This window comes from Saccopteryx leptura, chromosome 8 (genome assembly GCF_036850995.1).
Source record: "Saccopteryx leptura isolate mSacLep1 chromosome 8, mSacLep1_pri_phased_curated, whole genome shotgun sequence".
Taxonomy (NCBI): domain Eukaryota; kingdom Metazoa; phylum Chordata; class Mammalia; order Chiroptera; family Emballonuridae; genus Saccopteryx; species Saccopteryx leptura.
The window spans coordinates 91,941,019-92,229,376 of NC_089510.1; the positions used below are offsets into that span (position 1 = coordinate 91,941,019).

The window sequence follows — 288,358 nt, forward strand, 5'->3', positions numbered from 1 at the left end:
TAATCACAAATTCTTATTTCTTAGTCAATGTAGAAAATAAATTTATATGTTATTTAACATAACATATGTAGAAAGATAATATAATTTAAATTTACACCTCCCTATATCCACTTTATTTATGGCTTCTTTTCTTGAATGATTTTGTGTTCTGAGAACTAACTTTTAAAGCAAGAAAATAATATTTAAATAAATGAATATAATATTTATTTTGCATAATGGACTTCCATTCTTAATTTCTGGAGTTACACTTTAAGGACAAAAGGTAGTTGTGGCTTCACCTGTGATGGTCCCGTGGATAAAGTGTAAACCTGGAATGCTGAGGTTGCCAGTTCAAAACCTCAGGCTTGCCTGGTCAAAGCACATACTGAAAGCAGGTATGAGTTGATGCTTCCTGCTCCTCCCCTCTTTCTCTCTCTCTCTTCACTTAAAATCAATAAACAAAATATTTAAATTAAAAAGGTAATTCTGTATAGTTTTTCATCAACAGACTGATCTGATTATAAATCTACTAGTCATAATCTGCATATTTCATCCTTAATCCCAATCACACTTTACCCACACCAGTGGTCTCTATTATTATTAACATTCCTTACCAGAGTGGTATATTTGTTACAATCAATGAATATACATTAACACATAATTATCACTCAAAGTTCATAGTTTACATTAGTGTTTATTCTTGGTGTTACAAACTCAGTGGGTTTGGACAAATGTTTAATGAAATATGTTCACCATTATAGTATCATACAAAGTAGTTTAACTGTCCTACAAATATTCTGTGCTTTGCCTATTCTGGATATAAGTTTTAAAAATTATTAGTAAATACCAAAGATCATGATTGCTGGATCAGATGAAAAAAGCTTGTTTAATTTTAAATTTATTTTTGTTTTTTTTCATTTTTCCGAAGTTGAAAATGGGGAGGCAGTCAGACAGACTCCTGCATGCGCCCGACAGGGATCCACCTGGCATGCCCACCAGGGGGCGATGTTCTGCCCCTCTGGAGCGTTGCTCTGATGCATCCAGAGCCATTCTAGCGCCTGAGGCAGAGGCCACAGAGCCATCCCCGGCGCCGGGGCCATCTTTGCTCCAGTGGAGCCTCGGCTGTGGGAGGGGAAGAGAGAGACAGAGAGGAAGGAGAGGGGGAGGGGTGGAGCAGCAGATGAGCTCTTCTCCTGTGTGCCCTGGCCGGGAATCAAACCCGGGACTCCTGCACGCCAGGCCGACGCTCTACCGCTGAGCCAACCGGCCAGGGCCTGCTTGTTTAATTTTAGAACTTCCAAACTTTCTTTCAAAACACCTATTCCATGTGCATTCCCTATGGCAATGAATGACAGCTCCTGGTGCTGCTACACATCCTCACCAGCAGTTGATGGCAGTGTTTTGGAATTTGGCTATTTCAAGTAAGTGTGTAGTGCTGACTTATTGTTGTGTGTTTTTCTGTTTTGGTTGTTTTGGCTTTGGGAAAAAAAATCTCAATACTCTATGTGCTTTATAAAACTTTAGTTCTTATGAGAACTGTACTTTTATTTATTTTATCACTTTATTCTTAATTATTTGATTTCTGTGTTAAAATTATGTCTATTATATATTCCCAGAAATAATTATCTTCTTTAGAGCATGCTGAATGAAATCAACAAGTTAATGGCATAAAAATTATACAGCAATTCATTAGTTCTCCATTTTCTAAGTTAGGTGAAGCAATAGGCATTTAATCAAAATCAGATGCTTACTTTTTATGCATATAATAGTATTTTTAAAAGAAAGTTACTGTAGGTATTTAAACACAATTTCAGTTAATTGTCTTGCAATTTGAGTATAATAAAGAACTTTAAGCTTCAAATGTATAGAGTATTACTCCTTAATGCTTTTGAAGGAAGTTTGAGTTAGTTGTTTGAAGATTTCTCTAGATTAAATAATCTTTTGGGGAGATCATCTCATTAGGTAAGAAAGACCCATTTAAGGCCTTGGCCAGTTAGCTCAGAGGTAGAGCGTCGGCCTGGCGTGCGGGAGTCCCTGGTTCGATTCCTGGCCAGGGCACACAGGAGAAGTGCCCATCTGCTTCTCCACCCCTCCCCCTCTCCTTCCTCTCTGTCTCTCTCTTCCCCTCCCGCAGCCAAGGCTCCATTGGAGCAAAGTTTGCCCAGGCGCTGGGGGTGGCTCTGTGGCCTCTGCCTCAGGCGCTAGAATGCCTCTGATTGCGGCAGAGCGATGCCTCAGATGGGCAGAGCATCGTCCCCTGGTGGGCATGCCGGGTGGATCCCAGTCGGGCGCATGCGGGAGTCTGTCTGACTGCCTCCCCATTTCCAACTTCAGAAAAATACAAAAAAAAAAAAAAAAAAAAAAAGAAAGACCCATTTAGATATGATATGGGTCTCTTCCTTTCTTTGCCTTTTCTCACCATTTTATTTTTTCTTATTTAGCAATACTGAAACAAAAGTGTTTTAATGTTTAGAATGTAACAGAAAATATATAAGAAATAATTGTTTCTTTCATTATATACCTTGATTTTCCAATCCCCTTAAAACAGTGGTTCTCAAACCTTTTGAAGTTGGGGTGCATTTAAAATCCTACAAATAACTGTAGATGCATTCTATACATATATCTGAGAAATATGTTATAATAATGAAGTCAAATATTAAAGAAAAAATATAAAGTCCAAGCATGCTTTTATGGTAATTAAACAAAATAAATATAACAAAATTAAATTTATTCTGACATTAAAAAACATTTTTATGTTACATTTTTTGAGTTACGCTTTTTATTTTATTTTTATTTTTTTACAGAGACAGAGAGTGAGAGTCAGAGAGAGAGGGATAGAGACAAACAGACTGGAAGGGAGAGAGATGAAGAACATCAATCATTAGTTTTTTGTTGTGACACCTTAGTTGTTCATTGATTGCTTTCTCATATGTGCCTTGATCGCAGGCCTTCAGCAGACCAAGTAACCCCTTGCTTGAGCCAGCAACCTTGGGTTTAAGCTGGTGAACTTTGCTCAAACCAGATGAGCCCATGCTCTAGCTGGCAACCTCTGGGTCTCGAACCTGGGTCTTCTGCATCCCATTTGGACACTCTATCCACTGTGCCACTGCCTGGTCAGGTGAATTATGCTTTTTAGAATTCATAAAAATGAAAGGTTAAAAATTAAAAAAATGACAAAAAAGTTATCTTTTTATATATAGAGATACATTCGTAGTAAGATTTAGTAAATTCGGCAGGTCCTGGTGCAAATGTGTTAAGTTTTCTCATTCATACATATCATCTTAATTTTATACCAAACAGGATAGAAGAGACTTGCCTCTAGTCTTTCCGGGGAACATGGGGTTAGTGTAAACAATCCAGCACCACAGCTTAACAGCCTTTTGCAACCTAATCAAGCAAGTGAGATGAGTGTTGGGCAGACTGTCAGCCTACAGCCAATTCCCCACACGTCTGTGCCCCCAAAATCTAAATTCCCAAAACCTGTTGGTTTTTTGGTCCCCAACAGGCACATATTTCTCTGGAATACCATAGGGTGCACCTGGAAATCTTCAAGGGTGCACCAGTGCTCTCTGGAACACACTTTGAGCACCACTGCCTTAAAATAACATTTGCATATCAAGAAAGGATGAGTGATTGTGTTAATAAACTGTCTGATAATACTAACTAAAAAGCATTAAAAAAGTTTTGATTTTATAATTTATTTTTTTATATATCTAAAGAAAAGATTCAATTAAAATTTTACATTAATGTATTAAAAATTGCACTTCATTGATATTATGCTTGACCTGTTGAATGAGTAATTTAATCATTCGTTTAAAAATGTTCATGCAATTTGTTCTGTTATTGAGGAGAACCTTGAGGAATAGGCAGATACAATGGCTTGTGCTAACATAGAGATTTTAATTGATAAAAATTATAATACAAAGTAGTCATTACAGAGAGAAGTGTCACTAGTGCTATGATGAAGTCTCTTTATATTTTAGTTAATATATTTCTCAATTTAAAGTTAATTTAGTATTTTAATAAATATAATTTTTATCAATATATTTAGTTTTAAAGATGTGTGACTTCAGCATACTTTCTTTGAGTGTTTATAATGTACAAAATACTATAGAAACATAAACATTAGATTAGATTAGACCAGTGTTTTTCAACCAGTTTGCCGCAGCACACTAGTGTGCCATGAGACATGGTCAGGTGTGCTGTGGGGAAATTAAACATGGGTCCCCAAACTATGGCCCGCGTGCCTGATATGGCCCATGGAGGCTATTTATCCAGCCCGCCGCCAGCCGCCTCTATCCGAACATAAACATTCCCCTCACAATCCCTCCAGCTATCAGCAACAGGAAGAGTGGAGGCACAGGGAACGCTCACTGACCAATCACCTTCTAGGATTCATCCCGACCACTAGCGATGAACCAATAGTAGGCCGCCTCTCATCCACACCCAGGAAGATCCCCGCTCAGGCTGCCGCACACTTGTCATTGTGTGGCCACGGCGAGTAGTTGAAGCTGCTACTTCTTCTCATGGTCCCGATTTCTAATCTTGGTCAGGACTGGAGGTAAATGTTGCCACCACTAGATGAAGCCTCAGCCTCAGCTGGTTATGTCTATCCTGATGGTGTATATAGATATTTGACCTCTGTCTTTTTAAAAGAGGCCCCTGCAGAGGGTGATATACAATGCATCACAATGAATCACAATGTTATCTAACTTTATTTATTTATTTATTTATTCATTTATTTATTTTGATTTTTTCTGAAGCTGGAAACGGGGAGGCAGTCAGACAGACTCTCACATGCGCCTGACCAGGATCCACCCGGCACGCCCACCAGGGGGTGATGCTCGCCCATCCAGGGCATCGCTCTGTCGCGACCAGAGCCACTCTAGCACCTGGGGCAGAGGCCAAGGAGCCATCCCCAGTGCCCGGGCCATCTTTTGCTCCAATGGAGCCTTGGCAGCGGGAAGGGAAGAGAGAGACAGAGAGGAAGGAGAGGGGCAGGGGTGGAGAAGCAGATGGGCTCTTCTCCTGTGTGCCCTGGCCGGGAATCGAACCCAGGACTTCCGCACGCCAGGCCGACGCTCTACCACTGAGCAAACCGGCCAGGACCTTGTTATCTAACTTTAAAGCTAAAGTTTGCTGATCTTCCTTTGGACAGTTTTTGGTTATCTATTGCCAAGGAATTCCCCATTCTGGCCAACAAAGCAATTTTGATATTGCTCCCATTTTCAACCACATATCTATGTGAGCTGAGCTTCTCAAGCTTGACTGCGATAAAAACTAAAAACAGAGAGAGACTGAGAACTGTTGAGGAAGAGCTTCGTGTGTGTCTTTCTACCATTCCTGCCAGGATATCCCTTTTGTGTTCATCGAAACAGGCCCAGATTTCACACTAAGTGAGTATAAATACATTTAGAAACTATATTATTAACTATATGTATAATATGTACTGTGTTAGAGTGTCATTTTGTGTCATTTTGGTAGGTGGTGTGCCCCAGGATTTTGTAAATGTAAAAAATGTGCTGCGGCTCAAAAAGGGTTGAAAATCACTGGATTAGACCATATAAAGATTAGATTAGATTAGACTACATTAGTATATAGTTCTCATTCTCAAATTAATTTGTAGTTTAGCTTGAGAGACAAACTTGTAAATTACTAAATATATTCTAAATTTGTTTTAAGTTTAAAGAAATAAAATAAGTTGTTTTTTTAGAGATTAAAGAAAATATCACTGGATATGGTGGGTGACACTTTTACAGGAAAAGAATGAAAGCAGACGAGATGGAGAAGCTGATTTAAGAAACATATCAATGGTGTGCAGTAAACGGTACATGGAACTGTTAATCCCTCCAAATTTCTGAAACCTTGTTACTGAATGTAGTGCTTATTATGTGTAAACCTACTCTGAAACACATGGATACTTGTGTTCACCTTTCTGCTCCAGCTTTTGATGACCTCGATTAAAAGTCAAAGCCATTCAAGGTAACTTATCTCCACTGTGGTTAATTGTCTCTGACTTTATAGTAATTAAAGCAACTGAGACAAATAGAAATGGTCACTGGAAATGCTCTGAAAACAGCCCATCTTGTTTAATTAATAAAGATTTTATTGGTGCCTTGTATAGATTACCAAGTTAAAATATTATCAATATAAATTAATGTAAAATAAATATTGATCATCATGTAACATTTCTATTGGTGTTTCTGAAGACCCTGTGAATTTGGAATAAATCTTGGTTATCATAAAGATTCAATCATTTTGCATGGCCAATATTTTGAGGAGATATTCTAGTAACATCTTATCTTCTTAATTGTAATCATGTAAACAAACCTCTTGTGGTTTTAATGACCTTACTATTTTTTGGCAGTTAGAATTAAATAATTAATTCTTAATTAGTCCTTTGTTTACATGTTAGCTGCTCCTTCCGCCTGCCCAAGCCCTTTTGTTTTCATGAATGTAGTAAGAAGTTGCTGATGTGGTTGGTATCTCTTTGTCAAGCAGGAGGAGATAACTTCATGTTTTTTTTTGTTTGTTTGTTTTTGTTTTTATTTATATAATTTTATTTTTTTAATGGGGTGACATCAATAAATCAGGATACATATATTCAAAGATAACAAGTCCAGGTTATCTTGTCGTTCAATTATGTTGCATACCCACCACCCAAAGTCAGATTGTCCTCTGTCACCTTCTATCTTGTTTTCTTTGTGCCCCTCCCCACCCCCTATCCCTCTCCCATTCCCCCCTCCCCCCTGTAACCACCACACTCTTATAAATGTCTCTTAGTTTCACTATTATGTCCCACCTACGTATGGAATAATACAGTTCCTTTTTTTTCTGATTTACTTATTTCGCTTCGTATCATGTTATCAAGATCCCACCATTTTGCTGTAAATGTTCCGATGTCATCATTTCTTATGGCTGAGTAGTATTCCATAGTGTATATGTGCCACATCTTCTTTATCCAGTCATCTATTGATGGGCTTTTTGGTTGTTTCCATGTCCTGGCCACTGTGAACAATGCTGCAATAAACAAAGGACTTATATAATGAAAACTATAAACCATTGTTAAGGGAAATCGAAAAAGATATAATTAGATGGAAGAATATACCTTGTTCTTGGCTAGGAAGAATAAATATAATCAAGATGGCTATATTACCCAAAGCAATATACAAATTTAATGCAATTCCCATCAAACTTCCAATGACATTTTTTAAAGAAATAGAGCAAAAAATCATCAGATTTATATGGAACTATAAAAAACCCCGAATAGCCAAAGCAATCCTAAAGAAAAAGAATGAAGCTGGGGGCATTTAAATACCTGACTTCAAACTCTATTATAGGGCCACAACAATCAAAACAGCATGGTATTGGCAGAAAAATAGACACTCAGACCAATGGAACAGAATAGAAAGTCCAGAAATAAAACCACATATATATAGTCAAATAATTTTTGATAAAGGGGCCAACAACACACAATGGAGAAAAGAAAGCCTCTTCAATAAATGGTGCTGGGAAAACTGGAAAGCCACATGCAAAAGAATGAAACTGGACTACAGTCTCTCCCCCTGTACAAAAATTAACTCAAAATGGATCAAAGATCTAAACATAAGACCTGAAACAATTAAGTACATAGAAGAAGACATAGGTACTCAACTCATGGACCTGGGTTTTAAAGAGCATTTTATGAATTTGACTCCAATGGCAAGAGAAGTGAAGGCAAAAATTAATGAATGGGACTACATCAGACTAAGAAGTTTTTGCTCAGCAAGAGAAACTGATAACAAAATAAACAGAAAGCCAACTAAATGGGAAATGATTTTTTCAAACGACAGCTCAGATAAGGGCCTAATATCCAAAATATACAAAGAACTCATAAAACTCAACAACAAACAAACAAACAATCCAATAAAAAAATGGGAAGAGGATATGAATAGACACTTCTCCCAGGAAGAAATACAAATGGCCAACAGATATATGAAAAGATGCTCATCTTCTTTAGCTATTAGAGAAATGCAAATCAAAACTGCAATGAGATACCACCTCACACCTGTTCGATTAGCTGTTATTAGCAAGTCAGGTAACAGCAAATGTTGGAGAGGCTGTGGAGAAAAAGGAACCCTCATACACTGTTGGTGGGAACTTCATGTTTCAGAGGAGAACTAACTTATAAGGTTGTTTTTGAAGTAGCACTCAAGAGTCTGAAGCAAAATAACATTATCTGTGACAAAAGAAACACAAACTTTTTTCGTAGTTCCCTGGAAACACACGTCCTCCATCTTCCCCTTTAAAACTCTTCCACTTGGTCAGAAACTTTGACTTGAGTCTGCTGTCTCCCTAGGCTGCTGCTTTGTGAGTAAAATGACACTTTTCATCCAACACATGTGCCTTCGTATTGGCTTTCTGGCAGTGAACAACTGAACTTGGGTTTTTTGGTAACAATCAACATATATGGAAATTTTCTAAGATTATTAACAGAATTTTTGTATGACTCTTTAATCAAGTGCAAGACTTTGAATCTTAGTATCAATGGAAAGTTCAGAAAATGTGTGGAAAACAAAAGGTGGCTAAGCATTGCTGGGACACAACCATAATAACACCTAGAAACGCTATGCTTAGGGATGCTGTCAGCACTTTTAGACCCATGACTCTGCTGCTGCCCAGGGAATGATCTCTGGAAGTTTATGTAACTGCTAAAAATAAGGAAAGAGACTTTTCCCATTCATCCTGAGGAATAGTCCTGATTTCCCATGTATTTCAATAGGAAGGGTTTTGAAAAATAATTACTATCATTTTCTTTTAACCAATCTCTATTTAAGGTAAAAAAAAAAAGACTATATTGAATGATTTTCAGTATTTCCTGATACTGATGCTTTGCTAAAAAGGTAACATTAGTAGTAATATTATATAAGAGGCATTTTGCACAACATAAAATTAATCAATATTGTCATTTTTAAACATCTTCTTCAATATTTGGTTTTATATACTTTTTATACATTGACATTTGGCAACCTGTTTTTTTTTATTTCAGTGTTGATTACTTTGTGCATATAAACTCTGATTCAGTGGGTTTTAATTGTGACTTTAAATAATCCAGAATAAATTCATAAATTCACAACTATTTTATTATTCCTTCAAGCTGGTGTTTACTTATCATAAAATAGAATAACTTTATTTTTTGCTATTCTGGATCATATTCAATAACTTACCAGTTAGCCAACAGTTATTTATTCAGAATCTTCTGTTTTCAGAGTGGAGTTTTAAAAAAGCAAATTGTTCCATGGTATATGGGGAAAAACATGATGTAGAAAGCTTTTAAAATTATAATCAGAGTAGAATTAAACACAAATTTTGCTGTGTAATTTTGATGTGAGTATTACTCTCAGTCTTAATGATACCATCTGTAATATCAGAATTATAAATTCTATTTAGCAGGATTTGGTGAAGATTGAAGATTACAGATACATTTAGCATGTAATATTAATGGCTAAGTCCTACACACTTGAAACCACTAGGGAACAAAATAATATTTAATTATTTTAAATGTTTTTTTTTAATGGTTATAGAAATTCTAATAAGAGCCAAACTCTTAAAAGGTTAGATAATCAAAATATTCCATTCAAAAACTGAAACATTAAACATGGTGGGTAGATTCTTTTGGATGGCAGCTGTAGAAATAATGTCACTAAATGATCTCAAATCATTTTAGGAGAAAAGGACTCTTCATATTTTTCATGATAGTTAAGAATATTGAGCTTGATTTTAAAAGGTATAAGAGCAAAAAGTATGTCTTACTGACTTTTATTTTTTAAGTGAGCTGTGGGGAGGCAGAGACAGACTCCTGCATGCTCCCCAACAGAGATCCACCCAGCAAGCCCCCTACAGGACCATGTTCTGCCTGGCTGGGCTGCTGCTCCATTTCTCAGAAACCAAGCTATTTTAGTGCTTGAGGCCAAGGCTATGGAGCCATTGTCAGCACCCAGGGCCACCTTTGCTTGAAGCATCTGAGCCATGGCTGCAGGAGGGAGAGAGAAATAGAAAGGGGGAAAAGGGTGGAGAAGCAGATGGCCGCTTCTTCTGTGTGCATTGACTGGGAATTGAACCATGGACTTGCACGCACCAGACCGACTCTCTACCACTGAGCCAACTGAACAAGCCTATCTTATTGGCTTTCAAAATTACTTTGGAGATCTATTCTTTCTCAACATACTGTCCCTCAGAGAATTCATCCTTCAATTGTCTTTATACTAAAACCTACAAAATTTATTGTTTTAGTTTATCTCCTTAAAATCTTATCTAGAATATAGAGGTGTTATTCAAAATATATATTTTAAAATATTTTGATACAAAGAAATATTTAATTTATAGATTAGTTAAGTATTTTTTTCCTAAGGGAAGTTTTTCCCCCCAAAATATTCTATACCTTTTTATAGAAAATCATTGAGAAAGAGAAAAGTATTTTTACATTTTGGTAATGTGCAATTCTAAAAGAAGTCAAAGATAAATTTTAAGTTAAAGAGAATGCATTATCTTTTATGACCCTTAATTATAACTGAAAATAAACTTACTGTTTTTAATGCCAACTTTTTAATACAAATGATATATCAAGTATGAATGATTCCATCTTCTTAAGGATTTTTATTTAGCATTAAGTTACGGTTAGGAACAGCCATATTTATGTTCAGTGCATGCTCACTATGACAAGTTGTGTCTTTGAGATGTGAATATTATGAAGATTAATATTATCAAATGCTTCTTTTATGATTTAATTATTGTCTTAAGTTAAACAAATAATTTCAAAATAAGAGAGCTAATATTTCCCCCAATTTCTCCTGGCTACTAATATCCTTGACTATTTTATAAATTAACCCAAATGCTCAATATCAGCTCTTCTCATATTCAAGATACATGACTTCTATGTAATATTTTAGGGGTCTTTCTCATCTTATAAACTGAACATATACATTCTAATGAATTTGTTTTCCAGCATCATTTTCCCATATTCTCCCAAAATACCTATTTTAAAAGGAATGAATAAAGGTACATAAGAAGATAAGGATAATGGATAACATTTAGAGCTTTTTCATTCATTTTGAACACACATGTACACACACAGAGAAATCTGGGGTTATGTAAAGGAATTACTGCCATTCAACCTTGTCTATCCTTCACTTTTGAGATCAAATAGCAAGAAATGCACTGGGAGGTAAAAGTCAGGTATGTCCTTGTCAGGCTTTACTCTTGCAGGAAGTTGTTAAATATAATATCTTTTCAGCTGACCCTTTAGGACATGCAATAGAGAATGGCATATTAGGTACCAGAGGGGAATGTAACCAAAGTCATCTACAATTAATTTTCTTCAAGTGGTCAATTTAGAGAGATGGTAGCACTCTAGTGAATATATATGATGCCTCCATTCTGATATAGAGAACAATCTGTTTTAATAAAAATAATATATTCCCGTTGATATGTATTAATGTCAGCTTTCTGATTTTGATGTTTTCTGTTTCCAGTGAACTAAAACGTTAAATAATCCCAAGTTAAAGTTTGAATTTTTATATAGAATAAAATTAATTTCTGAGATTTTGTACATCTGCACATTAGAAAACACAATTCTTTTACTTAAATTCAATGAGCATCAGATTAAAGAAAATTTTACAACTTTAATCACACCTAAGAATATTATTATTATTTTTGTGACAGAGAGAGAGACAGAGAGAGTGACAAATAGGAACAGACAGACAGAAAGGAATAGAGATGAGAAGCATCAATTTTCCATTGTGTCATCTTATTCATTGACTGCTTTCTCATATGTGCCTTAACTGGGGGGGCTACAGCAGAGTGAGTGACCCCTTGCTCAAGTAAACGACTTTGGGTTTCAAACCAGCTACCATTGGACTCAAGCCAAAGACCCTGGGTTCATGACTATGACCCCAAGCTCAGGCCAGAAACTCTGCACTCAAGCTGATGAGCCCATGCTCAAGCCAGCAACCTTGGGGTTTTTGATCTAGGTCATCTGTGTCCTAGTCCAATGCTCTACCCACCACTGCACCACCACACAGTCAGGCAGGATATTATTTTTTCCACTATTTTATTTGAAAGTATGGGAAAAATTCAAAAAAATACCCAAGTGCAGTGGTTGCAGTAACATGGCTCTACAGACAAAGATAAAAATGCCACTCAAACCACCAAACTTAATTATAAATTACTGACAGGTAACCTTGAGTATCTTAGATTATGATTGCTCAGAATATATTTTTATCTGGTTATGCCCAGAAATGGAGCTAGGAATACAAAGGTAGTTGAAGGTTTCATTATATGTAAAAAGGTATAAGTGAATCAAATACAAAAACAGAAACATTTGGCGATCTAAAATCTATATTTGGATTAACCCATATAAACAAAAATTTAGTTTTAAAATGCTATGTTTTTTATTAATTATGGATTAAGATTATGTACACTAAACTTGCCTTTGGCATTTTTTTTTTGGTGGAGGGCTTATACTAAGGGGCAGTAGGAAGGACAAATCATTAAAACTCATTACCATAGATTCTATAAAAACATAATGTGATGTTGATTACTATCCTGAGTTCTACACACAAAGGCACATGAAATACATATATCATTACTCTCAATGCAATAAATTCGAGTAAATTTTTGAAAAACTGATTTGATTTTAACCTATGCACACTAAGAATAGCATAAATTACTGTGACATTCATTTGGCAGAAGCTACTAGAGATTGTCGAACAATATTTCTGGTCACTCTTAAATATTCAGGAAATTTTGTCATTAATTTTTGTATTATGATCACTCTTGTTTTCTTTAAAATTTATCTCACTGTCCTCTCATTAATTTTAAATGTAACATTTTATGATGTATAGATTTATATATGCTCTCTTAATTTCTTGTAATCACTGCGGAAGTTATGTATACAAATAAATAGGCTATTGGCTAATGCATTCAGTGATACTAAGTTTTCACTGTTTACAGACCACTAACTAGATTGATATCATATTTTAATGTAGTTTGAAACATTAAAAGATTTTAAATAAGAAAATTGAGAATCCAACAAATATTTATAAGACTAATTAGAGAAAGAAAACATAAGAATGTACTACAGCTAGTGTTCGACTTACGACCATGATTGGTTCTGACAGACTGGTTGTAACACAATTTGGTCATAAAGTGAGTAGGCTATATGTGCAGTACTGTAAAGTGATGTTATAAAAATCTTTAAGTCATATTTTATCATAATTTTCTTTCATTATTGTTATATATCATAATTTTCTTTGTTCATTTTATGCCATTTGTCATCTCTACACCATTTTGTTTCTATTTTTACATTCATCAAGTTTAAGTAAAACACTGCATAACCAGTACAACTGGTTTAATATTTGCAAAACATACAAGATTATAAAATACAGGTGCATACAAAAATACAAAATAGAGGTCTGAAAAATACCATTGGAAACACTTTCCCAATTGCAAAACATATCAAAATATATAAACATGTACTAAATATTTTATTGGACACTGGTGCTTGGCTGAAAATTGTTGATATTGTCATTTGAGGCAGCAGTTGGGGTTACTAGAGTTGTTTTTTTCATAAACATGTGTGATCACTTTCACTTTCTTTCTTCCTTCGTACTTGTTCATTGATTGCTTTCTCATATGTGCCTTGACCAGGGGGTTACAGCAGAGCGAGTAGCCCCTTGCTCAAGCCAGTGACCTTGGGCTTAAACCAGCCACCATGGGGTCGTGTCTATGATCCCATGCTCAAGCCAGCGCCCCTGCACTCAAGCTGGTGAACCCATGCTCAAATTGGATGAGCCCGCTCATTTTTGTGTTGAGATCGATGGTCTTTCTTTTCTTCTTGGCAGGTTGAGGCATAGACAAAGGCAATTTCCTCTTGGTAGACATTTTGAGAGGGGTTTGATGAAAAATATCCAAGACACAAAACACAAATTGCTGTACCGAGTCTGGGATAACAGTTGAAATGGTGCATGTGGAGATGGTAGTGTTGCCAGAAGCTGGTCTGCACTGTCGTACACCCAGCTGGGCAACGCTTGTGCTGCCAGATGCGGAGCAGTCATGGCTAGCGATTGTGGTCATAAAGTTGAATGGTCGTAAGTTGCATAGGTTGTAAGTCGATCAATATCTGTATCTGGAATTTTATAGATAACAGAAACTTATAACAGGCATGATAAAACAAAAGATGTGGGAAAGTTCAAAAAAGTATTAATAGTAATGAGAAATAGAACATCAAACCTGAGCTCTGAATGGTATGAGTTAAATATAAACACTATGTTGTATGAATATAACTTTTGTAAATATAGTGAAGTGTGTTAATCTCCAAAAAACTTTTCTAATGCAGAATATTTTTTGTTACATGTATTGGGATGACATTGGTTAATAAAATTATGCAGGTTTCAAGTATACAATTCTATGTTACATCTTCTGTGTATTGTGTGGTATGTTTATTAGCCAAAATCAAATATTTATCACGTAACGTCAAATCTTTTGCCACCACATATTTGGCTCCTCTTACCTTTTACTATGTCCTCGCCTGCTTCTCAATGGTAGTCACCATACTGTTGTCTTTGTCTACTAGGTTTTGTTTGTCATGTTTGTTCATTTGCTGCTTTCAGTTTCATATCACATATGAGTGTAATCATGTGGTTCTTAAAGTTTTGTATGTGCCTTATTTAGTTTAGCATTATGTTCTCTAATCTATCTATGTTGTCGCTCCCTCTTGGCTGAGGTTAATGAGTGGAACCAGAACTAAGGTGGGAGGATGCATGGCATGAAGGGAACGAGTCTGCAAAGCAAAAGCTCATAGCACCAGATGTGTATATAAAATGGAAAAGATGAAAATTTCAAATCATGTTAATATGTAAAAGATGACTAAAACTTGACAGTGGTTTACAGTTTCAGTTCAGTGATATGAGAAACTGGAAATAGTGTTTGCTTTTAAGCATAAAAAATAGAAAAAAACTGGGCGAACTGGTAATTTATTGCTTTATTTTGAACCAATCAGAAAAAATAAAATTGCATAGATTACAACTAATCTGAATTTTAAGTTTTTTTATAAATTTTTATTAATTTTAATTTATATTATTAACATGGATTCAAGTGTCCCACTCAATATAACACCCTCACCTCCCACCCCTGTGTCTCCCATTACACCACCTTTGTTCCCCACCTTCTAACTCCCTTTCCCCTTCCTTGTGGAATTTCCTGTCCTGTTATCTGTATCTACATGTTATGTATATATAGTTTCACTAATGCCTTCACCTTCTCTGATCCCATCCTCTCATCCAACTTTCCTTTGACAGATGTCCCTCTGCTCCCTGTGACCCTGATTCTGCCTCTATTCCGTTCCTCAGTTCACTTTGTTCATTAGATTCTACATATATGTGAGATCATATGATATTTTTCTTTCTCTGCCTGACTAATTTCACTTAGCATAATAGTCTCCTGGTCCATCCATGCCATCACAAAAGGTAAGATTTCCTTCTTTTTGATGGCTGTTTAGTATTCCATTGTGTATATGTACCACTTCTTTTTAATCCATTCGTCCACTAACAGACACTTGGGCTGTTTCCAGATCTTGGCTATTGTGAACAATGCTGCAATAAACATGGGGGTGAATATCTTTTTTTGAATCAATGATTTGGTATTCTGAGGACATATTCCTAAAAGTCGGATAACTGGGTCAAAAGGCAGTTCCACTTTTAATTTTTTGAGGAAATGCCCTGTTTTCCACAATGGCTGTACAAGTCTGCATTTGCACCAGCAGTGCAGGAGAGTCCCTTTAATCCACACTCTCTCCAGCACTTATTACGTGTTCATTTGTTAATGAGTGCCATTCTGACAAGAATGAAGTGATATCTCATTGTGGTTTTAAGTTGCATTTCTCTGATGATTAGTGAAGTTGAACATTTTTTCATATGCCTATTGTCATCTGTGTGTCCTCTTTATAGAAGTGTCTATTCAGTTGTTTTGCTCATTTTTTAATTAGATTGTATACCTTCCTGGTGTTGTTTTATAAGTTCTTTATAAATTTTGATTAATAAGCCCTTATCAGAAGTATTGGCAAATATGTTCTCCCATTGTGTGGGTTGTCTTTTTATTTTGTTAATGATGTCCTTTGCTGTGCAAAAGCTTTTTAGTTTGATATAGTCCCATTTGTTTATTTTTTCTTTATTTCACTTGTCCATGGAGAGAAATCAGCAAAAATATGGCTACGAGAAATATTGGAGAGTTTATTGCTGACATTTTCTTCCAAGATGTTTCTGGTTTCATGACTTACACATAAGTCTTTTATCCATTTTGACTTTATTTTCATGGATGGTGTAAGATGGTGGACTAGTTTTATTTTTTTGCATGTTCCTGTCCAAGTATCTAACACCATTTATTAAAGACACTCTTTACTCCATTGTATGTTTTTACCTCCTTTGTCAAATATCAGTTGTCCATAAAAGTATGGGTTTATTTCTGGGTTCTCTGTTCTGTTCCATTGAGCTATATGTCTGTTCTTATGCCAGTACCAGGCTGTTTTGAGTACAATGGCCTTGTAGTATAACTTGATATCAGGAAGTGTGATACCTCCCACTTTATTCTTCATTATCAAGATTGCTGAGGCTATTTGTGGGGGTTTTTTTGGTCCCATATATATATTTTTGAAATATTTGTTCTATATCTTTTAATTTGCTGTTGGTATTTTAATTGAAATTGCATTGAATTTATAGATTGCTTTGTGTAGTATAGATATTTAATGATGTTTATTCTTCCTATATGCTTCCACTTTTTTGTATCTTTCTTGATTTTCTTTTTCAATGTCTTATAATTTTCTGAGTACAAGTCTTTTACCTTCTTGGTTAAATTTCTCTAGGTACCTTAATTTTAAGGTTGCTCTATGTTTTTGACTTAATATACATAAATTTTTTATAAATAGTCATAATTTTATATATTTAATTTTTTTTCTTTTGAGAGAGAGAGAGTCCAGGAAAGAGACAGGAACATCAAGCTGCTCCTATATGTACCCTAACCAGGTTATCAAATGGGCAACTTCGGCACGAAGGAACAGAACCCCTAAGCTACCTGACCATGGCTTAACTTTATTGATTTTTAGAGAGAAAGTGAGGAGGGGAGAAATAGGGGAGGGGAAAGGGGAACATTTGTTATTACACTTAGTTGTACATGTTTTGGTTGCTTCCCGTGGGATCAAACCTGTAACTTTTTTGACCAGGGATCAAACCTGTAACCTTTTTGTTTTGGGAAGATGTGCTTAAATGACTGAGTTAAGTGGCCAGGACCTATTTATATCTTATCATTGCTGAATAAGATGCCATTTTGAACATATGTATGATGTTAGTTGGCACCTGAGTTTTTTCTAGTTTGGGAAAATTATAAATAAAGTTGCTATAAACACTGAAATAGAAAATTTATAATCATGCTGTCTGTACTTGCCAGGATTTTTATTGGAACAATATTGAATATATAGGTCTAATTGTAAAGAATTGATGTGGTATAGTATTAAATTACTTGATCTATGAATATGATTTATCTCCATTTATTTAGATCTTTAATTTAAAAAATATATATTTATTGAATTTAGACAGAGAATGAAAGGAAAGGAGAGACACAGATCTTTGATTTCTTTTACCAACATTTTATTATTTTCAGATGTTCTGCATATACTTTTTATATTTATACCCAAATACTCATTTTTAATGCTACTATAGATTATCTATATTTGTATCTATAAATATATATGTTAGATAAATATGTTTATATATTTTAGTTTCAATTTTTTAATATTTATATCAAAACATGACTGACTTTGCATGTTGACCTTATATCCTGTGACTTTGTTACATTCACATCTTGGTTTTAAGGGATTTGGATCGGTTTAATGACATTTTTTACATATATAATTTTGTACTCTCAGTATCAAGAGTAAATCACTCATATTCTCTTAATTTTTATGACATTGGACTTAGTTCTGCTCATTGAGACCATTCTACAATGATTCTAATCATATTTCCATATCATTGCTCTTTATCCACTGCATGTTCTTCTTTGTATCTCCCCAGAGTCATTCAGTAATCCAAGCACATACTTCTTTTATTGTTTCTCTTTAATCTCAAAAACACTAGCTACTTTTTGTGGACAATTTTTAATATATATATATTAAATATATTTAATTTTTAATAAATATATATATTTCTTTAAAAAGAGTGTGGCCAGATTTTGTGCAAAACTCAGATACTAACCTTTTTAGTGTCAAATTGTACTCTTTTCATGATAGAAGAGCTGCAATAATGATAATAGATTATTTATCTAATATAATTCTCACAATCACTTTTTGGATAAGTATTTTAATTTTTACAGTTTAGATAAAGAGTCATAAACTTAAAGAAATTAACAAATTTGTCTTCAGTTTCTCAGGTATATATAATACAACTGGAAATTTTCCAAGGTCTTTTATATTGAAAACTTCACATGTAAATACTGTACTAGTTTAAACCCATAATATGTTTCATACTCTAATTTTTTCTGTATAAAATTGTAAATATTTATAATAATATTAATACTTTTAATAAATATAGATTAAAACGTTTTCATTTTCATTTTGGATTACTTACTTATATATCTCTACTTTTACATTATGTTTTTATAAATTTTATAGATTCTTCAACCTTTTAAAAAATTTTTATTGAATTTATTGCAGTGATTTCACATAATAAAACTATACAAGCTTCACTGCACAATTCTAAAATACTTTACCTGTATATTGGATTGTGTGTTATTCACCTCAAGTCCAGTTTCCCTCCATCACTATCTATCCCACTTCTATCCTCCCCTTTTCTTTTCCCTCCTGCAATCCCCATATTGTTGTTTGTGTTTATAAGTTTTTTTTCATTGCTTAAACCCTTTGCCTTTTCACCCAGCCCCCATATCCTTGGCTCCTCTGACAATTTTCAGTCTGTTCTCCATATCTGTGATTCTGTTTCTATTTTGTCAACTTATTTTGGTAATTGAATTCCACATTTAAATGAAAATATATGGTGCTTTTCTTTCTCTGACTGGCTTATTTCACTGAACATAATAATCTCCAGGTCTATTCATGCTGTTGCAAAAGGTAATATTTTGTTATTTTTTATAGCTCAGTAGTATTTCATGGTGTAAATGTATCACAGCTTTTAATTCCACTCATCTTCTAATAGGAAGTTGGTCTGTTTCATTACTTGGCTATTGTAAATAATATTGTAATGAATTTAGGGGAAAACAATATGGAATTATCTCAAAAATTCAAAAATGAAACTACTTACGACCCAGCAATTCCACTTCTGGGAAAATATCCAAAGAAACCTGAAACTCTAGTTCTTCAACTATAAGATTAATGATGAGATTCAGAAGATAGCTTTTAGTTAATCATTATTCTTTATGATTGATTATCTTTTAAGTATTAGTTTCTGTACATCTTTTCCAAATTACAGCTAACAGACATGTTGCTACTTTCCAGTGAGAATTTAAATGTCACACAATGAGATAAAACAGTTATTTTTAAAAATCTAAATAATGAACGAAATTAAAGTTTCAAAAGGGAAAAGAACAATAAAAGTACATACTCTTATGTTCTTATACTAAATCATAGCATACAGATATTAAACACTGTGTGAGAATACAATTATTAATTAACTTAGATTGCCAGAGAGCAATATTTACCTAAACTATTTTCAGGGTGAAAGCTTTTTACAATAGCATGTTGAACATGTTTATTAAGACTGATAAGCTAGTTGAGAGTACAATAAAACTTTATGAGTGGGTCAATATATACCTGGACAACTTTCTTTGATCATTACTTTGTTAGCCTTACCCAGCTCTGGTACAAAACAGCAAGCAGAACAGGCTATGAAATAAGGTAAGTTTATGGATAATATATCTTTGTTACTTTCATGTTTCCAAGTAATTAACATATTCCCTTAAATTTATGTTAGTACTATTTCTGTCTGTCTACACTTGTTTAGAGTATCAAAATAACAAAATTTAAATAACTCCTTCTGTTCAAAGAGAAGAAAACATTTCCATTTTTTTAAGATCCAAGAATATTTTCTTTGTCCAGCTTTTCATTCTAGCTTTTTTAAGACTTAATTGGCATCATAACAGGTTTAGTTAAATTACTTTATATAAAAAAGCATAAAGATCAAAATATTTTGTAATATAGAAACATACTCTAATTAGGTATGATTAAATATATTTCATCTAAGAAAATATATATAGGCAGAGTAGAGTGCTACATTCATAAAACATTTAATCTTTCTTAGCAGATATTTTAAAGATCATTCATCAAACTACTATTTAATAATGTATTGCTGATTTTGAAAATAATATACAAAGAACATCATTATATAATTTCCCTAAAAATATGTTGCTCAAAATTACTGGATTTAAAATATTGTCACTGTAATCACAATCTAGAACAGTGTTTCCCAACCTTTTTTGTGCCATGCCCCACCTTAACCTTTCTAAAATTTTTATGTCCTCCTCTATGTAACATACATAATTTTTAACATTAAAAATTGATTTGTTCACTTAATAAACATAAATGATAGGTTCTAGGAAGAAATCACTATGAAATTGTTAACAAAGCACAGTGAGTAAAATTTCAAAACATATAATGAAAAACAGAAATTTAAATTCCAAATAATTTTAATACAGATTTTTCTATATTAATTCATTATTTTAATTTAGTGTGATCCTTGCGCTTGATGCTTGCTGCACAGAGATTTTATATTAGGTTCCAATTTGGTTAGCTTTAGTCTCAAGTCTCCATGTTGTGTTATATCCAGCCGCTTTCTTTTTTTTTACCAGTAAATCATTTACCAGCACTAAATCCACATTCAGCTAAAAATGAAGATGGAAACAGTAGCAATAGTTTTCTTGCACATTTGGTTGAATTTGGGTATTTGATTTCTGTTTCCTCACAAAGCCATGCCATCGCTCCTTTGATATTAAATAAAGCTTTAACTGACTCATCATTTTGCAATTCTGCGAGTTCTTGATACTGCATATTTGATATATCAGACAAATCCACTAACATTGGCTGCATCATCCATGTTGGGAAATCAATTTGTTTTAAATCAGAAAATCTTTCTTTTAAATCAGCCGAAAGAATATTCAAATGATTGACAATAACAAGTAAAGCGGTATCAGTTACTTCACATTTTTGGAGCCAATGAAACTGTTTAAAGTTTTTGTTGTTAATATGGTTTCTGACATAACTCAATATTGGTAATGAAACCAAATAGCTTTGCTTTTGCATCGACAAGAGTTTTATTTGTTCCTTGAAGTTGCTTGTCTAATATATTTAGTTTTTCAAAGATATCGGCTAAATAACTCACAAATGCTTTACCATCTATTGTTAACAGATACTTCATTTCAGGTTTGTCACTTAAAAAATCACTAAGAGTATCAAACAGTTCCATAAATCTTTTCAAACAGTTTCCTTTAGATAGCCATCTTACTTCAGTATGAAGTAAAAGTCTCAGATGGTCTTCATTTTGTTCTTCACAAAATAGCTTGAAAAGACGCTCACATTTGGCACTAGCTTTAATAGCATTAACACACTTTATTACTGTATGTAATACTTCATTCAGAACAGGCGAGATGTTTTTATTTATTTATTTATTTATTCATTTCTTTAGAGAGGAGAGGGAGAGACAGAGAGAGAGACAGAGAGGAGAGACAGAGAGAGAGAAGAGGGAGGAGCTGGAAGCATCAACTCCCATATGTGCCTTGACCAGGCAAGCCCAGGGTTTCGAACCGGCGACCTCAGCATTTCCAGGTCGATGCTTTATCCACTGCACCACCACAGGTCAGGCCAGAACAGGCGAGATGTTTTTAGCTACCAAGTTTTCCCTATGAATAACACAATGCACAAGAATCATTTCTGGATTCGCATCTTTCATCAATTTTAAGCAGCCATTTTTCTTGCCCATCATATTGGGAGCACCATCTGCAGCACAAGATGTTATATTTTTCATTGGTATATCATTGACATCTAAGTAGTTTTTTAGCTTATTATATATATATCTTTGGAGGTAGTGGTGCTTTCTAATCTTTTACAGAACAACATTTCTTCAGCAAAATGTCCTTTATCAATATATCTTACGTAAGTTATCAATACTGCCTCACTGTCTCTCAAAGTTGATTCATCCATTTGCAAGGAGAATTTTCTTGTTTTCAGCTTTTCAATAAGTTGTTTTTCAATATCCTCACTCATTTCGTCTATTCTTCTGCTAACAGTATTGTCACTAAGTGGCATAGCTTTTACATCTTTGTCATCTTTTTCAAGAACCATTTTAAGAAATGCTAATATTGACGGTTTTATTAAATTCTCTCCTATAGTGTGATTTTCTCCAGTTTTAGCGATGAATAAAGAAATTTGATAACTAGCCTCAAGAACACGATTATTAGTTGAAGTATGAGCAGTAAATAGAGACTTTAATGTTGTTCTTTTTTCAAAATTTTTCTTTAAAGTTTTAAAGTAACTCAAATCTGAATTAATATGAGCACTATGTTTTGCCTTCAAATGCGCCTCAAGACGACCTCGTTTCATTGATTCGTTGGTCAAGCATTGCTGGCATAAAAGACAAAAAGGAATCCGCTTATCGTGAACAGCGGGTATGAACCCAAATTTTAAATATTCCTCCAAATATTGATGAGTTTTTTTCTTGCTTGCACCACTCATTTTACTATTTGTTATAAGAAATAAAAATAAGATCAATTAAAAACTAATATTAAAATATGTGTTAAAATATATTCAATGTGACATAGAGTAAACATATACTAAAAATTCATATTTATTTAAATGTATATAACACATTTACTACACTACCACTGCAAATCAAAAGGTATCTATATTTTTTCCACTTGACAAAATTTTCTGGAAAGTTATGCTTCTAAAATTAAAATTGTCATGCATGCACTATTATAGCCCCAATAATATTTATAAAATATTAGTGCTTTCTAGCCCCAATGCAAGAAGTACTTAATAAAGAGTTTAATATTGATAAAAATAAAATCAAATACTTACCAATTATATTTATACAATATATATATGTATATTTATTAAACCAACGAGCTTTTACAACAGTTTTGACTGACACTTATTTCAAATTAACACCAACTGAATGATGTGAAACACTACAGAAGTTGCGATGGGCCAATTAGGTGAGAATAACTGCGTTGAGTTTTTAAAACGTCCGGAGTTCCCCGCTGCAGATGGCACACTCCATGGTGAACCCAGGACGAAGTTTACTTGACGACGCCAATCATCCAGTTGATATTTTGGTCTCGTCAAATGAAATTATATTTAATAATTATTTACCGCAATTATTTAAGAATTGCATTTTTTGTTAAATTTGGCACTGATATCTAGCATTGCATTTAAATGGCCCGGGGCAAAAGAGTTAAAGTTGTGTCGAGTCCATTTTCAAATTGCCCCCCTTAACTATTGAATTGCCCCCCTGTGGGGCGTGGGCCCCACATTGGGAAACACCAATCTAGAACATATGAACTGATTATTTATGACTAGTCACATGAGTATTTTAATTTTAATACATTAATTTTGTTCTAATTTTCTAGATACAAGAGCATTGTTTCATGACAATATGTACTTTTTAGACTTCTCTTAACAACAACAACAAAAACAGTCATTTTTATAGGCTTCTTGATACCAAAGTAAGATATTACTTTGAGTGAGTCTTAAATTTAATTAAAGTTTAATATTAAATGCAACTGTCATCTCTTATATAACATTGAGTAACTAAGCTTCATTTTCTAAACAGCTTTATATATCACCTTATAAGTTTAGGTTACATTTAGGTTGTCTGAATGTTACCAATGCAATAGGCAGCTTACATAACTCTTAATTACAATATGTTAATCATTAAGTATTCATTAATAAGTATATTTTAAAAATGGAGATTGTACTTAGTGTCAGGCTTTGATCTGCTTTCATGATTCTTGCTTTCTAAATATAACAGTCTGGCTCTGGCCAGTGATTCAGTGGCTAGACTGTTGACCTAGCATATAGAAACCCTGGGTTCGATTACCAGTCAAGTCACACAGGAGAAATGACCATTTACTTCTCCTGTCCTTCTTCTTCCCTTTCTCTCCCTCTTTCCCTCCCACAGTCAGTGGCTCCATTTGCTTGACCATGGCCCTGGGCACTGAGGATAGCTCTGTTGGAGTACATCAGCTAAAAATAGCTCAGTACTTGAGCTTTGGCTCCAGATGGGGTTGCCAGGTGAATCCCAGTTCTGGTGCATGCGGGAGTCTTCCTCACTATCTTCGGTCCTCCCACATAAAAAAAATGCAACAGCCAATAGAGGAAATTTACATATGCATAAATAATTAAAATAGAGTTTCTATGTGATATGGTAAATTGGAAAAGATATACATTCACTCTGCCTACAAGAATAGAAAAAGACTCACAAAGAAAATCACATTTGAACTGGGCAGAAATTGGAACTAACCTCAAAGAGCCGATATGGAAAAACTGATGAAAGATTAAATAGCATGAACTAAGAAGACATGGTATCTAAAAATGATGTTGCACTTGTGCTGGTAGGATGAGGGTGTAATTCTGAAATTAATTTGGTTATAGAATCAATAAGACTTGTGGAATGATTGAATGTGCTAGAATGATATGGAAGAGGGAAAAGAAGTTTTTAGGTTGAGACAATTTGGTATATGAATTAACATAGTTTGTACAGGAAGAAGGACTAATGTGAGAGTTCTTCCAAGAAATATCTGATATTAAAACCAGTAATTTATTAAAGTGTTTTCCATGGATATTATAAATTATCATCTGAGTATATGCCATTGAATTAAGATTTATATTAAGATTATAGAACACAGAAAAGCCTTAAAAACTTGAGACTAGAAAAGATGAGAGATGTATGGTCAAACTAAATTAAACAAATAAGCTTTAAGATAATTACTAGAGGCCTGGCTAGATAGCTCAATTGGTTATTAGAGCATTGTCCTGACACACAAAGTTCCCAGGTCAGAGTACATAGAAAAACATATCTCTCTCTCTGTCTCTCCTTTCCTCTCTCAAAAAAAGAAAAGAAAAGAAAAAATGTGGTGGTGCAGTGGATAAAGCATCGACCTGGAAATGCTGAGGTCGCCAGTTCAAAACCCTGGGCTTGCCTGGTCAAAGCACATATGGGAGTTGATGCTTCCAGCTCCTCCCCCTTCTCTCTGCCTGACTTTTGGTGGCACAGTGGATAAAGCATCGACCTGGATGCTGAGGTCGCCAGTTCAATACCCTGCACTTGCCTGGTCTAAGGCACATAAGGGAGTTGAAGCTTCCTGCTCTTCCCCCATTTCTCTCTCTCTCTCTCTCTCTCTCACTCTCTTTCTCCTTTCTAAGATGAATAAATAAAAAAAAAAAAAAGAAAGGGCCCTGGCTGGTTGGATGTATGGTAGAACATCAGCCTGGTGGGTGGAAGTCCTGGGTTCGATTCCTGGTCAGGTACACAGGAGAAACACCCATCTGCTTCTCCACCCTTCTCCTTTTTTCTCTCTATCTCTCTCTTTCCTTCCCACAGCCAAGGCTCCATTGGAGCAAAGTTGGCCCGGGCGCTGAGGATGGTTCCATGACCTCCACTTCAGGCACTAGAATGGCTCTGGTTGCAACAGAGCAACGCCCCACATAGGCAGAGCATTGCCCCCCTGGTGGGCATGCCAGGTGGATCACGGTCAGGCACATGTGGGAGTCTGTCTTTCTGCCTGCCTCTCTACTTCTCACTTCAGAGAAATAAAATAAAGAAAGAAAACAATAATTACTAGAGAAGAGTACTCTCTGCATACTAACTCAAATGCATAATGATATCTTAAAGTAAATATATATTTTATATAATATATTTTATTTGCTATTTGAGAAAATAACTTGAAGGTCATATAGTTTGAATCTTTTTGTAAAAACAGCAACCCTCAAATATATACTGCATATATAAAATATGTATATTTTTCTATTTCTTATTTATATATATTTTATATTTATACTTTTATTTATGTTTTATATATTTTTCTCATATATTTATACTTATGATCATTCTTTGATATGTTTAAGAGAAAACTGAATTTGAAAGACAATAGCTATAGCAGGAAAAACTAGAATTTTTACTTTGAAGTTCTTAAGAAAAAGGTGACTAACACTGTTTCCTTCATAGACTGTACCTTTGTGAGAATTAAAAAACATAGTGCAAATGTGAGGATTTTTTTACTTGAAAAATGCTTTAAAATGAGAAAGCAAGATATACTTACTTGGAGATTTTTTTCCTTTTGTTTTCATTTTAGTGTATTACTATAATGCTCATTTTGAATTCACTCTTTTTACTTCAAGCTGAATGTCTCATTTACATATTTTCCGATGTATATTATTTTAGATTATAAATTTATGGAGCTGTTTCCAGTTCTGCATGTGTTGTGCTTAGCTCAAAAAAGTTTATATAATTTTAAGATAACAATGGTTGTTTTTTTGTAGTTATATATTTTACATTTTAAACATGTTATCTCTCCCTTTTTTTAGATGGCAAGGAAAAAGTTTAGTGGATTAGAAATCTCTCTGATTGTGCTCTTTGTTATAGTTACAATAATAGCTATTGCTGTAGTTGCTGTTTTAGCAACCAACACATCTGCTGTTGAAGGTAAGTGTTGTTAAAAACATTTGCGCAATACAAAGTTAAGATAAAGTTTACTGCCTAATAGTCATGGATTTGGAAAAGTAATTCATGTGAGATAAACATTGTAAAAAAAAAGAACTTGTGTAAGTTGCTTATTTACTATAACATTTTTATCCATTATATTCCAGTTATTCTAATGAAAATCCACTTTAAGTAAGGAATTTTTGTGCCTTCACATTAATGGCTTTCCCCACATTGAGTTGCTTTAGAAATAGCAATGAGACAAAGGAAACAAGGTGTTAATGGGAGGTGACATAACAGTGAGGCTCTTCCAAACAGTGGGAAGACCTGGGTTTATACTCTGGCTTTCAGACACTTCAAAGGAATAGAGGTGGAATATTTTGGGGAACAACCTCTTTGTCTTAAGTTCCATTTTGGAGAGAATGGGATGAGAGTGGTTGTATAAAAAAAGGAGGAAAGGGGAAGCAAAGCTTGAAGTGTATATCTTCTTTGTAAATTATCTAAGAGTTGCATAGTACTCTCTAGTCCACCTAACCTACTTTCTCTTTTCAACATTCTATCTTGACCAAATTAAAACTAGAAAGGATGTTAACAAATTATCTTCAAGATAACCATAGTTATCATTTTCTACTGCTGCTATTTTGTTTTACCTTCTTTCAGTAAACCAAAAATTTACTACATTGTGAAGCAATCTGAGGTTTTGTTTTGTTTTGTTTTGTTTTGTTTTAGTGAGAGAGTGAGACATAGACAGAGACAGACAGGAAGAGAGAGATATGAGAAGCATCAATTTATAGTTATGGCACTCTTAATTGTTCAATGATTGTTTCTCACATATGCTTTGTCCAGTGGGCTCCAGCCAAACCAATGACTCCATGCTCAAACCATTGACGTTGGGCTCAAGTCAGCAACAATGGGGTCATGTGCATAATCCCATGCTTTATAGCCAGTGATCCCGCACTCAAGTAAGCAGGCTCAAGGTTTAAATCTGGGTCCTCAGCATCCCAGGTTGATGGTGTATCCACTGCACCATCACCTGGTCAGTTGTGAAGCAATCAATTTTATCTTACCCATAGCTGATGGCTAGAAAGTTCCTATTTTTAAACAGAGTTGGAGTTTATTCTTTTTGAAATTTCCTCCTTTTTTTCTATTTACTTCAATGTATCTTTATTCTTCTATTTTCCCTTTTCTTTTTTAATTTTTGTCTCCTTCTATACATTCTTTTCCCATCCATGTTGTTTCATTCTTTCATCTATACAATCCAAATTGTAAACGTGGTGAGAATGTACATTTTGTTTCCCATTGAATCTATTTCAAGACCCTCTGTGAATACATTTTGTTTTTCTGAAAAACCAGCCAAACAGAAATCCACATAGTCAATTTTTATTTTTATTTTTTTATAATAATTTTATTTTTTTAATGGGGCGACATCAATAAATCAGGATACATATATATTCAAAGATAACAAGTCCAGTCCAGGTTATCTTGTCGTTCAGTTATGTTGCATACCCATCACCCAAAGTCAGATTGTCCTCTGTCATCTTCTATCTACATTTCTTTGTGCCCCTCCCCATCCCCCTTTCCCTTTCCCTTTCCCCCCTCCCCCCCGTAACCACCACACTCTTATCAATATCTCTTAGTTTCACATTTATGTCCCACCTACGTATGGAATAATGCAGTTCCTGTTTTTTCTGATTTACTTATTTCACTTCGTATAATGTTATCAAGATCCCACCATTTTGCTGTAATGATCCAATGTCATCATTTCTTATGGCTGAGTAGTATTCCATAGTGTATATGTGCCACATCTTCTTTATCCAGTCATCTATTGATGGGCTTTTTGGTTGTTTCCAAGTCCTGGTCACTGTGAACAATGCTGCAATGAACATGGGGCTGCATGTGTCTTTACGTATCAATGTTTCTGAATTTTGGGGGTATATACCCAGTAGAGGGATTGCTGGGTCATAAGGTAGTTCTATTTTCAGTATTTTGAGGAACCACCATACCTTCTTCCATAATGGTTGTACTACTTTACATTCCCACCAACAGTGTATGAGGGTTCCTTTTTCTCCACAGCCTCTCCAACATTTGCTATTACCTGTCTTGTTAATAATAGCTAATCTAACAGGTGTGAGGTGGTATCTCATTGCAGTTTTGATTTGCATTTCTCTAATAACTAAAGAAGATGAGCATCTTTTCATATATCTGTTGGCCATTTGTATTTCTTCCTGGGAGAAGTGTCTGTTCATGTCCTCTTCCCACTTTTTTATTGGATTGTTTGTTTGTTGTTGAGTTTTATGAGTTCTTTGTATATTTTGGATATTAGGCCCTTATCTGAGCTGTTGTTTGAAAATATCATTTCCCATTTAGTTGGCTTTCTGTTTATTTTGTTATCAGTTTCTCTTGCTGTGCAAAAACTTCTTAGTCTGATGTAGTCCCATTCATTAATTTTTGCCTTCACTTCTCTTGCCTGTGAGTCAAATTCATAAAATGCTCTTTAAAACCCAGGTCCATGAGTTTAGTACCTATGTCTTCTTCCATGTACTTTACTGTTTCAGGTCTTATGTTTAGATCTTTGATCCATTTTGAGTTAATTTTAGTACAGAGCAACAAACTGTAGTCCAGGTTCATTCTTTTGCATGTGGCTTTCCAGTTTTCCCAGCACCATTTATTGAAGGGGCTTTCTTTTCTCCATTGTGTGTTCTTGGCCCCTTTATCAAAAATTATTTGACTATATATATGTGGTTTTATTTCTAGACTTTCTATTCTGTTCCATTGGTCTGAGTGTCTATTTTTCTGCCAATACTATGCTGTTTTGATTGTCGTGGCCCTATAATATAGTTTGAAGTCAGGTATTATAATGCCCCCAGCTTCATTCTTTTTCTTTAGGATTGCTTTGGCTATTCGGGGTTTTTTATAGTTCCATATAAATCTGATGATTTTTTGTTCAGCTTCTTTAAAAAATGTCATTGGAATTTTGATGGAAATTGCATTAAATTTGTATATTGCTTTGGGTCATATGGCCATCTTGATTATATTTATTCTTCCTAACCAAGAACAAGAAATATTCTTCCATCTCATTATATCTTTTTCGATTTCTTTTAAGAATCGTTTATAGTTTTCATTATATAAGTCCTTAACATTTTTTGTTATGTTTATTCCTAAGTATTTTTTTGTTGTTGTTGCAATCGTGAAGGGGATTGTTCTTTTGAGTTCATTCTCAAATATTTCATTGTTGGCATATAGAAAGGCTATTGACTTCTATATGTTAATTTTGTATCCTGTGACCTTACTGTATTGGCTTATTTTTTCTAGTAGTCTTTTTGTGGATTCTTTGGGGTTTTCGATGTATAGGACCATATCATCTGCAAAAAGTGATACCTTTACTTCTTCTTTTCCAATATGGATGCTTTTATTTCTTTGTCTTGTCTGATTGCTCTGGCTAGAACCTCTAGTACTAAATTAAATAAGAGTGGAGAGAGTGGACAACCTTGTCTTGTTCCTGATTTAAGGGGGAAAGCCTTCAGTTTTGTGCCATTTAATATACTGTTAGCTGACGGTTTATCATATATGGCCTTTATCATGTGGAGATATTTTTCTTCTATACCCATTTTGTTGAGAGTCTTAAACATAAAATTGTGTTGTATTTTATCGAAAGCCTTTTCTGCGTCTATTGATAAGATCATGTGGTTTTTGTTCTTTGTTTTGTTGATACGGTGTATTACGTTAACCATTTTACGTATGTTGAACCATCCTTGAGATTCTGGGATGAATCCCACTTGATCATGATGTATTATTTTTTAATATGTTGTTGTATTTGATTTGCTAGTATTTTGTTTAGTATTTTAGGATCTGTATTCATTAGAGATATTGTTCTGTAGTTTTCTTTTTTTGTGCCATTCTTGCCTGATTTTGGTATGAGGGTTATGTTGGCCTCATAAAATGTGTTTGGAAGTATTGCTTCTTCTTCAATTTTTTGGAAGACTTTGAGTAGAATAGGAACCAAGTCTTTTATGAATGTTTGATAAAATTCGCTGGTATAGCCGTCAGGTCCTGGACTTTTATTTTTGGGGAGGTTTTTAATGGTTTTTTCTATTTCTTCGCTATGAATAGGTTTGTTTAGGCTTTCTCCTTCTTCTTGACTCAGTCTAGGAAGGTTGTATTGTTCTAGGAATTTATCCATTTCTTCTAGATTGTTGAATTTAGTGGCATAAAATTTTTCATAGTATTCTACAATAATTCTTTGTATATCTACGGTGTCCGTGGTGATTTCTCCTCTTTCATTTTGGATTTTGTTCATATGAGTTCTTTCTCTTTTTTCCTTGGTAAGTCTTGCCATGGGTTTGTCAATTTTGTTGATCTTTTCAAAGAACCACCTCTTTGTTCTATTAATTTTTTCTATAGTTTTACTGTTCTCTATTTCATTTATTTCTGCTCTGATTTTTATTATCTCCTTTCTTCGGCTGGTTTTGGGTTGTCTTTGTTCTTCTTTTTCTAGTTCCTTAAGGTGGGAAGTTAAGTGGTTCACTTGGGCTCTCTCTTGTTTGTTCATATATGCCTGAAGTGATATGAACTTCCCTCTTATCACTGCTTTTGCTGCATCCCATAGATTCTGATATGTCTTATTGTCATTTTCATTAGTCTGTATATATCTTTTGATCTCTGCATTTATTTCTTCTTTGACCCATTCATTTTTTAAAAGTATGTTGTTTAGTTTCCACATTTTTGTGGGATTTTTTTCCTCTTTTTTGCAGTTGAATTCTAGCTTCAAGGCTTTATGATCACAAAATATGCTTGGTACAAGTTCGATTTTTCTGAATTTGCTGATGTTTTTGTGGCCCAACATTTGGTCAATTCTTGAGAATGATCCATGTACACTGGAGGAAAATGTATACTCAGTCACTTTGGGATGAAATGTCCTGTAGATGTCTATCATATCCAAGTGCTTTAGTGTTTTGTTTAAGGCCACTATATCTTTGTTGATTCTCTGTTTAGATGACCGATCTAGAGCCTTCAGCGGTGTATTGAGGTCTCCAAGTATGATTGTATTTTTGTCAGTTTTTGTTTTAAGGTAAAAAAGTAGCTGTCTTATATATTTTTGTGCTCCTTGGTTTGGTGCATATATATTAAGAATTGTTATGTCTTCTTGATTCAGTGTCCCCTTAGCCATTATGAAATGGCCATTTCTGTCTCTGAGTACTTTTGTTGTCTTATAGTCAGCATTATCAGATATGAGTATTGCTACGTCTGCTTTTTTTTGGATGTTATTTGCTTGGAGTATTGCTTTCCAGCCTTTCACTTTGAATTTGTTTTTATCCTTGTTACTTAGATGAGTTTCCTGTAGGCAGCGTACAGTTGGATTTTCTTTTTTAATCCATTCTGCTACTCTGTGTCTTTTTATTGGTGAGTTTAATCCATTTACATTTAGTGTAATTATTGACACTTGTGAGTTCCCTATTGCCATTTTATATCTTGTTTTCTGTTAGTTTTGTGTCTTGTTTGTTCCTTCTCTTTTTTTTTTCTATCTTTTGTTTTTATTTGGTTGTATTCCATACATCTTTCCTCTGTTGCTATCTTTTTTATCTCCTGTGCTTCTGTGGTGGTTTTTTCAATGGTGGTTACCTTTAAGTAATGAAAAGGATTCCTACCCTGTTCATTGTAGCGCACTATTTTGTGAGTACTTTTGCACTCCATCGTCCTTTGCTACTGTTAATTTCCATCTTCTCCCCCCTTTCTTTTTGTTGTTGTCACCGTTTAAATTTGGTTTTATTGTGTTCTTCTTGGAGCTTTTACTTGTGGCTTTGTTTTTTTTTTTGTTGTTGTTCTTTGTATCTGATTGGAGAACCCCCTTTAGTAATTCCTGGAGTGGGGGTTTTCTGATGATAAATTCCCTCATCTTTTCTGTATCTGAGAATGTTTTTATTTCTCCTTCATATTTGAAGGATAGCTCTGATGGTTATAGTATTCATGGCCGAAAGTTCCTCTCTTTCAGGACTTTAAATATTGGGGTCCACTCTCTTCTAGCTTGTAGAGTTTCTGCTGAGAAATCTGATGATAATCTAATGGGCCTTCCTTTATATGTCGTATTCTTCTTTTCCCTGGCTGCCTTGAGAATTTTTTCTTTGCCATTGGTTTGTGCCAATTTTATTATGATGTGCCTTGGAGTAGGTTTTTTGGGGTTATGAAAACTCGGAGTTCTATTTGCTTCATGAATTTGAGGTTTTAGTTCTTTCCACAGGCTTGGGAAATTCTCATCTATTATTTGTTTGAGAATGTTCTCCATTCCATTTTCTCTCTCTTCTCCCTCTGATATACCTATTATTCTTATGTTATTTTTTCTGTTTGAGTCAGATAATTCTTGTAGGGGTATCTCATTTTTTTAAAATTTTTGAGTCTCTTTCTTCTTCTCTCTGTTGTGCCTCAAGTTCCTTGTCTTCTATTTTACTAATCCTCTCTTTTATCTGGCCTGTTCTATTAGCCAAGCTTGTTACCTCATTTTTCAGCTCGTGATTTGAGTTTTTCATCTTTGTTTGATTTGTTTTTATAGTTTCAATTTCCTTGGACATATATTCTTTGTGTTCATTGAGTTGTTTTCTGAGCTCCCTAAATTGCCTTTCTGTATTTTCTTGTATATCTCTGAGTAATTTTAGGATTTCTATCTTGAATTCTCTGTCATTTAGCCCGAAGGTTTTCAATATATTAAATTTTTTCTTCATAGATTTTTCCTTATCTATCTGTGTTACCTCTCTTTCTTTTTTATCCATGATATTTGATTTTCTCTTCCTTAATGGCATCTGAGGGTGGTTTTTTTGATAGTATTAATGAGATTTAATAAAGAATAAAAAGTTAAAAAAATAAAAAAAATAAAAAAGTTGGGTTTTTTAAAATTAATAAGGAAATAAAGAAAAATAAAATAAAATTAAAAATTAAAAAAGAAGAAATTATTCCCCTCCTCCTTTTTTTCTCTCCTCTCCTCTCCCCTCTTTCTTGAGAAAATCTTGTGGTGAACTGTGAATTATATTGTACTTAATAGAAAAAACAATACCTGTAATGGAGGGCCTGAATTGGGGAAAAGTAATAAAGGGGAAAAATAAATAAATAAATAAATAAATAAATAAATAAATAAATAAAATAAAAATTAAAAGGGGGGGTATGGACCCACAAAAAGCAAAAAATAAAAAAATTTGGATTAAGAATAAAATGATTTGCATTTAGGTGTTGGTTGACTAAGAGTTATGATGAGAGGAATAAGAGGGAAACAGGAAAATGGGGCGACAAATTAAAAAATTACTGTTGTATTTAGTGGAACAAGAGCTTGATAAAATGGAGAGCCAGGGATGGCAGCACTGCTAGTGAGTTAAAAAGGTGAAGTAAACCCCCCCCCCAAAATGCCACAAACATAAGTTTGAGTCCCAGATAAGATAATTTCTTTGTTATTGAGGTTTGAATGAGAGGAGACATAAAGGAGAAAGGAAGGAACTAATATAGAGGGAGAAAAGAAAGAGAGAGAGAAAAAAGAAGGAACCACTAAAAGAAGAAAAAAAAAAGAGTAGGAAGAGAGAGAGAGAGAGAGAGAGAGTTAAGGGTTTTGGAGTTCAACCCTCATAGAGAGAAAGGAAGAGGAAAGAAAAGTAATGGGAGATGTAACACTTAAGGGTAGTGTAGTTCAAGGAGAGGAGAGAGTAAGACCAGTAGAGAGTTAAACGACCAAACTGGAGGAGGAAAAAAAAATCAAGAATGAAAATAAGAGAAACGAACAAATATAATAAAATGGGATAGGTTATAGAGTCTGCGGATTATTCTTAATTTTGAGAGGTTATCTTCTTGCTTTTTTTTTCTCTCCCTCTTCCTGGTTGGTGACTCTGTACCCCGGGTTCTGCCCCTTTGGCACGCTCACGTAGAGGTTTGCAGTTGATAAGTCTCTGTGGCGATGTCATGTATTGTGCTTTAGTCACGTTGGCAGTCGAGGCTCATTAGCATTTATAGGCTCCGACAGTGAGAGAGTCCGTGTTCCTGGAGCCTCTCTCCTAGTCTTTCCTTCCTCAATTAATAGCCTGATAATCCAATTATGGGGTTGCTGCTGCCTCTGCCTGGACAGTAAGAGGTTCAAAGAGCTGGCCACTCCCCACTCTATTCCCACTCAGCACAGGCCTCTGGGTAAGGCTCAGTCAGTCAGAGCTGCTATCATAATCAGCTGGGGCTTCCACCCACTCAAAGACCTCTGGCTCTGCCACTCTATCCGGTAACACGGGCGGGCACCCCCTCCCAGGGCGCTTGGAGGAAACTCTCGCTCACTATCTGCACATGCAGACCAGGATGTCAGGTTGAAGTCTCGCCCTCTGAGTGAAACCCCCCGCCCACACTGAAAAGTTCCAGTGTTGGAATTGGCTCTCACTCTGTCCCCGTGTGCGGCTTTTTCAAGTTGCTGGGACAGTCTGAGATTCCACTTTCAGCCCACGCAAAGGCCCCTGACTCTGCCCCTCTGTGGGATAACATGGGCTCCCACTCCTGAGGTGCTAGGAGGAGTCTCTTGCCCACTTTCCATGCATGCAGACTAGGATGTCAGGCCAGAAGTCTCACCCTCTGAGTGAAACCCCTCCCGCACAGAGAAGTTCCAGTTTGGAATTATTTCTCGCTCCCTTCCCATGTGCGGCTCCCTCAGGGTGCTGGGGTGGCCCGAGATTCCACTTTTTGGCCCACACAAAGGCCCCTGACTCTGCCCCTCTTTGGGATAACACAGGCAGGCACTGCCAAGGGACTTGGAGTAATCTCTCGCTCATTATCTGCACACACAGACCATGATATCAGACAGTGGCCTCACCCTCTGAGTGAAACCCCCTCCCGCACGGAAAAGTTCCAGCGTTGGAATTAGTTCTCGCTCCCTCTCCATGCGCGGCTCCCCCAGGGTGCTGGAGCAGTCCAGAGATTCCACTTTCAGCCCACACAAATGCCTCTGACTCTGCCTCTCTGTGCCACAACACGGGCGCACCCTCCCAGGGCTTTGGAAGGAATTTCTCGCCCACTATCTGTGTGCGCTGACCAGGAGATTGGGTAAAATGGCTGCCCTGCTTGTCTTTCTTTGTCTGGGTTTGGCGCGAGTGTTAGCTGTATTGCCCAGGTTGCCACAGAAACAGTTTTTCCTTGGCTTGTGCCACAGCCTGGTTCGGCCGTTTGTGCCGTGGCCTGGATCTATTCACCCCCTTTGCTCGCCTTAGTTTCTATATTCTCAGTTTCCAGTGAAAGCCGCCCTGTTTAGGTTAGTGAGGAAGGCGGAACATTTCTTACTCCCTATTTCCTTCAGGGTTTGGTTATATATTTAGCCAATTTTTCGCTTGATAATACCTTCGGGTGTATTGCAAAACATCTGGAGGCTCCAAGGATAGGTTTTTGTTTCTGGTTGAAGATCTTGTTGAGTTTTGGGGGAGATTTTTCAGTATCGCTTCCTACCCCGCCATTACTCTGATGTCATCAACCACATAGTCAATTTTTAAATGGCCTTTGGATCTTTTTATTTAGAGAATGAGGATCTGACTTGTGGGTTCTATTTTAGGAAAAGTTTATTTTTGTTATGTATGAATTTATGTATTCTTTCAATGTAAAGCATGCATTACTTAAAATATATGAAAAAATAAATTTAGTACTACATTTTATTTTATTGACCTTTGTCTTTCCCAGAAAGTAGTGATTCTACTTCAACTCCAACAACCACTCGTGCAACGACTCTGAATCCTAGTTCAGGAAAATGTCCCAGTGAGTTTAATGAGCCCATCAATGAGAGAATAAACTGCATTCCAGATCAATATCCAACACAGGTTTGCAACAAGACTTTACTCTTTTTTTATGAATAGATATATAACAATGATAATATTAAAGTTATTACTCAATGTTGAATCAATTTCATATTTTAAAGATGTAGCTATCTATTAGGTTGCATTTATGTTATTATAATTCTGTATAAATAGATGAGAGATTACAACTGATTGAACTTATTTTTCTGTATATTTATTTCAAATTAAAAATTAACATTTTCTGTGCTTAAGCTATTGTTAACTTTATAAACCTTTCTAAAATTCTAATTTCTTTAATCACCTTATTAAAAATATACTTTGACAATATACATTTGAGAGAATATCTACTCTCTATTTGTATATTTTCAATGATGGCAGTAAGAAATATCAGTAGAAAATAAAGTAACACTGATTTTTTGAATATTATTAAATTTTATCATTTGGTAATTTGGAAGAAGAAGCTGAAATGGAGAATATTAAGAGTAACTGAATGGATTCATATATATTTAAATTGATTCTTCTTTGATATTGATAACTTTCATGGGAATAAAGATAAATGAGTATGTGTGTGTATTTACATTTTTCAATATATATATGTTATATTAAAATATCTATTTAGTGTAAATATTATATATTAATCCTTATAACATATCATATAACATTATACATTGTATATTAAAATTTTAGCATATTTGTAAAATATTGTATATACTTATTCTATAATGGCAAATATATTACATATAATATGCATGTATATAATCTGTTATGGAAAACATATATTTATAACATGCATATCTGAATCTCATATAATTTTCTGATTGATTTGCCATGTAAACTTCAAAATAGATAAAAAAAATTTTAAGACAACATTAGGTATAGTGGATTTTATTGCTTATGACCTGATAAAAAAAAGTTAAATAATAGTGTTTACTGTGACACACTGAGCAAATTGGGCAGATATTCCCTTAAGCTAATATTCTCCTTAAAAAATGACTGAAGCTTAGCATAATATTTTGTTAAGAAAAATATGGGTTGCTAGGATCTTAAAGAGAAGTAACATAAAATATCAATGGTTTAAGGTTTTGGTGCCTATTATTTAGCCTTAATTTTTTTTTTTTAATTTACTGATTTTAGTGAGAAAGAAAAGGAAAGAGAGACAGGAATTTTTATCTGTTCCTGTATGTTCCCTGACCAGGGATTAAACTGGCAACCTCTGTGCTTTGGGATGATTGTCTAACCCACTGAGCTATATGGCCAGGGCTATTTAGCCTTTGATGTCAGCCTATTAACAAGTGTTTTCAGTGTGAAACAAATTAAACTTAGTAATTTAACAAATTTTAACTAGTATATTTTATATTTGTCATTTATGAAAAGAGGGTGAGCTTAAAACATTTAAAGAAACAGCCATAATTCTACCCAGATTGTATTGAATACTAGTTAACTTAAGCAGATTGGTAAGCTTAAGCATGAGACATTTAGTTTCCTACAATTCTGGATACTAGAAGTCAAGGTGCCATCATGATTGATTTCTGGTGAGATGTTTCTTCCTGGCTTTTAGACAGCTGTCATCTCTTGTCTTCACGTGGACCTGTCTTCTGTTATTGGAGACAGAAAAGATGAAAAGAGAGCTTGAGTGTCTCTTCCTTTTCTTGAGGCTTATCAAATGAAAGCTTCATGTTAATGATCTCTCTTAGCATTAATTACATTCTTGAAGATTTATCTCCAAACACAGTCATTTGGAATGTTGGGACTCCTTACAGAGGAAGTATGGGAGGATATCATTTAGTTCATAACACAGAGTCAACTCACCATATACGATTACATATAATTCTATATATGTACCTATCTACACATAAAATAAAAATAACAACATAAATTTATTTTATTTTTCCTTACTAAATTTTATACCTATTGGTAAATATTTATTTATTTATTTATTTTTATTTTTATTTTTTGGTAGAGACAGAGAGAGTCAGAGAGAGGGACAAATAGGGACAGACAGGAAAGGAGAGAGATGAGAAATATCAATTCTTTGTTGCGGGTCTTAGTTTTTCATTGATTGATTTCTCATATGTGCCTTGACCAGGGCAGTCTACAGCAGACTGAGTGACCCCTTCCTTGAGCCAGTGACCTTGGGCTCAAGCTGGTGAACTTTGCTCAAACCAGATGAGCCTGTACTCAAGCTAGTACCCTCAGGGTCTCGAACCTGGGTCCTCCACATCCCAGCCCGATGCTCTATCCACTGCACTACCACCTAGTCAGGCATATTGGTGAATATTTAATGTGTTAATATTTTGATTTTTCAAATTAAGCAAAAAAGGAAAGAGAAGTTAGACTAAGAATTAAAAGTAATTGAAGAAAATGCCTGAAATTCTTAGAAATAGAATGATTAAAAATAAATAACAAGTATCAAAATCTATACAAAAATCCTCAAAATTATTTATATATTAAGAGCAATGAAGGGGACATGCATTTTAAAATTAGTACATAATATATATGTGTGTTGAATGATGTCTTGCAAATTTTTACATTTATTTGAAGCCTCATATATGACCTTATTTGGAAATTGGGTCTTTGCATATTGAGGTAGTTAAATGAGGTCATAGTGGATAAGGGTGGGCCTTAAATCTAATTACTAGTGTCCTTATAAGAGAGACATGACACAAAGAGAATCACAAGGATGAAGGCCACATGAAGATGGAAGTACAGATTGGAATAATGTATCTTTAAAACAAAGAATGCCAGTGGTTTCCAGGAGCCTCCAGAAGCTAGGAATAGACAAATATTCCTTTTGGTCTCTGAGGAAGCCTGGTTCTTTCTGCTAACACCGGCATTGGGATTTCTAGACTCCAGAACTCTGAGAAAATAAATTTCTGTTAACTCAAACCACTTTTTTCATGGATGTCACAGCAGTTGAAAGAAACTCACATAGTACAATGGGAGGAACTTCATGTAACTTCATTTGACAAGATACATATATATATTTTTTATTTTATAATTTGCTTATTTATTTTCTCTCCTGTTCAAAATTTAACACCTTTTCAAATCAATGTATATATGTACTATATATATATATATTAAATATATAATTCTACTTCTCATTTTGTACCATTTAAAAATATTTTTTATAAAAACTACTTTATGTGACAATTTTTATATGATTACCTCTTTGTATTGCTATGAGTATTTCTGCATTAGATCACACTTGGGAACAATTTTTTTTTTCATTTTCTGTTGCATGAGGTTTTAGAACTGATTTTATATATGTCTGCATCACTGATTCAAAACCTGGAATCGGTTTTTTGGTGTATGCTCTAGTTTTTATGCAATTTTAATTTTTTTTGTTACAGTTAATGGCATGCATTGGTTTTTAAATTGGAGTTAAAGGTCAATGACTCTTGGATTGAACATAACCACAAGGCAATTGATGTTTTACAAACATCACTTTTACATAATTGTAGTTGTTTTTAAATGTAAAAAATTATTATCTGATAAAAACACCCTCTTATTTTGTTATAAGATTGAATCATGGCTTCTTTGTTATAAGATTATCAAGCATAAATGTAAGAATAGTCCTGACACCTTCTGTTATATATGTGGCTGTTACACACTTCAGCATCAATGGTACAATATTTCATCATTTGTGACACGTGCATATATTGCCTATTTTCAAGTTCCACTTAGTGGTCAAAACAATAATTGGGCTCCTCATATTGTGTGTCATAATTGTGAGCAAAGGCTTCATGACTGGACAAAAGGAAAACTCAAAAAATTGCCTTTTGGTATTCCCATGGTTTAGCATGTACCTAAGGACCACAGCAGTGACTGTTATTTCTGTCTGATCCATGCAAAGGGCATCGGCAAGAAAAAATGGCATATGATCGCATATCCTAACATTCCTTCAGCAATACGACCTATCCCACACTCTGAGACATTCCTGGTTCCAGTTTTCAATGGTTTTAATTCTTCCAAGGACAAAGAAAGTGAACATGGTGATCATATGTATTTTGATAAGATGCATGAGGAAATGGTTGTGGAATCTGAAGGGTCTTCTTCTGATGCCAAGTAGTCATAACCCCTCAGCAGTTTAGCCAACTCTAACTAAATGACTTAGTAAGAGATTTGGACCTATCAAAGAAAGCAGCTGATTTATTAGTCTCAAGTTTTCAAGAAAAGAATGTACTTCACCAATCAGCTAAAGTATCCCATTTCAGGAAGCATGAACAAATTTTTGTGGACTTTTCTTCTGAAGACAAACACTTTGTTTACTGTTATGATATCAGTAGTCTTCTCAGCCAGCTAGGTGTTACCACTTATAGTCCAACAGAATGGTGGCTATTTCTTGACAGCTCTAAACGAGTCTGAAATGTGCTCTCCTACACAACAGTAATGTTTATGCAGCAGTTCCAATTGGTTATCAACTCATTTGTGAAAAGATTATGACATGAAAATTGCCCTCAACTTTCTGAAGTATGAGGAGCCTAACTGGATCATTTGTGTGGATCTTAAAATAGTAAATTTCCTGCTAGGACAACAGAGAGTTTTCACAAAGTATCCTTGCTTTCTGTGTTCGTGGGACAGCTGAGCTCAGGAGAAACACTGCACACAGAAGGAGTGGCTGAAACATGAAGCTATGGAAGTAGGGATGCAAAATATTGTGAATGAACCTGTAGTTAATCGAGACAGGATCATTTTTCCCCTACTTCACATCAAACTTGGCTTAATGAAGCAGTTTGTTCAGGCTTTGAATAGAGAAAGTGAATGCTTTCAACATATTATTTCTGCTTTTCCTGCCTTGTCTTTCGAGAAGATAAAAGCAGGTGTATTTGATGGACCTCAAATTCGAACTCCCATACGTGACAAAGAATTTGCCAGGAAGATAAATAAAGGGGAGAAAGCAACATGGCAGTCTTTTGTGGCAGTTACAAAGAACTTCCTTGGCAACAAAAAAACCCCAGAAAACTATGAACTTCTGGTTCAAAGGATGCTGTTGGTTTTCTGTGACATTGGATATAACATGAGAATTAAGATTCACTTCCTAAACAGTCACCTTGATAAGTTTCCTGAAAATCTTGGAGCTGTTAGTGATGAGCAGACTACTGCTAGAGCATCTAATGAGATTTTCCTCTAGAAGTACAGAAATGCAAGAGCTACAAACGCAAATTTTTGCCTAAATAGAATTTAAATAAGTTTTGCACAAATTATAAGATTAAAACAAGTGTTTTATGTATTCTATTTTGAAATTGAAGACAAATTCTAATGCAATCATATCTTTTAGTGTATTAACTGCATTATATAAATTATTATATTTTCACAAAGATAATGCCCAAGAAGACATTCTACTTCATTATGTTAAACTAAACATTGAAAATTTTACAATAAGCCTGACCAGCGGTGGCAGAGTGGGTAAAGGTGTCGACCTGGAATGCTGAGGTCGCTGGTTCGAAGCCCGGGGCTTCCCTGGTCAAGGCACATGTGGGAGTTGATGCTTTCTGCTCCTCCCTCCATTCTCTCTCTCTCTCTGTCTCCTCTCTCTAAAATGAATAAATAAAATATCTAAAAAAATAAAACTAAGAAAAAAAATTTTTACAATAAGATGAAAACCTAAAATCTTGAATTGCAAAAAAACTGTAGCTTACAGAGAAAAACTAATGTCCAATTTGAGATCAGCACACTTGAATTAGGTAAGAACAAGTGTTTTTTTTTTTTTTTTTTTGGATGCAACAAAAATTTTGTTCCACAGTGATAGAGATAAAATCACTTCATCCAAAGTCATACATACTTTAGTTTCACAAGTAACTCTTAGAAATTGTCAGGTTTCGTTATATTCCCACTTGCAATGTAAATGTTTGTGTTTATTTGTGGTGTGTGCACCTGTATGTGCACATGGTGCTAGTTTAACTTGACAGCAAATGATAAAGAGAATGTTTACATGTATGGCCTCAGATACTAAGTGTGGAGGATTTTTTAAAGACAAATAGCCAAGAAAATAGAAACTATAGACGTTGAAACATGTCACACTACTAAGTAGATTTTAATTAAATTAATGCTAACCCATCACAAGTGGCTTAACTTTTTTGTAACCATTGTATAATTTTTCTTCCACTCCACACATTTTTCAGTGTAGAGCATAAAATTACTGACGATACAGTATTTTGCTCTATACATAAACTATAATGGCTGCAATCTGAGCGTAAACTAGTTTAAATAGTTTATGTAAATATTGAACTACCAATTCACTGGAAGTAAATACCTTACACATATTATGTAGGGTTGAGGTCAGGGCCATATCTTTGTCTTCATAATCTCACTTGCACCTTGATACATAATTGGTATATAGTGAATATTTTAACTCTTCTGCATTAACTGAATGAAAACTGACTAGACTATATTATAATTACCTAGGGGGCAGGTACCTTCAAAATACACAAGTTTACAATGAATGTGCACTGGTTTGTAAATTTGAACAACTTGAAGCATTAATTTCTGAAATAATGTAATTAATTTGATACATAAAAAAATTTTCAAGTGAAAAGAACAAAAGAATAAGTGAAATCTTAATGTACATACATGAATCAAAAAACTTCTTTTTAAAATATTCATTCAAACATTTAATTGAATGAATGGATATTTAAAAAATAAGACTGACACAAATGATAATAGTAGTAATCATATGATTCCTCTTTTGAATGTTTTATCAGGCCATTTGTGCATTGCGAGGTTGCTGCTGGAAACCATGGAATAACTCTGTTATACCTTGGTGTTTCTTCGCAAATAACCATGGTTATACTGCTGAGGAAATTAAAACAACAAATACTGGTGAGAATTGTTCTGTCATGGTAACCCAATGTAATCTATTTGCAGTGGAATAAATAATATGTTTAAATTTTTCTTTAGAAAATATCTTAAATAGAATAAAATGGAAAGTAGGAATACAAGAACGTTCAAACTGATTGGATATAGGATTTTCCTCATGATTGTACCTTCCATATTGAAAAAGATCAATATTTGTGTTTTTTAAAAATTAATTTTACTAGGGTGACATCAATAAATCTGGGTACATATGTTCAAAGAAAACATGTCCAGGTTATCTTGTCAATCAATTATGTTGCATATCCATCACCCAAAGTCAGATTGTCCTCAGTCCCCTTCAATCTAGTTTTCTTTGTGCCCCTCCACCTCCCCCTTTTCCTCTCCCTCCTCCCCCTCCTGTAACCACCACACTCTTATCAATGTCTCTTAATCTCGTTTTTATGTCCCACCTACGTATGGAATAATACAGTTCTTGATTTTTTCTGATTTACTTATTTCACTCCGTATACTGTTATCAAGATCCCACCATTTTGTTGTAAATGATCCGATGTCATCATTTCTTATGGCTGAGTAGTATTCCATAGCGTATATGTGCCATATCTTCTTTATCCAGTCTTTTATTGAGGAACTTTTGGTTGTTTCCATGTCTTGGCCACTGTAAAAAATACTGCAATGAACATGGGGCTGCATGTGTTTTTACGTATCAATATTTCTGAGTTTTGGGGGTATATACCTAGTAGAGGGATTGCTGGGTCATAAGGTAGTTCTATTTTCAGTTTTTTGAGGAACCACCATACCTTCTTCCATAATGGTTGTACTACTTTACATTCCCACCAATAGTGAATGAGGGTAACTTTTTCTCCATAGCCTCTCCAACATTTGCTACTACCTGTCTTGTTGAAAATAGCTACTCTAACAGGTGTGAGGTGGTATCTCATTGCAGTTTTGATTTGCATTTGTCCAATAACTAATGAAGATGAACATCTTTTCATATATCTGTAGACCATTTGTATTTCTTCCTGGGAGAAGTGTCTGTTTATGTCCTCTTCCCATTTTTTTTATTGGATTGTTTGTTTGTTTGTTGTTGAGTTTTATGAGTTCTTTGTATATTTTGGATATTAGGCCCTTATCTGAGCTGTTGTTTGAAAATATCATTTCCCATTTAGTTGGCTGTCTGTTTATTTTTTTTCATTTTCCCTTGCTGAGCAAAAACTTCTTAGTCAGATGTAGTCCCATTCATTAATTTTTGCCTTCACTTCCCTTGCCTTTGTAGTCAAATTCATAAAATGCTCTTTAAAACCAAGGTCCATGAGTGTAGAACCTATGCCTTCTTCTATGTACTTTATTGTTTCAGGTCTTATATTTAGGTGTTTGATCCATTTTTGATTAATTTTAGTACAAAGGGACAAACAGTAGTTGAGTTTTATTATTTTGCATGTGGCTTTCCAGTTTTCCCAGCACCATTTGTTGAAGAGGCTTTCTTTTCTCCATTGTGTGTTGTTGGCCCCTTTATCAAAAATTATTTGCTCAAATATATGTGGTTTTATTTCTGGACTTTCTATTCTGTTCCATTGTTCTGAGTGTCTATTTTTCTGCCAATGCTATGATTGTCGTGACTCTATAATATAGTTTGAAGTCAGGTATTGTAATGCCCCCAGTTCGTTTTTTTTCTTTAGGATTGCTTTGGCTATTCGGGGTTTTTTATAGTTCCATATAAATCTGATGATTTTTTGTTCAGCTTCTTTAAAAAATGTCATTCGAATTTTGATGGGAATTGCATTAAATTTGTATATTGCTTTGGGTAATATGGACATCTTGATTATATTTATTCTTCATAGCCAAGAACAAGGAATATTCTTCCATCTCATTGTATTTTTTTTGATTTCCCTTAACAATGGTTTGTAGTTTTCATTATATAAGTCCTTTACATTCTTTTTTATGTTTATTGCTAGGTATTTTTTTGTTGTTGTTGTTGCAATAGTGAAGGGGATTATTTTTTTGAATTCGTTCTCAAATGTTTCATTGTTGGCATGTAGAAAGGCTATGGACTTTTGTATGTTAATTTTGTATCCTGCGACCTAACTGTATTGGCTTATTGTTTCTAGTAGTCTTTTTGTAGATTCTTTGGTGTTTTCAATGTATAGAATAATATCATGTGCAAAAAGTGATAACTTTAGTTCTTTTTCGATATGGATGCCTTTTATTTCTTTGTCTTGTCTGATTGCTCTGGCTAGAACATCTAGTACCACATTAAATAAGAGTGAAAAGAGTGGACAACCCTGTCTTGTTCCTGATTTAAGGGGGAAAGCCTTCAGTTTTGTGCCATTTAATATACTGTTAGCTGATGGTTTATCATATATGGCCTTTATCATTTTGAGATATTTTCCTTCTATACCCATTTTGTTGAGAGTCTTAAACATAAAATTGTGTTGTATTTTATTGAATGCCTTTTCTGCATCTATTGATAAGATCATGTGGTTTTTGTTCTTTGTTTTGTTGATATGGTGTATTACATTAACTGTTTTACGTATGTTGAACCATCCTTGAGATTCTGGGATGAATCCCACTTGATCATGATGTATTATTTTTTTAAAATGTTGTTGTATTCGATTTGACACTATTTTGTTTAGTATTTTGGCATCTGTATTCATTAGAGATATTGGTTTCTAGTTTAGTTTTTTTGTGCTGTCTTTGCCCGGTTTCGGTATGAGGGTTATGTTGGCCTCATAAAATGTGTTTGGAAGTATTGCTTCTTCTTCAATTTTTTGGAAGACTTTGAGTAGAATAGGAACCAAGTCTTCTTTGAATGTTTGATAGAATTCATTAGTATAACCGTCTAGGCCTGGACTCCTATTTTTGGGAGGTTTTTAATAGTTTTTTCTATTTCTTCCCTACTAATTTGTCTATTTAGGCTTTCTGCTTCTTCTTGACTCAGTCTAGGAAGGTTGTATTGTTCTAGGAATTTATCCATTTCTTCTAGAGTGTTGAATTTAGTGGCCTACAGGTTTTCGTAGTATTCTACAATAATTCTTTGTATATCTATGATGTCCTTGGAGATTTCTTCTCTTTCATTTTGGATTTTGTTTATATGAGTTCTTTCTCTTTTTTCCTTGGTAAGTCTTGCCAAGGGTTTGTCAATTTTGTTGATCTTTTCAAAGAATCAGCTCCTTGTTCTATTAATTTTTTCTATACTTTTTCTGTTCTCTATTTCATTAATTTCTGCTCTGATTTTTATTATCTCCTTTCTTCGGCTGGTTTTGGGTTGTCTTTGTTCTTCTCTTTTCAATTCCTTAAAGTGTGAAGTTAAGTGGTTCACTTTGGCTGTCTCTTGTTTGTTCATATAGGCTTGAAGTGATATGAACTTCATTCTTATTACTGCTTTTGCTGCATCCCATACATTCTGATATGTCATATTGTCATTTTCATTTGTCTGTATATATCTTTTGATCTCTGTGCTTATTTCTTCTTTGACCCATTCATTTTTTAAAAGTATGTTGTTTAGTTTCCACATTTTTGTGGGGGTTTTTTTCCTCTTTTTTGCAGTTAATTCTAGTTTCAAGGCTTTATGATCAGAAAATATGCTTGGCACAATTTAAATTTTTCTGAATTTGCTGATGTTGTTTTTGGGCCCAACATATGGTCAATTCTTGAGAATGATCCATGTACACTGGAGAAAAATGTATACTCTGTCACTTTGGGATGAAATGCCCTGTAGATGTTTATCATATCCAGGTGCTTTAGTGTTTCTTTTAAGGCCAATATATCTTTATTGATTCTCTGTTTGGATGACTGATCTAGAGCCGTCAGTGGTGTATTGAGATCTCCAAGTATGATTGTATTTTTGTCAGTTTTCGTTTTAAGGTCACTAAGTAGCTGTCATATATTTTGATGCACCTTGGTTTGGGGCATATATATTAAGAATTGTTATGTCTTCTTGATTCAGCGTATCCTTAGTCATTATGAAATGACCATTTTTGTCTCTGAATACTTTTGCTGTCTTGTAGTTAGCATTATCAAATATGAGTATTGCTATGCCTGCTTTTTTTGGATGTTATTTGCTTGGAGTATTGTTTTCCAGCCTTTCACTTTGAATTTGTTTTTATCCTTGTTGCTTAGATGAGTTTCTTGTAGGCAGCATACAGTTGGATTTTCTTTTTTAATCCATTCTGCTATTCTGTGTCTTTTTATTGGTGAGTTTAATCTGTTTACATTTAGTGTAATTATTGAAACTTGTGAGTTCTCTATTGCCATTTATTACATTGCTTTCTGTTAGTTTTGTGTCTTGTTTGATTCTTCTCTTTCGTTTTTCTATCTTTTCTTTTTGTTTGATTGTATTCCATACATCTTTCCTCTGTTGCTACATTTTTTAAATCCTGTGCTTCTGTGGTGGTTTTTCAATGGTGGTTACCATTAAGTAATAAAAAGTTTTCTACCCTGTTCATTGTAGTGCACTATCTTGTGAGTACTTTTGCACTCAATCATCCTTTGCTATTGTTAATCTCTGTCCTCTCCCCTACCCGTTTTTTTTTGTTGTCACATTGTAAATTTGGTTTTATTGTGTTCTTGGTGGAGCTTTTACTTGTGGTTTTGTTTTGTTTGGTTCTTTGTATCTGTTTGGAAAATCCACTTTAGTAATTCCTGGAGTGGGGTTTTCTGATATTAAATTCCCTCATCTTTTCTGTATCTGTACATGTTTTTATTTCTCCTTCGTATTTGAAGAATAGCTTTGATGAGTATAGTATTCATGGCTGAAAGTTCCTCTCTTTCAGTACTTTAATTATTGGGATCATCTTTCTTCTAGCTTGTACAGTTTCTGTTGAGAAATCTGATAATAAGCTAATGGGCCTTCCTTTATATGTTGTATTCTTGTTTTCCCTGGCTGCCTTGAGAATTTATTCTTTGTCGTTGGTTTGTGCCAATTTCATTATGATGTGTCTTGGAGTAGGTTTGTTGGGGTTAAGAAAACTCGGAGTTCTGTTTGCTTCTTGAATTTGAGGCTTTAGTTCTTTCCACAGGCTTGGGAAGTTCTCGTCTATTATTTGTTTGAATACGTTCTCCATTCCATTTTCTCTCTCTTCTCCCTCTGATATACCTATTATTCTTATGTTATTCTTTTTGATAGAGTCAAACAATTCCTGTAGGGCTTTCTCATTTTTTTTTAATTTTTGAGTCTCTTTCTTCTTCTCTCTGTTGTGCCTCAAGTTGCTTGTCTTCTATTTCACTAATCCTACCTTCTATCTGGCCTGTTCTATTAGCTAAGCTTGTTACCTCATTTTTCAGTTCGTGAATTGAGTTTTTCATCTGTGTTTGATTTGTTTTTATAGTTTCAATTTCTTTGGGAATATATATTTTTTTGTTCATTGAGTTTTTTTCTGAGCTCCCTGAATTGCCTTTCTGTGTTTTCTTGTATATCTCCGAGTGTTTTTAGGATTTCTATTTTAAATTTTCTGTCATTTGCTCCAAGGTTTTGAATATATTAAATTTTTTCTCCATAGATTTTTTTCTTATCTATCTGTGCTACCTCTCTGTCTTTTTTATCCATGATATTTGATTTCTTTTTTCTTAATGGCATCTCAGGGTGGTTTTTTTGATAGTATTAATGAGAATTAATAAAGAATAAAAAATTAAAAAATAAAAAAATAAATAAAAAAGAGTAAATGAAAGAAAATTAATATCCCCCCTTTTTTTCTCACTCCTCTCCTCTCCCTTTCTTCTTGTGAAAATCTTCAGGTGAACTTTGAATTATATTGTGCTAAATAGTACAAAAGCTACCTATAATGGAGGGCCTGAGTTGGGGAGAAGTGATAAAGGGGCATAAAAGGGGTTATGGATCCACAAAATGCAAAAAGGAAAAAATTTGGTCAAGAATAAAATGATTTGCTTTTAAGTGATGGTTGACTAAGAGATATGATGAGAGGAATAAGAGGGAAACAGGAAAAAGGGGAAAAATTTAAAAAATAGTATTGTATTTAGTGGAGCAAGAACCAGATAAAATGGAGAGCCATGGTTGGGAACACTGCTAGTGAGTTTAAAAAGTGAAGTAAAAAACCCCCAAATAGTCACAAAGAAAAATTTGAGTCCCAGATAAAGTAATTTGTTCATGCTTAAGGATTGAATGAGAGGAAACATAAAGGAGAAAAGAAGAAACTAATATAGAGGGGAAAAAAAAGAAAGAGGAAAACACAAAAAAAAGAAAAAAGAATAAAAGCAGAGAGAGAGAGAGCATTAAGGGTTTTGGAGTGCAACCCTCATAGAGAGAAAGGATGAAGAAAGAAAAGATAATGGGAGATGTAACACTTATGTGTAGTGTAGTTCAAGGAGAGGAGAGAGTAAGACCAGCAGAGAATTAAATGACCAAATTGGAAGAGGAAGAAAATTATCAAGACAAGAAGATAAGAGAAATAAATGAACAAATGTAATAAAATGGGATAGGTTATAAAGTCTGTGGATTATTCTTGATTTTGAGAGGTTATCTTCTTGCTTTTTCTTTTCTCTTCCTCTTCCTGTTCGGTGTCTCTATACCCTGGTTCTGCCCCTGTGGCATGCTTAGGTAGAGGTTTGCAGTTGATAAGTCTCTATGGCAATGCCATATATTGGGCTTCAGTCTCATTGGCAGTTGAGGCTCATTAGCATTTGCAGGCTTTACCAGTGAGAGAGTCCATGTTCCTGGAGCCTCTCTTCTAGTCTTTTCTTCTTGAATTAGTAGCCTGATGATCCAGCTATGGGGTTGCTGCTGCCTCTGCCTTGAGAGTAAGAGGCTCAAAGAGCTGGCAAATCCCCACTCTATTCCCACTCAGCACAGGGCTCTGGGTAAGGCTCAATCAGTCAGAGCTCCTAGCATAATCCGGCAGGGCTTAGGCCCACACAAAGACCTCTGACTCTGCCCCTCTGTCCGGGAATCCGGGCGCATACTCCCGGAGGAATCTCTCGGCCACTATCTGCGCTAGCCAACCAGGATATCTGGCCAGCGGCCTCTCATTCCTGATGAGGCGCCCAGCCCACATGGAAAAGTTAAAGCATAGGGAATTTTGCTCTCACTCACTCCCTGTGCGCTGCTTTTTGGGGTGCAGGAGAGACCTCAAGACTCTGGTTTCAGCCCACAGAAAGGCCTCTGACTCTGCCTCTCTGTCCGGGAACATGGGCGCCCACTCCCAGGGGAATCTCTCGCCCACTATCCTTGCTCGCCAACCAGGATATCAGGCCAGCTGCCTCTCACTCCGAGTGCAGCACCCTGCCTGCATGGAAAAGTTTGAGCATAGGGAATTTCACTCCCACTCACTTCCCATGCGCTGCTTTTCGAGGTGTAGGGGCGACCCGGAGACTCCGGTTTCGGCCCACAGAAAGGCCTCTGACCCTGCCCCTCTGTCCGGTAACACGGGCGCCCACTCCTGGGGCTCTAGGAGAAATCTTTTGCCCACTATCTGTGCGCGCCGACCAGGAGATTGGGCGGATGGCTGCCCCAAGTGCCTTTCTTTGTCCGGGTTTGGCACGAGCATTAGCTTGTGTTGACTGGGTTGCCACAAGCACAGTTTTTCCTCGGCTTGGATGTCCGTGCCACAGCCTGGTTGGGACATTTGTGCTGCAGTCTGGTTCTATTCACACCCTATGTCTGCCTTAGTTTCTATACTCTCAGTTCCCAGTGAAAGCAGTCCTTATTTAGGTTAGTGAGGAAGGTGGAGTGTTTCTTCCTCCTTATTTCCTTCAGGGTTGATTATATATTTAGTCCATTTTTCACTCAATCATACCTTTGCATTTAGTGTGGAACTTCTGGCGGCTCCAAGGATAGATTTTTCTGTCTCTGGTTGAAGATCTTGTTGAATTTTGGGGGAGATTTATCGGTATCGCTCCTTACAGCACCATTTCTCTGACATCATCTCCAATATTTGTGTTAAAATCAATAATATTATAAATTAAAACAAATTAATAATTATTCATTTTTATAAATATAAGCATAACTCATGCTAACTTTTTTTCTTTAAGGATTTGAAACCAAGTTAAAGAGAATTGCATCACCTACATTATTTGGAAAGGACATTAACAGTGTTCTTCTTACAGCTCAAAGTCAGACACCCAATCGTTTCCGGTTCAAGGTTTGTTTTTTGAGATTTCTAGAAGAAAGTTGATAATAAAAGGCAGGTTATCAGAATACCCTTCACCCTACCAAGACATTTGCTTCCCTAAAAAATGTTTATACCAAAACAAAGGACTAATCGGATTTCTCTGAGTTTGTTTGCTAAAATGTAACATAAACTGTTCCTCCTACACTCATTTTGGGAGAATATGTAGTCAATGTTAAATATTTCATGAAGTATCTTAAAAATAAATCTCAATAAATTTTAGTAGTTTTTGTTATTTCAACTACAAACTGTGACTCAAGATTAGTTTAAAATACAGTTTGGGAAAGGAGTTAATTGGGCTGTATAGATGTGATGTACTCTCACTAGTTCTTCATGCTGGCATTATTGTATTTTTTATTTTAAGGAAACTAATGTTTGTGATTTCGTTTAGCAAGTAGTTTACAAGTACGCATTTTTTTTTTAATTTGGAAATAAAAAAGCACCATGTCCTTTGTATATTATTTATTTAGCAACAATTTCAGAGAGATTAATATATTTAAAAACAAAATTTAAAATTCTTATGGAATTCTTAACGAGTGAACACTGACAAGCAACAAGGATAATTTAATTCACAAAAATCTAGTATTCAGAAATCAATGTTTTGTAATACTATCATTAATTTTTTATACAGTCAATAAAAATCTGTTGGTCAAATAATTTTGTAAATATGATATATATGTTTGCTCGCTTATAGTTTGCATTGGGATTGAGGAACAGGCTGTAAGCAGGCCAGGTTGTCATAGTCTAAGGCTTAGTTTTAAGACTAAGCTTTTCCCCACACCCTTGACTGTTCTATGATGTGGGGTGGTGCACTCTCATGAGGAATTCCATTATGCCTCAGATAAGTGACTTTGTATCAGAGATTTCCTTGTTTGTATATTGGATTAAAGGTTTTGATTTCTATACTAAAAAGTGGGGCAGACCAGGAACTTGCTCTCTCTTGGTTCCTGCTATCACTATTACACCATCCTCCCACTCTGCCATTTCTCTACCATCTGCCCGAATCTAATGGGAACCTGCATATGAATGGCCATGATGGTGGCTCCTGGCCTTACAAAATCTTTATTTTATATACAGAACTTTTAAACCAACGAATTCTATTTATTCCTTAACAATTTATACAATTTTGTTTACAGCTCTTCAGCAATATTAAAATTAAGTTTATGACTAATTTAGTAGCTATCTATGAAATTGTTAAATTTATTACTTTCAATTTTAAACTTGAATTTAATAATAATTCAGAATTGGAAAATAATTAAATAACAGTTTTGAATCAAGTAATGTTAATTTGTTTAAATCTTTGTAGATTACTGATCCAAATAATATAAGATATGAAGTTCCTCACCAGATGGTGAAAGAATTTAATGGACCTACAGCTTCTGATACATTGTATGATGTGCAGGTTTCAGAAAATCCATTTAGCATCAAAGTTAGAAGAAAAAGCAATAATAATGTTTTGTAAGTAGTTACCTTATTTGACATTTATGTTTAAATAATTGTTTAATTTGTTCTATTTTAGAATAAGAAAAATCTTAAATTTAAGTCATTTTCAGAAAGAATAGCTATACTTTCAAAAGAGGGTGGGTGTACATCTTTGAAAAAATGTAATGCACAGGGGTTTTATTTCCTGTGGATGAAAGGTGCAAGAATGAGTCAACCAGAGCAGAAGTTGGAGAACATTGATGGTACAATGTTAGCCTCCTAGCCTATATTCCCATACCTAGAACCTTATTGTGTTTTTTCACTATTATTTATCGTATTCTGTTGCCAGTATGTATGATCAAGTAGTTACTGCTCAGAAAAACTAATTTTCATAGTAATGTTAAAGGATTTTTCTTAATAATCTATATTAAATAAAACATAGCACTGAATGCCTTAATTATGACTGTATTGTGAAAAATCAAGTAACAGGAATTTAATAATTTTCAAGATAAATACTTCTGCATGACCAAGAAAGGTTAAAAAAGAGTCAAGATTAAATCTCTGCAATTATTTTTCTTAAATATATTTTAGTAATTTATAATTATGTTAAATTGTAAAAACATTAAGTGTTTGCTTAATATATCACATGTCTCATAGTATATATATATATATATATATATATATATATATGATAGGCATAAAACATGCAATTTTTTTTCTTTTTGAAAGAATAATTTGAACTTAATTTTATATATGTTAGAGGTGGGAAGTCAGTACAGTACTATATTTTAATTGCTTTCTCTGGAAAAATCCAGAACAGGGTTTAAAACCTGTCTCTGATGCCTACCAGTTTGTCACTTTAGAAAACATGAATTCATTTACCCAATTTTTGTCATTTTTAAAATGGGATTGATAAAAGTATTTATACTTTAGGATTGTGATGAAGATTAAGGAAGACAATGCATGTGAAGGAATATATTGGTGATAAAGAAGCAAATTTTGTTGATAAGATTAACAAGTTCTGTTTATGATGTAATACATGTATTTTTAAGAAGTGGCTAAAGAACGACATTTAAAGTGAAGTACAATATTATAGAAAATAATATAGACCCATATCTAGTAGAATATTTTTTATATTTCTAAATCACTTATTTTTTTCTTTAATTATACAGGTTTGACACCAGCATTGGTCCCTTGGTATACTCTGACCAGTATTTACAGATCTCAACTAGACTTCCCAGTGAATATATTTATGGTTTTGGAGAACATATTCATAAGAGATTTCGTCATGATTTATATTGGAAAACATGGCCAATTTTTACCCGGGATCAACTTCCTGGTGATGTAAGGAACTATCTTTCTTGCTATAAACAACATTATATTGGAACAGATAATATTCTTAATCTATTTCAAATCCTCCAGTATTACCTAATCCAGAACCTTATTTATTGTAAGGGTAAGGATTGATAGCAAAGCTCTAAATTATTTCAATAAATGATCATCAGATTATATGCATATTTAAATAGATATTTCCAGTATATTAATATTTTATTATGAATTTATTTTTAACTGAATTTATTAAGGTGGCATTGGTTAACATAATAATATAGGTTTTAGGTGCCTAATTTTACAATACCATATTGTGTGCTCATCGCCACCCCTGCCAAGTCTAGACTTCATCCATCACCATTTATCCTATCTATTCCCTCTTCCACCTCCCCACCCCATCACTCTTGTACTTAAAGTTATCTATGGCTAATCATTGCACTAGAATAATTCCAGAGTCTCACCACGTTATACATGGGTTTGTTTGATGTAATGTTTGCTTATTTATTGGACATCATATTGAGCATCTATGCCTATTTCTTCCTCTCAGGAACATATGAAAATCTTCTAAAAAATTCATATGTTTGCACAGGGGTTTGGTTCTCTTTGTAAATACTGAAACCTGATGTTCTTTATCATATACATAATGTCACTGAGATCTCATTTGAAGTTTCACTATGTAAGAATTTCTCCCAAACACTTTTATGCAGAATTAGTGATTACTTCATAACCCTTTATTAATATTTTAGTATGATAGCAATTACAGTGTATTATTTATGTTTATCTTTGTATATAATTCTAAGATATGAAATTCTTCAGGACAAAGACCATATCACTTAATTTTTAAAAAATTTATTATTGTTTTGCGTCAAATTTTAGCACCTTTTTAAATGCCAATGCTAATAACTTACTTCTAAAAATGAATAAGTAAATTTATTTTAAATATTCTCATTTGGTACAGAATCACTAATACATTTTACCAATTTTTGTTTATAGTATCTCCATCTGTAATAAACACCCAATAAGCACCAGGTGATGACCTCATAGCTATTTTAAATACATTCTTCCCTTTCTTTTGAACTTTTATAACTAATCAGTCAAGAAGTCTTATTTCTTTCACCTTATAATTGTTTTCCCAACTTGACTCATGCATTTTACCTACTCATAGGCTCTCATTAAACATACTTCAACAGTTCTGTGAGGGTGAACATAATCTGAGCATTTGCTGCAATGCCTTGGGTATAAAAAGACATAATGGATAAAAATGTCAGTACTCTATTATGAATAGTTTCTCAAACCTAACTTAATCGTTATAAAACACAAAAAGGTTAAATAATCTATTAGTAGTACAGTGTCTATATTATGCTATATATTTTTTATTTGTTAATTATTTTTTTAGAATGATAGAGGAAGGGAGAGAGAAACATTAATTTGTTGTTTTATTTGTTAATGCATTCCTTGGTTGATCCTTGTATGTGCTCTAAATGGGAATCAAATTTGCAACTATGGTATATCAGAATGACACTAACCAACTAATCACTTGGGCAGGGCATTAGGTTATATATTTGATATCATAATATATTAATAATTAAAATCAGTCAGATGTTTTTGTGTTTCATATGGTGCATACACTGTAGCAGAAAAAATTAGCATAGAGATATAAAGAATAAATTACAAAAACAAATAGAATTTGTATTTGCCATTTTAAATATATAATCTTTTTATATTAAATATTTATATTTAAATTCTTAATTTTTCAATTTTTGTCTTATAGAATAATAATAATTTATATGGTCATCAAACATTCTTTATGTGCATTGAAAATACTACTGGAATATCATTTGGAGTTTTCTTAATGAACAGCAATGCAATGGGTAAGAGTAATTTACCTTAATATATATATACTTTTTTTTTGTACTTTTGTATTTTTTCTGAATTTAGAAGCAGGGAGGCAGTCAGACAGACTCTTGCATGCACTGGACTGGGATCCACCTGGCATGACCACCACTAGGGGCAATGCTCTGTCCCACCTGGGGCATTGTCCCTTGTGGCTGGAGCCATTCTAGTGCCTAATGTAGAGGCCACAAAATCGTCCTCAGCACCTGGGCCAACTTTGCTCCAATGGAACCTTGGCTGCAGGAGGAGAAGAGAGAGATAGAGAGAAAGGAGAGGAAGAAGGGTAGAGAAGTAGATGATGAATTGGTGATAACAAAAAGCCACACAAATTAATATCTGAGTAAGAACAGTAATATATAGTTATCCAGACAAATGTTCTGTTTTACATATAGAAAAATCAAATTTTACAAGTTTTTTTAGAAATTAATGTGATAATATGGTTTTTCAGAGAATCTTTAATTGATATAACTACTTGAAATGCAATTTCAGAAAGAATTTTGTTGTTGTTGTTGTTGTAAAAGGACTGGCCATCTTTTCTTTGCTATACAATTTCTAGGGGACTTTGGCCAGAATCTTTACAAGAGACTATCTCAGATAGCTTATCATAAACCTTCCAACATGGTGGCGTTCTAATTTTTCTCTCTATTTATCCTATTCTTCATATTTTATTTCTTAATAATTATTTTTAAATGGTGTAAAATTTGTGGTTAACAAAAAATGACTTGAACTAGATACTATAATTATTTTATCACTATTTACCATTTTACTATTTAGATATATTTTCTCAATTTTTATTTTGTAGAGGTTTTCATCCAGCCTACTCCTATTGTAACTTACAGAATTACTGGTGGCATTTTGGACTTTTACGTCTTTCTAGGTGATACACCAGAACAAGTAGTTCAACAGTATTTAGAGGTATGTTTTAGGTCTGTATTATAAAATTCTTTTTTACAATGTATATATTTTTTCATACATGTCCACATATTTAAATGACTTTAGGTATCTAGAAACTGATAGTTAAATATATTTTTAAGTCTTACCATTTTTCAGATATGAATAAGTGTTTTTTTTTTTGTTGTTTTCTATAGGGTGAAGCCTATGTATCCTTAAATACCTATATTTCTCATATTAAATTCTTACTTCTAGGCAGTTAAGTTTAAGAATTGAATTTCTTTATAAGGAAGTATTTTCAGTCCTCAAGTTCATGGTGGCTGTGCAGCTTGTGCACACTTGTGATGAAACCCTAGAGACAGCCAGGTCAGGAGGAAGGCTAATGCAGCTTGCTGTTAATTCATAGCACACAGACTCGAGGAAAATGACTCTCATGTTCACGTTTAGAAGGAAAGATTTTGAAATACTTTCTTAAGTCTTATGTCTTAAGGTTACTCTCTCAGCAACTCTCACTTAAACCTAGTAAACAGTATCCTAGTGCACCTGAACCTAAGAGAGACGTCAGGGAGGTGAGAAATTAGGGCTTACTTCAAGCTTAATTTTGAAAGTTTTTTCTTTGTAACTTTTCTCCTGTGGCATATAGAATTCTTAGTGTTTACATAGAAAAAATAAATCATTTTTATTAGTATATGATTTAAGAATCATGCCTATCTTGAAACTCTTGTCCTATTGATTAGGTTTTAAATAGATTTCTCATTTCCTAAGATAACTTTAAAGAGAAAGTAATTATTATAAAAAAATTATTTAGTAAGAATCCAAAAACCTAAATTAAGAGTAGCTAAGATTATGACAATTGAATAATTTATAATGCTTAACAGTTCCCAAATTTTTGTTTATAAATGTGAATTTTAGAAAACAACAAAAAGGTTACAGTCTCTGTTATATGAAATCATAATTGCAGTGCTAGGCTGGCCTATATATAGACATTGTATATGGTTAGCACACTATCAAAAAAAAAAAAAAAGAAAGCATATTTTTAAAGGAATTTGACATTTTATTTTTGAAATATTGGTTGGGATAGCTGTTTATTACATGTTGGGTAAAGCAGTAGTTGAGTCTGAGTCATGTTTGACATGTGAATGAAGCATACAATTAGTAGTTCACTTGCTTACATCATTTTATGGGTAGAGTTGCAGAGAATTGAATGTAAGTGGTAATATAAAAGACTGGTATAGAATGTAGCACTGTTAATCACTGGTGCATTTAAATGAGACTCAAATTATGTGGAGAGTAGACAAAAGAAATTTTGTGGTTTTTTTGAGGAAAAACAGTTCTCTTTGTATAAACTAACTTATTAGTGGGTTCAATATGTTTAAGTTTAAAACAATTCATTTAAATATCAAGATAGTTTTATATTTTAAAAAATATATATAAATATAACACAAAAATGAATAATATTCAAATAACATATAATAAATATTTCATATATGTTACATAAGTTATGTCATATATGTAATACACACACTGAGGAAAAAAATTCAATCACATGTGAACATCTTAAATAAATTTTGTGAAACATTAAGATGTTCATTAATATATTAATTTTTCCAGTTTTATTTAATAAATTATTTTAAAAATAAATTTGTCTTAAATGGAATAGAATACAATTACCCAATATTAAAAAAAAAATCCATAGTAGTAATTAGACATACATGATGATTTTATAGAATACACACACACAGACACACATATAAACAACCTAAAACAAAGAACATCCATCATATAGAATAAAATTATTTGTCTTAATGAAACCTAATACTCAATTTTAGTAAAAGAAATAATATCAGTTACACCTATATTTCCATGTGCAGTCATGTCCTCTGTTGTCATGAGCACGGATACTCTGTTGTGAACATATGCTGATCCTGCTTGAGCCACTGAGGCATTGGGAGAAGAGGCTTCATTTAGCTCCAGGGGGAGAAAGAAGCTAAGACCTAAATGTAAATGAGACAAATACCTTATAAAATAATTGAGGACCTTTTTTTTTTTTTTAATAAATAAATTTTTATATAAATGGGGTGACATCAATAAATCAGGGTACATATATTCAAAGAAAACATATCCAGGTTATTTTGTCATTTAGTTCTGTTGCATACCCATCACCCAAAGAGAGATTGTCCTCCGTCACCCTCTATCCAGTTTTCTTTGTACCCCTCCCCATCCCCCCCTCCGTCCCTCCCCCCACCCCCCATAACCACCACACTCCTGTCCATGTCTCTTAGTCTCACTTTTATGTCCCACCAATGTATGGAATCCAGCAGTTCTTGTTTTTTTTCTGATTCGCTTATTTCACTCCACATAATGTTATCAAGATTCCACCAATATGCTGTAAGTGATTCAATGTCATCATTTCTTCTAGCTGACTAGTATACATTGGTGTATATGTGCCCCATCTTCTTTATCCAGTCTTCTATTTTTTTTTTACAGTGATTAAAAGCCTTTAAGCAAACTCTTGGCCCATACAGCAAGAATCCATAAAAGAGTAGTGTCCTTAACATGTTCACCAAGTCCAAGTTGGCCCCATCACCATGTCAAATCCCTGAAAAATGCAACCCAACCACAGTTCAGTCTGTTAGGATCTGTGACAGGGAGCAGGAGTCCAGGAAAAGTCCGCATCCAGGAAAAGTCCGCATGGCACTGGAATTGTTGTCACCATTCTATACTTTGCAGCTCATGTCCAAGTCCCAGTGACCGCTGCTTCTAGCTGGTAATGATTCAGGTAGACTGGAGAAGCCATTTGCAGCATGCGTGGATATGGAGCTTCTGTTCTCCTCTGCCTGGAGAGATGAGACCAGGTAGCTTACCCTGGAGCTCTGCGACTGTGGCATGGTAGAGAGAACCTTGGGATACACTAAGCTGGGTGGCAAAGGTAGATTCATAATAGAAGTTGGCAAAAGGGGGAAAGAGAGCTCTAAATTAGGAGTAGGTCCCAGCCTGAAATATGAGTGGGGCATTGAGATAGGAGGGATAAAGGAAACACTATATATTAAGCAAAGCAGCAGAACATAGGACTGTCAACACCCACAACAGAGATCTTTGAGGGAAGAATAAAAAACCTGACTATTCAGGCAAAACATAGTTAAGTGGCCCTTGTGCAAATGAGATCAGTTTACCTGCTTATTGGAAGAAATACCCTAGGCTCGTCCACGGTGTCATAGATGGGGCTGATGGCCCTGGGCACCTTCAGCCTTCAGTGGCAAACCTCAGCTTTCTGGGCAAGGTTAGGTCATCGGTGGCTGGAGCAGGGCTGGAAGAGACTGAACCTTCCCTTAGAGGAGTGAGAGGGAAGCCTACCTTCCAGTGTCCCTGTTTCCTCACAGTAGAGGCATCTAAGCCTGGCAGGCTTTAGCTAAATGACCTTCCTTTCCACTATTGAAGCAGGACCCAGATGGCATCCTATGAGACCCCTTTGGGGCGTTGGAGCCTTTAAGGGAGTATCCTAAAAGCTGGTAGTTCCCCTGATCTCTATTGGGCTTTTTCTGCATCTAGGTATCTTAAAAGCCATGAGGACCTTTTATAACATATGTTTTTTACCATTTTTGAAAACTAAGAGAAAAATAGGTGTCAAAATGTAAGGTAATAGCAAGAGTATACATTTAAACATTTTTTTTCTTAAACAACCATTCATTCATTCATTCATTCATTTTGTTACTAAACAAAGTAGAAGTGTGGTCAATTTTTTTTCTTATTTTTTGATGTTATTTATTTAATTTTTTTAATTTTCCATGCTTAGCAAAATATATCTTTACAATTGCTACTTTCTTAAGTCGTAACCAATTTTTCAACACAAAATAAACAAAAAAGTTATGAAACCAATTTTTAAGTGTTTTAAAACAAAATTCTAACAGAACATCTAGGGCTCATTTAAAAATGCAAGTCATTGAATATTTGTTTTAAATATGTAGTTAAACTTAAATAAATCCCAGAGACATAATAAAGTAAGAAGTATGTTAATATTAGGTTCTAAAGCTCTTATTAAAACTAATTAAGTGTTCATTTACTTTAAGCTTATTGGAAGACCAGCAATGCCAGTATATTGGAGTCTTGGATTCCAACTAAGTCGCTGGAATTATAAATCGCTTGATGTAGTGAAAGAAGTGGTAAAAAGAAATCGGGAAGCTGGCATACCATTCGTAAGTGGGATAAATGTTGGGACTGTATACCAAGTTAAATACTGTCACATAATAATAAATGTAGAAAATTTTCAGCATTATTATATATTATGTTGCTTCTTAATGATTATATACATTTTATGACCATACATAATGCCCAAATCTATGTGAAATTTTGAGAACTTATTATGAGTTATACTATTAGAGAACACTTGTTTAACTGTGAAGAAAGTCATATTTTGTTTTTGAAGCTTAAATATTTTAAATTTCAAAGTAGTCTTTATTTTTTATAGCTTATATATTTTAATATATTAAAACAATGCATTTTATGTATAGTGTAAGTTTTTGTATTTTATACAGTTAATCACATTATATCATAATACAAGGGGTCTTTGGGATACGACACAGTTCCATTCCTACAACAGTGTTGTAACCCAAATTTTGGCATAAGTTGAAACACACCCTAAAGCCCTGGTCTATCAGCTCAGCGGAAGAGCATTGGCCCAGCATGTGGAAGTCCTGGGTTCGATTCTTGGCCAGGGCACATAGGAGAAGCGCCCATCTGCTTCTTCACCTTTCCCCCTCTCCTTTCTCTCTGTCTCTCTCTTCCCCTCCTGCAGCCAAGGCTCCATTGGAGCAAAGTTGGCCCAGGCACTGAGGATGGCTCCTGGGCCTCAACCTCAGGTGCTAGAATGGCTCCAGCCACAGCCAAGCAAAGCCCCAGATGGGCAGTGCATAGCCCCCTTGTGGGCATGCTGGGTGGATCTTGGTCCAGCCCATGAAGTCTGTCTGTGTGCCTCCCCACTTCTCACTTCAGAAAAACACACACACAAAAAAACCCCAAACCCTAGAATAAGTCAATTTCTGATCCTAACACAGTCATAAAACCATAATCTAGAATATAAATACACAACTAAGCCACAGAAAAGAAAATTACATAAATATAATGTACTGTACACTCTACTCTAGTAACAGAAAAAATGACAAAAAGTAAGTGTAAAAAAATTCCTTACCTTTATTCCTGTGGTTGGCTTGCATACTGGAAAGGACATTGCAAGGTGGGAGAGAGTGACCTATTGGGAGGAGGAAGCTGGAGAGGCAGGAGAACCTGCAGAAGGCGCTGGAGATACTGTTTTATAGGGGCTGATTCTTTTAAATGCTATGCATTACTGTGTACTTTTCTCCAAGCACAACCAAACTAGTTCACCCACATAGTCTGTAAGTATGATGCTAATGGTGTAAACCAAAACACCTATGTCTCAATTTTTTAAAATTTTTGTGGGAGTGAGCATCAAAAACTTGAAACATTATATGTTGAGACTGTCAAGCCAAGGATCCCCTGTACATCACCAGTTATCATCACTAAGTCAAATGTAAATAATCATAAAGCTTTAGTACTTTAGAATTAGAAAAGTTAGTTTTATAAAATACATCATTTCCTCTTTAGTGAAATAAAAGGAAATCTAAGTTTATTTATTTTTCAGTAATTATATTTATACTACAAATTTATTGGATTTAAAGGTTGAAATGATTACAGAGTTATTTCAGTACTACTTATTGATACATACTTTGTTACTTTTTAGGATACACAGGTCAATGACATTGACTACATGGAGAACAAGAAAGACTTTACTTATGATAAAGTTGCATTCAGAGGGCTCCCAGAATTTGTTAAAGATTTACATGATCATGGACAGAAATATGTCATCATCTTGGTAATGACTAATTATATATTAACACAATTTTACTATTTATACTTTTGTCAGTTATAGATTTTCTATAGTTTATTTTTTCTATTATTGTGTTTGTTTGTGCCACTGAGTCAGCTCTGACTACCAACAACCCTATGAATGAGTGATGTCTGCAAGTCTTTTCATGTAGACTCAAGCCTACAGCTTCTTTTATGAAGTCAATTCATCTCATATTTGGTCTTCCTCTTTTACTTCTGCTTTTTATATCCCCGGCATTATTGTCTTTCCTAAAGATCCCTGCCTGGCAGTAGGACAGCATCAATTTTGTCATTTTTGCCAACAACAACGTTTTAAGCTAAATTAGCTCTAAGATCCTCTTTTTTTGTATGTCTGGTGATTCAGGGGATGCACTGAGCAACCCTTCAATATCTTATTTCAAATGAATCATTTTTTTCTATTAGTCTTTTTTCACTGTCCAACTTTTACATACATACATAGTGTTTAGGAAAAGGAAGGTGTAGATTTGATTAGCCTTGGTCTATAATGACATGTGTTTGCTCTTAGTGATCTTTCCTAATTCTTCTACTATTAGGACCCTGGAATTGCCATAAGTAAACGTGCCAATGGAGCACCATATGAGACCTATGAGAGGGGGAATGCCCAGCATGTGTGGGTAAATGAGTCAGATGGGATTACAACAATTATTGGAGAGGTAAACTATAATAATTATTAAAACTGTGTTGCTCAGATTTTCTATTGTGTATTGTCAAAAATTTTGTATTGTCTATTGTGTATTGTCAAAATTTTTTGTGTGTGAATGTGTGTATATTAATTTTCAAATCTGGACTTGATATTTTAACTTTAGAAAAATTTTCGACAGAAGAAATATCTCACTACTTTTAAAAAAAAATTTTGTTAGAAGACAGATCATGTTTAGTGCTATAAATAATGGAAACTAAAGATAACATGATATGATAAAACTTTAGATTAGTACAAAATCTTGATAATTTTATGTAAAATATGCATATATAAATTGAGTATTTATATGTTGTGTATTAAATCTTATAGTTCATATTTAATCCTCACAATAAAATAAAATAGTTTTGATTAAAATAGGAGAAAATTTGAATTAATGAAAACATGTTTATCATAGCATTATTTAAAATACTGAAGAATATACTGGTCATCACTTTTTATGCCAAGGAGTATCTTAACCATCACTTTTTATCTCATTTATCACAGTTAAAATTTTAGTTAAAAATCTTTTAAAATTAATTATGAGTTCCACCAGAAAACAAAATTGAATTTCTTCTCTATAAATTAGTGCATATATAAATTGAGTACTTATATGCTATGTGTTGTTTTATGTTTTACATTTAATCCTCACAATGAAATAATGAGGTAGCCATGATTAAAAATATTAATTTATAGGTAAAAAAGTGAATATGAGAGAGGTAAATTTCCTACTTATAATGTTTACTAACAAGTCACAGACTATATTTTGTAAGATCTGCTTTGTTGGAAATGGGCAGATCAGAAATGGGCATATATGTTCTATATCATAATTTGGATATAGAATAATATTATCTAACTCAATTTATTTGGAGTTGAATTCATCTTGCCTAATGTCACTATTTTAAGTAATACGTAAAATAATTTAAATAAGCATTGATCAGCCCTGGCTGGATGGCTCAGCGGTAGAGTGTCGGACTGGCGTGCGGGGGATCCGGGTTCGATTCCCGGCCAGGGCACACAGGAAAGGCGCCCATTTGCTTCGCCACCCCCCCCCTTCCTCTCTGTCTCTCTCTTCCCCTCCCGCGCTCCATTGGAGCAAAGATGGCCCGGGCACTGGGGATGGCTCCTTGGCCTCTGCCCCAGGCACTAGAGTGGCTTTGATTGCGGCAGAGCAACGGCCGGAGGGGCAGAGCATCGCCCCCTGGTGGGCAGAGCGTCACCCCTGGTGGGCGTGCTGGGTGGATCCCGGTCGGGCGCATGCGGGAGTCTGTCTGACTGTCTCTCCCCGTTTCCAGCTTCAGAAAAATACAAAATAAATAAATAAATAAATAAATAAATAAGCATTGATCATAAAGAGGCAGCATAATGTGTATGTTGTTTAATAGAATGGACTGTGATAAGAGAGTGTCTGTTTTGAATTTTTTCTGGGCCACTTCTTAGTGGAATGACCTTGATCAACTTATTTAACTTCTCTGTTCATCACTTCTTTCATCTATAAAATGGTACTATTAATTATAGTACCTACCTCTTCTGTAAAATGATGATAGAAATAGTAGTTATCTCTTAAAGTTCTAGTGAAGAATAAAAAGGTTAACAGTAATAAAAAATGGTTGAAACATTGTCTAGCACATAAATGCCATGTAGGCATTTGTTAAATTAAATACACATACTATGAGTTTTTCACTTGAATTTTTTGAATGTGGTTGTCTCTGAAAGTGAACTAATAATACACCTTCTTTTATCAGACAATAAATATAGCATATGTTTTCTTGTTTTATAACCTAACATACTAGGATAATAAGAATTAAATTAAGTTTTGGGAAAAATAACAGCCTCATTGCATGTCTTCTATTTTTCCTACTAAAATACTTCATATTCTCACTCTTTAACTGTCTCTCTTAAATGTATTGATATTTTAAAGTAGGCATGAGATCCTTGTAAATATAGATAATGCTTAGATCACATATACCTAAAGAGTACATTATAACTTTAAAGTTCTTTTTTACTTAATTAGAGTTCATATATATATATGAATGATCTATTCTTCTAGGTATGGCCAGGGTTATCAGTGTACCCTGATTTCACTAATCCAAACTGCATAGAGTGGTGGGCAAATGAATGCAATATTTTTCATCAAGAAGTGGAATATGATGGACTTTGGATTGTAAGTAACTATTGTAAACTAGCAATTTTGGAAAATAAAAGTAGAATTTTTTTTTCCATTCAATAGTTATTAAATTGACAAGATATGTTTTGTATTGTGCAAAATTAAAAGCTCTTATAATATTTTTCTTAATGTGTTCATTATTTACTTAGTCATTATTTTAGTTATTCCCTTATTTATTTATTTAAACAATTGTTTAGTTAACAAGTCTTTATTTTTCACCATCAATATACCAGGAAGGTTGTGAGGAATACAAAAATTGCAAAATTATGCTTTCTGCTGACAACATGGAATTGAGTAAAAGGTTAAGCCTAATCTTTAGAATTTCAATGAAGGAAATAGAATGAGATGAAAAAACTTTAGTTAAGTGACAAAAAAATCAGTGAACTCATGATGATAATACTTAGTTGCTGGTAGTATAACTGAAAAATGAAATGCAGGTTCAGTTTCGAGCTGCAACGAAAGTCAAAATCATGACAAGTTATGGTGCAAAAGGAAAAAGGTTTATGCAGGTGTTGAGATCTGGGAGAATGGTGGACTTTTATCTCAGACTATATATCCTCTTTTTGCTCAAGCCCATGGTTCTTATAGAGATAGGGAGGAGAGGGCTTTTATCCCTATCCAATAATCTTGTTAACTTTTGGAGTGCTGGGGCCCAATTCATTTATATTTCTAGCTTTTGGTGGTACTTGGTGTAAGAACCCCTTCATAATCTTAGTCGATGGCGGAGCCTCCACCTGTTCTCCTTTATTGTCTATGATAACCATAGAAATAGTAAAAAGTACACTCTGTTCTTGAGTTTTGTGTTCAATTCTAACTCTAATTTTGATTATATTAATTAATTTAAATTAAATATTTTGTTATTCCTTTTTTATTCTCTTGCTTAAGAAACAATTTAAGTTTATTAGACTGGAGTTAGGAGTACAAATTTCACTTTACAAATAGTGAAAGAAGCTGGTTGTATTGTAGAAAGAGAGTATACTTTATTTTCTACATTATCTCAAGAGAGAAATAAATAACCCATCTCAAAAAAGATGGAGGGGATGGGAAGAGGAAAAGCATGTGAGAAAGGAAGAGTTATTCTGATGTTAGTATAGAAGCATTTTGATTAATGCTTAAAAAACACGCACACACACAGTAATACAGCATGATAATGATTTTTCAAATGTCACTGAATTCACTGACTTAATTATACTTTGTATTAACAGTGCAAAGCTCTTACTATAATAATTGCTACATGTTACTGCTAAGTTGTTTCTTTAATCTTTTCATTTTCTTTAGATAACTTTTTTCTGATAAAATGAATATACAGTAAAAATAATGTCATTTAAATAAATTTTAATTTTTTGTCAAATGTAAGAACAGTTTGATAATTTAGTAGATATCTATTTTAGAGCCCATGTTAATAATTTTTTAATTTTAAGTTTAAATATTACAATCATTTTGAAAAATTATGAGAAATAGATTGTCATAGAAAAAATTAAATGTAATTTTAGTAAAATAACCCTAATATGTACGTTATAATAACCACATAACTCTCTTTATTTGTGCCTATTAAATATATTTTGGAAATAAAAACAATTACTTTTAAAATCTATATAACAATAATAATTTATTATTTGAGCATCCTTAATTTCTCATATTATTTCCATCTGACAATTATGTGAACATAAGAAGAAAAGAGTAATAAAGAGAAAAAACTTCTGAGAAAAACAAAATTAATAAAAGACTTGACTGAGTATAATGCCTTTGTAAGAGCCAAGACAACATAAATGTGAGAGATATGGCTCAAAAATGAACAAGATGGGGCAAAAATAGGTTACATTTTTGTGTGAATGTGAAACACAGAGTTTATTCTTGTATTACTGTTTATTAATTATTGTATTATTTTCAATACAAACAACTGTAAACCTACTTTTGCCCAACTCTGTTTGAAAGTCCTTCACAATTAACAGAGAAGGAAAAATTAGTATGTGTTTCTTGTGCATGTGTAGTGTGGTGTATGACTTTATATCTCTTGTCTTTTTTAGTCCAAAGACTTGACTTCACTGGTGTGGTTATAAATCTAGTAAGTGTCAGGATAAGTTTGGAGCCTAGTTTACATAGCACTAGTGTCACTAAACACAACACCTCACACCTCTGTCTTCAAGAGATGTTTAGGTCACTGGTTCTCTTATTGTGGTCTCCCAGACCTACGGTTCCCAGATACTCTTCTGGGGATTCAGTAAAGTCATAACTATTTTTATTGTGATACTAAAATATTATTTGTCTTATTTCAATTTTCTCTCATGGGAATGTCTGAGTTGTGAGTTAGACAAAGAGGGTCATGCCTGGTTAATACTAACGTACATGTTTGAAACTAGATAAATGGCAGGTGAAATGAATAAACTATGATGAATAAATGAATATGCTAAAAATGTGTATAATGATAAACTCAGTGTGAAAAGAATGATACAACTATTTAGAAAAGGCATTGGCTTAGTATTTGTAATTAATGTTTTAAATGTATAGTTAAAAATAAGTAAATGAAATACATTTTGCTTATATATAATATCTCAATCTGAGATACCTCTGATATCTGTTACCTATATGCATGTAAAAGCAAGTAATATCATTTTCTCAGTATAATGACTTGTTCATACGCAGAGTAGAATCATGTAGCAAGTTTATTTTTAGATTGGTATCTCATATTTGTCTTCTAAGAGTAATTCAATATCATGTTCGCTATAGATATAAAAAATTGCAAAAAACTAGAAAATTTATGTTTATACTATATGATTTATAATTAATCAATTCTGTTCTTCATTTTATATTTATTCAGGACATGAATGAAGTTTCCAGTTTTGTTCAAGGTTCAACAAAAGGATGCCATAACAACAAACTGAATTATCCACCTTTTACACCAGGTAAATTTTATTTGGTTACCTACTTACCATTAACTATTGAATGGTAAATTTTAGCCTATATTTCAAAATTTCAAGGGTTGATATTATGTTGAATCCTGAAATCAATAGTTTTGTTTGTTTTATTTTTGGCCAAAATATTTATGATTGAGAAATAAAGAATGATTTTAAAATTTGCAATAGCACATTGATTTATTTTTATTTACCAGTGGTTAAATAGATAACAAAAAGAAACAATTTTGCTTGACATCATAATTTAGGTACCACACTTTTTTTTCATAAGTGCTTTACTGTAAGTCTGTGCAGTTATTAGTATGTTCCTTATGTGAGTAATTACATCTCACATATATTAAAAACATGTTTTTTTTCTGTTTGTTTGTTTTTTTGTGACAGAGACTGAGAGACAGGAACAGAAAGGAAGGGAGAGAGATAAGAAGCATCAATTCTTTGTTGTGGCTCCTTAGTTGTTCATTGATTGCTTTCTCATATGTGCCTTGACCAGGGGGCTACAGCAGTGTGAGTGACCCCTTGCTCAAGCCAGCGACTTTGGGTTCAAGCTGGTGAGCTGTGCTCAAACCAGATAAGTCCACGCTCAAGCAGGCTACCACAGATTTTGAACCTGGGTCCTCTGTGTCCCAGTCTGACACTCTATCCATTGTGCCACTGACTGATCAGGCTAAAAAACATGTATTTATTTATTTTTTACAGAGACAGAGAGAGAGTCAGAGAGAGGGATAGATAGGGACAGACAGACAGGAATGAAGAGAGATGAGAAGCATCAATCATCAGTTTTTCGTTGTGGCACTTTTTTAGTTGTTCATTGATTGCTTTCTCATATGTGCCTTGACTGTGAGGCTACAGCAGAGCTAGTGACACCTTGCTCAAGCCAGCGACCTTGGGTCCAAGCTGGTGAGCTTTGCTCAAACCAGATGAGCCCGTGCTCAAGCTGGCGACCTCAGGGTCTCGAACCTGAGTCCTTCTACATCCCAGTCCGATGCTTTATCCACTGTGCCACTACCTGGTCAGGCAAAAAACACGTATTTTTAATCATTCAATGTGGGTAAAATAAATAATCAAAGAAAAATATATGCTCTTAGAGGAATGAATTGCTACATAGCCATCTGAAGAAATATAACAATAATTATTGCAACATCATAAATGCCTAAAAAATAAACACAGTATAAAATTGAAAAACAAAGATTTAAATTGTTTGTAATTGTGAACAGACTTACATGTATAGAATTAAGTCATATTTAAGTAAATTATTTTACTATAAAGTTTAAAAATGAATCTATAGTTATTTGATATACAATACAGATGTTTTTATTTTCATATATAAGTTGAATGTTATTTTTTCTTTTGATTTATTTAGTAATGAAATTAATGAATAAAAAAAGCAGAGTATTCAATAGTGAAACTGCAAGTCTAATGGTTAATCACCAGGAGAGGCATGTGCAGACTTAGTTGGAACTTAGCTTAAATTCTCATCTTTTTTTAAAAACTGAGAATGGTATTACATAACATTATTTAAGGATTATAAAATTCAAAATAGCAAAAATATGTTATTATTGAGATTAAAATGGCAAAGAATTAAAAAAATGCTTCTTACATCTTTTCCCCAAGATATACTTGACAAACTCATGTATTCCAAAACAATTTGCATGGATGCTGTGCAGAGCTGGGGGAAACAGTATGATGTTCACAGTCTCTATGGGTACAGCATGGCTATAGCTACAGAGAAGTAAGTGCATTTTCATTCAGAAAGTTTGTTCATATTTACTGTTTGGAATATATTTGATAATTACTAACAGAGGAAAAAAATAGCAAGACTAAGGAAGATAATATTTCCTGACCAGGCTGTGCCACAGTGGTTAGAGCATCAGACTGGAACGCAGAGGACCCAGGTGCGAAACCCCAAGGTCGCTGGCTTGAGAGGGGGCTCATTTGGCTTGAGCACAGGCTCACCAGCTTGATGGAGGGGTTGCTGGCTTTAGCATGGGATCATAGACATGACCCCATGGTTGCTGGCTTGAGCTCAAGGTTGCTGGTTTGATCAAGGAGTCATATGCTCTGCTGTAGCCCCCCTCACCCCGTCAACATACATGTGAGAAAGCAGTCAAGCGTCAAGCACTAAGGTGCTGCAACAAAGAATTGATGCCTCTCATCGCTCTCCCTGTCTGTCTGTCTCTATCTGTCCTTCTCTCTGACTATCTCTGTCTCTTCCAAAAAAATAAAAGATAATAATTTCATGATTAAAATTAGTATATTAAAAGCATAATTTATTTTATTATTATTCATGAATTTGGAACTTATCAAGAATAACATGGTGTGTGTATTTAACTAAACTTTTTTTTTTAATATATAGGTTTAAATTAACTTTCAAATTTTTTATTGAGTTTGCTATCTCTGAATATAATTATGTTCTAAACATAAACTTCACAACTGACCTGGAAGAATGGTCTTTGTAGATCAAATTTTTAACTATTTTATAAAAACAGAGTATCAATTAAACTGTAATGTTTGGTGTAATATCTCCTAAAGCTACTTTATAATGCAATGTGTTACTTGTGTATAAAAAAGAACATGATACAAAATAAAGGAAGAGGACAATCTTTAGTATATTGCCTACTATTTTCAAATCATTATATAAAGACATATAATATGTCAATAAAATTCAGATCCAATAATCAATAAATTTTTAATTTTTATATTATAAACAACTATAGTTTAGTTTTAATTTATACTCTATCTGGTCCAAAATCATTCCATGATATCAAAATTTTTATATACTGTCTTCACAGTGTTTTATTCATTTTTTAAACCCAGGAGAACACTATATATCACATTATATAAACAAGTAATTTGTAGAAAAACAACAACACTAAACTTCTATATTATAGAGGTGATAATACAAAAGAATCACCTGAGAAAACTATTAAGTTTTTACTAAGATAGTCTGGCTAGTTTTATATACTGAATTAAAATTTTATATCTATCTTTTATCAATTTCCATTTATGAAAAAATTATCAATAATACTTAGGTACCAATTGAGATAAAATGAATAATCCCAGCAGTTATGGATGCTGAACTTTTAGAAACAAATGAAATAAAACATTTCTATATGAGTACATTTTATCCCAACATTTTTGCTGATATTTCAAAATGCAAACATTAATATGTAATTAGAATCATTGAACTTTAACCCAATACAAAAATGTGTATTGAGTTAAAGTCCATACTTCTACATTTTATTTTATTTATTTTTAAATTATTGCCTAGTTAATTCCTTTATTTTTAATTCTTATTTATTTTTGAAGCTATTTTAATTGAATTTATACACGGCACCAATTAAACATTGTATAGATTTCAGACATACAATTCTCTAATACATCATCTGTATATTTTCTGTGTGTTTGCCATCACACATCAAGTCTACCTTCCATAACTATTTATCTCCTTTTTACTCTTTTTCTTCACTCTTTTTTCCTCTGTAATCATCGTACTGTGTCTATAAATTTTTGTGTCTCTGTCTCTGAGCTTTTGATGTCTACATTTTTTATTAAAATTTTTCAATAATTTTAAGCCATGTATTTCAAAAACACAACTGTTGAATGTGTACAAGACGCACATGTTTATTCAATTTGGTAAAGGAAGTTACTCAAAAATTTTTTTTTTTTTTTTGTATTTTTCCGAAGCTGGAAACGGGGAGAGACAGTCAGACAGACTCCCGCATGCGCCCGACCAGGATCCACCCAGCACGCCCACCAGGGGCGACGCTCTGCCCACCAGGGGGCGATGCTCTGCCCCTGGGGGGGGGGGGTCGCTCTGCCGCGATCAGAGCCACTCTAGCGCCTGGGGCAGAGGCCAAGGAGCCATCCCCAGCGCCCGGGCCATCTTTGCTCCAATGGAGCCTTGGCTGTGGGAGGGGAAGAGAGAGACAGAGAGGAAGGAGAGGGGGAGGGGTGGAGAAGCAGATGGGCGCTTCTCCTGTGTGCGGTGGCCAGGAATCGAAACCGGGACCCCTTGCACGCTAGGCTGACGCTCTACCACTGAACCAACCGGCCAGGGCCGGAAGTTATTCAAAATTTGAATCATTTCTAACAGATTTACTTTTTCAGTTTTTGATCAGAATGTATTTAAATATGATAGCTAAATATAAAATTGGTATAATACATTGATAAAATAGTTGCAAATATTATAGCTTGGCTCTAGGAATGCATTTGAAATTAAAATTTTAGAATTTCTAAATATCAGTAATATTTTTAAAGTATATCTTATATATTAATTTGACTATTTTTAGAGCTGTACAAAAAGTTTTTCCCGATAAGAGAAGCTTTATTCTTACTCGATCAACTTTTGCTGGATCTGGACACTATGCAGCACATTGGTTAGGAGACAATACTGCTTCATGGGAACAAATGGAATGGTCTATCACAGGAATGCTGGAGTTCAGTTTGTTTGGAATGCCTTTGGTAAGCAGTTTCATATAATGTTATTCATAAAAGTTGTAAATTACACTTAATTTTGTAATATAGTTATCTTAATGATTGTAGTAAAATGATTAAAAGTATGTCACAGAAAATTCAAACTTGCCCCGTCCAGCTGGTTCAATAGAAAGAGCATCTGCCTAGCATATGAATGTCCCAGTTTCAATTTACAGTCAGGGCACACAAGAGGAGTGACCATCTACTTTTCTCCCCACCCTCTTCTTCTTTTCTCCTCCATCCTCTCCCACAGCCAGTAGCTTGATTGGTTGGAGTGCAGACCAGGCACTGAGGATGACCTGATTGGTCCAAGAGCATCAGCCTCAGATGCTAAAAGTAGCTCGTTTAATTTGAGAATTGGTCCCAGATGAGGTTTGCTGGGTAAATCCCAGTTGAGGTGCATGTGGGAGTCTATTTTACTATCTTCTATTCTGTCACTTAAAAAATGTTTATTATTAGAGAATTTATGAGAAAAATAAGAATATGACCGATATCTTTACTATACAAGAAAATGGAATTAATAAAATTATTTTACTTTTTGTGACAGACAGAGAGAGAGACAGAGAGGGGACAGATAGGAAAGACAGGGAGAGAGATGAGAAGCATCAATTCAGCATTTTAATTTTTCATTCATTGCTTTGTCATATGTGCCTTGTCTGAGGGGGACTACAGCAGAGTGATTGCCCCCTTGCTCAAGCCAGCGAGCGACCTTGGGCTTCAAGCCAGCAACCTTAGGGCTCAAGCCAGCCACCATATGGTCATGTCTATGATCCCACGCTCAAGTCAGCAATCCTGCACTCAAGCCAGATCAGCCTGCAGTCAAGCCGGATGAGCCTGTGCTCAAGCCCATGACCTTGGGATTTTAAACCTGGATCTTCTGCATCCTAGTTCAACACTCTATCACTGCACTAATCAAATCAAAATAGTTCATTAAACAAATAGTAATAAAAATATAGCACAAAAATAGATTATATAATAAATATAAAGTACCAGATAAGATGGTTGAAAAAAATTGAAATATTTTGATAATAAAAGTAAATGCAAAAGGCTAAATATTTTAGAACACTTGATTTTTAGTTTAGATTTAAAAATAAAGCATTTTTCTCTATTAAAAAATAAGTTTTAAAATGTTAAACACAGAGAAAAATGTGCAATAAGCAATTTTAAACATAAGACATTGTATAAATCTCTTTATATTAAGTAAAAAAGGAATGTGCAAGATTTATATTAAACACTAAAAAAATCCACTACAAAAAGAAAAAAAATAGTAAATTATATGACTCATTTTTTTCTTTTACACACTGAACCAAATAAAAATCTAAAACTAACAAAACAATAAAATGCTAACACAGACAGATTCTTGAATCTGAAAATTTAAATCACATTATCAAATGATTCTTGAGTCAAAAAACAAACTGAAGAAAAATGGAAGGAATCCTTAAAAATTGAATGCTATCAATGTTTCATATCATAATGGTGGAAATTCTGCTAAGTTGATATTTAGAGTAAAAACTTAGATAATTAAATGTTTAGATTCAAAACAAGAAAATAATGAATATTAGTGAATGAAGTATATGAGTTAAAATAATAAAAAAGGCACAACAAACTAAGCCTAAAGAAAGATGTAGGTAAGTAAAAATACAAAAAGTAATTAGTGTAATGAAAGTAAAATCTGTAAAGAAAAAAATAACACATAAAATTACAAAGATAACTCGGAAAATTTAAATAAAATATAACAATTTATAGTAAGTCTTGTTCAAAACAAAAGAAAATATTAACCAGTGTTACAATGTATTTTAAGATAAGATGTTATGATAACCAGGAATGATAAATGATAACCAGAAATAAATGTAAAAACTGAATGTAGAACATTTTAAAGAAAATTTTAAGTAAATAAGATATACCATTTTTATGAAAAATAAGGTTCAATATCTTTGAAATATGTATTCTCCCCAAACTATTCTCCAAATTCAGTGATATTCCAGTTTAAATCATAAAGAAAATTCTGGGAACGTGAATGATTATTCTAAACAGTATGTGGAAGATAATCAATTTAAAGAAGGAAGAAAGAGCATAAAGATTTGCCTTATAAAATAAACAATATAAAGTAATTATACTTGACACTGGATATGCAAATAGATTAATATGAAAAGAATATACAGGTCTATGCATTAATAAAAATGTGTTAAATGATAACATTATCACTGTAGATCAGTGAGTAAAATACCAACTGTTTATATGGACTACTAATTATTTAAGAAATATTAATTACCTGCTGGGTACTCATATACAAGTGCATACCTCTTTTTCAAGGACCCTCCAGAAAAAACTATTAACTTTAATTTAGTATTTATTCTTTGCAAATACTTCTTTCTATTTTTTAACTAGTAGATATGTCTATAAATATATATAATATTGTTTTTTCATGTTTATTAACTTTATGCAAAGGGTATGTTGTATGCATTTTATTTTTCCTAAAGCTTTATGTTATGTGGCTCTCTACTAGTTCTCTATTGTATAATGTTTCATGACTATAAAATACAAATCTATGAAATTTATATATAGATTTCTTTGAGAATATGTAAAAAAAACTTATTCTTTTATCATTATGTGCCTCAATATATGATTATTTTCTTGTTTATTGAAATGTATATTGTTGAACCAAAACCAATTATAACCATTTGTATAGAGAGTGACAACACATGACATTTTCATTGGTAAGAATTGGCAAGCTTTGGGATAAAAAATGAAATGCAATTGTATATGAATACACATCAGGTAATATTTTTACTATTTCAGTCCTATAGTAATATTTTGTAAATGGACTCAAACAAGTAATTGGGGCATTTTGAAAGAGCAACATATTTTAATGTCATTTCCCTTCATGCACTGAATTAACAATGATTAGGTCAAAGAAGAAAATAAATAGAAAAGGCTAATAAAATGTATAAAGAGACAATGAAGTAAATAAAATTTAAACTAAAGAAACCAAAATTAAGACAATGGGGAAAAAAAGGAGTAAAATAATGCAATTAGAAGCAAGAATGTCACAAGAATGCAAAATAAAAAAGGTAGATTAAGGAAGAGTATTTGAACACAGTAAAACAAAAAATATATGTTATGGAAATTAATACATTGAAATAAAAAATGAAATGTTTTGGGAAAATTTGAGAATTATTAAATTGTAAATAATAGGTATATTTGTTATTTAGGTTGGAGCAGATATTTGTGGATTTGTGGTTGATACCACAGAAGAACTTTGCAGAAGATGGATGCAACTTGGGGCATTCTATCCATTTTCCAGAAACCATAATGCTGAGGGATATATGGTAAATATCTATTATTTTCCTTGTTTTGAATTAAAACATAATGCTGTAATTTAGCCAAGTGCTTAAATTTATATTGTAAAAGATATGGTCTGAAAGTTTGTAGCATAATCAGTGAACAAGAGTGGGAAGTCTTCTTCCCAATGCTTATAAACATTTTATATATGAAAAGCAGTCAGGTAGGCCTGGATGGTTGGCTCAGTGGTAGAGCACCAGCCTGGCATGTGAAAGTGCTAGGTTCGATTTTCCATCAGGGCACAAAGGAGAAACAATTATCTGCTTCTCCATTCCTCCCCCTCCCTCCTCTTTCTTTCTTACTTTCCTGCAGCCATGGCTCAAATTATTTGGGCAAGTTGGCCCCAGGTGCTGAGAATGGCTCCATACCCTAACATCAGGCACGAAAATAGTTCAGTTTTTGAGCAAAGGAGCAGCAGCCCCAGATTGGCAGAGCATCACACAGTAGGGAGCTTGCTGGGTAGATCCTCATCAGGGCACATGTGGGAGTCTATCTCTCTGCCTCCCTGCCTCTTTTAATTATAATAAAAAATAGTCAAATAAGGAAATCATGAAGCATAATGTAGTCACTGCATAAATATTTTATTTAAACATAAAACATAAATAAGTGTGTTAAATCACAATATTTTAAATTAAAGCTAAAGATATTTCAGTCTGGATTCTTGGATCCTAACAAGTTTCAGGTAACTTTTCTTTCATTATATATAATATACTATTAAGGATATCCAATTTTACTTCATTGAAGAAACAAAAAAAAAACAAACAAAAATAAAGCTATTTGCAAAGAAATTTGAGTCCTGAGTCTTTCTATAATAAGGAAAACTGGAATGATATGTTGGGAATAAGTAAAACTAACACTTTTAAAAAACATGCTCTTGAACTGCTGGAACCAGAAGCAGAGGACATAGTGAGCTCTTGCCAGCCCTGAGAATTCACTGTGGGCTCCTATGAATTTATATTTCAGAGAGAATGGGGAAATTAGAGTAAACCATCAAGTCAATTAAGTGTACAATGATTAAGAAATTATTCACTGTTCACATACTGGTTACAAATAGAGCTTTAATTCTATTTGAGAAGAGGGACAACCATTTAGAAAGTCATGTGTCTCCCAGAAATGCGCCTGAACAGCAGGAGATATAAGCATATTTACTGCCCTCATCGTATCTTAGGTGAGAGTCAGCTGATCTAGTTTAGGTTCAGCAGAGTCTGACCTTCAAGTTGCAAGTCTGCAAGCTGGCCAGTCATCTCTGTTTCTTGAATTCCTTGGCCAGCAAACTACTGGGCTTATTTTCCTAATGGCAATGGTAAGGCACAAAGCAGAAAGTCCTCAGACAAGCACATTTTAAGCCCTATCTTGAATGTATCACATGGGCCAGAGTTTCACAGGGCTGAGCATGAAGTTAAGCAGGGGAGAAGTGTATATTCTGTCTTTAGTGGTAAAACTACAGTTACATAGTAAAACTGTGGGTAAAAGAAGCATAGAAATTTGAGCCAACGAGTTAATCTACCAGAAGTAATATCAGTGAAAAATTTCTTGTATAATATTTTTCAATCTTCTCTGTCTGTATTTAAATGAGAAAATGTACTTTAAAATAGTTTCATTTAAAAATATCCAAATGAAAACTAGAATTGTTTATATACTCTAATGATGATGCTCACGTGTAATTTCAGTGTTTCATAAACAAGCTAAAATATATACAATTTGCTTTTAAAAATAGATTAAATGTTTCTATTTTAATTTTATGTGTATTTTAGCTTTCTTCCTCTTATTATTATTTTTCTTTTTTTTTTTTTTTTTTTTCTGAAGCTGGAAACGGGGAGAGACAGTCAGACAGACTCCCGCATGCGCCCGACCGGGATCCACCCGGCACGCCCACCAGGGGCGACGCTGTGCCCACCAGGGGGTGATGCTCTGCCCCTCCGGGGCCTCGCTCTGCTGCGACCAGAGACATTCTAGCGCCTGGGGCAGAGGCCAAGGAGCCATCCCCAGCACCCGGGCCATCTTTGCTCCAATGGAGCCTTGGCTGCGGGAGGGGAAGAGAGAGACAGAGAGGAAGGAGGGGGGGGTGGAGAAGCAAATGGGTGCTTCTCCTATGTGCCCTGGCCGGGAATTGAACCCGGGTCCCCCTCACGCCAGGTCGACGCTCTACCGCTGAGCCAACCGGCCAGGGCCCTCTTATTATTTTTGACAGAGACAGAGAGTCAGAGAGAGAGAGAGAAAGAAAGAGATAGGGATAGACAGAAAGGGAGAGAGATGAGAAGCATCAATTTTTCATTGTGACACCTTAATTGTACATTGATTGCTTTCTCACATGTGCCTTGACCGGGTGGCTACAGCAAAAGGAGTAATCCCTTGCTCAAGCCAGTGACCTTGGGCTTCAAGCCAGTGACCTTTGGGCTCAAGTCAGCGACCATGAGATCATGTCTTTAATCCTATGCTCAAACTAGCAACCCCATGCTCAAGCTGGAGAGCCTACACTAAAGCCACGTGAGCCCACGCTTAAGCCGGCAACCTTGGGGTTTTGAACCTGGGTCCTCTACATCCAATGCAATATTCACTGCACCACTGCCTGGTGAGGATAACTTTCTTATTTCAATACCTCTTTTTATCTTATAGGATCAAGATCCAGCATTTTTTGGACAAAATTCTCTTTTGGTTAATTCATCAAGGCACTATTTAAACATTCGCTATACTTTATTACCCTTCCTCTATACTCTGTTTTATAAAGCCCACAAGTATGGAGAAACAGTGGCAAGACCATTTCTTCATGAGTGAGTACTATTTTCAAGAACTCTAATATCTTTAAAATTACATTTGCAAATATATTAAAAGGTGAATGAAGATAAATCAAGATGTGAAGTAGATATATGCTCCTTGTTTTTACATTCATAAAAAATGATATGATGAACTGTGGAACGACAGTAGTAAATATAATTAATTCGGTGATTTGGATAAGACTAATTGAGAAATGTGAGTCTTAAATAGAACTTAAAAGGTGAAAGGTATAAAGAATGTATTAGGGAAATTATATCAGTAAACTAGAATAAATGTACAATTATTAAACACATAATCATGTATAGATTGTGAAATTAATCTAAATATAGATCAAATGTGACATAGTGAAAAAAAAACAATTAACTGTGTTATCTTAGTATTTCTTTACCAAGGCAGGACCTTTCATCAAAAAATGACTAAAGACCTTTTTAAATCCAAGTCAAAATGAGAATTTATAATGAGGAAAGTTTCAAGAGAAGAAAGTAGAACTGGAAAGACTTTTGGTACTTTATGAACCCATCTTACCGAAGAAAATGAACTAAACAGAATAGTTGTTCATTACATATAAAATGTAACCTTATCCTATATGATAAGTTTTTGAATCCCAGATGAACTATTTTCCTTTTCTCCCCTTCCCAGCATCAGATGAACTATATATAAAGACCTAAGAAATACAGATTTAAAATGACATATCAAATCAGTAAAATTAAAGCTAATAATCATTCCCAAAGAAAAACTAAAAAGATAAACCAAACAAAGAATTTGGATAAACTTATTTTTATCTTTATATTTTAAACATTGTCCTTGTTCTTAGGTTTTATGAGGATACAAACAGCTGGGTTGAGGACACTCAGTTCTTATGGGGCCCTTCATTACTTATTACCCCAGTCTTGAAACAGGTAGGTTGGAAAACTTCATAAATTTATTGCTTAAAAGAAAGTTTGTACAACCAAATCTACACTGAATTAAAAAAAATATTTATAATAGACGTTAAGAAACAACTTCAATCTGATAAATGTCAAATTGAATTCTAAAATGTGGAAGAGGTTGTGAAAAACTATAAAAATATTAAGTAGATTTATGCTTTTGGAATATAAAATGTGTAACAGAAATAGAAAATAGCAAAAAAATGTTCTGAAAAAAGAAAGTTTTATTTATGGAATCGAAATCGAATTTTATAGTACTAATAATAAACTCTTATTTAAGTAAACATAGACTTTGAAATTTCTCTAAGTTGGAGATTAAAGGGAGCATGAATACCAGCTGATTATATGAAAATGTTGCAACAATAGTGGAGTGAGTTTTTTGTTTTTCACCTATTATGTGAATGTTGTTATGTCCATGGAAATATATGGAAAATAATTTGTTCAAAATCAAAATTACCAGTATATTGTAATGATACAAGTTTATATATACATTATTTTAGTTGTCACATAAATTACTTCTACCTTTGCTTTTTACATATTTTATATTATAATATTTTCTAAAACTAGTCATACAGATTTTTGATTATTATTTATAAAAAATATTAGTTTAACAATACAGAGGAAGCTTTTTACTTTTACTATGAATAGCCAACTTAATATTTGATATAATTCATTTCTGGGAATTTTTAAGTAAAAAAATAGTTACAAATATAGATAAATAAAAATTATTTTGAATTATTATAGGGCACAGATACAGTGAGTGCATACATTCCTGATGCTACTTGGTATGATTATGAAACCGTAAGTAACCTTAATATTATAATAGGCTAATAAATATTGTATTGTAAAGCATTGTTAAATAGAAACTTAACTCCAAACACATACCATATCTATGTATACAGTATTTCTGTTATTATGAAAAATTAATGATTTCAAATTTGAATAATGTAAAATAATTGTGTATCTTCTTGCACATAGAAAAGTATATGCTTTGTTGTACATGATTAATGTGAAATTATATTTTCTCACAAAAATAGTAATATTCATTGGTGATTTTTTAAAACTTTTCTTATTTTATATATTTATTATATTGCCAGAAAAATAAGTGTTGAGCTAACCTTAAACACTTATTTTTATGCAGTACCTTTCAGTATCTGAAAAATATTTTTATTTTAACTTCAAAAAGGTAGCTTTACAGTATTCATATATATATTACACTGGGGAACAAAATTTTTGTTGCATCCGCAAAAACACCTGTTCTTACCTAATTCGAGTGTGCTGATCTCAAATATGACATTAGTTTTTCTCTTTAAGCTACAGTTTTTTTGCAATTCAAGATTTTAGGTTTTCATCTAATTGTAAAATTTTCAACATTTAGTTTAACATAATGAAGTAGAATGTCTTCTTGGGCATCATCTTTGTAAAAATATAATAATTTATATACTGCACTAAATACACTAATACACTAAAAGATATAATTGCATCAGAATGTGTCTACAATTTCAAAATACAGTGTGTCCGTAAAGTCATGGTTCACTTTTGACCAATCACAGGAAAGCAACAAAAGACGATAGAAATGTGAAATCTGCACCAAATAAAGGGAAAACTCTCCCAGTTTCATACCTATTCAGTGCAGTTTGATGTGGGCTCACACACAGATTTTTTAGGGCTCCTCAGGTAGCTATCTCGTATAGCCTCTACAGATTCGTCACTGACTGACGGCCTACCACAATGGGGTTTCTCCACCAAACTGCCGGTTTCCCACCAAGTAATTGTTATTCCTATGTGGTGGCACTTTGTTATAAATGCGCCAATATTCACGTTGCATTTTGATCACGGATTCGAATTCAGTGAGCCACAGAACACACTGAACTTTCCTCTGTACCGTCCACATCTGGACTGGCATGGCTGTGGGCTGCTCCGCAGTATACACAGTGTTACATCATCATCTGCACATGCACACATGCTGCCACATCATCCTACAGAAACTGAGAGGGTTTTCCTTTTATTTGGGGCAGATTTCACATTTCTATTGTCTTTTGTTGCTTTCCTGTGACCGGTCAAAAGTGCACCATGACTTTAAGGACACACTGTAGATCACATAAAACACTTATTTTAATCATAACATTTCCGTAAAACATTTAAATTCTATTCAGGCAAAAATTTGTGTTTGTAGCTCTTGCGTTTGTGTACTTGTTGAGGACAATCTAGTTTGATGTTCAAGCAGTAGTCTGCTCATCACTAACAGCTCCAAGATTTTCAGGAAACTTATCAAGGTGACTGTTCAGGAAGTAAATCTTAATGCTCATGTTACATCCAATGTTGCAGAAAGCCAACAGCATCCTTTGAACCAGAAGTTTATAGTTTTCTGCTTTTTTGTTGCCAAGGAAGTTCTTTGTAACTGCCACAAAAGACTGCCATGCTGCTTCCTCCTCCTTATTCATCTTCCTGTCAAATTCTTCATCACATATGAGGGTTCGAATTTGAAGTCCATTGACTACACCTGCTTTTATCTTCACGCAGAAAAGGCAGGAAAAGCAGAAATAATATGTTGAAAGCATTCACTTTCTCTACTCAAAGCCTGAACAAACTGCTTCATTAAGCCAAGTTTGATGTGAAGTGGGGGAAAAAATGATCCTGTCTTGATTAACTACAGGTTCATTCACAATATTTGCATCCCTACTTCCAGAGCTTCATGTTTCAGCCACTCCTTCTATGTCCAGTGTTTCTCCTGAGCTCAGCTGTCCCACAAACACAGAAAGCAAGGATACTTTGTGAAAACTCTCTGTTGTCCTAGCAGGAAATTTACTATTTTAAGATCCACACAAATTATCCAGTTATGCTCGTCATACTTCAGAAGGCCGACGACAATTTTTATGTCATACTTACTAAGTCATTCAGTTCTGGTTGGCTAAACGGCTGAGGGGTTAATGACTGCTTGGCATCAGAAGAAGACCCTTCAGATTCTACAACCATTTCCTCATGCATCTTATCAAAATGCACTTGATCACCATGTTCACTTTCTTCATCCTTAGAAGAAATAAAACCAGTGAAAACTGGAACCAGGAGTGTCTCAGAGTGTGGGATAGGTCTTATTGCTGAAGGAATATTAGGATATGCGATCATATGCCATTTTTTCTTGCTGATGCCCTTTGCATTGATCAGACAGAAATAACAGTCACTGCTTGGTCCTTAGGTTCATGCCAAACCATGGGAATACCAAAAAGCATTCCTTTGCATTTTCCTTTTGTCCAGTCACGAAGCATTTCCTCACAATTATGACACAAAATATGAGGAGCCCAATTCTTGTCTTGATCGCCAAGGGGAACTTGAAAATAGGCACTATATTCACGTGTCATAAATAATGAAATATTGCACCTTTGATGATGTTGAAGTGTGTAACAGTCACATATATAAAAGAAGGTGTCAGGACTGTTCTTTCATTTACGCTTACTCATGGAAGCCATGATTCAATCTTAAAACAAAATAAGAGGGTGTTTTTATCAGAGAATAATTTTTACATTTAAAAACAACTACAATTATGTAAAAGTGATGTTTGTAAAACATTAATTGCCTTGTGGTTATATTCAATCCAAGAGTCATTGCCCTTTAACTCCTATTTAAAAACCAATGCATGCCATTAACTGTAACAAAAAGAAATTAAAATTGCATAAAAACTAGAGCATGCACCAAAAAATAGATTTCAGATTTGAAATCAGTGATGCAGAAATATGTAGAAACAGTTCTAAAACCTCATGCAACAGAAAATGAAAAAAAATGGTTCCCCAGTGTTTTTAATCAATCAAGACATTTTGAAAATATTTCTTTTAAAGGCATTACTTTGCATAATTCTTATATTTGCTAAGCAGACCCCTTTTTATAAAAACAATAATTTAAAAATAATTATTTTTAGAAAGTTGACTTTGAAACAAAGAATAAAAATAAAAATAGAACAAATTAAGAATATTGTTAATTATTGTAGAAGGAAAATGGATTTACTTATGTTGATTTTCTTTGAGAAAATGAACTAATTTTTCCCTAGTTGTTTAGTAAATTGAAAAAAAATGAGTGTTTTAGTTAAAAAACAGTATTTATTTGTATGATATGAATTACTCATAATAAAAATGATTTCTATATGTCAATTTTGATGCTTGTATAATGAGGTATAAAGTCTTTACTCATAATAAAAAATTTATTTAACTTTCAAATATTAGGGTGCAAAAAAACCATGGAGAAAACAACGTGTTAATATGTACCTTCCAGGAGACAGAATAGGATTGCATCTTAGAGGAGGTTATATTTTCCCCATTCAACAACCTGCTGTAACTACAACTGCAAGGTAAAATTAAGAATTATAAACTAAAATCTGAAATATTATTTGCTTTAATAGTTCACATTTTTTAAGAATCAAAAATTAATATTTAGTTATTCTCCAGAACATATTTGACATATGGAGGGATTACTTAAACATAACTATTATGGTTACAAAAAGAAGAATCAAATATATATATATATATTAGTGCAAATATTTTGATAAAAATATACATAATTTTATTTTATTTTAAAGAAGTACTGACATTTTTATAAGATATGAATAATTAAAATTAATATTTGATTCAGAATAAATATGTAAAGTATTAAAGTAAATTCTATACTTGAGAAAATTGTCAGTTATTAAATATTTGGATATTCAATACCTGAATGTCACAATGTTTTTCTTACTGCTAAAAGTATTTTAAGTTGATAAATTAAGTAGATAGTTCTGTTTAGGTAAAAAAAAAAAAAGATAGAAACGAAAATATTTAGTGAGAATTAATTTCATAAATAATTTAAAAAATGGAAGAAACTTGAACATTCTGGTGCTTAATTTTGTAGCATTCATTCTAGGTACAAAGGTACAAAAGACATCATTGAATTTACATATTTCCTATGTGAAACCTCAACACATAATCACTAGCTCTTCCTTACCCTTATGTATTTTCTTCATAATGTTAGACTACTTAAAATGATATTACTTTTTTAATATGTTGTGTGTTTACTCTTCTAGACTATAAACTTCATAAACACAAGAACTTGACTTTTGACTGCTTTAATACGCAGACCAATAATAGTGCCCAGTCAATAATAAGCTATTTTCTCTAATTAATTTGTTAAGGAACAAGTTAAACGTGAATGAATGTGTGTCAGTAATTTAAATATTTTGCCATTCTAGAATTGATTACTTTAATACTGTGTTTCATGACTGTTCTCATAAAAATTGTTTATACTTTAGAGCTGTCTTAAACAAGAGAAGCATACACTTTGGTGAGTGCATACTAGAAGGAATACTGGTATATTCTGGCATAGAGCAGTTGCCTAGACTGTAAGCCTCACAGTTACTCTTTTAGGTTTAAAAACCTAAAGTAGCCTGACCAGGCGGTGGCACAGTGGATAGAGCGTTGGACTAGGATGCAGAGGACCCAGCTTTGAAACATCAAGGTCACCGTCTTGAGCACAGGCTCATCTGGTTTGAGCAAGGCTCACCAGTTTGAACCCAAAGTCGCTGGCTTGAGCAAGGGGTCACTCACTCTGCTGTAGCCCCCTGGTCAAGGCACATACTAGAAAGCAGTCAATGAACAACTGAGGTGCCCCAATCAAGAATTGATGCTTCTCATCTCTCTCCCTTCCTGTCTGTCTGTCCTTATCTATCTGTCTGTCCCTATCTATCTTTCTCTCTGTCTCTGTAAAAAACAAACAAACAAACAAAAAAACTCTAAAGTAAGCCTGACCAGGTGGTGGTGCAGTGGATAGAGTGTCGGCTGGGACTCAGAAGACCCAGGTTTGCAACCCTGAGGTCGCAGGCTTGAGCGTGAGCTTATTCAGCTTGAGCACAGGCTCACTTGAGCTAAGGGTAACTGGCTTGAGTGTAGGATCATAAACATCACCTCGTGTTTGCTGATTTGAGCCCTAGGATGCTGGTTTGAGCAAGGGGTCACTGGCTCAGCTAGATCCCCCCCATCAAGATACATATGAGAAAGCAATCAATGAACAACTAAGATGCCTCAGTAAAGAATTGATGCCTCTCATCTCTCTCAGATCCTATCTGTCTCTGTCTTTCTAGCTTAAAAAACCCTAAAAACCATAAAGTAATATATAACTATAAAAAAGATTTGTCATCACGTCTCATTTCTTATAATTAGCTTCATTTCTAAGATTATTAAAAAATCTCATTAAGCATTTTAAAATGTTATATAAGACTATCATTTTGTATGTAAGATGTACCCTTGATACATTGCAATTTAACATTAATTGAAATGTGACAAATACACAATGTATTGTGCATTCGTAAAATTTTCCCATTTTAATTGAAATCTGCTGTTTAAACCCTTCTGGTGTCTTAGTCTCGAAGAACTTCATTTTATTTATTTATTTATTTATTTATTTATTTATTTATTTATTTACAGAGACAGAGAGAGAATCAGAGAGAGGGATAGACAGGGTCAGACAAACAGGAACGGAGAGATTGAGAAGCATCAATCATTAGTTTTTCATTGCGCATCGTGACACCTTAGTTGTTCACTGATTGCTTTATCATATGTGCCTTGACCGTGGGCCTTCAGCAGACCGAGTAACCCCTTGCTTGAGCCAGCGACCTTGGGTCCAAGTTGGTGAGTTTTGCTCAAACCAAATGAGCCTGTGCTCAAGCTGGCTACCTTGGGGTCTCGATCCTGAGTCCTCGGCATTCCAGTCTGACACTCTATCCACTGTGCCACTGCCTGGTCAGACAAGAAATTCATTTATTATATTTATTCCTTTCATTTGCTTTCTAAGCATATAAATCATTTTTATCATTGAAAACTTAATAAGTTTTACTAGTATGTTCTTATATGAATGCAAACTTCTTACAAAACCATGTTTGAAATGGACTTCTTTATAAGAACTTTTACTATTATAAATTTATTTTTAATCATATATGCACACAAACTTACTTAACAGCCGAAAGAACCCTTTAGGACTTATAGTTGCATTAAATGAAGATAATACAGCAAAAGGAGACTTTTTCTGGGATGATGGAGAAACTAAAGGTAAGTCTCAAAAGACTTACCTTTTAGATATTCATTCTGATGATGAAAAATTATGACTTTATTGATGGAAATTTGCAGCCTTTAAAAAGTGTCACAAGTTTCAATTTTTATTTCTTGTTTTTTAAATCTATTATAAGGTCTTATATTACTTTATGAGGTTTAATAGTGTTCTTTAAATTATATTTTTAATTAAAAATCTATTTTTTATTGATTCATTATAAAAGTCTTTGAAAACATAGATAGACCATTAGATTGTTATTTATAATTAAAAGTTAAATTCACACATGTACAAATTGCATCATCTTTTAAAATGTCTTACATGATTGTTGTGGTTAAAATAACATTTTTTACTGTAAAAATAAAAGAAAACTGACATTTAAAGCTTTAGTTAATGTCAATTATTTGATAAGAATGTTACCATATAAATGGTTTATTATTCATTTCAATTATTTTCTTATTTTTATTTCATGAAGTAAAACTTGAGAATATAATAAACCAAGAGAACACTGAAAGCCAATTTTGCAAATATTTTTTTATGCTGATAGTAAATTTATCTGTTTGGATATAATCTATTACAACTATTGTCACATGTGTTAAGTATGTGTATCCAATTTCTCTCTCTCTTTTTCTTTTTCTTTTCCAAGTGAGAGGAGGAAATAGAGAGACAGATTCCTGCATAGGCCCCAACCTGAATCCACCTGAAAACCCCTGTCTGAAGCCTGTGCTCTGCCCATCTAGGGCCATGCTTGCAACCAAACTATTTTTAGTGCCTGAGCCAGAGGCTCCACAGAGCCATCTTAGGTGTCTGGGCTACTGAGCTTGAATCAATTGAGCCATGACTGTGGGAGAAGAAAAGAGAGATAAAGAGGGGAAGGGAAGGAGAGAAGTAGATTATTGATTTTTTTGTGTTCCTTGACTAGGAATTGAACCGAGGACATCCCAAAGGTCAAGGCTCTACCACTGACCCAAATGGCCAAAGTTCCAATTTCTTTTATTAGAAGATTCTTAAATTCTTTAAATTTAATTAATTGGGGTATCATTGCAGGTTTCAAATGTATAACTCAAAAAAAGACAGCATCTGCACACTGCATCACTCACCCACTGTCCCAAAAAGTCATTTTCTCTTCCCCTTTAACCCTCCTTTGCTCACCTCCTCATAACACCCACCCTCTTTTCTCTCTGGCTATCGTCACACTGTTGTCTGTGTCTGTGTGTTACATATAACACCCACACCCACACACACATATCTTCATTTTTGCTCAATCCTTTCACATTCTTTTATCCAATTCCCCAAACTCCTTCTCCTCCAACTGTCAGCCTGTTCCATGTATCCATGCCTTTGTTTCTATTTTGTCACTTTATTTTGACCATTATATTACACATACAAGTAAGATCATATGACGTTCTATTTCTCTCACTGGCTTATTTTACTAAGGAGGTGTTTAAAAGCATAATATTATCTATTACATATATATCTAATAATACATATTATTACTATATCTAATTATTACTATATCTAATTATTACTATATCTAATTATTAATATGTATCCATATTAAAGACTATTTTATGCCTTAAAACATTCAAATATTTCTAAATTAATTCCAAGAAGTAGTCTATTTATTGGTGTGCTCTCTTTAAATTTGAAAATATAGAATCTATTTTGTTTTATCAAATTTCACCAATATAGATTAATATATATTACCACCATATATCTGCTCCACATACAGCTTGCTCTTGTCAGTTAATGGTAATTTCATCAGTACAAAATGCTGAAAACCTTAGAATGACTTCTCTTTTAAAACATAAGAATTTTTCTTGCTGCTATTTTTTTTAATTTATGATTTTAACTTATTGTGTTTACATAGATTCAAGTGTCCCACCAAATATATCTACCCCACTCCCAATTTCCCCTTGCTCCCCCTTTGCCCCCTCCCCAAAGCCTTTCCAACTTCCCTCCAGGATTTGCTGTCCTGTTCTCTATAATGCTGTGTTATGTATATATAATTTCATCAATCTCTTTCCCTTTTCTGATCCCATGTTCGCTTCCACTTTCCCTCTGAATTCTTTCCCTCTGGTCCCTTTGATCCTGCCTCTGCCTCTGTTCCATTCCTCAGTTCACACTGTTCATTGGATTCCTCAAATGAGTGAGGTCATATGAAAACTTTCTCTGCCTGGCTTATTTCACTTAGAATGATAGTTTCCAGTTCCATTCATGTTGTCACAAAAGGTAAGATTTCCTTCTTCCTCACAGCCATGTAGTATCTCATTGTGTATATGTACAACAGCTTTTTAATCCACTCATCCACTGATGGATACTTGGGCTGTTTCCAGATCTTGGCTATTGTGAACAATGCTGTAATAAACATGGGGGAATATTTCTTCTTCTGAATAGGTGATTTGGTATTCTTAAGATATATTCCTAAAAGTGGGATAGCTGGGTCAAAGGCAGTTCCATTTTTTATTTTTTGAGGAATTTACAAACTGTTTTCTACAGTGGCTGCACCAGTCTGCATTCCCACCAGCAGTGCAGGAGGATTCCCTTTTCTCCACATCCTCGCCAGCACTTATTCTGTGTTGTTTTGTTGATGAGCGCCATTCTGATGGCTGTGAGGTGATATCTCATTGTGATTTTAATTTGCATTTCTCTAATGATTAGTGATGTTCAGCATTTTTTCATATACCTATTGGCCGTCTGTATGTCCTCTTTGGAGAAGTGTGTATTTAGTTCTTTTGCCCATTTTTTGCTTGGATTGCTTGTCTTCCTGGTGTTGAGTTTTACAAGTTCTTTATAAATTTTGGTTATTAACCCCTTATCAGATGTATTGTCGAATATGTTCTCCCATTGTGTGAGTTGTCTTTTTATTTTGTTAATGGTGTGTTTTGCTGTGAAAAGGCTTTTTAGTTTTATATAGTCCCACTTGTTCATCTTTTCCTTTACTTCACTTGCCCATGGAGATAAATTAGCAAAAATATTGCAGTGAGAGATACCAAAGAGTTTATTGCCTATGTTTTCTTTCAAGATGTTTATGGTTTCAGAACACATTTAAATCTTTTATCCATTTTGAGTTTACTTTTGTGAATGGTGTAAGTTGGTGATCCGGTTTCCTTTTTTTGCAATTACCTGTCCATTTTCCTAACACCATTTTTTAAAGAGACTGTCTTTACTCCATTGTATGCTTATGCTCCCACCTTCTTTGTTAAATATCAATTGTCCATATAAGTGTAGGTTTATTTCTAGGTTCTCTGTTCTGTTCCATTGATCTGTATGCCTGTTCTTATGCCAGGACCAGGTTTTTTTGAGTACGATAGCCTTGTAGTATAATTTGATATAAGGAAGTGTGATACCCCCTACTTTATTCTTCTTTTTCAGTATTGCTGAGGTTATTCGTGTTCTTTTTTGATTCCATATAAATTTTTGGAACATTTGTTCTATATCTTTAAAGTATGTCATTGGTATTTTAATAGGAATTGCATTGAATTTATATATTGTTTTGGGTAATATAGACATTTTAATGATGTTTATTCTTTTAAAGATTTAAAGATTTATTTATTCATTTGAGAAGAAGAGGAGAGAGAGAGATAGATAGATAGAGAGAGAGAGAGAGAGAGAGAGAGAGAGAAAGGAGGTGGAGCAGGAAGCATCAACTCCCATATGTGCCTAGACCGGGCTAGCCCAGGGCTTCAAACCACCGACCTCAGCATTCCAGGTTGACACTTTATGCACTGCACCACCACTGGTCAGGTTACCCTATGTCTTTTGATAGGAGAATTTAATCCAATTACATTTAAGGTTATTATTTTAAGGTTATTATTGATATGTAGTTATTTATTGCCATTTTATTCTTTAAATCTACATTTCTCTTTTACTAGATTTTTTTCCTGCTTTGTCTGTTTATAGCAGGCCCCCTTTCTTGTTTGGTTGTAGTGAACTCCTTGAGGGTTTTTTTTTTTTTTTTGGTCTGGAAAGCTTTTTATTTCTTCTTCTATTTTAAATGATAGCCTTGCTGGATAGAGAAGTCTTGGTTGTAGACTGGTTTTTTTGGTATTACTTTGAATATTTCTTTCCTCTAATGTTTCTGTTGAGAAGTCAGATGTCATCCTTATGGGGGCTCCTCTGTAGGTAATTGACTTCTTTTCTCTTACAGCTTTTAGTATTCTTTCTTTAACTCTTAATTTTTGTATTTTAATTATGATGTGTCTCGGAGTAGGCCTCTTAGGTTCATCCTTAATGAGACTCTCTGTGCTTCTTGAACTTGTGTGACTTTTTCCTTCAGCAATTTAGGGAAGTTTTCAGCTATGATTTCTTCACTCAGATTCTCTATCCCTTGATCTTTCTCTTCCCCTTCAGGAATCCCTATCATGCAGATGTTGTTTCTCTTCATGTTGTCACAGAGCTCTCTTAGAGTTTCCTCAGACTTTTTAAGCCTCTTCTTGCTGCAGTGCTTCTGTGCTTTCATTTATGTTGTCCTCTAAATCCTGATTTGGTCCTTGGCTTCATCTATCCTGCTTTAAATTCCTTCTAGTGTGGTCTTCATTTCTAATATTGTATTTGTCATTTCTGACTGGTTTCTTTTTATTATTTAAATGTCCTTGATATTTGCTATCTCTTTATTTAGATGCTTGTTATATCCATCCATTGTTGTTCTAAGATCTTTAAGCATCCTAACAATCATTATTTGAAACTCTGCATCCAGTAGTTTGGTTATTTCCATCTCATTCAGATCTTTTTCTGGGGATTTTTCTTGTTGATTTATTTGGATTTCATTCCTCTGTTTTCCCATTTTGTCTGTGAATAAGAAGGGTGTGGCCAAAGAAGACCAATAGGCCTCCGTGTTTCCTAGGTGTGGTCTGTCTGCGGGACTGCCATCCCCTTTGCCACTGCCTCTGGTGTTCATGCATAGGTGTTGCAGGTGCTGGCCTGCTGCTGTGGTGCCTGCAGCTTCCTCCTTGCTACCGCAAGCAGGACTGCATTCACGTGCCCAGGCTGCTAGCCCTGGCTGGCCCTCATCTTTGCACCACCCCTACTGGCAGGACCGTTCTACTGCCTCTGGGCTGCAAGCCTTGACCAGCTCCCTGTCTCTGCCCCACTCCCATGGGTGGGGCTGCACTCGCAAGCACAGCCACAAGCTGCAAGCCTCAGCCAGTTCCCTGTCTTCTGCTTTTCCCCCATGGCCGAGACTACAGGCAGTACTACTCTCTTTAGTCAGACCTCTTTCATGCACTCTGTCTGAAGTTGCAACAGCTCCTGGCTTCTGTCTCTGTGGGTGGAAATGCACTCACCCCCAGGCTGCAGCTGCCACTGGTCCCTGGCTTCCCTGGCTTCCACGTCAGCTGACAGAATCATGTTCCACTTCCCACTGCTGCCCACCCTCTGAGGAGCACTCAGCAGTGTGTGGGTGGCAATGTAGCTCAGACCTCAGCACTCAATACTGTATCCTTGATGGCTCCCTGCTTCTAAGCGATTCTTTGCTCTGAATGCAGCAGGGGAGCTTCTGTTTGGCTGGTGTCCTGCTTCCCTTTGCTGGTATTGCTGGTTTCAGAAAAATTATTCACTTTAGCTTTGGGAAGTGACTCAGCCCAGGGGTTAGGGTGGCTGTCCCTCAAAGTGTTTCTCACTGTGCCTCCTAGATTACACTCTTTTCTTGCTACTTTGGTCCTCTCAGCTCTCTCTGTCCCCCAGCGCCCTGGGTGAGTAGCTGTGAAAGAGGTTTTCTGTACGGTCCCTTTGAGAAGAATCCTGGGTCTGAGAAATCTCTCTCTTACTCACAAACAGTATCCTGGATTGTTTTGCAGCTAAATACTGTTAGTACGTCTCTTCTAGGCTCTGGGGCTGCAGCCTGGGGCTTTGGTCCTGGGTCCCAGGACCCTCCCCTCTTGGGAAGCTTCCCTCCTACCATGTGCTGCCGCTTGCTCCCAGGAGCTGGACAGCACTCTGCATTTTCACATTTTCTACCAGTCTCAGAGTGGCTTCTTCAATGATCTATGGTTATAGATTTATCTTGATTTAGCCCAAACTTGATTTTTCCAAAATTAAGTTGTAATCCACTTTGGTTCTGGGAGGTGAAAGTTGGAATATCTGCCTACTTCATTGCTATCTTGCCACCCTCCCTCTTGCTGCTATCTTATCTGGATCCTTTCATCAGCTCCACCACTAACATCACTATCTTTTGTTTTAATTACTATATTAGCTATTTAAATGTCCTATAGGTCTATAGTTCATGTCAAACCATTTTACATTTTATTTACAATACAGCAGCTAGAGTCAATCTTTCAAAAGGTGATTCAAATGATCCTACCTCTACTAAAAACAATCTAATGATTCTCTATTGTACTGTCAGGAGCCACAGTTTTTATCAAGACCTAAAGCACTCACCACTACCTGTAATTTTGTGTGAACTCACACACACACACATACACAAAGAGTTTCCCCCTACAGATCTGCATTTCTCATTCTTGTCCAACACAGCAGGCTTCTTACTCTCTCTCAAATACCTTAGAGCTTAAGAACATTAGAGTGAGATCTCCCATGAGAATACATTCTAAACATTTACTAAATAGAAATGTCATAGAATTTGACTTCAATGAACTAAATTATTTGTAATTATCAATAACAAAAATGTTGAGATAATACCTCTGTTGGTAGCATGTGATATTTGATTTTAAGACCATTTTTATTTCTTTAATGATAACAATTTCCCAAATATGTTTCCTTTTTCTACTGGTAAAACTTGATATTGATAATTTACTTTTAAGTAAGAAGATGTTTAAAAATAAGAAGCTATGATTTAACCAGTCAAATAATATGGTATTTATAGAGTTCTGTGTTGTGAAAAGATAAAATTACAAGTTTATGAATAATTAACATGTAAGTTAACATGTAAGCAAAAAAAAAAAAATGACCTTCAATTCAGGCTCTGATTCGAATTTTATTTCTTAGGATTAAAATTTTAAGTAAGTCAATGTTATTGAAAGTATCGTATATAATCCTCAGATTATGTTATATTTTTACTCTATTTCTGATATTATTTTGGTCATAATTTTAAGTTTTTCTGTTAAACATGTTGATAAAATTTTTGTTGAAAATATAATACACAAAATTATTGCCTTAATTTTTCTTAATAAAGAATATCTCAATCTTTATCATGTCCTTCGATACCCTCTTTCATACTTAGTCTTTCTCCAAAAGATGAAAAATAACTAAAAGATACAGAATTGTGCCATACTTTTCTACAAAAAAGTAAATGTTGCATAATTTACTAGAAAGAGATAAAATATTGGTTAAAATAATTAGTGTACAGTGATGTTTATTTTACTATAAGTTTTGGTTTTTTTGAATTTTAATTTTTTAGCAATCTTTGAAAAATTAAACTAGACAAATATGCATTTATTACCTTTGCTCAATGGGAAAATATACTACCAATATTATTTAGAGATAATTAATATAACTTAATTTAAAAGGATAATGTTTAATTTGCTTTATTAATAATGTTTTTTACATTTCTTTAGTGTTTATAACTGTAAATATAGAACAGACAGTTTAATATTACATTTTTATCTGCTAATTTTATTTTTTTACATTACAGACACTATCCAAAATGGCAACTACATTTTATACACATTTTCTGTTTTTGAGGTAAGCATTATTCTTGGATTCATAGTTAAATATATACCTTGTTAAGATGCCTGAGTTACATCTTTATTATGAATTTTTTTGAAATGTTTACATTTACTTCCACATTTCATTAGGATAAAATGAAATAAAATATTAAATTGTTAAATTCTAAATAAACTGTTAGCTTAAATTTTTATATTTAAATGTAATAAATGAGTTAATGATGACAAAATTGATGCATAGAAGTTTTCAGACTTCTGAAAGTATTACATCTGGTTCAAATAACATGCCTGAAGAAGCTAATGAACAAAATAAACTAACACAAAATAGAGATAATTTCATAGATAGGAAGCAGGCTGACAGCTATCAGGGCTGGGATGCTGAGTGAAAGGGGCGGGGAAATTGAACAAAACAAAAAGAGAGGAAAAAAAGAAAAATAATTTTAACTTATCTGCATAAGTTTTAATATATTAGTCACAGCAATAATCGTCATGAGTTTGAGATGAGGATGAAAAATTTATGGACAAGGTTAAATTTTGAATAACTAATAACAATGTTTTTTATAGATATTAAGCTCTTTATATGTTAATTTTTATGAAGCCAAGTTATTCTTTATCAATATTAAGGCTAGAATAAGAAAAGATATATATGAATTACATTAAGAGTATTTTAGGTAATTTTTGATAATAAATGTTATGGCATGTGTACAAAAAATTGAAAAGAGTTGCTAATTTATAAATGTTACATGGATGTGAAGAGCTGGTGGGAATAAAAGGATAAATGGTTTGCTCTTTTCCTATTTTAAAGCTGCATTTTTCTTTCATTTTGGTGTCCAAAGATCTTCTATTTAATATATAACATTGTATATTTTTTTCAGAACCAATTAGATATCATATGCACACATTCATCATACCAAGAAGGAACTGCTTTAGCATTTGAGACTATTAAAATCTTTGGGCTCACAGACACTGTTACAGAAGTTAGAGTGATGGAAAATAATCAACCAGTGCAAACTCACAACAATTTTACTTATAATGCTTCCGTCAAGGTAAATTTAATCATTTTAAATATTTTATACTCTCACATTTAATGTTATATAACCATCCAGTTCTTGATTTTGTGGTTATTTTTCTTCATGATAAAACTTCTCTTTCTTTTTCCTCTTTTTGTGTTGCCAGTATTCCATTTTGTCATTCCAATTTATATTCAGATATCAATATTAAGGATGCTCCTTACTACTTCTATTTAATTTTATCTTGATAGCACTTGTATATACCTTCCTAGTGTTTTCTTATACCATTATCCTATTCTGAACTCTAACTTACAACATTCTAAATAAGTTAGCTTCTCATTTAAGACTCTTTAAGATATTGATTTAGGCCATATCTTTAGTTATTCTACCCGCTCCTTCTTTTATGAACTTTCATTATCTTCAATATACCATGTACATTTTTCTTCAAAGTTTTGTTTACACCTCCCTTTCTACTACAAGACCTGTCTTATAATTTTGTTTCTTTGAAAAGGTATATGAAAGAGAATAAAGGAGTTGCAAATGGGGCTTGAATTCCAGGGCTGTGGTCTCTTCATTTAAACATATTAAATAAATCTTACATTATCTTAGTCTCCTCACTTTTAAAATATAATATTTAAATCAGAATTTTGCTTCAGGTAATAAATTCATGTACTTAAAATGTTAAACATAATAATTTAAAACACAAAAGTGATGTTTACTGGTTTTTAATTTTTTATCATTTATATATTACTAAATTATCAGTATTATAAGCATAAAAATTCTAAATTATTATTGAAATAGAATTATTTAGAGTATTTTTAGTCTAACTCCTAAGATTTCTGGCCAAGATTTTTTCATTTAGAAATTTTTATAAGAATATGTATAAGTTATTTATTCTTTATTTAGTAAATATACTATAATTTTTATAGTACTAGGACTACAGAAATTAATCAATATAAAAATAATAAAGATTTTATGAGAACTTTATGGCTCTAACCATATGTATACAGAGCACATAATGCAAAAATAATTTTATTTGGTTTTTGTGATCTCAGTTTATATCAGTGTCTATTTTTATGTTTATGTAAAGGTTCAAACAGACAATAATAGATATAACTTTTTAATAATTTGCTCTTTCTGCTACACTTAGATTGATTTTTATATGAATTTTCATTCCTGAATGTAGAGTTATGAAAATAATTTGATATAAGAAACTAAGCTATACAGACCTGACCTGTGGTGATGCAGTGGATAAAGCATCGACCTGGAACGCTGAGGTCACCAGTTTGAAACCCCCAAGCTTGCCTGGTCAAAGCACATATGGGAGTTGATGCTTCCTCCCCCACATTCTTTCTTTCTCTCTCTCTCTCTCTCTCTGAAATGAATAAATTTTAAAAAACCACACACACAAAAAATATCTAAGCTATGCAGATGAAACTCTGGGATAAACATTGCTCAAATTATTTTCAAGTTATATAACCAATAACAAGCATAACTGTAATATTCTAATGTAAATAATTATATATTAGAATATATATTTCAAATTTATATACATATACACATGTATATACAACTATTCCTTTTTTTTGTTAATGCTATATTATCAACCATATAACTTATTTCTGAAACATTTTAAACAATGGTTACAATTAGAGACAGATTTAAAAATATAAGTGTTTTCTTCCTCTGACACTGTGAACCTCCCTAACAACCCAAGTGATCAACTTTTTCTTCCCTTTTCCTTCCTTGAGGGATCTAACATTTATTTCATTCCTAGTATGTCTTTGGCATTATGCTGGGTGTTTTAATTTTTTTTTTTTTTTTTTTTTTGTATTTTTCTGAAGCTGGAAACGGGGAGAGACAGTCAGACAGACTCCCGCATGCGCCCGACCGGGATCCACCTGGCATGTCCACCAGGGTCAACGCTCTGCCCACCAGGGGGTGATGCTCTGCCCCTCCGGGGCATCGCTCTGCTGCGACCAGAGCCACTCTAGTGCCTGGGGCAGAGGCCAAGGAGCCATCCCCAGTGCCCGGGCCATCTTTGCTCCAATGGAGCCTTGGCTGCGGGAGGGGAAGAGAGAGACAGAGAGGAAGGAGGGGGTGGGGTGGAGAAGCAAATGGGCGCTTCTCCTATGTGCCCTGGCCGGGAATCAAACCCAGGTCCCCCGCACGCCAGGCCGACGCTCTACCGCTGAGCCAACCAGCCAGGGCGGGTGCTTTAAATTTTACATAGTCATTCTGTATAGCAATCCCTTTTAGTAGGGGTAGAGATGCCAATTTGAAGGGAGAAGACGTTGAGGATAGACAATTTACCCTAAGATACATGAACATTAAATAACAGAATTGAGAATTCAACTCATGCCCAGATTTAAAGGTAATGCTTTACTACAGATCTCATAGATTTCCTGTTTTGAGGTTCTAGTCATTCCAGTGGAATGAGATATTTTCTCCTTTCAATTTTATTAGTTAAGTATCATATTAAAAATTTTATAACTTATGAAGAATTGCTGTGATTGTTGCATTTTATAAAAAACAGTTAAGTATTTTAAATTGTCCAATGGTCAGAAATATTCTTTAATGTTTCTTTGTCTTCAAAGAGTCTCCTAATTTACAATCTCAAGTGTAACCTTGGCAAAAACTTTACCATTCAGTGGAATCAAGTTTTTTCAGAAAATGAAAGATTTAACTGTTATCCAGATGCAGAATCTGCAACCAAGAAAAGCTGTGAAGAACGAGGCTGTTTATGGCAACCGGTAATAAGAATTTTAATTACGATTCATGGTCTGATTTTCATAAGCATTTCACTATAATGTTTACATATTCTAATTTTAATTTTATAGCATATAAAATAAATATATCTATATAAGCATTTGGAATTTGAAATTAGGACTTCTAATTAAAAAATTATCTTCATTTTAATTGATTCTCCAGCCCTAGCTTAGTAAATGCCAGATTAAATGGAAGTGTAAATTGCTTTTAGAGACTTTGGATAATATAACTTAATTTAATAAAATAGTAGTGTATTTGTAGGCTATACCTGACTAACTTAACTAAGCAAGATATTATGCTAGTAGAGGACAGTCTTTCACAAGTATTGTCTCAAGTTACTAAACCATTTAAAATTGATGGGGGGGCTATGTCTATTTCACTACATGATAATTTATGTGCAATAATTTTGGTCATACTTTCAACAGGACGATGATAGCTATCGATAGCAGAAGTTTTTACAGAAAAGAATATAGGAATAGTCAGTCCCCTCTTGTTATGTCTATGTTTCAAATTCTATGCTTTTGGTACATCGTTTGGTTTTCTCAGCAGGAACATTTATTTAGTGTAGTGGGCTTGTTAATAAGAACCAGTCATGAAATAAGGAATGATATAGTTTCTTTATAAGTGGAAGAAAAGCATTTTAAGTACATGTCCATCATGGGGTTGTTGTAGAGCCATTTTACCTACAAAAAGCAATGTGGTCAATTTGAAGAATAAACACATGGATGGGATAAAAAGTTATGAGTAATTTACTTAACTTTTGCAAAGACTACACAATTATTTTATTTTCTGAGTTGAAAATAGACATTACAATGTTTATAATTTCTGTCAATAAACATATGCTCCATTTTTAGATTCTAGGATCCAAAGCACCTGAGTGTTACTTTCCTAGAAATGACAATTCTTATTTAGTCAAGTCAACTGAGTATTCATCAATGGGTATAACAGCTGACCTCCAGCTGAATACTCCAAATGTTCGAATAAAACAACCTTCTCAACCCATCTTAACTCTTCGTGTGGAGGTGAAATACCACAAAAATGACATGCTGCAGTTTAAGGTATGTTTAATATACATAATATCAATGCACAAGTCATCTCTCAAGATGGGAAATTTTGAATACAGTAGATATTTGAGTTTTTAATGTAATATTAAGAATTACTAGTTGGATTGATGACATTTTTTCCCAAAAAGCTCATAGCTAAGAGCACAATAAATGAAATTTCTTCTTTTTCCTGACTTTGTGAATAAAACATATAGTAGAAATTCTAAAAAAAAATTATTGTTAAATGGATAAATTTGTTAAAATACACAAATATTTAAATTGTTAAATAAATAACTTAGAATTCACAGTGTTGGTAATGCATTAAAATAAACAAAACAAGAAATAAAATAGGATGTTTATTATTTTCATTATTTTTGCATAATAATATCAAGGTATATGAGACATAATTTTATTCAATAGTTATTACACTCACTAATGTTTTTTCTTAAGATCTCCACCATATTCTATTAAAAATTATTATAAATAATAGCTTCAACAAAAGACTGGACATAAAATGTTTTACTGTATAATATCATTCACTCACTATTTGAATAATATCTTTCATCATCTAGAAGCTGAAATAGTGGCAAATCCCATAGTGAAATCAAATGAGAAGAACAATCAAATAAACAATAAAAAAATTTAATAATTATAGGAGTTGATTGCTTATAAAGAATTAACTATTTAAAAGTGTTGATGAATATTAAATAAGTAATAAGATATCTTAAATAAGACAAAATGTTTTGAAAGTTAACTTATTTTAGAGCTTTTACTGTTTTTAAATTATATGTATAGACATCTCAGTGGACTATTTTTTGAGACTAAATGAAATAACCTTTATATTTATCTAAAAAAATAAACCATATAAAACAATAGTTAAGAATTATCTAAAAATAGATTAACTATATATGGCTAAAACACTACAATTGTAGTTTGAATTGCCTAGCAGTTCTCATAAAAGAAATAGTATAAAAATATGTATGCATATATAACATTAAATGATATACATGTATATATAAATAAATATACATAATTTAATATAATATATAATGAAATCAAATTTAAGCACCCCAAACTAGCTGCATATTTTTTTTGTAGCTGGCTAGTGAAGGTCTTTCAAACTGATAAAAGAGATAAATCGCATAAATAAAAATATATTTATTTTAAATGTAAAAATTACACATTTCAACATTAAATAGTATAAACAATTAGAAGACAAACAAAAAATTGATAAATATCTGACACCTCTATAATAAAAGGCGAGCTCTTTCAACACATACAAACAAGAAAAATATTAAGATTTTAAAAACAAACAAATAGCAGAAGAAATAATTGGAAATAAAAATGCTAAAATGAACTGATTTTAAAAAGTTTTTTATTTACTGATTTATCAAGATAGAAAGGGGGAGAGAGACAGACAGACAGACAGACAGAAACATCAATTTGTTCCTGAATGTGTCCTGACCACAGATGGAACCGGTAACCTCTGTGTTCCTGTGCATTGCTCTAATCTACCAAACTAATGGTCCAGGGCTAAAATACACTTATTAAAATAAAAAGGACAAAAGATTAATTCAAAGAATGGGAAAATTATTGAATAATCATATTGGAAACGGTTGATCTTAATCATCAAGAGTTACAGAACAATTTCTCTTCATTAAAATAAAACAGTATTAGAGCACATATTTTGGTGAGAATCTTTATTAGTACACTAATTCTAAAAAAAAGTTTATAAGTACATATCAAAGACTCTACAAATGTTAGTATACTTGGACCTAATATTTCACTTCTAAGAAATGCAGTGAGAAATAAAGAAATGAATAAACAGAAGTTAACATTAATATGTAGGACCATACATATGACAAAAATATTGAAACAGCTGTGTCTAGAGGGAAGTGGTAAATAATTTTGTATCTCCATATAAGAAACCATTTAGCTCAAAAGTTGATTTTAAAGGTTTCTCATATAAAAAAGTGAATCATAAAATATTTTAAAACGTAAACTGCTATAGGTAATCTTATCTCATTACCTTTGTATGTATGTATATATATATATGTATATATATATATGTATGTATATGTACCATGGATACAGAATTAAATATTATATAAACAAGAATTCTAAATATTCTTGTTTGAATTGTTATTTAATATGTACAATATTTCACCAAACTAGAGCAAACCATTTCAATTTTTATTATGTTTTTACCATAGATTTATGATCCACAAAATAAAAGATATGAAGTTCCAGTACCATTAAACATTCCAAGTACACCAACAAGTACTTATGAAAATAGACTTTATGATGTTGAAATTAAAGAAAACCCTTTTGGCATCCAAGTTCGCCGGAGAAGTACAGGAAGAGTTATGTAAGTGGGTGAATCATTTTATATGAACCATATTTTGATTTTAGCCCAGGAAGGAAAAAGTAAGATAATTATTTTCACACCCTTCATTGTGCTAGCTAGAGTATCATTACACTATTTATATGTAGTTGATGTTGTCATATATAACTTGACCTATTTTAACGTTTTAACTTAAACAATTAGCACATCATAAGACTATTGTTAAGAATTGTATAATATTTTACTTAAACTTTAGATGGGATTGAGTTTATATTAAATATAAGATATACTCTTTTTTGTGGCAGAGACAGAGAGAGGGACAGATAGGGATAGACAGACAAGAAAAATCAATTCTTCATTGCGACTTCTTAGTTGCTCATTGATTGATCTCTCATATGTGCCCTGACCAGGGTGCTACAGCAGACCCAGTGACCCCTTGCTTGAGTCAGCGACCTCGGACTCAAGCTGGTGAGCCTTGTTCAAACCAGATGAGCCCACGCTCAAGCTGACGAGCTTGGGGTCTCGAACCTGGGTCCTTCACATCCCAGCCCGATGCTCTATCCACTGCGCCACCGCCTGGTCAGGCAAAATTTATTCTTCTAATCAAGTTGAGAAACCAAACTGAGACTTCTCTTGAAAGCATGATAACTGTTCACAAAATAAGTAATTGGAAATATGTTATGTAATTACTTTATTAGAACTGTTGAAATCAGAGTTTATTGGCCCTGGAATCTGATCGAATACTATTTCTGCCAGGCAATGATTAAAGGAAGTTAAGATACATGCATCTAGATATTTTTATGTCACAATAAATAAATTTAAGGAAAAAGTTATCTTTATTTTTGTGAAATTCTTTATAAACTATAATACATTAAAAGATAATTTTATGTAATTTAAAATTGCTATGATATCCTTTAGAAGATGTTGTTCAGATGTTTTCAGGTATTATCAGAATGGATATAAATAATGAAGAAAAGTATATTAGGATATTTTTGTTACAGAGGATAACTAGCCAAGTCACTTTGTAAAAAATTCTTGGTGCAAAGGTATATGTACTGTTATTTAAGAATCATTATTCTTTAGTAAATACTTTTTTCAAAATATTATAAAAATATAAATATGACCCAAATTCTTTGTAATACTTATGTTTTCTTATATTGCCAACTCTAGTTTTCCTCCTCCATCTTGTTCTTGCAAATGATTCGAAAAACAATATATTCTTTGCAACATATTTATTCTGGAATCTTTAGTAAATATTTATTTTTATAAATTCAAAAAAGAAAAATTTTGTGAATATTAATAGGAATGACTTTAAATTAAAATATCTATTATGCCTTATAATTTATTTTAATATTGATTTGTATTCTCTATTTAAAAAAAAAACACACTTACTGCGATTATAACACTTCCTGGGAACAGGAAGATGGATGACTATCAATATTACTTCCAGATTATATATTATTTATAACTTCATATTAATTTTATTTTTAAAAGCAATATAATCTAAAGATAAACATATATAGCCATATTAATCTTATGATTCACTCTATTCATAATTATATTGGAATAATTATCTCTTTCTATTTGGTATCTTATTACAATAAGTTAGATAGAGAAAATATTATTAATTTTCAGCTCACACAAGTAAAAATCTTTATTGTTATTTGTGACAGTATTTTGTAAATGTTTACAGAAATAGAAATGTTTTTTTGTTTTGTTTTGTTTTGCTTTTAGTTGGGATTCTCAGTTACCTGGATTTGCTTTTAATGACCAGTTCATTCAAATATCTACTCGTCTGCCATCACACTATGTATATGGTTTTGGGGAAGTGGAACACAAAGCTTTTAAGCATGATCTAAACTGGCACACCTGGGGAATGTTCACAAGAGACCAACCCCCAGGTGTAAGTACCAATTTTTAGCTATCTCATGACACAGCTAAGACCTTGATTAGGATACCAGTCACTTCTATGTAAACTTGCACTTCAGTATTGAAACAATGAAGAAAGGGGCTGGAGTGATTTTTTGAAAAATAAACAGAAAGTCACCATTCATTTTACTGACAAAAGTAGAGGGTTGAATGGATGATACTGAGTACAGTGGGAAGTGAGGCAGTGACCCAATTCCTGACTCTCTCACCTGCACTGAAAGAGCATTTCAGAGTCAGTATTGCCTACCAAACCCATGTTTACTCTAACTTTTTAAAAAATAACTGACTAGGTTTTTCTGTAATTGTTTTTTAATTCTTCTATAATGATTTGATGCAATTTTTTTTCATTATGACACCTAGCTGCAGTTGTGCATTTTTATTAGGCTGTAATGCTAGTTATATCATTAGACATGTTTTTATAAGCTCATGTCACTTTCTTCAATGTTTTAACTTATTAATTAAGTATACTTTATATATATTTAATGTGCTACAAAACTAAAATTAAGTATAATTATTCTAGATAAATATTAAAAATACATTTTTATAAATATACTAACTTATTTCCATTTGTTACATGTAATGCATACTTAAAGGATATATCAAACGTGAAATTATAAAATGTATATACTATTGCAACCATATTTTATTAAGAGCTCAGTTTTGTTTTGTTTTTTGAATCACGATAGTACAAACTTATGTTATTAAGATAGCTTTTTATTTATACCAAGTTAAAAATATATTTTACCAAAATTTACTTCTTTAAAAACTTTCAGCATTAACATTGAAATTATTAGGACTATGTAACTTTTATTCTCAATATATAAAGTTTTTCTTTCCTATGCAAATCAATTCCTGGGATTCCATGTGGGCCAAAGATGTCAAGTTCTTTGGGGGTCATCTTACAAATTTTGGCAGGTCATTTCATGAACCAGAGTATAGGTTTTTCATATTCTAAAAAAAAAAAATCTAGCTAAAAAATAAATGCTTTATAAATACAAACTATTACATACATTATTTTAAATATAAAATGTGTAAATTTAGATATTTATAATATTAATCACTTAAGATGTTTAATACTTTAATCACTTGAATCATTTTTAGGAAATTAAATTACAAAAACAAGTACAAATTTATAAAATAAATTAACAGATATAATCTGTAGAAAGAAACCCAATTACTTTAATAACAATGGTTTTTTCATCAGTTATGAGGCAACATTTGTGGGTGTTACATATTTGTACATTTATATACATACTCTAAAGCCATAACAGTTCTAATAATGAAAAAATTTTAATTTCTAAGAGAAATGCATTAAATTCAATTTATGTGTGCAAGGAAAGAAAATTATATTCTTAGGCTCGATTTTATGATGAATTTAAATATTATATTAATAACATTCATGTGGTAATATTTTCTGAATATATGTTATATTTAATTTTTTATTTTAGTATAAACTTAATTCCTATGGCTTTCATCCCTATTACATGGCCCTGGAAGATGAGGACAATGCTCATGGAGTTCTCTTACTTACCAGCAATGCAATGGGTAAAACAATTCTTTTTTAATTTCTCATTATTTTATGTGACTTTTTAATAAAAAATATGTTATACTTAGAAAAATATGTAATTATATTTTGAATTTCCAGATGTTACATTTCAGCCAACTCCTGCTCTAACTTACCGCATAATTGGAGGAATCTTAGACTTTTATATGTTTTTGGGCCCAACTCCAGAATTTGCGACACAGCAATACCATGAAGTACGATTGAATTTGTTTTTTGGAAAAAACATAAAGTTCTCTTCATAATACAAGTAATTCTCTGAGTTCACTAATAATTTTTGTTTTCAAAGGTTATTGGCCGACCTGTCATGCCTCCTTACTGGGCTTTGGGATTCCAGTTATGTCGTTATGGGTACAGAAATACTTCAGAAGTTCAGCAAGTGTATGATGATATGGTGGCTGCTCAGATCCCCTATGTATGTATATAAACTTTTAAGACAGTATTAAATATGTCATCTATAAAATCAGAATAAAATATATACTTAAACACATATACTTTTAAATTATTTTAAGTATTTGGCAATAATCAAGGCTTTGTTTTTATTAATACCTAATGGATCAGATATGAAAAATTTTAAGTGACTTATTAGATTAATAAAGGACAAATAATAATAATATTATTATTTTTAAAAATTTCTCTCTAATTCCATGCCCTGGAGTTGTACTAACAAGTCAATGTGAACTTGCATTTCTCACATAAACTTTGGATTGCATAGTCAGACACATTCCCCATATTTTGAATATGGGCTTAAGTGTCCACAGAATTATTGCATCAACTAATGTGACAAATTACAAGGAAGAAATTGCGGGTGAAACAGAGTGATTTTTTCCCTTGGAATGGATGATACTTGTAATACTAGAATACCAAAAGAAAGGGCTGACAGAATATCATCTTCCCTTAATGTTTTGGGAAAATAAATATTCCTAAGTATCCAGAAATAATCAGTTCTTGTGATTTTTATTTTTTGTTGAAATTAAGGAATCCCAGGGAGCCACCCAATAACACATAAGCATGGAAATTGAGGGTGGTTGGGTGTATAAGAACTCATTCTAAGAAGAATGAGAAGGAACTACTTATAAGATATTGGTATATATGTAGAATTCAACATATAGTCCTGAATATAATATTATGGGGGTATGAACTATATAGTGGATGATATAGAAATATGCAAGTGGAAAAGAGAACCTTTCCAATTTTTGATAAAAATTGAAGACCATTATATTATCCATATATTTTATAACACCTAGAAAAAATATTGAGCTAATTTGAATTAACAGAAAATGATTCACAAATTTGTTATTTAGGCTTAAATTTCTTATGATAACACTCAAACATTAATTAGTTTAAATATATTTGTAAATAACTATTAGTAAACAATGTTTCACTTACTTTTGCTTGGACTGCTATTTCAAAAGTGACCTTGATGATAAAAGGTGAAAAATATTATAATAATTAATGAATTTACTAATACTTCTTTTTCCCTCTGACAGTATTAGAATTATTTGAAATTATTCTATATTTGCTTTAAGTTTCCAGAAATAGAGCAACATGTGTTTAGAGCCTCATAAGTCTTATACTCTTGTGTCTTTTTTCTGAGAAATACATAATGAGATACTGATTTTAAATAATTTTTAACTAAATTATTAAATGAACTATAAACAAAACAATATTTTTACAAACTTATTCTTAGAATATCTTGAATCTTCATACACTACTTTTTATTAATTCTCTTCAGGATCAAGTAAAGAGGCATTGAAACTTTCATAATACTAATACTCTCATAAGTATTATGATAAAATGTGATATACTCACTCCTGTGATTCTTACCCCACTATCATAATTCTCATATATTTTAGGATGTTCAATACACAGATATTGATTACATGGAAAGGCAACTAGACTTCACAATTGGGGAAAGATTCCAGGACCTTCCTCAGTTTGTTGACAAAATAAGAAATGAAGGAATGAGATACATTATTATTCTGGTCAGTATTTATATTTTACATTTTATTTGAGTATTATTGTCTTGGTTTTATTAAGATTTCTCTCCCAGATTGAGAAATACAAGGGAGTGTTTCAAAATTAAAATATATAACTTTGGGTTCTACTCTTAAATCTAAAACTTTCTTGCATTACTACTTTGTTTTATTTACATGGGCTGTCACCAGGGTACTTTTACAATGTATATATATTTAAAGATCTAAGACTAAAGCTAGAGTAAAAAACACGCTGGTTTTCAGTAATTACCCATGCTATAAAGTGACCTCATTTATAGAAGCTATCTCAAAGTGATGATGTATATTCTATTTCTATACAATTCCCAAATCATTCTCTAGAACTATTGCTTATATTTCCCATGTTTAAAAATTTACCCTCAACTTACTGATTTAGTGAGTAGAATGTTTTATCAATATCTCATAAGAAGCAAGCTACACAACCAGAAATCACACTAGAAATATAAAAGCAAAAGAAAAAACAAACTGTTGTATTCTTGCTTGAAACCAAAGCTAGTATATTTTCAATGTTCTAAATTTTTTTTATTCTAAAAAATTTAGAAGAAAATGTAGCTAGACCAGTAAAATTTGTGCCATCAGTCCATTTCTCAGTCCATGTGTCCGAGAGCACAATGTACTGACAATGTAGTAATGGAAAATTACAGTGTTTCATAACTACCCCATAGGCTATAGTTTTATTCCATAGTAACCTGGTTTGTGTTTCATTTCATTTTAGGATCCAGCAATTTCAGGAAATGAAACGAAGCCTTATCCTGCATTTGACAGAGGACAGGAGAAAGATGTTTTTGTCAAATGGCCTAATACTAATGACATTTGTTGGGCAAAGGTACTGACTTGACCTTAAAATGAGATATGTATAAAATGTTATTTCATTCAAAGTTTTTATTGAATTAAAAAACTGTTAAAATATATTAAGAGAAAGATATATAAGGGATGTAATGATTTAATAAGTAATAAAAATAATAATTAGTGACAGAAAAAGAATTGATATAAGTTGTATGTCTAAATACTATTTGTTTCATCTTTAACTTGTCTTTTGTTGTATTTGTTGGTACCTCGTGTTTTATTGTAAAACTACCATTGATAACATGGTGATTCATTATTCTATATTGAAAGAATCATTTAAATGGATGTGCTCCTCTTAAAAACCTATTAACAAAATAAAAAATGTTTTTAAGAGTTACACTTAGACTGATGTGGAGCAGTGGATAGAGCGTTGGACTGGGACGCAGAGGACCCAGGTTTGAAACTTGGAGGTCTCCGGCTTGAATGCTGGCTCATCTGGTTTGAGCACAGCTCACCAGCTTGAGCCCAAGGTCGCTGGCTTGAGCAAGAGGTCACTCAGTCTGCTGTAGCCCCCGGTCAAGGAACATACAAGAAAGCAATCAATGAGCAACTAACTTGCCACTACAAAGAATTGATATTTTTCATCTCTCTCTTTTTGTCTGTCCCTCTCTTTGTCTCTCTATCATAAAAAAAGGGCTATACTTATATTCTTGACTTGGGTATGGTATATAATTCACTGTGTTACTTCATTAACACATTTTGGAAAATATTCTGATTTGGTTTATATATAAAAGAGAAAAAAAATCACTAGTCTGTATTGAATGACATAAAAATAATTTAATGCACTGTGGGATTTGTATTGGTTATTGGATCAGAAATAGGTCATCAGTGATAAAAATGGTAAATTCAAAATGGCCCATAGATTAGTTTATAGTATTGTATTAATATTAACTTTTTGGTTTTGATAATTATACAGGAATTATAAATACTGTATGTTAACATTAGGGAAGCAAGGTGAAAGGAATAGAAAAAAGTCTAGATATATTTTTTGCAGCATTTTTTAAGTCTAAAATAATTTTTAGAAATAAAACAAAAAAAAATCATGATAAACTTAGTGGAAAAACTTATTTTAAGAAACATGTATAATTCCATTCCTCAGTTCACATTGAAAGCTGTTGGGAAGGGAGCCAAGGGAGATGTTGAGGGAAATACGGGGGTGGGAGGATGCAATCGGGGCAACACTAGAATCTGTGTAAACACAATAAAATAAATTAAATAATAAAAGAAACATGTAAGTATAGAGTATGACATATCGACCATATAAAGGAATTTTTTTTTCCTATTTTCCTATACATTTTTTTAGATTTCTAACCTTGGAACCTTTCCCATAGTACTCACTGTCAAAAATAAATATTTTGTAGGTAACTGGTCTTTGGGGAATTAGTTACATTTTTTATATGAGAATTCCTAATTTCTAAAACATAGAAGTAAATTTCCAGATTTCAGTTTGATTGAATTTGGGCCAGATTTTATATGTTTTTGTTTGAGGTGGAGAAAAACATTGGTAAAGGGATCAGGGATCGGAGTGGTTGTTTAAGAGGAGAGAAGAAGAGAAAAGGATATTACTACCTGCGAAAACAAGAAGATACTTGCCTCAGCAAGGCATCATCCACTGAGATCTTCAATTTCTTTCAAATGAATATATATTTATGGTTTTTATATTTTAATCCTGAAATAATTATAGAAACAGTCTTAATATACTACATTAAATTAAAGTTAATATATAGTTTTCTTATAATTTCTTGACCAGACCTTTGGCTAAATGAATTGTTTTTAAATTATTTTTATTTTTTAATTTTAGCAAGAGAGGAAGTGAGAGAGAGAGACAGGAACATCAATCCATTCCTGTATGTGCCCTGACCAGGGATCGAACTGGCTACCTTTGCACTTCTGGTCAATGCTCCAACCAACGGAGCTATCTGGTCAGCGTACATCAATTGTTTTTAAAATCATTACTTACTACAAAGGCTGGTTTACTTTTTATTTGCCATGTTAAAGAGAAGATTAATATAAAAAATGGGAATAGTTTGTATGAAGCACATACACCAAAACAAAAACTGAAAAAAATAACCTAAGGAATTACTGATCTGAGATTTTGGGACTATAATATGACTCTAAACTTGTATTATAATTTATTTACAGCTCAATCATATCATACTTAAGTTACTTTAAACTTTTCTCATTTTTTTGTAGGTTTGGCCAGATTTACCTAATATAATAATAGATGAAAGTCTGACTGAAGATGAAGCTGTTAATGTTAGTTTTATATTCATTAACTTTTATTCAAAAAATTCAGCACATGAATTTAATGATCACTTTGGTCAATCATCCAATTTGAATACTTTTCTTAAACAAGTAGTGGGCTTATTTTCTAATTCTCTATATCAGATTATATTTAAATCAAATTTATTTCCTTTTTTTTTTCAATACCAACATGTGTCAGTCACTCTATTAAGCAGTTTTACATGTCTTGTTTAATGCAAGCAATAATTCTTTTTTTTTCTTTTTTTAGGTGAGATTAGGAGAGATAATGAGGCAGATATCTGCATGTGCTCCAACCAGGAACCACCCAGAAATCCCATCTGAGGCTTATGCTTGAGTACAGAGCTATTTTTAGTACCTGAGGCAGATGCGCTCCAACAGAGCTATTCAAAAAGCCCTGAGCCATGCTTGAACCAATCAAGTCACTGTCTGTGGTAGAGGAAGAGAAAAATAAGGAGGAGAGATAAGGAGGGAGAAACAGACAATTGCTTCTGTGTGCCCTGACTGGGAATTGAACCCAGGATGTCCCTATGCCGGGCCAATGCTCTATCTTCTGAACCACTGGCCAGAGCTGTAATAACTCTTAATTTTTTTTTTATTGTAGTAACACATAACATGACATCTACCCTCTGAAATTTCTAAGTTTACAATACAGCATATTTGACCCTAGGGACACTGTTATATAGCAGATCACCAGAATTCATCTTGCATACTTGAGACTTTATGCCTATTTAATAACAACAACTAATTATCCCTAGTCCCCAGGTTCTGGCAACCACTATTTCACTCTCTCATTTTGTGGGTTTGACTGTTTTAGATACCCCATAAAAGTGGAGTTATGAAATACTTATTGTTTTGTGACTGCTTTATTTTACTTAACATAATATCCTCAAGGTGCTTCCATTTAGCCCCATAACACAGAATTTCCTTCTTTTGTAAGACTAAATAGTATTCCATTGTATACTATACCATGTTTTCTTTATCAATTCATCTATTGATGGACTTTTGGGCTATTTTAAAAACTTCTCTATTGTAAACAGTGCAGCAATAAATATGGGAATTCAGATATCTCTCTGAAATTCTGATTTTCAGGTTTTTGGGGGTATTTTTTAGGATAAATGCCTCAAAATGGGATTGCTGTATCATATGCTAGTTCTATTTTTTAATTTTGAGAAATCTTCATACACTGTGATTTTGACTTGTAAAGGAGTTGACAAGAAAAGAAATTAATTACCTACCAAGGAACTCCTATAAGACTGTCAGTTGATTTCTCAACAGAAACTTTGCAAGCAAGAGGGATTGGCATAAAATATTCAAAGTGATGAAAAGCAAGGATCTACAACCAAGATTATTCTACCCCCAAAAATTATCATTTAGAATTGAAAGACAGGTAAAAAGCTTCCCAGACAATAAAAAAAAAATTAAGTGGATAAGAAAACAAAGTCCTTATATATGCTGTCTACCAGGGACTCATTTCAGATTGAAAGGCTAAAAATAAAGAGAATGGAAAAAGGTATTTCATGAAAAAGGAAACAAACAAAGAAAAAGTTGAGGTAATAGTACTTATATCAGATAAAATAGACTTTAAAACAAAAGCTAAAAAAGGCCCTGGCCGGTTGGTTCAGTGGTAGAGCATCGGCCTGGCGTGCAGAAGTCCCGGGTTCGAGTCCCAGCCAGGGCACACAGGAGAAGCGCCCATCTGCTTCTCCACCCCTCCCCCTCTCCTTCCTCTCTGTCTCTCTCTTCCCCTCCCACAGCCGAGGCTCCATTGGAGCAAAGATGGCCCGAGCGCTGGGGATGGCTCCTTGGCCTCTTCCTCAGGTGCTAGAGTGGCTCTGGTCGCAACAGAGCGATGCCCTGGAGGGGCAGAGCATCACCCCCTGGTGGGCAGAGCGTCGCCCCTGGTGGGCGTGCCGGGTGGATCCCGGTCGGGTGCATGCGGGAGTCTGTCTGACTGTCTCTCCCCATTTCCAGCTTCAGAAAAAAAAAAAAAGCTAAAAAAGATGCAAAGAAGAACTCAGCAATTCCACTTCTGGATATTTATCCAAAGAAATCCAAAAGAGTAGTTTGAAAAGCCATAGCATTCATATGTTCACTGCAGCATTATTTGCAATAGCCTAGATATGGAAGCAAACTATGTGTCCATCAATGGATAAATGGACACAGAAGGAAGAGTTTAGATATACACTGGAATTAGCTCAGCTATAAGAAAGAATAAAACATCATCTAGAACATAGGTGGACCTCAAGGGTACTGTGCTGAGTGAAATAAGTTTGACAGAAAAAAACAAGTGCCATATGATTTCACATACATGTGGAATCTAAATAAATAAACAAACAAAACAAAACAAAACTAATGTTGAATCACTTGTATCTCGTGAAAATACTGGATCTAACTAATGATTTGTATTAAATAAATAAAACAGCCAATTAAAAAAATAAAATTAACAGGAAAGTAAATAGATTATGAAAAGACCTGAACAATGGAAGTTATAAAACAAAATAATGGTGTTACAGTTCTTACAATTTTCATTGTAATCTATAAGATATCCTTAGTATAAAAAATATTCATTGAATATAACACCCCTGTGGCTTTTTTATTAGTATAATTTTGTGAAAATTATTGTCTCTTTTAAATTTAACAACACCCACGGTATATCTATTTTGTGAATACTTGTATTTTTACTCTTCATTTTTCCTAAGCACAGTGCCCTCCTATATACAGTCATGGTGAAGACTGTTCTCGCAGTTACTACAGTAACTGTGACAAGTCTGTGTGACGATAAAGCATTCAGGTGAAGTTATGTTTTTCAGGTAATTCTCTGCTAACACAGACTTTGATCTTGGAATTTACATGGATAGGCTAGTAAGTAGGAAATTTTCTTAGTAGAAAAAGGAGAAAGTCACCTATTTTCTTCTGAGTGGGGAGGGGAAGGGAGAAGAGGGAAGAGGGAGGAGGGTGGAAGGAAGGGGAGGGTCTTAAAGAGAAACAAAATACAGGGTGACAGAAGATGATTTGACTTTGGGTGATGGGTATACAGCATAATCGACTGTCCAAATGATGTGGAGATCTTTTCTCTAAATCTGTGTGACCCTGTTAAATTTAATTGTCTAAATAAATTAATTAACTAAAAAATGTGAAAGAGAAAAATAAACAGTTGAGGTGGTGGAATAATGATATATTGGTTCTAGAAGAAAAGTAAGCTAGGTTAAAAACAATTATTAGAGAATCAGGCTTAACCAAGGCTTTTTCCTCACCATGGTCCACAATGGTAAAGTTACAGTATAGGGCTATAAAGATAAAGTATAAAAACTTCACTATCCCTCTATGAAGCACTGAAAATTTATATTTGTGTGTTTTGAACTGTTTCTTTACAATCTATATAGGAACTCAAGGCTCTTCTCATCTGTCTTTCTGTATGTCTCTCTTCCTACTCCCCATTGTGGCTCTGGTGCTGGGAGGGAAATCATATGCATTTGTGTAATTCAAGTTGATAGCAGGTTACCTTTATTATCACTTGTCCACAAATTCTGGATATGACATAAAAGTCTGACTTAGACACACATGTTCTCACATTATTTTATACTTGTCGGTCTGAATTCCATTTTTACAGGTTTCCAGAGCACATGTAGCCTTTCCAGATTTTTTCAGGAATTCTACAGCAGAGTGGTGGGAAAGAGAAATTATAGATTTCTACAACAACCAGATGAAGTTTGATGGCTTGTGGATTGTACGTAAATGTTGAGTAATTTATATTATAAATTCTCAATTATGTATTGATTATGCAAGTTTATAATAGATTTTAATAATGTCAATAAAGTATTCTTTGTAAAAATTAGTTTATTTACTTTATGCATAAACCTTTCTCATGCAAGGGACTGCTAAGATACAGTTTTATCAATTCAATTTATGGACATGAATGATTTTATGAATGTTCAAGTTAAATAGTTTTAACTTCAATATAGCTTCTTTCTCTAATTATTTATAAGTATTTGTAAATATTCATTTTATTTTTATCCAGTGTAGGTATAAATCTCACACTCAACTGCCTATGGTGTAAGAAATCATGATCTCTTAAAAATTAGACAGAATTATCTTTCAATCACTTAATTTTAGGTGTAACTTTAAAATGTTGTTAGTAAGATTTTTAATAATATAATTTTAAGATCTCACTAGAGCCCTGGCCGGTTGGCTCAGTGGTAGAGCGTCAGCCTGGCGTGCAGAAGTCCCGGGTTCGATTCCCGGCCAGGGCACACAGGAGAAGCGCCCATCTGCTTCTCCACCCCTCCCCCTGTCCTTCCTCTCTGTCTCTCTCTTCCCCTTCCGCAGCCGAGGCTCCATTGGAGCAAGGATGGCCCTGTCGCTGGGAATGGCTCCTTGGCCTCTGCCCCAGACACTAGAGTGGCTCTGGTCTCGACAGAGCGACACCCCGGAGGGGCAGAGCATCGCCCCCTGGTGGGCAGAGCTTCCGCCCCTGGTGGGCGTGCTGGGTGGATTCCGGTCGGGTGCATGCGGGAGTCTGACTGTCTCTCCCCATTTCCAGCTTCAGAAAAATATAAAAAAAAAAAAAAAGATCTCACTAGAGATTACCACAAGAAAATATTTAATACAGAAAATTTTATATAATACTTCTTTAGATTTTTGAAAGTGATATTTCTTTGTTAATTTTTAATAAGTATTCATTAATTTGCTATTTTTTAATTGAAGAAACCTTTAAAATGGTGCTGTTATATTTCATGTATAATGATATGCAATATAAGTGATTCTATTGTATTAAAATATCTCCAAGAATTTTACTTTAATCTAGAAAATGAAACCTTTCTTTCAGGTGGAGTAATCACTTTTAAATGGTATCTAATTTATATATTTAGATGATGGTTCCTTTATATGTGGGCTCTAGAATCATAAAATGTGTGCTCAAATACTCTTTAAAGTTTTTTGTATTTGTAAACTATGTCTTATGATTTTAAATACAAGAAATAGTTTTTTTATTTTTTTAAACACTTACAAAAATCTTAAGAAAAATAATTGATACAAGCCTGGCTCAGAGACATGTGTGTTCAAGATGAGACATAGGAGACTATACATTATTATAATTTAATTTTAGTCTAGAAAACAGAAACTACTTTTATGTGTATATCATATCTTCTGATAAAAATTAGACATTTTATGTTTGTCAAAAGTAAGTAATGAATTGTACAAAAGTTAAGACACACTGAGGTAAACTCTTTAGTGCATTGTGAAGTCATATATCTTTGCTTTTTAAAATAGTGAGTAAATGTTATTATTCAAATATGCTGCTTTAATTTATTAGCTCTCTGAATAAGCTATTTTGAGAATGCATGTTCTAAATTTCTTTTTTGTTTACATTTCTTCTTCTTTTTGTATAAGGATATGAATGAGCCATCAAATTTTGTAAATGGAACAACTACAAATCAATGCAGAAATAAAGAGCTAAATTATCCACCTTATTTGCCAGGTACAATATAAATATAGTTGCTTTCTGTTTATAATGTTATCATATTTCCTTACTTAGTTTATATATCTTATGATCTAGAGAACAAGATTCACATTTTGAGTTCTAACTACCGATCTAGACACTGTACCACATGCTTCAAGTATTTGTCAATATTATTTAATATTATTTTGAGAAGAAAAATCAAGAAACATGTTTTACCTATATAAACACATTTCTAATTTTTTTGAAATGGGTACTTTGATTTTCTTAAGAATTTCAGAGATTTGAAAATTCTCAACACTTTTTACAATAAAAAATAGAAAGGCTTTATAGAGATTAAAAATAAAATTACTTAGAAAAATAAGATAGAATACTAACACTCTTTTGGTTGTCCCTGATCTGACAGGGAAATGTTAAATCCTTTATTCACTCTTATATAGGCAATAAACTTCATAAACTGTTAACATAAAATGATGGTAAATCTTGGAAAAAATTCATCTTAAACTGAGAAAGAGTGGATCAAAAGATAGTGTTGTTATAGTATTTTCTGATTTCTAACACCAGGGATTTATTTTAACAAATTAATTTTTTTCATACAGTTAGTATTTCTCATCTAAATAAAGGAAATATAATAGACATTAAACAGTACATTTATTTTACTGTTTTTTATTTATGTTAATTACTAGTAACTTTTTTAACTCACTATAGCAAAAATGTTTATATATTATTCAATCACAATGGTAACTACAATAAATTACAATTATACACTGTTATTTACATTTGTGATACATTGGCAAAGTATAAAAATGGCAAAAAAATTTTAAAACACCTGATGTGGCAGTGACACAGTAGATAGAGCGTTGGTCTGGGATGCTGAAGACACATGTTCAATACCTCAAGGATGCTGGCTTGCGTGAGGGCTCATCTGCTTTGAGAACATGTTCACCAACTTGAGCACAGGGTTGCCAGCTTGAGCATGGGATCATAGACATAACCCCATGGTTGCTAACTTGAGCCCAAATGTCACTGGCTTGAGCCCTAGGTCACTGGCTTGAGCAAGGGGTCACTAGCTTAGCTGTCTCCTGCTCTGTCAAGGCAATATGAGAGAGCAATCAATGAAGAACTAAGGTGTTGCAACTATGAGTTTATGATTCTCATCTCTCTCCTTTCCTTTCTGTCTGTCCCTGTCTATCCCCCCCTCTCATGTGTGTGCACCAAAATAAATAAGTAAATAAATAAATAATAAATAAAATTTTAAAGTAAAAATTAATGTTTTTACCAAAAGAATATATAGTTGTATTTTACACATTTGAATACAGTGCACTTCATAATCTATTAACTTTTTTTTTATTCTCCCTAGATCTCACCAAAAGAACTGATGGATTACACTTCAGAACTATGTGTATGGAAACCCAGCAGATCCTTAGTGATGGATCATCAGTTTTGCATTACAATGTTCACAATCTATATGGATGGTCACAAATGAAACCCACTTATGAGTAAGCAGTGTTCATAATTATCTTTTTTGACTCTTTACTATATAGTTGATATTAGATTTAATACTACCTACCTACCTTGAGAGTCCTTTGCTGACCTTATTTGGGTATATTTCTTGTCAATGTTCTCTGTAACTTACTTGATCCTTCATGACACAACAATTGTTTTTCCTTTCTCTCTCACTCATCTGTATCATCACTTTAAATTTTTATTGCATTTTCAAAAGAATTTTAAAACTATTTTATTTTGTTTCCCCACCATTTTTATAGTAGCACAATGCCTAACAAATAGTAGGTAATCGTTAAATAGTTTTTGAATGAATAAATGAGTAATAATATATAATATCACTAATTATATCACTATTTATATAATATCACTAATATTATCACTATTAATATCACTAATTAAGGCATTAAAGATTGGCAAAATTTATTTAAATGCATTATTAGCAAACTAAAGTGTGTATGATCTTGAGCGTCTCAAAATTTCAAGTCCATATTAAATAAATTTTATGTGAGACCAAACATAATGGAACACAAGCCATTCTTTAAGTATTCAGTTTTTTATTTTTTTTAGCACTGTCCATGAAACTTTCTGCAATGATAAAAATTTTCTCTTATTTTGGGTTGCCTAATATGGTTGTTACTAACTATATATGGCTCTTCATTGAGTGAAATGCTTATCCTATTTCTAACATCAAATTATTTTTCAATCAAGAATAGGTTAATTATTTAAGATCTAATACCTGAATAAATGACCACAGATTTGTTAATCAAACCCAAAAGTAAAGACATTAAGATGTACAAAGGTAATGTCAGTCATTTTTTAAATTTTTTTATTTAGAAATTAAATTTTACGAAGCAACATTGGTCCATAAGTTTCAGGTGTACATCTTCATAGCACATGAACTATTCCTTGCATTGTGTGCTCATCACCCAAAGTCAAAGCATTTTCCATCACTGCATATTTAGCCTTCTTTAATTCCTTCCCCCTTACTCCCACCCTCTGGAAACCATTTCACTTTTGTCTTTGTCTATGAGTCTCAATTTTATATTTTACCTATATGTGAAATCATATAGTGTTTAGCTTTTTATGATTAACTTATTTCACTTAGCATACAATGGAATACTACTCAGCCATAAAAAGTCATGAAATATTGCCATTTACAACATGAGTAAACCTTGGGAAATGTCATTCTCTTCAGAGTAAACAAACTGGTCTACAACAATACCTTTTATTAGGAAAAATATTTCTTTCAAGTAACCTTACTGTAATATAAAAATGCACAATTATCCTCAGCTAACCTTACTTTACTATAAAATTATACATGTTAAAAAGAAGAAGAATATTGAGAATTGACTCATCATTTTGCTGGCAAAACATCTATTTTAAGATGAAAAAATGTAGTTTAAAAGAAAGTGAAAGAAAATGTTTTTCTTCAGATAGCAGGAAACAGAATTTACATAGCACATTACAGAATCTATCATGGTTTCTGACACACTGTGGAGGGCTTAGCAAATTTAAATTAATTATTATTCCATTACAACTACCAAAATTATGTTGATAATTTCAAGAAAAATGTAGAAATATTTCTAAATAGATGACATACAGATGTACTTGTGACTGTTTAAAGTCAATTTTATCTCAAAATAACATGAGGAAGATATCAGTACAGTTCTGTGTTCTAAAAAACATTTTTAAATATGAAGTTATAATATATTTTTTTAATAGTTTTAATTTTGCTTTAGTTGGTAAAACTTTTCTTTTCTTTTTTTTTTTTTGTTGTTTTTTTTTTTTTTGTATTTTTCTGAAGCTGGAAACCGGGAGAGACAGTCAGACAGACTCCCGCATGCGCCCGACCAGGATCCACCTGGCACACCCACCAGGGGCGATGCTCTGCCCACCAGGGGGCAATGCTCTGCACCTCCGGGGCGTCGCTCTGCCGCGACCAGAGCCACTCTAGCGCCTGGGGCAGAGGCCAAGGAGCCATCCCCAGCGCCCGGGCCATCCTTGCTCCAATGGAGCCTCGGCTGCGGGAGGGGAAGAGAGAGACAGAGAGGAAGGAGAGGGGTGGAGAAGCAAATGGGCACTTCTCCTATGTGCCCTGGCCGGGAATCGAACCCAGGTCCCCCGCACGACAGGCCGACGCTCTACCACTGAGCCAACCGGCCAGGGCCAAAACTTTTCAATAAAGATTTCAACTACATTATTATTTAAATTAAACAGATTAGAACTTTAAATGGTGAGTTAGCCTAATTTACATTTATTTTTGGTAAATGAGAAAAAACATTCTACTTTGGAAATTTTAGACATTAAATATAGTCATAATATACTTTCAGATCTTAAATGTAAAAAGATGTTATAAGTATATTACATTTATATTTAAGCAAATGTTGAGGGTAAAGACTATTTCTTAATCATTAGAGAAAACCAAAAGGATTAAAAACATTTTTTTCTTCAAGTCATCCAAATTGGGACATTTTATTATTCATTTTTGTGACTTATTTGCTGTCTTTCAAATTGGCACAGAGTTGACATTCAACTAGCTTTTGCTGCTGGGCTCTTCATTTAGCATTAAACAAATAAGCAAATCAAGGAAATAATAGAATGAATGGATTCAGACACAGAAGATAAATAATCAATATGAGTAAGTGCAAACAGTTTTAGAGAAAGATCTTAAATATACTGATGGTAAATGGAAAAGTTTCATGTCTAAATCCCATATGAAGTTTTCTGTTCTCAACTGACTTTTTTTAATTTAAAATTCAACACTGCATTGAAACAAAGCTTATACATAAAATGTAGGGAGAAATTTAGTTAATAACTACCTAAGATTGTGTGTTTAAAATTCAGACAGTTATTTAAAAATTATATAATTAGCCTATATTTTTATCATCAACTATAACTTGAGTGACTTTAGAGATTACTACATATTATTTATTAGAGAAGACATAGAAAAATCAAAATTTTTGACTCCCTTTGGAAATTAATATGTTAAAATATATAATTCTTTAAATAAATGCCCAACATTTTGATTGGTACTTAAAAAGTTAATAGTTATAAATTATTTTCTCAGATATTCTTATCTTTTGTGACTTGAAAAGTTATATTGCTTTTCTATGTTTAATGTATCTACTTGGGAAATAAAAGAATGTCTTTTTGAAGTGGGAGTATTGTGCACTGTTGGAAGTGACTTCTTGCAATTTTTTTTAATGAAAAATAAGACTGGTATAGATAACACATAATGATACAGCTCACCCTTCCTTTAATTTGGAAATTTTCTTGGTTATAACTGTAACTTTTAAAATGTTAAGCTTTCACTTAAACAAGCAGAGAATACATAAATTTAGGACATTACTTGTGATGAATATGGTTGAGTTCAACAATGATATAGTAGGTACATATGTTTAAAAAGATTTTTGAGGTTTAATCCAGAAAACTATTTTCATGAATTAATTTTTCACATTATCTTTTCACTAAAGAAAAAATTATAAATTGAATTTATAGTGGTGGCATTGGTTAATAGGATAACATAGGTGATCAAGTGTACATTTCTTTAACACATAATCTTTATATTGCATTGTGTACCCACCATCCAAAGACAAATCATCTTACATCACCATATATATGACCCCTTTTACATTTTAGTACCTTTCCATCCTTTCCCTCTGGTAAACAACACACTATTGTTTGTGTTTATAATTTGTTTTATATCTCACATATGAGTAAAATCATATGGTTTTTAAACTTTTCTGACTTATTTTGCTTAGTTTAATATTCTCAAGTTGTATCCATATTGTCACAAATGGAAATATTATATATTTTCTTATGGTTGAATAGTATTTCATTGTACATATATACTACAACTTCTTTATGTGATCATCTACTGAAGGACATTGGTTATTTCTATGTCTTGGCCACTGTGAGTAATGCTGTAAGAAACATAGGAGAGTATACATCTTTGAAGATAAATGTTTTCAAGTTTTTTGAGTAGATACCCAAAAGAGGGATTGCAGAGTCATATGGTAACTCTATTCTTAATTTTTTGAGGAAATGCCATACTGTTTTCCATAGTGGTTATACCAATTTATATTGCCACCAGCAGTTTATTTCACAACTTCTCCAATACTTGTAATTACCTGTCTTGTTGATTACAGCCAATCAAACAGGTATGAATTTTTATCTCATCATAGTATTGATTTGCATTTTCTTAATAGCTAGTGAAGTTGAGCATCTTTCATAAATGTTGGCCATTGGTATGTTTTCTTAGAAGAAATGTTTGTTCAGGTCTTCTGCCCAATTTTTTTAATAGAAATGTTTGTTTGTTTGATATTGAGTTGTATAAGTTCTTTATATTGTATTGTTATTAACCTCTTGTCAGAGCATTGTTGGCAAATATAATCTCCTGATAGATTGATTGTCTTTTGGATTTGTTGTTGGCTTTCTTTGCTGTGCAGCAGCTTTTTATTTTGATATTATCTCATTCATTTATTTTTTTCTTCACTTCCCTTGCCTTTGGGATCAAATGTTTTCTATGGCCAAGGTCCATAAATTTATACCTATGTTTTCTACTATGTAATTTATTCTTTCAGATTTTGTATTTAGATCTTTGATCCATTTTGAAATAATTTTTGTATATGGCAAAAACAGCACTCTATTTTCCTTTTTTGCATGTGGCTTTTCAATTTTCCCAACACCATTTACTGAGGAAGCTATCTTTTCTCCATTGGTTCCTTTGCCAAAAGTTAATTGCCCATATACATGTAATTTTATTTCTTGAATTATTTATTATACTATATACTCAGAAACAGTAGAAATATTTAAAATAGAAGAACTTTTCACACAAAGCAAAAACTAAAACCAATATTACATTTTGTCATCTAATGTTAGTTTATTTTAGCTGTTAATTGTGTAAGTTATTATTATTATTTGTATTTGTTTTGAAGTGGGAAGCAAGGAGGCAGAGAGACAGACTCCCACAGTTGCCTGACCAGGATCTACCTGGCATGCCCTCTAGGGGGTGATGCTCTGCCCATTGCAACGGGAGCTATTCTACTGCCTGAGGCAGAGACCATGGAGTCATTCTCAGCGCCCAGGTCAACTTTGCTCCAATGGAGCCTTGGCTGCAGGAGGGGAAGTGAGAGAGAGAGAGAAAGAAAGGAGAGGGTGAGGGGTGGAGAAGCAGATGGGCACTTTTCCTTTGTGCCCTGACAGGGAATCAAACCGGGGACTTCCACATTCTGGGCCAATGCTCTACCACTGAGCCAGCCGGCCAGGGACATAAATGATTACTATTAAAGCATTTTAATATATAAACAGAAGGTTTGTATTTCTAAAAATAATTTAATACACTATCTTTACTTTATAAAGAGATTTTAAAAATAAATTTTGAGAAAAATATTTTTATAATAACATTTTCTTTCTCTATAAATACTGACCAATAGTTTAAATAACTTAACACCATCTAATAAGAGATATAAGGACATGAAGAGATTGAGCAAAAAAAGAGAGGGAAAAAAAAAACCCAGAAAAAATATGCATGGGTACAGAAACAGTGTGGTGCTTGCCTGAGTGGGGGTGGGAGGGAGCAGTGGAAGAGGTTAAAAGCAGTACAAATGGTGTTGAGTGGAGACTTAAGTAGGGCAAAGGGTATGAAAATACAGTGTATAGAAAATGTGTTGTAAAATGATGCTTCTGAAACTGTATAATTATATTAACCAGTTCACTCCAATAAATTCAATTGAAAAAAATGTATTATAGGAAAAGTTTTAAATAATTATATAAAGTAAAATAAAAATTAGACATAAATCATATCCCATTATTGATTAGAATATTCTATGAAAATGGAAAGGGACCATCCATGAATTGTAATTGAAGAATTTTCAAAGGGTAAAAGACAAAATAAACAAATAATAAACAAAACCAAAAAAAAATGATAAGTATCTGGCATATAGTTATCAGTTGATGTCATCAGTCATTAAAAAGAATAAATTGATTTAATTTGAGATTATCTTTAGTAAACATTACTGAAATAAAGATATTGTTAAAAACTTTTAATTTTTTAATAATATTAATATTTAATAACTTTTTATAACATGCATTTGTAGTTTTTAAAAACTACTGTTTTTTAAAAGAACTTTATTCCAAGAATTTAAGATATTTTTATATTCTAATATTTTTTAAAAAGAGCTCATGTAAATTATTGTCAGCACCCCATAAATATACTTCTTCCACAGAATATTAAAATCCTCTATATAAGTTAAATTTCCCAGTCAACTTGCAACAGAAGAAAAATGGTCTTTTAGTTAAATGTGTTTCTTAAAATTCAACTTAGTTCATTGTGTCTTAACTATTGGTGATATTGGATGTGTTAAAAACATTTAGAAAATATGTACATTAATGGAATTTTAAATTATATTTTTAGTGGCAACAAATTATTTCTCAAATAAGAAATATTCTCTGAAGGATTACAGAAGATATTCTTTAATTATTTGGAAAATAATTTACACATAATTCTTCTCAATCAAAAATCTGACAAGGCCTTAGTTCAGTTATAAATTTAAACCCTCAGCAAAGATTTTTGCAAAAGACATATAAAAGAAATATCTTTTAATAATATATATTTCTTGCATGTGAACACAAGAACTTGTGACAACCTTATTCTGTTAAATATTTTTAAAATAGTTATAGTTCTTTTTGCAAATTATTTAACCTTAGAATATACATTTTAATGTACATTTTAATGTTATCAATTCTTTTATTCTTTATTTATATATATTTATTTTTTGGTAAACATCAGTAAATATATGTGATGTATATCAAATATATTAATTTTCTTAAATAGGCTAGTTATATTTGTTATAGACAATAAAGCAATGAAGATGTTTTTCTTATGTGACTTTTCTAAAAAGAGACATAGACAAGTAGAAAATTTTAAATTAGTTTATGCAATATTGTTTAAATATTGTTTCTGTTATCAACAGATGGTTCAATATATTATTTTATGTCTGTTTAAAATATTTTAGTTTTCTATAACTTTGATTTAAGCTATTCTTTAATTTAAAAAAAAATTTGAGTTACTATTATGTGCTCAGTACTGTATTAGGTCTAAGGGGTTCAGAAAAGATTATTAAAATATCTTAACTTCCAGAATCTCAAGAATTCATTGAAGAACCTTTACATATAAATAAATCAGTGGTCCATGTACAACAAAGAAATATTTCGATATTGTTGATAGCATGTTAGTGAGTTGTAAAGTTTGTGTATTTAAGTATTTAAATATATTTCTTGAGAAACTTCTGTAGTACTTATGCATATGTAATTTAAGTATTAGAAAAATAAACATTTTATTTCCAATTAATATAATAGTAAAATATTTTTCTGTTTTACTCTTATAATGTAATATCAAGGAGGAAGAGTTGCTGAAAATAAAAAATAATGCATTATTCTTGACACCAGAATGTACAATATTAAAAGTAAAGTCATGGGCCCTGGCCGGTTGGCTCAGCGGTAGAGCGTCGGCCTAGCGTGCGGAGGACCCGGGTTCGATTCCCGGCCAAGGCACACAGGAGAAGCGCCCATTTGCTTCTCCACCCCTCCGCCGCGCTTTCCTCTCTGTCTCTCTCTTCCCCTCCCGCAGCCAAGGCTCCATTGGAGCAAAGATGGCCCGGGTGCTGGGGATGGCTCCTTGGCCTCTGCCTCAGGCGCTAGAGTGGCTCTGGTCGCAACATGGTGACGCCCAGGATGGGCAGAGCATCGCCCCCTGGTGGGCAGAGCGTCGCCCCTGGTGGGCGTGCCGGGTGGATCCCGGTCGGGCGCATGCGGGAGTCTGTCTGACTGTCTCTCCCTGTTTCCAGCTTCAGAAAAATGAAAGAAAAAAAAAAAAAAAGTAAAGTCATTCTCCAAAAGAGTGAAGAAGGAAGAACACACAAAAAAATAATGACTTATTTGTCAAATCTATTCTGTCAATCTGGCTTTGAAAATATGTCATTCTTGAAATAAAACAATTACTTTTATTTTTAAGGCCAAATAAAGTTTTGTTGTCTTAAAACTAACCTCTAAAACAAGGAGTATAATAAAATGAGTTCATTTCAAACACTTGTGAAATAATTAGTTGATTTGATACTACCAATACTTGACTTAACTTGTATTCCTTGAACAAATAAATGTAAGTCAATTTTGTATGTCAGTCAGGTAAATGCTGGAAGGGAAGAAAGGTATCCTCCACACCTGTGAGGATTTTATATGACAATGAGAGAAGACTCACAAAGAAAGAGCTAGCTGTAATAAGAGATGACATAGATAGCATTAATTGACTCTTTTTAAAAAAAAAAATAAGTAATTATCAGTAGAAATATATAAAGAAAATATCTAATGTAAAGACTTACAGATCCTTCTTCACTTATATTAGTGCATTGCAGAAGGCAACTGGCAAGAGAGGAATTGTTATTTCCCGTTCCACATATCCTACTGCCGGACGGTGGGGGGGACACTGGCTTGGAGATAACTATGCACAATGGGACAATTTGGACAAATCAATCATTGGTATGTAAGAATCACCATCTTTATCGTTACTCTTTTCAGTTTTATATTAGGTATTCACTTTTTTATGTTTGTTCATATACTTTATAAGTCCCTCTTGGACATGTTATTGGCATTATATTTTATAACTGATACCACCATGATAAGGCAGGGGTTAGAAATCAGGATCTGGAATGCTATATAGAAACTAATGATTTCCAACTAGTTTATTTTGAGAAAATAATTTCATCAGTTTTTGGTTTCAGTTCCGTGTTTGGAAAGGGCAAGAACTGGGAAAGACAAGCTAAGGAGAAATGGGTAGAAATTTTAGATTACAGGGGATAAGAATCACTCATAGGTGCTAAGGAATGAAACATTTCAAAGTAAATGTAGAAAGAGTTTTCTGTCAATGGTTGGATAAATAGTAAATAAGACATCATTTTAAAGGAGAAATTGATATTTTTCTGTTTGAGATCTATCTAGTCTTATAAATGCTTTACTATTCATATTAGGACTCAAAGAAAACAGTTCTTTGAAAGAAGAGCTGGGAAATCACATGCATTCTGTTTTATTGAAGTGATCATTCCTCAGAGGATTTATTTTAATAAAAATAATTCAATTTGTTTCAAATGATGAGACCTATCATGAAATAATTACAAAAAAAGCCTTTTATTATAAAACATGAAACTACTACTACTTTCTTTGCATACTATCATTTGTTTGGAAAACTTTGTGTTCTAAATATGTTATCTTGGAAATGTCAGGGAAGGATATTATATCTTATTTTATATATTTCTTACTTTTATATAAAGTTGAAAACTATGAAAATTAAAAAATAAATGCTAATGCTTGTTAAAAATCTGAAAGAAAGTTTCACTGAGTTTAAGGTTGATATTAGAAATGAAACATCTTTATAAATAAAAAACATCAAAATACTATATGAAATAGCTTTCTAAGGTCTTTTTTTCCCTAATTGTTTTTAGGTATGATGGAATTTAGTCTCTTTGGAATATCATATGTAAGTCACACTATTTCTGTTTCCTGTTATATTTATAACATCAATATTAAGAAACAAAATTTATTAAATATAAAATGTATTTTAGACTGGAGCAGATATCTGTGGCTTCTTCAATGATTCAGAATATCAGCTCTGTGCCCGCTGGATGCAGGTTGGAGCATTTTATCCATACTCAAGAAATCACAATATTAAAGGTACAAGGGTATGTAAATATTGTATTTACTCTCTTTCCCTTCTCCCGACTAAACATACAAGGTTTTTTTCTTGTTTTTTTATTGATTATAATTTGTTATGTTTACATAGTTACATGTGTTCCTCCGAATATATCTCCCTCACTCCCCCTCCGTGTTCTCCTTGATACCCCCTTTGCCACCTCCCCCTCCACCTTCCCCCTTCCCTCCATGATTTAGTGTCCTGCCTTCTATCTCTCTGTTATATGTATATACTTTCAATAATGTCTTTCCTTTCTTTGATCTCCTCTTCTTATCCCCTTTCGGTCTGACCTATTTCCCTCTGGATTCTTTGATCTCTTCTCTGCCTCTCTTCCGTTCCTCAGTTCACATTGTTTATTGGATTCCTCATATGACTGAGATCATATGATATTTTTCTTTCTCTGCCTGGCTTATTTCACTTAGCATAATAAACGCCAGGTACACCCATGTTGTTGCAAAGGGTAAGATTTCCTTCTTTTTACGATCGCATAGTATTCCACTGTGTATATGTACCATGGCCTTTTATTTTATTTTATTTTATTTTTTTGTACCATGGCTTTTTAATCCACTAGTCTACTGATGGACACTTGAGCTGTTTCCAGATCTTAGCTATAGTGAACAATGCTGCAATAAACATGGGGGTGCATTTCTCTTTTGAATCAGTGATTTGTTATTCTTAGGATATATTCCTAAAAGTGGGATAGCTGGGTCAAAAGGCAGTTGAATTTTTAATTTTTTTTTTTTTTTTTCATTTCTGAAGCTGGAAACGGGGAGAGACAGTCAGACAGACTCCCGCATGCGCCCGACCGGGATCCACCCGGCACGCCCACCAGGGGCGATGCTCTGCCCATCCTGGGCGTCGCCATATTGCGACCAGAGCCACTCTAGCGCCTGAGGCAGAGGCCAAGGAGCCATCCCCAGCGCCCGGGCCATCTTTGCTCCAATGGAGCCTTGGCTGCGGGAGGGGAAGAGAGAGACAGAGAGGAAAGCGCAGCGGAGGGGTGGAGAAGCAAATGGGCGCTTCTCCTGTGTGCCCTGGCCGGGAATCGAACCCGGGTCCTCCACACGCTAGGCCGACGCTCTACCGCTGAGCCAACCGGCCAGGGCCGAATTTTTAATATTTTGAGGAATCTCCACACTGTTTTCCACAGTGGCTGCACCAGTCTGCATTCCCACCAGCAATGCAGGAGGGTACCCTTTTCTCCACATCCTTGCCAGCACTTATTCTGTGTTGTTTTGTTAATGAGCGCCATTCTGAGAGGTGTGAGGTGGTATCATCTCATTTTGGTTTTAATTTGTATATCTCTAATGATTAGTGATGTTAATTTTTTCTTTATATGCCTATTGGCCATCTGTATGTCCTCTTTGAAAGAGTGTTTATTCAGTTCTTTTGCCCAATTTTTGATTGGATTGTTTACTTTCCTGGTGTTGAGTTTTAGAGTTCTTTATACATTTTAGTTATTCATCCGTCATCACATGTGTTGGCAAATATGTTCTCCCATTATGTGGGCGTCTTTTTATTTTGTTCATGGTGTCTTTTGCTGTGCAAAAGCTTTTTAGATTGATGTAGTCCATTTGTTAAACCTGTCCTTTATTTCACTTGCCCATGGAGATAAATCAGCAAATATATTGCTGTGAGAGATGTCAGAGAGTTTACTGCTTATGTTTTCTTCCAAGATGAGCATGATTTCATGAATTACATTCAAATCTTTTTATCCATATATTTTTGAATGGTTTAAGTTGGTGATCTAGTTTCATTTTTTTGCATGTACTTGTCCAATTTTTCCAGCATCATTTGTTAAAGAGACTGTCTTTACTCCATTGTATGCTCTTACCTCCTTTGTCAAATATCAATTGGAGATAATGATGTGGGTGTATTTCTGGGTTCCCTGTTCTGTTCCATTGAACTCTATTCCTGTCCTTATGGCAGTAAAAGCTGTTTTGAGTACAATGACCTTGTAGTATAACGTGATATCTGGAAGTGTGATACTTCCCGCTTTATTTTTCTTTTTCCAAATTGCAAAGGCTATTCATGTTCTTTTTGGGTTCTATATAAATTTTTGGAATATGTGTTATATGTCTTAAGTATGCCGTTGGTGTTTTAATAGGAATAACATTAATTTTATAGATTACATTGGGTAGTATAGACATTTTTATGATGTTTATTCTTCCTATCCATGAACATGGTATATACTTCCACTTGTTTGTATCCTCCTTGATTTATTTATCAATGTTTTATAATTTTTGAGTAGCATTCTTTAACCTTCTTGGTTAAATTTACTCCTAGGTACTTTATTTTTCTGTTGCAATATTGAAGGGGATTGTTTCCTTTATTACTCTTTCAGACAGTTCATTGTTGGTGATATAAATGCCACTAATTTCTGAATATTGATTTTATATCCTGCCACCTTGCTGAATTTATTTATCATTTCCAGTAGTTTTTTTAACTGAGACTTTAATGTTCTCTATGTACAGTATCAAGTCATCAGAAAATAATAATAGTATTATTTCTTGTTTTCCAAATTGGATGCCTTTTATTTCTTCTTCTTGCATGATTGCTGTAGCTAGGACATCCAGAGCTACATTGAATAAGAGTGGTGAAAGGGGGCACCCCTGTCTTGTTCCTGATCTTAAAGGAATTGCTTTTCATTTTTGCCCATTGAGTGTGTTGTTGGCTATGGGTTGGTCATAGATGGCCTTTATCATGTTGAGGTATGTTCCTTGTAGAGTTTTGATTATAAATGAGTGCTGGATTTTATCAAATGCTTTTTCTGCATCTATTGATATAATCATGTGATTTTTATCTTTCCTTTTGTTTATGTGTTGAATCATGTTGAGTCAATTTGCAAATATTGTACCAGCCTTACCTCCCCAGAATAAATCCCACTTGATTATGATGTATGATTTTTTTTTTCATGTATTGCTGGATCCAGTTTGCTAGTATTTTGTTGAGAATTTTAGCAAGTAAGTTCATCAGGGATATTGGCCTATAGTTTTTTTTTCTTTGTAGTGTCTGGTGTGGTTTTGGAATCATTATGCTTGTCTCATAAAAGGAGTTTGGAAGTTTTTCCTCCTCTTGTAATTTTTGAAATAGCTTGAGACAGATAGGAGTTGGTTCATCTTTGAATATTTGGTAAAATTCTTTTGTGAAACCATCTGGCCCAGGAATTTTGTTTCTTGGGAGATATTTGATAACTGTTTCAATTTCATTTGTTGTAATTGGTCTGTTTATGTTTTCTGATTTTTCCAGATTGATTTTAGAATGATTATATGTTACAACAAATTTATTCCTTTTACTTAGTTTGTCTAACTTTTTGGCATACAGATCTTCATAATATTTTCTTACAATCCTTTGAATTTCTATTGTGTCAGTTGTTACTTTTCCACTCTCTGTCTTTGTGTGTGTGTGTGTGTGTGTGTGTGTGTGTGTGTGAGAGAGAGAGAGAGAGAGAGAGAGAGAGAGAGAGAGAGAGAGTCTGGTTAAAGGTTCATCGATCTTGTTTACCTTTTCAAAGAACCAGCTCTTGGTTTCATTGATCTTCTGTATTCTCTTTTTAGCCTCTATGTCACTTATTTCTGTTCTGATCTTTATTATTTCCTTCCTTTTACTAGCTCTGGGCTTTACTTGCTGTTCTATTTCTAGTTCTTTTGGATGCAGGGTTATGTTGTTAATTTGAACTTTTTCTTGCTTTTTAAGGTATGCCTGTAATGCTATGAACTTCCTTCTCACGACTGCTTTTGCTGTGTCCCATAAATTTTGAGTTGTTTTATGTTTATTTTCACTTGTTACAAGAAAGTTTTTGATTTCTTTCTTGATCTCATTGTTAACCTATTCATTATTTAAGAGCATGCTATTTAGTTTCCAAGTGTTTGAATGATTTTCAGTTTTTCTATTGTCATTGATTTCAGTTTCTACTTGTTGTGATCAGAGAAGATGCTTGATATAATTTCCATTTTTTAAATTTATTGAGGCTTGTTTTGTGTCCTAACATGTGGTCTATCCTATATAATGTACCATGAACACTTTAAAATATTTTATATTCTGCTGCTTTGGGGTGAAAGGTTCTGAAGATACCTAATAAATCCAGTTGATCTAGTGTGTCTTTTAAAGCCATTATTTCTTTGTTAATTTTTTGTCTGGAGGACCTATTCCTTAATGTTAGTGGGGTATTAAAATCTTCTTGTATTATAGTATTGCTTTTGATCTCGCCTTTATGTCCATTGAAATCTGCTTTATATATTTAGGTAATCCTATATTATGCACATAGATATTTAAAATGGTTATAAATTTCTGTTGTAAGGCTCATTTTATCATTATGTAGTGACCATCTTTATCTCTTACTATAGTATTTGTTTTAAAGTTTGTTTGGTCTGATATTAGTATTGCTACCCTGGCTTTTTTTCCTTTCCATTTGCATAAAATATATTTTCCATCCCTTTACTCTCAGTCTATGTGTATCTTTTGTCCTGAGGTGTGTCTCTTGTAGACAGCATGTATACGGGTCCTGCTTTCTTATCCATGCAGCCACCCTATGTCTTTTGATTGGAGCATTTAATCCATTTATATTTAAGATTATTATTGACATATAGTTGTTTATTGCCACTTTATTTCTTAAATCTATAATTCTCATTTTCTTGATTTCTTTTTTCCTTTGCTGTTTTTACAGCAAGCCCCTTAACATTTCTTGCAGCACTGGTTTGGTTTTAATGAATACCTTAAGTGGTTTTGTTGTTGTTGTTTTTTGATCTGGAAAGCTTTTTATTTCTCCTTCAATTTTAAACAATAATCTTGCTGGATAAGTAAGTCTTCATTGTAGGCTCTTGTTTTGCTTTACTTTGAATATTTATTTCCATTCTCTTCTGGCCTCAAGTGTTTCTGTTGAAAATTTGGATGTGATTCCTATTGGGGCTCCTCTATAAGTAATTAACTTCTTTTCTCTTGCAGCTGTTAGTATTTTTTCTTTATTTCTTAACTTTGGTATTTTAATTATGATGTGTCTTGCTGTAGGCCTCATTGGGTTCTTCTTTACCAGGATTCTCTGTGCTACTTGAACTTGTGTGACTTTTTCCTTCATCAATTTAAGAAATTTTTTAGCTATGATTTTTTCAAATATGTTCCCTATCCTTTTATCTTTCTCTTCTACTTCAGGAATTCTTATGATGTGGATGTTATTTCTCTTCATATTGTCACAGAGTTCTCTTATAGTTTCCTCAGACTTTTTGAGCCTCTTTTCTTTTTGCTGCTCTGTTTCTTTGTTTTCATTTATCTTATCCCAAAAGTCTCTGATTTAATTCTCTGATTCATCCAGTCTGCTGTTGATTTCTTCTAGTGAAGTGTTCATTTTTGTAATTATAATTGTCATTTCTGATTGATTGTTTGTTATGATTTTAATATCCTTTTTCATGCTTGCTATTTCTTTATTTAGGTGCTCATTATGTCCATCTATTGTAGTGCTAAGATCCTTAAGCATCTTAACAATCATTATTTTAAACTCTGCATCTGGTAATTTGGTTGCCTTCATCTCAATCAGTTTTTTTGGGGGGGGGGTATTTCTCATGTTGATTCATTTATATTGCATTCTCTGTATTCCTACTTTTTCTGTATGTGGTTTGTAAGCTTGTTATGTTAGGGCAGTTGAGGTTGTTAGAGGAAGTCAATCCCTCCTTCAGGGCTTAGTTTCTCAGCCTCTGCTGGTTGCTCAGATTTAATTCTCCCTAACATGGTAAGCCACATAAAAGTTTTCATTTTTCTACTTTTTTTTTTGAACCCAGCAAGGAACTATGGGGCTGGTGGGCATATCTTGCTATTTGGCCCCAGTTAAAACTCTATCCAGGACTTTTTTTTTCTGTATAGTAGGTCCACAGGAATGTAGTGAGTGTGAATTCTTAGAACAAGAACGTGTGGTCTGCCCAGGTATTCCCTGGGGGCGGAATGTATTCTACATATCAGAAAGGGGAGGTTTAGCTCACTTCTCCCAGGAAACCTGAGTCACTGCCCCTCCTCTTTATTTCTTCCATCCCAAATGGCTTTTTGCAATGCTTGGAGCTCCAAGAGCTTTCTGGATGTGGGTCAATTGGCTTAACACTAGGCTTGTGCTCGTTGGGGGGAGTGCCTCCCTGCCTATGGCCACCTCAATATTGGAGAAGGACTCAGTACAGGTATTTTCTCACTGTCACCATTTATGTACCTGTGCCTCGATCCCCCCACTCTTCTCACTCAAGATTAGTCCTCTCAGCTGTCTTCATCCCCAGAGCTCTGGGTAAGTGGCTGTGAGCAAAATTTTCTGTGTTGGCCCTCTAAGGCAGCTGCAATTCCTTTGGAAGCTGTTCTCCATAAACAAGAATTCTGCTCTTTTCCCCATCCAATGCTGTCGAGTTATCTCTTTTAGTTTCTGGGTCTCTAAGATAGGGCTCTGGTTCAGGGACTGAGGCACCCCCACCTCTCAGGTTCTCTCTTCCCACAGTGAGAGTCCTTTTGGACCCTCAGCCATGCCTCACTCCTGGGAGTGGGAAAGCCCCCACCATGTCCCTACACTTCCTACCAGTCTCGGTGTGGTTTCTTCTGTGCTCCTTGATTTTCAAGTTCTGTTCTTTTAGTCTAAAGTTGGGTTTTCACAGTGATTGTTCTTAAGTTAATTTTTATTACAGTTTGGTTGTGGCAGGTGGCAGTTTGTATGTCTGCCTACTCTGCTGCCATATTAGAATCTAAACATACAATTTGTTTAGTAAAATTTACTCTACCTTGATGATTTCCAGATGAATGGCTGAACATCTGTAATTTACTGAAGACCTTTAAGCCCATCATTCTGAGAATTGTCTGACTTGGGATACTTTTTATACTTTTGGGTTCAAGACTTGGTTAACTGGCATACTTCTTTCTTTTCTATATAATTTTGGAGTAGCCAGGGAAAAAAAATTGCCTGTGGATTTTTTTCTAATTCTAAAAAAAACAATAAGAAAATCAGCTTCAAACTAAATAATTAGAAGGTAAGGCCATCTGAAATACTAATATAATACATGAAATGGGAAAATTTAAAAGGCATATGCTAAAACAATGAGTGGAGAAACTGAAAAAGAAAAAGAAAAAGGAAATAATGAGAACCTGTTTCATCATAATCTTGTTAGGAGGAACTTTTAGAAGAGAGGGGAGACAATACTTAAAATTATGGAAAAGTATGAATAATAACAGGCAATGTTTAACTAAGCATTACATTTTGTTATATTAACTTTCAGTGAAGAATAACATAGCAAAGATAAATTATCAAAAGCACCTTCTGGAAGGGTTGTAAACACAGTTGGTCTTTAAAGGATAAATTCTAACCATAGTAACTGAATGGATATAAAGGGCAAGATCAACAGCAATACTATAATATTAGGGGATTTCAATACCGCACTAACATCAATGATAGATCCCTAAGAAAGAAAAGTAACAAAGAAACAGCAGACTTAAAGGACATACTAGATCAACTGGATTGAATAGATATCTTCAGAACCTTTCACCCTAAAGCAGCAGAATATACATTCTTTTCAAGTGCTGATGGTACATTCTCTAGGATAAACCACATATTAGGGCATAAAAGTGGTCTCAACAAATTTAAAAAGATTGAAATTGTATCAAGCACTCTCTCTGATCACAATGGCATGACACTAGAAATCAACCTTAACAGAAAAACTCATGAATTCTCAAACACATGGAAACTAAATAGCAGGTTGTTAAATAACAAATGGATTAAGAATAATATCAAAGAAGATATAAAAAATTCATAGAAACGAATGATAATAAGCATACAATAACTCAAAATTTATGGGACACAGCTAAAGCAGTACTGAGAGTGAAGTTCATAGCATTACAAGCACACTTTAAGAAGCTAGAAAAAGCTCAAATAAACAACTTAACCCTGCGTCTAAAAGAACTAGAAAAATAACAGCAAGTAAAGCCCAAATGTTGTACAAGGAAGGAACTAATAAAGATCAGAGCTGAAATAAATGACATAGAAGCTAAAAAAAAATACAGAAGTTCAAAAAAACTAGGAGCTAATTCTTTGAACAGGTAAACAACATTGCTGAACCTTTAACTAGACTCAGCAAGAAAAAAAGAGAGAAGACTCAAATAAATAAAATTAGAAATGAGAGTGGAGAAATAACAACTGACACAACAAAGATACAAAATATTATAAGAAAATACTGTGAAAAACTGTATTTCAAAAAACTAGACAACCTAGATGAAATGGACAAATTCCTTGAAACATGCAATCTTCCAAAAATTAATCTATAAGAATCAGAAAACCTAAATAGACTAATTACTACAAATGAGATCGAAACAGTTATCAAAAAACTCCCAACAAAGAAAAGTCCAGGGCCTGATGGCTTCACAAGTGAATTCTAACAAATATTCAAAGAAGAACTAACTCCTATTCTTCTCAAACTATTTCAAAAAATTCAAGAGGAATGAAGACTTCCAAGCTCCTTTTATGAGATGTACATTATACTGGTTTCAAAACCAGGCAAAGACAATACAAAGAAGAAATATTATAGGCCAATATCCCTGATGAATATAGATGCTAAAATTCTCAACAAAATATTAGCAAACTGAATCCAGCAATATATGGAAAAAATCATACACCATGGTCAAGTGGGATTTATTCTGGGGAGGCAAGGCTGGTACAATATTTGCCAATCAATCAATGTGATTCATCACATAAACAAAAGGGAGGATAAAACCACATGATTATTTCAATCAATGCAGAAAAAGCATTTGATAAAATCCAGCACCCATTCATGATCAAAACTCTCAACAATGTGGGAATACAGGGAACATACCTCAAAGCCATCTATGACAAACCTACAGCCAACATAATACTCAATGGGAAAAAATTAAAAGCAATCCCCTTAATATCAGGAACCAGACAGGAGTGCCCCCTTTCACCACTCTTATTCAACATAGTCCTGGAAGTCCTAGCCACAGCAATCAGACAAGAAGAGGAAATAAAAGGCATTCAAGTTGGAAAATAATAAATAAAGCTATCATTATTTGCAAATATGATATTGTATATAGAAAACCCTAAAGTCTCAGTCAAAAAGCTACTGGACCTGATAAATGAATTCAGCAATGTGGCAGGATATAAAATTAATACTCAGAAATCAGAGGCATTTTTATACACCAACAATGAACAGTCAGAAAGAGAAATTATGGAAAAAATCCCCTTCACTATTACAACCAAAAAAATAAAGTACCTAGGAGTAAATTTAACCAAGGAGACTAAAGACTTGTACTCGGAAAATTATAAAACATTAATAAAAGAAATCAAGGAAGATACAACATGGGAAGTATATACCGTGCTTATGGTTAGGAAGAATAAACATCATTAAAATGTCTATATTACCCAAAACAATTTATAAATTCAATGCAATACCAATTAAAATACCAATGACATACTTTAAAGATATAGATCACATATTCCAAAAATTTATATGGAACCAAAAAAAAAAAAAAAACACGAATAGCCTCAGCAATCTTAAAAAAGAAGAATAAAGTGGGAGGTGTCACTTATTCTTGATATCACTTCCTGATATCAAATTATACTACAAGGCTATTGCACTCAAAACAGCCTGGTACTTTCATAAGAACAGGCATATAGATCAATGGAACAGAACAGAGAACCCAGAAATAATCGCACAGCTCTATAAACAACTGATATTTGACAAAGGAGGTAAGGGCATACAATGGAGTAAAGACAGCCACTTTAATAAATGGTGTTGGGAAAATTGGGCAGCTACCTGCAAAAAAATGAAACTAGACCACCAACTTACACCATTAACAAAAAGAAACTCAAAATGGGTAAAAAACTTAAATGTAACCGTGAAACTATATGCATCTTAGAAGAAAACATAGGCAGTAAGCTCTTCGACATCTCTCGCAGCAATATATTTGCTGATTTATCTCCACGGGCAAGTGAAATAAATGACAGACAAACAAATGGGACTATATCAAACTAAAAAGCTTTTGCGCAGCAAAAGACAACAAGAACAGAATAAAAAGACAAACTACACAATGGAAGAATATAGATGACAATACATCTGATAAGGGGTTAAAAACCAAAATTTTTAAAGAACTTGTAAATCTCAACACCAGAAAGACAAACAATCCAATCAAAAAATGGGTGAAAGAAATGAATAGACACTTCTCCAAAGAGGACACACAGATGGCCAATAGGCATATGAAAAAATGCTCAACATCACTCATCATTAGAGAAATGCAAATTAAAACCATAATGAGATATTGCCTCACACCAGTCAGAATGGTGCTCATCAACAAAACAACACAGAATAAGTGCTGGCGAGGATGTGGAGAAAAGGGAACCCTCCTGCACTGCTGGTGGGAATGCAGATGGGTGTAACCTCTGGGGAAAACAGTATGGAGATTTCTCAAAAAATTAAAAATCAAGCTGCCTTTTGACCCAGCTATCCCACTTTTAGGAATATACCCTGAGAATACTATAGAACTGTTCCAAAAGGAGAAATGCACCCCCATGTTTATGGCAGCATTATTCACAATAGCAAAGTTCTGGAAACAGCCCAAGTGTCCATCAGAGGACGAGTGGATTAATACACACACACACACACACACACACACACACACACACTATGGAATACTACTCAGCCATAAGAAATGATGACATTGGATCATTTACAATAACATGGATGGACCTTGATAACATTATATGGAATGAAATAAGTAAATTTGAAAAAACTAAGAACTATATGAATCCATACATAGATCGGACATAAAAATGAGACTCAGAGACATGGACAAGAATGTGATAGTAATGGGGGTGGTGTGGGGCAGTGGAGAGGGGGTGAGGAAGGAGAGAGAAGGGGTGGGGAGGGGCACAAAGAAAACCAGATAGAAGGTGACAGAAGACAACTTTGGGTGAGGGGTATGCAACATAATCAAATGTCAAAATAATCTGGAGATGTTTTCTCTGAACACATGTACCCTGATTTATTAATGTCACTGCATTAAAATTAATAAAAACAAGATTAAAGGAAGTGTATTATATTGATTAAGTCAATAAACAACAAATACAATCTCTATCTCTTCTTACTTGATTTGGAAACTACTTCCAATAGGATCAGATAAAGCTTAATAGTTCTTGAAATGTTTATTTTTTAAGTTTGTGCTAATTCCAAAACCACTTATAACAGTAATAATACTCAGTCATCATTCAAGCATTGTTACTTCTGAAATCAAGAAAAGTTGCAATCTTCATAGATATGATGCAGCTATTAAGGATCACATTCCTGTTAGTAACAACCAAAAACATTGAAAATGTTGCCTTTGGAGTTATGTGGCAGTCTTGTTTTTTCCATGGAAAAGATAAAATATAAAATACTATTAACTTTAACTGTGTATTATTTGTAACCAGTTAGTGCAATACATTTTTTACAGACTTTAAATCCTTTCAGTCTCAATGTTAGTTTTTTTCACCTGGAATGTGTATTCTAGAAAAGACTTAAGCATTTTTTTCTCTTGTCCAACATTAATTAGGTCTTCTCTTCCTCATACATAGTTTTTTAGTATCATTATTTATATCTCAGAACACACAATGTTCATGCCTCTATTTCAAACCACCTTTTTTCTAACATTTCACTTCTTTCTTAAACGTTTTACTCAGACACTATGTATTATCATAGATGACAATGAATTTGTCATCTATTCAAATGTTAATTGTTCTTTACATATGGTAACTTAAACTAAGTCAAGCCAGGGACTTAATCTACATTTTTATCATTTAAATATTAATATTGTGTTCCATGTATGAGACAGAAACATTATTGCATGAGTTTCTGTGACAATAGTATATAGCACATGATAATGAATTAATACTATTCTAATTATTCTCTAAAGTATTTGAGAATTATGATCTAAACAAAGACAACAGTTTATGACTATTTCAATTTGGTTTATTTCAGAGACAAGATCCTGCTTCCTGGAATCAAACATTTTCTGAAATGTCAAAAAACATTCTAAATATAAGATATACTTTATTGCCCTACTTCTATACACAGATGCATGAAATTCATGCTCATGGTGGCACTGTTATCCGACCTCTGTTGCATGAGTAAGTGTGAAATTTCCTACTACAGGGAGATGACTTTCATTTAAATTACTTGATGATAAGTTTTAGTACAATATTATTTAAATTGGAAATTTTTTCATTGTTATTTTAACATGTATTTTGGGTTAACAAACATTTTCATAAAGAAATATTCTATTAGATGGACAAGTCTATACTGTTAAAGTAAAACAAAGTAATTAGTTACTAAAAAAGTAATTCTTTTTCTTAGGAATCACTTACTGTATGCCAGCTATTATTCTAGGTTATTAGCATACCTTATTACATTGAGTATTTTAAAAAAGCTTTTTACATAAGTTATATTGTTTTTATATTATGATTAAATTCATTGAAGTTGACAGTAACTAAACACATCTAACATATATAAATTATTTTTTGTGACAGAGACAAAGAGAGACAGAGAGTGGGACAGATAGGGACAGACAGATAGGAAAGAAGAGAGATGAGTAGCATCGATTCTTTGTTGTGGCTCCTTACTTGTTCATTGATTGCTTTCTCATATGTGCCGTGACTGGGGGGCTACAGCAGAACAAGTAACCCCAGCGACATTGGGCTCAAACTGGTGAGCATTGCTCAAACCAAATGAGCCCACACTCAAAGCTGGCAACCTTGAGGTTTTGAACCTGGGTCCTCCATGTCCCAGTCTGATGCTCTATCTACTGTGCCACCGCATGGTCAGGTCATATATAAATTCTTAACTAAAGAAGATGATATCTCTTTCTTCTGTAGGTATGCAAATAGGCTATCTTAGAATAGTTCTAATACTCTCATTACAAAATTTATTTTTATTCTCTTTGAAGGCTAAAAGTCATATATCATGAAAACTTGAAATTTTATTCTATGAAGCACAGTTGTAAAATTGTACCTTGTTCTAATTTTAAGACAAATGCTAGCTGATTCTTATTAAAGATGTAAAATAAATAAATAAATAAATAAAACACACATTCAAACAAAAACACAAAGAACCCTTGAAATAATCATAGCGTATGCAGCTTCTTGTGTATCCTATATTACCAGAGTATTTAAAAAATATGACTTATTTATTGCAGTATTGATAAACCAATAAAAATTATACAGCATATAATTTTACTCAAATTAAAGAAAAGTAACCAAAGTAAAATTACCAAAATAATAAGTTGATCAACATGCCTTAAGTTCTAATAATAAGATGAAAAATCGTTTGCTCAAATATCTTCTTTTTAGATTTAAACTATCATTTCTAGTTGCTTTATTAAACTTAATCCTTTCTTTATTTCTGTTAATATTTTATTAATCTCTTGCCTCTGCATTTCCGTTTTCCCTCCCTTTGTCATCTCCCTATTAACTTCCCAGAATAGTTATAGTATTAGCTCTAGACTTATTCCTTAATCAGAAACATTATTTGTTTTTCAGTTTTATTTTTGTTTTTTTAGTGAAAGAGAGACAGAGAGGACAGACAGGGACAGACAGACAGAAAAGGAGAGAGATGAAAAGCATCAACTCATAGTTGATGAGATAATGTTATTTTATTAAACTATTTGTAAATATTTTGTCAAGGTTCTATAATGAGAAGCCAACCTGGGACATATTCAAGCAGTTCTTGTGGGGCCCAGCATTTATGGTTACCCCTGTATTGGATCCTGTAAGTCCTACCACATATTTTTGTTCACAATATAATTTTTACTAATTTATAAATTTCTAATTACTATCTTTTTAAATTTCAGTATACTGATGTTGTACAAGGCTATGTCCCTAATGCTCGGTGGTTTGATTATCATACGGTAAGTAATTAAGGAATTCTGGAAATTAACTAAACAGAAATGGGTTTAAGTTTGATACTAACATTTTCTTAATGACATCTTTGGTTCATTTTCACTTAAGTAAGTTAAAGCCCTGGCAGGTTGGCTCAGTGATAGAGCATCAGCCAGGTGTGTGATAGTCCTGGCTGATTCCCAGTCAGGGCACAAAGAAGAAGCAGCCATCTACTTCTCCACCCTTCCCACTCTCTCTCCCTCTTCCCCTCCCACAGTCAAGGCTCCATTGGAGCAGAGTTGGCCCGGGCACTGAGGATGGCTCTATGGCCTCTGCCTCAGGTGCTAGAATGGCTCTGGTGGCAAGAGAGCGATGCCCCAGATGGGCAGGGCATCGCCCCCTGGTGGACATGCCGGGTGGATTCTGGTTGGGCATATGCAGCAGTCTGTCTCTCTGTCTCCCCACTTCTCACTTCAGAAAAATACAAAATAATAATAATATTAAGAAGAAGCAAGTTATTTCTTGCAAATTATATTTGAATCAAAATAACATAGTGAAAGAGAATTCATTTATTCTGCCATAGTTGTTTTTGTAGTCATTGATTTATTTTACCAAAAATGGGAAATACACGTTGTACACCAAAAGGTTATAACCCTTAAATGTCTATGCATAATGATCATTAAAAGAAAAATAGTATTCCCTAAAATAATCTATGTGGCAGTCAAGCTTTTGCAACCTTTCAAAAACCTGTACATTTTCTGCATGTCAACACCACCAAAACTATCAGTTGTAAATTATTTTAATAGCTACCAATAAACCAAGGACTGAGTCTGTGCTTTAAATAATATGATTTTCTGAATAAATGTCTGTGTCTTTATTTTAAAATAGAAAGTGTGTCATTTGATTTTATAAATGTGCCTCCTCAAGTTCCAATATCACCAATAATTTTACTTCTTGATGCTTTTGTTCTTCCTTTCAACCCTGTTATTTCCAGGGCCAAGATATCGGTATCAGAGGAACATTTAATGAATTTGAAACTCCTTTATATAAAATAAACCTTCATGTTCGTGGTGGTTACATCCTACCATGTCAAGAGCCTGCTCAAAACACATTTCACAGGTAACCAAAATGTTTACAGAGTTCAGATTAAATTTTAAGATACATTGTCTAGAATTGTGAAGGATTGAGGAGGGTCTGAGAGTCAACCCTATTTCCAAGTACACAGGTTAGCCTGCAAATTTTATTGAGCTAGGTCAGAAGCCTCTTACTCATGACATACCAAGACATATGACCTTTATGTTTGCTTCAGTTTTCCCAGTTTCCGAAGTCTCATGGGAACACCAACCTCAAGGAAACTCAGTTTTCCTTATAATGGCAAACCTTTACATTTTTTGCTTTGAGTTATTATACTAGAAAGATTAAAAAAATAATTAAATAACAAACACTGCCTTATATTCCAATGCTGTTTGTTTTAAAACACGCTTTAGCCACTGCACTTTTATCTATGTCCATGAGTTTCAGTTTTGTGGATACCAGGGGGAAGGGAAGGGAGGGAGAGGGAGTAAAGGGAGGGGAATAGAGAAATCAAAACATATGGTGACGGAAGATGATCTGCCTTTGGGTGATGGGTATACAGCATAATCGATTGTCCAAATGATGCAGAGATGTTTTCTCTAAATCTATGTACTCTGATTGACCAATGTCACTCTGTTAAATTTAATTGTCTAAGTAAAATTTAAAATAATAAATTAAAAACTAAAATACCCTTTAAAGTTTACTTCAGAGAACAACAGTGTCTCTGTGTGCAAAATATGAAGAAACTTGAGAGATTTATAGAAAATTTTCTGCAAACATATTCCCTTTAATACTAAGAAAGTTTTTAAAACTAAGATATAACCTAAAACTTAATGTTATGTATAAATATGCAAAGGTGTTGACAAATGAATGTCTTGTATTTTGAATAGCTGCCTTACCTAAGTACTCATTTTTTTTCTACCTGTAACATGTGGAAATAAATATTATTTAATTTATTAAAACATTATATTTAAATGAATTTTTTTTAAACTTTAAGCAATTATTGCCAGATTTCTTCCTCTTTCCATCTTTCTTGTTTCCTTTTTTCTGCCACCCTCTTTTAGTCCTGTAAACTATTCTTTGATTCACTTTAGTCATTTAAAATGTGGATATTTTTTGATGATTTCACTCTTCTCTCAAAAACTATTGAATCCATTGTTGCCCATGGAAGAACCAGACATGTTTCTTAGTAGCCTTGCCCCATATGAAGATAAAAGATAACTCAAATCTCTTTGTCCATTACCATTCATAGCAGATTATCTGACAAAAACCTTCATTAGCTCTAAGCCACAGAACCGTGTACCTGGTATTTTTGTGCTCTCATTTAGCAATATGTTCAGAGTGTGTCTCCTATGACTGATGTAAGAGTGAATCTTTCATACCAGCCAAAGAGTTTCTGTTTCCATTGCCTAAATTCCTGGGTTAGACATTCGGATTCTAGAGGATTTAGTCCCTCTGTCTCTCCTCGTATGGTATGCACTCCTTTGGTCATCTACATGCTCTCAGCCCCAGTTTGTGTGAACAATCTCTGTTTTCTAGAATGATTTCAATCCATTTCTATCAATATTCTACCATGATATCAAGGAAAAATGTGAAAAATTATTTTATGTGAAAAATGAGGGCTTCATGGAGGAGACCATTCTAGTTTTTCTTGAAGAATCCTTTTGTTATGAGAGAGTAGGAGAGAGACTTTACTCTGTGCATGTGCATGTGTGTTGGGGGTAAAGTAAATAGGATATTGGGTTAGGTATATACAGGGTGGGGGAAATAGGTTTACAATCGTGAGTAAACAAACAGGTAATTCCTGTATTATTTATTAATTATTGTGTTACTCTCCACATGAACAACTACAAACTCACTTTGCCCCAACCTGTATATAGGTTATGCAATAAAGTTGTAAAATTATTTTTAATTTCTTTTAAAATATATTTTAAAACTGTGGGTTAAACCAGAGCTTTAATGTTACAAATAAGATATACTTTAATCCCTGTAAACTGAACTGCCATAAGCACATAATTAATGCTAGTATTTTTACATGGAAAATTAATGAGTTTCTATTAAGATTTAAATTTTAGATATTCTGACATTTTAAGAGACTTCCATAGCAGTATAACCTTTAACATTTTAATTGTGAGCTGCAGATAGCTAAGCATAATTTGTCTGAGAAATTCTTCCACAGCAGGAGTCTGTCAAACCAACTCTCTTGTACAGTGAGCATGGGAGCAGATATTTTGTTCCTAGACAGACCTATGTAGCACAAGCTTGAACAATATTGTCCATTACAATGATAACACTTACAACTTGTTTGGCACTTTCCACATTCTTATTAACAATTGCCAATGATAATTCAGTGATTTATATATGAAAATGTGAGGAAGACATGTAAAATAATAAAAAAGTATTAAAATAATTTTATACTTAATGATAAAAACAAGATTACCAGTAAGAACAAATATGTCAATAAACTGAATATGGTTTTAATTATTATAAATGAGGCCACTTTTAGTATACTACATGAATGTTTAAGATCAAAAGACATGCATTTTTTCATTAAATATAAAGAATTTTATGGTCTATGTCATTTTCATGAACTCATAAGAAAAAGGAAAGTGCTTTATTTTTTTTTGGTCTAAGTCAGTTACATTCTCCTTAATTGATATTCTTAGCTGTGTTTCCTTGGATACTTATATGGATGTCATATCATAGCAAAGCATATTCTACTCTATAAATATTTGCAAAATTATATTTCTTTTTTATAGTCGACAAAATTACATGAAGCTAATTGTTGCTGCAGATGACAGTCAGATGGCTAAAGGATCTCTGTTTTGGGATGATGGAGAGACTATAGGTGAGTGCTCTATTTAGTAGATAAATGTAATTGCTGGCATACATATTATTGTATTACTTTTTTTCTTAAGTAAGAAATGGGGAGGTAGAGAGGCAGACTCCTGCATGAGTCCTGACCTGCCTCTACCGGGTGATACTCTGCCCACATGGGGCATTGTCGTTTTGCTTGACAATTGAGCTATTTTAATGCCTGAGGTGAGGCCATGGAGCTATACTCAGCACCTGGGGCCAACTTGCTGCAACTGAGCCATGGCTGCTGGGAGGGAAAAGAGAAACAAAGAGGGAGAAAGCAGAAGGGAAGGGGTGCAGAAGCAGATTGTCACTTCTCTTGTGTGCCTAACCGGGAATTAAACCCAGAAAATCCACACATCAGGGTGACACTTTACCACTGAGCCAACCAGCCAGGGCCTTATATTACTTTTATGATACCTATTATTGTACTTTGGAAACAACATGAAAACATAATATTGCTCAAAGCTAAAATAGTTTAATAGCTGTGTAAGTTTTTAAAATAGTGTTATAGCCCTGGCTGGTTGGCTCAGTGGTAGAGCGTCGGCCTGGCGTGCAGGAGTCCCAGGTTCGATTCCCGGCCAGGGCACACAGGAGAAGTGCCCATCTGCTTCTCCACCCCTCCCCCTCTCCTTCCTCTCTGTCTCTCTCTTCCTCTCCCACAGCCGAGGCTCCATTGGAGCAAAGATGGCCCGGGTGCTGGGGATGGCTCTGTGGCCTCTGCCTCAGGCGCTAGAATGGCTCTGGATGCAACAGAGCGATGCCCTAGAGGGGCAGAACATCGTCCCCTGGTGGGCATGCCGGGTGGATCCCGGTCGGGCGCATGCAGGAGTCTGTCTGACTGCCTCCCCGTTTCCAGCTTTGGAAAAAAATGAAAATAAAAAAATAAAAATAAAAAAATAGTGTTATAAATATTTAAAGAATTTCTTCTTATTCTAAATATAACTATAATTAACCTCTGTGGTAAATGTCTGGATAACTAGAAGATTTGTGTGTGGTGTGTGAAGGAATTGTATATTAATTATTTTTGTTTTCCTAAAAGCTAGTCCAGTGCTGTTTACATAATAAACATTCACTATGTATGAGGTCAGGTGGGCTAAAAAGTTACATTTCATTTGTATATAATATTGATGTAAAGGGTGCCTCTAAAAATGAGAAAGTCCAGAAAGAAAACTCAAGCTTGGTCTCTATATTTGATAGCTATTTGTTTTCTTGTTAGTGCTCAGCATTTTTGTCATGAAAGATTTAAGGATTTATAGGACTGAACTGGTAAACTTTTTGCAATGTGTTCTCTACCAGCCATTGTGAGCAGATTCACCTTGGGTAGTGTGTAAAGAATGCAGATTCTGAGATGCATTCACATTTAATTAATTTGGGGAGAGGCCCAAGAATCTATCTTCCAGTAAATGCCTGTAGGTGATTATCATACTGGTGGAAGATTAGGTTTATAATACTAGCTCTACTAGATGGGTATCTGAACATTATCTTCATACAAATCTTACTTACAAAACTAATATCTATATGATGCTGAAATTATCATGGGAAGTTCACTGCAATCTAAATAAATTATGCATAGATGAGGTATTAATGGCAAAACCATATTTTTCATTGTTTCAGATAAATCATACTTAATATCCTAAAACTGTAAGAAAGAATCTAAAAGTAAATAAAGTATATAAGTAAGTAGATATAAGTATCATATGGTAGTAAGCAATATTCTTCAAATAAAAAGAATAATCTTTGTATATTGTGGTTTAGAAGTGAAGTGTTAATTAGGTAAAACACTATGCTTATAGAGCTTGGACATTCATTAACACATTAGCTAAGACTCTACTGACCTTTATCCTATTGAAGTTTAGTTGCATATACTTTTTAGTCACTGGAAATCACTGAGCATAATTTTGATATTTCTTTGTGTTTTTATGCAGGCACACTAAATGGTTCTGGCCAATCATATCCACATTTTTGGTTATATTTGTAATATCATTATATTTGTTATAATTAAATGTAAAGATTTTTTTTTTACTTTTTATTTTTGGGGAGTATTTTTCTGAAATGAGAAACAGGGAGGCAGAGAGATAGACTCTCCCATGTGCCCCACCAGGATCCACCTGGCAAGCCCACCAGGCGGTGGTGCTCTGCCCACCTGGGGCATTGCTTCATTGCAACCAGAGCCATCCTCAGCACCTGGGCCCACTTTGCTCCAGTGGAGCCTTGCTGCAGGAAGGGAAGAGCAAGACAGAGAGGGAGGAGAGGGGGAAGGGTGGAGAAGCAGATGGGTGCTTCTCCTGTGTGCCCTGACTGGGAATGAAACCCAGGACTTCCACACACCACACTGAGCCAACTGTCCAGGTCTTAACTATAAAGATTTTTTAAATCTCCCATAATTTCTTGAGTAAATAGCAATAATGTAGAAAATGTTTAGAATCTCTGAATTTATTAGATCAGAATCTTCAAAGCAGTTTCTTGTCTCAGTAAGTTTTCAATCTAATTACTACGTACCCATCTAAATAATTTTCTCCTTTAAGTACATTCAGATTTTTATGGAATATGATTATGTGCTGACATATTCTTTTCTCAAAGGTAAATCAAAACAAATTTATTTTAAAACTTGTGTACATTAAGTAGATTTTGATAATAGTTCAATAAAATATTAATTTGTGCTACTTATCTGAATGAAATAAATATATGTGTACCTTTGAATAAGATTATATTTGGCCCCTGGCCAGTTGATTCAGTCGTAGAGTGTTAGCCTGGCATGTGGATGTCTCAGGCCCAATTCCCAGTAAAGGCATACAGGAGAAGTGACTATCTGCTTCTCTACCACTCCACCTTTGCCTTCTTTCTCTCTCTCTTCTCTTCTCGAAGCTATGGCTTGATTGGTCCAAGTATACCACCTAGGGCATTGGGGATGGCATCGTGGAGCCTCAGACTCAGATACTAAAAATACCTCAGTTGAGAGCATGGCCCCAGATAGAGGTTGTTGAGTGGATCCTGGTTGGCACACATGTGGGAGTTTGTCTCTCTTTCTCTCATGCTATCACTTGGAAAATAAGAAAATAAAAAAGATCATATGTGGTATCTTTCTTTTATTCATTGAAAATAACATCAAAACTCTTCATAACTTCTTAATAGTTGTCATTTCTGTTTTCTGTCTCATACTTCTATACTTTATAAGTTGCACCTAAAAACTGAAGCTATTATACTTTATTTAAAATTTAAGACTAAAATCTATTACCTCAAAATGCATATTAAATAAATTATGTACATCCAGCCTCAGTTGATAGAATAGCTTTCTTCAGGCAACTCCAAGTCCAGCTCAGGCAGCTACCAACCATAAAACACTTGTAGTTCCTACCAGGTGGTCCAGGACAGAGCACAAGAAGCAGCTGACCTGGATTTACACCAAAATTTCAGGAAAAACTAAACAAAATGGTGGCAAATATTTACCAGATACAGACTTCACAACTCTGATTATAAAGATGTTCAATGCACTTAATGAGAACTTCAACAAAGAGATAAAAAACATAGAAATGGAGCTAGAAAACATAAAAAAAATAATAGTGTTAGATAAAGCAGAAAATAAAATCAGAGATTTGGAAGACAAGTTAATGGAAAACACACAGACAAAACAGCAAAAGGTATAAAGAATTTAAAAAAATAGGATAGTTTAAGTAACCACTGAACAACATCAAGCAAAACAACATTCACTTCATAGGATTACCAAAAGGAGAAAAAAGAGAGATATAGATTGAGAAACTATTTGAAGAAATGATGACTGAAAACTACCCTAACCTGGCAAAAGAAATAGACATACAAGACTAGGAAGCACAGAAAGTTCCAAACAAGATGAACCCAAAGAAGCCTACATGAAGACACATCATAATTAAAATGGCAAAGCTTAAAAACAAAGAGATAATCTTAAAAGTAGCAAGAGGAAAGCAGTTATTAATATACAAGGAATTCTCAAAGACTGTCAGCTCATTCCTCAACAGAAACTTTCAGGCCAGAAATATTTGCACAAAATATTCAAAGTGATGAAAGCAAGGATCTGCAACCAAGATGACACTAACCAACAACACTATCATTAGAATCAAGGGACAGCTACAGAGCTTTCCAGAAAAAGAAAAGCTGAAAGAGTTCATTATGACCAAACTAGAACTACAATAAATATTACAGAGACTTCTTTAAGAAGAAAAAATAAATAAAAATATGAATAATAAAATGGTAATAACTATATATCTATCAATAATTACTTTAAATATAAATAGATTAAATACTCCAATCAAAAAACATAGGGTGGCTGAATGGAAAAAAAAAAGACCCATACCTATGCTGCCTCTAAGAGACCCATTTCAGATCAACATACAAACATAGAGACTAAAATTAAAGAGATGGAAAAGATTTTTTATGCAAACACACATGCAAATGAAAAAGAAGCTGACTAGAAATACTTAGTAGGACAAAATAGACTTTAAAACAAAAGCTATAACATGAAACAAAGAAGAACATTTTATATACAATAGCCAAGATATAGAAGCAACCTAAATTCACATAAACAGAAATTGTATAAAAAAGTATTAGAGATATACAATAGAATATCACCTAGTCATAAAAAAGAATGAAATCTTACTATTTGCATCAACATAAGTGGACCTAAAGGGGTTTTATGGTAAGTAAAATATGTCAGACAGAAAGACAAATGCCATATGATTTCACTAATATATGAAATCTAAAAACCAAATAAATGAGCAATCAAAAGAGAAACAAACTCATAATACAGAAAACAAATTCAAATTGATAGTTTCCCAGGGGGTTAGTAAGTTAATGAAAAACATGAAAGGATTTAGTACAGATTGGCAATTTAAAATAGTCATGAGGATGTAAAATAAAATATAAGAAATAGAGTCAATAATAGTGTAATAATTATGTATGGTGCCAGGATATTAGCCTGACTGAGGTGATCACTTTATAAGTTATATAAATGTCTAACCAATATGCATATTCCTGAAATAGTATAATATTGAATATCAACTTTAAATGTAATATAATATTTTTAATTAAAAAGTAAGTCATACATACATTAGTATAGAGAAAAAATATTTTAGACAGAATATCACTTAATTTTAGTTTAGGCACAATTCATTTCAAATTAAGCAACTTTTTTGAGAATTAAAGAATACAGTGCTGGTGTGTATAAGTGGATAAGGAAATCAAAATGTGTTGCTCTTTCAATGTTATCCTAACAGTTATTTCAATCAAGTATTTGACTCTATTTTTGAATTTCTGTCTTCTGTTTGCTTGGTTTTATAAAGAAACATAATCTTTTTTTTTTTTTTTTTTTTTTTTCAGAGACAGAAAATCAGAGTGAGGGATAGTCAGGGACAGACTGACAGGAATGGAGAGATGAGAAGCATCAATCATTAGTTTTTCTTTGTGCATTGCGACACCTTAGTTGTTCATTGATTGCTTTCTCATATGTGCCTTGACCATAGACCTTCAGCAGACCGAGTAACCCCTTGCTTGAGCCAGTCACCAAGCTGGTGAATTTTTGCTCAAACCAGATGAGCCCATGCTCAAGCTGGCGACCTCGGGGTCTCGAACCTGGGTCTTCTGCATCCCAGTCTGACACTCTATCCACTGCGCCACCGCCTGGTCAGGCAAGGAACATAATCTTAATAGTCAGGAAAAACTGGACTTGTTTCCAGACCTTGATGACAAAGATGGTCCCTGACTTAATGTTGGGTCAATTTAGGATTTTTTAGCTTTATAATGGTGCAAAAGGGATGTACATTCAATAGAAACTACACTTCGAAGTTTGAATTTTGATCTCTACCTGAACTAGTTGTTGTTGTTGAGTTGGGAGTGCAGAGAGAGATCAGCAGACGAAATCATTGTGGACTAGCAAAGGACCACCGCTTGTTTAGGCAAATGGTGCCGAGTTTGCGCTGTGTCTTATTTTTATTCACAAGATTTCAAAAAGCTTGTTTACTTAAAAATTGGCATAGCATCAAGCATAACCTTTACTAAAGATACATGGAGTACACCTGCATGATAGCTTAATAACAATACAATCTCAAAAAGCATTAATTGCTATTGCTTCTATGGTCCCCACAACATTCCTCTCTTTATCTCAAGGGATAACCTTGAAAGGAACAGAAATCTTATGAGATTTTTTTACTGAGAAAAAAGCCCAGCAACTGCCTTCAGTCACATAGATCTGCTTCAGTGACCCGGCTTCAAGTAACAAAACAATTCTCTTGGCAAAACATTCTTTTCTTGCCGGCTGTGTTCTCCTCCAAGGCCATGCAATGGATTATTCCACTACAACTTGTGATAGGTTGTGTGATAATCTTTGGGAGGCTGAGAAGCAGCAGTCCACAGCTCCCAGATCATGAGGCTAAACAACTGCTACTCTGCAATGTTGCCAGTTTTGTTTTTTTTAATATTGTGTTTTCTGAATTCAATAAATTTCAGTATTCAATACTTATTTATAAAATAAGTTCTGTGTTTGATGCTTTTGCCTAACTGTATGCTGATGTAAGTGTTCTGAGCATGTTTATGGTAAGATAGACTAAGTGAAGATATTTTCACAGTTTAGGTGTATTAAGTGCATTTTCAACTTATGATATTTTCAATTTCTGATGGTTCAATTGTGATGTAAATAAAAGAGCATCTGCAATTAGTGGTTTCTCTTTTGGCTATTTATATGACTTTACTGGGACTCACATTAATCTTCTATATAGTAGGAATACTAATAACACAAATTTCAGAGTAGTGTCATGAAGTATTTAGAAGTTTGACAAATAGCAAGCACTTAATGCATTATAGCTGTGAGATTATTTTTCAAATTAATTTTAAATACAGCAAGATTATATTTTATATAATAAAACACTATGTTTACAATCCTCTCTGGAGATTCATCCTTCATATCTTTTAGTATTCCTGGAATGCATTTGAAAAAGTTAAATATGATGTAATAAATGGTTTTGGTACCCTTTATACAGGGAAAGTGAAGCAAAATATACTAGTATATATTGTTCTTTAGAAATATAAATGTGTCATTTCTTTCTTTACAGACACTTATGAAAAAGACCTATATTTCTTGGTACAATTTAATTTAAATAAGGTATGTATAAATTTCAGATCATTTATATATAATTTTGTTAAATAAATAATATTAAAATTTTATTTGTATACTCTAGTAATTAATATACCTTATTTCAAACATATAAATAAACAATTTGTTTTACTGTGAAATATATTTTGGTTAACAGATATATATTTTTTAAAGTTTAAATTGCTGTTTTATATGATGGATTTAAATTATTTCTTGCCCTTATAGACCACCTTGACAAGCACTATATTGAAAAATGGTTATATAAACATAAATGAAATGAGGCTTGGATTCATCCATTTATGGGGGATAGGAAAGACTTCTGTTATTGAAGTTAATCTCCTATATAAAGGAAATAAAGAGTCAGTTAAATTTACTCAAGAATCAAATAAGGAGGTAAGTGCATAAGAAAATATTTTTTAATGGAGCAATTCAAAATATCTATATAGATATCTTTAATTTGTCAGCCTAAAAGAAACATAACTATGTGTCAAATTTAACCTTTCTTGTTTATTTTTATTGAACTTCCATATCTATTTTTATATTATCATTCTTGGCAACTTGGCTTACAAATATAATTTGCTGGCATTTATTTTAAAATTCTCCTAACATAATTAAGCAAGATTAAACTTACTTTAAACCTCTAAATTATTTTCATTCATGAATGGTAATGTGCCTCAAATTTATATTTTTTCAAAAATAAAATATCTGTATTTCAACTTTTAATATGTCTTAGATAAAATACATGTGAGGATACTTGCAAATTTTATAGTATTGTTTTTTAGCACTCAGGAATATTTGCAATACAAGTGTATGAAGCTATAATTCATAGAATGAACCAGAAATCAGAATTATGTTAAAGTTCCATTGTTGCCAGTAATTAGTCTTTAACCTTGAACAGTTAATATTTGGCCTTCTTTTTCTTTGCAATCAAATAAGAATATGCAAGTAAACTACCTCTTTAACACTTTCTAATTTCAAATTTTGTGAATCTATGTCCTGTAAAGGTAGATTTCAAAAAATATATCTTCTAGAAACCAACTAATGTTTAAATATGTTTGATCTAAGTTTAAGGTTATATCTGCATTGCTAAAAATGTGTATTTGTAGGCCCTGTCAGATTTGCTTAATGGACAGAGAGTAGGCCTGGCATGTGAATGTCCTGGGTTTGATTCCTGGTCAGGGCACACAAGAGAAGCAACCATCTGTTTCTCTTCCCCTCTCTCTCTCACTTCTCTCCCTCTTCCCCTCCCGCATTGGGTCGAGTGTCGACCAGGTGCTAAGGATAGCTTGGTAGGTCTGACTGGGACAACCTCAGGTACTAAAAATAGCTTGGTTGATTAGAGCATCAACTCCAGATGAGAGTTGCTGGTATCATCCAGTCCAAGCACATACAGAAGTCTGTCTCACTATCTCCACTCCTCTCACTTAAAAAAAACAACAAAACAATAAAACCAAAAAACTATATGTGAGCACATACCTGTTTGTGTTTCAATTTAAATGAAAACAACTAGCTATTAATCAATCAGTCATTCCCCATAATATTACCTTAAACAGTAGCTAGTTAGCTAATTGTAATTATGTTTTAGACACAATCTTAAATACTCATCATCACCTGTAAGGCCATTTTATCCACTTGAAACTGTCCTATTGTTACTGTTGTTTTGTAGTCAAATGGGATTTCCCTTTTAACATGAAACTAATTATTGCTTTTTTATTAAAATACTTTTATTTTTTAAAATTATATAAAGTTTGAGAAATTATAATTTTGTACATCTAACATCTTTTCTTGGTAAAATAAAAGTTGACAACCCAGAGCCTCACCCTCATTTTTCTTCTTTTTAAGATTTTACTGTTTTTTTAAATTTTTGTGTAAGAGAATCATTGCTTTACTTCGTGCTCTTATATGTCAGATCTCAGTCCCAGAGAAGACAAATGTCCCAATAACAAATAGTCAATGGTTAACCATATTAGAAATCAGTTTTGTTGAACATGCTAATATTTAACAGATCAAAAAAGAATGGCTTGCCTTGTATATTTTCTTGCTCTTTCTAAACCACTACAATGGCAAAAAATAAAGCTCACAATTTTCACTATAAAAATAAACTAAATACTGTCAACTAAAGTGTTAAATAATTTAAGATACCAAGAGTATTCTTTTAAGTTTTTTTGGTCAAATACTTGGCATAAAAACACACCATTCATAAAGAAAAGTTCATTCTACTGTTTTCAAATACATTCACAAAGAATTTTAAATATTAAGGAAAAACTTTTTGCAATATTTTATTACCTCAGTGATTCCAGAAGAAGATATTAACTTTACTAATAGTGGATTGTTCCTTAAAGTACATTGAAGCAAAACAAAGTTAATGATGAGCACCTACCTTTTCCCAAGCCTTTATAGATATATGAGAAAAAGAAAGAGTGGTCAATTTCTCCCTCTGCTTTGTTTCTTTTCTCCATGTGTGTGTGGAAATTACTATATTCAAAGTATGACCTATATCAATACAATCTTTAAACCATTTTATTAGCAACAGTGGTGACTAGTTGCCTTTTGTACAGGTTTTAAAAAGCTATGTGATTATTTATTGCTTTTCACTTTGATATTAAAAAATCTAAGTTTTGGTATAAGATAAATCAGCTTCAAACATAGGTAATGAATATTAAGAAAACTATTTAACTTTCCAAACTCTTCTACCATAAAATGTGAGAAATAAATCTTGTGATGCTATGTTTTAGTGAAGAACAAATTCTATAAAACCCCTAAGAGAGTGTATGGTATTCAATAAGTACTAAAGAAATGTTGCTTCTCTTCATCTCCTCTTGCATAATTGATGACTAATTCCAAATTTACTGAGCAATAATAAGGTTTACTGACATCATCAAATAAAATAGCTACAGATGATTGTTTGTCCTTAGCTGCTTAATTGACCTCCTCCAAAATTAGTACTTATATGCTCTAATTGAAATTCTCTCCCGTGAAAGAAGTAACACACAAAATTGAAATCATTGTCAATAAATTGAGCATTCTAAAGCCCTTCAAGTTTTATGTAAAAGAATTATGTTTCTAATCTAAATTTTGCATGTAAGTGACTACATAATATTTCAGGGTAGGAAGAATAGAGATATATGTAGTGCAGGTATAAAAACCTTCTTATGTAGGACTCATGGAGAAAAAGTAAGGTAACAGAAATCAATATTACTGGTTAATGATCTTAGTTATTCACTGTCTTTGAGAATCATTCCCCCTCTCTGGGATTTATTTTCATCATCTGAATAATGGGTGAGTTGGGTGAGATTATTTTTTAAATGGTTGTGAAATCTCTGAAATAATTCATCAAAATGAAAAATAAAAATGTCATATTTACTTATAGAACATTTATTTAATTATGAATATAGTCTTTGTTAAAAATTATTCTTATTAAACAATTAGGTACCATTTTTTTTTTAGATATTAAATATTAATCTGACCACGAATGATGTTACTTTGGATGAACCAATAGAAATCGTCTGGTCATGAAGAGTATCATCAATCCCAGTGCCAAAAGGACCTTAACACCCGGACTCCATTTCACTATACTTATAAGCTTCCCCTCATTGGTTTCTGTGTAAAATATGATATTTATAAGATAAATCTAAAGTTACTGCACAGTATACAACAAAATGGATACTAATTCTGTTATATTAATGTGGCTAGAATCAATTTTTAAAACATATTTAGTAAGATTTATATAGCTCTATCAACTTTGCTAAGTATCAGATACAACTGTAAATTAGTACTAAATATATGTGTATAACTAAGCTAGAATTAAAACAGGTTTTTTAAATAAATGATTTTTTGTATAATTTAAATAACATTTTCTTCATTGTTTTGTAGATTTACATTATGTACCAATAGGTGTCATTAGATTTAATTTCTTAGTGTGTATGTTTAATTGGAAAATAAAAACTAACACAAAAAAGCATACAAAATATACAAATTTTTTTTTGTTTTCTAAAAGAAAATTATGTTCTTCTAGGTAACTTTAACAAATTCGCATCGACTGAATGATTAATCCAATAGACATTTAATTTTCACAGTTCTGGAGGCTGGAAAATCTGAGACCAAAGTGCTAATAGATTAGTGTCTAGTGAGGGCCCTCTTCCTGGTTTGCAGCAGTATTCTCATTGTTTCCTCATGGGGCAAAGATCAGAGAGAAAGGCACAAGCTCTCCGGTGTCTCTTATAAGGCACTGATCCCATTTATGAGGACTCCACTCTCAAGACCTGATTACTTCTAAAAGGTGCCATTTCTGATACAAATACTATGACACTGGGGATTAGAATTTCTATATATGATTCTAGAAGGGACACAAACATTTATTCAATAGCAGATATCAAAGTTCCTTTTTATAGCTTTGCTATATATATAGGAGGAAAAACATTCTTGTCTAGCTAGTTGAATAAATCATGTTAGCATATTCATTCAGATTGAAATGTTCTCTAAATTAGGGCCTAAAATTGTATTCAGTGGTATTTTTTTTTAATACTTAGGTTGCTTTGAATCTACTTAATCAACTAATATCTGTGATTCCATGTACTTAATTTCTAACTAAATAATTATAATATTGTTATAATGAAATTTGTAAGACAATTCATACCTCAAAATACAAAGCCAGGTAAATTAATAATGGTAATAATGATATAGTAATGATAACAAAACAATAATAATAAATTAAGTTTCCTACAAGAAACATTACAGCAATTGCGGACAACTGACAAACTGATTGTAAATTACAAAACCAGGTACAGGCAAGGAATCCGCAGTCACTAGTTAGAATTATGAATGCAACCATTTCTGGAGGCAATCATGTAGTAGTCAGTGAAATTAAGTTTGTATATTCTCTTTGAGCAAGAGTTCCATCCTTAAAATGTTCTTACAGGTAAACAATGAGTATATACAAACATATTTAGTACTTGTTAAGAAAAAAAATAAACACTGACTGCTGTCAGCTTGGAGTTTGCTTGGCTGTAAAAGTTAGGCCATGATGTTTTTCTGTTGAAAATAACTATTTTCATAGAACATCAAAATCAGATAAATTTATTGTGTAACTATAATGGAGCAAGACAAAAGCCAAGACAATTCCATAATCATTTTGAGTAAAGGAAACAATGAAAACATTCACCAGATCACAAAGATACCAAACATCTCTTTATCTGGGCTAATATGAGTGACTTGTTTTTTTGTTTTTCTTTAATCAATTGCAGTTTTAGTCCTATTAAATTCCTGCCACCTCTTAGAGAAAAAAAAAGCTATTAATATAATGAATCATAAAATATTCCTGTTTTCTGAGAGCACCCAGTGTGCAGGAAGCCTGTGTTTCCTTGAAACTTTATCTAAATGACATGACACAAGACCAAAACTTATAAGACCTTTTAAACTTTCTGTCACTGAGACATTCCATGGTTTTCTAAATTGGTTCTCTCTCTTTCTGCAATGAGTCAATGTATCCAACTTTGTTTGACTAAAAGTATATTTATGATTGTTTTGTGTAATAGGAATCAATTTTGACTACAATAGCAAAGGAGTAGTGATAGTATCTCACCTTGTAGAGCTCCTAATAACACAACCATTTATGGGGCCTAAATTACATTGGAACAGTTTTGGTTCCTATGATTACATTACTCAAACATGTTAGCTTTAAATATAAAGTTACCTGGTGCAATTGTGATCATTATTACAACCGTATTTAGTTTTCAATGTTACATTTCATACACAAGAGAGTACAGGCTTCCAGGTGTGTATCTTTAGAGGGATTGGTTATTTGCAGCTGTTCACATAAAAATGAGATTCCTATATCTGTATCTCCTAAAACAAACTGAGGCAAATATATGCTTCCATTTTCTGCCACTGCTATTTCACCCTGTAATATCTCTAATAGACATACCAACTTTCCCTTTTGGGGGCAAGGAAAAATGGACTCACTTTGTGAACTTTCAGGCTATGAAAACAACTTACTCCATATTCGTTTTCTATTGCTATATAACAAATTATTAAAAACTTAGCAACTTAAAACAACTCAGACTCCTTGTTTCATAGATTTTAAGTGTTTGGAGACAGGCTTAACTGGCTCTTCTGCTCAGGAGACTTCCAAGGATGCAATCTAAGGGTTGACGGGCTTATGTTCTCATCTTGTGACTAGAATGGGAGAGAGTTTACTTCCAGGATCACTTTGATTGTTGACAGAATTAATAATTTTTTTTTGCATCAGTAGGAATGAGAACCTTTTTTTCTGATGATTTTTAGCTATAGGCTGCCCTTAGTTTCTTAATATTGCCCTCGCCTCCTAGAAGCCACTGATAATTTCTTGCTATATGTGCTTTCTTAACATGGCCACTTAAGGCGCAAAGAGAATCTCTGGACTGAGTCTTCTAGTTGGGTGGAAACATATATAAATAAATAATAACAGGTGTGACATCCAGTCAACTTTGCCATATTATACTGGTTAGAATAATTGACAAATCTTGTCTACACTCAAGGGGACAAAATTGCACAAAGGTGCAAGTACGAGGTGGTGATACTTATGGGAACAACCTTAAATTTTGTCTGCTACATGCCCCTGCCCAATATCATGTGCCAAATTTCCCTTGAAGTTTGAAAAAATTTTCCTTTTGGTATTAGAATCTCCACTTTTTTCTTTCTTGCATCACAGATATGGTAGGCAGCTCTAGGACATACTAAATTTTACTTCCATCGGTGATATCTGTGTAAGAGCTACCATATTTGGCAAAGAAAAATGATTCTTTTTCTTGGCACATGTGTCTCAAAAGAGTTAGACTCTTATTATACTATAACAATGTTCATTATTCATGGATAGATGCTTCATGATGGGATAAATTTAATGTATACCTGCAGCAGAATACTATACATCAGATTAAAAGAAAAAATAAGATCCCACATACTTCAACAAGAATAGAACTTACAGTTATCATGTTAAATAAAATAAAATAAACAGAATGATATGTATTACTCAAAAATTGTAAGTAAATATTTTTAAAACACATCATGCAATATAAAAATATATTTTTTCACAGCACCACATATATTTGGAAATATAAGAAAGCTGAATTGGAAGGATTTATATGAATGAAGGTAGGTGACTTCAGAAAAAATGAGATGGGAATGAGAAATAAAACAAAGAGCATAGATAAATAAAATATGAAAGAAGTATGTGCTATATACAAACAAAATTATAAACTATAGCTTATAATATACTCATTTCTGCTTATAAGTTTAAGGGGGGAAGAAGAGTGCATTATGTAACAGATGAAGAAGTGGTAACTAGTTAAAAATACTACATAATGAAAAGAACTAATAACTAAAATATGAATTATTACTTGGGTCTGAAAATTTAGTTATTATGATGGCCTGAAAATATTTGACCCTCATAGTTGAAGCTATTTTACTGCTTCAGTATAAATTCTTATTTATAATAATATTTATAATAATTTATATAATATTAAATCATATTATTCTCCAAATATAAAATGTGACCATGTTCTTTCATTGCAATTATAAAAATTTAAATAATTAATTTTACCTATACACTTTTTGGTCTGTTTTCTAATTACCTGATTTATTAAGAATATTTTCATATGATCCTTAACTTTTTCTGTCCAACTTACTTGGCTTAGCATGATAACCTCGAGGTCCACCCATGTTGTTGCAAATGGAAGTGGTTTATCTTTTCTTATGTTTGAGTGGTATTCCATTGTATACATCAGGGTTCCCCAAACTATGGCCCGGGGGCCGCATGCAGCCCCCTGAGGCCATTTATCTGGCCCCTGCCGCACTTCCGGAAGGGGCACCTCTTTCATTGGTGGTCAGTGAGAGGAGCATAGTTCCCATTGAAATACTGGTCAGTTTGTTGATTTAAATTTACTTGTTCTTTATTTTAAATGTTGTATTTGTTCCCATTTTGTTTTTTTACATTAAAATAAGATATGTGCAGTGTGCATAGAGATTTGTTCATAGTTTTTTTTTATAGTCCGGCCCTCCAATGGTCTGAGGGACAGTGAACTGGCCCCCTATATAAAAAGTTTGGGGACCCCTGGTATACATGTTCCACACCTTCTGCATTTAATCTACTATAGAAGGACACTTAGGTTTTCTTTATGTCTTGGCCACCTTGAATAATGCTGCCATGAACATAGTGGTGCACATATCTTTACAAATAAATGTTTTCAAGTTTTTAGGGTGGATACCAAGAAGAAGGTTTTCTTAATTATATGGTTAATCTATTCTTAATTTTTCTTCCATGGGAATATACTTTATTATCATAAGCATATTCAAATCATACATCACAATAAAAAACAAAGATCTTTTTCTAAAAATCTGAGTAAGTTGCTTAGTTTCAAAACTCACTCAGTTCGACAATGACCCTCATAATGTACCCACAAACAATGAAGAACACAGATGCAATAAATCTCTGTCGGACTATATTATTGAAAAACAAAGCCAAGAAAAAGTGACGTACCCATTATCACTTCCTTTTACAAATGAGCCAGTGTCACTCTAACCTCTTCACTGCTTCCTGCATCTCCTGGTTCCTCAGATCATGGAGTTGAGCATGGAGGCCATGACCATGTGGCCAACAGACACAGTCTTGGTCCATGGAAAAGGTGATAAAGAGCTGGGCGTAGAGGTAAATGCTTGGAATGAAGACCATGGACACCACAATGATGTGGATAGTGTAGGTAGAAGCAGCCTTCCTCCTCACCTCCCTTGAGTAGGACCTCAGCCTCAACAGGACCACCGAGTAGGAGGTGAAGAGGAGAGAGAACCAGATGACATCCAGCAACCCACTGTTGCAGCTGATGAGGAACTCTAAGATGGAACTGTTGGTGCAGGCAAGTCTCAGCACCTGCAGTCAAATTTCAAGGCTTCCATTTCCTCAAGATTTGACCTTCAGTAAATTACTTAATCTCTCAGGGTCTCAGTTTCTATATCTTTCTCATCAGCTTTTTTCCTCAAGAAATACATATATGTGGTTATTCCCATAGTTTTGGTAATTAACTTTGTTTCCTGAAATACCTGCTACGGTCTCCACAACCTGAGTATGCAGAGATCACCTTCCCTATGCTCCTCCTCGGTCTTCCAATCGGAAGTAATTTCTCATTTCTCTGGGTTCCAATATGTTTTATCCAATACCTGGGTCATAACATTTATCTTTTTCCCCCCCTGTGGTCTCCCTTAACTAGCATGTAAATTCAATAACTTAGTAACACCTAAAAAAGCAACTTGAATTTAGCAGTTGCTCCAAAAAAATGTTTTCCAACTTAAGGTATTAGTAGATAATTATGTGACCTTGTTTTAGGTGACTGGGTGGAGAACGTTGTGGTGTAGTATTCCTTACCTTTGCTCTCGGCATCCTCCCTTCTAGTCACAGGGCCAATACTTCACTTGGTCTATGAACACCTGAGTTTTCACAAACAACCCAGGGTGCCTGTTTGCAAAATCACATCTCCCTGCTGTGGGTGGAGCGCAGAGCACATTCCTAGCACCTGCGGCTAATGCAATGCTGTAAGAATACTCCAGCTCCCAGAACCCTCCTGGGCATACCCAGGAAGGAAGCTCTCCCACTATAAGGAAGTGACTTAGTGCCAACCACACAGCTCCCTGATCTTTTCAGCCATTGGCTATGAAGGACACGCTGTAACATCTTATTGGCTGAACCCATGTATATAAGCTAGTTTACTTTCTGAATAAAGTGGACCTGTGTCACTGAACCTGGTCCCCAGAGTGGGGTCTTTGCGTCTCCATCATCCTCACCCCCAGGAGGACTTGTTCACAACTCGTGCCCAACGTTAGGCAGGGACCTAACCAGCATCCAAGGGACGGGTGAGTGACCCTCTGCAATGGGAAACCTTCTCCCCCACTCTCGAGCCCTGCAGGCTTGAGCCCTGCATGCCCTATTGCAGAGTAGGCAAGTTGAAGTTTGTGAAAAGGTTCTCTGTACTTACTGGGAGATTCTCTCTGGTCTCAATCCCTGGATTGAGGATGCACCGCTCTGGGACCTGGATACTTGGGCCCTAGCTCTCCAACGTGTTCGTTCTGCCAAGGTACATGAGGGACGGGCCTTACCTCTCAGCCTCACTCCTGCCTTATTGGCAATACACGCCTGCTTGACCGGTGCTCCTGCTGGGGACCCTCCACTGGTCCCTAAGGTCCTACAGGCTGCTCCTCTTTCAGAGGAGCCCCTACCTCCCTATTTGCCCCCTCCACTGAAGAGGAAGGTAGTTTAGCCTCCGAGTTTGTGGCTGAGCGCGCAAAAATAAACTAACTGAATTGCTAACTGCGCCGTCAGCTCCGCCATGGGAAAAGCAGAAGTCACTACTTCCGCATTTCCTGCCGGGGCTCAATGTCCCACCCCAGCCTCTTGGATGCCATCTTCTCCAACACGTGTTCTTGCAGACCCATGAGCCAGCCTATACGCCCCCATGTGTCTTTTTTCTTTCTGTCTGTCTTGTCTATTTTTCTGTATCTCTCGCTCTCTCTCTCCCTGACCCCTTATTTGTATCCAGCATCTACACCTTTTCTGCACAGCATGTTTGCATTTACAGATGCCAGCCGGTCCTATTGTGGAATAGTGTTCAAAGCACTATTGAACACTAAAGGCACTAAATTCCACAAATTTAGTTATGAAGGGTCCGTACAAGTAGGTGAACTACTAGCCATTTACTATGTGCTACACCTTTGGAAACATGGCCCCCATAACATTTTTTCAGATAGTGCTTATGCCAGGGGTCCCCAAACTTTTTACACAGGGGGCCAGTTCACTGTCCCTCAGACCGTTGAAAGGCCGGACTATAAAAAAACTATGAACAAATTCCTATGCACACTGCACATATCTTATTTTAAAGTAAAAAAAACAAAATGGGAACAAATACAATATTTAAAATAAAGAACAAGTAAATTTAAATCAACAAACTGACCAATATTTCAATGGGAACTATGCTCCTCTCACTGACCACCAATGAAAGAGGTACCCTTCCAGAAGTGCCATGGGGGCCGGATAAATGGCCTAAGGGGGCTGCATGCGGCCCCCGGGCCATAGTTTGGGGACCCCTGGCTTATGCAGTACAAACAGTCAAAGGCCTTGCCCATTCCACCTTCTGGCCCAAGCAGACATTACTAGATAGGGCTCTCAGCCAGCTTAAAGAACTGTTAGAGGGCGTCAACACCCGTGGTACATTCAGCATCTTCACTCCCATTCTGGCTTGCCTGGCCCCCTAGTGGCAGGCAACACACAAGTTGATCATCAAGTTTTAACAGTCTCCTCTATTGAGCAAGCCAGACAACTTCATGCCTGGTTTCATATGTCTGCCCATTCTCTCAAATCTCACTCATGCAACCTGCAAACACCTTGTTTGCATATGTAAACAGTGCAGGCTCTTACTACCCTTAGGCCCCCTACAACCACAGGGTGTCAACCCTCAAGGCTTGCAGCCTAATGTTGTGTGGCAAATAGACATCACTCATGTCCCCCAATTTGGCAAACTCTGCTATGTACATGTAGCAGTAGACACCTTCTTCGGAGCCGTCTTGGCCATGGCCCTAACAGGAGAAAAAACTACACATGCAATTTGTGCCTTTTGACAGGCCATGCTTTGCCTTGGTGTACCTTGGGAAATTAAAACTGACAATTAGCCCTGTTATACCAGCAGTCAATTTAAAGCCTTTTGTTCCCAATGCAAATCACACAACGCCTTGGCATTCTTTATAATCCCCAAGGACAAGCCATTGTAGAATCGTGACACAGAGACATTAAGATTCAAATTCAAAAAAAAGGGGGAGGTATGCCCCAGGCCTCACCCAGAGAAGTGCTCCTCAGTGCTGTATTCACTCTCAATTATTTAACTTTTGATTCTGAAGGAGTAACTCCCACTTATAAACATTGGGGAGGCCTTCATAGCCAACCAACCCCGTTGCTGTTAGTATATTGGAAGGACCCAGCCACAGCTCAGTGGCAGGGACCGCACCCCCTTCTAACGCAAGGGAGAGGTTATGCTTGTGTTTTTCCAGAAAATAGCCCACATCCAATTTGGATCCCAGGAAGGAACATACAGCCACTCCCGGTGTCCCAAGATGACCCCACCAGCAATGCCTCCAACCCTTCGGTTTCGGAGGCTGAGAGATAAAATACAACCATATGCAGTATGCAAGCCATCCATTCCATGTTTGGATGCTGGGACTTTTGTGGGAAGGGGGTGTGCATGGACCTATGTCCATTTTTTATAATCAAAATGGAACTGTGTTTAACAGCACCTAGAAGTTCTCTGTAACACAATGGGAGGGAAATGACATCCTGACCCCTGGGGGAGGAATCCCCTGTTTAAGACCCCCGTTCTATTTCCTAACTAGTCAAACATTATAGAAACTTGCCTCATTGTTTAATTCAGCTAATATATTAGCATATAGTATAATAGGTATAGTTGTTTTAGTTCTACTAGGGTTCTGTTACTTCATGCCTAGCATTCAGAAGCTACAACAGCAAGCTGTCATTCATCAAGTCCATTTGGCCTTAATTAAAAGAGAAGGGGGAAGTGTGGGTGGAGCACAGAGTGCATTCCTAGCAGCTGTGGCTGATGCAATGCTGTGAGAATACTCCAGCTCCCAGAAGCCTCCTGGGCATACCCAGGAAGGAAGCTCACCTGCTATAAGGAAGTGCTAACCATGAAACTCCCTGATCTTTTCAGCCATTGGCTTTGAAGAACACGCTGTAACATACACATAGATGGCTGAACCCATGTATATAAGCTAGTTTACTTCCTGAATAAAGTGGACCTGCATCACTGAACCTGATCCCCGGAGGTGGGTCTTTACATCTCTGTCGTCCTCACCCTCGGCAGGACTTGTCCACACCCTGCCTTGCTTTCTGGGGCTCTGCTCACAGGTTAGACTCACTAGAGTCAAGTCAATGTCACTTGTTTATTCTCCCCACCCTCCAGCAAGTGTTTCTAGATCTTTCTTACAGCTGATCTATTATATTTACAGCCCAGAAGGAGAGAGAACCTTCAGGTCTTCCATTTTCATTGAGATCTCTTTCTGCAGCTTTGGTTCCCATCCGCTATCCACACATCCTGTACACAGCGATGGGTGTGGCCCTAGGGGAAGAGGCAGGATCTTTAGGGAAAGACTATTGGTCTGGGCTCAGGAAGCAAAACTGGGCTGAGTACCACTTGGGCCAAAGGAGCAATGGGAGTTGTTAAAAAACTTGCTAAGGTCTCAAAACACATACTCTCTGAGAGGTCTTCCTTGGAGGCCAATTTAGCAATAGTAATGAACATTCTAGGGATTTGTAGAATGTAGAATTCTCAGACTAAGATCCAAAAAGTCTTCAAAAAGAGTTCAATCAATGGTTATGCAGTGGATAGAGTGTTGACCTGGGGGGTTGTGGACCCAGGTTAGAAATTCAAGGTCACCAGCTTGAGCACCAACTCATCAAGCTTGAGCATGGGGTCACCAGCTTGAGTGTAGGATCATAGATCCATGGTCATTGGCTTGAGCCCGAGGTCTCTAGCTTGAGCAAGGGGTCACTGGCTTGGCTTAACCCCTTCTTAACCCCTCCCTGGGTCACCCATATTTCCTCTGTCCAGCTCAAGGCACACATGAGAAGCAATCAGCGAACAACTAAAGTGACACAACTACAAGTTGATGCTTCTCATCTTTCTCCCTTTCTGCCTCACTCTCTAAAAAAACAAAACAAAACAAAAGTCTTCAAAAAGAAAGAGACTGGGAATTTTAAAAGACCCCATTTTATTTTTTTAAATTTTTTATTGATATTAATTTATCGTGCTTACATAGATTCAAGTGACCCACCAAATATATCTCCCTCCCCCCCACTCCTTGATACCACCTTTGACTCTTCCTCCCCAAAGACCTCCCTCTTCCCTTCAGGATTTGCTGCCTGGTCTCTATAACCCTGTGTTACATATATGTAATTTCAGCAACCTCGTTCCCTTCTATGATTCCATCCTCTCCTCCACTTTCCCCCTGACTGCTGTCCCTCTGTCCCTTTGTTCCTCCTTCTACCTCTATTCCATTCCTCAGTTCACATTGTTCATTAAATTTCCCATATGAATGAAGTTATATGATATTTTTCTTCCTCGGCCTGGCTTATTTCACTTAGCATAATAGTCTCCAGGTCCATTCATGCTGTAGCAAAAGGTAAGATTTCCTTCTTTTTCATGGCCTCGTAGTATTCCATTCTGTATATGTAACCTAGCTTTTTAATCTACTCGTCCACTGATGGACACTTGAGCTGTTTCCAGATCTTGGTTATTATAAACAATGCTGCAGTAAACATGGGGGGGTGTATTTCTTCTTTTGATTAAATGCTTTCATATTTTTAGGATATATTCCTAAAAGTGTGCTAGCTATGTCAACAGGCAGTTCCATTTTTAATTTTTTGAGGACTCTCCATACTGTTTTCCACAATGGCTGTAACAGTGTGCATTCCCACCAGCAGTGCAGGAGGGTTCCCTTTTCTCCACACCCTTGCCACCACTTATTATGTGTTGTTTTGTTATTGAACACCATTCTGACAGGTGTGAGGTGGTATCTCATTGTGGTTTTAATTTGCATTTCTATAATAATTAGTGATGCCGAACTTTTTTTCATATGCTTATGGGCCCTCTGAATGTCCTCTTTAGAGAAGTGTCTATTTAGTTCTTTTGCCCATATTTTGATTGGGTTTTTTTACTTTCCTAATGTTGAGTTTTACAAGTTCTTTATAAATTTTAGTTATTACTCCTTTTCAGACTTACTGTCAAATATGTTCTCCTATTGTATTTTTAAGTTTTTCATGTTGTCTTTAGCTGTAAAAAACTTTTTAGCATGATATAGTCCCATTAGTTTATCCTTTATATCACTTGCGTGTAGAGATAAATCAGCAAATATATTGCTGCAAGAGATGCCAGAGAACTTACTGCCTATGTTTTCTTCCAAGATGATTATAGTTTCACGACTTACATTTAAATCTTTTTATTTATTTTAAGTTTATTTTTGTATATGGTGTAAGTTGGTAGTCTAGTTTCATTTTCTTGCAAGTATCTGTCCAATTTTCCCAACACGATTTGTTAAAGAGACTGTATTTTTTCCATTTTAGGTTTTTACCTCCTTTGTCAAATATCAATTGTCCATATAGGTGTGGGTTTATTTCTGGGTTCTCTGTTCTGTTTCATTGATCTGTATGCCTGTTCTTATACCAGTACCAAGCTGTTTTGAGTACAATTGTCTTGTAGTATAACTTGATATCAGGAAGTGTGATACCACCCACTTTATTCTTCTTTTTTAAGGTTGCTGAGGCTATTTATGTTCTTTTTTGGTTCCATATAATTTTTTGGAACATTTGTTCTATATCTTTGAAGTGTGCCATTGGTATTTTAATAGGAATTGCATTGAATTTATAGATTGCTTTGGGTAGTATAGACATTTTAATGATGTTTATTCTTCCTATTCATGAACACGGTATATGCTTCCACTTATTTGTATCTTCCTTGATTTCTTTTATCAATGTTTTATAATTTTCTGAGTATAAATATTTAACTTCTTTGGTTAAATTTACTCTTAGATACTTTATTATTTTGTTGCAATAGTGAAGGAGATTGGCTTTTTAAATTTCTATTTCAAACAGTTCATTGTTTGTGTATAAATATGCCACTGTTTTCTGAATATTAATTTTATATTCTGACACCTTGCTGAATTTATTTATCAGGTCCAGTAGTTTTTTGACTGAGACTTTAGGGTTTTCCATGTACAGTATTATGTCATCAGCAAATAATGATAATTTTACTTCTTCTTTGCCTATTTGAATGACTTTTATTTTTTCATTTTGTCTCATTGCTGTGGCTAGGACTTCCAGGACTATGTTGAATAAGACTGGTGAAAGAGGGCACCTCTACCTTTTTCCTGATCTTAAGGGGATTGCTTTTAGTTTTTGCCCATTGAGTATGATGTTGGCCATTGGTTTGTCATAAATGTTCTTTATCATTTTGAGTTATGTTCCCTGTTTTGTCACTTTGCTGAGAGTTTTGATCATGAATGGGCACTGGATTTTATCAAATAATTTCTGCATCTATTGATATTATCATGTGATTTTTTTTCTTATTTTATGTAGTAAATCCTATTGATTGTTTTGCAAATATTGTACCAACCTGGTCTCCCCAGAATAAATCCCACCTGATCATGATGTATGATTTTTTTATGCATTGCTGGATCTGGTTCACTAATATTTTGTTGAGAATTTTAGCATCAAAGTTTATCAGGGATATTGGCCTATAGTTTTTTTTTCTTTGTAGTATTTTTGCCTGGTTTTGGAATGAGTATTATGTTCACCTCATAAAAGGAACTTGGAAGGCTTCCCTTTTCTTGAATATTTTGAAATAGCCTAAAAAAGATAGGAGTTAATTCTTCTTTAAATATTTGGTAAAATTTGCCTGTGAAGTTATCTGGCATAGCACTCTTGCTTGTTGGGAGTTTTTTGATAGCTCTCTCAATCTCTCTTTTTTAATTTATTCATTTTTGAGAGAGAGATTGGAAGAGGGGGGGAGAGAAGGGGGAGGGAGAAACAGGAAACATCAGCTCCTACATGTGACTTGATGAGGCAAACCCAGGGTTTTGAACCAGTGACCTCAGCTTTCCAGGTTGACACTTTATCCACTGCATACATCACCACAGGTCATGCTCTTTCATTCTTTTTTGATGCCAGTGGTCAGCAAACTCATTAGTCAACAGAGCCAAATATCAACAGTACAACGATTGAAATTTCATTTGGGAGCAAAATTTTTTAAACTTAAACTATATAGGTAGGTACATTATTATTAACTTAATTAGGGCACTCCTAAGCTGGCCTTTGCTAAAAATGTCACATGCTGTTAGGTCGCATGTGGCTCATGAGCTACGGTTTGCTGACCACAGATGTAATCAGTTTATGTAAGTTTTATGATTCTTCCAGAATGATTTTTGAACAATTATATGTTTTGAGGAATTTGTCCATTTTGCCTAGGTTGTCTAATTTTTTGGCATAGAGATCTTTATTGTATTTGCTTACAATCCTTTGTATTTCTGCAATGTCAGTTGTTACTTCTCCACTCTCATTTCTAATTTTATTTATTTGAGCCCTCTCTCTTTTTTTCTTGGTGAGTCTGGTTAAAGGTTCATCAATCTTGTTTACCTTTTCAGAGAACCGGCTCTTGGCTTCATTGATCTTCTGTATTTTTTTTTATCCTCTATGTTTTCCATTTCCACTCTGATCTTTATTATTTGCTTCTATCTACTTCTTCTGTGCTTTGTTTGTTGTTCTTTTTTCTAGTTATTTTAGATGTAGGGTTAGGTTGTTTATTTGGGCTTTTTCTTGCTTCTTAAGATATGCTTGTAATGCTATGAACTTCCCTCTCAGGACTGCTTTTGCTGTATCCTATAAATTTTGAGTTGTACATTCATTTTTCTTTGTTTCAAGAAAATTTTTATTTCTTCTTTGATCTCATTGTTAATCCAGTTGTTATTCAATAACATGCTGTTTAGTCTTCCAGTGTTTAAATACTTTTCAGATTTTCTATTGCAGTTGATTTCTAGTTTCATGGCATTGTGATCAGAGAAGATGATTGATATAATTTCAATCTTATTAAATTTATTGAGACTTGTTCTGTATCCTAGCATGTCATCTTTTCTAGAGAATGTACCAAGAGCACTTGAAAAGAATGTATATTCTGCTGCTTTAGGGTGAAAGGTTCTGAAGATATCTATTAAATCAGTTGATTTAGTGTGTTCTTTAAGCAAGCTGTTTCTTTGTTGATTTTCTTTCTTGAGGATCTATCCATTGATGTTAGTGGGGTATTAAAATTCCCTACTATTATAATATTTTGTTGCTCTTGCCCCTTTTGTCCATCAAAATCTGCTGTAAAAATTAGGTGCTCCTATATTAGGCACATAGATATTTGTAATAGTTATATTTTCCTGTTGGATTGCCAGTGGCATAGAGAGGGGGGGACAAGGGTCTATCATGCCCCAGGCGCCTCTCACAGAGGGCGCCAAATGGTCTCCATGACAAACAAGAAAAGCTTAGTAGAAGCGTAGTTAAGGGGGAGGGGGCACCAATAAAGTGTCGTGCTCCAGGTGTCAGTTATGTTCACTATGCCACTGTGGATTGCTCCCTTTATCATTATGTAGTGACATTCTTTACCCCTTACTATAGCCTTTGTTTTAAAGTCTATTTTGTCAGATATAACTATTGCTACCACAGCTTTTCTTTCATTACCATTTACATGAAGTATTTTTTTCCATCCTTTTACTTTCAGTCTATGTTAATCTTTTGTTTTGAGGTGCGTCTCCTGTAGACAGCATATGTATGGGTCCTCTTTTCTTATCCACACAGCTACCCTATGTCTTTTGATTGAAGCATTTAATACATATTTATATTTAGGATTAGTATTGATATATCATTGTTTATTGCCATTTTATTCTTTAAATCTATGCTCTTCTGTTTCTAGATTTTTTTCCCTTCTGTTTACAACATGCGCCTTAACATTTCTCACAGTATTTGTTTTATTGTAATAAATTCCTTGAGGTCGTTTTGTTGTTTTTTTGTTTTTGTTTTTGTTTTTGTCTGGGATGCTTTTTATTTCTCCTTTAATTTTAATGATAGCCTTACTTGATAAAAAAGTCTTCATTTTAGGCTCTTGTTTTGCTTTAGTTTAAATATTTCTTGCCATTCCCTTCTTGCCTCTAGTGTTTCTGATGAGACTTTGGATGTCATCCTTATGGGTGCGCCTCTGTAGGTAATTGACTGCTTTTCTCTTACAGTTTTTAGTTTTTTCTTTATTCTTTAATTTTGGCATTTTAATTATGATGTTTCTTGGTGTAGGCCTCTTTGGGTTCTTCTTTAAAGGGACTCTCTGTACTTCTTGAACTTGTGTGACTTTTTCTTTCATCAGTTTAGGAAAGTTTTTATCTATGATTTCTTCAGGTTCTCTATACCTTGTTCTTTCTCTTCCTCTTCAGGAACCCCTATGATGCAAATGTTGTTTCTCTTCATGTTGTCACAGAGCTCTCTTAGAGTTTCCTCAGACTTTTTGAGCCTCTTTTCTTTTTGCTCCTCTATTTCTGTACTTTGTTTATCTTGCACTCTAAATCACTGATTTGATCCTCTGATTCATGCAGCCTACTTTTAATTCCTTCTAGTGTGTCTTCATTTCTGATATTATATTTGTCATTTCTGACTGGTTCTTTTTTATAATTTCAATATTCTCTTTGATGCTTGCTATGTCTTTATTTAGGTGCTCATTATGTTCTTCCATTGTTGCTCTAAGGTCTTTGAGCAACCAAACAATCATTATTTTAAACTCTGCATCCAATAATTTGGTTATTTCCATCTCATTAATTTTTTTTTCTGGGGATTTCTCTTGTTGATTTATTGGATTGCATTTCTCTGTCTTCCCATTTTGTCTGTGTGTACACTCTTCCTTTGGGTGTGTTGTTTGTGTAGCTAGCTGAGTCTAGGGTTGGTATTGTCTGCCTTTAATTTCTAGTTGTGTTGTTTCTAGATATTCTTGGGTTGGCATCAGTTGTTCTTTGTAATCTGCTGTGGGCTGTTTGCTGTTACTATTCTTTTTGCTATTTGTGTCAGTATTTTCTATTTCTTAACTGGGTCAGGTGTGTAGAGCCCTTCCTTAAGATACCAGTTCAATCAGGGTTGTAGGTCCTGAACTGATGGTTATTGTATCTGGCTGCTGGATGTGCCCTCCCTAGACCTCCTTGGGCAGAGCTTGATGCAGATCAGAGGAATTCACTGCCTATGACTGCCCTTATCAACCTTTTAAGCGCTACTGGCAATCCAGGTCTTGTGGCATCTTCTGGGCCCAGGTGCCTTTGTTAATATCAGCTGCACTCCTAGGCTTGCTTTTATTTACACTTGCCTGGGGGAAGTTCATTTAAAAGTTCAAGTTCCTCTGAGATTCACTTTCTGCTGCCTCTTATTGCTGGCTACTTGTTGGGCTCAGTACTATAATTTAGGGATTAGGTACAATATTGTATGTAGCTTTCCCCTAATCCTCAGGTGTCATTCTATCAAGCCCTTTTTTAAATTTAATTTTACTTTTTTCTTCTTTTTTGGCCCTCAGAAGTGTGTGGCCACAGGAATCCAGTGGTTGCAGCTTCTTTGTTCCCAATGTTTGCTCTGTCCAAGGGCCTGCCACCACCAATGCCGCTACCTTGGCTGTTTGGGCTTGGTTGTTGCTGGCACCGGCCCACCACATGTCTGCTGCTGCTGGGCTTGTGCTTTCTCACTTGGGCTGCCTTCAAGGCTGCCCCTGCCTCCACTGCCATAGGTGGGCTTGCTACATGTGCTTGGGCCACTGCCCCTGCATCCTCCCCTGTTTACACTGGCATGGGTGGCTTGCATGCCCACATTTGGGCCATAGTCGTGGTGACACCAGCCTCCACCTTGCTTGCACTTGGACCACCCTGGCCCCTGCTGCCAGGCCCACCACTGCCGGTCCGCTTGCCTTCTGGCATGTACTCAGCAGTGTGGGGTTCATTGTACCTCAGACCTCAGCACTCAATACCTGTGTCCCTGACATGCTCCCTTCTTCTTAGCACCCCTTTGCTCTCACTGGAGCAGGAGAGCAATAGCCTGTGGTGGGTGGAGCAATTTCTTCCCTTTGCTGGTATTGCTCCCCCAGGAAAAACTGTCACTTTAGATTTGGGGAGTGACTCAGCCCAGGGGTTAGGTTGGCTGTCCCTCAAAGTGTCTCTCCCTGTGCCTCCAAGATAATACTCTCTTCTGGCAACTCCAGTCCTCTCCACACTCCCTGTTCCCATAGCCCCAGGTAAGTAGCTGTGAACAAGGTTTTCTGCAGGGTCCCTTTAAGTCGGAGCCTGGGTCTGAGAATTCTGTCTCTTCCTCACAAACAGTATTCTGGCTCTTTTCTCAGCTAAATACTGTCTATAAGCCTCTTTTAGGCTCTGGGGCTCTAGGGTGGGCCTCCAGTCTTGAGGCTGAGGAACCACACTCTGGGCAACCTGCCATGCCATGAGTGTCCCTCTGGTCTGCGCTAGCTCCTAGGGGCAGGTCAGATGTTTCCACATCTCTGCCTTTCCTACCAGTCTCAGTGTGATTTCTTCACTGGTCCTTGGTTATAGAATCCTCTTAGTTTAGTCCAAAATTGGCTTTTTATGTTGGTTTTTCTTAAAATTAGGTTGTGGTTCTGGGAGATAGGAGTTAGAACGTCTGCCTATTCTGTCACCATCTTGCTGCTCCTATTCTTATTATTTTAAAGAACCTTCATACTGTTTTCTATAGTGGTTTTATCAGTTTCCATTCCCACCAGCAGTGAATGCAACACTTGTTTTGTTGATAATAGCTATTTTAGCAGCTGTGAAGTGGTATCTCATTATTATTTTGATTTGCAATTTCCTAATAGCTAGGGAAGTTGAGCATCTTCTTATATATAATATTACAGTGGTCTTTCATATGTCCTCAAAGAGAAGTGTCTGTTCAGGTTCTCTACCCATTTTTTAAATTGTATTGCTTAATTTTTTGTTGTGTTGTTTTATGAGCTCTTTATATATTTTGGCTATTAACCTCCTCTTGCTTTTAATAGCAGTTATACAGAAGCTTTTTAGATTGCTTTAGTCTCATTGGTTTATTTTTGCCTTTTAAAATATTCTCTAAGACCAAGGTTTATAAATTTAGTACCTATGTTTTCTTCTATATAATTAATTATTTCAGATGTTACATTTAGGTCTTTGATTCATTTTTTTTTTACAGAGACATATAGAGTCAGAGAGAGGGATAGATAGGGACAGACAGACAGGAACAGAGAAAGATGAGAAGCATCAATCATCAGTCCTTCGTTATGACACCTTAGTTGTTCATTGATTGCTTTCTCATATGTGCCTTGACCAGGGAGCTACAGCAGACCGAGTAACCCCTTGCTCGAGCCAGAGACCTTGGGTCCAAGCTGGTGAGCTTTGCTCAAACCAGATGAGCCCACACTCAAGCTGGTGACCTCAGGGTCTCGAACCTGAGTCCTTCACATCCCAGTCCAACGCTCTATTCACTGCGCCACCACCCAGTCAGGGTCTTTGATTCATTTTTAGTTTTTGTACTTGGGTACAAACTATAGTCTAGTTTCTTTCTTTTGCTTGAAGTTTTCCAATTTTCCCCTCACAGTTTATTGAAGAAATGTTCTCCATGGCATGTTTTTGTTTCCTTTGTCAAAAGTTATTTGCTCATATATGTGGTTTTAGTTCTTTAAATTAATTATTTATTGTGGTATACATTCAGAAACAATAGAAATTATTTCAATATACAAAAATTTTTTGCACAATGCTAATATTAAAACTGATAATGCATTTTTTTAATCTACAAGGGAGTCAGTTTGAAACTTTAGATGGGAGAGTTATTATTTCTAAAGTATATTAATATATAATATAATAGACACATTTTTATTTCTAAATTAATTCCTTGAAATACCTTTAGTTTTCAAAGAACTTTTTAAAATAAATATTGAGAAAAACAATTATGCAATAACTTTTATTCTATAAGCAATATCGACCAATATTCTAAATAATTTAACATTTATCCTGTGAGACATACAAGTATCTGGATATATTTATCAATTAATTTCATCAGTAATTTAAAAAATATACAATTGAATTAATCTGAGGGTTTTTTTAGTAAATTTGACTAAAATAAAGATATTACTAGAAATTTCAAAATATGTTTTAAAATTTTCAATTGGATATTCTCCTTTCACGTAGTCCACTTTTATACATATATAGGGTTTTTTTAAATTATTGTATTTATTTTAAAAGAACTTTTCTTATATAATTAACAGATATTTTAATTATTTTTATAATATTTTTCAAAAAGTTTTCATACAAACTATTATAAACAGATAATCAATATACTTTTGTAAGAGAAAATTTATATCCTTTTTATAGCCTAAATGATCCAGAGTTACCTGGTAATGAAAAACAAACTATTTTACCATTTATATGTTTCTTAAGATTCAACTAAGTTCATTGTGACTAAACTATTTGAATTGTTAGACACATCAGAAATATTTAGAAAATATATATAGTTGTGGGATTTTAAATTATATTTTTAGCAGTGACAAGTGATTTCCCAAATAAAAAGTATTCTATGAATTCTTATAGAAGATGCTCTTCTAATGCAAGAAGTTAGATTTCCCTTCAGAAAAAAATTATTAAAAAATTATGCAGAGTTCTTCTCAATCAGAAATCTACCAAAGCATATGTTCAGTTATTAAATTAAACTCAGTAAGCAACATAAAGAAAATAAAACTTTTACTAATGTGCATTTCTTGAATGTGAATGCAGTGAAAACTTTATTCTTGTGAATAATTTTTATAATAAATAAATGTAGTGTTTTTGCAAATCAACTAAACTTAGAATATACATTTTATATTTTTCTCATATGACCTTTCTAAAGAGAAACATACATACAAGTATGGGTTTCTTTGGCTCTTTTGTCAAAAATATTTGCCCATATACATGTGTTTTTATTTCTAAGCTCTCAATTCTGTTCTGTTGGTCTATATGTTAGTTTTTCTGCTAATACTCATGCTGTTTTAATTACTGTTACCTTGTAGTATGATTTGAAATTAGGGATGGAGTGTGGTACTGTCAGCTTCATTCCTTATACAGAAGCTACCAATAGTTTTACTCTTCCAAGTTTTTCTTCTGAGTACTTGTGACTTCTATGTTCTACTTTCTCTTTAGATTTCTTGTTTTCAATCCCCCCCCAAAATGGTGTAACCTATTTGTTCATCTATTGTTATATAAAATACAACTCCAAAATTTTATGATTTAAAACAATTTTATTATCATTCACAAGATTATGAGCCTCCTTTTCTTGTGTTATGTGGTGAGTCAGATGTAGATTGGGACTAGAGTCATTTTAAAATTTGTTTGGCTAGAAATGCAAGATTACATCTTCACTTATATTTTGTTTCTCGCTGTTCATTCTCATAGCTTCTCTCAACTGTTGTGAAAGCTGAGATCTCCAAGGGGCAAAAATTGACATAATTAGTAAAAACAGTCAGAGACCTGCCTTGATTCAAGAAGATGAATTGGTAGATTTTCTTCAGGGGCATGGCAAATTGATGTCAGCATCTTGGTAAGCAAGCTACCAGATCTTTGAGTATTATATTATTTTCTCTAGCTTTTTTCTTCTGCTTTTTGCCTCATTGTTGGTACAAAAATTTTCATTTCCTTTCTATTGTTAAGATCAGTGAGATTTATAGTCACAGAAATTGTATTTTATATACATTAACAAGATTTCACTTTTAGCAAATTAAGTTGTACTTTATATGTAACTCTCAATCATCCCACTGAATAGTTGAGGTTAAAAAGATTATAAAAAAAAACAAGAGGCCCTGGCCGGTTGACTCAGTGGTAGAGCATCAGCCTGGTGTGCAGGAGTCCTGGGTTCGATTCCCAGCCAGGGCACACAGGAGAAGTGCCCATTTGCTTCTCCATCCCTCCCCCTCTCCTTCCTCTCTGTCTCTCTCTTCCCCTCCCGCAGCCAAGGCTCCATTGGAGCAAAGTTGGCCCCGGGCGCTGAGGATGGCTCTGTGGCCTCTGCCTCAGGTGCTAGAACGGCTCTGGTTGCAACAGAGCAACGCCCCTGATGGGCAGAGCATTGCCCCATGGTGGGAATGCCGTGTGAATCCCGGTTGGGCGCATGTGGGCGTCTGTCTGACTGCCTCCCCGTTTCCAACTTCAGAAAAATACAAAACAAACAAACAAAAAAAACCCAAAAAAACCCCCAAGAATATAAAATCAAGGAGACAATTATGTGAAAATTAAATCTGAGCTATATACACACTTTACACATTCCTGTATTCATTTAAATTTGCCCACCAAATAGAACATAAAATTAAGTCACAGACAATAATTTTCCTCTGATTGTTAGGTTTTTCACAATGGCAAATTTTTACACATAAATTGAAATAGTGGTCAGCTGTTTGAAATATTAGAAAGAATAAGATTATTAATAAGTAGAAAGAATATTTTGATAAAACCATGCTAAGTGAGGAAAAATCTCAAAGTAAGGAGGTGCGTACTCATTTGTATTATAGTCTCTGTAGAAAAGAAATTTATTTAATCTCGTTAACCTGGTTATTTTTATTATATCAATGTTGTAATAGCAGTTGCACACAGAGGACTCTTCTTGGGGGAACTTTTGTTTAGTTAGGTAGGTAATGTGAGATTCATCTTTGAGCAGTTTAATTATTGCAGAGGGGATTGAGATGGTTTTATGTCTTGTCATTACTATTTTATGTATGTATGTCTCAAAGGTGATATGGATGCACAACATTAAAGGAAATAAAATATTTTTATTAGCCTATAATATTCTATTTTAAAGATATAACTCCTAGAGTCTTTAGTTTGAATGAAGTTGACAAGCTAATCAAGAAACAAATCATCTCAAAACCTCTCTTGAGAGCATTGGATTATTTTATAATAACAGAATACTATGGTTTGCAATTGCTCTTTCATATGTTTTTCCTGACTTTCATATCCTACAAAATATATCTTTTATCTTTCTCAAAATTTAAGTATTTTTATCCTTATATATTTTTTAAATTAAGTTGTACATTCAAGTCCAAGTCCAAGGAATTCATTATTTGATTGAAAGGCTGAAAATTCCAAATCTTACATTATATGTCAAGTTTAAAATGAAGCAAACTTATAACCATCAATCCAGATGATTTTTAGAATTACTGAAAGAACTAAAAGTGTGACAAGTTAGTTATACAAATAAGCAGAGAATAAGCATTTTATAAAAGAACACACTTCAATTTTTTGAAATTGTTGAGATTTTCCTCCTATGACATTATTCATGTCTTTTAACGTCACCTTAGTAAATATGTAAATATTCTTAGCCCTTGTATTCAACTCCATCTGTTTCAGCAGTTCCATAGACACCTCACAAGCACTTCAAATATGCATTTTTCAAAACTGATTTTTCAACCAGGCCCGTTTCCACAACTCTACTTTAATTGTCAAACTAGCTCTCTTCTTCCTTCCTTCCTTCTTTCCTTTTTTCTTTCTTTCTTTCTTTCTTTCTTTCTTTCTTTCTTTCTTTCTTTCTTTCTTTATTTCTTTCTTTCTTTCTTTCTTTCTTTTTCTTTCTTTATTTCTTCTTTCTTTCTTCTTGCTTTTTCTCTTTCTTTTTTTCCTTCTTTTTTATTTATTTTTTATTTTTTTGCAAGAGGGAGAGAGAGAGAGAGAAAGACAGACAAGAAGGGAAGGAGATGAGAAGCATCAACTCATATTGCACCACTTTAGCTTTTAATTGATTGCTTCTCATATGTGCCTTGACTGGGAAGCTCCAACTGAAGCAATAACCCCTTGCTCAATTCAGGGACCTTAAGCTTCAAGCCAGTGACCTTAGGATCAAGCCAGCGGCCATGGGGTTATGTCTCTGATCTCATGTTCAAGCCAGCAGCACTGAGCTCAAGCTGGTGAGTCCATGCTCAAGCCAGTAATCTTGGGGTTTCAAACCTGGGTCCACAGCATCCCTAGTCTATGCTCATCCACTGAGCCAGTGCCTGGTCAAGCCCATCCACTCTTTTTTTATTTCAGAATATAACCCCATAATTCATTCTTTACTTGGTGCCAAAATTTGGAAGCTCATCTTTGACAGTGGATTTCCTTTATACCTTAGATCTAATGTGTCACCAAACCTAGTTAATTCTATGTCATAAATCTTTCTGTTTTTTTATCTGTCTTGCTACCATCATACTACTTGCCATTGTTGTGGCTTGTAGAGAATACCATCTTAACCTGTTTCTTACTCAGTCTTTTTCAATTACTTTAATTCTCAATTCCTCTATTCTATTTACAAAAGTAAAATGTTTTTGTTTTTTTTTTAGTGAAAACCCAAATGTATTTGTATTACCACCATGCTCACCCATCAATGGCTTCCCTTTACTCTTTTTTTTTTTTTTTGTATTTTTCTGAAGCTGGAAACAGGGAGGCAGTCAGATAGACTCCTGCATGCACCCGACCAGGATCCACCCGGCACGCCCACCAGGGGGCGATGCTCTGCCCATCCGGGGCGTCGCTCTGTTGCGACCAGAGCCACTCTAGTGCCTGAGGCAGAGGCCATGGAGCCATCCCCAGTGCCCGGGCCTGGGCCATCTTTGCTCCAATGGAGCCTTGGCTTCAGGAGGAGAAGAGAGAGACAGAGAGGAAGGAGAGGGGGAGGGGTGGAGATGGGTGCTTCTCCTGTGTGCCCTGGCCGGGAATCGAATCTGGAACTTCCGCATGCCAGGCCGACGTTCTATCACTGAACCAACCAGCCAGGACCTCCCTTTACTCTTAAGGTATTAATAAAACCTTAACATGAGCCCAAGGACTGTCTGCTCTGTTATAGATCTAGTTTTCCACACTTACCTTTGTCATACTTTCCTTCACTCTCTCTGCTTCAACTATACTCACTTTATTTGTATTTCAAAAAATGCCATGATTCCTCTTCAGTTGAGACACTTAAACATAATTGCCTTTTTGGACACTTCTTGTATTCTAGGTAAGAGCACATCTATCTTCCTTACCTCCTCTAGGTCTTTGCCAATAGTCACCTTCTCAATGAGGTTGTCCCTGACCAGATGCATTTCCTATCGCCCTTCAGTGGTTCATCTTTAGCACTTATTACCCTCAGGCACCTATATATGTTAATTACATATTGGTGTATGACCTGTCTCCCCACTGCAAAATATGAGCTCTTAGAGAAAAAGGCTTTCTGATCATTGCTTTATTCTTAAAACCTAGGAGAGTGACTGTCAGTGTATCAGGCTCAACAAATATTTTTGGAAGATTAATTTGTCTCATTTAATTCCCCTGACAGTACTTGAAATTTGTATATTTTTTACCACTACTTTTGAAATGAGAAATTTTACTGTTAAGATCAGGTAGCGATAAAGTAGCAGAACAAGGGTTAGAATCTCAGCTGTTTGGCTACAAATTATTTTGATTTGATGTCCTAACAATCACTTACATAAATCTGGAGTGGCAAAAATGAAAGTGTTTCCTCTAGCAGAATGGTTTTTATTGTCATGAATATTCCTGGGGAACTCCACTTCCCTGTTCCTATCTATTTATATGATGTATGTCATAGGGAAACATAAAAGAGTATTATTCACCCTGGCACTGATAAATTTCTGTATTTAATTAAGCAGGTATGTGGGAAAATATAGCTGACCCAAGGGGCATTCTCATCCCTGAAATATCAAAATACAAAAACTTTTTCATTAGACACACTGAAAATATGGATGCTTCCTTTTCAGTTCAATACATCCTAATAGGTGTGAATTGGTTTAAACGGGATTTAGAAATGTGTTTATCTCTTTAGAAATTGTTAACTTTCGAAATAGAATTTTCCTTAAAAGGAAGAAAATTTTCCTTGCTAGGAGCAATGTTATAAAATAAAAACTTTGTAGACTGCATGCTTCATTCTATATTTATAATAGTAAAATACCCACAAATACCCAACACAACTACTTTCACAAAAACTACCATAGCAAATACATATTTTTCTTTGAATAAACTTTGTATATTTGCTCAAACTCAAGGCCACAAGACTATTTCAAACTAAAAAGCTTCTGCACAACAAAGGAAACTATCAACAAAAAAATAGGCAGCCAACTAAGTGGGAGATGACATTTGCAAACAACAGCTCTGATAAGGGATTAATATCTAAAATATTTAAAGAACTCACAAAGCTAGCAACAAACAAACAAAAAATCCAATTTAAAAACGGGGAAAGGACTTGAACAGACACTTCTCCCAAGAGGATATATAAATGGCCAACAAGTATATGAAAAGATGCTCATCTGCACTAGCTACTTGAGGAATGTAAATCAAAACTACAATGAGATGCCACCTCACACCTGTTAGGTTGGCTATTATCAACAAGACAGGGAATAACAAATGTTAGAGAGGCTGTGGAGAAGAAGGCACTCTTATTCACTGTTGGTGGGATGCAAATTAGTACAACTATTATGGAAGAAAATATGGTGGTTCCTCAAAAAATTAAGAATAGAATTACCATATGACCCAGCTATCGCTCTACTGAGAGTCTACCCCCAAAACTAGAAAACATTGGTACCTAAAGACATATGCACCCTCATGTTCATCACAGCATTGCTCACAGTGACCCAGACATGAAAACAACTAACATGTTCCTCGATAAAGGATTGGATAAAAAAATGTGGTACATATATGCAATTGGAATACTATTCAGCCATAATAAATGATGACATAGTATCATTTATGACAACATGGATGGACCTTGAGAGTGTTATACTGAGTAAAATAAGTAACTCAGAAAAAGCTAAGAACTGTGAGATTTCATACACAGGTGGGATATAAAACTGAGACTCATGGATATAGATGAAAGTGAAGTAGTTACCAAGGGGAGATGGTGTGGGGTAGTGGGATGAGGGAGAGGGTGGAGGGAAGGGACAAATATAAGGTGACAAAAAATGATTTGAGCCTGACCTGCAGTGGTGCAGTGGATAAAGCATCGACCTGCAATGCTGAGGTTGCCGGTTCAAAACCCCAGGCTTACCTAGTCAAGGCACATAAGGAAGTTGATGCTTCCTGCTCCTCCCCTCCTTCTCTCTCTCTCTCTCTCTCTCTCTCTCTCTAATTGAACCAGGGACATCCACATTCTGGGCTGATGCTCTACCGCTGAACAAACCAGCCTGTGGAATGGGCATTTCAGTTTAGTTATTTATATTTGCACATCTAGTTTGAGTTTTAAGAAGTTGTTCTGAATTATTTAAAGACAGCTATAACTCTTAGATTTTTTATTGCTTAATATAAATATATCACTCTTGGTGATCTGATAAAAATCATTCTCCTGAGTTTGCAAGACTGCTAGACAGGTTTTGATACTTGACTGGTTTAACAAAGCAGTACTAACTTTTGTCTATACCAATTGATTTTCTGAGTCACCACTGACAGAGTGGCTAACTTTCTTTTTAAAGAGATCACAAAGAGATCACAAATGTATATTTAAATTTCAGCTATGTAAACTTGCAGATAAATTTATTAACGTGCTTGAAAATAAAGCCTAGTAGTGTAAAGATTAATAATATCTGGAGGTTTTGAATTTTATAGATCATATCAACATAGTTGTACTACATTTAACTTTGCTAGAATGAAAATTTCAGGGCTGTATAGAATTGCAGCACAAAGACAGTCAATTGCTGAGAACCAAACATCAAAAGCAAGAGCAGCAATGGAGAAAAGCTGGCTCATGCATGTGACTATGTGAGATTTTTTTTTAATGGAGAGGTGGAGGAGCAGAGAGACAGGCTCCCACATGTGCTCTGACCAGAATCCACCCAGCAACCCCTATCTGGGGTTCATCCTCTGCCCATCTGGGGCCATTGTTCTGTTGCTTGGCAACTGAGCTATTTTAGCACCTGAGGTAAAGACATGGAGCTATCCTCCATGCCCAGGGCCAACTTGCTCTAACCATTCAAACCATGACTGTGGGAGGAGAAGAAAGAGAGAGAGAAGGGTAGGGGAAAGGTGGAGAAGCAGATGTTTGCTCCTGTGTTCCCTGACTGGGAATCAAACCTGGGACTTCCATACCTGGCCAACAATCTACTGCTGAGCCAATTGGTAAGGACCAAGATTTTCTTCTGTGTATTTATAATTGAGAAGATGGTGGTAACATCAATTGAGATACTGAACTGATAAAGTAAGAAATTGGAAGAAAATTCTAGAATATAGAAGAGGAGTTGCTGGATAGATGAGTCAACATGTATTTACTGGAATTAGCAAACATTTTTTTTAAATGCAAGGAAAAAGAGGATCAGGTAGAAAATGAACAAGCATCTTGTCCAGCATTTAGAAATAGTGAAGTTAAATATTTAAACAGCTTTTTCTGGCTCAGAAGTTAGTCTCTTACCCAGTGTACCAGTTTAATCCATGTGTGTAAATATCTCCCAAGAGACATATAACAAAAGAAAAACAATAGGCTAAGGATAACACTTTGGGAAAGATTAACATTTAGTACTTGGGAGAGGAAAAGAAACTTTTGAAGATCATTTAGGATTGACACAATGATATTAGACAGAGAAGGTGAACTCCTCAAGGCAAAGGGAGTAAACAATGCCAAATTGAAATGATTTTAAAAAAATCAGAAAAGTGAAGAAAATAAGAAAATGAAGCATCTAGTATGAAAAAAAAAAGTGAACTGAAAATCAAAGATACAGTCCAATCCAAGTTGTATCACTAATTTCTCACAGCTTCAGCATTTTCTAGCTCCAAATAAGCAGTTTACAGAGAGGGTCATTCTGGTCATCTTACCAAATTAATAATAAGACAGAAAGAATTCAACACATGTATTTAGGGAAGAGAGCTACTTACATTTAATTTAATTTATTTACATTAAGGAATAAGAGGATTGTTAAAATGCATAAGTAACTACCTTAACTTTAAATTAGAGCTATATTATAACCAATCTCAGATTGTTAATTCTTTCTTTTACATTGCATGGTTATTTTGATATGAACATTTGCACTGTAATGCTCATTTATATCAATAAAAATAAAAAATAAGAAAATTTTAATAAAGGAATAGGAAAAAAATAACAGATTTTCAGAGATAGACTAAATTTTTCTTTTGTGGTTGTTTAGGCTCTTTATTATAACAGCTATGTTGATTCTGTAAGATTAGATTTTGTACTTAATAAATAGCAAATGCTTACTAGAAATAAATATTAAGTTAGAGATGCTTATTATAATATTTCAATAGTTTTGACTAAACTGCCATGTTAACAAACACTGTGGTATTTTAATGTCTCCTTTTGTATAAGTGAAATTAAGTTTTACAATAAAAGTAACATGTAATTATTGATTATATTATTTAATTCTTATGTGCAATAAATATTATATATTATACAATGCTGAATTAGATATATAGGGTCCATATCTTAAAATGCTTAAAACAAAAAAGATTATTTCTCTATCTTTTTCATGTTGTAAAAAAGTGTGACTCTTCCAATTTTATGTCTAAAACATATGAACCATTGTATAACCTAATATAGCTGTAACATTTATAAGCAATGGTTAATCAGAACACCTATTTCAAGAGATTGTCTCTGAAAAAATTTAAAAATTCTATATATAAATTTCTTTATGGAGGTTAAAATTTTCATTAGCATATGAAATATTGAAACCAGCCCCCTGGCTGGTTAGTTCAGTCATTTTGGAGCACCCTCCCAAAACAAGATTGTGCTTTTGATCCTGGTCAGGGCACACATGAGAAGCAACCAACGAATGCACGACTGAGTGGGACAACAAGTGCACGCTTCCCTTCCTCCTCCCCTCTCTCTTTTTTCCTCTGTTCTCTCCCTTTCTCTGTTTCTTTAAAAAAAAAGGTAATTAATTAATCCCTGGCTGGGTAGCCTAGTTGGTTGGATTGTCATGCAGGCGTCCTCAAACTTCATCCCACAGGACGCATGCTGCCCCCTGAGGCCATTTATCCGCCCCCACCGCACTTCCAGAAGGGGCACCTCTTTCATTGGTGGTCAGTGACAGGAGCACTGTATGTGGCGGCCCTCCAACAGTCTGAGGGACAGTGAACTGGCCCCTTGTGTAAAAAGTTTGGGGACCCCTGTCCCTGGTTAAGACACATACAGGAGCAGCTCAGTATAACTGTTTCACTCTCCATCAAAAAATAAAAATAAAAAAGCAACCAGCAATGTTCAAATTTATGTGTCCATCAAATTCATTTTCACAATAACACCTTTTAACATACTGTGCAATTATTGTAACAAAGAATAAAATTATTAGAGTATTGGCATAGTCCACTTCTTAAAATTTATTTATTTTACCTGGATTTGGGTTGTACCAATTCTGGGAAGACAAGGTAACTAACTCATTTAGTAAAATTTTTGTTTTTATTTCTTAAATGACACAGATTATTTATAGTCAAAATTGATAAGTCTTATAATTATGATATCCTATAAACTGCAATTCCATTGTGATTCAAAATATCAGTTTGCAAATTTTCATTAGAATATTTTAGTAAAAATACTATTTTCTATTTTATAGATAGAAGGCTAAAGCTTCTCATCTCTGTGTAACATAGACAACTATTAAAATATTGTGAATTAAAATCTACTTCCCTTTATCATTAAATATTATAGAATGCATCCCGGTTTCCCATCAGTTACTTAAATGATTCTCTAAGACCTTAAAATAATACATTTCTTCTGATTCTTTGAAAATTGTTATGGACATTCATTACAATATGATCCATATTTAGAGGCATATGCTCTGGTTAGATGTGTAAATTCCTTAATATTGGTTCTTTTTTCTTTTTTTCTTTTTTTTAAATTTTTTCTGAAGTTGGAAACTGGGATGCAGTCAGACAGACTCCCGCATGCGCCCAACTGGGATCCACCAGGCATGCCCACCAGGGGGCGATGCTCCGCCCATCTGGGGCATTGCTCTGTTGCAACCAGAGCCATTCCAGCTCCTGAGGCAGAGGCTATAGAGCCACCCCCAGCGCCCAGGCCAACTTTGCTTCAATGGAGCCTTGGCTGTGGGAGGGGAAGAGAGAGACAGAGAGGAAGGAGAGGGGGAGGGGTGGAGAAGCAGATGGGCGCTTCTCTTGTGTGCCCTGGCCAGGAATCAAACCCGGGACTCCTGCACGCCAGGCTGACACTCTACCAATATTGCCTCTTTTTTCAATAAAGAAAAAAAAAATTATATTATTGAGGTGTTTTCAAACTTTAGGATTTCTGAAAAATTTGAATATGTTATTTTATACATGTTATGTATGTTTGCTTCAAGGATAATTTCACTGTGGACTTTTTTATTTTTTCTTTCTCCCTCTCCCTATTTCTTCTAGAAGCATATCTCCACACCATTCTCTCTCAGAAATATCTTAGAAAAGGCTGGTATTATTTTCCATTATATAATCATTAGTTTTCTTGAAATTTAGAAATTAACATGTAAATAAATAACTAAATATAAATAATTTGTTTTTAGAATGGTATCAATATATTATAAAATTATGCTTTAACTTTGTTAACTAATAAAATATCCTAAATATTTTTCTCAATTTAATTTAACTTTTAATATGTAATAGCATTGTTCTAAAACAATCTACCTCAGCCATTTTGTTTCATAGCCATGCAAATTGGTGTATTTTATATTCAGAAAGTTTTTGTATCTGTGTACACAAGCACACGTGAGCATGTGTGCTATTGAAATTACTTACAAATGAACTACGCAGAAAGTTTCACCTTGCAGACTTCCATGCACAAGTGTAGAACATTAGTTTACTTCTGCACTGTATATATATTGAAACTTGGAGCAGAAAACTAATAAACAGTTTAGAAATTGGTTATAAATATGTAAAATTTGGCTTTATTCTTGTTTATATTTTTAATTACTCAAATAATAAATTTTAGAATGCTGTTACTCAAAACACCCTAAAAAGAAATGTGTTGATTAGACATGGTACAGTCTAAATTATGATAATAAAGAACTGTCTTTGAGTAAACTTACCAATGAAATGCATTTTATATTTATCTTGGAAATTTTCATTCACTATCTCATCTATTAATATTTACAAATTCAATTCTTTCTTACATTTTACAAAACTGAAAATTATTTTCAGGAAAATGTCCATTTTGTTAATGGTGGTCCTAAAATATTCATATTTGTAAATGTTTATAAATAGAGTGAAAGAATAAGAAGTATAATTCTCTCAGATATATTGATTATAGATTATATACACCTAATATAGAAGAAAACTAAAGAAAGATTAACGAAGTCTGGTAATGATTTGTTAAATTAGGGTGAGATAAAACAATATTTTGAAAGATAGTGAACTTTATAAAGTAAAACTTAAAGTTCAGATACATATGTATAAAAATTGAAGTAAAAAGTATTGAACATATGTTAGAGTGAAATTAAGCAAGACTCATAAGACAAAATACCTCAGCAAGGCCACTTTAATAACTGCTGCAGACGGGCATGCTGCCGCTAGTGAAAGCCAGCCAGCAAGCACGCGGACAGAGGGCAAATTCTGTTTTTATCCCTAACGCAGGCCCTAGGATGCTGGGTCTTGCTGCATTGGCTAGTGTTGATCGTACAATCTTATTTTTTTCTGATTGGCTAGTTTAAATGGCTGCACCAATGTGGAAGGGAGAGATGGGGATATTATTAACTAGGTAAGGGGGTTGAGAAAGGGTCGTAAACAACCAGCTGACTAGTCAAAGGGAGCTGGAAGCTTGGTAAACAAGTTAGTTATTTCTCATTCTATTCCTGGTCAGAGGAATCCAAATAAGGATGTTGGGAATTTGTTGAAAAAAGAATATTAGTTAAACATTTCCTTCACATAGAATACAATGATGTCAAAACTAATAAAAAAAAATGACACATAAGGATTCAATAAACATCAAATAAATGACTTAACATTTAATAATTTAAGAAGTATATTAACTTCTGGTAATTTTAGCAAAAAAAAAAAAAAAAAGATTAAAAATACACACAAGGAAAGAACCAAGTACAGACCTCTCCAATCTAAGTTTCTGAGTTTTATGAAAAGAAAGAAAAGAAAAATACAAAGCAGAAAAAAACATATAGAATTATTAACACTCATTAGAAAGCAATATAAAAATGTTTCAATGTCAATTTATAAATAAAGATGAATTGAAGACAGTGGCTAAATGGGGAATAAAATTGAAGACAAAATATTTTCTTGCAAGTATTTTTACTAGGGCATGCTATATATGCTGATAAAATGTAATTTAAAGTTTGCAAAAAATAGGATATTAAAGACAATTCCACGTCTCAAATAAGAAGTGACACTTTTAGAATTTTTTTCACGCAGAAAAGAGCTCTAACTCAGGCAATGTTAGGGTATAGTAGAAATTGTGAGGATGCCAATCAACATGATAACTAATCAATGTTGGGTAGAAACTGATATTGGAGGAGGCACAAAGCCATGTGGTAAAGAGATTGCCCTTTTGAGCCCTTTTTATTAGAAACTATATATTTACTTGATCTTTGACCTGGAAATACCACTCCTGAGATTACTTATTTATTGTGACAGAGCCAGAGAGAGAGACAGACAGAGAGAGGAAGAGATAAAGACAGGCAGAAAGGGAGAGAGATGAGAAGCATCAATTCTTCATTGTGGCACCTTAGTTCTTTATAGATTGTTTTCTCATATGTGTCTTAACCAGGGGGCTACAGCAGAATGAGTGACCCCTTGCTCAAGCCAGTGACCTTGGGCTTGAGCCAGCAACCTTGGGGCTCAAGGCAGTGACCATGAGCTCAAGGTGGTGAGCCTGCGCTCAAGTCACGGACAACAGTGTTTTGAACCTGGGTCCTCTGAGTCCCAGTATCCACTATGCCACCACCTGGTCAGACCACTCCTGAGGTATTATCATGAGGATATGAAGCAAAGAAAGGAAATATTAAGTTATCCATTTTAAAAAAACAATTTTTCAGAGTTTAAGTGGGGAAAAATCTCAACTATTATATATACAACAATTAAACCTTACACATTTGAAAAAACTCTGAAATGAAAAATGAGACACTTATGTAAGCATACATATACAGGCAGATTTATTACATAGATTGACACATTATAACTATTTTGAGTTGAAATATACCTTGGGAGTCTAAATATTTTTATATTAAATGTAGCACATAGTCATTATAATAAAAATTAAGTAAAAGGGTAATAAAAAGTAATAACATCCACAATTCTTTTATCTAGAGGCAATTGTGTATTTTTCTTTTAATCATATTGTAGCTAGATGATGTGTAGTTGTTGTTGTTTTTTTAATCTTATATGGAGGCAAAAACAATCTTACTGTGTTCTGTTTTATTTACAATATGATGATTTTCTTGTCATTAAAATCTTGGTATTTATTGACTGCATAATACTTTTAAATTATTGTTTCTTTAATCAAAACTTAAGTTGTGTTTATTGTTTGCACTTTTTTTTATATTCTACATCCTCTTAGTTTAGCCTGAAATGGAAAGCTGGTGGCCCAGGAATCTTGATGGTAGTATGTTTTGTTCTGTAACTTTTGTGTAAAAGGAACAGATAAGCAATGAAGGGATTTAAAATATAGAAGATGTTGTGTTATTTATTTATCATTATGCTTCAAAATCTAGATCTGACTTATAGAAAAACCATGAGGAGAATGGGACATTTGAACTAGAAATGAATGATACTAAATAGGTGAAAAATAAAGTTAAGATGTCGAGGAGACAAAAAGTACTAGATATTTAATATAATATATTGATGGGGATGTCTAGAATCTTTCCTTGATAGAATGGAAAAGTATACTTGTGATAATTTAAAAATGAACATTAAGATATGATGGGGGAAACTGTAAGGATAGTCTTGAAATCTTAGCAGTTTTAGATTTTGTTAGAAAGGAAATGTTAGCATTACAAATACAAGAAAAAAATCTTTCTATTCTGTTATTCTGAAAAACATTTTTACAAATCGTATTTTTTTCTGTACCAAAAGTAACAGTATTGCTGTATCATTTAAATTATACTTTGCATAAGTTATGTTGTCCTACATTAGCTTATAAATTGAGGCAAAAGTGTGCAAGATAAAAAGTTTCACTAATTTTCTTAATTCTCTTTTTCATATTGATAGTGGAGTATTTGCTTATGTTTGTAGATTTTGGTATTGTTAGAATTTAGTGGTTTATACAGTGTAAAATTAAGAGAGTAGTCATATACATTTCTCAATATAAATGTGAAATGAAAACCATTGAGATACATAGTATGTATAGCCTAAAATTAGATTTGTGTCTACTTTTTAATTGAAAAATTTTAAGAGAAAAGGATTTTTTATATATACTTTTATTTCAATAATTTATATTGTCTGCTCATTTACTATTAAAGATATTCAGAAATTATTTGACAGTAGAAAGAAATTACAAAGACAGAAACATATTTAGTGAGAAAGGGTATAAAGCCACCTATGACATATAAAAAAGGATATAAAAACACCTATGATATATTTGTGGCAAAAAGTACAAGGTCACAACAGTAAAATAAAATATAATCACAAATGGAATTCTCTTAAAAACTAGTAAAACATTGCCTTTACAGTTAATAGTAATTATGAGTAGCTTTAATGATAGGTAATTGATAATGTTTTGGGAAGATTAGTGGTAAAATGCTCTGACAAAGGATGAAACATTAAAAAAATTAACTTATTATGTTGTTTAAAAGGTTATATAAAATGAATCAGAAATGTGAGTTACAGATTTAGGCCTGGTTCACTGATTTACTGTGTGACTCGGGTCAAAAATATTGCTGATCATTGGAGTATATTTTTTTGTAAAAAGACCTGAAGCTCTATTAAGAATTAAAGATTTATGATTATGTCATAAGAATAATTTATAAAAAGTAGAGCAAATATTCAAGAGTAATTCTTTCTAGAACCATTTAGAATAATGTTAACATTTTCTCAAGTCTTGGGATTAATTTAATATTCATAAAGCAGACATAAGTATCTTTGGACTTTATATATGTGAATTATTTATGGCTTCTTTCTACCTATACCCAGCCAATTTTCCCCCAATAACTTCCTGGCAGCAAAGTATAAGTATCTTTACCTTTTTTTATCATGATATGATCACCTTAAAAGCCTTCAGAAAACAAATTAATTGTAATTTCTGGAATAGCACCAAGCTATATATATAATATTCTTGAATTGCTTAATACTTTCACGTAAGTGAATCATAGTATTATTTCATTTAAAATGTATAATTTAGAATAGATTATCTGGAAGAAATATTTAAATTTCAGAACACTCAAAAAACAAAACTGAAAACAAACAAAAAAATAAAAAAGCCACTTGTTCTCTCTCTCTCTCTTTTTTTTTTCTTATCAGAATGTGCAACTATAGAATCTTTTTCTATTGATACCTTTGAATTACACAGAAATTCAGAAGTAAACCTATAACTACCATCCATCATGAAAGCTGGAATGCCCACTAGTGGGTGGGAGGGGCCAGGTTGACCAGCACTGCAAAAGTGGGCAATTTTTATAAAAAGGTTTGCCATCATGGCCCTAAGCTGTAAGGACTTTGTCAACTTACAGCCTTTCTCCCACAGTTCCCCCTTTTTTATTTTTTTATTTTGACTCGTGCTGAAATTTGCACTTGTCTGATGTCCCACGTTCAAATTCAAAGGCAGATTGGAAAAATACAGAATAAACACAAAATTAGTATAGCCAATGTTAACAAATACCAAAACAAGTGTCTTAATACATTAAAGGGATTAAAGCCTTTTAGAACATTAAGCAAATTCTTAGCCAATATGGCAGGATCTACAATAGAGTCTTGCTATTTTGAATGCCCTTAATGTATTCACCAAGTCTATGCTGACACATCACCACTTCAGTCCCATTAAAAACTGTCACAGGGAGCAGAAGTCACACACATCCAGGAAAAGCCTACATGGCACTGAAACTGTTGTCACATTTCCACACTCTGCAGCTTGTCTCCAAGTCCCATGACCACTGCTTCTAGCACATTAAGCTTTTGTCTCAAGTTTACTGTCGATTCTGGGTTTCTGGCGATGATTCAGGTAGACTGGGAGGGCCATCTGTAGGCATGTGTGGAGATGGAGCTTTTGTTTTCTTTAATCTAGAAAGATGAAATCAGGGAGCCTTTCCCTGGAGTTTTTCAGCCTTGGGGATGGTAAGGAGAACCTTGGGATTCACTATGTTGGGTGGTAGAGGTAAATTTGTAACAGAAGTGAAAAATCTTGCTGGCCAAGAGTAGTAACAAGGCTGGTTCAGAGGACAGGGGGTGAAACAAGAGAAAGGCTCTAAATTTGGAGAGTAGGTCTTGGCTTAAAATAGGGTTGGGGCACCAAGGCAGGAGAAGAAAGGAGTGTGTAAAGGAGACACCATGTATTAGACAAGGCAGTGAATCTGTGGCAAATTATGAGGAAAATAAGATCATCAACACTCACAACAGAGATCTTCCAGGGATGAGCAGATCCTGAATATTCAGGCAAGACAGAGTAGGTGGCCCCCATGTCTATAAGAAATGAGATCGGCCTACCTCTTACTTGTATGGTTACCTTAGACTCATCGATGATGATGTGAGATGGGGCTGATGGCCCTCGGCACCTTTAGTCTTCAGTGGCAAGTTCCAGCAGGCTGAGCAAGGTTAAGTCACAGGTGGCTGGAGCAGGGCAGGAAGAGACTGAACCCTCCCTTGGAGGAGTGAGGGGGCAGCTTACCTTCCAGTGCCCCCTTTTCCCACAGAGAGGGCATGGCTCTGGTGGGGGCTGAGGAGCCTGACAGGCTTTTGCCCAATGACCTTCCTTTTCACACTTGAAGCAGAGCCCTGATGGAGTTTTATGAGGCCCCTTAGGAACATTGGAGCTTTTAAGCCATTTAGCCTGATCTCTTTGGGCTCTGTCTGCCTTTTCCTGTTCCTCTTGGTCATTATAGACCTTAAAAGCCATGCTCAGGAGATTTTTTTGAGGGGTTTGAAGGCCTTCCTCTGCCTATTTAAGCTTTTTTCATATATTGGGGGCTGATCGGAAGAAGACAGAGGGGCAGTGTAATTTGCAGGAAGAGGAGGTTTAGAGTGTGCTAAGAGGATTTAATAGGTGGACCAGGTTTGACAGAGAAATGAGAGTGGAGTAAAACAAGTCTTATACAATTGCTCTTATGGAGTAAGTCTCTCCTCTTGGTCACAGTGTCTCAACAAACATTCAGGAACCCACTGAGGAGCCTCAGCAGACCTAGAAAAAACACACATATCCTCAGTCCTATGGGAGAACAGGATCTGGCCCTTACCAGATTCCTGTGAGTGGGTCCTTCCATTGCACTTCAGAGAAGGCTTTCCTTGTTGGATTCCAGAGTCTCTAAGCCATTGAATGGCCCTGTACATCAGCATTCAAAAATTTTAGAGTAAAATGAGTGTGATAAAGATGTGCAGGAGTTCCAGGGTATGACTCCCCCTTTTTTATTTTTTCTAATTGACTTTTAAGTGTTTCATGGGCACGCTCTACAATGCCTTGACCCTGCAGATTATAGGAAATACTTGCCCTCGGGTCAATTTCAAAAGTCTGACAAAATGTAGTAAATGCTTTTACAAGTAATGCTCCCATACCTTTCTAAATATTTTTACCCCATAGATTAACAGACAATCTAGGGAGCACATAAGGCTGAAAAAGTCTAGTATGACCTTCTTTTTCTTCCCATTGTGAAAAATTTAGAGCTTTGTTAAAGAAATTACTTTACCCTAAGCCTCGCAGCTCAGTGACTGCTTCATGAGTGAGCCAAGAATAAAGCCAATGTTGCAGCTCCTGTATCTAAGAGTCCTCTGAATTTATGCCTTTGTATTGTTAACTCTATTTCAGGGGATCAGAGGAGCCAAATTCCCGATTCCTAGGGGCCCCTTTTGCAGGATGTGGCCTGACAAGCAGAATTAGTATCCTCTTCTAACTGCCTAAAGCAGCTGTAAGACAGATTCCTGAAATGAGTTATCAAGGTCCTGCTTAATTTTTCTCAATTCCTTTGTTTCACAAACCTGGGTACAGTTTTACACACAAAAAAGACAATTTAGAGTACAGAAACAGAAGTATAACACCTGAGTTGCTATTTTGCTCTCAACTCAGAATACAAAGAATGCACTTTACAAAACATCAGCTAAATTAGCAAGTCTTTAGGATTTACATTCCATTCTATTTAAATTTTAATGAGAGCTTCTCACATGTTTCAATTTTAATGCAAAAATGTAGGAAAGAAACTATTTCATTTTTTCAATAAGAGCTGGCATTTTCAATTTTTTGCATGCAAGAACTTACCAAGTGTCCGTCAGTTGACAAGTGGATTAAAAAGCTTTGGTACATATATACCAAGGGTCCCCAAACTTTTTACACAGGGGGCCAATTCACTCTCCCTCAGACCATTGGAAGGCTGGACTATAAAAAAAACTATGAACAAATCCCTATGCACACTGCACATATCTTATTTTAAAGTAAAAAACAAAATGGGAATAAATACAATATTTAAAATAAAGAACAAGTAAATTTAAATCAACAAACTGACCAGTATTTCAATGGGAACTATGCTCCTCTCACTGACCACCAATGAAAGAGGTGTCCCTTTCAGAAGTGTGGCAGGGGCTGAATAAATGGCCTCAGGGGGCCGCATGCAGACCATGGGCCGTAGTTTGGGGACCCCTGATATATACTATGGAATACTACTCAGCCATAAGAAATGATGACATCGGATCATTTACAACAACATGGATGGAACTTGATAACATTATACTGAGTGAAATAAGTAAATCAGAAAAAACTAAGAACTATATGAATCCATACATAGAGGGTACTTAAAAATGAGACTCAGAGACATGGACGGGAATGTGATGGTAATGGGGGGAGGGGAGGAGAAAGGAAAGGGAGGGGATGGGGGAGGGGAGGGGCACAAAGAAAACCAAATAGAAGGTGATGGAAGACAATTTGACTTTGGGTGAGGGGTATGCAACATAGTTGAATATCAAAATGATCTGGAGATGTTTTCTCTGAACATATGTACCCTGATTTATCAATGTCACCTCATTAAAATTAATAAAAAAGTAAATAAAAAAGAACTTAATTTAGACCTTAAAGAATCATATTTTAGACAACATCAGACAAAAACTAAACAGAAACTAGAATCAGACAAAGCACAGAGAAAACGGGGATGTCTGAGCACAACCAGACCAGAAAGATGCCTGCCTGATCTCAGTCAGGGCATTTTCTGACAGAGGGACTGAAGAATGGACTAACAAAATCTTCCCCAAAATATGTCCTCTCGGTAGTTGCATGATAAATTTTGTAGTCAGATCCACTAGGGGTTCCCTACCTAAATTTCCAGGCAAAGAATAAGAAAGAAATAAAATAATAGGTCAGAGGATTGTTGCTAAAACATTAAAGAAAATCAAACAATAACAGGAAAAGCTGTAACTTCAATAGCTGAGTCTCCTAACCATTCTCAAATTTCATAGTTGTTGTAACTGGCGGCTCAGGTTGACCATGACAAGACTTCCCTACCTCAATTTTAGCTGAGCAGCTAACTAAGCAGCCAGAGAGAACTAGGAGCAGCCACGCTGTCCCACATTTTTTGGCCTCCAAGCAGCTAAGTACAGCAACACCTGCCATAGCCACCCCACACCACTGCCTTTTCAGAACTTTGCCTACTTGCTCACCTGTAGCAGAACTAACAATTGCCACCTCTGGGAACCGGGAGCAAACATCTTGAATATATCATGAAAAGTATTCTAGTTGTGTAACTATTCTTACAAAAAGGTCTCTTATTTTGATCTTAATTGTCCCATAATTTATTACTCCTGACTATACTTTCCCTAAAAACTTTACTCACTGTGCACACTTGGGAAGTTCCATCAGGTTCCTTTAGTTTAGTTTTCTCTTCCTCAGGATCCTGTTCAGGCACCACTTGCCGTGAACCAGTTCAGCTTGTAATTGTCCAAGTCCTGAGAGAGAATGGTGCAAAATGAAGAAATAGACTAAAAGAGAAAAAGGATGGGTTCAGGAGGTCTCTCTGCACAGCCCATAGCTTGCAAAAGAAAAAACAAAAAACCCGGTCTGCTTTATCATATAGTGGAGAGCCATATGCAAATAAGAAAGTCTGTGATACAAAGTCACACATCTGAGGCATAAACAGGAATCCTCATAAGAGTGCATCACTTCCTACCATGCAACAGTCAAGGATGTGGGGAAGATCTTAGTCTTAAAAGGTGTGGGAAAGAGCTTTGTCTTAAATTAGGCCCTGGCCTATAAGAATTTTGTCAACTTATAACCTGCCTGCCACACATGCAGAGATCCAGTTTCAGCAGTGAGCTGTATTTATTTCTTTAACAAAACATTGTTGAATATTATATTCCAAGTACTGCTTACTGCCAGGAATTAAGTAGAGAAGAAGAAAAATACCTGATCTCATAGAACTTACATTGTAAGAAGAAAAGACAGAAAATAAATAATTATAGAAATTAATATAAATGCAATATGAAGTAGTGACCAATTTTAACAAATAACTTAAAGCAGGGAGCTAAAGAATGATTAAACATAGAGTGTTAAGAACAAGTATTGAGATCACCAACAGTTTACAATTAAGCAGGTGACAAAAAGGCAAGTGATGTATTGCAATAATTTATAAAATTGATAGAAATACTTTAAAAAATAAACCTAGTATTAAGACATATTTTATTATTCTATTTTTGCCATTTTCAGGTACTTTGGTCATAACATCTTTGCTATAGACATGTTACCTGCCAAGCATTTTTGCCACATAATTAATTGGTCATAAGACAATATTGTCATAAAAAAGATAAAAAAGTAAAATAACTAATTGACAGGTTTAATTTTTGTTGTTAATTGGTTTCCTCTTTTTTCCAATTGATTAAATACTTGCATTTAGTTTTATTTTTACAATAGATATAAATTATAACTAATCCTCATAATGTAGATGCAGTAGTAGTGGTCATAAAATCGTTAGTATTTTTTCCAGGTAATGATGATTTGTCCCAATAGTGGGTTTCTTATTTTGAAATATACTACATTGAGAAGAGAAAGTGAGGCCAAGGGTCCTCTTTGAGGGCATAGAGTTGAACCCACATTTCCCATAGAACAAAGTGCTTACATACAATCCACAAAATAAAATCAGTTATTTGAGCACCATTGCCGTGGGTCTACAGACATTTTAAACAGTCTTTTTAACTTATTTTATTTTTTTTTTCATGTTTCAGGCTGTTTTTAATATGCTTTATTAATTTGTTTTGACTTTATTTTTACAATGAAATTGCTTTGCTGTCAATTAGGTGGTGAAAATATTTGCAGCAACAATGCTTAAGACAATGATGTCTATGGCAAAAATGCTACAGCAGAAATACTAGACACAAGTCTACCAACTTTAGCTAAGCATACTGTCTCATGTGAGTCTGAAGAAAGCACAATAGCAGCTTGTTAGTAGTATTCATCCCTTCCTAGGTTGACAGGCATAAAATATGAATAAATATGTGAGTTCAAAGAGTAATTCTTATGTTTGTTGCTTTCAACATTTGTCACACTCCCTTGCAAATTCACTGGAAAAAAATATGTAACAATAAAATTTGAGGTCAATTAAAGATAAAAGCAGAATAAAAAGATTTATATGTATTATTGAAAACTCTGTTTATAATGTCCTGAAGCTCACAGGTGTAACATATTATCAATGCTCTGACTTGTGCTAATTTATAGTTTACCTTAATGCTTCAGCATTAATAGGAGCCAATATAAAACCTTTAATCTGAAACTAAATTAGCCTCAGCATTTAGCAGACTGGAGAGAGAAAGTATTATAAACAAAGAGAAATCTTTCATTGATCAAATGACTAAAAAGATTATACTGTTTCTTTTGATACTAAAGACCAATTGCTGGCTGTTAAAAGTAGTAAGAGCAAACCCAACTTTTTGAATAAGCCACAATAAAAGGATTGGTAGGATTTTGATAGAGAGGAGGTATCTTTTATTTTTCTAGAAAATAGGATTTTCCTTGGATTGGTGTTTAAATTCAAGGGATAGTAAGTAATTTCCCATTATTAAAGTAACCTAAAAACAAGTTATTAACTAATAAAACTTGAACTGATAGTATGTTGTAATTATAAAATTGACATATTAAGAAATTAAATGTCAAGCAGTTGGTATCTTCTCAAAACATAATTAACATTGTCTCAGCTGTGTAGAAATCACTGTGGTACCAACTATAATAAGATATCATGAATTCTTGCAAGGATCTTTAGTCTAGTGGATTAGCAAGGGTGACAATAACTATAATATATAATATTGCATATTTGGAAAGATATATGAACAAGATGTTATGGAAACCAAATAAGTAGGATAAGGAATTGCTATACATCTCTGAAGAGATCTTCTGAAATATCCCTTTATGAATATCATTAGCCAATGCAGAATTCAATTATAAAAATAATAATAAAAATATACAATGAAAGTAGTGGTGTTTAATTCAAGGAAGCTGAGAATGTTTTTCAAAATTATGTTTTCTATGTGGAGCACTGAGAAAGTATCTTCTTTGTTTCTCTATATATATTTATTCTGAAAAGTTAATTTATTTTTATCTCACTGAAAGCAGTCTTGTTGCAAATTTGTTCTTTTTCAAGTTGGTTGGTAAAAGAAAAGGTTACACAAGATCTACACCTAATGAAAAGTAAAGGCATTGAACACTAAATTTAATACTTATATTTAACTCTGCCTTGTCTTCACCTTCGTTTTATTTTTTAATTATAATTTCATTTGTTATTTTGTGTATGTTTCAGTTTATCTACATTGTATTGTATATATCTACATTGAAATCATATATGAAATAAAGCTACAAAGTGATAAATGTACTAATTAACAAAGCAACACATATGTGTCCATAAATGGAATGAAGAAGGCAAGTGGGTGAACAGCTGAAGGCATAGCCAGAAAGTTAGATCATTAAGCATCTTCCACATGGGGCTGTGAACTTGTGCTTTATCGTAAAAATCTCAGAGTGCTTCTAATTATTTTTAACTGAAAGAGTTAGTCAAATTTGTGTTTTAGAAAATAGGCCCTGTATAATATGAGATTTTGCATTGGTTTTTGAAAGAAAAAGTTAATTTCCTAACATTAAACAAGATATCTTAAGACCAGAAATCATCTGTAACTTATTTAGTGCTGGGCACATGGTGAGGACACACTTCATATTAATTAAGTTAACTGATTACTTATTTAATGCAAGAGACCATTCAGAATGTAATCATGCTTTTGTGTCAAATATGCAGTCACTGGTAGAGATAGTATGTTTCTACATATGTAGAAATTTAGGGATCATATGCTGCATGTAAATACTTAAGAGAACCCAGGCATCAACAATTCTTGAACTGTGATTATGAAAATATCTATGCTTTTTTTTTAAGATCTTGAAAGAGAGCTTTTGAAAATAAAAATGGATCAATTTTTCTTCATTTAGCAAACACTAATTCACATTCTGTGAGAAAGTTAGTTCTATCTAGCTTGCTTGAGATGATATGGCAAAAAATATGTATCTGTTCAAATTACTTCAGTGATGAGATTCCAAAAAAAAGAGAGTACTCTATTTTCTCCCAGGTCACTCTAAAGTTCAATTGACTACTTAATTTTGTCATACAATGTTTTCTTTAAAAAAAAATTGGCTCTGGCTGGTTGGCTCAGTGGTAGAGTTTAGATCCAGCTTGTGGAAATCCTTGGTTCAATTCCTGATCAGGGCACACAGGAAAGGTGACTATCTGTTCTCTCCTCTTTCTCTCTCCCTTTTCTCTCTTTTTCTTTCTTCCCTTCTGTAGCCATGACTCGATTGATTTGAGCACATTGATCCCAGGTGCTGAGGATGGCTCTGTGGATCTTCAACCTCAGGTGCTAAAAATAGCTTGATTGCAAGCATGGGCCCCAGATGGGCAGAGCATTGGCCCCAGATGGAAGTTGCTTGGTGGATCAGGTTAGGGTGCATGTGGGAGTCTGTCTATCTCCCTTATTCTAATTTAAATAAAAAAATGATTGATTTTGTATAGAGAGAGGAAAGAGGAAGAGAGTGCAGAGAAAGAAACACCAATTTATTGTTCTGTTTATTGAATGATTCTTGCATGTGCTCTGACCAGGAATTGAACCCAGGATTTCCAACTTTGGTGTATCAGGCCAATGCTCTAACAACCTGAGCTACTCAGCCAAGGCTAATTTGCCCTATCCAAGATATAAAAATTGTTTAAAAATAATTTTCAAACAAGATATATCTTCTGAAATAATTAAGACATATATTAAGGATTAAGCTTTTTATTAAATCACAGTGCATTTATTAACTGCACACATTCATTCTGTCTATACTATGAGTAATAAATACACAAAATTAAGTTGTTAATTAAAATTATAGTTACATTATAACATTTTATTGCAAAAAACAGTAGTGGTATAACACAGTAGTCCTCAATAGGTGCTTAGTTTGTTCTCAGGGGACAACTTAGTGCTCAGATTGAGAAACCCCGGTATAGTAGAATATAATTTTTCTTGAAATTTTATAAAGGGCTAACTAATAAACAAGATAATGCCATCTTATTAATGCCATAAAGATTATTTTCAGTCCAACTATTTTTAGGAAGGTGACTTAAATATATTTTAAGATTATCAGAAGAATTTATAAGAAATAACATGTTGCTTTTGTTTATATTCATGAAAAACTAGATGCAGTTTAGCTTATATGGCTTAAATAGTTCTGTATGCTCAGGAAATTCTAAGTTCAGTGTCATTTTGTATTAAATTGTAAGAACATGATTCAGATGTATTGTCATAAAAATTTGGAAGCTAAAGATTTAACTCATTTGACTTAATAGAAAAAGTTGACAATAATTAAATTTGCAGAACCATCTTTGTGATATAAAACACTGAGAAATAAATATGGAACATACCTTGCAGAACAAATTACTAGAAGTCAAAGTTAAGAAGCTATCAAGGCCCTGGCAATTTGGCTCAGCAGTAGAGGTAGAGTGTCAGCCTGGCGTGTGAAAGTTCTGGGTTTGATTCCCTGCCAGGGCACACAGGAGAAGAGAAGCACCATCTGCTTCTCCATTCTTCCCTCTTTCCTTCCTCTCTGTCTCTCTCTTCCCCTCCTGCAGCCAATGTTCCATTGGAGCAAAGTTGGCCCAGGTGCTGAGGATGGCTCCATGGCCTCCACCTCAGGCACTAGAATGGCTCCAGAACCAGTGGAGCAAAACTCCAGATGGGCAGAACATCTACCCTTGGTGGGCATACTGGGTGGATCCCAGTTGAATGCTTCCCCACTTCTAACTTTGGAAAAATCCAAAAATAAAGTTATCAAGATTTATATAATAAAATTCAATAATCATTTATTATTTTTAAAATAAGAGATCAAAATGTTATTTATTATCATTTTTTTTCTTTTCTTTTTCTTTTTCTTTTTTTTTTGTATTTTTCTGAAGCTGGAAACGGGGAGAGACAGTCAGACAGACTCCCACATGCGCCCGACTGGGATCCACCCAGCACGTCCACCAGGGGGCGACGCTCTGCCCACCAGGGGGCGATGCTCTGCCCCTCCGGGGCGTCGCTCTGCCGCGACCAGAGCCACTCCAGCGCCTGGGGCAGAGGTCAAGGAGCCATCCCCAGCGCCCAGGCCATCTCTGCTCCAATGGAGCCCCGCTGCAGGAGGGGAAGAGAGAGACAGAGAGGAAGAAGGGGGAGGGGTGGAGAGGCAGATGGGTGCCCCTCCTGTGTGCCCTGGCCAGGAATCAAACCCGGGACTTCTGCATGCCAGGCCGACACTCTACCACTGAGTCAACTGGCCAGGGCCTTATCATTTATTTTTAAATAATGCAATATAATATGTCCCAAAATTTTTAAACTATCTTGAAGAGAAATATGAAACATAGAGGATAAAAAGAAATACTTTCCAGGTATTTAAAATGATAACCTGCTGGTTCTGATATATTATTCCTCTTTTTCATCTATAGAAAACTTTCAAAGTGGTAAAAATATTTTTTAATTGTTGTGATTGATCCTTATTTCAATTTAGATTTAGTATCAATGCAAATTTATATAAATATCTCTTTTATAAAATTATTTTACTGTACTTGATAAAGGTCATTACTTTGACAAAGGTCTTATTGCTCATTATATTATGGTCTGTAAATGTGTGTATGTATCATAGGTATGTGTGTGTAAGACTTTTGCTCTGAATGTATTTCAAGTGATGATTTCCAAAGATTAATCAGTAGCAATTTAATTGATTATTTCTTTATGTATCTAAGGGTAATAAGTACTTTAATTCAGAGTTTTATAATAAATTACAGAGAAGTTTCAATTTTCAACTTTATATGTAGTGTATTGTAATTCCCAATCATTTGTTAGTCATTTATTACATACCATGCACCATGTCAACATTTATATCTATCATCACAATTTATACTTAACACTAACCATTTATGGCAGGTAACATAATAACCCTTTTTCGGATGTGGTAATATAGACTTGGGCATTTTAACTATGTTACTTTTTTGCCAGTGTGAAAGTCTTGCATTTCTAGTCCTTAGCTCTCTCAAAAAATGGTATTTTTTATCCCTTAATACCTACCAAGTTCATGTTAAAGTACATTTTGAGAAAAAGAGCAATGAGATTTTTCACTGTATTGGACCAAAGGAAGCATCATGTGAAAATTAGAGATCAATATAATGGAAAATGGCAAATAATGCAATTCCTTGTGATGCTTTAACAGGCAGTGTGTGAACAACATGGCTGTGTTGGCCTCCACTGAATGAGCCTTTCCTTCCTTGGGGCTTCTTTGCAGAAAATTATGGCTATAAAGTTGACAAAAGGATAAATGCTGTTGAGGCAGATTTTTCTGTACAAACAACATGTTCTTTAATTATATAGTTCTATAATGGTGCTCACATACTCGTGGCTCTCTTTCCATCTTTATTTTCAGTTTTTCTAAGTGCTAGAAGCCAAAGTTAGCAGGACAGATGCACCTACTCTGGAAATGATATTATCAGTGTGCTTCTCACAACAGAAACACTGCCGACAATTTCCAGTTCAAGGCTTGATTTTAAAGTATTCAAATGATGTTTGTCTTACACGTTTAAATTATTTATAGCAGGCTAATTTATTATTTTTGATAATAATGGTTATTTCAAAATGGAGTTTATGGTCTCCATTTACTTTTGAATCATATAAATTTGGAAATGAAAAGAACCATGTGAGTAATCAATTTTAGGCTGTTAATTTTATGTTTTTGTACAATCCCTTACAATTTGAGAATATAATAATAGATACGGAGTTCTCGCCAAACAAATGCACATATAACCTGGATTTTGTAGGTATTTTTGTGGACATTACTGAAATGTATCTTTGAAATATCCACTGATTGAGAAACATTAATCTAGTCAAATCAAACTAAATTTAAACTAAAAATTACAGTTTCAGCCTGGCCTGTGGTGGCGCAGTGAATAAAGCGTCGACCTGGAAACACGGAGGTTGCCAGTTTGAATCCCTGGGCTTGCCTGGTCAAGACACATATGGGAGTTGATGCTTCCTGCTCCTCCCCCTTCTCTCTCCTCTCTCTCTCTCTCTGTCTCTCTCTCTCCCTCTCTATCTTCTCTCTAAAATGAATAAATAAAAAAAATATAAAAAAATTTATAGTTTCAGAAGATATATATATTATATAAAATTAGCATTAAGATTTAAAATGAACATGTATATTTTATTCCTATATTTTTCCTATTCTATTACAAATAATTGTACTATTACAAGCAATTATGACTTAACAGGTAGAATCTTATTATATTTGCATAAACTTCACAAAACTTTCCTGTGGGTTATAATCCCTTTTACTGGTCATTTTATTCTCAGACGTTTATACTAACCCCCATTCATATCCACCATATGCTTTCTAAAAAGTGATAATGAAAAATAAAATAAAATAACATACATTTTTACATTTAGCATACATTTTAAATCTAGAAGAAAATTTATTATATTCTGAGATTGAAATTATTTAAGTAAAGTGATCCTTTTATCATCTATAATATGTCAAACTGTTACATCAATTTTTTTGTTCCTTAAGTTTCGCAAGTGAAAATGATCAAGTAATACTTTTTAAATATTAAACTATCCGTATGCCTTCAATGCTGTTTTAAGTTTATTATTTGCAAAAAAAGAAATTAAACTTTAAAAATATGATTAGTGAAATTAGAAAAGCAGAATAGGCTGATATATAGAAAAATTTAAAAATATTTTTTATCCAGCTCAGGCATTGATAATATCAACAGCCACAATATCCCATCAATTTGTAAAGTAAATGTGTTTGGAAGAGAGTGAATTCTAATTTGCAAAACCATGTAAAACAACATAAATTTAAATTAATTTATTCTTTTGCTAAAATATATGAACATTATTTTAAAATATCTGTATTCTAATCACATAGGCTTATAGTAAATATAGATTTATAAAAATATAAGTTGCCAGTTTGAAATGTTGAGCTTGCCTCATCAAGGCACATACAAGAAGCCATCACTACAAGTGATGCTTCCCGCTTGTCCCACTTCTCTCTCTCTCTCTCTCCTCTCTCTAAAATCAATAAGTTTAATCTTAAATAAAAATAGGTTCCTTTTAAATATATGCTTTATTTTACTTTATTTTAACTTTTAAATATATATTATATGTGTTGAATGCACAAATACTGTGTTCAGGTTGATTGATTTTGCATATGGTTATACTGTATTCATATAACTCTAAAAGTGTAATTTTTAAATAATAAAAGCTATTTAAGCCAATATTTTCTTTAAGAAATAGATTTCAGAAGAATTATATTACAAGTAAAAATGCCTGGTTTATATAATGAAGGGAGATCAGTTTTATTGCACAGGTAAGACAAACTTCATGTCCTTCTTCGTTTGAAGGATAAAACCTGAATTAACTTCTAGTAAAATATCATTATTTAGTAACTAATATTGATAAAAGTTAAGCAGTTAAAATGGAAATTCTTTCATAAAAGAATGTATACTTGCCAGAAATTTACCTTGAATGAGGATATTTAAGTAATAGAATATTTTCTAATAATTCTATATGAATAAAAGATTATCTCCAGCTTCAGATTCTTAACTCTAAGACCTCTTTTGGATTTAAATATTTTGAGGTAAACTCTGATTTTACATCTGTAGCTTTTACGAGCAGATCCTAAGGAAAAAATTAATGTCTAATATTAATTGAGAGCTTTCTTGCTGTATTAAGGACCCGTAGCAGATTTTCTTGTTTCATGTCATAGTCCTGAAGGATTGTAAGGCTGTAACATTTTTGTTTCTTTATGTATTAGGAAACAGAAAAGGTTAGTGAAGCCATTCTTTACAAGTAACAGAAATGTATTTGAGTCAGAGAATTAAATAATTTACTATACACAAATAAGAGCAAGAATCTATCTAGATATCAGAAAGGGTCTGGAAAGCCATCGGAATAATCTCTTCATCCATTTGTGTGTGTGTGTGTGTGTGTGTGTGTGTGTGTGTACACAGAATTCACCTGCTATGCTCACCTATGGTAAAAAATAAAAAAATAGGTTACAACTGGAAGTTTTATTTTGTATTGTTTACTAAAACTCTATGTATCTCAATCTACATATAAGGACAGTACAAAGAATCACTTGTGGCTCAAGCAATTGTAGTCAGTTTATCAGTTTCAGGGAATACATACATGACTTTGGTGCATGTCTGTGTGAAAGTATTACTTCCCAGTGTGGGAGTAGTGGCTTTAAAGATAACCAATAGGTTACCTTTTACACTGAACCTCTGGAGTCACATATAACTAGATGTCCAGGTCTGTCAAAAAACAGTGCCTTTATTTTTCTGGTTATGCATTAATATTCCTCATGGATAAAGTAGCATATATAAGTAGAAATCATTTTTTTACTAATTTGTTGTGAGTTTTATGCTAAACTTTCAGTTAAAAAGTTGTATTTTGTTCTCTGTGCATGCTATTCTCTTTGGAATTGAACACTGAACAAAATACAAAATTTTCTTTTCTCTTTGACTTTACTGAAAAAATATGAAAAGCAATACACAAACAAATCAAACTTAACCAGGACATTTCATTTGAAAAAACAAATAACTTCTTAAAACAACACAAAATAAAATAATGTAATATCTTGCTTTAATCTATTCTTTTAGAAGTCTTACAAAATGTTAATACATTACAAATTCAAATTGCATTGTAAACTGTCATATCTTGATCATGGCAGTAGTATTGCCTTTAAATATTATACAGGGAAACTGAAATTACCTAAAATAGTATCCAACAGTGCCTTCCATACTCCATTTTTTTCTTTGTATTTCTGTTTTTGGGGATTTTTTTTTATTGTGAGAAAAATGAGATGTGCCCTCCTAAATATGTAACATGATACTGGACAGTACAACATTGCTAAGTATGCATATTGTTTTACAGTATCCCTCTGGAACTTATTCTTTTGCATGACTGAAACTTTGTATCTATTGAACAGCAACTCATTTCTAAATTCCCTCAGCCCATAGCAACCACCATGTCACTTCCTGCTTCTATGAGTTTAACTGCTTTAGAAACTTCATATGTCTGCGGCCATACCACCCTGAACGCGCCCAATCTCACTTGATCTCATGGAACCTCACATATGTGGAATCACATAGTATTTGTCCTTCTGTGACTTGCTTATTTCACTTGCTATACATTGTAGTTCACCCATGTAGTAGGAGACAGAATTTCTTTCTTGTTAAGGATGAATATATTTTATTTTATGTATATATTACATTCCCTTTATCCATTCAACCATCAATAGAAGTTTAGAGTGTTTTTAATTCTTGGTTATTGTAAAAAATGTTGCAATGAAGATAAGAATGCAAATATCTCTTAAAATTCTGTTTTTGATTTTTTTGATAAAAACACTAAATGAAATTGTTGGGGGTGATGTCAGAAAACTGGCGCCATGAGGAGCACTCCTGATACCTCTCCCCAAAATTTCAACAAGTTCTACAACCAGTGACAGAAAAATCTATCCTTGGAGCATCTGGAAGTCCCACACACTGAACACAAAGGCAGAGGCAGTGGCAACCTCATAGCTGGATTATCAATGGCTGATAATTCAGGAAGGAGATACTAGGAGAGAGGCTCCGGGAAAACGAACTCTCTCATTGTTAGAACCTGCAAACCCTAACAAGCCCTGAATACCAACGAGACTGAAGCCTAGTATATGACATCACCATAGAGACTCATCAACTGCAAATCTCTACCTAAGCATGCCTGGGGTACAGGGGCAGAGCCTGGGGTACAGAGCCACCAACCAGGAAGAGGGGGACGAAAGAAAAAGGAAGAAGATAACCTCTCAAAATCAAGAAAAATCCACAGACTTTATCACTTTTTTTTGTTTCTTTCACCTTCTTGTCTTTATTATTTTTTTCTTCCACCTTAGTCTTTTCATTCTCTGTTCATCTTATTCTTTTCTCTCCATCTTGAACTACACTACTCATAAGTGTTACATTTCCCTTTTTTCTTTTCTTCTGCCTTTCTCTCTATGAGGGTTACACTCCAAAATCCTTAACTCTCCTTTTTTTTTCTTTTTCCTTTCTTCTTCTTTTTTTCCCTTTTTCTTTTTTCTCCCCCTCTCTTAATTTCTTCTTTTCTCCTTTACTTTTCCTCTCATTTGATCCTCACTCATGAACAAATTGTTTTTTGGGGGGACTCAAATTTTTTCTTTGTGGCATTTTGGGTGCTTTTTACTTTGCTTTTTCATTCATTAGCATTCCCCCCAACCCCAGCACTCCATTCTATCTAGGTTTTGTTCCACTTAATACAATAGTATTTTTTTTCCTTCTCCTGTTTTTCTCTTATCTCTTTCATTATATCTCTCAGGTGACCATCATTTACAAGTAAATAATTTTATTTTTGATTCAAATTTTTTCCTTTTTTGCATTTTGTGGGTCCCTGCCTCCGTTTTGGCCCATTTAACACTTCTTCCCAACTCAGGCCCTCCATTATAGGTAGTTTTTTTTTTTCCATTTAGCACAATATAATTCAGTTTTTCATGGTATTTTCTCAAGGAGAAAGGGAAAAAAGGAAAAAAAAAGAAATAATAATTTATTTTTACTTTTTTTTACTTGTTATTTTTTATTAATTCTCATTAGTGTTATTAACAAAACCACCCTCAGATGCCATTAAGGAAGAGAAAATCAGATATCATGGATACAAAAGACAGAGATGTAACACAGATAGATAAGGAAAAATCTATGGAGAAAAAATTTAATAGATTGAAAACCTTGGCATTAAATGACAGAGAATTTAAAATATAATTCCTAAAAATACTCAGAGATATACAAGAAAACACAGAAAGGCAATTTAGGGAGCTAAAAAAGCAACTCAATGAACACAAAGAATATATTACCAAGGAAATTGAAACTATGAAAACAAATCAAACAGAGATGGAAACGCAATTCATGAACTGAAAAACAAGGTAACAAGCTTCTCTAATAGAATAGGCCAGATAGGAGATAGGATTAGTGACATGGAAGACAAGCAACTTGAGGCACAACAGAGAGAAGAGAGAGACTCAAAAATTAAAAAAAATGAGAAAGCCCTACAGGAATTGTCTGAGTCCATCAAAAAGAATAACATAAGTATAATAGGTATATCAGAAGGAGAAGAGACAGAAAATGGAATGGAGAATATATTCAAACAAATAATAGACAAGAACTTCCCAAACCTGTGGAAAGAACTAAAGCCTCAAATTCAAGAAGCAAACAGAACACCGAGTTTTCTTAACCCCAACAAACCTACTCCAAGGCACATCATAATGAAACTGGCACAAACCAACGACAAAGAAAAAATTCTCAAGGCAGCCAGGGAAAAGAAGAATACAACATATAAAGGAAGGCCTATTAAATTATCATTGGATATCTCTGTAGAAACTCTACAAGCTAGAAGAAAGTGGACCCAAATATTTAAAGTCTGAAAGAGAGGAACTTCCAGCCAAGAATACTATACCCATCAAAGCTATCCTTCAAATACAAAAAGCAATAAAAACATTCACAGATACAGAAAATATGAGGGAATTTATCATCAGAAAACCCCCATTTCAGGAAATACTAAAGGGGGTTTTCCAACCAGATACAAAGAACAAAACAAAACCACAAGTAAAAACTCCACCAAGAACACAATAAAACCAAATTTAAACTGTGACGATAAAAACAAAAAAAAGGGGGGGGGAGGGAGAGGACGGAGATTAACAGTAGCAAAGGACGATGGATTGCAGAAGCACTCATAAAATAGTGTACTACAATGAACATGGAAGGTACCCCTTTCATTACTTAATGGTAACTACCCATGAAAAAACCACCACAGAAGCACATGACTTAAAAAAATGTAGCAACAGAGGAAAAAAGTATGGATTACAACCAAACAAAAACAAATGATAGAAAAACAAAAGAGAAGACTCAAACAAGATACAAAACTAACAGAAAGCAATTTATAAAATGGCAATATGGAATGCTCTAGTGTCAATTTTTACACTAAATGTAAATGGTTTAAACTCACAAATAAAAAGACACAGTAGCAGAATGGATTTTAAAAAGTCCAGCTGTATGCTGCCTACAAGAAACATATCTAAGCAACAAGGATAAAAACAAATTCAAAGTGAAAGGCTGGAAAACAATACTCTAAGAAAGTAACATCCAAAAAAAAGCAGGTGTAGCAATACTCATATCTAATAATGCTGACTACAAGATAGCAAAAGTAATCAGAAACAAATATGGTCATTTCATAATGATTAAGGGGACATTAAATCAAGAAGACATAACAATTCTTAGTATATATGCAACAAACCAAGGAGCACCAAAATATATAAGACAGCTACTGATTGACAAAAAAAAAAAAAAAAAAAAAAAACTGACAAAAATACAATCCTACTTGGAGACCTCAATACACTGCTGAGGTCTCTAGATAATTCATCCAAACAGAAAATCAATAAAGATATATTGGCCTTAAAAGAAATACTAGAGTAATTGGATATGATAGACATCTACAGGACATTTCATCCCAAAGTGACAGAGTATACATTTTTCTCTAGTCTACATGGAACATTCTCAAGAATTGACCATATGTTGGGCCACAAAAATAACATCAGCAAATTCAGAAAAATTGAAATTGTACCAAGCACATTTTCTGATCATAAAGGCTCAAAACTAGAATTCAACTGCAAAAAAGAAGAAAAAAAAAACCACAAAAATGTGGAAACTAAACAACATACTTTTAAAAAAAATGAATGTGTCAAAAGAGAAATAAGCACAGAGATCAAAAGATACATACAGGCAAATGAAAATAGTACAACATATCAGAATCTCTGGGATGCAGCAAACATAGTAATAAATAAAAAGTTCATATCACTGCAAGCCTATATGAACAAGCAAGAGAGAGCACAAGTAAACCATTTACCTTCACATCTTAAGGAACTAGAAGAAAAAAAAACAAAGACATCCCAAAACCAGCAGAAGAAAGGAAATAATAAAAATCAGAGCAAAATGAACAAAATAGAGAACAGAAAAACTATAGAAAAAAATTAATAAAACAAGGAGTTGGTTCTTTGAAAAGATCAACAAGATTGACAAACCCTTGGCAAGACTCACTAAGGAAAGAAGTGAAAGGACTCATATAAACAAAATCCAAAATGAAAGAGGAGAAATCACCACAGATTATCATAGATATACAAAGAATTATAGTAGAATACTATGAAAAGCTATATGCCACCAAATTTAACAACATAAAAGAAATGGATAAATTCCTAGAACAATACAATCTTCCTAGACTGAGTTATGAAGAGCGGAAAGCCTAAACAGACCCATAAGCAGAGAGGAAATAGAAACAACTATTATAAACCTCCTCCAAAATAAAAGTCCAGGTCCAGACGGCTATACTAGTGAATTCTATCAAACATTCAAAGAAGATTTGATTTCTATTCTACTCAAAGTCTTCGAAAAATTGAAGAAGAAGCAATACTGCCAAACACATTTTATGAGGCCAATATAACCCTCATACCAAAACCTGGCAAGGACAACACAAAAAAAGAAAACTACTGACCAATATCTCTAATGCATACAAATGCTGAAATACTAAACAAAATGCTAGCAAATCAAATACAACAACACATTAAAAAATAATTCATCATGATCAAGTGGGATTCATTCCAGAATTACAAGGATCATTCAACATTCATAAAATGGTTAACATAATACACCATATCAACAAAACAAAGAACAAGAACCATATGATCTTATCAATAGATGTAAAAATGGCATTCAATAAAATACAACATCATTTTGTGTTTAAAACACTTAACAAAATGGGTATAGAAAGAAAATATTTCAACATAATAAAGGCCATCTATGATAGACCATCAGCTAATATCTTATTAAATGGCATAAAACTGAGGACTTTTTTCCTAAAATCAGAAACAAGACAAGGTTGTCCATTCTCTCCACTCTTATTCAACATAGTGCTGGAAGTTCCAGCCAGAGCAATCAGACAAGAGAAAAAAAGAAAAGGCATTCATATTGGGAAAGAAGAAGTAACGGTTTTACTTTTTGAAGATGGTATGATTCTGTACTTAGAAAACCCCAAAGACTCCACAAAAAGACTAACTGATAGAAACAATAAATCAATACAGTAAGGTCGCAAGATACAAAATAACATACAAAAGTCTATTGTCTTCCTATATGCAACAATGAAACATCATAGAATGAGCTCAAAAAAAAAAAAAAAAAAAAAAAAAGAACAACAACAACAACAAAAAATCTCCTTTATGGTTGCAACAAAAAAAATAAAATATCTTGGAATAAACATAACAAAGAATGTAAAGGACCTATATAATAAAAACTGCAAAGCATTGTTAAGGGAAATCAAAAAAGATATAATGAAATGGAAAAATATTCCTTGTTCTTGGATAGGAATAATAAATATAGTCAAAATGACTATATTACCCAAAGCAATATACAAATTTAATGCAATTCCCAGCAAAATTCCAATGTCATTTTTTAAAGAAATGGAACAAAAAATCATCAGGTTTATATGGAACTATAAAAAACCCCAAATAGCCAGAGCAATTCTAAGGAAAAAGAACAAAGCTGTGGGTATTACAATACCTGACATCAAATTATATTATAGAGCCACGATAATCAAAACAGCATGGTATTGGCAGAAAAATAGACACCATTGGAAGAGAATAGAAAAACCTAGAAATAAAACCACATGCATATGGTCAAATAATTTTTGATAAAGGGGCTAACACAAACAACGGAGAAAAGAAAGTCTCTTCAACAAATGGTGCTGGGAAAACTGGAAAAAACACATGCAAAAGAATAAAACTCAACTAGTTCATCCCCTTGTACTAAAATTAATTAAAAAATGTATCACAGACCTAAATATAAGACCTGAACAAATAAATTACATAGAAGAAAACATAGGTACTAAACTCATGGACCTTGGTTACAAAGAGCATTTTATAAATTTGACTCCAAAGGCAAGGGAGGTGAAGGCAAAGATAAATGAATGGACTACATCAGACTAAGAAGCTTTTGCACAGAGAAACTGACAAAAAAAACAAACACACAGCTAACTAAATGAGGATGATGTTTTCAAACAAGAGCAAAGATAAGGGCCTAATATCCAAAATATACAAAGAACTCATAAAACTCAACAACAGACAAGGAAACAATCCAATAAAAAAATGGGAAGAGAACATGAACAGAAACTTCTCCCAGGAAGAAATACAGATGGCCAACAGATATATGAAAAGGCTAGAAAGCCCAGTGGTCATATGAAATGACTGCTGTTCTAGATATTATAAATTGTAATTAAAATGATTTGTGCAAAGGTGTCTGCTAATTCAAACTGAATTACCCAGGGCAGACGGCGAGGACGCCCCTTTGCTTAGTGCCCCACAGGGTTTCCCCCTTCTACTTGCTTAATTGTTGGATAATTCTCAATTAGTGGAACTACAATGTTTCCGTACTTGCAACATTGAGAAAATCCTTTCTTGCCACACAGTCAAGTCGATTAGTTTCTAACTTGAAGTTTAAGGACTGACAGGGTTCACATTTAATATTCATGTCACCAGAGGAATGCTCAAAAATTATAGTTTCTCCATTTGAAACTGTTTTAATCCTTCTTGCGTTTCGGTCAGCATTACTCTGTCATTTTTTTGCATTTCTCTCCTGCTTTTGTTCAAGGGACTCATTTTGTCGAGACAGGCTTTTTTGTCTTGCATCTGAGGCAAGCCTTGTTTCTCTATGCTCATCAGTCTCATTTTGCTGAGAAAGACGCATTTGCTCTATGACTGAAGCAAGCCTTGTCTTTCTCTGCTCAGTGGTTTCTTTTTGTTGAGAAAGCCGTTTTTGTGCAGCTTTAGCTCCTTTTCTCTCCTCTTCAGTGCTGTATTTTCTAGGAGGCATTCTTAAAAGAAATTACGTTAAGATGTAGTTTTTATGTAAAATAGATGATTGCCAATGCAAACAAATGTTCACCTTCCCCCTGACCTGCTCAATTTGCATTCAGCCATGGCAACTTCACCCCATTGGCTAGTACAGTTACGCAAGCAACCAATAAGCTATTGGCGACAAACAGACACTTAAGCCGCATATAATAAAGATATTCATCTTCTTTAGCTATTAGAGAAATGCAAATCAAAACTACAAGAAGATACCACCTCACACCTGTTATATTAGCTATTATCAACAAGACAGGTAATAGCAAGTGTTTGAGAGGCTGTGGAGAAAAAGGAACCCTCATCCACTGTTGGTAGGGATATAAAGCAGTACAACCATTATGGAAGAAAGTATGGTGGTTTCTCAAAAAATTAAGAATAGAACTACCATATGACCCAACAGTCTCTCTACTGGGTATATACCCCCAAAACTCAAAAACATTGGTATGTAAAGACACATGTAGTCCCATGTTCATTGCAGCATTGTTCACAGTGGCCAAGACATGGAAACAACAAAAAAGCCCTTCAATAGATGATTGGATAAAGAAAAAAATGGTACATATATACTATGGAATACTACTCAGCTATAAAAAATGATGACATCGGATGATTACGACAACAAGGATGGAACTTGATAACATTTTACTGGGTGAAATAAGTAAATCAGAAAAAAACTAAGAACTATATGATTCCATACATAGGTGAGACATAAAAATGAGACTCAGGGACATGTGGAGAGGGGAAGAAAGGGGGTGGTGGTAAAGGAAGGGCAGAAAGAAAACCAGGTAAAATGTGATGGAAGACTATATGACTTTGGGTGATGGGTATGCAACATAATCAAATGTCAAAATAACCTGAAGATGTTTTCTCTGAACTTATATACTCTGATTAATGTCATCCCATTAAAATTAATAAAAAAGAAAAACAAACAAAAAATCACCTCATTTCTTTTAATAATAGTGCAAAAAAAAAGGACACAGATGGAAATTTCTAGAATGCTGCTTTAGTGCCGCTCTCGTATTTATGCCCATGACTTATTAAGTTGTATGTATGGTCTATAGATAAAAAAGTATTTTTATTCTTCATCTCAATGCTTTCATTCTGATGTTAGATAGATAGCAACCTAACAGGTTCTATTTTGGTACTGTTTTATCCATACTCTTTCTCTGCCCCTGTGGCTGCTTAAAACTGGTGGAACCTAATACCTCGTTCATTTTAAGATGCTTTTCTTTATTATTCCAAGTTAAATTTAATTAAAATAAATTTTAAAATAAAAATGAGACAATTTATAACAACACCACAAAGAAAAGCTACTTATTATCAATATTATTTTATTGAATCTAACAGTACTTATATTTAATTATCCCTGAGGTTATTATTACTGTCTATAACACTGTCTGAAAATTAGTAATGTATCATTAAGGAATTTTAAAACTATATTCTGTATTCTTAGAGAAATATTTGATACAGTCTTTACCACAAATATTTAAAATAATAAAAAGTTTTAGGTTTAAATATATTAAAAATAAATAGCACACTGATGCTGCAAGAATGGTGGTTCAATGACTAGTCCTCTCTCCTGTCACTAGGTATGGTATGAGGTATAAAGTTTTTGTTTTTGTTTTTCAAAAGGCAATTTTCTTCAGAGGAAGTAAAATGTATGAATTCAAATAAAGGTTTCTTAGAAAAAATTGAGATTTTTGGGAGATTAGATACCCTGGACACACCATCCAGTGAGAGAATAATAATGAACTGGATAAACATCTGGAAATCCAAGTAATATAAATTCTTAAAATGTCAGCGAGTTACTATCTCAGCATGCATTATTTACTTATGGTTATGCATTACTGTGATATCACCTATAGACCAAAAGTCATTTCAGTGTTCCCCAAAATATATGTTGGAGAATAATAGAACAAATATCCAGACAAGTCAAACATACAAACAAATCAACACATCTAATACATACACACATACTCAAATCCTGACAAGTTATAATAATATAGTGTTCTAGCTTCCAACATATAAAGATATTACTGATACAAAGAATTATAGAAATAAAATTATAAGAAAAATTCTTTCAAATATATTTTTTAAGACTTTATTTCTTTTAGAGAGAGAGAAGGAGAGAGAGAAGAGAAGAGTAGTAGGAAGCATTGATTCCCATATGTGCCTTGATTGGGCAAGTCCAGGATTTCAAACCGGTGATCCAAACTTTCCAGGTCCATGTTTTATCCACTGTGCTTCCACAGGTCAGGTTATAGGGAAAATTCTTAGCTGACTCATTTCACTTAGCACAGTGGTTCTCAACCTGTGGGTCACGACTCCGGCGGGGGACGAACAACCAAAACACAGGGGTCGCCTAAAGCCATCGGAAATACATATTTTATTTTCCCATGGCTTTAGGCGACCCCTGTGTTTTGATCGTTCGACCCCCACCCGGGTCACGACCCACAGGTTGAGAACCGCTGACTTAGCATGATATTCTCAACATCCATCCATGTTGTTGCAAATAATATTTTCATCTTTCCTATGGCTGAGTAGTATTCCATGGTATACCTGTGCTGAAATTTTAAGAACTAAAATAATACTGAAAAAAAGTATGTTTAACCCTGACTGGTTGGCTCAGCGGTAGAGCGTGACTTGGCATGTGGAAGTCCCAGGTTTGATTTCCAATCAGGGTACACATGAGAAGCACCTATCTGCTTCTCCACCCCTTCCCCTCTCCTTCCTCTCTGTCTTTCTCTTCCCCTCCTTCAGCCAAGGCTCCACTGGAGCAAAGTTGGCCCAGGTGCTGAGGATGGCTCTGTGGCCTCTGCCTCAGGCACTAGAATGGCTTCAGCAGCAACAGAGGGACGCCCCAGATGGGCAGAACATTGTCTTCTGGTGGGCATGTTGGGTGACCCCAGTTGAGCACATGTAGGAGTTTGTCTCGCTGCCTCCCTGCTTCAACCTTTGAAAAAAAAACAAAAAAATTAAAAATTAAATTAAATGTGTTATAATACATTTCTGGTTAAAAACTACACATCACATTGGTTTGTTAAATAAAATTGTGAAACTAGAATTCTTCTTGATTCATTCATATTTTTAATAAAAATATAGAATCCTTAACACTACATTTAAGTTACTAAAATACATTCTAAATTATCTCATTTAGAAACAGCATATATTATCATTCTAATATCATTTTTCTCATATAAATATATACTTAGCCATTAGATCCAATATATTTTAAAGGAAACTTTCTTTTGATTAACATAGCATGACACCATTTGCACTTTTGCTATACAACTTTGCATTATCAGTATAACACTATAAATTTCACGTATTTATGGCACAATATCAAGGTCGTTTCTACATATGTAAGTCAAGTAGTCAAAAATTTGTTTCATTTTCCAAGCATATTGATTTAGGTTTTAAAATATTACTGGGTATATATAAATATGAAAAATTTAAAATAAAATAATTAAAGTAAACAGGAGGACTTTCTCTAGAGGTTATTAGTGTTGTTCAACAAATTGAAAATAATTCATATTGCCTAAAAACATGAAAACAACTGAAGGATAGGGTAAAGAAGATATGGTACATATATACTATAGAATACTACTCAGTCATAAGAATAGATGGAATACTGCCCTTTGTGACAACATGGGTGAACCTTGAGAATATTATGTTAAGTGAAATAAGTCAAGCCAAAAAAGTTAAGAACCATGTGATTTTACTTATATGTGGGATATAAAACTGAAGTACATAGACTGGTGGTTACCAGAAGAAAAGGGGTCTAGTGGGTAGGTAGTAAAGGGTGGAGGATTCCAAATATATAGTGACAGAAAATTAATTGACTCTGGGTGGTGGGCATACAATGTAATATATGATCATATATCAGAGAAATGTACACTTGAAACTTATAAAATATTATTAACCAATTTCACCCTAATAAATATAATAAAAATTAATAAGAATAACTAACCATACTATATTACAGAAATTATTAATAAATTTGTAAATATTTTTATGTTGAAATGTTGGCCACTATACTTTGTACAGCACTGCTTCTTTGACATTGGAGAGGTAGGATTTGTAACTAACTAAGCAAACAATAATGAATATTGCCAAAAGAAGAAATGAAAGGTGAAACATAATGTGATTTGGAAATTTTTCTAGAAAACAAGGATTAAATTTATGGTGAATTGAACAAAATATATTTTATGTTCAAACACTAGAAAAATGAGATTAGAAGCTAGAATTTAAGAATAAAAAAAATTAGGTGTTGAAGTTGTAATGGTCTGGTATATTGTCCCCTACTGAAAAGAAATATATATTATATAAATAATCTTATCTTATTATTGATTTCTATTGAATGATCACTTTTAAATGAACTATATAGTCAGTAGAAATTACAAAATTATGACCTGTAAATAAAAATACAAAATAGATATGGTATGAAATCATTTTAAAAGCCCTAGGAGACACATAAAGGCTCATAAAATAAGAAAATATAATGATAATAATTTTTACTAATTATATCAGTATTTTTATTTATCTTAATTTTTTTCTGATACAAATACTTGAGCTGAGAACATAGAATCCTTAATATTTTAGTCCTGCAACAAGTATTGTAATATTAATGTATTTTCCCACCATATATGTATATATATATGTGAAATTTTCAATAATGATTCTTACCAAATAGTTTTAATTTCTTCAGTATCAGTTTACTGTGGATCATACAATATTACAGACCAATGATTAAGATCATAGCTAAATTATAGAACCATTCCAAAGAAAATGTATATGCTATCAAAATATTTTTTAAATATCATATTAAGAACACCTGTTTTCTTGCTACATTGAGGTACCTAGTTTTCACATATCACTGAATATTCTGCCAGATATTTTAATTGTAAATACATATTTGCAATTTCTAATTCATTTAGTTCTTGTTTTTTATTTTGCCATGTTTTTTTTTTTCTTTTTGCAATTATAGGATTCTGTTACAAACACCATTTTATCTTATTTTTTTCTCTCTTAAAATACTGATGAGGCCTGACCTGTGGTGGCATAGTGGATAAAATGTGGATCTGGAACACGGAGGTCATCAGTTCGAAATCCTAGGCTTGCCTGGTTAAGGCAGATATGAAAGTTGATGCTTCCTGCCTTTCTCCCCTTCTCTCTCTCCCTCTTTTTCTCTCTGTCCTCTCTTAAAATGGATAAATAAAATGTAAGAGAAAAATGTTAAATAAAAATTTAAAAATTTTTTTAAATACTGATAAATTTTTCTAGATCAATAACATAGTAGTTCAGTTAAAGAAGACCTTCAATAGCCCATTTGCTATTGATATTTTATTTTTTAATTTATTGAATTTATTAGAATAAAATTGGTTCACAGAATCATATAGGTTTCAAATATATAACTCAACAAACCACCATCTATCTGGTCAGCACACCATGTGACCTTTCCCCCAACAATGTCTCTTTTTGTTCTCATTTTCCCCAACTCCGCCAGCCTCCACCTAACCACCAACCTCCTTTGTCTCTGGCCATCACCACACTGTTGACTATGTCTATGGGTTATGTATATATGTTTTTTTGGTCAACCTCTTCACCTTACATCCAGTCTCCCCAACTTTCTGACAGCAGTCAGTCTGATATTTTAATACCTAGCCTGAGCATTCATAAAAAACAAACAAAAAACCCTCCAGCATAACCTATTGTTATAAACATAAACTGGAATTTCTGATGACTGAATCCTTAGCAAAAGCTGTTATGAAAACAATACTATTTCTGAATGAAAACCTGAAGAAAATGAAGCTGTTTCTTCTGAGATTAGTGAAACACAATCCTTGAATTCAGCCAGATAAGCAGAAGGTGTTCATGCGTGATTCAAATTTTCTGAACTCTGTCTCAGCATAATGTTAAAAAAAAAATCCTTTGATATTCTGTTGTATTTTCTGCAAACCTATCATTAAAAACATTCTTTGTAACATCATAAAAACCATTTTGTAAAGATTTTTGGGAGGGAATGTGTATCTTCTGATTAGCTAGTTGGTTTATATCTTCTGGGCTAAAATGATTTATCTATCGGTATATCCTACTTTATGGTGACTACTTGCAAATCCCAAATATTTGTTATCATCTTTGAGAAACTTTTTAACTTGCTTATAAATTATAATGCAATTAAAATTTTAATAAAACCCACTCTTATTTTCTTTTTGGCCTAATTTTTTTGTTACTTTTTAACCCTCTTTTATAAATTGTGTAAGTTATGTTAATTTTTTTTATATTGAAGCAAGTTAAAATAATATTTAAAAAAGGCAGAGGTTGTTTAATAAAGGAAGTTACTTTGTTTATAGGAGAGTAATTAAAAAGGTGGGGAGTCGACATTTTGGCATTAAATACCACATTTGGTATATTCCACATTTGGTATTACAACCATTGGTGAATTATTTGTTTTCTGAATGTGGCTTAGGAGAACAGACGTTTGTGTATGAGGTATAGAGCTATGAGGTTTATAATGCATGAAGCTTGCCACAAGGAAAGCCTACGGTCAAGTTCTCCTGTCTCTTTTCTCAGTTTGACCCATATCTCTATTTAATATGATGCCAGTAACCATGATAACATTCCTTGGTTTTAAGTATAAAAAAATGCCAGCTAGGGATCACTCTACATAATCTGCTCTGGACTTTGAGTTTTGTGTTTTTCCAAGTAGTCACATTCAGGGACAAATGATATTGAGTGCATGACATCTGGATGATAAAGTGCTTGTAGCTCCTGGAATTGGTCACAGTTCTCAATCCTTTTGCAAAGAACAGAGCCAGAAATATGTAGGACTTAAAGAGAAAGTATAGTAGGAATTATACTGATATTTCCAGTTTAATTTAGAACTGTGGGCTTTTCTATTTTACATATATATATATATATATATATATGTCTTATAATTTTTCTCAAACAATAAAAATCTTAGTTACTAAACAGTAATGCAATTATTTCTTTGATATGCATATTTTAGAATTAAGATATCATCAATTCTAACAATTTTACTGAAAGTTTTTTAAGGTTTTTATTGAATCAGTTATTTTTATCCAAAAATTACTATGCTTTCAGGTCATCACTGAAAAAATTCTCTTCATGACGGAGCAACAAATTCAGGTTTATCTGTTTAATTTTGCTCATGGTTTATAGGGAGGACTTTTTTTCTACCTGGATTTAATTTCATTTTATAATCATAAAACTTTTTTACATGCTTCTAATGCCAAATCTATGAATAGAATATATTCAGAGAAATATAGTATCTGTTTTCTAATTTTCATATCTCTCCTCCACAAAACCATTTTATTCACTTCAAGGCTTATTTCTCTATCTTAAAAATAAGCAAATTGAAACAAGATTTTATATCTGAAAATATTTTTTTCATAAATATATTTTAATAACTAAAATAATTAAATTTATTTTATTATAACATCAGAATGCCATGAGATTTTATACTTTCTTTCTATGACAATAATTCAGAAAAAGGAGACATGAGATTATGAGGAGTATAAAGGTAGATATGTTATACAGAATACATGCAATAAATTAAGAAAATAAGTAATTAAATGCCAAAAATAAGTCCAATAAAACTAATAATCACAATTACACTGTTTTGATGTAAAATTAAGGATCACAAAACTAAGATTTTTTTCATATGTAGTTCCTGAAAGTCTAGATAGAATATCTTTTTTTTTTTTTTGTATTTTTCTGAAGCTGGAAATGGGGAGAGACAGTCAGACAGACTCCCGCATGCGCCCGACCAGTATCCATCCGGCACGCCCACCAGGGGGCGACGCTCTGCCCACCAGGGGGCGATGCTCTGCCCCTCTAGGGCGTCGCTCTGCCACGACCAGAGCCACTCCAGCGCCTGGGGCAGAGGCCAAGGAGCCATCTCCAGCGCCCGGGCTATCTTTGCTCCAATGGAGCCTCGCTGTGGGAGGGGAAGAGAGAGACAGAGAGGAAGGAGAGGGAGAGGGGTGGAGAAGCAGATGGGCGCTTCTCCTGTGTGCCGTGGCCGGGAATCGAACCCGGGACCTCTGCACGCCAGGCCGACGCTCTACCACTGAGCCAACCGGCCAGGGCCTAGATAGAATATCTTAATAATCAAATGTTAATGAGATAATTTGCCATGTTTTCACACATATACATGCTCATAAATAAAGAAAATAAAAATAATAAATGGAAGTAGAAACTAAAAAAATAATTTACTGTGTGTACATACATACAATAGAAAGAAAGAAAGGGAAGGAAGGAAGGAGGGAAGGAAGGAAGGAAGGAAGGGAGGGAGGGAGGGAGGGAGGGAGGAAGGAAGGAAGGAAGGAAGGAAGGAAGGAAGGAAGGAAGGAAGGAAGGAAGGAAGAAAGGAAGGAAAGAAGGAGGAATTATTGAAAACCAAGGAAAATTTTCTGTAAATAATATGCTTTATATATAAGTTTCTGCAATATTTATTAAGTGTAGACTGAATATATGGCTCTGATATTCTTAGCATCGAAAGGAAAGGGAAACACCTGATTATATATAAAATTTAGTATCATTATCTTAAAAATTAATATCACTTGCTCAGAAGCAGACTTTTGCCGGGCTTGAGTACATGGTATCTCACTAAAAAATGTGAAAGGTAGTACATCTGGTACCATTACCGTCACCACAATAAACAACACAGTAACCTCGTGAGCAGCATTTGGAGTGTAAAAGGTGAGGGCATTAGGCTATTGTGATAGCAATTACTGAAATTTGTAGAAAGAGTGTAGGACTTAAAAGTTCTCATACACACAAAAATAATGATAACTATGTGTGGTGATCGATGGTAACTAGACTTATTGTGGTGATCATTCCATATATATATGAAGATTCAACCTATCGCTGATGGAAAGCAGTATTTTTGACCTACGGCTGAGAATCTTTGGTTGGGAGACTGTAGTTGGGAATATGAAAATACTGTCTTCTATCTCAGTTTGTTGAATCACATACAAAACCCATGGATACAAAGAGCTGACTGCACTTACTGAAGAAAATCCACGAGTAAATGGAAATGCATAGTTCAAATATGTTGTTCAAGGTTCCTCTGAATATTTAACCTTTATGTTACACAGCAGAAACTAATATGTTATATGTCAAGTATATCTCAATTAATTTAAAAAGGGGCAAACAAAGAGACACCAAAATGAATGATTACAGAGAAAAATACCACGTGAAGGACACAGCTGGAAAGTGTCCCTCTTCTAAAAGCTGAGGGGAGAGGCCTCAGGAGAAACTAAATCTGCTGATAAATTTATCTTGAAACTTTATTCTCCAGGAAAAAAAATTATTAAGATAAAACAGGGATGGTTTTGTCAAATAGAAACATTTTGAAGAAGAAAAATAATCTAGATTTATATTTTAACATTACTATGCTTAACAATATTACTATACCAACTAAAAAATCCTTAAGAGCCTTAAAGAATTGAGAAAATATAAAAGTATTCTACTATTACATTCTTATTTAATGAAGACTCTAAGTTTCAGAGAAATTGTTACTACACATTAAATTTGTAATCATAAAATCAGTTTAAAGTATAATTTTTTTAATTATAATTTTTATCAGACCATGCATGTATCAGAAGAATCTGATTCTTATTAAGAGGGTAATATGTAATCTAATAGCTTGCATTATTTCTGTGAAATATCAAAATAAATCAGAACCTAAATATTCATAATCATAATTTCAAAGTTAGTAAAATAACTTTGCATGTAAATGAATCTTATTTTGATGCTCACAACAACCTTGAAATGTAGCATAGTTGATCCCATTTTTTAGATTAGTATCAGAGAATCAGAGTTTCTGTGGCTTATCCTAACTCTCTTAACTATAACAGCAATAGAAAGAAATTCATAAATTTTTATGAATTATGATCTGAGGGGTAGAAAAACATATAATTATAATATAAATATTTTTTGCTCAATACAAATTCACCATATATACAGGGAATTATAAAGGACACTAATCATTTCTATGACTGGTTAATTATCCAAATATTCTAGTCATTTATTTATTGTTATAAACATTTTACATAATGAATAATATCATATGATAACTCACTGAAATTTGCCTGAATTAGCACTACTTTAGAAGAACATACACTTTATGTTTAATTTGTTTTATTTGAGATATTTGCTTATTTGGTTGGCTCTGTGAGAACTATTAATAGTTTTAATGACATGAGAATTGTTAACAGTTATAATAATAGTAAGCTCTATTAGTAATTATTATATATACCTGTTATAAAGAAAAGTCATCTTAGTTAAACAATGTATGCTGAATGGAAATTTTTACAATGTTATTTTCTATCTGTCTCTATTAGAAATTCTTATTGGCAATTTAAGAGGTCAAATAAGAACCGCTGTGAAAATGCTTTTAAAATTTACTGGTACATTTCATTATATACATATCGTATTAATAAAGTGCAAGGATTTTTTGAACTTTAATAAATGCTACACTTGTCTTTAAAATTTACAATGTCCCAATCATGATGTATACAGTCTGATTGAGAATTTCTTTATCAGTAGAATACAAAATGCATTTAAATGAATGCTTTTAAAAGTAGTCTTCTGCCTAAAATATGGATAATTTTCTTTCAGCTTAAATTATTCCCAGCCTTTTTATTCCATATATTCTCATCTTTTCCTACAATGAAATCCTCATTAACATAGTTCTTGGTTCCACGTATCAATTTTGGAATCAAACAGACGTAGTTATAATTATGGGATCTGATTCAACCTAATTATGTGAGTATGGTAAGTCATATCTTTTTTATGATTCACTTTCTTCTTCTGTAAAATTACTTTTAAAATGCCCCACATATTTACTGTAAAAACTCATTTAGCGTATGTAATAAATATATTCCAAGTTATAACTATAACCATTATCATCATATTCATTATAGTAAGAGTAAAACATATTAATGTGAAATTACATTGAGTAAGATTAAACAATAAAACCACTGTGTCTTTAATAGTTATTGCTGTGGAGAGCAAGAAACTGTTTTACCTCCTCATATACAATAGAGTTATGTCTTGAGAAAAGAAAAAATCATGGCAGAGAAAGAACCAACTTCCAAGTTAACTGGAGTTGTTAGAAGAATTTTTTCACTTACAGTTATATGATTGAAGATTTCTGCTCCTACCTGCTTGTCAACTAGAGTCAGCCTTTAGGTTCTATAGACATCCCATAGTTCCTTACACATGGACATCTTCAACTTGGCTGCTTATTTCAACTAAGCAGCTATCATCAATCTGCTGTGATGGAGTCTTATAGCACATAACCTAATACTAAGGGAGAAACATTCTTCCCCTTGCCACATCGAACTGCTTAGCAGATGATCACAAACCCCTGCACACTCAACAAAAGATAACATAAAATTGTGACTACAGACAAAAAATCATTCAGATCACCTTGGGGTCTGCAAAAGATCCAAATGAGCATAAGTGTAATTATAAATGTAGGCAGTGATGCTACTCCTAGCATTAAAAAAAAAGATAGGATACTAGAAAATGTTCTTTTCTTTTCTTTCTTTCTTTTTTGTGTTTTTTTGTTTGTTTTTTGTTGTTGTTTACAGAGACACAGAGAGAGGGACACATAGGAAGAAAGAGAGATGAGAAGCATCAATTTTTTTGTTGCAGCTCCTTAGTTGTTCATTGATTGCTTTCTCATATGTGCCTAGACTGTGGGGCTACAGCAGACGCAGTGACCCCTTGCTCGAGCCAGCAACTTGGGCTCAAGCTGGTGAGCCTTGCTCAAACCAGATGAGCCTGCGCTCAAGCTGGAGACCTTGGGGTTTCAAACCTGGGTCCTCAGTATCCCAGTCCAACGCTCTATCCACTGTACCACCGCCTGGTCAGACTAGAAAAAGTTCTTAAGAGATAGAATCAGTAAACTGCCAATCCTCCCGATGTGTGCATAGTTAGTCAGGATTTGCCTCTTCTGCAGTACAATAAAAAAAAAGGCAAAAGGCTCCAGGACTTATGATGTTCCTTGTTCTTTGTCCCTGTATAAGCTTGAAATCTGATCCCCTCTGCATTAAGTAGTTGAACACTTCTCTATGTTCAGTATACTTTACTTTGAGGAAATTTTGATAAATTAGTATTTACACAATAAAATAAGACTGCCTAGATTGTACTGTGGTTATAAATACCCGTACCCAAATCTTAGTGGATTAAAATAAAGGTTCAAGTCTTGCTCATGCAGCGTATACATTGTGGGTCATGAAGGCTTTCTTTCTGTCTTTTTCACTTGTGGACTTGTTTCTAAAGCAGCTATCTAGAAAATTGTTGTTCTCCCGACAGAAGGAGTGTATGGTAAATTGTACACTAGCTCTTAATATTTCTATTAGTAGGAGATACTTGTCACTTCTCCTTATGTTAATAAACCATATAGCTACACTTAATTACAAAGTTGTGGATGATAAAAGGTAATAGTAAATATATGATAGATGGTGCTAAAGACTACTAAAAGGGAAGATGTTACCAGTTATAGAAGGGCATCATATTACCCTTCAGATCGGGAATAAGAAAAAATATTGGGAAATAAACATAATTGTTAAACCAGCTAAAGATAAATTAATAAAATTTCTGTTCACTGAACATTTTCTTCTTCAGAGTTTAATCAGGTAGTTTAGGAAAATGTCAAGAAAAGAGGACTTCCTTGTTTAAAGAACTTTCTGCTCCTGTTTCTAGTCAAGGTTCCTCTAGTAGACTTAGAAGAAAACTTGGTATAATGTATACATGTACTATGTTACTTTCCTACTTTTTACTTATCTTTAGAGTCAAATATATCTCTTCTTCCTCAATACATTGCATTGTTTTTCTCAGCAAAGGAATAATGCAGAAAGACAATATGTTTATTTTTTGCATATTTTTCCACAATTTTAAGTTAGGAAAAATATCATACATTTTCCATTACGTGTATCTGCTTGTACAAACGTTTTGAGAATGACCAGAGAAGACAATAGAAAGATAGATAACAGACAGATAGATGATAGATAGCTATGATAAATAAAAGGATTAAAAATAGACTAAATGCTAAAACTGTATATTATTCTTCCCAAAGATCATGGTACACGTGGAAGGTTTGAACAACTAGGAATTTTGTTGGTTCCTCTCATGAACATTTTCATACTCCTGTTTTCTATTTTCGCTCTGAAGATTTTCCTTCTTTCTTGGGTGGTAACAGTTGCAGTTCGTTATCAGTAAAGCTAGGAACCAACAGAGGATATGTCATTTTAAAAAGATGATTCACATTTTAGAATTAAAAAATGGGGATAATGTGATACCAAAAATGATGGTAATCAGTGAGACAAGTTAAAATGGTGATAAGCATACATTATTTTGATGAATATAGGTATATCCTATTATAAAATTTGATAAGTGCTTTTTATTTTTTATTTATTTATTTACTTATTGTATTTTTCCGAAGCTGGAAATGGGGAGAGACAGTCAGACAGACTCCCGCATGCGCCCGACCGGGATCCACCCAGCACGCCCACCAGGGGCGATGCTCTGCCCACCAGGGGGCGATGCTCTGCCCCTCCGGGGCGTTGCTCTGTTGCGACCAGAGCCACTCTAGCGCCTGGGGCAGAGGCCAAGGAGCCATCCCCAGCGCCCGGGCTATCTTTGCTCCAATGGAGCCTCGGCTGCGGGAGGGGAAGAGCGAGACAGAGATGAAGGAGAGGGGGAGGGGTGGAGAAGCAGATGGGTGCTCTCCTGTGTGCCCTGGCCAGGAATCGAACCCGGGACTTCTGCACACCAGGCCGACACTCTACCACTGAGCCAACCGGCAAGGGCTGATAAGTGCTTTTTAAAAAGATTTTTTTATGCTCACTTTGGCAGTACATATACTAAAATTGGAACAATTACAGAGATGAGAACAAGAGCTATAAAATATTGACATGCACATTCATGACCTATCATATACTTTTTTTTTTAAGTGAGAGGAGGGAAGGTAGTGAGATAGACTCCTACATGCACCCCAACAGGGTCCGCCGGGAAACTCCCAACTGGGGCCAATGCTCAAAACAACCGAGTGACCCTCAGTGCCTGAAGCTGATGCACTTGAACCAACAGAGCTTTCCTCAGAGTCTGGGATTAATAATCGAACCAATCAAGTCACTGGTTGCAAGACAGGAAAAGGGGGAAAAGGGGGAGAGGGAGAAGAGAAGCAGGTGGTTGCTTCTCCTGTGTGCTCTGACCGGGAATCAAACCCAGGACATTAATATGCCAAAATAATGCTCTATCTACTGGGTTAACCAGCCAGAGCCATACTTTTCTGATGATAGTTAACAATACTGTAATGTATATTTATAATTTACAGAGGACTGAGCTTAAATTAATCTTCATATGCCCTCACACACAATGGTAAATATGTAGAGGTGATAGTTACATTAATTTGTTTGACTGTTATGATTTTTATGATGTACACATATATTCATAACATCATGTTGTACACATTAAATATATATTTACATATTTTTTATATGTGAAAGTATCTCAGTATAACTGCTAAAAATGGGTTGGTTGCTACTTGAGGTTTTTATATAGTCTTCAAAATATCACAGATTATTTATTCTAAAAATTAAACTCCAAAAACTGAAGATATAATTAATATTCACTCTATGTAAGACATTTGATATTCTATTCTTTTTTAAATTTACTTATTGATATTATAGAGTATGGGAGGGAGATAGAGATAAAAAGAGAGAGAGAAAGAAACATCAATTTATTTTTTCACTTTTTCATGCATTCTTTGGTTGTTCTTTTATGTGCCTTGATTGGGGATTGAACCAACAAATTTGTCACACTGGTATGATAATCAAACCAACTGAGCTACCTAATGAGTCAGGGCCTTGATATGCTTTTCTGAATCTGTTTACTGAAAAAAATTTTAGTTATAATCAATAATTTTGATTACTTAAAAATACATATCTAGTTTTTTTTTCTTTGTATGTGATATCATTTTCACTGAAGTAATGATAAAATGCTTACCTACTTAATATTAATGTTTTTTCTTTTTTTTTTTTTTTTTCATTTTTCTGAAGCTGGAAACAGGGATAGACAGTCAGACAGACTCCTGCATGCGCCCGACCGGGATCCACCTGGCACGCCCACCAGGGGCGACGCTCTGCCCACCAGGGGGCGATGCTCTGCCCATCCTGGGCGTCGCCATGTTGCGACCAGAGCCACTCTAGCGCCTGAGGCAGAGGCCACAGAGCCATCTCCAGCGCCCGGGCCATCTTTGCTCCAATGGAGCCTTGGCTGCGGGAGGGGAAGAGAGAGACAGAGAGGAAAGCGCGGCGGAGGGGTGGAGAAGCAAATGGGCGCTTCTCCTGTGTGCCCTGGCTGGGAATCGAACCCGGGTCCTCCGCACGCTAGGCCGATGCTCTACCGCTGAGCCAACCGACCAGGGCCAATATTAATGTTAATAGAAAAAATACAGGTATTATTCAATTTTCTATGAATGAACAATTTTATGTATTTTTATGTATTCTGAGATTATACTATAATTTGTAATGAGAAGATTCTTGTTTCATTTTGATGAGCTCCAGTAAGTAAGCTACAACTCAGAATTCTAGGTATATATGATGATGAATTTTTGTTTTACAGAATATTTTTGAAAACTTAAAACATTAAACAGCAGTCGAGAATTCCTGCTAATATTGCATTATCAAGTGCATATCTGTTTTACAAGTATAATTATGAAGCTTGTTTTTAAATCTTTAGTGCTCTAAAGTAAAGAATCTAAATTAGAATGAAGATAAAGTAAAATAAACTAATATTCTTTGTTGTTGTTGTTGTTTTCAAAAGTGCTACATGTAGCTAAGTGGTTCTTAACCAATGATTTTTCCCCCAGAGAACATTTTAATTTCTCTGGAGATACTTTGATTGTCTCAACTGTGGAATAAAGATGCTATTGGTATCTAGTGGTTGGAGGTCAGGAGTGATGCTAAACATCTTATAGTGCACAGTACAGACCTTCTGCTTAAAGAATTACCTGCCTTAAAATGTGAATAGAATGATAAACCTTGCCTGAAGATTTAAGTGATTAAGGAAGATACAGTTTTACTCTACACTTTTTATGGACAACTTAAACAAAATGTCCAAATTAGTCAAACAATTTCTGTAAAATAGTACTATTTTGTAAACATATCACAGTTAATTTTGCTTTTTTCCCTAACTTATGCTACAAATTCCCAAAGATTATACAGAAATTTTAGATTTCTTAACATAAATAGCTGAAAGTGATGAAAAAATGCATATGTGCAATGTGAAGTTTGATGGTTTATAGAGTCTAAGAGTATATAATATATGTATATATTATATATAAATTATCTTTTTTTATTTTATATATACATTAGAATTATATGAAAGTGAGAAAGTAAAATATTTAGCATCAGATAATAGTGCTAGCAATTTGATTTCTGTAAAAATAAGATCACTCAATTTTCCAATATTATTTTTTTATAAAAATGTTGTTAAACTGTTGCTCTAACACTTTAATTTGATGATATTTATTGTGTTGCATGCAGATAATATTATGGAGGTTGGATAGGAAAATATATGATTCCAACCTGGATAATTTAAACTTCCAAATATGGTTGGTCATTTGAAATTATGACTAACCTAATTTTTCAAATAAATAAAAGAAATTATAAGCTACTTATAGAAAAACAAAAAGGAGTTATTACTTTTTTAATTCAAGCCACTAGCATCATAGGATGAGCTTTAGAAGAGTCAATTTAGGCATAGATGTATTTTCTTTTTGTTTATAAAATACTACTTGCAGAAGATCAACTAATGAACTAGCTAATTAGATCATTTTGTTTTGTGTGTGTATGTGTGTAGCTAGAAAAATGGCCAAAACTGTATTTTTAAAAATCTTGCAATAGTCAGTCTATGTAATAAGTTAAATAGTAAGACTTAAAATTGTTTGTGTAATTATATTACAGAGATTGAAAGCAAATGCCCATTCTCAAATTTTAAGGAGATGATTGATTCTCTCCCAGGAAACAGACTCATCTCAGCCAATTTCACTGCAAGTCATTAGACTATGATCTAGAAAAAAGCTCTCTATAACTGTTATAGACATTTGAAATTGAAATTCAACCCTATGAAATTTTCATTGTCCACACAAGATAAGGAATATATATATATTCTCTTCTTTTTTTTCCAAGTTGAGAGGAAGGGGTATAGAGAGACAGACACTTGTATGCACCCCAACTTGAATTCAGCTGGCAATCTCACCCTGGGGCCAATTTTCTGCCCATTTAGGGCCATGCTTGCAACCCAACTATATTTAGTGCTTGAGGATGGAGGCTCCATGAGGCCATATTTAGTGCTCAAGACCGATGTGCTCAAACCAATCGAGCCATGGTTACAAGAATGGAAGACAGAGAGAGAGAGAAAGAGAAAGTGGAGAGGAGGAGTGAAGAAGCAGATAGTCACTTCTCCTGTGTGCCCTGACTGGGAATACACCCCAGGACACTCTCAGGCAGGGCCAACACTCTACCACCGAGCCAACTGGCCATGGCCAGGATTATATAATTTTAATTTTCCCCCTGATTTGAAAGAAACAGACAGAGAGAAAGAGATCAATAGAAAGGGAGAAACAGAAGTACCAATATGTTGTTTCATTTTGTACAAATACACTCATTGTACAGCTCTTTGATTCTTGTTTATGCTTTGACTGGGGATCAAATCTGTGACTTCAGCCTGCTGGGACAGTGCTCTATCCACTGAGTCCCTTGGCCAAAGCCAATAAGGATACTTTTTAAAACAAAAATTTTAATTTGTGATTTCAAAAATAGTTCAGTGGCCACCTGAACAATAGTAATGTCACCCTCTATTTTTTTCAACAGTTTGGAAGGTCTTAATTTTAACATATATATATTTTTAAGTTGTTTATCCACTTTAGAAAACACAAGCCATTCAAAGCCAGGAGGAATCTTCAGGTTGAGGAAAAGTAACAAGAACAAAAAATACATTTGTGAACAGTCAGGCATAGGTATCAGTCTTCAGAGAATGACAATAAAAGAAAGCTCAAGCTGCAAGAAATCCATAGAAAAAACATCAGAGTCTTGTTGCCTGCCAGGTAAAGAATCTTTCAGTTAAATTCTAGTAGATGCCAGCCTGTAGATACATACTTACTACAAGTGCTAGTAGGAAAACACTTGAGAGTTATCTTTTTTCCAGTGAAAGTCAGTATTCATCTTAGTGATAAAAGATAGTGATCAGAATATCCAGACTGATTATTTTCAAATAGCTTTCCCACTTGCTAATTATATAAAGAAATAAATATTTTAACCTCACTATATTTCAGTTTTTTATGTAAAAACAGAATATAACTGTGTATCTGTGGTTTTGTGAAGAATTAATATGTGTAGCAATAACATTCTCTATGTTATTTATGATATTATTATGTTATATATTTTAGCATCTGATGTTAATCTCTAAAATTATAGAAATCAAATATATTTTTATTTTTTTTTCAAATATGTTCAAATATGTGTTAGTATAGGCAATGAAATGATTCTTTACTCAAGAAAGGTTTTAGGAGTTGCTAATCTCAATAATTGAATAAGCCTAAATTAAATAAAACCTAATTATTATTTCCAAAAATAAATAAAAATTTAAAAACAATAACATTGGCTGTGAAAATAATCTAAAAATTATAGGATTCTAGTGTAAAGACTCTGGTCTTGGAATTAAATAGAATATAAATGGATTACAGTGTTCTGTGCTTTCATTGGTGTCAGTAAGAAAGAGTTCAGGCTTGACGAGGCAGTGGCACAGTGGAAAGAGCGTTGGACTGGGATGTAGAGGAACCAGGTTCAAGACCCCAAGGTTGCCAGCTTGAGCGTGGGCTTATCTGGTTTGAGCAAAGCTCACCAGCTTGGACTCAAGGTCGCTGGCTCAAGCAAGGTGTTACTTGCTCTGCTGTAGCCCCACGGTCAAGACACATATGAGAGAGCAATCAATGAACAACTAAGGAACTGCAACGAAAAATTGATACTTCTCATCTCTCTCCTTTCCTGTCTGTCTGTCCCTCTCTCTGACTCCCTCTGTCTATACCACAAAAAAAGAGTTCAATATGAAATTCTAAATAAGTTCAAGAAGAATTTACATAAATTATAAATAAGGCATTAAAGGAATTATGGATAATTTGGTTACATACTTATATTTTCAAAATTTTTTAAAGAAAAATTGCTTGAATAAAAATTCTCTTCTGAAAGCAATCTTTATTGCCTCTGTTAGAGATAAAATATCAGGTCTACCAGAAAGTTCTGTCCGTTTCTATCACAACAAGTTTCGACATATAAACACATGTTTATTTGGCACATGTGTACCTCTCTATTTTTATCACTTAATGTATACATACTGACGTAGCAAATTAACTAAAACAAAGTTTATTCATGTTAGTCTTATGTGTGAAGCGATAGTGTACCCATGACTACTGATAAAGTTCATTTACGCCACTGTAATTTTTACGAATTTTAACAAGGAAGAAATGCTACAGAAGCATGTAGAAATTTATTGAGTGTTTGGTGAAGGTACAGTTTCTGATAAGACATGCAGAAGATGGTTTGAAAAGTTTGAAACAGGTGATTTTGACCTTTCTGATAAGCCACATTCTGGACAATCATCTTTGATCGATGACAATGTTGTTAAGACCATATTGGAGCAAGATCCTTTTCTGACAACATCAGAGATTGCAGAAAGGCTTAATTCAGCTCAGCAAACCATTTTGGACTATATTCGAAAGATAGGATTGGTGTGGAAATATTCAAGATGAGTGCCACATGAATTAAGTTAGAAGAATTTGGATGATCGAGTCATCATATGCACATCTCTGCTGGCTCGGAACAAAATTGAGCCCTTCTTGAACCGGATGAGAACTGGGGATGAAAAGTGGTTTACCTACAAAAACATAGTAAGGAAAAGGGCATATTGTGAACCTGGAAAACGTAGCCTTTTCACCTCTAAACCAAATTTGACTGAATAAGAGAATGTTGTGTATATGGTGGGACATTTGAGGACCAATACATTATGAGCTTTTAAAACTGAACAAAAAGCTCAATTCAGAGTACTGTCACCAACCGGATAATTTAAAGACAGCAGTCCAAGAAAAGAGGCTGGTGATGTTCAATAGGAAGAACATCATACTGCATCATGATAATGCCAGGCCACATGCTGCTTTGGGGACTCGTCAAAAAATTGCAGAACCAGGCTGGGAAATTCTGTCGCATCCACCATATTTCCCGGACTTAGCATCCTCCGACTATCACTTGTTTTTGTTCTTACAAAAATTTTTTTTTTTTGCATTTTTTGGAAGCTGGAAATGGGGAGGCAGTCAGACAGACTCCCGCATGCTCCCAACCGGGATCCACCCGGCATGCCCACCAGGGGCAATGCTCTGCCCCTTTGGGGCATCGCTCTGTTGCATCCAGAGCCATGAGCTAGTGCCTGAGGCAGAGGCCACAGAGCCATCCATAGTGCCCGGGCCATCTTTGCTTCAGTGGAGCCTTGGCTGTGGGAGGGGAAGAGAGAGACAGGGAGGAAGGAGAGGGGGAGGGATGGAGAAGCAGATGGGCACTTCTCCTGTGTGCCCTGGCCGGAAATCGAACCCGGGACTCCTGCACGCCAGGCCAATGCTCTACCACTGAGCCAACCAGCCAGGGCCCCTTACAAAATTTTTTGAAGGACAAAAAATTCAAAAGTGAAGAAGATATCAAACAAGCACTAGTTCAATTTTTCGCATCAAAAGATAAAACATTTTCCAAAAATGGGATATACATATTGTCTTCACACTGGCAAGAAATCATTAATAATAATGGCAATTATATTATTTAATAAAGTTTATTGACGGTAAGAAAAATTTGTATTTTGTTTTATTCAAAAAACGAACAGAACTTTCTGGTAGACCGTATATTATCCCAGTGGGATTATTTTAAATGAGCAGGATAATTATCATGTATATAGAAATTATTAGTGGATATTAGACCCTGCAGTTTAGTAGAAAGAATGGTGAATTTCAATCAGAGTCAGGGTACATATCTGTGTGTTTTTCTGTATAGCAGTATGTGTTTAGAAAAGACAATTTATTTCTGTAAAATTTGTTCATGTTTTAGTTAATACCTGATAAAAACAAGCTTTCAGGTATTTGTAAACATTAAAACAATGTCAAATATAAGCAATAATAATAATTTTTATTATCATTTTGCCATAAATAACCAGGAAAACTATACCACTGGCCCACTACCAAGATTATTTTTTTAATGTTCATCTTCAAATATTAAATGATAGTTATTAAATATTTGCAGATGAAAAAGATTGATGCAAATAACCTGATATAATTCATATTTTAGATACATTTCACTTAAATGAGGAAGCAATATTTTTGAAATTTTAAAAGTGTTGAATACTTTATTTTTTTATTTAAGTTAATTCAAAAACTAAAAATACCTAATTCAAATTTAGACATTTTAGTATAACATCAAGTAGTAAGAAATAAAAAGACTTAAGGAAAAAGTGAAGTGGTCCCTGGGAAGGAATAAACCATATCCTAAGAATATTGACCATTTTTGGAAATGATAATCTCAGTTAACTGAGCTTGACACAAATTGAATTTAGAGCACAGCATAGAAAAATAATACAGTAACTCTAGAAAAGCTATTATTCTAATAGGTTCTTGTAAGTATGGCTCACCTATACTTTCTACTCTTGTTTTAATTAAAGTTCATCCTTTTCTCTTACACTAAATTCCCCTTTTCAGCTTAAGCAAGTAGGAATAAATTTTAGTTGTCAACAAATTAACTTGCCTCTGAGATAAAAAGACACTGACTTGTACAGTCTAAACATTTACAATTGAAGAAACTGAACCTAAATTGTAGATTCACAGGTCACACTATTTGTCAGTGACAAAGGTGGTTTTGAACTCTGTTATGTCATTGCTGCTTCTTTGTCAACTGTCCTTTTTGTATGGTCTACAGTATTCTATTTTCCTTAATATTATTTTTCTGTTTAGACTCCTCATTTAGCTTTGTCTCCCCACCCCAAATAGATCTCATATAGCTTAAATATAACTGTACATTTTAGCAAGCATAAATTCCTACAATTTGGTGAAGAGAAAATAAACCCAAAGCAAAACACTGCAAATATTTTATGCCTTCAATTAGAGGAATACAGTTTTAACTTTTTTTTTTTAAGTTAAAAGTGAGGAGGCAGACAGACATGCCCACCAGGCGACGATGCTCTGTCCATTGAGGCATTGCTCCGCTGTGGCTGGAGCCATTCTAGCACCTGAGGTGGAGGCCATGGAGCCATCCTCAGTGCCCAGGGCCAACTTTTCTCCAATGAAGCGTTGGCTGCGAGAGAAAGGAGAGGGAGAGAAGCAGATGGGCACTTTTTCTGTGTGCCCTGATGGGGAATTAAACCCGAGACTTCCACACACCAGGCCAACGCTCTACCACTGAGCCAATTGGCCAGGGGCAGGACAATACAGTTTGAAAAAAATATTTTTGAAATGTAGATTTTTTTATTGACAATAGCAATAGATTCTACTTGGATAATGTAGTATTACATATTTACCATTACTCTTAAGTAGGGGATCTCTTTGAAATGTAAAAAAGAACTTGTATGATGTATAGTTTTTTAAGTTATAACAGAAAAAAAGTAGATAAAAAGATTCACTCATTCATTCATGTACAGCTTTTATCAATTTTCTTACAAGGAAAGACTACAGATTTACGGTATAAAGAAAAATCCCCAAAACAAGCATTTTTAACACCTATTAAGATCAATACCTTCTAAAATCCAGCTCTGAATTTCTTTTAATTAGCTAACCACTCCACAGAACATTATTTGCAATATTGCTCCTTGAAAATATTCTTGAATAATGTGGCTATGAGTATAATCAGTTGAGCATTGATTGATCTAAGTAGCTGAAAAGATGAAAATTAAACGTGAATTCTGAGGAAGTCATTTTATTTTGAGCTTTTCATATATCTTCCCTTAAATTAAATATATATATATATATATATATATATATATATATATATATATATATATATATATATATATAACTCAAGTTCAGGTGGTTCACTGTCTACTTCATGACAATTCACATTTTTATATAATAAAAGTATTTTTTTCAAAATGAATTCAAAACACAAAATTTTATTTTCTAACCTAGTGGTGAGAGAATTTTTTTTTTTTTATGTATGGAGCCTTTAGTAATTTTTTCTGATAATAGCTGAGCTGCTTTGTGAAGGAAAGTGAATAGGTTACTAGTGCTAATATAGTATGATGTTGCTGTAATTACTCATTATGAGATGTTATCTTCTCCACAAAAAAAATCACTTAGAGTATGTTCAGTTTCAGTAAGAATTCTATTGTGGAATAACCAGAATGATGATCCAGAGATAATCTTTTCATTGTGAAATAGTATCAGTACATTATCAGAAATCATTTTTCACCATATTTTTATAATGTAATGAACATCTTCAGAAATTTAATCATTGATAACATCATAATTTCAAATAATATTTCCATAAAATTTAATTAATATAATGGAACTATCTTTTTGCTTTAGTTATATGTATGGCAACCCATTTTAGTCACAGTAGAGATTTCAGTTTTAGCTCTCATTTATTTTGTGTTAAAATAATATTTACATATTTAACTTTTTAAATATTTTGTAACATTTATTTAGAGAGAGAGGAAAAAAAAGAGAGAAACAATGACTCTCTATTTTATCCATTTATACATTCACTGGTTGACTCTTGTATGTGTCCTTACAGGGGGTCAAACATGCAACTTTGGAAAATTGAGAGGACACTCCTACAAACTGAACTATTCAGCCAGGCCTACATATATTTGACTTTAAAACATTAGAGCATAAAAAGCTTTTTTATTTATTATTTTAATAGTTTATTTCTCCAACAAACATTTATTGAGGATTTATTATGTGTCAGGTAGTATGTTAGGCTCTGGAAATCAATAATTAATAATATAGTCTAGCTTTTAGATCCACAATTTTTTAGAGAAATAGAGACCATCTCATATAAATAAAGAAAGTCTATATACCTATCAGGTGGGGTAAAAAAAAACTGACTATAAAATCCCAGGCAAGAATGTAAAGAAAAGGGATCATTCATACGTTGCTGGCAAGAAAACAAACTGGTACAACCACTGTAGACATTTTCTTGGTTGTTTCTTATAAAATTAAACATGCAAGTACATTATAAGCTAGCACATATATTACTGGAAATTTATCTCAGAAAAATGAAAACTTGTGTTCACTCAAGATTCTGTACACAAATGTTTATGTAATTTTATTTCAGAATAGTAAAAAACTAAAAAACAATCCATATGTTCTTTAAAAAGTGAATAGTTGGACAAGCTGTAGTTCATACACAGTATGGTACAGTATTCACCAATAATAAAGGACTTACCATGTTTTTTGCTCCATAATATGCACCTGACCATAAGATGCTCCTAGGGTTTTAAGGAGAAAAATTAAAAAAAAATATTCTGAACCAAATTGTGTGTTAAAATAATAAAATATACCACAATAATATTTCAACAATGAAAACTCAACAGCAGTCTTAGCAAACATTAGCAGTGTTATTAACAAATGAGAAGAGACTTTAATGTTTAAATGCTCTTCTAGTTGTCTGGGAACCACAGGAACTCATCATTGCTAAGTGTCAGAATTTAAGAAGCGCAGTTGCTCACAATCACTGGTATCACTTTCTTTACCATTTTCATGTATGATACCATCTTTAGTTCCATCTAAGGCATTGCTAATGCCACATTTTTTGAATGATTGTACCATGGTTTCAGTCTTCATTGAGTGCCATGATGTTTTCACCCATTCACAAACTTGAGTGCTAGTGGGTCTCTTCCTTCATCCAGTTGGTGTCAGAGCATGATTATCAGCAGCCATTCATTTTTTCCTCTCTTCTCGCATAAAGACTTTAAACGGTTTGTTGATGGAAACATCGAGAGGTTGCAACTGGCTGGTAAGACCCCCAGGAAGTACAGCTAGATGAGTCTTTACTTCTTTAAAGTTTTTTTGTTTTTATTTGTGTGTGTGTGTGTGTGTGTGTGTGTGTGTGTGTGTGTGTGTGTGCGCGCGCAGAGCTTCAGCAGCTGCAGCACAGCCCTCCACTGCTGCAGCACACCTCTCACATCTGCCCTGGATGAGGCCAGATGAATGCACCCACACAACATTGTTCACCTTCCCTCCTGCACTGCATGTAACTGTGGAACCGGAACCAGGAGAGAACTCTGCAGATGCCAGGGTTCCGCACACCATGAATGCATGGGCATTTTCCCCTCTACTTTTTGGGGGAAAGTGCATCTTAGAGCAAAAAATATGGTAACTATTGATTCATGCAAGAAATTGAATAAAACTTCAGGGAATTATGTTAAATAAAAAAATTGATTCATTGCATTTATATAATATTTTTGAAATGAGAACAGATTTTGGTTGCAAGTGGGATGGAGAGATAGACATATTTATAAAAGAGCAATATGAGAAATCATTGTGGCGATAGATTGCTGTCTTACTGAGGTAGTGGATATATGAATGTAGAGATATGATAAAATTGTATAAAACCAAATGCATACATACACTCGAGTATATAGAGAAGTGATAAAATCTAAATAGGATCAGTGGATTATAATAATTTTGATATTTTGGTTGTGATATCTTTTTATAGTTTTAAAAAATATTCCTATTAGAAAAAACTGAGTACTATGTCTTTGGGACCTTTCTCTATTATTTTTTACAACTACATTGTGTCCAGAATTAACTCAATAAAAAAATGTAATATTAATTGTACAATGAAATGTGAGAGTTGCTTTTACAGAAGTCTGCATAAGATAGACTGGGGTTACAAAGATAATATAGTGCATAAGTGCAATGCTATAATGTGCAATTTTTCGATTGTTCATTAATTGATTAGTTTATCCTCAGCATGTATTTATTGAGTACCTAGTAGCATACGTTATATAACAGTGAATAGAACACCTAAGCATTCTTGGCCTCATGTTGTTTTTATTCTAATGAGGAGATTTAAACTCTTAAAAAATAAAGTAAAATGTATATTAGATTATGAAAGTAATGTAATAAAATAAATCAGGTAATGAAATAAAAAATAAAGTAAGAAGGATGAGGTGGGGCAAGTAGCTAGATGATGTAGGGCCTTGTCAGTCATGGTTAATGCTTTAATATTTATTCTGAATGTAAAGGGAAATCTGGGAGAAAAATAGCATTTTAGTTTTATTTTTTTAGAAGACTAATCTAATTACATTAAATGTGCAGATCATTAGTTTAAAGTTGGATAATTTTTTATTAAATTTTATAATTAACATTCATATAAGACACAAAACCTCATGGATTCCACCTGGTGTTACCTTCTTTTCACAGCAAACTTAGCAAAAAAAAATACAGGAGTAGGTAAAAATAAAATGAATTATATCAATTTGGAGGCTAGTTTGTGGATTTGGAGGCAAAAAAATCTGTTTTTTAACACTAGTTTTACCTTTTCCTAATTACATGATCCTCAATTTTCTCATTTATTAAATAATAAATTTAGTTTATAGGATGTTATGACTATCAAAGGAGACAATGAAAGTGTTTTAAATTATTAAGGTATATATACATTAAAGTTCTTATTAGAACAAATAGGAAATTTGATGTACTTAACACTACCTGTCAAATTCTTTGTAATGAGTTTTTTCATTTGAAAGTTATATTGAGGTATTCTAACTTTCCTCCTTACTTCTTCCACCATCTTGGTAATGCATGTAAGGTTGGTGGGCAATCGGGAAAGGTCACACGAGGAACCAGACCTGGGAACTTTGGGTAGAACCACCCACACCCATGAGTGCCAAAAGAAACTTTCCAGGAGTCCTTTGGAAAAGAGCAACTCTCCATCAGCCAGTGAGATTTTGCCACATCATATCAACTCGCTTTCACCCTGCCAACCCTATAAATTACCCCCAAATGAGAAAATTCATGAAACTTCTCTGGCCCCTGTCTCCAAGACCAGAGAACCTTATTGGGAGGGATGTGCTGTACTAAATAAAGCTTTTGCTATTTCATACATCATGGCTACACCCTTTCTTCTTCCTCAGTGGGGAAAAATACCTTACATTTGGTGTCAATATCCAGGAGGAGTTGAAGCCCACTGGGGCTGCTCCTCTCCCCTTTCCTTCCAAGGAAGAAGCAGGACTTCCAACCTTCCACTCCAGCACATGGTGCAGTAAATCCCCTGCCTCCAGCCTCCAGCCTCCAGCCTCCCCTCAGTTCTTCCTGCCGAGACTCCCTGTCTGCAATCGCAGCTGTGGTAGGGACCTCTTATCCGTTCTGAGTATATGTGTGCCTGAGGAGACATCCTGATCACTCCCACTTTACTTAACCACCTGATGGCCAGAGCTTCAGTTGTGGGATGCCAATTTTCATCTCTGACCACTCTGAGGACTGAGGGTGGCCATAGAGGCACAGGAATCTAAACCTGATCCAAAAACACTCCTGGAGTTGCCTTATCTGAAATCTCTCCCTCCCTAAAGAAGAAGAAACTGTTCTTCTTTTCCACTGTGGCCAGGCCACAGAACCCACTGAATAATCGAACCAGGTGGTCTCTTGAAGAGACTTTCAACTTTAACATCCTCACCAATTTAACTATTGCCAAAAGAACTGGGAACTGGTTGGAGATCCCTTACATTCAGGGCTTCTAGTACTTGTGCTCCTGTCCTAATCTCTGTGCCACCTGTTCTACGGCTCAGGCCCATTCAGGCCAGAGAAACCTCAGCTAAACCCTCCACTTTTGATCTTTCCTTCTCTACCAACCCCCAACTCTCTTTCCTTCCTGCATAGCTCCCTCTGTCCTATTAAGCTCCTCCCCTGTTGGCCAGAGGCCCCTCCTTTCTCCACTGTGTTCTTAAGCCCCTTCTCCATCAGGCCACCCTCCACTAGGCATTGGTCCTCATGCTGGTTTGCAGGGCTCCTGACCCCACGGCCCAACACCAGTCTTCTTGCAGGAAGGAGTGGCCCTATCCTGCCTCTGGCTCCAGTGTTTCTGGCTGGATCTGTGTGCCAGGCTTCCCAGGAGCCCCCCTCTTCTTATTCTCACCCCCAAACCCCTATCTGAGACCTGTAAACATGATATTGAAAGTTTTTAATGGTTACAGCTAGTAGAAAAAGTTTGAGGCTACTCACCAGGCCTGCATGCAGCAGAAGGTAACACTCCAAACACAGACTCTTGTGGCAGCCCTGAAGCTGGCAGAGCAACAGGGTCAAGGCACAGGAGTTGCTCAACCCAAGTCCAGGCCACAAAGAGAAACCCCACCAGGAGTTTGCTTTAAATGTGGCAAGCAGGGTCACTGGTCCTGATAGTGCCCCTGTCCACAGCTGCCTACTGAGCTCTGCCCTGATTGCAAGCAGCCAGGTCACTGGTGGAGCGATTGCTCCCTTTGGGTAACAGGCTTTTTCTTGGCACCTCTATGTGGAGGACAAGCCAGCCAAATGGGAGGCCAAGCCAGCGAGGCAGGCCCGCTACTCAAACTCCTAGGCTTCATGGACAACTGATGCGGCCCAGACTCGAACCCCCATCATCCTTGCCAAGTCCCGGGTAATGCTGCAGGTAGAGGGTAAGTCCATCTCATTTATTGTGGACACAGGGGCTACCTTCTCTGTTTTGCCATCACACTCTGGACCTCTAGTTCCCTCATAGGTCTTGGTTATGGGAGTGGATGGGACCCCTTCTTTCCCCTTTGCACACCAACCCTGACATGCAGTTTGGATGGAATCCCCTTTACTCACTCCTTCTTATTTATACCATCATGCCCTGTACTTCTCCTGGGTCGAGATATTCTACAAGGTCTCAAAGCCGCTATCCAGCTGACAGCATCTTCCTCACTGCCAAGGGCTCCCCCATAATCAATACTACCTTTATTTCTAACCAAGTCTCTTGCCTCAAGCTTGCCCCCATGCAGGACCGCTGGCAGTTGGAACCACTGGCCCTACCCATCTCTGGCTCACCAAAAGTTTGTCCCTGCAGATCCCCCTGTTGCTCCTGTCCCTCCCACCAGGAACCTGCCACCAGAGTGAGCTAAAGCAAGAAGCAATGCTTTTCCATGAGACTGGCCTGATGAAAGTAAACATCAATGCCCCCAACCTTCTGCAACAGAAATTGTGCAGGAATCTCTCCTCCTACAACCTACTTAACTCCTAAAAGCAGCCACCCATCCTCACCTGAGCTGCCCCTATCCTAAGTTCTCTTCTAATTATCAGCATATTACTCATGATCACTCCTCTTTTTAAAAAAATTCTTACAGGACTGCATCCTCAAAGTTTCTTGACTCATGGTCAAGCAGATGTTCCTCTCGACACCATCAAAGCCACCACCTTCCAACCTCCCCTCCCCACAGCACCCCTAACCAGCAGGAAGTAGCTAGAAAAACAGTGGCCCCTATCTAACATAAAAAAGTCAAAATGTAAGGTTGGTGGGCAATGGGGGAAGGTCACGTGACGAACCAGACCTGGGAAATTTGGCTAGAACCGCCCACACTCACATGTGCCAAAAAAAACTTCCCAGGAGTCTTTTGGGAAAAAGCGATCGTACATCAGCCAGTGAGATTTCTCCACATCATATCAACTTGCCTTCACCCTGCCAACCCTATAAATTACCCCAAAATGAGAAATATATATTCCCCAATGACAAGGAACTATTCACATCTCTAAAAAAATATGTAAACTTACAAATAAATTGTCATCTTCAATGTTAAGTTTCTATTAGCTTTTTCCCCCACTTGAAAGGGTTTGGTTTCCTAGTCAGGGCATTAATGAAAAGCTTTTTTATACTAGTTATAAAATTTATTAAAATTCATGGACCTTTTTTAAGTCATTTTAATTTTGTTTATGTGATAAGTATTTTTCTGTTGTTCTACTCTCCAAGTGTTATGTGTTCACATTTTCCCCCAAAACACAGTACTAGCATAATAGCCATATCTTATTTGTTTTATGACTTATTTATAACTTTCTACTTTCTGATCAGACTGTAAAAATTTAATTTTTTTTCCAATTTTCTTATTCAAAATAAAAATTGTAATGTAACTAAAAGTGCACAATGTTTATTATATTTAACTGTGGGGTGATACTTTGCAAATAAATTTAAATATGATGTTTCAGTATTCCTAGAATTTATGTAAATATGAACCATTCATTTAAGATAGTGGGTAAATATTAAGTTTTCCAAATGTGCCTCATGTGTTCATTCTTGCTGGAGAACTTCTCAGATTAGACTTGGTTTATTTATTTATTTTTCTGTGTAAAGTTGAAATGGCAGAATGGGTAGTGTTAAAAACAATTTAAAACAGACATCAGTGACATTGATTAATACAATTGTATAGATTGCAAGTGTATATTTCCATTATATATTATCTGTATATTGCATTGTGTGCCCACCACATAAAGTTAAATATTTTTATGTCGCCATATACTTAACTCCTTTTATTCCACCTGTATCCCTTTCCCTCTGGTAACCACCAAACTATTGCTGCATCTATGAATCTTTTTTTGTTTCTCTTGCTTATTCATTTGTTGCTTTCAGTTTTGTATTCCACATATGAATGAAATAATATAATCCTTGATTATTTGTAATTTATGTCACCTTAATAAATTGAATAAAAATTCTAATCCCACCGTGTAGTCAAACTATTGCTAATGACTTATTATTGTATGTTGCTCCAATGCAACAGAAAATATAGTTTATTTTCTTTTAATGGGATTATAATATAAAATAATTTTGCAACCAGAGAAAAAAGATACTAGTAATAATGTCTATTAGTGGAAAAGAGTATGTGGATTCAGATCTTTCAGGGAACAATTTTCAAGTGACTATTATGTATTGGTCCTAGTGCATAATAAGACAATGAATAAGTTGTTCCGTGAGTAAGCCAAACCTTAGTGAAAATTGAGCCTATTTAATTTCATAGGCTCTGAAATGAGACATTTTATAATACATATGAAATCAAATTAACCAAATACTTTGTATCAGCCTGTTACCCAAGAATTATTAAAGAGATTAGGTATACAGCTTTAAGAATATTTATATTTTCCTTATATAATTTATTAATTTTTCTCCTAATAATTCTGTGCATAAGGCAAAGGAAAATGAACAGTTCATTTTCTATTGTTTTTATTTATTTTTTTTAGAGAGGAGAGAGCGAAAGAGAAAAGAAGAAAGAGAAGTGGGGAGAAGCAGAAAGCACCAACTCCCATATGTGCCTTGACCAGGCAAGTCCAGGGTTTCGAACTAGCAATTTCAGTGTTTCAGGTCAGTGTTTTATCTTCTGTGCCAACACAAGTCAGGCTGGTCATTTTCTATTTAAAACAGGAATCATTTTATTTTCAACAGTATAGGCCCAGTAGTTGTGGCCACATAGCTGCCAGGTACATTCAGGTTTTCATTAGTTTCAGGCAGATGGTAAGGAAACCATGGAACCAAAAACTGGTGGGAAATTTCTTTATTTTAGCCTTGTACCCAGCAGAGGAGTAAAAACACAGGGCTCCAAAACCCACTCATTCAGAACTCACAAAGCTACTGACACACCCAGGTTTTCCTAGAATCAAAGGCCTCCATCAGGTCAGTCACCTCTGGTCCCCCCCTATGTACACCTCCTTTCTCCTCTGTGCACACACTGGCTTCTCTCTCAATGCCCTGCCATTTTGACTTATTCTTATTCTTCCTTTTCTCCCTCCTTCTAAAAAACTACCTGGGCCCACAAAGACCCCTCCTCTAGCACACATTATCATAACAATGGCCGTTTCTTTTTTAAAAATTTTTTTATTTATTTATTCATTTTAGAGAGGAGAGGGAGAGACAGAGAGAGAGAAGGGGGGAGGAGCTGGAAGCATCAACTCCCATATGTGCCTTGACCAGGCAAGCCCAGGGTTTCGAACCGGCGACCTCAGCATTTCCAGGTTGACGCTTTATCCACTGCGCCACCACAGGTCACAATGGCCATTTCCAAGCAAGAAGGTAATTAGCAAAATCATAGATCACATACTACCTGGGCCCACTAAGACCCCTCCTCTAGCACACATTATCATAAAAATGGCCTTTCCCAAGCAGGAAGGTAATTAGCAAAATCACAGATCACAGAAGTTGGCAGAGGCCATTTTTTAACAATAAAAGTGAGCAAACTCAGAAAATACAGATTTACAAACTCAATAGCCCAATAAAGTTATATCATTTTAAGAGATGTTTATACCTTATAAACACATGTAATTAGAACCTAAGAAATAAAAAATAATTTCAAAATTAGATTCATTACAAACAGGGTTAGGGGTGGGGGTGTGCAAAAACTAACATTAAAAATTTGAAACAACAGCAGAGTGAGTGAATTTTTATTTTTGTTTATTGTTGGTGGTTTAAAAAGAAAATTTCCCCTATGTAATTATTGTGAACACTTTGCTTTGTGGTCACTATAACATTTAGGGAGAGAGTGGGACAGGGAGGAAAAGTAACAATAATCCATATGTCCCTGGCATCTACTCAGAGCAGTGTGCAGAATGTAAGGCTCTTTTGTAAGAAACATTTTATGATTTTTAAAATAATTTTGTAAACCTAAAAAAATTAGATTCATTCTATTTCAATACGACATTTTTTAAACAATTATTCTTGATAAAGATGTATTCAACAGTTTCAAACAATGCTAAGCATAATATGTAGATTCATGCTTAGTGACCAAATTTCTTTTCAAGATGAGTAATTTTTAGAATACTAAAAAAATGTTTTATATTCATCATGTTGAGATAACAGGATTATGTATACCAGGAGACACCACTCTTATCTCTAAATATAAATTTAAATCAAGATATATAGATTACATATGCAAATAAGGGCATTTCTCCAAATATTGGAGTAAACCCACAAAGAAAGTTATTGTCTTACTATTTCATCTTTTTCTGGATAGTCTTAGAATCACAACTGATTGTAATTCTACAAAGCCTTTTTCAAATCTTAGTTTCTGAAGCTCAACAAGAATTAATAATTTTAGGGCTGTTTACATTTAAGTCATGCTGTTTGTATTATGACTAAATTACCTTATTCACAGGGATAATCTCCTTACGCACCTAAGCCCTGGCCGGTTGGCTCAGCGGTAGAGCGTCGGCCTGGTGTGCAGGAGTCCTGGATTTGATTCCCAGCCAGGGCACACAGGAGAAGCGCCCATCTGCTTCTCCACCCCTCCCCTTCTCCTTCATCTCTGTCTCTCTCTTCCCCTCCTGCAGCCAAGGCTCCATTGGAGCAAAGATGGCCCGGGCACTGGGGATGGCTCTGTGGCCTCTGCCTCAGGTGCTAGAATGGCTCTGGATGCAACAGAGTGATGCCCCAAAGGGGCAGAACATCGCCCCCTGGTGGGCATGCTGGGTGGATCCCGGTTGGGCGCATGCGGGAGTCTGTCTGACTGCCTCCCCATTTCCAGCTTTGGAATAATGAAAAAAAAGGCACCTAATATATACACTAGAGTTTACAGTCTACTAAACAGTAATCTACAAGGTGTTTGATAGAAGATTTCACTCAACAGGATTTCCCAGTTGAAGTTGCAAACTCAACTGCCTATAATAACCAAATAACATTTGCCATGGTGTTTGTGATTTATTGAAAAATGTTTCAGCATAGACAAGGCTATATTGTGTAAGTGTATGTGTGTGTGTGTTTGTGTGAGTGTGCTTGTATGTGTGTTCTGATAAGTTATATTTCTGGTGAATTCATTTGCTCAGGTCAGTTACTTATTGTAGAGTTGTCAGTTAGCATTTAATTTAAATAACCTCATGAGTTAGCTACTTAAAAAAAGACCTTTTTGAGAGTTGGTACTCTAAGCACTTAAACTATGTATTCACATTGATAGTTTTGCTAATTAGCAAAATAAATGTCAACATTTTCTTAAGAAAATATTCAAATCAATATTTTTCAGATTGGCTACAATACTTTTAGGAACATTACTTGCAACAGATGCTTCTTGTGACACAGCTCCACATCCTCTTAGCCTCCCCTCTAATTCTAGGAGATACGGCATTTAACATTCCATGCAGACTTCCAATGCAGTTTGTAATGGCCAACAACCTACTAAAGTTGGTCTGTATCTTATCCAGGTGAAGAAGAAATATGAGTAAAGCAGATTATACATAAAAAATTTAGACATATTTAGCTGACTGGTGATCTGTGAAACACTGTTTATGTGTTCCAATATATTAAGAACACACCAGTTTAAACAAAATTAAATAGGTTAATTTGTTATAGGACAATCCAGCACCATTAATATGCTAAAGGATACTATGGTCTAAAGTATCAAAGAGAAGACCCTACAAAATGTGTATGTTTATACTACTAATGCTCAGAAAACACCAACACACATAGAGGAAAAGAAGTTATAGAAAAGTAGTAATAGTACTTACAATTGGCATTCTACATCTTGTTTCTAATTTATATATTACCAACAAGGACATATGTAACATACATAAATAAAAAAGAGAAAATTACTGTTATAATTTTTATCTGCCTACATCCATAGCTTTATACTTTTTATCTTTTTTTTTTTTTTGTATTTTTCCGAAGCTAGAAACGGGGAGGCAGTCAGACAGACTCCCACATGCACCCGACCGGGATCCACCTGGCATGCCCACCAGGGGGCGATGCTCTGCCCATCTTGGGGCATTGCTCTGCCGCAATCAGAGCCATTCTAATTCCTGAGGCAGTGGCCACAGAGCCGTCCTCAGCACCCAGGCAAACTTTGCTCCAGTGGAGCCTTGGCTGTGGGAGGGGAAGAGAGAGACAGAGAGGAAGGAGAGGGGGAGGGGTAGAGAAGCAAATGGGTGCTTCTCCTGTGTGCCCTGGCCAGGAATCTAACCCGGGACTCCTGCACGCCAGGCCGACACTCTACCACTGAGCCAACTGACCAGGGCCTTACTTTTTATCTTTTTTTAAGGGAAACAAAATGGTTTCCTTAGGTAAGAGTAACTGACAACTGTTACCTTTTTCAGTTGAAGAAGGATTTTGTAAAAACTCCTTAAAAAATAAAGTAGGATGATTCCAAGATGACAATAAAGTAGGCTGATATTCCAACTGACACCCCCCAGGATCAAATTTGATTACAACTTAATATAAGAACAATCTTCTTGAAAAACTAACTTTGGACTAAACAAAGAGAAGTCTATAACCAAGGATCAAAGTTAAGAGACAAAGAAAGTATACTAAAAGCTGCAAGAGGAAAGCAGTTAATTACCTACAGAGAAGCTCCCCTAAGGATCTGACTTTTCAGCAGAAACACCTTAGGCCAGAATAGACTGGCCAGAAATATTTAGTGATACAAAACAAGAGCCTACAACCAAGAGTACATTATTCAGAAAAACTATCATTTGAAGTTGAAAAATAAAAATAAAAAGCTTTCCAGACAAAAAAAGACTCAAAGAATTCATTACAACCAAACCAGTACTGCAAGAAATGTTAAAGGGCCAGCCATTAAAAGAACAAAGAAAAAAAAATCAAGAGAAAGGAGATCATAGATTTAAAAAAATAGCAATAAATAAGTACATATCAATAATAACCTTAAGTTAGATTAAATGCTCTGATCAAAAGACATAGGGTAAATCCAGAAGATGGAGTAGGCAAATGTTGCAACTCCCACAACCAGAACCAAATTGGAATACAACTTAATTTAAAAACAATCATCTTGAAAAACCAACATTGGACTAAACTAAGGAATATGTAACCAAGAATCAACAAAGAAGCCACACCGAGACTGGTAGGACAGGCAGAGATGCAGAAAGAGTGAAGGGAAGCCTGGAGGGACTCTCACAGCAGGGTGGATTGCCCTGAGAGGTGTGAATCTTTAGCCCCAGCCTAGAGCCCCAGAAACTAGAAGAGGCATACAGAAAGTATTTGAGAAAAGAGCTGGGTTACTGTGTGTGAGAAAGAGACAGGACCCTCAGACCCAGGCTTTGTCTTAAATGGACTGTGCAGAAAACTTCAATCACTACCACTTACCCAGGGCTCTGGTGGTGGGGAGAGCTGAGAGGACTGAGTAGCAAAATAAAAGTATAAACTCAGAGGCTCAGGGAAAGACACTGTGGGAGAAGGTCACCCCAGTACTGAGTCATTCCCCAAAACTAAACTGGCCATTTTTCTTGGGAGAAGCACCACCAAAAATGGGAAGCAATTACCTCACCCACCAGTCACTCTCCCACTCCAATCAGAGCAAAAAGTCACTCAGAAGCAGGGGGCACATCAGGGACACAGATTTTGAGTGCTGAGGTCTGAGCTACACTGCGCCCCCCCAACACTGCTGAGTACTCGCTGGAGGCAGGTGGACCCACATGGCGGTAGAGCTCACAAGCCCACATGCCTTAGCTGCAGTGGAGGCATGCCCACATCATTGGAGGCATGCCCACAGTGGCAGCAAGGGTGGGGGGCAACAGGTAGACCACACCTCTTGATCTTACAGGCCACACCCACTGGACTCTGGTGGTCACACCCTTCTGAGGGTTGAAAAAGAAAGTCTGGATAGAATGACAGTTGAGGCTAAAGGGCAAGTCACACCCATTACCCTTCCTAATCCCTGAATTACCTGCTGAGCCCAACAAGCAGCCAGCAGTAAGAGGTGTCAGAAAGTGGACACAGGGGAATTTGAACTTTTAAGCAGACCTTCCCAAGCCCAAGAGTAGATAAAAGCCAGCCTAGGAGTGCAGCTGATATTTACAATGGCACCTGGTCCCAGCAGAGGTAGCCACAAATTCTGGATCACTTGTAGTTTCAAGAAGGTTGATAAGAACTAGTCATAGGCAGTGACTCTAACTGTTCAGTGCCAGGTTCCTTCCAGGGAGATCCAGCAGCCAGATGTAAAAAGCATCAATTCAGGACCTAAAATCCCATGTTAGAGTGGTATCTTAAAGAAGGGATCCTCACACTTGACCCAGCTAAGACACAAAACACTGACACAAATAGCAAAAAGAACAGTAGAAGCAGAAAAGTGGCCCATAGCAGATCACAAACAACAGCTGATGACAACTCAAAGAAATCTAAAAACAACACAATTGAAAGCTAGAGGCAGACAACACCAACCCTAGACTCAGCTAGCTACACAAACAACACACCCAAAGGTGTCAATACACAGGCAAAATAGAAAGACAGAAAAATGCAATCCAAATGATTCAAGAAGTGAAATCCCCAGAAAAAGAACTGAATGCAATAGAAGTAACCAAACTACAAGAGCAGAGTTTAAAAGAATGATTTTTAGGATGTTCAAGGATCTTAAAGAAACAATGAATGGACATAATGAGCAACTAAAAGAGATAGCAAGCATCAAAAAAGACATTGAGATTATAAAAAAGAATCAGTCAGTAATGAAAAATACAGTACCAAAAACTAAGACTGCATCAGGCAGGATGAAGCAGATGATCAAATCAGCAATATCTGACCAAGATAAACAAAAGCACAGAAGCAGAGCAGCAAAAAATCTGAGAAAACTCTAAGAGAGCTCTGTGACAACATGAAGAGAAACAACATTCGCATCATAGGGATTCCTGAAGGAAAAAAAGAGAACGAGGGATAAAAAAACTTATTGAATAAATCACACCTGAAAACTTCCCTAAATTGATGAAGAAAAAAGTCACAAAATTTCAAGAAGCACAGAGAGTCCTATTAAAGAGGAACCCAAGGAGGCTTCCACCAAGAAAATTTATAAGTAAAATACCAAAGTTAAGAGACAAACAAAGAATAATAAAAGCTGCAACAGAAAAACAGTTAATTACCTTAAGAGGAGCCCCTCCAAGAGTGAAATGTGACTTCTCAACAGAACACTTGAGGCCAGAAGAGATTGGCATGAAATATTCAGAGAGATGCAAAACAAGAACCTACAACCAAGACTTCTTTAACCAGCAAGGCTATCATTTAAAATTAAAGGAAAAATAAAAAGCTCCCCCCAAAAAAACAAACAAACAAACTCGAGGAATTTATTACAAGCAAAGTAATACTGCAAGAAATGTTAAGGAGCCTGTAGTAATCAGAACAAAGAAAAAATAAAATCTAGAAAAATAGGAATGTAGATTTAAAGAATAAAATGAAAATAAACAACTACATATCAATAATAAACTTAAATGTAAATGAATTAAATGATCCATTCAAAAGACATAGGGTAGCTGGATGACGTCAGAGTAATGGCGGGGTAGGAAGCGATACCGATAAATCTCCCCCAAAATTCAACAAGATCTTCAACCAGAAACAGAAAAACCTATACTTGGAGCCTCCAGATGATTCGCAATACACCTGAAGGTATGGTCGAGTGAAAAATTGGCTAAATATATAACCAAACCCCGAAGGAAATAAGGAGTAAGAAATGCTCCGCCTTCCTCACTAACCTAAACAGGGCGGCTTTCTCTGGTAACTGTGAATATAGAAACTGAGGCGGGCAAAGGGGGTGAATAGATCCAGGCCACGGCACAAACAGCCGAACCAGGCTGTGGCATGGAGATCCAAGCCAAGGAAAAACTGATCCTGTGGCAACCCGGGCAATACAAGCTAACACTTGCACCAAACCCAAACAAAGAAAGACAAGCGGGGCAGCCATTTTACCCGTTCTCCTGGTCTGTGCGCAGTTAGTGGGCGAGAGATTTCTTCCTAAGCCCCGGAAGTGGGTGCCCGTGTTACCCCACAGAGAGGCAGAGTCAGAGGCCTTTCTGTGGGCCGAAAGCAGAATCTCTGGGCAGCCCCAGTGCCCTGGGAAAGCCGCGCACGGGAGGGAGCGAGAACTAATTCCAACGGTGGAGATTTTCCGTGCCGGAGGGGGTTTCACTCAGAGGGAAACGCGGCCGGCCTCATATCCTGGTCTGCGCGCGCACATAGGGAGTGAGAAATTCCTCCGAGTGCCTCGGCAGTGTGCGCCCGTGTTAGTTATAGCACAGAGGGGCAGAGTCAGGGGCCTTTGTGTGGGCCAAAGCGGAATCTCGGGCTGCCCCAGCGCCTTGCAAAAGCCGTGCACGGGGACGGGACGGAGCGAGACTCAATTCCAATGCTGCAACTTTTCCATGCGGTTGGGGGTTTCACTCAGAGCGTGAGACTGCTGGCCGGATATCCTGGTCTGCGCGCGCAGATAGCGAGAGTTTCCTCCAAGCGCCCCAGAAGAGGGCGCCCGCCTGTGTTACCGGACAGAGTGGCAGAGCCAGAGGTCTTTGAGTGGGCGAAAAGCCCACCTGATTATGCTAGCAGCTCTGACTGACTGAGCCTTACCCAGAGCCCTGTGCTGAGTGGAAATAGAGTGGGGAGTTGCCAGCTCTTTGAGCCTCTTACTATCCAGGCAGAGGCAGCAGCAACCCCATAGCTGGATTATCAGGCTACTAATTGAGGAAGGAAAGACTAGGAGAAAGGCTCCAGGAACACAGACTCTCTCACTGTCGGAGCCTATAAATGCTAATGAGCCTCGACTGCCAACGAGACTAAAGCACAATACATGACATTGCCATAGAGATTTATCAACTGCAAACCTCTACCTGAGCGAGCCAAAGGGGCAGAACCCGGGGTACAGAGTCATCGACCAGGAAGAGGGAGAGAAAAGAAAAAGCAAGAAGATAACCTCTCAAAATCAAGAATAATCTGCAGACTTTATAACCTATCCCATTTTATTATATTTGTTCATTTGTTTCTCTTATATTCATTCTTGATACTTTTTTTCCTCCTCCAATTTGGCCGATTAACTCTCTGCCGGTCCTACTCTCTCCTCTCCTTGAACTACACTACCCATAAGTGTTACATCACTCATTATCTTTTCTCTCCTCTTCTTTTCTCTCTATGAGGGTTGCACTCCAAAACCCTTAACTCTCTCTCTCTCTCTCTCTCTCTCTCTCCTTTCTTTTTTCTTCTATTAGTGGTTCCCTCTTTTTTTCTCTCTTTCTTTTCTCCCTCTATATTAGTTTCTACCTTTCTCCTTTACATCTCCTCTCATTCAAACCTCAATAACAAACAAATTATCTTATCTGGAACTCAAACTTATGTTTATGGCATTTTGGAGGGTTTTTACTTCACCTTTTTAACTCACTAGCAGTGCTCCCATCCCTGGCTCTCCATTTTCTCTAGTTCTTATTCCACTAAATACAATAATAATTTTTTAATTTGTCCCCCCATTTTTCTGTTTTCCTCTTATTCCTCTCATCATAACTCTTAGACAACCAACACCTAAAAGCAAATCATTTTATTCTTGACCCAAATTTTTTCCTTATTTGCTTTTTGTGGGTCCATACCCCCCCTTTTTGTTCCTTTTTTTTTTTTTTTCTTTTTTTTTTTTTTTTTTGCCCCTTTATTACTTTCCCCCAATTCAGGCCCTCCATCACAGGCATTGTTTGTTATAATTCACAGTTCACCACAAGATTTTCTCAAGAAAGAGGGGAGAGGAGAGGAGAGGAAAAAAGGAGGGGGGGAATAATTTCCTTTTTTAAAATTTTTATTTTATTTTATTTTTCTTTATTTCATTATTAATTTCTTTTAAAAAAACAACTCTTTCGATTTATTTTTTTATTTTTTTAACTTTTTATTCTTTATTAAATCTCATTAATACTATCAACAAAACCACCCTCAGATGCCATTAAGGAAGAGAAAATCAAATATCATGGATACAAAAGAAAGAGAGGTAACAAAGCTAGATGAGGAAAAATCTATGGAGAAAAAATTTAATATATTGGAAACCTTGGAGCTAAATGACAGAGAACTCAAGATAGAAATCCTAAAAATCCTCTGAGATATACAAGAAAACACAGAAAGGCAATTTAGGGAGCTCAGAAAACAACTCAATGAACACAAAGAATATATGTCCAAGGAAATTGAAACTATAAAAACAAATCAAACAGAGATGAAAAACTCAATTCACAAGCTGAAAAACGAAGTAACAAGCTTAGCTAATAGAACAGGTCAGATAGAAGAGAGGATTAGTGAAATAGAAGACAAACAACTTGAGGCACAACAGAGAGAAGAAGAAAGAGACTCAAAAATTTTAAAAAATGAGATAGCCCTACAAGAATTATCTGACTCCATCAAAAAGAATAACATAAGAATAATGGGTATATCAGAAGGAGAAGAGAGAGAAATGGAATGGAGAACATACTCAAACAAATAATAGATGAGAATTTCCCAAGCCTGTGGAAAGAACTAAAGCCTCAAGTTCAAGAAGCAAGCAGAACTCCGAGTTTTCTTAACCCCAACAAACCTACTCCAAGGCATATCATAATGAAATTGACACAAACCAACAGCAAAGAAAAAATTCTCAAGGCAGCCAGGGAAAAGAAGAATACAACATATAAAGGAAGGCCCATTAGATTATCATCAGATTTCTCAGCAGAAACTCTACAAGCTAGAAGAGAGTGGACCCCAATATTTAAAGTCCTGAAAGAGAGGAACTTTCAGCCACGAATACTATACCCTTCAAAGCTATCCTTCAAATATGAAGGAGAAAAAAAAACATTCACAGTTACAGAAAAGATGAGGGAATTTATCATCAGAAAACCCCCACTCCAGGAATTACTAAAGGGGGTTCTCCAATCAGATACAAAGAACAAAAAAAAACAGAGCCACAAGTAAAAGCTCCAAGAAGAACACAATAAAACCAAATTTAAACTGTGACAACAACAAAAAGAAAGAGGGGGAGAAGATGGAGATTAACAGTAGCAAAGGACGATGGAGTGCAAAAGTACTCACAAAATAGTTCGCTACAATGAACAGGGTAGGGACCCTTTTCATTACTCAAAGGTAACCACCATTGAAAAAACCACCACAGAAGCTCATGAGATAAAAAAGATAGCAACAGAGGAAAGATGTATGGAATACAACCAAATAAAAACAAAAGATAGAAAAACGAAAGAGAAGGATCAAATAAGACACAAAACTAACAGAAAGCAAGATATAAAATGGCAATAGGGAACTCACAAGTATCAATAATTACACTAATGTAAACGGATTAAACTCACCAATAAAAAGGCACAGAGTAGCAGAATGGATTAAAAAAGAAAATCCAACTGTATGCTGCCTACAGGAAACTCATCTATGTAACAAGGATAAAAACAAATTCAAAGTGAAAGGCTAGAAAACAATACTCCAAGCAAATAACATCCAAAAAAAAGCAGGTGTCGCAATACTCATATCGGATATTGCTGACTACAAGACAGGAAAAGTACTCAGAGACAAAAATGGCCATTTCATAATGGCTAAGGGGACACTGAATCAAGAAGACATAACAATTCTTAATATATATGCACCAAACCAAGGAGCACCAAAATATATAAGACAGCTACTTATTGATCTTAAAACAAAAACTGACAAAAACACAATCATACTTGGAGACCTCAATACACCGCTGATGGCTCTAGATCGGTCATCCAAACAGAGAATCAACAAAGATATAGTGGCCTTAAACAAAACACTAGAGCACCTGGATATGATAGACATCTACAGGACATTTGATTCCAAAGTGACTGAGTATACATTTTTCTCCAGTGTACATGGATCATTCTCAAGAATTGACCATATGTTGGGCCACAAAAACAACATCAGCAAATTCAGAAAAATTGAAGTTGTACCAAGCATATTTTCTGATCATAAAGCCTTGAAACTAGAATTCAACTGCAAAAAAGAGGAAAAAAATCCCACAAAAATGTGGAAACTAAACAACATACTTTTAAAAAATGAATGGGTCAAAGAAGAAATAAGTGCAGAGATCAAAAGATATATACAGACTAATGAAAATAACAATACGACATATCAGAATCTATGGGATGCAGCAAAAGCAGTGATAAGAGGGAAGTTCATATCACTTCAGGCATATATGAACAAACAAGAAAGAGCCCAAGTGAACCACTTAACTTCCCACCTTAAGGAACTAGAAAAAGAAGAACAAAGACAACCCAAAACCAGCCGAAGAAAGGAGATAATAAAAATCAGAGCAGAAATAAATGAATTAGAGTACAGAAAAACTATAGAAAAAATTAATAGAACAAGGAGCTGGTTCTTTGAAAAGATCAACAAAATTGACAAGCCCTTGGCCAGACTTACCAAGGAAAAAAGAGAAAGAACTCATATAAACAAAATCCAAAATGAAAGAGGAGAAATCACCACGGACACCATAGATATACAAAGAATTATTGTAGAATACTATGAAAAACTTTATGCCACTAAATTCAACAACCTAGAAGAAATGGATAAATTCCTAGAACAATACAACCTTCCTAGACTGAGTCAAGAAGAAGCAGAAAGCCTAAACAGACCTATCAGTAGAGAAGAAATAGAAAAAACCATTAAAAACCTCCCCAAAAATAAAAGTCCAGGCCCTGACGGCTATAGCAGCGAATTTTATCAAACATTCAAAGAAGACTTGGTTCCTATTCTACTCAAAGTCTTCCAAAAAATTGAAGAAGAAGCAATACTTCCAAACACATTTTATGAGGCCAACATAACCCTCATACCAAAACCAGGCAAGGATGGCACAAAAAAAGAAAACTACAGACCAATATCTCTAATGAATACAGATGCTAAAATACTAAACAAAATACTAGCAAATCGAATACAACAACATATTAAAAAAATAATACATCATGATCAAGTGGGATTCATCCCAGAATCTCAAGGATGGTTCAACATAAGTAAAACGGTTAACGTAATACACCATATCAACAAAACAAAGAACAAAAACCACATGATCTTATCAATAGATGCAGAAAAGTCTTTCGATAAAATACAACACAATTTTATGTTTAAGACTCTCAACAAAATGGGTATAGAAGGAAAATATCTCAACATGATAAAGGCCATATATGATAAACCATCAGCTAACATCATATTAAATGGCACTGAACTGAAGGCTTTCCCCCTTAAATCAGGAACAAGACAGGGTTGTCCACTCTCTCCACTCTTATTTAATGTGGTACTAGAGGTTCTAGCCAGAGCAATCAGACAAGACAAAGAAATAAAAGGCATCCATATCGGAAAAGAAGAATTAAAGGTATCACTTTTTGCAGAGACTATGATCCTATACATTGAAAACCCCAAAGAATCCACAAAAAGACTACTAGAAACAATAAGCCAATACATGAAGGTCGCAGGATACAAAATTAACATACAGAAGTCAATAGCCTTTCTATATGCCAACAATGAAACAATTGAGAATGAACTCAAAAGAATAATCCCCTTCACGATTGCAACAACAAAAAATAAAATACTTAGGAATAAACATAACAAAGAATGTAAAGGACTTATATAATGAAAACTATAAACCATTGTTAAGGGAAATCGAAAAAGATATAATGAGATGGAAGAATATACCTTGTTCTTAGCTAGGAAGAATAAATATAATCAAGATGGCCATATTACCCAAAGCAATATACAAATTTAATGCAATTCCCATCAAACTTCCAATGACTTTTTTTAAAGAAATAGAGCAAAAAATCATCAGATTTATATTGAACTATAAAAAACCCCGAATAGCCAAAGCAATCCTAAAGAAAAAGAATGAAGCTGGGGGCATTACAATACCTGACTTCAAACTATATTATAGGGCCACGACAATCAAAACAGCATGGTATTGGCAGAAAAATAGACACTCAGACCAATGGAACAGAATAGAAAGTCCAAAAATAAAACCACATATATATAGTCAAATAATTTTTGATAAAGGGGCCAACAACACACAATGGAGAAAAGAAAGCCTCTTCAATAAATGGTGCTGGGAAAACTGGAAAGCCACATGCAAAAGAATGAAACTGGACTACAGTCTCTCCCCCTGTACAAAAATTAACTCAAAATGGATCAAAGATCTAAATATAAGACCTGAAACAATTAAGTACATAGAAGAAGACATAGGTACTCAACTCATGGACCTGGGTTTTAAAGAGCATTTTATGAATTTGACTCCACAGGCAAGAGAAGTGAAGGCAAAAATTAATGAATGGGACTACATCAGACTAAGAAGTTTTTGCTCTGCAAGAGAAACTGATAACAAAATAAACAGAAAGCCAACTAAATGGGAAATGATATTTTCAAACAACAGCTCAGATAAGGGCCTAATATCCAAAATATACAAAGAACTCATAAAACTCAACAACAAACAAACAAACAATCCAATAAAAAAATGGGAAGAGGATATGGACAGACACTTCTCCCAGGAAGAAATATAAATGGCCAACAGATATATGAAAAGATGCTCATCTTCTTTAGCTATTAGAGAAATGCAAATCAAAACGGCAATGAGATACCACCTCACACCTGTTAGATTAGCTATTATTAACAAGACAGGTAATAACAAATGTTGGAGAGGCTGTGGAGAAAAAGGAACCCTCATACACTGTTGGTGGGAATGTAAAGTAGTACAACCATTATGGAAGAAAGTATGGTGGTTCCTCAAAAAACTGAAAATAGAACTACCTTATGACCCAGCAATCCCTCTACTGGGTATATACCCCAAAAACTCAGAAACATTGATACATAAAGACACATGCAGCCCCATGTTTATTGCAGCATTGTTCACAGTGGCCAGGACATGGAAACAACCAAAAATCCTATCAATAGATGACTGGATAAAGAAGATGTGGCACATATACACTATGGAATACTACTCAGCCATAAGAAATGATGACATCGGAACATTTACAGCAAAATGGTGGGATCTTGATAACATGATACGAAGCGAAATAAGTAAATCAGAAAAAACCAGGAACTGCATTATTCCATACGTAGGTTGGACATAAAAGTGAAACTAAGAGACATTGATAAGAGTGTTGTGGTTACGGGGGGAGGGGGGAATGGGAGAGGAAAAGGGGGAGGGGGAGGGGCACAAAGAAAACAAGATAGAAGGTGACAGAGGACAATCTGACTTTGGGTGATGGGTATGCAACATAATTGAACGACAAGATAACCTGGACTTATTATCTTTGAATATATGTATCCTGATTTATTGATGTCACCCCATTAAAAAAATAAAATTATTATAAAAAAAAAAAGACATAGGGTAGCTGCATTGATAAGAAAACAAGACCCTTACATGTGCTGTCTACAAGAGGCTCACCTCAGAACAAAAGATATACATAGACTGAGAATAAAAGGATGGAAAAGATATTTCATGGAAATGGAAAGAAGAAAAAAAGTTGGGGTAGCAATACTAATATCTGACCAAACTTTAAAACAAAGACTATAGTAAGAGATAAAGAATGTTACTATATAATGATAAAAGGAGCATTACAACAGGAAGTTATAACTATCTATATAAATAAAAATGTAAATATTTGTTTGTTCAAAACCTTAAATATCCGAAAGTTCTTCATTGATTGCTTTGAAATTGTGACAAAACATTGCATTTAAATATGCACATGTTTTTATATTTTTATATACCTACTATTATATAGCTGTCACACCTGTGACAGGTAAAAAGTTTCTTTTTTTGGAAAACAGCACCATCAGTTGGATGTAAAACCAACACATGCTATACTAAATATTTTATGATTCCATTTCAATGTTATGGGAGAAATAGAAATCACACATGGCTGAAGATATTTTTTTGTCAAATACGCAAGAAAAATTCAAATATAAACATGAATTTCACAGCAGAAATCTACAACAAAGCATTGATAATGACTGAAGATTTGTGTTTAGAAATCGCGAACAAAGTTCTCAATCAATTGGGAATGCCATCACCGAATCAATCTGCTGCTGCTTCGTTTGATGTAGAATTTTGTCGTGAACAAAATTACAACATGGGCGATCTTTTGTCGTATTTGTAATCAAATATTTCTAAACTAACATTTGAGCTAAAAAGCATTTAAAATCAAATAATGCAAACTGTCAATAATGGGTTTGGAGAAATTTTATTCATAGATGTTCCAGGAGGAACTGGTAAAACAATCCTAATTAGATTGATTCTGGCAGCAATTCAATCCCAAAATGACTTAGCCTTAGCTCTTCCATCATCCGGAATAGCTGCGACATTGCTACCAGGTGGAAGAACTGCTCATTACACTTTCAAATTGTCATTGAACATGCAATTTATTGAAACTCCCACGTGCAACATTTCCAAAGCATCTGGCATGGGAAAAGTATTTCAGAAATGCAAATTTATTGTTTGAGATGAATGCACAATGATGCACAAAAAATTACTCAAAGCTCTTGATCAATCATTGCAAGATTTGCGTGGAAACATCAGACCATTTGGGAATGCATTAATATTGCTTCCAAGAGATTTCAGGCAAACATTATCTGTAATTCCTCCATCGACACCAGTGGATGAAATAAATGCTTGCCTGAAATACTCTACTTTGTGGCAACACGTAAAGACATTAAAATTAACTACAAATATGCATGTCCAGATGCAAAGCGATCAATCAACAGAGATATTCTCACATCAATTGCTGGAAATTGGGAACAAAAATGTGCTTGTTGATCTGACTTCAGGACAAATTTCATTGCCTCATAACTTCTGCAATTTAATAACGTCAAAAGAAGAGTTGGTTGAAAAAGTATTTCCCAATATTCAAGCCAATTATAAGAATCATGATTGTCTGAGTGAACGAGCTATTCTTGCTGCCAAGAACAAAGACTTTGACAATCTTAACAATATTATTCAGTCTAATATTCAAAGCAAGGCAGTCACATACAAATCTGTCAACACTGTTGTGGAAGCAGATAAAATGGTTAATTATTCAACATAATTTTTAAATTCACTCAATCTGCCAGAAATGCCACCGCATGTACTGCAATTGAAAATCAGCATGCCAATTATCATGTTGAGAAATATCAACCAGCCAAAGCTTTGCAATGGCACACAGCTTGCAGTAAAAAAATTAATGAGCAACATTGTAGAAGCAACAATCTTGACAGGACTTTCAAAGGTGAAAATGTCCTCATTCCTTGCATTCTTAGGATTCCAATGAATATACCATTTCAATTTAAGAGATTACAGTTCCCAGTTTGATTGGCATTTGCAATCACCATCAACAAAGCTCAGGGCAAATCTTTAGAATTGTGCAGTTTAGATCTAGACATGAATTGCTTCTCACATGGACAATTATATGTTGCGTGTTCTAGAGTCGGCAAACAAGACAATTTCTATATCTGCACAGATAATGGAACAACAAAAAATATTGTATATACACAAGCATTGTGAAATTAAACATATTAGAAATGTGTGCTTTCTCTTTTCTTTCTTTTCCATTTAAATAGATTGAGCCACAGCAATGCATCACTGGATACAGCTAGTTATAAATATATATGTGCCTAATATAGGAGCACCTAAATATATAAAACAGATTTTGATGAACAAAAGGGCAAGATCAACAGCAATACTATAATAGTAGGAAATTTTAATACTCCACTAATATCAATGGGTAGAACCTTCAGAAAAAAAAAATGAAAAAAGAAACAGAAGCCTTAAAGGACACACTAGATCAACTGGATTTAATAGATAGCTTCAGAACCTTTCACCACAAAGCAGCACAATATACATTTTTTTTCAAGTGCTGATGGTGTATTCTCTAGGAGAGACCACATGTTAAGACACAAAACGCATCTCAATAAATTTAAAAAGGTTGAAATCACATCACGAATCTTCTCTAATCACAATGACAGGAAACTAGAAATCAACTACTAGAAAAACTGAAAAAAATTCAAACACTTGGAGACTCAATCCAATCTATTAAATAATGAATGGGTTAACAATGAGATCAAGAAAGAAATAAAAAACTTTCTTGTAACAAGTAAAAATGAACATAATTCAAAATTTATGAAACAGCAAAAGCAGTCCTGAGAGGGAAGTTCATAGCATTACATTTATACCATAAGAAGCAAAAAAAAATTCAAATTAACAACTTCATCCTGCACCTAAAAGAACTAGAAAAGAACAGCAAGTAAAGCCCAGAGGAAGTAGAAGAAAGGAAATAATAAAGATCAGAGCAGAAATAAATAACATAGAAGCTAAAAAAGCAATACAGAAGTTTAATGAAACCAAGAGCTGGTTCTGTAGAGAAGTAACAACTGACACAGCAGAAATACAAAGCACTGTAAGAAACTACAATGAAGATCTGTATGTCAAAATAATAAAAAAAAAAAACTAGGTAAATGGATATAATCTTTCAAATATCAATCTGGAAGAATCAGAAAATCTAAACAGGCCAATAACAACAAATGAAATTGAAATAACTATCAAAATCCTTCCAACAAACACAAGTCCTGGACCAGATGGATTTACAGGTGAATTTTACCAAATCTTCAAAGAACTTACACCTATTCTTGACAAGCTATTTAAAAAATTTAAGAGGAGAGAAAAGTTCAAAGCTCCTTTTATGAGGCGAGCATAATCCTCATTCTACAACAAGATAAAGACATTACAAGGAGAGAAAATTATTGAACAATATCTGTAATGAACCTAGATTCTAAAATTCTTAACAAAACATTAGCAATCCAAATTCAGCATACATAAAAAAAAAAATCATACACCATGATCAAGTGGGTTTTATTCTGGGGAAATAAGGTTTGTACAATATCCACAAATCAATCGATGTGATTTATCACATAAAAAAAAGATAAAAATTACATGATAATACCAATAAATGCAGAAAAAAACATTTTTAAAATCCAGCACCCATTTATAATCAGAACTATCAGCCAAGTGGAAATATAGAGCACATAGCTCAACACAATAAAGGCCATCTAAGATAAACCCAGAGCCAACATCATACACAATAGGCAAAAATTAAAAACAATCTTCTTAAGATCAGGAACCAGGCAGGATGCCGCCTTTCACCACTATTATTCAACATAATTCTGGAAGTCCTAACCACAGCAATCAAACAAGAATAAGAAATGAATGACATTCAAATTGGAAAAGAAGAAGGAAAACTATCATTATTTGCTGAAAACATGATACTGTACGTAGAAAACTAAAGTCTCAGTCAAAAAACTATTTAACCTAATAAAAGAATTTGGCAAGGTGACACAATTTAAAATTAATATTCAAAAATCAGTGGCATTTTTATACACCAACAATAAATTGTCTGAAGAAGAAATTAAGGAAACAATCCCCTTCACTATTGCAAGAACAAAAAAAATAAACTACTAAGGAGTAAATTTAACCAAGGAGGTAAAAGATTTTTACTTGGAAAACTATAAAACATTGAAAAAAGAAATCAAGGAGGATATAAACAAGTGGAAGCATATGCTGTGTTCATGGATAGAAAGAATAAACATCATTAAAATGTCTATATTACCCAAAGCAATCTGCAAATTCAATGCAATTCCTATTAAAATACCAATTGCATACTTCAAAGATATAGAACAAATATTTCAAAAATTTATATGGAACCAAAAAGAACACAAATAACCTCAGCAATATTGAAAAGAAGAATAAAGTGGGAGGTATAACACTTCCTGATATCAAGTTATACTACAAGGCTATTGTAATCAAAACAATTTTGAACTGACATAAGAACAGGCATATAGATCAATGAAACAGAACTGAAAACTAAAAAATAACCCCACACCCTTATGGCCAATTGATATTTGACAAAGGAAATAAGATCATACAATGGTCTAAAGACAGTCTTTTAAAAAATGGTGTTGAAAAAATAGGTAGGTATATGAAAAACAGTAAAACTAGACCACCAACTAACACCATACACAAAAATAAACTCAAAATAGGTAAAAAAACAAAAACAAAAAAAACTTAAATGTAAGTTGTAAAGCGATATACATCTTGAAAGAAAACATAAGACGTAAACTCTCTGACATCTCTTGTAGCAATATCTTTGCTGATTTATTTTACAGGCAAGTGAATTAAATTTCAGGATGAAGAAATGGGACTATATCAACCTGAAAAGCTTTTGCACAGCTAAAGACAATATAAATAAAATAAAAAGACAATCCACAGAATGAAATAACATATTTGCCAATAAATCTGATAAGAGGTTAATAAAAAAATTTATAAAGGACATCTAAAACTCAACTCCAGGAAGGTAAACAATCCAATTAAAAAATGGGAAAAAAGAACTGAACAGATACTTCTCCAAAGAGGACATAAAGATGACCAATAGGCATATGCAAAAAATGCTCAATATCACTAGTCATTAGAGAAATGCAAATTAAACCACAATGAGATATTACTTCACACCTGTCATAATCGTGCTCATCAACAAAACAACAAAAGTGCTGGCTAGGGTGTGGAGAAAAGGGAACCCTCCTGCACTGGTGGTGGGAATGCAGACTGGTGCAGCCACTGTGGAGAAGTTTATTGTGTTTCCTCAAAAAATTAAGAATGGGACTACCTTTTGACTCAGCTATCTCACTTTTAGGAATATATCCTAAGAACACCATTTCACCAATTCAAAATAAGATATGCACCCTCATGTTTATTGTAGCATTGTTTACAATAGCCAAGATCTGGAAACAGCCCAAGTGTCCATCAGTTAATGAGTGGATTAAAAAGCAGATGTACATATACACAACGGAATACTATGCGGCAATAAAAAAAAGAAAATCTTACTTTTTGCAACTGCATGGATAAACCTGGAGACTATTATGCTAAGTGAAATAAGCTAGTCAGAGAAAGACAAATATCATATGATCTCACTTAAATGTGGAATCTAATAAATGAAGTGAACTGAGGAACAGAATAGAGGCAGAGGAGGAATCACAGTGAACAGAGGAACAGTGTTCTGAGGGAAGGGAAATGTGGGGATTGAATTAGAGAAAGTAAAAGAATTTGTAAAATTATATTTACATAACAGAGATATAAATAGCAGTACAGCAAATCCTACAGGTAAGAGGAAAGGATGTTCAGGGGAAGGGGGCAAGGGAATATAACGGGGGACATGGGGGTGGCAGGTGAGGGAGTTATATTTAGTGGGACACTTGAATCCATGTAAACACAATAAATTAAAATTAATAAAATAAAAAAATATACAATAAAATAAAATATAATATTCAGGTTTTGGCCCTGGTCAGATAAAAAAAAAAGATATACTTAATGCTATCTTATTATTTCATATTATTTCATGCATTTAATAATTAAATAAGTACAATAAAAGAGATACACAAAACTAGATTATGTTATAAAAAAGAATTTTAAATAGTAATAAAAAATATTAAATAAAACCTGAAAAAAACAATAAAACTGTTAGTTAAGATTAAAAAAAAGACATAGGGTAGCTGCATTGTTATAAAAACAGGATCCACACATATGGCTGTCTACAAGAGACACACCTCAGAACAAAAGATACACATAGACTGAAAGTAAAGGGATCAAAAAAGTATTTTATGCAAATGAAAATGAAAAAGAAACTGCATTAGCAATACTTATATTTGACAAAATAACCCTGAAAACAAAGGCTATAGTAACAGATACAAAAAGTCACTATATAATGATGAAGGGACCAATAAAACACAGGAGGATATAAACATTTTAAATATTTATGCACCTAATACAGGATCACCTAAATATATAAAGAAAATTTTGGTAGACATAAAAGGCAAGATTGAGAGCAGTACAATAATAGTAGGGGATTTTAATACCACACTGACATAAATGGATAGATCTTCCAGATAGAAAATTAACAAAGAAACAGTGGCCTTAAATTGCACACTAGATCAATTGGGCATAATTGATATCTTCAGAACTTTTCACCCCAAAGCAGCTGAGTATACATTCTTTTCAAGTGTTCATGGTACATTCTCTAGGATAGATCATGTCTTAGGACACAAAACAAGTCTCAACAAATTTAAGAAGATTGAAATCATATCAAGCATCTTCTCTGATCATAATGGCATGAAATTAGAAATCAACTACAATAGAAAAACCGAAAAACATTCAAACACTTGGAGGCTAAATAGCATGTTCTGAAATAACAAATAGATTAAAATGAGATCAAAGAAGACATAAAACATTTCCTTGAAAAAATAAAAATGAACATACAACAACCAAATATCTATGGGACACAGAAAAAAACAGTCTTGAGAAGGAAGTTTATGGCATTACAGGCATACTTAAGAGGTAAGAAAAAGCTCAAAAAACAACCTAACTCTGCACCTAAAAGAAAAAGAAAATAAATAAAGACCAGAGAAAGTAGAAGAAAGGAAATAATAAAGAGCAAAGCAGAGCCTGATCAGGCGGTGGTGCAGTGGATAGAGCATTCAACTGGGATGCGGAAGATCAGAGTTTGAAACTCCGAGGTCACTGCTTGAGTGTGGACTCAACCGGCTTGACATGGGGTTGCTGGCTTGAAGATTGGTTCATACACTTGAACCCATGGTCAGTGGCTTGAGCATAAATGTTTCTTGCTTGAAGCCCAAGGTTTCTGGCTTGAGCCCAAGGTTGCTGGCTTGAGCAAGGGGTCACTCACTCTGCTGTAGCTCCCTGGTCAAGACACAGATGAGAAAGCAATTAATAAACAGCTAAGGTGCCACACAAAAGAATTGATGTTTCTTATCTCTCTTTCTTTCTGCCTGTCTGTCCCTATCTGTCCCTCTCTCCCTGATCTCTCTGTCTCTGAAAAAAATAAAAAAAGATCAGTGCAGAAATAAATGAGATAGAGGCTAAATAACAATATAAAAGATCAATGAAATTAAGAGCTGTTTCTTTGAAAACATAAACAAGATCTATGAACCTTTAACCAGACTCATCAAAAAAAAGTGAAATGACTCAAATAAAATAGAAATGAAAGTGGAGAAGTAACAACTGACACTGCAGATATACAAAGGATTGTAAGAAAATACAATATGCCAAAAAAATTGGACAACCTAGATGAAATGGATGAATTCCTAAAAACATAATCTTTCATAATGAATTTGAAAGAATCAGACCATGAACAACCAATAAAATTGAAACAGTTAACCACTCCCAGCAAACAAAATCCTGAACAGGATGGCTTCACAGGCAAATTTAACAAACATTTAAAGAAGAACAATCACCTATCTCTCTCAAGCTATTCCAAAACATTCAAGAGGAGGGTAGGCTTCAAGCTTTTTTTATGCATTATTCTCATTCCAAAACCAGGTAAAAACACTACAAAAAAAAAAAGAAAACTATAGGCCAGTATCCCTAATGAAGACAGATGCTAAAACATTCAATAAAATATTAGAAAATCAGATCCAGCAATACATTAAAAAGATCATACATCATGATCAATTGGGATTTATTCCAAGGAGGGAAGACTGGTACAATAGTCACAAATCAACACATGTGATTAATCACATAAATAAAATGAAAAATAAAAATCACATAATCATAGATGCAGAAAAAACATTTGATAAAATCTGAACCCATTTCTGATCAAAATTCTGAGCAAATTGGGAATACAGGAAACATACCTCAATATAATAAAGGCCATCTGTGACAAACCAAGAACCAACATCATACTCAATGAGCAAAAATTAAATGCAGTCCCCTTAAGATCAGGAACAAGACAGGGATGCCTCCTTTCACCACTCTTATTTATCATAGTTCTGAGAGTCCTAGCCACAGCAATCAGACAAGAAGAAGAAATAAAAGGCATCCAAATTGAAAAAAAAATTATCATTATTTGCTGATGATGTAATATTATACATAGAAAACCCAAAAGTCTCAGTTAAATAACTACTAAACCTGACAAATGAATTTGGCATGATGATAGGATATAAAATTAATATTCAAAATCAGTGACATATCTATACAACAATAAATTGTCTGAAAGAGAAATTAAGAAACAATCTCCTTCACTATTACAACAAAATAAAGTACCTAGGGATAAATTTAACCAAAGAGGTCAAAGGCTTACACTTGGGAAAATTATAACATTCAAAAATGAAACCAAGGGAGATACAAACAAGTTGAAGCATATATGGTGTTCATGAATAAGAAGAATAAACATCATTAAAATATCTATACTACTCAAAGCATTCTAGAGATTCAACTCAATTTCTATTAAAATGTTAATGGCATACTTCAAATATATAGGACAAATATTCCAAAAAGATATGAAACCAGAAAAGAACATTAATTGCCTCAGCAATCTTGAAAATGAAGAACAAAGTGGGAGGTAGCATACTTCCTGATATCAAGTTATACTGCAAGGCCATTGTGATCAAAACAACTTGGTATTGGCATAAGAACAGACATCCAGATCAATGAAACAAAAGAGAGAAACAAAAAATAAATCCACACTTTTATGGTCAATTGATATTTGACAAAGGAGGTAAAAATATACAAAGGAGTGTGAAGATCTCTTTAATAAATGGTGTTCATATTATTGGACCGGTACATGCAAAAAAATAAAACTATACCACCAAATTACACCATTCACAAAAATAAACTTAAAATGGATAAAAGACTTAAATGTAATTCAAGAAACCAAAAACATCTTGGAGGAAAGCATTGGCAGTTAACTCTGCTACCTTTCATAGCAATATTTTTACTGTTATCTTTCCCTGGGCAAGTGAAATAAACAAAAAAAATGAACAAAAGAGACTATATTAAACTAAAAAGATGCGCACTACAAAAGACACCATTAACAAAATAAAAAAAGACAACTCACATAATAAGAGAACATATTCACCAATATGTCTTATAAGGGGTTAATAATCAAAATTTATAAAGAACTTTTAAATCTCAACACCAGGAAGATAAACAATCCAATTGAAAAATTAGCAAAGAAAATGCATAGACACTTCTCCAAGGAGGGCACACAGCTGGCCAATAGGAATATGAAAAAATATTCAACACTAATCATCACAGAAATGCAAATTAAAAACACAATGAGATATCACCTCACACCTGTCAGAATGGTGCTCATTAACAAAACAACACAGAATAAGTGCTGGCAAGGATGTGGAGAAATGTGACCCTCCTGCACTGCTGGTGGGAATGCAGACATGTGCAGCAATTGTGAAAAACAGTATGGAGATTCCTCAAAAAATTAAAAATGGAACTATCTTTTGACCCAGCTATCCCACTTTAAGGAATATATCCTAAGAATTCTAAAGCACTGATTCAAAAGAAGAAATGCACCCCCATGTTTATTGCAGCCCAAGTGTTCATCAGTGAATGAGTGGATTAAAAAGTAGTGGTCCATATACACAATGGAATACTATGCAGTCATGAAAAAGAAGGAAATGTTACATTTTGTGATGACATGGAAGGACCTGGAAATGATTATGTTAAGTGAAATAAGCCAGGCAGAGAAAGAAAATATCATATGACCTCACTTATATGTGGAATCTAATGAACAAAGTGAACTGAGAAACAGAACAGAAGCAAAGGTGGGGTCAGAGGGACCAGAGGGACATCTGTCAGAGGGAAGGAGGATGAAGTGATGGACTCAAAGAAGGTAAAGGGATTAGTGGAATTATACATACAAAAAACATAGATACAGATAACAGAACAGCTAATCCCAGAGGGAAGGGGGGAGGAAATTAGGGGAGGACAAAGGGAATATAATGGTGGTAAGTGGTTGAGGGTCGAGGGTGTTATATTGAGTGGGACACTTGAATCCATGTTAATACAATAAATTTAAAAATTTATTTAAAAAATAAATTAAATATAATGTAAAATATACTATTAAAATAAAACTTAGTTCATGAACTGGCCAAGCCATAATCTCCAAATAAAAGAAAATGATAAAAGAGAAATAAAGTAGGCATTTTTCCTGATTGGATTTTTGCAGAAAAGCAGAAGTGATTTTGTAAACAGTTCCTTTATCCTGGCAAGGCCCATGTCTGATTAGAAAGAAGGTCTAAAGGAGTAGCAGCAGAGTTGTCAACCTACCTTTTGAAACAGTGATGCCAAAGTAAACCAGGAAAAGGAATGAGGACACAAGTACTGGTGCTTACCAAAGACAGTGGAACATGCAGTAAATCACTGAATCACTGAAGTTATTTTTGGTTTGCCAGGATTGAGGTACCTCTTTCTACACCTCACATTATGGAAACTTTTCTATGTGTTGCACTCACCTTTGAACTTCCTACTCAGTCTTTTCCCTGAAATGGAACTAATTAAATCACTTGTGAACCCTAAACTAATTAATGTTTATGTAACAAAAATTTATTTTCTACTTATAATGACTTTACTAAATAGGACTCCTATTTTTGAAAAAAGTAGGAAATGATAATACACCATGAGTCATTTAGCCATCTTCAGTACTGAGGGTAAAGAATGCAAATCAGTCCACTGTTTAGTCTGTTTTCCCACTGTGTTTTGCCTTTCTTTTTTCACAAGGTTCTATACTCTTTAAGGTTTAATTTGTCTAAATCCTGAATATACTACATTACCTGCTTTAAGTGTTTTTAATCTACTCATGATTTTGGTACTATACAATATATTTAATAAGTTAAAGAATTCCAGTATGCAATTCAACTTTGATATTTATCATGAATTCTTTAAATAGTTCTACCTACTTCTAACTCTCAGAGACAAAAAATTAGATGGACCATGAGTTTGGTCTAGTAAAACAATACTCTGAACTAAAGTTGTCTGAAATTAGTTTCGTGTTTCTATAAGGTCCCATACATTTTTATTATGGTCTTTGGTGATTTAGTTGCTTACATTTTAACAAACCAATAAATTTGATAGCTTAACAACAATCTATATTGAACATAACAAACTATGTCCTTTGTAAGAAAGCATTAATTTTCTGATTCTCAGAATAATAATCAGACAGTTTTTACTAAAAAGCAATCCCTCATTTACTATGGAAGTATATATACTGCTCACAAAATTAGGGGATATTTCAAAAAAAATATGAAGGGATAATATAATATGTAAACTGCTGCAAGCCTCTTCAAATTTTAAACAATGTGCATGTTTTATTTAAAATTATCTTTATGTTATATCTTGTCTAAATTAAATTGTTTTTTGCAATACTTTTAGAATCAAGTTTTCAGATGTTTTTCCATTTTGTAAAATATTATACTGGGATCATTTGATTTAAATATTATTTGTACCAAACATTTTCTTGTTTTACAAGATAATAAACAAAATGTTTGCTTAATCTACCCTCAGATACATATAGAGAAGCTCTACTTCTTTGATCACAAAGCAGCTAAATCTGGCACCTTAGGTGTTGCAGCTGTAGCCAAGTTCAGACAATTTATCAGATTATTACAACTCAGTGGCCATTGCTTTCATGGATAATTTTTTTTTTTTCTGTATTTTTCTGAAGCGGGAAACTGGGAGAGACAGTCAGACAGACTCCCGCATGAGCCTGACCAGGATCCACCCAGCATGCCCACCAGGGGGCGACGTTCTGCCCACCAGGGGGCGACGCTCTGCCCCTACGGGGCGTCGCTCTGCTGCCACCAGAGCCACTCCAGCGCCCGGGGCAGAGGCCGAGGAGCCATCCCCAGCACCCGGGCCATCCCCGCTCCAGTGGAGCCTGGCTGGGCTGCGGGAGGGGAAGAGAGAGACAGAGAGGAAGGACAGGGGGAGGGGCGGAGAAGCAGATGGGCGCTCTGGCCGGGAATCGAACCCGGGACCCCCGCACGCCAGGCCGACGCTCTACTACTGAGCCAAGCGGCCAGGGCCTAAATTTTTAATACAACATCACAGATGGTTAGAACAGACCTTTGTTGTGGAATTAACAGTGCATCAACTTACTATCATAAACTATTTTCTCAAGAGAAAGGGTAAAGTAAACGACCAGATGTAGTAGTCACTTGATTTCTAGGCATTCTTATGAGCAGCATAGTTGTTGAGAATCTATATTTTCAAAATAAACATTTATTTAATTTAGCATATTTCAAATTTAAGGAAAACATAAATCCTGCACTGAACCTGAAACAAGATTAAATTTTGAAGAATTAGCCCTGGCCAATTGGCTCAGTGGAGTGTCAGCCAAGTGTATGGAAATTTTGGGCTCTATTTAGTAAGGGCACACAGGAGAAGCAATCATCAGCTTCTCTTCCCCTTCTGCCTCTCCTGTCTTTCCCTCTTCTCCTCCTGCAGCCAGTGGCTAGATTGGTTCCAGGTGCTGAGGAAAGCTAATTTGTTCCAGCATCAGCACAGATGCTAAAATTATACCATTAATGGAGCATAAGCATAGGCCCCAGACAGAGGTTGCCGGGTAGATCCCAGTCAGAGCGCTTGCAAGAGTCTGTCTCATTACCTCTTCTCCTCTCACTTAGAAAAAAAATAAGAATCTAGATTGATGAGTTATTACTATATATCTGTTAGATAGATGTTCTTACTTCAGGGCCACTGTCATGTACTTTTAGTATAAATTCCAAATAGAGTATATTTACATCAAAAGAATAAAAATAATATACTACAAAAACAAAGTACATTAATTTAAAGGAAAAATTTAGCTTTGTGTCAAGCTCATTTGCACTTTCTTCTTCTTCACCAACGAGCACCAAATTCAGTAATAAAACAACAAATATTTATTATTTCTTATGGTTTCTTTGAGTCAGGAATTTAGCTGCACAGCAGGGCTGTTACCACTCATGTACCGTATTAAAATCTAAAACAAAGACGAGCCTTGAAAGTTCCCTGAACATACAAAACCAGGTTAAGCCTAAAAACAAAACTTAATTTAGCTTATTTTGCAAGCCTAACTTGATCTGTGACATTTCTTGTTTATACTCTGAAAATTATAAGCAAAACTTGAGTCATCTTTCTCTCTAAATTCTAATATTATAACCAAACACTGAACAATAAAGTCACTGTTTTCTCACTTAATTAAATTGCTTTATAACAATATACATTGTGCTTTGTCTTATGGTTTGCTTTGAGTGCTCTCAGTGTGAAATCTGTCTTTTGGTATGTACACAATAAACCTTTAATGATTAAAAATAAGAAAATTATTGTGTTGATAGAAACAAATAAGAGAATGTAAAAGACAATTTTAAAAGTGATTTACTTCAGACAATAGAATCACAGACTTTCTGAGATAATGACAGTTAAGGTGAAAGAGGCCCTTGCCAGATAGTTCAGTTGGTTTCACAACATCCCAATACACCAAGGTTGTGGGTTTGATTCCTGGTTAGGGCACATACAAGAATCAACCAATGAATGCATAAGTAAGTGGAAGAACAAATTAATGTTTCTCTCTTGCACTATCCTTCTCTCCCCCTTTCTCACTATAATCAATAAATAAAATTAAAAACAAAAAGGTGAAAGATGACAACAAGGAAGCCATGGTAAATGGTATGAGGTTGGTACCATGTCATGCATGAAGATTCTATTTTATGAGAAAAATATAAGCATTGTCTTAAAAGAATTTGTTTCCAATTCAACCCTCATATCTATGTAATTAATCATGTTTATTAAAATTATCTAAATTTATTAGATTTTGAACATTAAACATTACCTCTTTTAAATCTAAATTTAGATGTTCAACTCAAAGTAAGTGAAAAATATTTCTGAAGAATAAATATTTTCTTGAATTTTGATTTGACAATTTACAAAAATAAATGCCCTATGAAATATTGATGACTTTTAATTTAAATACTATTTTGAGATCACCAAATGTATTTTAATTGACTTTCCAAATTTCATTTTAATGATCTGTTATTATTTCATAATGATTTAATTTTGTTTTAGACACCAGACATAATAATTTACACATTTAAAATTCACATTTAAGATATAATTTAGATTATATGCCAATGTTAAATAGTTTTATTTTTTTTTAATTTTCTGATAAAATTGTTGACTCTTTCCAGAATAAACACATCCACTGGAATACAGTAAAAAGAAATGTTGTATATTTTTTCAGAATATATATATATATATATATATATATATATATATATATATATATATATCCTATGAAGTTTCTTCATGAGCCAACATGTTTTTAGGTTAAAACATTTGCCTAAAAGAAGTATTTTGATTGAGGAATAAGAGTGTGGGGAGGTGGAAACTTTTGGTGAAACATTGGACACTTTTGGTGAAGCATTTTTTGTCTATAAATCATATTACCATTTAGTCACTAGAATTTCTGAAATCAGTCTATAAAAATGGATGCTAATAGTAATATACTGGCCTAAAAGGTGTAAATATCTTAATCAGAAAATACAAAATGTTTATAAATGTTTGTCTGGGATATAATCTCAAGGAGGAAACAATTTTAATTATTTTGATTGACTAAAAGTTGAAATTATATGTCTTCTGCAGAGAAATTTAAAGTGATTAAGAAAATAATGTTTAAACTACCTCAAGTGAAAGAGAGAGAGCTGGGAAATAAAATGGTCTCTGACATTAGGGAAAGAGCATAAACTAAAGAATCTGATGTGGGAATAAAGTAACCAAGAAATGAAAGAGACATGGGAGAGAAAAGAAAGAGTTGAAATAATTCTCTCTGAATTTAAGGTTTATGACTAATAGAAATACTTTAAAAGTCCTGTGGGAAAAAAACAAAGAGTAAAATACTTTTAAGGCCATTGCTTGGGAAATTTAGAAATAGGTTAACACTAACCAAAGAAAAGAAAAAAAAATAGAAATTGGTGCAATGAATTAATTATGACACTCTCTGCTTCTATTGTAATAAGACTCTGTTTCTTTAAGGTTGAGGGTAGAAAAATAAATTAAATAACAATAGAATTCAACTGCTTTATGTTTTCATGTGTTGTTTTCCAGAACAAGCTCAGTTCTGTTAGTTGTGCAGCATCTTACCACCTAGTGCATGGTGGACTCAGTAGGCTGAGAGTTAAGGTCTTTCCCTGACCCCCTTTGAATTTGGAAGGAGGTGGTTTGGGGAGGAAAATCAGTTTATATTACTCAGATTTTTACATTAACATTTTGTTATGCCTTGAAGTTTACTTGAGTTAGAATAGTTATCTAATTTTACTATTTTCTCCATTTGAATTTAACACTAAGAGGACACATTCATAAGGGAACCCCAATGAAAGCATATTTGAGTGTGTATGCATTAAGTCAAATAATAGTTTATTTTTTTGAAGCCCAGAAGCAATTAGAAAAAAGTGTAATATAATGATTATTATTCAAAGGACAGCTAAACTATTTTCCAATCTCTTGTTGATGATTTATTTTAAACTTCTGTAGTAAAGTCCTTTCAGAGTTAAAAGATGTTACCAAGCTGTTAGATTTTCAAAGAAAAAATATTTTCTTTATAGATAATAAGTTACTATCTAAAATTTCCCCCTTTCCCATGACTTTTTTTTTTGTTGACAGAGACAGAGAGAGTCAGAGAGAGAGAGACAGATAGGAACAGACAGAAAGGGAGAGATGAGAAACATCAATTCTTCATTGCAGCAACTTTGTTGTTCATTGATTGCTTTTTCACATGTGCCTTGATGCAAGTAGGGGGGTGGGCTGCAGCAGAATTAGTAACCCCTTGCTCAAGCCAGCAACTTTTGGGCTAAAGCCAAGAGCCATGGGGTCACATCTATGAGCCCATGCTAGGGGTTTTGAACTTGGGCCCTCTGCATCCCAGTCTCTTTGCTCTATCCACTGCATCACCACCTGGTAAGGCTTCCATGACTTTTTAAAGCTTGGAGCTGTTTCTACTCAGTGGTGTTTACATGTTAAAAATTTGCCTTCATTTATTATTTGACTTTTGTGTTTTTTATTATGTCATGAAAAGACTTTTGGAATTTGTAGTATATAAAAATACAAATAAATTCTGTTTATAGGTATAGGTTTTATTTTATGTTTTTATTTTGTAGATTGAATCAGAGATACATCTCATTTTTCTGTGGGAGAAAGAAATATTTGTGACATAAAATACCTGAATTTCGGTCAAGAAGGGACAGTTGACTTTGTTTTATGTGGATGAAGAAGGGAATCATCAGGCACCTACACTTACTTGGTGTAAGTTTTCACTTGAGGATTCCGGACTCTTTGATCTTATTGTTTTATGTACTTAGTAAACTTCTAAGTTGTTATCAATGCCTTACTCTTTTTATAATTAATAAAAATATTTTTAATGTTTTTCTAATGTTTTTGTTACAATAAATATAACTAATTAAAGAGAATAATTCAAAAGCTCTTGCTTTTGAAAAAGATAAAGTTAATATTAACATAAACTATTATTTCTAATAATATAACTTCACTTGCCTGAAGAATTAAAAAAAATAAATTTGAATTTTCTAGAGTAATGTCATATTATGAACATTAACAACTATTAATTTCATGTTTCAAGGCAAAATTTAAATTAACTATTATCATCCTGTTGAATAGCTCAGTTGGTTAGAATATCATCGGGAAGGACCTGAAGATGGCAGCAGAGTAGGCAGAGGTACAGACTACCAGCTCATACCACCGAACTGGATTATAAACTAATTTATGAATAATCAGCATGAAAAACCAAATCTGGACTACAAGAACAGCTCTCAAAAACCAAGGACCAAAGAAGAAGCCACAACAAACCTGGTAGGGAGCACCTGAATCTCCCCTGCTTACAGAAATGGGGGGTGGTGGTGAGGCTGGGCTCTCACTCCAAGGGAAAGAGCAGTAAATACTGCTCACAGCCACTTGCCTGGTGATCAGGGAACAAGGTGTGTTGAAAGGGCCTGCTTGTCTTCCAAAAAGAAAGGAGAGAGAGAGAGATGGATGGTGAAGGGGAGAGGAATGTAGATGACAACCTGAAAAACTGACTCATTCAGTGCTGGAGGCAGCCAGAACTGGGGGAGGGGCTGATCCTTCCACAAAGCAAAATACAAAAGTACTTCCAGGTCACAGAGATACAGACATCTCTCCAGCTCCAATCAGTGCAACAAGACACAGCTGAAAACAAGAAGTGGGGAGGGGGGGCAGTATCTCAGGTCACCATGGAGATCTGAGATACAACTTCACCTACTGAAGCTGAGAAAGAATCTGCCCCCAGAGAGATTAACTGGCTGAAGAGGAATTCAGTGCCTCAGGTCACACCCACTGCATTCCCGGATACAGTTTCAAATAAGCCCCCTGCTGAGATCAGCAAATAAGACAATCAACTGTTAAGAAAACAAACAAACCAAGACTTCAAAATGGCCCAAATCCGAAAGTTGATTACAAATAATAGCTGATGCCAACCCAAGAAGACCTAGAAATAACACAATTGAAAACTGGAGGCAGAGCCTAGACTAACCAAGCCTAGACTCAACCAGCTTTACAAACAAAACACCCAAATAGATACAATAAGAAGACAGAGAAGTGTAATCCAAATGAAACCACAAGAGAAACATCCAGGAAATGAACTGAGTGATATGGACATAACCAAACTGCCAAATGAAGAGTTCAAAATAATGATTGTAAGGATGCTTAGGGATCTTAGAACAACAATAAATGGTCATTATGAACACCTAAATAAAGAAATAGCAAGTATAAAAAAAGATATTGAAATATTAAAAAAGGATCAGTCGGAGATGACAAATACGATATTAGAAATGAAGACCACAAAGGAAGAAGTTAAAAACAGGATGGATAAAGCTGACGATTGAATCAGCAAGTTGGAAGACAAGTGGAATTAAGGAATGAAAGCAGAGAAGAAAAAAGAAAAAAAACTCAAAAAGTCTGAGAAAACTCTTAGAGAGCTCTGTGACAACATAAAGAGAAACAACATCTGCATTATAGGGGTTCCTGAAGAAGAAGAGAAAGAACAAGGGATAGAGAATTTGTTCAAGCATATCATAGTGGAAAACTTCCTTAAATTAATGCAAAAGAAACTCTCACAAGTTCAGGAAGCACAGAGAACTTCATTAAAGAGAAACCCAAAGAAACCTACACCAAGACACATCATAATTAAAATACCAAAGCTAAGTGATAAAGAGAAAATATTAAAAGCTGCTAGAGAAAAAAAAAGGCTATCACCTACAAAGGAGCCCCCCTAAGAATGACATCAGACTTTTCAACAGAAACACTTGAGGCCAGAAGGGAATGGCAAGAAATATTCAAAGTAATGCAGAACAAGAATCTACAACCAAGACTACTTTATCCAGCAAGGCTATCATTTAAAATTGAAGAAGAAATAAAAAATTTTTCAGAAAAAAAATCTCAAGGAATTCATTACAACCAAACCAATGCTGCAGGAAATTTTAAGGGGCATGGTGTAAACAGATCAAACTGGGAAAAGAATATAACAAAAAAGAAATACAGCTTTAGAGAATAAAAAGGCAATAAACAACTACATATCAATAATAACCTAAAATGTAAATGGATTAAAAGATTCAATCAAAAGACATAGGGTCTTTTGGATAAGAAGACAAGACCTGTACATATGTTGTCTACAAGAGACACACCTTAAAACAAAAGATGCACATAGGATGGAAAAAATATTTCATGCAAATGGAAATGAAAAAAAAAAAGCTGAGGTAGCAATACTTATATCAGGCAAAACAGACTTTAAAACAAAGAATATAGTAAGAGATAAAGAAGGCCACTACATAATGATCAAGGGAGGAATCCAACAGGAAGATATAACCATTATAAATATCCACGCACCTAATATAGGAGCATCTAAATATATAAAGCAGACTTTGATGGATATAAAAAGCGAGATCAACAGCAACACTATAATAGTAGAGGATTTTAACCCCCACTAACATCACTAGATAGATCCTCAAGAAAGAAAATTAACAAAGAAACAGCAGACTTAAAGGACACACTAGATCAACTTGATTTATTAGATATCTACAGAACCTTTCACCCTAAAACAGCAGAATATACATTCTTTTCAAATGCTCATGGTACATTCTCTAGGATAGACCACATGTTAGGGCACAAAAGTGGTCTCAACAAATTTAAGAAGACTGAAATCATATTGAGCACTTTCTCTGATCACAATGGCATTAAACTAGAAATCAACCACAACAGAAAAGCTCAAAAATTATCAAACACATGGAAACTAAATAGCAGGTTGTTAAATAATGAATGGATTAAGAATGAGATCAAAGAAGAAATAAAAAAATTCCTAGAAACAAACGATAATGAGCATACATCAACTCAAAATTTATGGGACACAGCAAAAGCAGTACTGAGAGGGAAGTGCATAGCACTACAAGCACACTTTAAGAAGCTAGAAAAAGGAGAAGACAAGATGGCGCTGGAGTAGGCGGACGTACCAACATCCACCTCCCAGAACCAAAGTGGATTACAAACTAATTTTAAGAACTATCATCTGGAAAAACCAACTGTGGACTAAACTAAGAGGACTCTTCAACCAAGGAACACTGAAGAAGCCACACCGAGACTGGTAGGAAAAACGGAAATGCAGAGAGGGCTGCACAGCTCCCCGGAGCAAACGGCAGCCAGGAGAGACTTGCGTGGTGGGAAGTGAGTTTAGCGAAGAGGGAAGGGTCCTGAGTCCCAGGAACAAAGCCCCAGCCTGCAGCCCCAGAGCCCAGAAGAGGCATAAGGACAGTATTTAGCTAGAAACAAGTCAGGATACTGTTTGTGAGGAAGAGTCTGATTTCTCAGACCCAGGATTCTTCTTAAAAAGACTGTGCAGAACATCTCTCTTACAACCACTCATCCAGGGCTCCAGGGGATGGGGAGAGAGAATACCACAGTAGCAGGAAGAGAGTGTAATCTGGAAGGCACAGGGAGAAACATTTTGGTAGGCAGCCACCCTAACCCCTGGGACGAGTCACTCCCCAAATCTGAAGTGAGTATTTCCCCCAGAAACAGCAATACCAGCAAAGGGAAGCAGGTTACCAGCCAAACAAGCTCTCCTGTGGCACTCAGAGCAGAGTTGCTTAGAAGGAAGGAGCTTTCAGGTCTACAGTAGTGAGTATTAGGGTCTGAGCAGCAGCATCTGCACCCCACATGGCTGAGGGCTCGCTGGAGGGTGGGTGGTGGCAGGACGCGGAGGTGCGGTTCTCTCGGCAAGGGCAAAAGCCTGCTGGTCACCACTGGGCCCAGGTGTGAGCTCAGTCTTGCCCAGCTGGGGAGGAGGGGGTGTGCAAAAGCAGTCAAGCCCAGCTGCCAGCCGCCTGTATTCCAGCCTATGGGAGAAGGGCAGGAAACTTGGATGGGGTGGATACCAGCCTTTGAGCAAAGGTGCAGGAGCACAGCCTAACCCTGCCCGTGGAACCCAGGCTTGTGGCCTAACTTGGGAGCCGGCTCCTCCCACAGGGGTAGAGCCAAAAGCCCAGAACAGGCAGAGTTCCACTACTGAGCTGAGCATGGGCACGCAGTCCTGCCCGCCAGTAGAGCCAAAGCTAGCAGCCATTCCATGAGCGGGCTCCTCCTGCAAGGGCGGGGCAAAAGCCTGGAAACAGGCTGAGACCTGCAGCTGAGCAAAGGTGCTTGCCACTGCCCTCAGGGCTGAGCATAATGCCACCCACGAGGATGGGGCAAAGGCCAAGGCTTGTGCACTTGAGCACGTGATCACAGCCACTCCCGTGAAGAGAAAATGTGGAGGCAGAGAAATGTAACACAAATGAACCAAGAGAAATCCCCAGAAAAGGATCTAAATGAAGCAGATATAACCATATTACCAAATGCAGAGTTTAAAATAACGATTTTAGGATGCTCAAACATATTGGAACAAAAATAGATGGTCATTACGAACACCTAAATAGATAACAAATATAAAAAAAGACATTGAAATAATAAAAATAATGTCAGAAAAGACAAATACAGTATCTGAAATAAAGAACACAATGGAAGGAAATAAAGGCAGGATGCATGAAGCGAAGAATCGAATCAGCGAGTTAGAGGACATGATAAATAAAGGCACAGAAGCAGAGCAAAAAAAAGAAAAAAGAAAAGAAACTCAAAAAATCTGAGGAAACTCTAAGAAAACTCTGTGACAACATGAAGAGAAATAACATCCGTATCATAGGGGTTCCTGAAGAAAAAGAGAAAGAACAAGGGATAGAGACTTTATTCAAGCATATTATAAGTAAAAACTTCCTCAATTAAGGCAGAGAAACATCTTACATGTTCAGAAAGCACAGAGAACTCCATTAAGGAGAAACCCAAAGAAATCAACACCAAGACACATCATAATTAAAATACCAAAGCTAAGGAATAAAGAGAAAATATTAAAAGCTGCTAGAGAAAAAAAGACTATCACCTACAAAGGAGCCCCCATAAGGATGACTTCTGACTTCTCAACAGAAACACTTTAGGCCAGAAGGAAATGGCAAGAAATATTCAAAGTAATGCAGAACAAGAATTTACAACCAAGACTACTTTATCCAGCAAGGCTATCATTTAAAATTGAATGAGAAATAAAAAGCTCTACAGACAAAAAAACAACAACAAACAAAAACCTCAAAGAATTCATTACAACCAAACCAAGGCTGCAAGAAATGCTAAGGGACCTGTTGTAAACAGATAAAAGGAGAAAAAGAATATAGCAAAAGAGGAATACAATTTTAAAGAATAAAATGGCAATAAACAATTACATATCAATAATAACCTTAAATGTAAATGGATTAAATGATCCAATCAAAAGACATAGGGTAGCTGCGTGTATAAGAAAACAGGACCCATACATATACTGTCTACAAGAGACACACCCTAAATCAAAAGATGCACATAGGCTGAAGATAAAAGGATGAAAAAAAATATTTCATGCAAATGGAAATGAAAAAAGAAAAGCTGGGGTAGCAATACTTATATCAGACAAAATGGACTTTAAAACAAAAGGCTATAGTGAGAGATAAAGAAGGTCACTACATAATGATAAAAGGAGCAATCCAACAGGAAGCTATAATCATTATAAATATCTATACACCTAATATAGCAGCACCTAAATATATAAAGCAGACTTTGATGGACTTAAAGGGTGAGATCAACCGAAATACTATAATAGTAGGGGATTTCAATACCCCATTAACATCATTAGATAGATCCTCAAGAAAGAAAATCAACAAAGAAACAGCAGACTTAAAGGACATATTAGATCAACTCGATTTAATAGATATCTTCAGAACCTTTCACCCTAAAACAGCAGTATATACATTCTTTTCAAGCGCTCATGGCACATTCTCTAGAATAGACCACATGTTAGGGCACAAAAGTAGTCTCAACAAATTTAAGAAGATTCAAATCATATCGAGCACTTTCTCTGATCACAATGGCATTAAACTAGAAATCAACCACAACAGAAAAGCTCAAAAATTATCAATCACATGGAAACTAAATAGCAGATTGTTAAATAATGAATGGATTAAGAATGAGATCAAAGAAGAAATAAAAAAATTCCTAGAAACAAACAACAATGAGCATACATCAACTCAAAATTTATGGGACACAGCAAAAGCAGTCCTGAGAGGGAAGTTTATAGCATTACAGGCGTACCTCAAGAAGCTAGAAAAAGCTCAAATAAACAACTTGACCCTACATCTAAAAGAACTAGAAAAAGAACAGCAAATAAAGCCCAGAGCTAGTAGAAGGAAGAAAATAATAAAGATCAAAGCAGAAATAAATGACATAGAGGCTAAAGAAACAATACAGAGGATCAATGAAACTAGGAGCTGATTCTTTGAAAAGGTAAACAAGATCGATGAACCTTTAACCAGACTCACCAAAAAAAAAAAGAAAAAAAAAAAAGAAAAGAAAGAGAGGACTCAAATAAATAAAATTAGAAATGAGAGTGGAGAAATAACAACTGACACAACAAAAATACAAAATATTGTAAGAAAATACTATGAAGAACTGTACGCCAAAAAACTAGACAACCTAGATGGAATGGCAAATTCATTGAAACATATAATCTTCCAAAAATTAATCTGGAAGAATCAGAAAACCTAAACAGACCAATTACAACAAATGAGATTGAAACAGCTATCAAAAAACTCCCAAAAAAGAAAAGTCCTGGGCCTGACGGCTTCACAAGTGAATTCTACCAAATATTCAAAGAAGAACTAACTTCTATCCTTCTCAAGCTATTTCAAAAAATTCAAGAGGAAGGAAGACTTCCAAGCTCCTTTTGTGAGGCGAGCATAATTCTGATTCCAAAACCAAGCAAAGACAACACAAAAAAGAAAATTATAGGCCAACATCCCTGATGAATTTGGATGCAAAAATCCTCAACAAAATATTAGCAAAATGGATCCAGCAATATATGAAAAAAATCATACACCATGATCAAGTGGGATCTATTCTTGGGAGGCAAGGCTGGTACAGTATTTGCAAATCAATCAATGTGATACATCACATAAACAAAAGGAAGGAGAAAAACCACAAGATAATTTCAATAGATGCAGAAAAAGCATTTAATAAAATCCAGCACCCCCCCCAAAAAAAAAAATCCATCATCCATTCATGATCAAAACTCTCAGCAAAGTGGGAATACAGGGAACATACCTCAACATGATAAAGGCCATCTTTGACAAACCCACAGCCAACATCATACTCAATGGGCAAAAATAAAAAGCAATCCCCTTAAGATCAGGAGCAAGGCAGGGGTGCCCCCTTTCACCACTCTTATTTAACATAGTCCTGGAAGTCCTAGCCACAGCAATCAGACAAGAAAAAGAAATAAAAGGCATCCAAATTGAAAAAGAAGAAGTAAATCTATCATTATTTGCAGATGATATGATATTGTATATTGAAAACCTTAAAGTTGCAGTCAAAAAACTACCAGACCTGATAAATGAATTCAGCAAGGTGGCAAGATATAAAATCAATACTCAGAAATCAGAGGAATTTTTATACACTAACAATGAACTCTCAGAAAGAGAAATTAAGAAATCAATACCCTTTACTATTGCAACCAAAAAAAATAAAGTACCTAGGAACAAATTTAACCAGGATGAATAAAGACTTGTACTCGGAAAATTATAAAACATTGATAAAAGAAATCAGGCAAGATACGAACAAGTGGAGGCATATACCATGCTCATGGTTAGGAAGAATAAACATCATTAAAATGTCTATATTACCCAAAGCAATTTATAAGTTCAATGCAATACTGATTAAAATACCAATGACTTACTTCAAAGATATAGAACACATAGTCCAAAATTTTATATGGAACCAAAAGAGAACACAAATAGCCTCAGCAATCTTGAAAAGGAAGAATATAGCGGGAGGTATCACACTTCTGGATATCAAGTTATATTATAAGGCCATTGTACTCAAAACAGCCTGGTACTGGCATAAGAACAGGTATATAGATGAACGTAACAGAACTGAGAACCCAGAAATAAACCCATACTTTTATAGACAACTGATATTTGACAAAGCATGTAAGAGCATACATTGGAGTAAAACCAGCCTCTTCAACAAATGGTGTTGGGAAAATTGGAGAGCTACCTGCAAAATTGAAACTAGACCACCAACTTTCACCATTCACAAAAATAAACTCAAAATGGATAAAATACTTAAATATAAGCCATGAAACTATAAGCATCTTTGAAGAAAACATAGGCAGTAAGCTCTCTGACAGCTCTCGCAGCAATATATTTTCTGATTTGTCTCCACAGGCAAGTGAAATAAAAGACAGGATAAACAAATGGGACTTTATCAAACTATTTAAAAAGGTTCGCACAGCTAAAGACAATAAGAACAGAATAAAAAGACAAACTACACAATGGTAGAGTATATATGACAATGCATCTGATAAGGGGTTAATAACCAAAATTTATAAAGAACTTGTAAAACTTAATACCAGGAAGACAAACAATCCAATCCAAAAATGGACAAAAGAAATGAATAGACACTTGTCAAAGAGGACACACAGATGACCAATAGGCAGATAAAAAATACTCAACATCACTAATTATTAGAGAAATGCAAACTAAAACATCAATGAGATATCATCTCACACTGGTCAGAATGGCGCTCATCAAAAAAACAACACAGAATAAATGCTGGCGAGGATGTGGAGAAAAGGGAACCCTCCTACACTGCTGGTGGGAATGCAGACTGGTGCATTCACTGTAGAAAACAGTATGGAGATTCCTCAAAAAATTGAAAATTAAACTGCCTTTTGACCCAGCCATCCCAGTTTTAGGAATATAACTCAAGGACATAATAGAACGACTCCAGAAGGAGAAATGCACCCCCAAGTTTATAGCAGCATTGTTCACAATAGCGAAGATCTGGAAACAGCCCAAGTGTCCATCAGTGGACGAGTGGATTAAAAAGCAGTGGTACATATATACTATGGAATACTACTCAGCCATAAAAAATGATGACATCAGATCATTTACAATATTATGGATGGACCTTGATAACATTATATGGAATGAAATAAGTAAATCAGAAAAAACTAAGAACTATATAAACCCATACATAGATGGGACATAAAAATGAGACATGGACAAGAATGTGATGGTAACAGAGGGTGGGGTGGAAAGGTGGGGATTGGGTGAGGAAGGAGAGGGAGGGGGTGGGGGAAACAAAGGGCACAAAGAAAACCAGATAGAAGGTGACAGAAGACAATTTGACTTTGAGTGAGGGGTATGCAGCATAATCAAATGTCAAAATAATGTGGAGATGTTTTCTCAGAACATATGTATCCTGATTTATCAATATCACTGCATTAAAATTAATAAAAATAAGATAAAAAAGTATATCATTGGGAAGCACAGAGGTTGCTGGTTCAATCCTGCATCAGAGCACCTGTAGGAATAGATTGATATCCTGTCTCACTCTCTCTCCTTTATTCTTCTCCTCTCCCTTTCTCTCACACTAAAATCAGTAAATAATAAATAAATTAACTAATTAACTATCATTATTTGTCTTGTATTGAAGAAACCAATATTTTGTCAGCATAATTTACATTAATATTTATTTAGAAGATTGTCTAGAAATTTCAGCTATTACATGTGCCTGTTTGTCTCCTCATGTGTATATATTCTTCAAATATCATTTTAAATACCAAGTCTTTTATAATTATGCTCTTAAAATTTCACCTAGTAGTGAGTTTCTTCTGATTGAAAAGCCATAGTAACTTTTCTTGCAAAATTTATCTTGCTTTTGCTTTTACTAGAGTTGTTTTTGTACTTGTCTTAACTCTTTTTAAAAACTTTTTTCCAGTGCAGTTTCTCTTCTATCAACTTCTAATGAAGTATCATATTTACTACAGTGCTCTATATAAGCATATAATAAATCATAATTAAGGTATAAGTCATTATTTTTAAACTTTAAAATTTAATTCGCTTTACATCACAAACAAAAAATGCAAAGATTAAATGTTTATATTGGCTGATTAAATTTTTAATTACTTTATTAAAAACATTCTAGAATTATAAAACAACTCATGCACACACGTAAAAATGAATACTATATGGAACTGGAAAGAGACTTTGAATAGGGCATGGGAGAGCATGATGTGGTATATTGAATGGGGCACTTAAAACCATATCAACACAATAAATTTAAAAAAAAATTAAAATAAGGCCCTGGCTGGTTTGTGCAGCAGTAGAGTGTCAGCCCACCATCTGGAAATCCCAGGGTGGACTCCCAGCCAGGGCATACAGAAAAAGCACCCATTTGCTTCTCCATCCTTCCCCTTCTCCTTCTTCTCTATCTCTCTCTTCCCCTCCCACAGCCAAGGCTCCATTGGAGCAAAGTTGGCCTGGGTGCTGAGGATGGCTCCATGGCCTCCACCTCAGGCACTAGAATGGCTCAGCTTGCAACAAAGCAGTGGCCCAAACGGGCAGAGCATTGCCCCCTGGTAGGCATGCCAGGTGAATTCCAGTCAGGCACATCAGGGAGTCTGTCTCTTTGCCTCCCTGCTTCTCACTTCAGAAAAATACAAAAAATAAAAATAAAAAATAAAATAAAATAAAAATACTATAGAAAATAAGTCAAAATCACTTTAAGAAATACATTTTGACTTCACACTCTAATTGTCAAATTTGAAGTGTGCTTTGAGTTAATGAAGTAGAAATAGGAGAGCACAGATCTTTATGTGCAAGCATATAATTATGTCTTCTTCAGCCAATTTCTTACACTCAGTTTCTCAATGATCTCATCTGCAAAATGGAATTAAGTTTCTCTTTGCTATCAATCTCTAAAGTTGTTTACAACATACTTTGTTAACTTGAAGATTAATGATTAATCTGTGTATAGATGACTTATTATTAGTAGTGCATGGGGATTCATCATCTAAAATTTTTTTGGCATTAATGTCAGTCTCCTACTAAATACAAGAATGATGGTATAACATTGTTATTATAATTTACATAGTCTAACTTTAGAGCAGCTTTAAGCACACAGGAAAATTGAGTGAAAGATTTTCTATATTCCCCAAACCCCATAAACCCCATACACACATACTCTCTCCTACCTTCAACTCTCTGCTCCAGAGTAGTGTATTTGCTATAAACATGACAGACCCTTATCATCCACAAAGTCCAAATTTATATTAGGGGTTAGTCTTGGTATATATTCTACGGTTTGGACAAATGTATGATGATATGTACCCACCATTATAGTGTCATTCAGAATAGTTTAATTGTCACCTAAATTCTCTGAGTTCTTCCTATTCATCTCTCTCCTCTCTCAATTCTGGACAACTACTTATCATTTTTTTATTCTTATATCTTCATCTTTTCTATAATAATATATAGTCGACTCATACACTACAAAGACTCTCCAGATAAACTTCTTTCCCTTAGTAATATGCATTGTTCAAATTTCATCCTGTGAATAAGAAACACATTTTCACTGTTAAGAGATTGATTGCTGATATCTCCACATACTAGTTTAGTGTCTATTTGGTATGACATTTGTGTAGATAAGTCCTCCTGGAAAAAGAGCATTAGCTGATAGACAGCTAAGAGTAAGGTAATATGGTATTAACACCACATTACCTGTCTTCTACTTTTATATCTCAGAGGAGGCCTTTTTTATCTTTTAGATGCTGATTGAAAAGTTTACAGTAACTGACTTTTGGAAAGTTCTTCAACAAATGACCTGCAGAGATCTAATATTAAAACAAGATCTGTGAAAAAGCTTTTCCACAACTAGTCCTTTCTAAAATTGGTTCAAGTCAAGCTTAAGAATGAGTAAATAG

The 288,358-nt window shown here is 34.4% G+C and overlaps 1 protein-coding gene and 1 non-coding gene across 4 annotated transcripts; one reads left to right on the forward strand and one right to left on the reverse strand.

The window, feature by feature from the left end:
* Positions 1-19,833: 19,833 nt before the first annotated feature.
* Positions 19,834-156,183, forward strand: SI (sucrase-isomaltase). Of its 3 annotated transcripts, none has more exons than XM_066347495.1 (48): positions 19,834-19,909; positions 26,591-26,708; positions 36,378-36,514; positions 43,192-43,309; positions 51,284-51,393; positions 52,727-52,878; positions 54,015-54,186; positions 55,943-56,042; positions 56,867-56,979; positions 61,023-61,148; positions 62,711-62,842; positions 63,411-63,530; positions 65,604-65,717; positions 68,539-68,623; positions 70,244-70,361; positions 72,922-73,093; positions 76,318-76,434; positions 79,064-79,218; positions 80,037-80,121; positions 80,893-80,949; positions 84,363-84,487; positions 87,124-87,212; positions 94,799-94,848; positions 95,705-95,875; positions 98,437-98,592; positions 99,463-99,666; positions 101,865-102,019; positions 103,730-103,898; positions 105,373-105,469; positions 105,570-105,682; positions 105,775-105,900; positions 107,342-107,470; positions 108,216-108,326; positions 110,540-110,602; positions 114,222-114,338; positions 116,000-116,087; positions 117,427-117,565; positions 125,974-126,107; positions 127,067-127,101; positions 127,187-127,303; positions 139,287-139,435; positions 140,987-141,071; positions 141,154-141,210; positions 142,176-142,300; positions 145,015-145,103; positions 152,191-152,240; positions 152,457-152,624; positions 155,679-156,183. In XM_066347495.1, exons 2-48 carry the CDS (start codon positions 26,591-26,593, stop codon positions 155,745-155,747), a joined length of 5,481 nt encoding a protein of 1,826 aa, XP_066203592.1. In that variant the 5' UTR covers positions 19,834-19,909; the 3' UTR covers positions 155,748-156,183. The 3 variants fall into 3 exon arrangements, with proteins under 3 accessions (XP_066203592.1, XP_066203595.1, XP_066203594.1); XM_066347497.1 differs by lacking the exon at positions 19,834-19,909 and adding an exon at positions 23,647-23,730; XM_066347498.1 differs by lacking the exon at positions 110,540-110,602.
* Positions 119,664-119,739, reverse strand: TRNAD-GUC (transfer RNA aspartic acid (anticodon GUC)). The gene has a single exon. It is a non-coding gene; the product is annotated as a tRNA-Asp (tRNA).
* Positions 156,184-288,358: the final 132,175 nt, after the last annotated feature.

What these genes read in the sequence shown, in the direction of transcription:
- SI (XM_066347495.1), top strand. Translation starts at nt 26,591, where the DNA reads ATGGCAAGGAAAAAGTTTAGTGGATTAGAAATCTCTCTGATTGTGCTC. An exon ending in TAGTTCAACAGTATTTAGAG is followed by an intron (nt 56,980 to 61,022) that starts GTATGTTTTAGG and finishes ATTTACTTTAAG; the next exon opens with CTTATTGGAAGACCAGCAAT. An exon ending in TTATCCACCTTTTACACCAG is followed by an intron (nt 68,624 to 70,243) that starts GTAAATTTTATT and finishes CTTTTCCCCAAG; the next exon opens with ATATACTTGACAAACTCATG.